At 44.8% G+C, this 288358-nt stretch overlaps 2 long non-coding RNA genes across 2 annotated transcripts in view; both read right to left on the bottom strand.

The window, feature by feature from the left end:
• The window catches only part of LOC140845468 (uncharacterized), a 49853-nt gene extending 37797 nt beyond the window's left edge, over positions 1–12056 (bottom strand). The window contains exon 1 of the long non-coding RNA XR_012124239.1: positions 11965–12056. This is a non-coding gene — a long non-coding RNA (uncharacterized lncRNA). The remainder of the gene's footprint in view (positions 1–11964) is intronic.
• A 60270-nt stretch (positions 12057–72326) lies between these two features.
• LOC108400019 (uncharacterized) lies at positions 72327–215789 on the bottom strand. Its single transcript, XR_012128522.1, has 9 exons — positions 213985–215789; positions 213748–213835; positions 204789–204923; positions 204084–204210; positions 183538–185671; positions 91372–91425; positions 86891–86995; positions 78084–78169; positions 72327–73515 (listed from the first exon to the last, which is right to left on the bottom strand). It is a non-coding gene; the product is annotated as an uncharacterized lncRNA (long non-coding RNA).
• Between the last annotated feature and the right edge of the window lie 72569 nt (positions 215790–288358).

The following is a 288358-nucleotide window of genomic DNA, read 5'->3' as shown; positions in this document are numbered from 1 at the left end:
CATGTGGGGAGAGGGCGCCGACTGAATACTTCTGCCTAGAATCATCACCTAATCTATTACCCCGCAACCATGAGAGGACCGTTTTACTCTCTCTTTACAGAGGAAGAAAGTAAGCATGGTGGCCCTGGCTGGTAGTCACAATCAGTGCCCACAGGGCATTGGAGCCCCCAGCGCTGCTTGTGCCTGGGCCTTGAGCTGCTCTTTGCAGTGCTGGACAGCTCTGGTCAAGTTTCTAAGGGGATGTTTCCAAGTGGTTTCCACTGTATCGACTCAGCCCCTGGAAAGTGGAAGGTCCAAATGGCAGACCAGGGAGCAGCAGGACCTTCTCGGCCTTGCAAGGGCATGTGCCAAGGCCCCAGAAGGAGACCAGCCATGGTCGGGTGACGGGGAGAATGGCCCTAAATATAGGAAAAGTAAGACCAAACCTAGAGCCCAGAGCCACCTCACAGAGAACCTTGTCTTTTCCATCACTGATTCCCTAGGGTCCCTGTGATGTTTCTTTCCCTTTCCTTCTTTTCTCCTTCATTCTATATCACTGAGGTTTGGGGTGAATTCAGGGCAGAGATGAGTCAGGAATGGGCAGCCCTGGTTCGAAGCAAGCAGCCTGCTGACAGCTCCCTGGAGACGCCCTTTCCCTCCCGTTCTGAGGCTGCGCGGCACAGCAGCCCCCACAGAGTCCAAATCTGCCTGGCGTCAAGGCCAGCGGCTTCCTCCTTCTCTACCTCCACGTCAGTCACACAAGCTTTCCTGAAACCCTACTCGGCATTTTCCTTTGATGGTTATCCCTGCTATAAACCCATTCTCCGTCCTGCCCCGGCAGCAGGGGGAGACCAGCTGCATGTGGGCAGACTTACTGAGGATCCCTCGGAAGAAGCCGTCTACTGATGCTTTCAGTCTGTAGGACTTCAGAGGGGAGCCCCACACCCCTTAACACCATGGGGGAGAAAGAAATGCTGGAAAGAGGTGCAGACCCTACCTAGAGGGGCCTGGAAATGTTCTCTTTCAACTTCTGGCAGAGGCATCTCCAGAGTCATTCAATGGGAAGTATTGGTCAAAACAACCAGGGGTAGTTGCAGGGAGCAGAAGTGGGATGTTGACCAGCACCAAGCAATGCTGGGCTGAGATTTCTCTCCATGGGGCCTCAACGTCCTCATCCATACAGTGAAGAGATTAATAATCTTTTAAGTACACTTCAGTTCTTGGAGATATATCTGTTTCTGGGGAGATGGAGGGATGGATAGATGCAGAAACAAAAAACCAAGTTACATAGACAGATGCTATATGATAATAAAGGTGATATAGATGGATGATAAGTGATAGACAGCAGAAGTAAGGAAAAGAGGGAAAGAAGGAAGGAAGGAAGGGGGGGGGAGGAGGGAGGAAGGATGGAGGAGGGCAAGGGAGGAAGGGACAGGGAGGCTATAGCAAAATGACATAACAAGATATAGATCTAGACAAGAATGAGACTTGGGTTTGAATTCTTATTCCACCGATAATTAGAAGATTTTACCTAGTTTCAAAATCTGTGCATTATCTCAAATATTTAATTTCTCTGTCTCTCAATTTTCTCAACTGAGTTGCTTAAGCTGTAAGTCTGAGAGTATTTCCTGACCCTCCTTGTCCCTGACCTTCATATGTAATTTTGACCAGTTCCTATCAAGTTGGTTCAAAATATTTGAAACACGTGCTGTTCAAATCTCCGTTGATCCCAGCCTGAGATCAGACATCATTTTCCTTGGCCACTCCAGGGCCTCTGCACTGTCCTCCCTGCTTCTCCCCGCCGCCTCCCGCTTCTTTAATCCTCCCCCCACTGCATTCAGCAGCAGAGTCTTGGAACATGTAAATTGGGTCATGCCAGTTGCCCACGCAACATCCATTAGTGTTCCCTTTGTGCTTCAGATACAATCCAAATAGTTCACCAAACCAGCGAAGCCCTCTAGAGCGTGGCTCCGGCCAAAGTTCCCGGCTTCATCTTACCCTAAACTCCCTCTAGCTCCCTGCATCCTAACCATTCTTCCTCCTATTCTTGACTACGCCAAGTCATTTCTCGCTTCAGAATCTTCATTCCAATGGCCCCTAGTCCTCTAATTTAACCCCTAACCATCTCATCCCTTAGACAGATTAATTTCCATGCATCCTCCATCACAACTATCTCACAGATTTTCTCTGATGCCCCAATTAAATTAAGCTCCCAGTTACATCCTCTTTGGGAACTCTATTTTTCCTTATGAATCTCTATTGCCATTTGGAACTCTGTGTTTATATATGTGGTTGCTTGTTTAAAGTTCGTCTCCCGAATCAGATTATAATGCCCACAAGGGCAGGGATTATATTTCATGTTGTTGTTCACCACTGTGTCTATGTCCAGTACTGAGTTCCAAACACATGTGTCATTCAGTATTTGTGGAATTGTTATACAAATGAATGAATGAAGTTATATCTTTAATGGCTTCTAGTAAAAATCAGTGCTATGGTTGAATGTCTTAATATTTCATATTTTTTCAGCTAAACTTCAAAAATAGTTGAAAAATAGGGACTCTCCAAATTGAATTTTCTAGGTCCTGGGAATCAAGCAATTCAGAGTTGAAGGCAAATTAAAAGTCTTCCCATCCAACCTCTAGCCTGAAACTGGAGGTTTTTCATTTTTCTAACCTTGCTGACACTCATTATAAAAAGTATCTGCTAACTAATTCTGTTAAAATGGTGGAATTGAAAGTGTTATTTTGTTCTTTTTAACTACTTTCTAATTGGTTGGCATTTTATTACTCTTGTGATGAAATTAATGTATATGAATGCATTTTCACTCCTGTTGGTTAGAAAAGAAGGTTGAATGAATGTGACAGGTGACAGGCTTGCTGATATTTTGCGTTACTGTCAGTATCATTATTATAAATACTATTTGCTGACCAAGCACCTATTCAATCTAAGTATATCCAGTTCTCTTTTTGTAGTAAGGTAACTGCAGTCCAAGAAGATCGAGGATTCCACCCTCCTCTGGTTACATGGCCGATAAACATTAACACTAACTTACATGTCTGACTTCAAAATCCCTACAGTTAAAAAATTTAGAGACTAAAGCCAATCCCTGAAGCAATTTATCAATAACTGCCAGGTTCTACATGCCCACCTCTAGATTCTTAGTTTTCCAGATACCCAATTGCCTCTTTCCCTTATTAACATCTTTTTACATTTTTAGCAAGTAGAAAATCAATCCCTATTCCATGAAAATACATGCAAAATGAAAAGATGTATTAACCCAAAATTCAACCAGCTAAGGCAGCATCATTCATATTAACCATCCAGATGAATAAATTTTCCTGCTTATAATGTCAAGGTTATTGGTAGTAACATTTCTTTAAATAGAAAATGTAGATAGCAATGTACTTGCTATTTTTTTAAATCATCAAACAGCAATCAATAACGGCCCTTGAAATGTTGATCAAACAACCATTGCTGGTTAATATTGACCAGCTAATTTAAAAGTTTCAGAGACGTTTCGAAGTTGGCTTCGAAACGATGCTTAATTCAGTTAATGTTTACATCCTCAGGTGCTCACCTCCACTAAAAACCAGCCTTGCACATCAGCCTCACAGGGAAGGACAGCTCATGCCAGAGTTAGAGGTGGGCTCCAAGGTAAAGAGTAACCCAGCCAGAAACCTGAGGTTCAAACACATCTGGTTTCCATTAACTAGGACTGCAATAGCCTTTTCAAGGGTGAGGGCTTTCCTCCCTCCACACCTGAAAATTCCTGCATCGTCCAAAATGGTAGACCCAGAAAACGTTCCTGAATCAGAGAATTGAGCTTTCAGTTAAAGAGTTTTCAGATAAAGATAAAAAAAAATTTTTTAATTACATGAATAATGTATTTTTTTACAAACAGTAAATAGAAAACACCATTCATCACAAACAAGAATGAACTGGTAGCCCATCATTATTAATGTCTTAGAAAATCTATAACAAAATAAAGTTGTACTAATATTCTTCACATATTGTTATATCATCATCCTTTCTAACATTCTAAGCTGCCTGGTTTCCAACTAAATGGATGTATGTTAAGGTCATCAATCAATCCCTTTTGACGTTTATACATTAGATTGCTTCCAGTGTTTCCCTATTATAAACACTTTAGCAATAAACATCCTTTCATCAAACTTGTATGTTGTATGTATATTACTTGTTGTAAGGTTCACATACAAAAAGCTATGTAAAATGCTTGGGAAACTGTAAAGCGCTGTCCACATTAGGGGTCACATTGTTATCAAAGACCTGAGTGCAGGGAAAGGTTGCCCTACAATACCAGGCACATTATGCCTAAATTTTTGCTTGTATTCTTAGCTACTTCTTTAACATAAAGTTCCCAGAAGCGGACCTGTTGATCAAAGCATACTTTTGAGATTTTAATTAGAATTGCTAATTGCTCCCCCAGAAAGTTTGCACCAATCTTCTATCAACATCATTTGAGATTATCTCCCTCGCCTGACCTACACAGGCAGCAGGTCTGGCATTAGAACAGAGCTACTAGAGGTTGTCTTTAGACCACCCCCACTGATACCCATTCTCTGTAACCTTTGAGGAAGCTGAGACTAGCCGCTAACTCTTCAACAAAAGTCTCAGAGCTTTATAAACTCAACTTCGCAGCTAGTTTGGCAAGAAAGTGAACTCCAGGACTGAGGTGGATACCAGATAGAGATAAGTAGAAAGGAGAGAGAAGGAAACGGTCCGTGGCAGGGTGCTGAGAAGGGTGGCCACAGGGTTTCTGTGAGAGGACCAGCATGTGCAGCCCAGACCTTTAGCTGGAAGACTTTTTGAAATTGTGTCCCATCTCACCTATAACTCTATAACCTTGGACAACCATAAAATTCTCTTGATCCTCAGTTCTCTCTTTTGTTTATCAGGAATAAAACATCCATCTTGCAGGTTTGGTGGGGTTCACATATGAAAAGCTATGTGAAATGCTTGGGAAGCTGTAAACCTCTGTCCACATTAAAGGGTCACATTATCATCAGAGGCTTGAGCGCAGGAGAAGGTTGCCCTTCCTGGATACTCTCTTTCCCACTCTGACCATGAAATTCATTTCTTCCCCTGAACTTTCAAAGGCCCTATTTATCAGCCGTCAGAGTACAAAGCAAACTGCCTCTTTGGCTTCCTTTTAAGGGGTATCACTTACACTTCCTAGCCGGAATATTATCTTCCTTATCTCCAGACTGCAGAAGTGCATGACCCACCACCTCTCTAGGTTGCATGGAAAATTACTTACATGGAACACCCTAGTTACATAGAAGGAAAGAGACTGAAAGTTCAAAACACTGTTGGGGAAGCCAGCATGAGTTTCAGAGTTCAAAGAAAAGAGCTAATTCTGACCCTTGAAATGGTTCTAATAAGAGAAAATGGTGGCTTGAACCAGAGTAGAAATGAGAGAGTTGGAAGAAGTGGACAAGTTTCGGTGTGTTTTGAATGTAAAGTCAAGAGGACTTGGCAACCAATTACACCTGGAAGGTGGAAGAAAGAAAAGAATCAAGGGTAACTCAGATTTCTGATGTGAAAAACAATGAAGCTACTTCCTGGGGTGGCAAAATCCAAGGAAACAGGCTTATAAAGGGAAATGAAGACTTCTGCTTTGGCCGTGTTGGTCCTGTGATGATACAGCATCCACGTAGAGGAATCAAGTTGGCATTTAGATGTGAGTTCCAGGGTGTATTCAGGGCTGGAGGTAAAAACTAAGGAATAATCAGAATCCCAGATTTGATTCAAGGATCCATGTCTTAAATGTATTCCACATTGATAGGCTCCAGATTCTTGGCTGCGTCTCAGGAAAGTGCAGGTGAAAGGCACAGCTTCTGCCCACAAAATACTCTCACTGCCATGGGAAAAAGAGACACATGAACAGAAAAGTATATCATACCATTTGGTGGGTACTAGGATGGACGTGCTTAGGGATTGCTAACCTGTGTGACCTTCAACAATGCTCTTAGACCCTCCTGGCTCTCAGTTCTGCCATTCACCAGTGGCGGTACTACCACCTGTCTTGTCCACAGGGCAGTAGACACATTCTGGCAGAAAGGACGCAAATGGGAGAAATGAAAACAAAGGACTCTGAATCATTATCCCAGTGCAGAAAGGGAGAAAGCTGGCATGACAAGTTTATTCACAAACTAACCAGCAAAACACAGGGCTAAATTCTGGCTGATAGGACTTAAATGAGCCTCTCTATCTAATCAGTGCAGCAGGAAATGTAATTCTTCACAAAGCCAATGTTGCTATGAGGGAATCTGCACGAGACCAGAGATAGGGTGGAAAAGTCCCTCTGAGGCTCCTGCAGCTGAGTGATAGCTCCTCAGAAACAGACACAAAGGATCTGGCGGTAGTTCACTCCACACCAGCCCACCCTGGACCCTTAGCAAAAATTGAACCTTTAACTTTCTACCATGACATCACACTGTACGATTGTGAGAGCAGTGAGCCACAGACTGGATATGCCCTGGTTTTGAACTTTGACCCTGACCCCTAATAAGTGTTGCAAGTGACCAAGTCCTTTAGCCTCAGTTTCCAGAATTGTAATATGGTTGTGATAACCATCTCCCAGGTAACTGTGAGCATTTACCGAGACAATGAAAGCACATAGCATGATGCATAGTACATAATGAGTGCCCTAATGAGGGCAAGAATGGCATATGTTGATTCAATCTTTACTCACTCAGGGAGGCCACAAAGGGTTTTTGTTCATTTGGATGCTACCAGGCACCTAGCAGAATGGAGGCTCTATGTAGGTTTGCAGAATGAACAAATGGCATGCAGAATAGCTGCATGAAGTCCTTGAAGAACACAACAGGGACCTCTAGGTAAAATGCCTTCCCCTGTACTAGAGACCCCTTCCTACTGAGCCCAGATGGTGTTCAGAAGCTGGAAAAATCAATTTTTATGGTTCACAATTTCAATAGTACCTTTGTGTGAGAAGACTGACATTGGTGCTCAATTGGAGAAAGAAAGTACAGTTCCCGTCACTGTGTAATTACCTCTGTTTTCTTCCTCCTGTCTAACTAAAGGCAAGGGTTACTTTGACAAAGGGAATATTAAAACCCGCTTCTGCTCCAGCTGGTTAAAAAAAATATGTCATTTTAAGGTTCCTATGAACACAATAATTTCATACAGCATGGGGGAATAGTCATTGAAATAAATTATCTTCACCTTGGAAAAGCTGAATCACACAAAAAGTAAAGGTTTCCTTAGGCTAACATTTCCCAAAGTATATTGATTGGCACACTGAATCTGCAGGATGTCAGTAGATGTCCCCACGACTAAAGAGCTCCATGGCACCTAGGTTTGAGAAAGGCTAGAGTGAAACTAGCAACTACAGTAAAAGTTGAAGGCTCTTTTTACTGTTCTTTCATCCTTAATGTACTCCCATGCATCATCGGTCTGTAACGAGGGTGAGCCAGCGCCCAAATTCACTGGATTTCTAGAGTATCTATCTTACAGAACTTGCCAGACTTTGAGAAATGTTACCTGAAGTCAGGGGAATGGACTCGATAAATTTTCCAAACCCCTCTGGCCCAAATCACCTGTTCCTTTTTTGCCTGACAAAATTCAGTCGGGAACTACAAATAGGCTTGAGCGTGTTTGCATACTCTGGGAAATGCTCTCTGACAGCCTCGCGACTCCATTAACTTATTCATGTAAGGACTCATTTATTCATCAAACATGCATTAGAAATCTGCTGTGGTCCAGGCACTGTGATTGAGGCAGAGATCTGCTCTCTTGAAAAGAAGATGATCTTAAATCATGGAGAGAGAAGAGAAGACAAGCCCAGCTCAGGACAGAGGGTTTTAGATTTGGAGAAATTCTGAGGAGGTTTATGGCTGTGAAAGAAGAGTCTGCAACAGGTAGAGAGGTAAGCCTTGCATTTAAATACATGTGTTTTTGAGAGCTTCCTGTTATGGGCTCTTTGTTAGGAGTGAGGAACATAATTGTGAATAAAGTCCCAAGCCTGTCCTCTAAGCATTAACTCTCTGTTGGGGAAGAGAGGATCAGATTTTGCTTTAGAAAAGACCATTTTGGCTACCACATGGAAGGGGCAAGACCATACCTGGTATGTAGGTAGAGTCATCTAGGCAAAAATCAGCCAGCCTGATCTAGAGCAATGGCAGTGGAGATGGGGAGAAGTAGAGACCCTGAGAAAATACTAAGATACAGAAGGACAGAATGAGATAAATGATTGAATGGACAGGTTAAATAAATAAAAACCAAGAAAGATTTTAATAAATCAGCTTTCACCAATTAATTAGAAAGTTGTGTGAGATGGGTGAATATAGGTGTAAGAGTGTGGGACTATTCCAGAGGAGATGTCAGATCAGCCAGTGAGGTGCTGGAGAGGCAGGTCTAAAGTTCAGAAGAAGGCAAAGGCCAGAGGTAGAGATTTGAAGTCATTGGTATAGAGACGGCAACTGAGGTCATGATAGTAAAAGGTTTCATCCAGGGAAAGTGAGGAGAATGAGAAATTAGGGACCCTCCAGAGGAACACAACCCTGCTGACACACTGAATTTAGCTCACTGAGACTTCTTCAGATGTCTCACCTCCAGAATTATGAGAGAATAAATTTGTGTTATTTAAGGCACTAAGTTTGTGATAGTTTGTTACAGCAGCAATTAATACAGGTAGTCACAGAGGACAATAATTCAAGTCGGAACTAAAAATGATGAACCCCAAATTCCTCTTCCCAGAAGAAATACGGCAAAGGCAGCATGCCTTCTCTCCTAGAGGTGCCCGTACTGTGCAGTCAAAGAAAATGAGACTGGTCTCCTAATTTTTGTGGTTTTATGCTAGGCACTTAAGCATAGCACAGCAGTTGAGTGGACAGCTCCTATACTGTATGATTGCATTTATAGTTAAAACAGATAAAACTAATCCATGATGTCAGAAGTCAGAGTGGGGGTTATCTTCAGGGAGGAGTAGATTTGGGAGAGACATGTGGTGGCTCTGAGTCCTGGTTATGTTCTATTCCCTGACCTGGATCGCAACTCTCCTTACAATGTGGTAACACAGGGATTAGCAAAGCTTATTCCATAAAGGACCACATAGGAAGTATTTCAGGTTTTGGGGTCCATAATGTGTGTCTCAACTACTCAAGTCTCGCATCAAAGTGCGAAAGCAGCTATCAACAATTCATAAATGACAGGTATTTCTATGTTCTAATATAACATTGTTTACAAAAGCAGGTGGCAGGTTGAAATCAGCCTGTGGGCCATTAAGTTTGCCGACCCCTGTGATAATTTATTGAAGTACGTATTTACGATTTGCACACTTCTTCCCATGCATTTCACTGTTTAATTTTTTTAAAGTTTAAAATGTAATGAACAAACTGTGAAAGAGAGCAGGATTCTGGACTCAATTTTAGACTCTTGTAGTCAATTACTTTAATACTTATGTGCTTGATTTCTCTGTTTCCTCATCTGTAACCAGGGAACAAAAATACTCCCTACTTCACGTGACTATTGTACATTGAAATGTGGTAAGACATGTACAGTGTTTCAAGCAATACCTGGTTAACAGGCACCCTTGAAGCAGTTTCTCCTATTACTATCCATGCTCATAGCCAGTGCACAAATGTTGGCAATATGATCCCTGTGTTACTGGTGATCAACTGGAGCAGTCATTCTCCTGCCACACCCTTTCGATCTCCTCCAGATTTCTTTCACTGGCATATGAGGCTCACTCCAGCCTCTAAGTCATCTCTCCAGCCACACTGAGGCCACCACAGCAACCTGCAACTCCCTCACCACACCGTGTTCTTCATGCCCCTGTGTTTCAGGAATGCCATCCTACCTGCTTGGAATGACCTTCTTAGCTACTTGGTCATCTCTTACTCAAATAAGGGGAGCTTTCTCCCCTGTGAAGTTTCTGAGTCTTGGATACCATGGATTAGTAACTTCAGAACTTGAGCACATGCTTCAGCTGTCATTTTTCTCATTCCTATTTGTCTGTTTGTTAAGAACCAAGCACACTCTAGGCACCTAACACATGTCTGCTGAATGGACTAGGTATCTGTGTCCCCAGCCCCTAGCTACTGCTCAGCTTATGACTGGTACTCAATAAATATTTGTCAGATGGATGAATGAACTGATTGTTGGAATCAGCCCCAAGGCTTGGGCAGTGCACAGACAAGTAGGGCAAGAAGCATGGTCCCAATCTCAGTCACCCCGTAGACAATTCCAGCCGTCATGAATACAAGTTACCAAGGGATAACATTATAAGAGCCTTATCTGTATTTTACACCACAGGGGAAATTCTATGGATGTTACTATAATTATTGCTCACATTTTCCAGTCATAATAACAAATATAATACATACCCACCATGTCCCAAAGAGCCAGTGAGAGACAAATACCCTATTGAGGCAATTACACTCCACATCTGTTGTCTGCAATTGTCTACAACTCCCACAGAACCCCAGAACATTACATTAATGCTAGAGGGACCTCAGAGACCAACTAGTCCAGCCCCATCATTTTACAGATGAAGGAAAGAAAGAACTTGTAGAAATTTTCTTTTTTCCAGATCATTTTTCTATGGTATATTCTTTTCTGGACTTGAGAAGACATAATACTATTTGCAAATAATATTTCATTTCACTAATAATCTAAAAATACGTACATACACACATAGCTGAGGGAAAAAAATTAAAATTATTTTGGAAGAAATATTGTTATGCAGCCAGGATCTAAAATGAGAAAAAGAACCTGGGGTATAACTTCACCACTTGTCAATAATGACAGTCAATGATACGGAATCATTTTACACAATAATTTCCAAGCAGAGTCACAATGAGCATAAAGCCTACATCTGGAGGAAAATAGGGTGTTATAGGAATAAGAGTGTGAATTGTTTTGTTATGCAACAAATCACTGATAAAGGGGAAAAATGTGTTATCAAGGGTGCTCATCATTCTTTGGGGAGTTTCCAGAGCCATCTACAGCCGCCTCCTCTTCTGACCAACTCCTACAAGTCTGCAACCCAGTTCCCCATATTCTGAATCATCCCAATGTGCTTCCCCTCCCTGCTGCTGGGAAGAGGGTTTGAAAAGCCAAAGTAACACTGCCAGGCCCAGTTCTGGAAAAACAAGACACAAAACCAGGTAAGAAATAAGGTTCTTCACATCTCATCTTGCTTCTTTCATGTCATCTCCCTCTAGCCCCCTATGTAAACCCAGGATCCTGACCAGGCCAAGCTTCTTGTTTATCCTGATTTGATGGCTCTCACGTGCCTCTGGTTGCCTGGAATGAATCTCCTTGTCTCCACCACCAATTTTGAAGAACTTGGCTCAGAGTTCCTCCTCCTCCACCTCCTTGCAGAGGGTGGCTGTTTCACAGCTCCCAGTGGGTGCTTCTGTCAATCTTGCATATCCACCATTTACTTATCTCCTTCCCCAAAAGACCACATGCTTCTGAAGACAGGGGCTGTGACCTACACCTTGGTGTCTAGCACAGTCTCAGTCAATGCAAATTTGTTAAACGAACAGACCAAGAAATAGAGTTATGGAAGAAACTAGTGTCAAGTAGGATGAGCCTGCTGATGACTTTGCGGAGCAAGTCAGCTAGGTGGACTTCTCAGAGTCTTTCATACGTAAACGTATTTAGTAAATACCCAAGGGGGGTGATATTTACTAAATACTCAGTAAAGATGGACTTCTCAACTTATTTCTCTGTGGAACCCTGTGTGTGTGAGTGTGTGTGTGTGTGTGTGTGTGTGTGTGTGTGTGTGTGTGTGTGCGTGCGTGTGTGCATTGTTTCTGCCATCACCTCCCAGAAATGCTGCTCAGGAGTTACAGCTTTAGGACATCCTTAACTGCACCATTTCCTTAAAGGTAACACCATTACCAGAAAGTACATTGTTTATCAATGTCTAAGTTATGAATCCCATGTGCAGGGCTATACGTGTTACCACAAATGGTTAAGTTGAGTCATACTTACAAGTACTTAAAGTCAACTACGAGGCTGGAACCTCCACAGTGAAGTTTTTCCTTGGAAGCTCTGGAAAATCCATCTGGACTTTTGACCCAGAAACATCTTACACATTTTCTATGGAAAAACAAAGGAAATGCTGCACCATGTTGCTTAGCTTCTACTCTTTTCATCTCCAGATAAGTAAATGGTACTAGAAATAGCCTCTCACCATGACATTTATGTAACATATTTCTGGGTACTCTGCATGCAGTTTGGTAAAGAAAATGAGCAAAAAAACCCACACCTTTTGAAACTCTGGCAATTTCCCTACAAATGACATTTTTGTGGGCATAATATTCTTGCCCATGATTTATGCATGTTCTGAATCTCTAGGTATTATATAAATGAGTAAGGTAGAAAGGCCATGTGATTCAGATATTCATTCGAACAATATTTAGTGACCACTTACTATGTGCCAGTGTTAAAGGTACAAAGGTCTGGTTCTAGAAGCTTAAAAAAAGCATGGCTACTGTCAAGAATATTGTTCTATCTTTACAAAGATAAATCATAATTAAAAAGTAAAATAGCTATGACAGGAATATTATCTGGTTTACCAGACACCTTTAGCAAAAAAGCCTGACACATAGTAAATGCTCAGTAAATATTGAGTGCATGAGGAAATGAATACACAAATGAATGAATATAGCCGGCATTTGAATGCATGTCATGACACATCAAGATAGGGCTACCTAAAGTACTGGGATTTGAGAGGGACCTTACAGATGGGCACCTCCATATGGACATGCTCTAGATACATGGGAAGGATAAGTGGGAACCTTCTTAAGTAAGTAGGGTAGCAGGAGGAAAGGGGTGTTTCAAGGGCAATGACTGGACCTGTCTGACTTGAATGGGAAGTTAAGGGTGGGATGCAACATTCACACTGGACAGTTACACTTGAAAAAGACTTAGAGCATTAAATGCCGCATTATGGAACAAGAATTTTATCTTATAAGTAAAAGGAAAAGAAGCTTTGACCTGAGGAGAGATAGATCAAGGTTACTTTGAGGCAGGAAAGTGTCTTATAGTGGATCACAAAGGAGGAAACATTTATTGTTAGATAATGAAAAGATCCTTCTCAAATCAGAAGTCCTTGGGAATTTAGGTAAAAATCAATGCTACAGGGTCCTAAAGATTCAAGGAATTGACTGGACAGTGCCTGAGAGCAGCAACTATGATACCTGACAGACCAATATTTCAGTCTCTGCTGCTTAACAGCTTTCAGATCTGGGGCAAGTTCTATAACCTTTCCAAACTTCAATTTCCTCCATTGCAAAATGGGGATAATAATAGTACCTACTTCATTAGTTGGTGGTAAAGATTTAAATTAGATGTTGAATCTCAACTGTTTACAAATACCTGACCTACCATAAGTGGTCAAAACATACTATTAACATTCTAGTTGAAATTTCAATTAATATTTCTTCCCTTCAAAAGGTTCATGTTAAAAAGATAATGAATGAATCAGCTCTAAAATGCTAATTCCTCAGTCTTCTCATGAGATTTTGGAACATGTTTTGAAGGAATATTGTAAATCAGAGTTAATATTTTTGTTCTTTTCATTAATATTTTGGTTGCATTTGAGTACCCATAATTGTTATACAGCAGGGACTTAATTTTCTGTGACATCAAAGGCCCGTTTGTGCCCAACCTAATACCTAATTATTGTTTTCCTAACTCCGATTCCATTTTCTGGTGATAAAGTTAGAGAAAAGCAATGCCAACTCATTCTCAATGTCCACCTGTAGGCACTTACCTCAGTCTAACAGCCACCAGCACATGAACAAGCAGGACCTGGAATGTAGGTTTTCTCATTCCGAGGCTGGTGGCTACTCCCACCCATGAAATGGCTTTTTCAGCCCCCATTAAAGTGTGCCAACTAAGCACTGATACAAAGATGAGAGAAAGTACTGAAGCATCCACTTAACAAGGTACAGGAATACATGGGTGGCAAATCTACAGAGTTCACTTTCCAAATGAGTCAGGTACATATTCTAATGGCTTCCTTCAATTTTTGTATTAAGTATAGGAAATCTGATGCAGCAACCCACATGCAAATATTTGAAATGGTGCTTTTTAGCTCACAATGTTGTCTTTGTACCTTCTAATCAACTAACTAGAATTGATACCGAAACAGGATAGAGGGCTTTTATAGTTTGGTATCAAAAATTTCCAAGCTGCGGACCACATCATAAGAGGGTCTCATCCTGACATCAGTACTTCCCCGGCTGACACTGAAGGCTCTGCTCTTAAAGGACAGCCCCATGTTGCAGAGCGCTTGCCTAAAAATAGATCATAGGATCATACCTCTTGGTCCCTCTTAGCAGAAGTGATCAAACACTGGCTCAAAATAACAATGAGCTGGTCTTAGTTTGGGGTCAGGAGTTATGTCTGGCCTCATGAATGTGAAACTTGCCATAAAAATTAGGAATTATTCCATGAATAAAAGGTCATCTTATGAATGCTCCAAAATCTTGTCATTAGTACTAAATGCTACAGCTAGCTAAAAGGGCACCTCCCACCACAAAACTCAGCTGAAAGGTCCTGTTGGTAAGAATCTGCCCGACTGGACTCTATGTCGCCAAACTGCCCTGCAAATGCCTTTCCTATTCAAGTCATTTGCACATTGCATCATGTCTTGCCATGTTAACCTACCGTGCCCACACCAAGCTGTGATCCACTTAGAAGGAGAAATTATAAAATGACCTTTCTGGAGGCCAACAGGCATCCAGCTTTGGGGAAGTCCCCTCGCCTTGGATGCTAGAGCAGACCAGTCACTCACAGCTGACCCTCTACAAAGGATATGGAGGTGAGTGCGAATCACAGCCAAGGAGGGTCACCGCAACAGACAAGGCCAGAGGACACCATCAGTGTCAGTTCCGAAGAGAGAGTGTGAATCCACAGTGAAAGATGGGAGGACGTGTCCTAGCCCAAGGTGACAAAGAGCAAGTAGCAAAGTCAAGTGTAAAGTGGAATGAAGTAGAAGGACTCAGGACAGAGGTACAGTGGTGTTGGGAGAGCAAAGGACCCTTTCCAGGGTTCTCAAGCTCTCTGACAATATAGTAGAAAGCTGGCCATTGTAAAGGAGCAGGGTGACCTTAGAGACTGTCCCTGTCTACAACTCCCATACCTGGTATACTGCCTGAAGCAAAACAGATATTTGATAACAGTTTACTGAATAAACAAAGAAAAACAACAAATGAATCAAAGAGTTTTCTGAGACTTGACCTCCATATTCCAACAATGATCTCTGCTTCAATTACCCAGCAGTTGGGCCACCCTCTCTCATAGCAGGTTCAGGCTGCTCTGGGTCGTCCCCATTAGATCATTACCCCGAAAGAGCAGCCATGAGGTCCCAGCAGAGAACACAATGCCAGATCTTACATGGAGTAAGTATTCCGTAAATGCCTGTGGAGCTGTACCAAATAATACTGAATTTCAATGAATTGTTTCTCAGTTCAGATTAGCTCTGTGGTTCAAAAAAAAGAGTTCAGTTTTAGATCAATGGTAAAAACAGAGATGTAACAAATGAATAAGTACATGAAACGGTACTCAACATCCCTAAAATCGTTAGGGAAAAGCAGTATCTCACAGTGAGAGATCACTTCACACTCATTACCACAGAAATTATTAAAAAAACAAAAACAAAGTAGAAAAACAGAAAATAACAAGTATCGGTAAGCATGTGGAGAAATGGGGACCCTCTATATTGTTGATGGGAATGTTAAATAGGGCAGCTACTATGGAAATTGGTACAGTGCTTCCTCCAAAAGTTGAAAATAGAACAGAGAATGCAGCAATTCCACTCCTGGGTATGTACCCAACAGTAGTGAAGACAAGGACTTGAACAGGTATTTGTACACCCATGTTCATAGCAGCATTATTTATGGTAACCGAAAAAATGGATGTAACCCAAGTGTCCATCAACAGTTATGTGATAAACAATATTGTGGCCTATACATTCAATGGAATATTATTCCACCTTAACAATTAAGGAAATTCTGACAAATGCTACAACATTGACCAGCCTTATAGACATTATGCTAAGTGAAATGAGCCAGTCACTAAAGGACACATACTGTCGGAATCCACTTACATGAGGTACCTGAAGTATTCAAATTCAGAGAGACAGAAAGCAGACTAATTATTGGGGGCAGAGATAGGGAGGAACAGGGGAGTTAGTATTTAATGGTACAAAGTTTCAGTTTGGGACGATAAAAATATGTTCTGGAGATGGATGGGGGTGCTGGTTGCACAACAGCTTGAATATACTTAATGCCATTAAATGTACACTTAAAAATGCATTAAAATGGTAAATTTTATATATCTTTTACCACAATAAAAAAATGTATCTTATTAGCAAAATTTTTCAAATTGATAATTCACTCTGACTTACTATCTCTAGTAAGTTAGATTTCCCATTTTGGATACCTTCTCTTCTTAATAATTTTAGAAGGAAGTGACTAATGACCACCAAAACACATGCAAGCACACACACATACATGAGCACAAACACCTCAACCACAACTATGCACACACACACACACACACACTCACATATGCATGTACACACTATTTTATAGCGAGGTTTTTTTTTTAAATAAGCCTCATTGCTGAGTCTAGTAATAGAAACTAAACTCTCTTACCTCCATAACCTTTCAGTTAATTAGCTTCCAAGTGAGTGGACACTCTCCATTGCAAAGGACTCATTCTCACACTTCCATTGAGTAGCAAGGACTCCAAGCCTACCATTGAAGTAGAAAGGACAGGGAATGTTGAGCTTCCTGGTCTGTGAGAGAGAAAAGGTGTTTCTTCTCCTCTCCTACAAGAGACCTTCAGGAAAACTCACTCACAGGCCAAGAGAAAGTAGAGAAAGTTCAGACAGGCCACCTGCCCACACAGACCTTGATGAATGTCGCACCCATGACCACATCAGTCTGGCACTGAGATGCCTGGCTCTTCCCCCAGCCAATGAAGGACACGGGACCAGGATCCCAGATTCAGATCTACCCAGGCATTCACAGACGCTCTGTGTTTCTGACTTGTGGGTTTAATAAGCAAATAAAAACAAAATAAAAAAATAAACCAGTGCACAGAATTGGAGGCTGGAAGGAAGGGCTCCTCAGTCTCTGCTCATTTCAGAGGCTTTTCTCTCCTCCTCACCAATCTTGTTGCCTATTCTCCATGGTCCAATTAAGGTCCCATCTTGTTCCTGAACCCTTCTCTTCTCTCAATTGATTCAAGTTCTCAGGGATTTCTTCCCAGTTATGTAATAGAGTCTTTAGAGCTTTTACTGAGTTCTTGCTCTCTATGGAATCTGATCCTCAGTTAGACTTTGATCCCCTAATTAGAGCTCACTGCCCTGTCTTCTTTTCCACTCCCACTTGACACCAACTGCGTCATAGCATATTCTCAAGAATTGGTTAAGTGATTGAAATACTTCAACAACAGCTTTGTTGAGTAGAAACACAAATTTCCACAATAACATACCCTTTTAGCAGATCTTGGTGCATAGTAAATACCCCATAAGTGTCTATGAACTGCCTGTCTTGAGACAGCAAGAAGTACTTCTGAATATCATTTTTGAGTCCATTACACATTTCAGTGTCAAAACAAAGATTCTCACGAACCAGCCCCATTAGTGGAGGACACTAATGGTCTCCTCCAAGGGTCGGAGTTTTCAGGGACTTCGGTACAATTCATTACTTTTCTAGTAAGGGGAGCTAAGTCCAGAGAAGGAGAGTGGTTTGTCCAAGGTCACAAAGGGAGTCAGGGGCAGCTCTAAGACTGGAAGCTAAGTTTCAACCATGGGGTTTGTATTTAAGCTGGGTCTTCATTCATTCACTGATTGAAATAATCATTTGTTTATCCACATATTGAGCAAATGATTTGATAAGCTGAGAATCCAAAGTGGAATAAAGCAAGACCCTTGCTCTTAATAACTAGGGATCAATGTAACAACTAACATTTTATTATATATCTTTTATTCTAACCTCTGTATCTTCCCCTAGAAGGTAAGTTCCATGAAGGCAGCATCATTCTGTGACTTTCTGCCATATTTGAAACACCAAAACAGGGCCTGGTACACAGTAAGCACTTCACAAATAGTGTTTTGAGTAAATGAGTGAGTGATTGGACAAACAGATGGATACAATGTTGCCAACACTGAGGGACCATGGAAGAGCAGTGGCTCGTTAACAGCATTTCAGGAGTAGATGGAGGAAGAAGAACCCAGGAAGGGAGCAGAGACGGATCTGGCAGGAGGAAAACCAGAAAGTGCGCTGTCAGAAAAACCAACAGACTGGAGAACTTACAAAAGGGAAAGGTGACTGACTTGCCTTCACCCAAGTATCATTTGTTGATCAGCCACTTTGGGCCCCTGGGCCTCCGGGATGGACTTTAAGGAGGCATTTACTCTTAGAATCTTTCCAGTGAAAGCAGCACTTCCTTAAATTCTGTGCCCTGATTGCCTCACTCTAGTCCCAGCACTGTTGGGTCCAGCTCTGTGCTAAATGCCTGGAGCTTCATAGTCAGTAAGACTCAGTCCCTGCTCTCAAGAAACGCAAGGTCCAATGGGTAGACCAGCCTAGAGTGATTATAACAATTATAATGATTATAATGCAGAAGATGAGGTCTAACAAGAGTAAGCAGAGGAGCATGGGAGAATCAGACAAGGAGCATGTCAATCAGAGCATGGGCTCAAAAAATGGGATGGTGCTTGAGCTGAGACTAAAATGGTCACAAACTCACAACGGAAGCATGAGGAACAGCATTCCAGGCCAAGGAACAGCATTTGCAAAGACAAGGGGGTTTGAAAGTACACAAAGGGTTTTGAAATGGGCATGTGTGATAGCTGGAAGTGAAGAAAGATTGGCTGCAAATGAGGTTAGGAATGTAGGCTCCCTTTATTTTTCCTTTCACACCAGAACTCCATCTTTATTTTTACAGTTATATTAGTATCTGGGGCAGTTTTCCTTGGAAACAAGGTGCTGCCTGAATTAATTGGGAGGCCTACCAATCTGCTGGTCCTGCCTGGCCCTGGCCTCTGAGAGAACAGGGAGGAGGCCCCAACTGAGCCTGTGCTGCTCAGTCACATGTATTTTTAGCCCCAGCAGAAAATAACGGCAGTGTGCATTTAATAAAAATATCAAGCCCTGGGAATGATCTAGTGCCAGTGTTGGAGCAATCAGGGACAGAATATGTTTCCAATTGAATTACTACTGTGGTCATAGTTATAAAAAGAGAGAGGGAGGAGAAAAATGTTAGGCTGGTCAGTTTCTAGGGAGCATTTCATCTTGGTTCGCTCTAATTTTAATGTTCAAAGACACACGAGCCAACTCTGCCCTTTGGAGCTATTTTGGGGGGACTGGCCAATGCCCGCAACTGGCAGTCAATGCAGGGCAGCCCTACTGCCTGAAATGTGCTTTTTCTTTTCTTTTCTTTCCCCCCTTTGCCCCCTCCCAGTTTTGGCCTCCACTAGTTCTTCTGCTCACAAGCTGCTGAGACACAGTGTGAATAATTACAATGAGGGTAAATTTAGACTCTGACGAAATAGAGAGACGTGGGCTCCGAAGCTGAGACCAGGGAGATGTGGAAGCCAGTGTGACATCAAGAGAGAGTTCGGGGAGTCATGGGGACTCTGCTGCCCCAACAATGCTTCCAGAAAAAAAGGTCTCCATTTTTTACCTTATCAAAATCCCCTCTTCCTAACTTGGTCAAAATGTACCCCCACAGCATAGTCTCCCTCCACTGGTCCCCTCATAGCCTTCAACATGTCCTTGGAGAAACTTTGTAAGAATTCACTTCTACACTAAAGGCCTCCTTTGTGCCAGCACTGGCTGAGCATGTACGGAAGTTACGTCATTTCATCCTTACACTGACGTTAAAAGCTAGCTATCTGTTAGTGGTGAGGAGGCTGAAAAGAGGACACTTTCGAAAGGTCATCTGGCCAACAAGTGACAGAACCTGGATTCTGGCTCATTTTAAAGCTGGCCCATCCTCTGCCTATTGTGTGACCCTCATCTCCCACTTCGAGCCAGTTCTTTAGAACGTCATGCATCTTCATATCCTCCATATCTTTCCCCTCCCTGAAATGCCTTCCCTCCCATTTTTCTAGAATTTTCTCCTAGAATGTCTCCAGTTTTGTCCCCATGTGTTGAAGTAGGTATTACTGTCAGTATTGGTGATAATTGCTGTTACATATTCAATGTACATTGTACATCAGGCATTTGTTCTAAGTGCTTTACATGTATCACCTGATTTAATTATCACAGTACTCTTATGAGATACTTTTATCACACCCATTTTATAGAAGGGAAAGTGATGCAAAAGGAGATACATTGACTCTTGCTCAAGCTTACAGAACTGGTAAGTGGTAGAACTAGAAAAACAACTATCGTTAATTGAGTAGTTACATATATATAACAGGCACTGAACTTCGCATTTGACACATCATCACACTTAATCCTCATAGCGATTGTGAGGTAACATTATTAATACCCTTTTAGAGATGAGAAGACTGAGGCTCAGAGAAAGTTTTAAGTAACCTGATAAAGGTCACAGAGCCAGGATGGGAACTCAGTGGGAGAAACTCCCAAGCCCGTTGCAGTTACACAGAGTTATGTGTTGCTACCATATCTGTCTTCCCTGTGAAGTGTCACTCATTAAGGGAAAGAGTCGTGCTTTCTGCATCTCCCACTCCCCAGCACTTGGTACAGCTTCCCGGTATATATGATGGGCACACTGTGAATGGCAGTGAGAGGATGCATAAATATAGGGCATTAGCAGCCTGTTTCACATGGGATATGCACTGGGAGGAAAAAGACAGAGCGGATGTGCTTATGAAGAACCTTTTTGCAACCAGAGGGCACCTCTGGGATGCGCGGCCCCTGCCAGCTTGGCTGGGCTGTCAGGTCAAGTCAGATTCACAGGAGCGAAAGCCCTCACTCAGACAATCTGCGGCTGCCCCTCCTGGCTCACTGTCCCCCGGCCTCTCTGAGCTGGTGCTCTCTCCCAAGCCTTGACCCCAGGCAACCAGTGATGATGAACGCTGGTCCTCTGAGTGCTCCCAAGAATCCAGCCTTCCTTCCCACCTGCTCCCCTGTGCCCCGCCCTGCTGCCCTGCATCATGCAGTGGTAGAAAGCCGTAAAAGCCTTCGGGAAGAAAAGTTAAAGGCTGAAGATGGAATTGTCCTGGAGGTATTCGAGAGCACATAGAAGAGTACCCCAATAAGCCACTACCTCTTCCTCGCACCTGTCATTCTTTATCTTTCAACTGGCGTTTTGGGAGGGCTGCGTATTACTGCCTCAGAGCCAGAGAGCTGGGTTCCAAACCTGCGTCTGTCACTGCTTAGTTGCCACACCCGGAGTAAGCCCTTAATCTCTCTGAGCCTCCACTTCCTCATCAGTAAAATGGGCACAGCGCCCTAAAAGTAAAAGTGGTTGCACAATCAGATGATTTGGTTGAGAGGCAGGAGAGACAAAGTTTGAGAGCATGCTCCCTGTGATAGAGGTGGAACCTCAGATCTCCCTCAGGGGATCAGCTGCCCCGGTTTGTCCAGGAGGGAGAGATTTCCAGGGTGTGGGACTTTGAGTGTGACATCTGGGAAATTCCCAGGCAAACTAACATGAGTCGGTCACCCCAGTCTTCATTCACACAATAAAACAGGATAATAAATGTTTCTTTCCTCCAGGGTAGCCATGGGATTCTATGGAAGTGAACGTAAAGTGACTGGTCCCATTTCCTCTGTTCACTGCAGGTCCCCCCTGGGTCCACCCACTGATCACCATGTTGTTTTCTAAACAAGGGTTGAGTCGTGCTATTCAACCAGGCAGATGATGGCTAAAGGCAAGCCACACTGCCCTTGCTAATCCTTGAAAGGTCTCCTTCCTAGGACTAATGCTGTGTAGGTGACTACCCTGTCCCGAGGATGCTCAGGAGTCCCCAGGAGTCTACAGAAATAGATTTCTGTGATGCTAAATTTAAGCTGACTTCACTCACCATCGTCATGTTAATCTGGTACCCTGCGGCTGTTGGCTAGGAGAGGGCCAAAGCAGAGCTCCCACTTAATGAAATGACTCAGGCTTTGAGCTGAGAGAATAAAGGCAGTAAACCATCACCTTTCCCGTTGCTCCCAAGAAGGATGAGTGATGGCACAGCGTCACACTCAGGTGAAGTTCATTTTCTCAAGTCTGCTGAATATCCCTTGTCAATAGGTCCAGCGCCTAACACACAGAAAATGCTCAAAAAACACATTTTTAAATATGTTGAGTTTGAAAGTATTTTGACAACCTCATCTGAAATATTGTTTTCATACTTCAAATTTATTGCCCGAATATCTCTTATTAACATGTATTTCTTCCAAAACATAAAAGCACAACCCAGAAAGCCTTCACTTTAAAATCATGAGACCGGTTTAAAAATTCCCCTTCCATTCCCCACCTCCACTAACCAATACACACACACACACACACACACACACACACACACTTTGTGACCTGAGGTAAGTCACTTACTCTTCTGATTCTCAATTTCTTTACTTTTAAAGTGGCAACAATAATCTTTGCCCACTAACCACACAGGGCTGCTTTCGGACTAAAATACACTCAAGTGTGATAAGATCAGACTCACATCTATCACATCTATTGTACTGGGTGTACATGTTGGAACCATTCATTATTCACCTTGCTCACTGTTATACCAGCAGTTTATTCAACTGTTCAGCTCTTTGACCTTTACTTCTCTCCTCCATATGTACCTGATGTAAGTCAGAAATGTCAAAGAATAGAGTGTGGGATTTATAAATTAGACAGGCCTGGGTTCGAATCCACATTCCATCACGTGTTGGCTACTTCCTTTAGTCTTAGGCAACTCATCTGTAAAGTGGAGATTACAATATCTATCTTATAGAGTTGTGATAAGAATCAAAAGGCATCAATCTCGTGTAAGCCATCCCACTAAAGAGGTGAGTGAACCAAAATTAGTGAACACAAAACAGGTTAGTTCTCACAGGAGAACCAAAATTCAAACCAGGACTCTTGCCACCCAGACCTGTAATGTGAACTTGAGCAGCTAACTACTCTATGACTAATGTAACAATACAGGGGCCTCACTGCCATTTCCTGAGCAAATTACTTCTGTGTGGCAGAACCTTGACTTTGACCAAGTATGTTCATTATCTCCTACATTCTTAGCATGTTACAAAGCCCCTGAATTGAATGGATAAAAAAGATGCAGCAAGCCCCATGGATGCTGTCAGTGAAAAACTTGGGATCTAGTTGGAAAAGTAAATATAGAGAGAAATATAGCTAGGGAATAACTCCAAGGATCTCTGAACCATAGAATGTTAGCATCTAGAGTCAACCTTCCAGATGAAAAATTTGAGTTTGATACTTTGCTTTGGTGATGATCCATGCTATAACCAACATAAATAAGCACAATGAAACACAAATAATAATAAAAAATAATAATCAGAGTAGCAGTAGCTAACATCTAGGGCCTGCTCACCATGTGGTAGGCACTGAACTTCATCATTTTAGCTGTCATATCTCTTTAAAGCCCCACAGCAATCTTCAGGGGCTCCAGTTTAAATACATAGGGATTGAATCGCAAAACATTATCTTGAGTGAAACAAGCTTATACAGAAGGGAACATGCAGTATGATTCAATTTCTATGAAGCACTATAATAGGATGAACTTATCAATGTGGTAAAAACATAAAAGCTGTGGTTGCCTGGGATGGGGTGCGGGCAGAGAGTGAAAGACTTGAGAGAACTTTATGGGGTCCCAGTTATGTTCTACATTTCATAAGGGGCTTGCATTACTCAAACATACGCATTTGTCAAAATCATCAGTGGTACCTAAGATTTATATATTCTACTAGATGTTCTAGAAAAAAAGAATATAAATATATATTAAACATTAGATAATAAAAATGTTAATGTATTAAGGGGAAAGTGTTCTGATGTCTGCAGCTTGCTTTGAATTTTTTTATTTAAATAAGATCAATAGGCGGATAAATTAATGAACAAATATGTGATAATGCAGGTAAGTTACAATTAGATGAGTAGAGTAGGATCTTGGTGATCAGCTTATTAGTGCTTTCAGCTTTCCTGTATGTTTGAACATTTTCATAATGAAATCGAGAGGGAAAAAGTAAATCCACAGAAGCAAACATAACAAATTCTCATCCTAAGTATCTAAGGGAAACAAATTCAGTGAGATGCTGTCCTGTCTCAAAAGTGAGGGCAAAGTTTAAACTGGGTCTGAAACGGGTGAAAGGTGTGACTTCATACATCTGATTGGCAGGAACATTTAGGAACGTTCTTCCTGAGGAAAGTCGGACCCTCTCGGAAGGAGGAGCTGAGTTGCACCTTTGCTGCGTCACTCCCAAAATGAGACCCAGGGGCAGGAGAGAGTCAAGGTCAAGTGCGTGTGATAATGGCCCCGGTACCCCAGGGGGAGGCTGGCGTCGCCAGAGGTTCATCTCCTGGATTATCAGAGTGGCCAGTTTTCCCAGCCTGGAAGGAAAGCAGCAGCCACGTGCTCCCCAAGCTGTCAGATGAGCTGCTCACCCCAGGCAGGCGATGACTCCATTCCTCTGATGTGATCACATTTAGTCCCTCAGTCTCTCCACTTTGATTTGGTTAGTTATTTCAATGATCTACTCAGGTCTGGTCTGTGGGTAGCTCAGCCCGAGCTCAGCCTTTGTTCAGAAGGACGTAACTGGCCCTGCTCCTTCCTTAAAATAAGGAAAAGGCCTGGATGTAATATCAGAAGGCCTGGTTATGGATTCTGGAAATAACTAGCTCTGGGACCTCATGTGAGTTCCTTAAATTATCTGGGCTCTGGCTTTCTGGGCACACAGTGGCTCTATAGAGAGAGGCCATAGATTCACCCTCAACTCCTCATGAGGACTGGACCTCCATCACTGTTAGGTCCCCAGAGGCCAACCTAGTGGCCTAGTGCACACAGGACTCTCAGTAAATGCAGGTTGGCTGAATCAAATGAAGGAACAGTCACTTCATGCTTGCATATGCTTCTGTTATGCTGATAGATTCTGAATCTGGTTTTTGTTCTTTACTGCTGCTTCCTACAGTCTCACTATACATCAGATGTTTTATATATAACAGTTTCTAATCCTTGCCACACCCTTACAAGGTAGGCACAATTATTCACTTATTCCAGTTTTGGGAAACTGAGGCAGATGGTGTTATTTGTTTGTTTCCAATGAGCCAGGACCTAAATGAATCCCCACTGGCTTGCCTTCTAAGCCCACCCTGCTTACTTTTCAGCACAGTGGTGGCTGGTGAACACACCCGGCACCATTGTCTCCCGCAGTTACATCTTGTCCTTTCCTCACGAGACACCTTAAGTCAAAGCTTTGTCATGCTTGACCAAATAAATGAGCAAAACCATGAAAACACAGGCAAGCAGGCTCTTCAGGCAAAGCTCCACCTTGCCTGTTTCCAGCTGCCAGGAAAGAACAAAGGAACAAATATATTCTTAATTTTATTCTTCATTGTGGACCAGTCCCCACTGTGAGCCGCATCACCCAGGCAGATGAGAACTCCCTCACTGCGGACACAAAAGGGCTGCAGGTCACCCACAAGTGACAGCAGAGGCCTTCAGCACAGGCCTGATGGATGGAGGCACTAGGAGAATGCACTCTTTGCAGACCGTGACAGCACAGCCCGGGTCCATTCATCCTCCCTGACCCAGGCTTTCTCCTCCCCGCTGGGGGAAAATGCGCCTCTAATCCCAAGCACAGCTACATGGGCCACATTCTGTTTCCATGGCTGTGGCTGCCCTGAGATTACTCTTTGAAGAGGAAATAAAAAATGCTCCAGTGGAAAAGGTGGTTCCTAATATCTTTATCCTTGAATGATACCTCTGACCTGCAGAAAAAAGGGTAAATCATGCTTTGATGCCAGCAAGTTTCTTCTGATAATTGTACCTCACCATTCTTCAAAAGCCACACAGCTTTCATCTCTCCCGCCTGAACAGACTTGGTGTGGGTTTCCAGGTGAATGACTTCCAGGCAGGAGTATCGTTTCATCACCCAGCCTGTGCGAGACACCATACACAGCTCACGGATACCTACTGCTCCTAGTCCTTTCAAGCGAGGCCTGCACACCCAATTTGCAGATGAAGAAAATGGGGTTTACATCCTAGTTCAGAAGAGGGCACTTGGCTAGAATCTTACAGGAAGAATGTGATTTAAGTGGGCTTCACCATATCCCTTAAGTAGACAATGGCACTTAGCTCAGTTGCTCTGGGTTTGAATCCACTTACCAGCTGTGTGATGTTGGGCAAGTCACAGAAAACTCATCTGCAGCAGCCATGGGGTTGATGATAACACCCTCATCGCAGGACTGATCTGAGGATGAAATAAGCTAATGTAGAAGACAGTGCCTGATATATGGAAGGAATTGAATAAAATTTTGGTGATTCTTAACAAAGAAGAAAAGATGGTGTACAAAACAAGCAGAAAGCAAGGCATGGAGCTGAAGCAGTGCATCACCTTCAGAGGGACTGTCACCAAGGAGTAGCTGAACTGGGACTGGAATGGCATGGGGAAGAGTTTAGAATTGATGAGGAAGAGGAAAGTTGGAGCCATTGCATGTTCTTGAGCAGAGGAGTGACATGGCAAGAGGAGAGGTGTTTGGAGACCCCTCTGGTCTCTGTGATGCGGTGATATCATGTTAATTGCCCAACGGCAGCCAGTTTCTCTTCATTGTCTAATGCTTAAATTCTATAGTAGTTTTTGCTCAAAGTGTGGTCAGCCAGCCCCAGAATGCCTGGAAGCCTGAGCAAATGATAGTCTTTGGGGCCCTGCCCAGACTTAGGGACTCAGAAACTGGAGGTAACACCCAGGAATTAACATGCTCCCAAGTGGCCCAGATGATTCTTACACTGAAGTTCGAAAGTTGCTCATTCAAAACAAGGGGTGTCAAACTTGGGGGGAAAAAAAAGAGTACTCATCTGAACAGGTCCTATAATCATAATCACGGCACTGGGCTCCCAAGGGCTGCTCAGGGTATAATAATAAACCGAAGACAGTCACAGCTCTCTTTTAAACTACCAGATACCTAAAAATAAATTCAGCAAGGCAATGTGAGTTCAAACCTCAGAGAAGTGGCCAGAAGAGGAATTACAATTAGTAACTGACCCCCTGTTACAGGGCAGGATTTTTTTTTTTAGACTTGCAGCTCATGCCAATTCAGTGGCCTCCGGCCTATTCTACCTCAAGTGCAGCTTACACAGAGTCCTGGAAAGTGACCATGACTCTTGCCTGTTCCAAGATCTGAGGCCAGACTGCAGAGCAGACAGAGGGAAGTGGAGAGAGATTCAAGTCACATCAGTGGCACTGACTGGGCACCTACCATGAGACATACCAGGTAGCTTGATGGATACCCAGGTGAGAGAACTGAGAACCACCCTCAGGGGACTGCAGTCCACTGTGGCACCTAACACAAGAAGATGACATTAGAGTAAAAAGAAAAAAATTGATTATGGAAGCAGAAAAAGAAGAGAATGATTCTAAGTAGGTTGGGAAGAGGTTGACAAATGAGCAGGGTCTTAACAGCATGAGTGCAATTAAAAAATTGCAACAGGTAGAGAAGAGGGGTGAGCACATACAGAGAGCAAATGTTGCATGCATAGAAATACAGTTGAGGGATTATAGGAAACGCTGAATATTCTGGTGCAATGGAAGTATTGTTTTCTCTCCCAGAAGTAAGGGGACAAGAGCCTAGAAAGAGATTGGGAGCAATTCATGAATGCCTTGAATATAGAAGGCTATATTTTTAGAACATCTGTTTCATCTTCTGAGCATAGCATAGAGCTAGGGAGATAGAAGGAGCTAAACAAGTTCATCAAATGCCAGTCTTGAATGCCAGACTAAGAAATGAGTCATTATTTTGTAGGCAACACAAAGAAGTTTATTAAAATAACCTTGGTGACAAAGTAGAGAATGATTTGCAGTGAGAAGGCACTGATGGCATTTATCAAGATTGCCTTACAGGTAGTCTATGTCTGTATCTCCTTCTGGGCTGAGGTCCAGAAGAGAAGGACTATACTCTTAGAACATCGATTTCATCTTCTGAGCACAGCACAGAGCTATGGAGATAGAAGGAGCTAAACAAGTTTGTCAAATGGATTGAAGGAAACCAGATCAGTTTGGAGCTACCATAATTGCCGGAGATCAGCAGAGATCAGGAAAGCCTCCCTTGGGGCAGTGCCAAGGGGCAAAAAGATCAGGGATCAGATAGACAGGTAAGAAAAGAGCAAATCCACATTTTTCCTTTTCTGAGTTTACAGCATCAAATGACTCTCCCACCTTAGCTCAAAGGTTATTTGATACACTGATTGCAAGCATACTCCCATTTCTGTCCTCCTTGTTTCTAATTTGCAATGTGACTTTACAGCTCCTTCCAATAAGAGGTGAAGGCTGCCCCCTGAATCTGGGCTAGCCTTACACATTGCTTTGGAAAACAGAATGCGGAAGAAGAAGACCAGTTCTGAGCTGAGACTTCAGGAGGCCTTGATTACTTCTGCAGTCTTTTGGGAACAGGGCACCACCACAAACAAAAGCCCAGGCTAGCCTGTTGAAGAATGGGAGACATCCCGTCAGATGGCATCCTATACCAGCCATTCCCCAGCTGGCACACTAGCTCGCACCTGATGCATGAGAACAGATAAGACCAACCAAGCCTAGCCCAGTTTAGCAGAACTGTCCAGCTGACCTACAGACCCTAACAAAATAGTAAAAGCTTGGTTTTATTTTGTTTTAGTGTAAGTGTTGTGGGAGTTTGTTAGGCACTGATAGTTAATTGATACAGGGAGCCTCGAGATAAGTTTCTCATGGCCAGGGAAGTGGGACCTCTCCAGAGATACATTTTAAGATGGGTTATAAAAAGAAAAATAATTTTTGAGCTTCTAGCTGAAGAGGACTTGCAAAATAACATAAGCTATTCTTTCAACAAGCAGGCTGACCATTAACCATGTGATTGTTAGGCACTTAGTACTTAATTACATACATGAGGACTTGGTCCTTGCTGACCCAGGCATGCCCTCCCCTGTACAGCTTTTGGATGTGGTTAAGAAGTGCTTCCGTATCCACTAGCTCATTTGATTCTCACAGCTTCTGGAGGAAGGCATTCTCAGGAGCCCCATTTACAAATAAGAAATTGAGGATCAGAGAAGCCAGCTAATTTCCCCAAATTATGCAACCAGTGAGTGAGCTTGCATACCCCACCAGACAGGGAGCTTATTGTGGGATGAGAAGACATCCTGCTGTTTTTCCAACTGCTGGGACCAGAGCACTAGATCCTATAATTCAAGGGAATCACGCAAGGACTGGGATTCAAACCCAGAGCTCTGACTCCAAGCCCTCTACTCGCTCTATAATACCAACTATGCCTCCAGCAGACTGTTCTGGACTTCCCTATCCAAGTCAAAAGTAGGTAAAGGAAAAGAATTCATATTCTCATATTGCCAGCTCCCAACTCTAGTGTTGAGTACAGTGAAGGTATCTGCTCAATAAAGCTCTAGAAGTCTATGGGTTCAGGTATGGCAGCATCCAGGCATAACTATTTCTTCTCTTCCCATATTCCATCTCTGCTTCCCTCTGTTTTGGCTTCCTTCCCAAGCTGACTGATAGAATGGCCCTGGGCAACTCCAGAGTTTCAAGATCATTTCAGCTCAAGATCTGAGAGATGCTTTTTCTCTAAATGCCCATGAAAATTCCTGCTATTGGATTCTTGCTCAGCTTAGGGTAATCTGCCAAACCTGAACTACCTATTCTGTCCAGGAGAGTGGCCACCTTTCCATTCAAGTAAACAAAGATACAGAGTATCTATCAAAGTAATCAATATGTACTTCTGAATGAACTCATGAATGAATCTTGACTCACAATGAATCAAATATATCCCCATTGCCAAGGGCCAAGCAACATCTTTTTTTCCTTCTGCATTCCATGAGCTGAGTGTCATATAACTAATAAACCTTCCTAGGAAGCAAGATATGGCCTGCAATTCTAGAGGTATCTGTCCCCTGAGCATATAATTAAGTCAGAGGCAAGGACAGCTGGTGACAGCAGGAAGACATGCATAAACTCTTCAATCTAGGAATGTTTGTGGACCCTGTCATTACCTACCCAACATGCTAATCTATTCTACCAGGACTCCATAAACTCTGTGCCTCTAACTGTTCTCTGACTGAAATACATTTGAGTCCTCTTCTGGACTGTGGCTTTCCTCCTCTCTCTTCATTGGAGCCTTTTCAAATCATCACCAAATTGAAGATTCACAAATCACTGGGTAAGGGGTTGATCCAGGTGATATTCAAGGTGGACTATTAGCACTGGGAGTGTGGAGGTAAGAGAAAGTTTTCAATTCCATTCTACATAAGCACTGTGTGATCTTTGGGAGATCACTTAACCTCTCTGAGCCTAGTATATACAGCTGTACAATTACTCCGTCAGTAATAAATGTCAGTAATAAAATCTGCCTCATGCAGTCATTGTGAAGATTAAATGTCATTAGGAATGTAGCAGGCCTTGCATAGCCTAGAACATGGCAAGTATTTGACAAATGTCAGTTCTTCTCTTTATAGACATAAAATGCTGATTCTACCTGTTAAATAGTTAAAACACAGTAAACAAACAAAAAAAGAAGATATAGAAGGAATGCCTTTTAGAAATGGTCTTCTTAAAGCAAAAGGAAATCTTACATATACCTAATGGTATCAGTTACTCAATTACTCAGAGTTGCCAAGATTTGAAACTAATCTGTTTGATTCTCGACCACTGTGCTATATAACGCAATGTTGAGATTCAATCTTGAGTAAAACACAAACTATAAGCTCAAGGAGCTTAGTCTAGTAGATATGATTATGAGCTAATGAGGGATACTATAATTTGAAATTATAATTGCATTTTAGCTAATGCACATTGCCCTTAAACTCTGGCATTGTTATTGAAATTCTGGGCATAGGGGCCTCTCTTTCCAAATAAACTGAAAGGTAAGCTAGGGTGAATTTTGTATACCTTCCACTTTGCAAAACAAGTGCAAAAGTTTTTTATTTTACAAACTGTTTTGGTGGAAGAGGTGGGGATTGAAAAGGAAGTGTTATTTCCATTTTTCCTCTCATTAACAATTTTCCTCTGAATACAAGCTTACTACACTAAGGATGGTCAAACTCTAGGGTTCTCCTCTGAGCACAGCTGCAGTGTCACAGTACCCATTTGGGCAAACCATTGCTTTTTCATACATCAGTTTTTCCCATCTGTGAAACAGACATGGAGTGCTTGCCCATCTTCATCTCATTGTGGGTGGTTGTGACCCACTCAAGAACAGGGGTTAAATGTCAGCAGTCATTGCGTTCTCTGCATTTAGCAATTTCTGGTACATAGTATATAATCAGTAAATGTCAATGACCTAGACAACAAACATTTCTTGTTTCTCTCAAGCCAGTAGGTCAGAGCAACTATTCTGAGACAGACTCTGCTCAGTTCATCTTAACTGGACTCACGCATGTGGCACTGATCAGCTAGTGGGTCAGCTGGGGGCTGGCTGGCCTAGGAAGCCCTTGGTTGGGATGACTGCATTTTATTCTATGAGAACTCTCAAGATAGGATCCTCTGGTAAACAAAGGTTTAGCGGGGTAGCATTAAACTTATTTAAGAAAACTAAGAGATATCCAGAGAAAGCTACTCCATCAGACAGGTCCACATGAGCACAAGGAAAGAGATAAGAAAATTGATGTCTGGTTCCACTGCTTTTACGTTCTGCTGGAGGAAATGCACAACGCTTCTGGAGGGCAGTTTGGTGGTATGTGTCAAAATGCAGCCCAGCAGCTCTTTTGAGCTTAAGGTTGAAAGGCTGGGAAAAATTGGGTTAGGCACAGAGTGGTGGAGGAGCAAAGGAAAAGGGGCAGGTACAGGGGATGAGATGGAGGGGATGGGCAGTGAGCCAAGGGCACCCCATATCCTGATGCCCCCTTACACCTGTATTCTTCACTCTGCCAAGGACACATGGCACCCTGAAACTCAGCAAGTGAGAATAAGACATTGACAATTAAACCAGTATGTGGAAAACCATGCAATCCACGCTGACTGTCGCATCCTCTCAAGAGGGTGGCGGCAGGGAGCACATCCTATGAGAGAGCACCAGCCCTGGTGAGGAAAACAGCTATTGAAAGTTGCTGAACAGCCAGCACTGAGCACCCAGGACAGATCATACCGAAACCCTAAGTGGGTGGTAATGCACTGTTCAAACGTTACTGCATTTCTTGGCTTCAATCTCTGAAATCTCTGCAGAGAAAAAAATTGCCTCTTTTTTTTCCCCTTATCTGTTCCTGTGTCTGGGTTGCTGGAGTTAGCAGCAAGCTCTCTGTACTCTGAAATATGTTCTCCATTGTGTTCTTTCTGTGAAGAAAGTTACAACATGAAAAGGAAAGGGGGCAGAGAAGAACATTACATTCTAAACAGTCTCAGGAAGATAATTGCAAAGTCTCCCTCCCGCTTGCCCTGCTCCCCCTCCCTTCTGGCTCCTCTGGCCTGGCTTCGCCTCTGGGATCTGGGGAAGGGCCTGCTGCAGAAGCAGCTGCTTCGGGCGGACCCCAGGGCTCTGCCTGTGCCGCCCCAGCTGGTTCGGTGGTTTCAGCTCACCTTCCTGGGGCAGTGCAGCACCCGCCGTTGCTGCCCACAGGAGGACATTCAGAAGATTTTTTTTAGGGAAAGATGGGCTGTTTTGGTTTTGTTCTTTTTCTTAGTGGTTTAGATTATTTCTTTAATACCTTCTCTGCCACGATTCAGTCCAGGTAGGTTCCAGGACTTAGTAACTACCCCTCATTGTCTCAGACGTTTCCAGTACATGATAACTACCACTTACTGACTCTCCGCTAGGTGTCTGAAAGCATGCTGAGCATCGACATCCCTGACCATTTAATCCCCACAGGCGTGCTGGAAGGTTAGTTGTATTCCTGTTTCCATATTAGGAAAGAGATGTTGGGTTCCAATGAGTTTGGGTCACTTGTCCAAGTTTACAAAACAAGCTAAGTGACTGAGCCAAGATTTGAGCTTATTCTGCTTGATTTTTAACCACCGTGCTATAACATACCTGTCTCCCCATCAAAACTGATAAAAAGCAGTCCCAGTCTTCAGTATCCTGAACGCCTGAAGGAAGAAGACAGAAACCTTCAGTGAAGGTGCCTCTGGGGGCAGCACCACCAAGGAAGGTGCGAGCAGAAGAGGCCTTCCAAAGGGACGAAGGACTTGCCCGAGGTCACCTGCCTATAGATTGAGGTTGGGGGGAGCAATCCATACAGTTCTTCCACGCGCAGAGATGTAGGGGATTGCGACAACCAGGTTACTCAGCAGATACTTGAGGCAGTGCTTAATGATCATTCTCCCGGCCATTCTCTGCACAGCATGGAAGAAAATGCCACCAAAAAAAGGAAGGATAAGCTTGGTTTTCTATTTTGCTTCTTTCTTTTTTAAATGTAAGCACTGGTTTTGCTGGGGCTGTATGTCCCCATTGCTTGGATAAGGGAACTGAGGCTCAGCAACCTTGAGTCACCTGTGACCTGAGGCCAGGGGTCCTTGTTCTACACCAGTGTTTTTCAAAGTGTGGTCCCCAGACCAGCACCATCAGCACCCCTTACCTGAAAACTTGTGAAAAATGCAACTTTTCAGGCTCCACCAGAGACTGAATGAATCAGAAAGTCTGGTTTTGAGGCCCAGTATTCTGGGTTTCACCAAGCCCTCCTGGTAATTCTAATGCAGCTGAAGATGGAGAACTACAGCTTTACAGTGGTTTGTAATTAATGGTTTATAATGAAACCCAGCTGTGGGCCCATACATTTTAAATTGCTGTTGCTGCCTTAAACTACAGATTGTTTTGAAAGCACTCTGATTTTGACCTTGGAGAAATCCATTGTCAGAGTAAGATGACAGCAAACTTTTAGAGATCTAATCAGCCATGCAACTTGTGATCTGCTGGCATTTGGTGCCTAGTGCAGAAGAGTAGGTGGCTGCATTAAGGACAAAGGTATGGATGGGACAGGATTTCCCAAGTTGTCATCACTTCCTTCTTGAGCTGTGCCCAGCTGGGGCTGAACTAAGCAGAGTCAGTCCTTCCCAGCTGTCAAGGCATAATAAGCCTTGTTAGAGATGTCTGCGTCCAAGGTCCTCATTGTACTGATTAGAAACCACACCAGCTTCCTCTGAGGTGAAAGGACTTGCCCAAGGTTCCCAGGCCACGGAGTGAGGTTGGGTGAGGCAATCCAGGCAGTTGGTCCCTTTCAGCACTGATATGAATTGACTACCGGTTGGCTTCAGCAGATGCTTAAAACACTATGTAAAATGATCACTTGTCCTGCCTCCCTGCAATGACTGTCACACAGCTTGAAAGAAAATGCCACAAAAAAAATCAAAGAACAATCTTGGAGTGTTTTTCTTTCCCTCTTGCTTTTTAAAGCTTTGGATCTGTTGCACTTTTTTAATGTTTTCAAGATTTTTCAGTGGTAAGGTGAGAAAGTGGTATTATGAAAGCACTTACCTAATTCTTTTAATTTCACAGCAACCAAAAGCTGAGCAATGTTCAGTTAGGCCAGTGCGGAAACATCCAGCAGCAGCTTCATGGCTTTCTGTCCTGAGTCTGAATTTACTCATGGAGTCGACCCCTCCCTGGCTTCTCCACCCTCCCCACACTCTATGCAGCGTCTGCTCCACGTCTCTGCAACTTCTCCCCAGCGATCACCAGCGACGTCTTTGTCTGACCCCCTGCGGGTTCAGACCTTCGTCTGGCCTCTAGACTAGTGCTTCCCCCTCCTTTCTTGCCATCCCTTCTCTCCCCCCTCCTAGAATCCACATCCTCTGCCTACCTCCCAAACACTGGAAATCTGCAAACCCTCTGGGCCTCCAAACCCTTTGGATTCCAGTCCATGTTCATCTGGGATGATCCATCTGAGTTTAGTAAGATCTGCAATATATATCCCTGCTCTGGCTCCTTTTCTGAGCCTCAGGCTAGAATAACCAACGCTTTGTAGTACTTCTCTAATAACTATTTCAAACTTCACATGACCCACACTGAATTCATCTTCATTCCTCCATAAGTGGTTTTCTCTACATTCTAACACTCGATATGCCACCAACTATCCAGTTACTCCATCCAGGAACTAGAGTTGTTGTTAATACTGATTCTTCCAAGCATCACTTCCCTAGCATAACACGAACACATACAAACAAACGGCATGCTTTCTCTTTTACGCACATTCACAACCACACACATGCTTTCTCTCTCACATACACATGCATACACACACACACACATGCACACATGCATTCACATACCCCATATGTGAAGGCCAAGGCCTATCACTTTTGCCTCTGTGTTGGGAGCCGGGGCTATGTCCCTTCCCCCACGTCTGAACGCAGCATGGGAAAGCACAAGCTTGAGAGCAACCGGTGCAGTCCTTGGAAGTTATCTGCTCACGAAAACATATCTTGTCCTTGAAGATGAGCCAAGACTCCTCACTCTGAAAATAGGGAGACCTTGAGGATGTGTGAAAACACCTCCCCGCCAGCGCCACCTAAGGTCCAATTATCTCCTGACCCACCCCTTACTTGCTACTTGTATAAATTGAGCCTATAAACAATAAACTTCGCCAGCTTGATCAGACATCCTGTCTTGCTGGTCATTCTTTGTGTCCCTTGCTTGTCTCATTTCTGCAGGCGTCTCTGGCACACTCCACGTTCGTCCCGCAGGCCAGGACATCTCTGTATCCTCCCCTCCTCTCCAACTGTGCGACCATTGCTCTTGAGCAAAGAGACCCTCATCAATGCTCACCTGACTATTGGGAGAGTTCTTCTGACTTTCTCTCTCCTTCCTTTAAGTTCAAGTTCCACAGAGAAGCCAGAGGAATTTCTGTAAAATGCAAATCCACCATAGTTCTCCAACTTTGTACACTTCCATGTCTCCTATTACCTGTAGAATAAAGTCCAAGCTCTTCAGCACAGCCGGAAAAATTCTCCTTGATCTGACTCTGCAGTCTTTTCAAAGAGAAATCCTCCACCAATGAGCACCTTGATTCCTCAAATACTTTACTGAAGATCCAGGCACCATGTATGTCCATGGGAAACTATTAACTGGCAAAAAAAGAAAAGAAAAGAAAATTTAAGTGGAAGTGTGGTCTATGAAACAGAGATTTGGGACACATCATTTAGTCATACCCATCTATCCAACCCCATCAGTGCCATAGCACTTAACTGAGTGACACCTCTAAAAGAGGGTATGCAACTCTAAGATTTAGGAAATTCTTTATGTGCCAATGTGGATGTAAGATAATTTATTTAACCAGCCCCCTATTGATAGAAATAAAGATCTTTGCCAATCTCTCCAATCTACATTATTAGAATATCAGTCTGTCCACCTTAGGCAGAAGGGATTAGAAGAAGGGTGAGAGGAACAGTAGGAAAACCGATTTTGAGCACCTAACCAGCTAGGAGACCAGCTGGTGGCAGTGGAGGTGGATAAGAGAGAGATGTAGGGCGCTGGAGGCCCTGGCCTTAGGAATTGAGCGCTGTGAGGAGGCACACAATAAATTCATAATCCCGATGCACTGATTCACTTGGCACATATGGATTGTCTACTCACTATGTTCCTGGGAGATCTGCTAAAACCAGCAGATGCAGCAAGGAACAAACATGCAGCCAGTCCCAGTCCTGTGGAGTCTTTAATCTAAACATGAAAGATGGATAAGTATTTCAGAGAAACTAACTAAGCCTGGGGCATATGGTGGGCACTGTCACTAAGGGATGTGCTCTGCAGTGGTCACAGAGATGGGGAAATCCCTGAATCAGTGGTTCTCCAAGTGTCGTCCTGACCAGGAGCAGCTGGGAATCAATTCCAAGCGCACAGTCTCAGACCACAGAACCCCCACTAGACCCCCTGAATGGGAAATTCTGGGGCCAAGCAGAGCCCCGACATCTGCATTTTAACAAGTCCTGGGGCATCCTTACATAGCCATGGCTTGGGAGCCACTGCCTAGAAATCTAAAGGATGCAGGAGCAACTTTCCCTGGCTGGTGCTGTTCTAGAAAGTCTGCACACAGGAAGCGGCCGGGGAGCCAGGTCTTCAAAGGAGAGGGAGATCCCCCAGGAGGAAAAGCAGAGCTGGTGGGGAACATTCCAGGAATTCCAGGCGTTTGCTCTCCTGAGCCAGCTAACAATACTGCTGCTTTCCTATTTCTTAATGGATTTAGAACTACATCAAGGGAAATAACTTATGTACAAAGTTATTAATTGCATTTTTGCAAACAATTGCAATGCTCGTCAGAAGATGACTTTTTGAATAAACTGAGTCATACATATAACACTCATTTACATGAATATTATCCTTCCATTTAGGAGCAAGTTCTGTATCTACAGATGTGGAGATAAGGTTCAGAATATATTGCTAAAAACAAAAAGCAAGGTGCAAAATCACACGTACATCATGCTACTTTTTGTATGAGAAAATGTAAAGTTTATATGCATAGAATACTTCAGGTACACAAGAAACCAGGGAAATCATCTCTCTGGCAGAGAATTTAGGGTGCAGGCCAGGAATGGGAGCTTTTCAATGGATGCTGCTGTGTACCTTTTAAATTGTGTTCTACGTGCACAGATTACCAATTCAAAGAACTAGACAACATCTCTTTTTTTAGATGATCAGGTTGTAGGGAGAGAGGAGATATTTGTTCTGAATGCCCCCCACCCTCCAAAAGGATCCTCCCCCAGCCTCAGCCCTCTAACACCTCTTGGGGAATTTCACAGGGTGGGAGATGTGACAGGGAGGGGTGTTCAATGTTATAATTACCACTTTCAGTACCTATTTTGTTCTAACAGGATGTGCTGCTTGGGGTCAAAGCCCTGGGCCGAAGTCAGAGTAAAGTTTGCGGTCCTCCGAGTTCCTGGTATTTGGGAAATGGTCACTGAACAGCAACTGCGGGGGTGAGACAAGGCAGAGGTGCAAGAGGGGAGGGGAGGGGAGGGGCCCAACAACTGCTGTGGTGGGAAGGGGGCTGCCAGGGGCTCCATAGAGAAAAAGAACAAATGGTGGTTTCGGGCAGCTGAAGTGACAGGAAGAGGGAAATGAGGCAGCCTATTAGAAGGGACAACACTGTCCCTTGTCTCTCTCCAAAAAAGGGAAAAAAAATTAGGTGAGCTACAAAAAAAGGTGGCCTTCAGTGCAAAATGCTTCCTCCTTTAGCAGCTTTTAGTATTCTCAGAGAAGATCAGCTCACGATCTCTTGGGTGCCTCGCCTTCCCCACCTCCCTGCAAGGACAGAGGGCTCACATTCACTAAAGGCCAAGTATATACCAGGTTCACTTTATTATGCCTTTGGTTGTCACATTTAATCCTGTCCAAAACCCTTCCGGGAACACAGCCCACTTTGGAAGCATGGGAACTGAGGTGTGGGGGAGCCGAGGAACTCGCCCGGACCAAGCTGCGATGGCAGAGGCACAGTGGAACCCTCTTCGGTCCTACTGCAAAGTCTCTCCTGCTGACTTCCTGCTACCCTGAGCCAGGGAAAAATCCCTTCTCAAACTCTAAAATCCCTCATCATCGAGCCAGCTACATGGACCCAGATACAGACCCCTGGATTTGAAAATTACAACTGAAAGTAGCAGAGGGCACTGTGATATTTACTAAGAAGACAAAAAAAAAATTAACCAAGGAAATCCTATTCAGGACAGAGAGAGGATTCCAGGGATTTATCTGCTTGGGTAACAGTGAGTTGTGTTTTCTTCTATTAAAATACTGGTTTATCAAGTCCATATACTTGATTGTAATCTTGTACCATCCATCACAGAACTTCTGTTTGCATGTTGCCCAATAACCAGGCCCACACAACTCCCCCCACCCCATGAACATAGCCAGGCTAAAAGTTTGTTTGGGATGGATATGATCTGATCTGGGGTTCCCCCCCAGAAAACTTTGCAAATGGCTTTAAATTAAAAGGCTTCTTGACTCCAATAAGATAAGGCTCCTCTGGAATTTGTTTGTAGAATCATTCAGCAAGATTTATTGAGGACCTACTAAGTGCTAGGGATAGTGAGGTGAGTAAGAGAGTTCCAGTCTTTAGTCTTTTATAGTTTCAACATAGCACAAGTATAACATTGAGAGGTAAACTCTAATGGAGAGGCTTCAAGAAAAACTGGGGAGCACAATAGGGCAAGTGGTTAATCTTTCTTCGGATTGGGGTGGTGGAGGGAAGAGGGAACTGTGAGAGGACTTTAGAGGAGGTGACCTTTAAGATGAGCCTGGTAGGCAGTGGAGAAGGACAGACCAGGTAAAGGAAGTGTGAGCAAAGGTTTAGAAGCTTGGATATTCATTCTGTGTGCAGAAATGTTGCTCACTTAGTTGGAATCTGTCTCCAGTTCCTGTTTCCACTGTCAACTTGCTTGATAATTCTAGAATCTCATTTTGCCTCTGTGATCTGAGTCTCTAGGATAGCTTGTACTCTCTCAGTCTCCCTGTAGAAGCACAGGGAGACTGAGAGAGAGGCAGAGACAGAGACCTGTCCCAGTTCAGGTAAGAAATGGTACAGAATTGCATGTTACAGAGGGTCCTGGCTGGGTTTATTGTAATCTCTAGGCATCTCTGCATGAAAACACAGCTAGTGGCTTTCATTCACATTATCTCATATCTCAGATATTTGGTCAAATTATCAAGGAAAGAGGATGCAAATATAAAAAGTTGGCTGGACAGCTGAGTGCAGCTGATTGCTGGTGCTTGGAGAGAGCCAGAAGATGGACTGCCCCCTTAGCCTCACACTCTGCCCTTTGACTAGATCACTGGTGACCTCCCATTTCAGCTAGCCAGACCCAGCTTCAACATGAACTGCCTCTCCATTCCTTCCTTAGCCTACCAAGACAGGCCAGGTGGACTCTCTATGGCCCGCCACTTCTATGCTTCCCAGCACCCTAAGCTTCCTTCACTGTTGCCTTTGTCATACTAAATTTTAATTGTTATTTACTTTTTAGCATCCCTTTTAGACTGTATGTCTTACTAGGAACCACTGTGTCTCTGCTTTATGCCCCTAAGCCTGTGACATGGCATGGAAAAAGTACCTTGAATACGAATAAGTGAAAAAAATTGGGTGAGTTAACAAAAGAATGGAAGATAGTGAACAAATGCAATTCCCACAGAACAGTCAAGAAGACCACTTCCTCTGAGCAGGAGTGGTATGCTCTCTGGGTTCCAGACACCACTCTAGGCGACTGTAAGGGAGGAGCAGGGAAGTCCAAGCCAAAGAAATGCTGTATTACAGCTCTTGTTGGGAACACATTTTATCCCCCATTGCTGGAGTTTTGAAAATCCAGGTAGGTTGTCTGGCCATTTTTCTATGTGACTCAAAAGGCATCATCTCCTACTATCCTGAACAGTCAGCTTCAGAGGGCTGAGCCAGCATGAGTTTTAGGAGGCACGAAAGGGACTTTTTAAGAAAAGTTGAGTCAATTATGTGGTATGGGAAATGGTAAGCAAGAAATGAGATGGAACAAGAGAGACTGACCTCAACTGAGCCAGAGGAATAAGTGGGGAAGTCAAGGCATATGATGATACAAAGAAATTGATGATGAGGGTGAGGATGATGGTGGTGGTGGTAAAGGCAATAATAATGATGGCAATGGTGGTGCTGGTGGTGAGGGTTGTCGATAGTTTCAGCATTTCACATTCTTTATCTCATTTACTGCTCACAACAACCCTAGGATGGGGATACTATTCTTATCTTATTCTACACATGAGGAAAATAAAACTCAGAAAGGCTAAATAATTTCTTCAGGATCATATAACTCAGAAGTGGCACCGACAGGACTTTAATCCAAGTCTTGCTCCAAAGCCCTTTCAGCTAAGTGTGGCTACTCTGCTATCCAGTTTCTCTTATGGGTCAGCATTCTCTTGCTCAGGATCTTGATAACTTTCTGCTAATACATCCTCTATCCTGAATTGCAAGTGGAGTCATTGTTAAAAAGAAATAAACTTTATACCAAACTTAGATCCCTGGAAGTAGGTCAAAATACTCCTGGCCAACCACATTAACTCAACTGTGATATTATCTAAAGATTGTGAAATGAAAGAATAGCAGACAGCTTCTAGAACCTGATTTCAGAAGAGAGAAGGTAAGTTCCAATGTGCTAGCATTAATGCAAATTTTAAATAGGGCATATCATTTTTCTCATGAACCACTGAATTATCATATAGATTCCACCAGTTCTGCATGCTGCCCCTATTTATCCAAAGAAAGCCCTGAAATCTTTTCTCAAACTTTCTGAAGCCTTTGCTTTAGAAAGAATAATCATATTAGGTGCCTGATTCATTCCAGGGAATTTAATCACTGTGGTCTTAACTAATCGCCGGCCCTTGAAAGACAGGAAACATGACCATTAACTCCCATTTACCCAAAAGCCAGAGGATGGAATGGTCTCATTAATTTAATAGTCTGGTGAATTAAAAAAGATTACAGCTAAGAAAAGATGGATTTCCAGATTTCCGAAATGCAGGCTATCATAGAATACAGTACATTTAACCGCCTGTGAAATAAGAATGCCTCCCAGTTCACAGAGTACTGTGAAAAACATTTCCGAATAGGGCCATAAGGAAAATAATACGATTATCTGCACTATAGATAGAAAGGCTTGGCAGGATTTATTTGTGCTCTAGTCATACAGCGAATAGGGAGCAGACGAGAATCTGAGCTGGGACTCCTGACCCTTCACCTGGTGGGCACACTTCCCCTGTACTCCCTCCCTTTTTCAGGTCTCTCTCACCTTCTAGTCAAGGTAAGCATTACCAACGTGCATAGCCCAACAAGACGTACAGACAATGAGCGAACCATTCAGAAGGGCAGCCAGTAATCTATTTTAATACAAAGGAAACGTGGGATTTATTATGGAATTTGGATGGTTACTAAACCCCTTGAGTGCCTGGGTCTCAGCACAGAGCAAATACGTGTTGAATTTAGCATCTAGCATGTTGCTATTCTACTTAGATAACAAAATGTTTTGGGGGAGTCCTGACCTATGAGCCAACTCTCTTCCAGTTAGTTACTCTCTTAAGTCAAATCCAAGATCAAGAGCTCAGATTTGGGCTGAAAATATTTCTGAACAGGGCCCCTTGCCACCTTCCACTTAGAACAATGTTATCAGGTGCCGTCGGTAAGGAGAGAAACACCAAGTGCTATCAGGCCGATGAGATCAGCCTTGCCTAGATTAGCCAGTGGATACCAGGTCAGGGACTGGCTTCCAGCCACAGCTTGCATTTACATGCAGGACACACTAGATGTCCCTAAGAGAACCAGAGGATCAAACTAAATGAGTTCTCCCCAGCCTCAAGTAGATGCCCTTGGCCATGGAGCTGGGCGAAACTCCATGAGGGCAAATGACGAGGCCATATTTACAGAGATGACCATGTCCTGTGGTGAACACTCACCAACCACTGCCCACCCGGGAGCGCGCCCTGTTACAGCCCAGACCAGTCAATAAGGATGGGGATTAATGGCCAGAGGCCCAGGTTTCAGGCTGATGTGCTTTTAAAATCTTGATTTTTTTTCTAGCTGTGTGACTTGGGTCAAGTTGATTAACCTCCTGGAGCCTTTAAATCCTCTTCTGCCAAATGAATGGGCACAAAGATTAAAAAAGATAATGTATATAAAGCATCAAAAACATAGTAATAGAGTTGAATGTCATATGACATATGAAAGTTATATATAACTAAATTACCCTTGTGAGCCCCATAAGTTTTCCAGAAAGGACATTATACATGTTTATATTTAATGTGCCACACAAATACATACATATAAACAGTAATTAGTATATATGCAGAAATATAATTTTATGGTTTTGTAATTACAAGTAAAAGAACATGTAGTTGAGTTTGCATTAGTTAAATAGACTTATGAGAAACTCCATTCTCAATAGAAGTTAAGCATTTATGTTGTTACTGTTCTGGAAGCACTAGATGCAATGAAGCATAAAATGACGAATAAGACTAAATTAAGCATATTTCCAAATCAGGGCTCTCTTCTAAGCACTGTTTCATGTTTCTTCACTTAATTTCACAACAACTGTACGGCGCAGTTCCTGTTATTATCCGCATTCCATAGATAAGGAAACTAAGGAACAGAGAAGTTAGCATATAGTCTGGCCCACAAAGGAGCTAGCACTCTAGTTATGTAGATGAACTAAAACTGAAATCAATACTACAGAAATATTTGGAAGATGAAAGCCTGTTAGAATAAAAATGAATGATAGAGGTGTGCTATATATGACACATCTAAACTTAGGACTTCAGAGTTGAAGGATGCTGAATGTACCTCATCATTTAAGGGAAGGACAGTTCACTGTGGGAGCAGAGGATCAGGAAAGACTGTTCTAAAGTTGAAACATTGGATGTGCCTTTAAGGATGGGTTTTCTCAGTCAGATGGTAAGAAAATGGGAGCAAATGCATGTGTATTGATTTTGTGGCACAAAAACATGGAGGCAGGCATGTGACATTTTGTTTTGTGGAAATATAGGAAAGTTTTTCTGTAGTTGCAAAGGGAACCGGTGGAGGTAAGGTGGCTGAGGTTGTATCACATTGGTCGCTGGGGTAATGACCCCAAGGAACCTGACTGTGGACTTCAGAGAGGCACTGAAGACTCCTTAACTGTGGAGCAAGAAGGTAGAAAGGGTATCTGGGGAGGATCAATCCTACTCCTGGCCCAACATGTTTGGGCCATCAAACCAGCTGGACTGCTCCTCCATGAGAAACAGCTAAAAACAGTTCTGTGGAGGTCATTTTTTACTCAGCAAACAAAGATCAAAGCAAATACATGTTCTTTCAGGATGAATCTGGACTTTCCGAACCTTTGAGGAACATCTTCACACACAACCCAACCCAAAGGGCCTCAGCTAAGCATCCTTTGTAGCCTAATAACAAAGCATTCCCAGCACTCAGCATCACCCCGGCTTTGTTTCCAATGCTTCTAGTAATCTAAGTCCCCTGGAAGGCCCTTTGCTTGAAACTTTTCCCTCTGCACTTAATTCTTTCCATCTTTGCTGCTTCACCAAATTGAATTTATATGTGTGCTCGTCAAATTGTTGACAGTGACATAAATATCCACTACAGACACATCTTGACTTCTAGTGCCTAGAGCTTTAGTAGTAAAGAAATTAAAGTGTTTTCTCCCTAGTATCTTCACCCCACTTTTAAAAAGGTCCACGGCAACCTTGTCGTGCAAAACTAGGAACACAAAGGTTTAATCAACGGAGCCCTGGTTCATTTAAAGAACTTGAAGATAACACAATACTGAGGTAGCTCATGCATTGTAGGGTAGCAAAGTATGATGTTATAACTCTGCCCTGTTAAACACTGTAAATACAGGCAATCCTTGTTATTCATGGATTCCATATCTGTGAATTCTCTTACCTGAGTAAATTTATTTGTAACCTCAAAATCACTACTCCCAGCCCTTTCAGGACCATTCATAGACAAGTACAGAGCAGAAAAAAAAATTTGCATACCCAGTGTCCATTTTCTCAGCTGTGCTCTAACAAAGTAAAGCTCTGTCTTCTTGTTTCAGCTCTCTTATGATAAACAAGTGTCCATTTCATGATCTAGTTAGCACTTCATTTTCCTCATTTTTGTGCTTTTTCTAAGTTTGCTGTTCAAAATGGCCTGCAATGGTAGTACTGAAGTGAAGTCTAGTGCTCCTGACCACAGGAAGGCTGTGATGTGCCTTACAGAGAAAACACATGTGTTAGGTAAACTTTGTTCAAGAATGAGTTAGAGTGTTCTTGGCTATGAGTTCAAGGTTAATGAATCAACAATATATATTAAATAAGGTGTCTTTAAGTAGAAACACACATAAAATTTATGTACTAATCAGCTGATAAAAAGGCTTGGGCAGAGGCTTATGGGAACATAACTTATATTCCACCTTGGAACAATGGTTCAGGATTCACTAATTCAATATTCACAGCAACTTTATAGAACATAACTCCTGTGAATAATGAGAATTAACTGTACCTGGGAAGGAGGTGGTAGGGTGTGTGGAGGATTAGTGACAGGAGAGACTAAGAAGGCAAGAAAGATCCACAAGAAAAGTTTAATGGAATTTGAAGATTAGAATGAATCCTGATGGACTGGGGAGTGAGAAAAGAGTGGTACCAAGAAAAAGAAGACTATGGAGAATAGAAAATAAATGCTACGTTCTGAGAGCAATGCAACAATCCTAAAACTTGCTACAGACTTTGCCACTTCTTGAAAATTTTGGACTCATTTTATTGCTGATTTTGTTATGCACAAACTTAAATTGTTTATTTAGAGTCTATCTGGAAATATATTTTCTATAGAGTTAACTTTATTTTGGTAAACCAACAGTCACTTTACCTTTTTCTTCAGGAAAAAAAAGATAATATGAAATATAACCCTGGCCTATTGTACTAGTTTCCTCATTGCTCCATAGATAGAGAGAGCTGATTTCCAACACATCATTCATGTTTTCTTGTGTTTTAAATGCTGTGTCCTCCCTAGGACAACCCACCGCACACTTGAGGACCCAACAGAATTCCTTTCTAGAGCATTCATAATTTTATATACTAGTAAAATGATTAAGAGCACACATGTCGGAATCAGACAGATATGCGTTTGGATTCCAGCTCAGGCACCTACCCGATCTCTGACCTTGAGGAATTATTGAATCCCTAAAATTTGGTTTCATGGTCCATAAAATGAGTACTAAATAAGAAAATATACGCTGGGTTCCAACACACTTCCTGGCATGAAGCAGGCACTCAGTAAGCTACAGCTGCTTTGGCTGTGACTTATTACGGATATTTCTGGTGTCCAGCACTCCACCCAACATGGGCTCATCTGGGGCCCTGTGCCCTAATTATCCCATGGGTGAGAAATTTGTCTCCAAAATAAGATTCTAAGATCTTTGACAGCAGGAGTCATACTTGTGTTCATGACTATCTGAGAGCCAGCTTCTGCTCTCTTCTGATTATGATGTGTAAGTGTGTAAGTTCCTCACTTCCCTGCTCATCATCTCAACTACCACCTCTCCTCAAGGACCTCCAGGACACTCATCCAGATTCTTGCACAAATCTCCCAGTAGAGATCCCTCTTATTCAGTCTCCTCCTTCTCTGATCTTTTACAATATTAATAACTACCTTTTCTTGAGCTTCACTTACCAGAGACTAAGATAGGCATATGGAACACTCTCTAATCTCCATTATAAATCTACTAGTATTACTTATTATTCTGTTTTGTAGCTGAGGAAACTGAGTAAGGCTAAGAGAAGTTGGTATTGTTGAAGCTAGCCAGTAAATGACCAGGTTGGGTTCAAACCCAAATCTACATCAATTCCAGAGCTCTTTCAAGGATGCCCTGTTCCATCCTGACATTGTAAAGTGTACTGCCAATGATTATTGCTGCTCAAAAGTCACAAAACTGATAAAAAACCTGCAAGGGTTCCTTTTTATTTGAGAATTAAAAATCCTTTGGTCTGGAATTTGAGGTTTTCTATTTGGCCATAGACTATAGCCCAAGTTTTATCTCACTGCTGCCCTTCATGAACCTGGCATGGCAAACAGTACCAGTCTCTACTATTCTTCAAGGAAGGCTGGAATTTTTCAACCTTCGTGTTCTTGCTTAAGTCAGTCCTTCCAGTGGATATGCTCTCCAGGATGCCACTCTCATCTTCACACACCCAGTCCTTCCTGGGTCTTGGAGTTCATCTCACATGCTACATCTTCCATAAGGCCTGCCTCCCATCCACTCCTTCACTCTATGTATTAAAGGTCTACTGCATGCCAAGTGGTTAAACCTTCCATGCATTCCAGCACCTTCTGGGGTAAGTGTGCTGACAGGATAACTATGAGGTTAGGGAAACAGCAAGGAAGGGTATACTCAGTCAGTAGTCCCTTTCTGGAAGAGGCAGTGGCTTGGTTGAAACTAAGGAGAAGCAGTTAGAAAATAATCTCTTCTCATTCTGAACATGCACAGCATTTTTCTGGATCTTTCTTAAGATCCCCTTTCTTCTTTTATATTACAGTTGTTTTTCCATCTATTTTATCACCCTTACTAGATTGAGAGTTCCTGAAGGAGAATATCTGTGGCTGTTTCATCTTGGAATCTTTTTTACAAAATAATTACTCAGTGGTGGACATGAGCATGACTCTGGAATGGACAAATATGGATTAAAAATCCAGCTCCCCCATTTATGAGCCAAGTGACCTTGATTGGACTAGGTAAGTTACCTCTTTAAGACTACATTTCTACATATGTAAATTAAGCAAGAAAAAAAATTCATCTTATAGAGCTGTTATGAGAACACAAAATAATTACAAAAATGTTTGTATAATACTTAACATTGTGCCTGGTACATGAAAAAAACTCAGTAGGTGGTAGCTTTTTGCTTCCAGTACATCATCAGTAATTGTTTATTTACTTGACATACCTCTTAGCACAGTACATGAAAATAGTCTCATGTGGACACTCACTAGCTTAAACTATCTTATCCTATTTCAAATATATGTATATAAGCATGATCATATTAATTAAGACTGCATCATAGACACTTTTTTGCAAGGCAGATTTTTGTTCTGCCTAAAAACTCTTGACTGGCATTGAGGTTGAAAAAGCTAGTGTTTACTCACATACTACCTTCTCCAGAGTTTATCAATTACTCTACAAAGAAGTCTAGTAAGTGTTGTAAAGTATGTGTATGTGTGATGGAGTGGGGGAGGGTCTTTTAATCAAAGAAAGAAAAAGAGAAAAATAAAAAGTGATAAGTTAAAATCATGCTATTCTTTCTCAGCAGCTTTTGCGGTTGGTTTTGGGTTTAAACAGTGGTGGTTTTTAATTACCCAAGATACAGGAACACCTACCTAAGAGAGGAAATGCCATTAAATAGTTTCAAGTCACCCACTTTAATTCAGGTTCATAAAGAGGGAAGGGCAGATTGTGAATATGAAGGGTTTTCAAAAAATGCCATTGTGTTATCTTTGACTCCTCACTACTAATTAAACAGATCTCACTGAAGTTCTCTGGATAGAGTTACTATAATAGATTAGAATATAGAGCACACACTATGTTCTATATTGCACTCTAATGGGGCCGACGAGAATATATCTATGAATGAGATCTAGGCCCTTTCCTGGGTGAGAGGAGCTTATAAATATCTAACTTCGTTTTAAGATAGAGTGAAATAACACCAAATGTATGAGCTTCCAGAATAGCAATCATTGCGATTGGAAATAACCAATTTCCTTTTCTGGAGGAGATGCCATTTTAGCTAGGCTTTGAAGACTAAATGTGCAGGGAACTCAAGCTCATTGAGAACTTTCTCTGTGCCAGATGTTTTACATACCACATTTCATTCCATTCTTAAAACTCTCTAAAGTAGTGATAAGTATCATATTCTCATTATAGCTAAAAGAAGGCACTTTTCCCAAGGCCACGCCACCAAAGAGTAGGAGACTGAGTTCTGATAAGGGGCCTGGGGGATCCCAGAGCCTGTGATTTCACCTGCTCTTTTGTCCTGGAGCTGCCGTATAGCATATCTCCCAGCTATCTGGGAGATGAGGTTAAAACCATAGTATGAGAGCTTCTGACATTATAGCTGAATAATGAGTGCACAAAAGCCTTTGAAAGCAGTTCGTTCCTGTAAATAGATTATGTTCACTGCCAATACTGCTTATAGTATTCATTACCCAGTATAGATTAACTAATTTATGGCTAACTTATAGCTAATCTATATAATTAATAAGAATTATTGGATTGAATTAAATGAATTTCTCTCTCATTAGATACAGCATAAAGGTTAACTTTAGCCCAGTTCAAGCCTAATTATAATAAATTGTACGAAATACTGAATTAGTCAGAGATCTAATGATGTGCCCCAGGGCTCTGATTAGGGCACCAGCCCACCAGGCACTCATATATAGCTAATGCCCGTATGAAAGGCCAGAGAAATATGAGAGAGCATTTTTGGAATATGGGTAGTAGAAATCTTAAAGAACTTTTAGAAAACAACTTACTGTTCTCCCCCAGTGGAATGACTCATTAAATTACAGTTTCCCCATATGGTGGGGAAGGATGCAGCCACGAAACACCTCACCAGGTACTGCCTTTGACCTCCTCCACAGGTGCCTCCTCGTCTCTTCAAGGAAGAGTCCTTGATCCTCTCCTCTTACTAAATACTTTCACTCCCAGGTGATCTCATCTAGTTTCATGGCTTTTAACACAATTCAACACTCAGAACCTCTAAATGTACATCTTTCCACCTCTGTCCTTCACTCTAGACTTGTATACCCAACTGCTGGCTTGACAACCCCACTTGAATATCTGAAAAACATCTCAAATTGAACATGTTGCAAATTGAATTATTATCGGATTATTGATTTTGGCCTCTCCCTTCCTCCCCTTCACATCCCTGACCTGTTTCTTCTGAAGTTTTCTCAGTTTCTGCTAATAGAAACACCAGCGTTCAGTCATTTAGACCAAAAGAACTTGGAGTTCGCCCATGACTTCAATTTCTCCTTCCTGTTACACATCTAGTCCATTGATCTATACTATCATCAAATACAATACTATTGTCTCAACCTTTAAAATGCATGTAGAAACTGAGCACCGGTTGCCTATTTCATGCTCTAAACCCTGTCTGAGTCACCATCATCTTTTGCCTGTATGTCAGCATTGCCTTTCATGATTTTCCTGCTTCTACAGTCCATTCATAACACAGTGGCCAAAGTGGTGTCAGTGGCACTCCCCCTTATCTGAGTAAAGGCCGAGGTCCTTACTAGGGACTGCAATGCCCTCACATGAGCTACTGTACACACACACACACACACACACACGCACACACATACACACACACACACACATTTTCCCTCTGTCCGTGTGTCTTTGCCATCTACTCCTTGTCAACTGCAGTCTGGCTACACTGGCCTCCATGCTATTCCTAAAAATGACTTAAACCTTCTTCCCTGGGTCCACCATCACATGGATTAATGGGCCTCAATATCCTTACTCCCAGACTGAGATCATTGAATCACATGATATCTCGGGTCCCTCCACAAAGATGTTATGGGTTATGACTTTGTAAGTATTTTCATCTGAAAATAGTGAATACCGTGAAACCCCAAATTTAACAATGGGGCAATATTATGAGCGCTGATCAATGGCAAAGGAAACCCTGTACTTCCAAACCTCTTCACCATTAACTCTGAAAATCAAAATTAGATCTATAGTCATTCTTATAGTGAGAACTGAAAAATTAACAATGGTCTGTGGGAGTAGTGTTTATTTAAATGTTACGGCCATGGGTACTGTATTACAATAAGGAGAAAAATTATTCTGTTAAAATGCTAAAGGAAAGCAGGGAAACAGTTTTCTATAAATACTATTATAACAAATGAACATGTAAAAATAAACAGAAATCTGTGGAAGGAAAATCATCAACATGCTAAGAGTAGTTGTACTAAAGTCATAAGATTAAAGGGGTGATTTTTTTTTCCTTTCCTTTCATTCTTTTCCAAATTCTCTATTTATGATTTACTACCTTTAATAATGAAGATGTGTGCACATGTATTTGATCTTTTAAATGTTCAAACCAGGAGATTGCACTTTAGCTAGAAATAATACTTTATGTTCTTTCAATTATGGGGCCCGTACACCATAAGCAAATTAGGAGTGGTGTTCTTTAAACAAGAACATGGGAATAAAAGATTAACAGGCAATTTCTCTACATTGATGTGGATCAGCCATGCAGGCAGGTCAGCTGACAGCCAAGAACTCAAACACACAGTGTCAGGTATTTGCTTATCCCACAGGCATTGTTAAGACAGAAGCCCTCGGAACGCGCTCAGCAATTCTATATTCTTTCTTTTCCTGGTGATGCCAAGATGCTATTCTCAAGTATAAGGATAGAATAAGCCTCAACATTCAAGAATATTCATTGATTTTCCAAGTTGCAATTCAGTCTTTCGAGTATTTATTAAGTCTATATTACAGATCTAGGTATGTAGACGCCAAAATTACAGATTGAGAGTCTTCCATAAAGAAGCTCCTTGACCTTAGACAAGTTACTCACCATGACACGTCTTCATCTTCTCATCTGTAAAATGAGGAAAACAAGACACAGTCACTATGAAAGGAAGGAAAAAAGAACGGCACAAAGGAGGAATGTCTTTCACCATATGAGATTATTATATCTATTAAATGTTGTAACAAGGTAGCATAAGATTTGGTTCATAATACAGACTCAAAGATTCAGTCCTTTATTCATTCATCAAGTGTCTACTGAAAACTTAGGATGTACCAGGTCTGTTACATCTGCTAGGTGTTGTGGACAAGTCACACTCCCCTGCTCTTAAGAAGCATCTGGACTGGCAGGAGAATCCTAAAAGTAAAAGACTCCTACAGTCCAGGAAGATACCCACTAGATGTGCAGAAAGCACAATGTTACGGGAGCAGAGAGGAGGGCAGGATGTACGGGGACAAATAATCCCTAAATACAGTAAAATGTGTTTTTAATATCAACAGCAACTCGTTAAATGTCAGGCACTCTTCAGAAATTCTCAAAACTTTTCACTTGCATTTTCTTATTGTTTTTATTCTTTTATTCATCTCCCTATTTAAAGATAACAGAGGCACAGAGCAGTTAACTCTCCTAGAATCACATAGCTAATAAGTGCTGGAACAAAGTTTCGAAGTCAGGAAGTCTGCCTTCCAAACTTCATTTCCAACCACTATGCACACTGCCTCCTTTATGGGCTTTTGTGCTTATTAAGTGAGATAACAAATAAAGCACATAGAATTTGCCTGTTATATAGTAAGCATGCAATAAATGTTAGCTCGCGTTAGCAATAGCAGTAGTAGCAAGAGCAGTAAGAGTAATAGCAAAAGTAGTAACGGGGTAATAATAGTAGTGGTAGTGGTAGTAATAACAGTAGTAGGAGCTTGAGAGGTAAAGCACTCCGCAAATGCCAGCGGTTATTATTAGGCTGGGCTTAGAAGAAATCTAAGAAGGAGGTGACAAGTGTTCTTGTACTTCAGTGTTGTATGAGTTCCTGCTCTCAAGAAACTCACTTCTTGGTACTGAAGAGGGACCCACATACATAACACAGCTGGTGATTTAGAATAATAGCTATTGAAGTTTCAAATTGAATAGCTGAACTTCCAAGAACCAACGGCCTTAAGAAAATGTCATGTTTTAGGGTTATTGTACGAGAGGCATAATCGTTACATCCTATGAACACACTTGGCAGGCACAGGATGCTGTATCGGGCACTCCAAGTACCAGATCATTTATTCCTTACAATTGCTCTGTGAGGTAGATATTGTATTATCCTCTTTCCACATGTGAGAACGCTGAAGTTCAGAAAAGTAAGCTGTTCACTTAATATTACATGTATAGTAAGTAGCAAAGCCAGAATATAAACCCAAAGCCATTAACTCTGCTCACCTGTCTGCTGGGCTGAGGGTAAAGTACAACCTAGGCTGAGGGTGGATCAGACATGGACAGGGAGGAATAAAAGGCAGGTCATACCAAGAAGAGGTGCTGCTGGGGCCAAAGCCTGGGTGGGGATGAGTGGGCTGAGACAGGGCAGAGAGGAGCAGGCTGGGCCACCTATCAGGCTTGAGCCTGGGCCCTGCCCTTCCAGAGCTCCCCACCCAAGAAAAACCACACAGCTAAGACACATACTTATTTAGGACATCTTGTTTTTAGGTTGCATGTTGTTTTTGTCATCTGTACCAAGGTGTACAAGACCAAGATCAGAACACTGAGAGGGCCTTTGTTTTTTATTTTTGTTACTTCCACAATGCACCCAAAGTAACAAAGCCCTTTTGAAAAATGCTACTTTGGGCTTAGGACATTATTATACAGGGGCGTATTTATTACACCCATTTGACATACCTCCTCATTAATACTCACTAGAAGCAAACAGAAACCTTAGCAGGGCAGTCATTCATCCAATCAACGAACATTTATTTATTGAACACTTACTCTTAGTCCATGTGCTCAGCAATATAGATGTGGGAGAGATGGGTGATAAATGTAAAACCAAATATATAAAATAATACCAGATTGAGACACACATTTGGACAAATGTAAATGGAGTTATACGAAAGGAAGCTATTCAGGTAGAGGGTCTCTAACAGGTTGAGTGGTTAGGGTTGGCCTTGAGAAAATGATGTTTGAACTGAGAAGGAACTGTAGGGGGGTCCAACAGTGTGAAGATCTCAGGCCAAAGGCAGCCAGGCGGAGGGAACAGCTAGCCAAAGCCCCTAACTCTCATAAAAACATGGGATGTTTGAGAAACATAAAGAAAACCAGTTTGGCCAGATGAGTGTGCCTGGGGGAGAGTGCAGGAGATGAAATCTACAACGCATGCAGGGACCAGATTAGGAAGGATCTTGTAGGCACCGTATAGGGCGCTTGGACTTTGTGCTGTAGAGACCATTTAAAAATGGTAAGCAGAACAGGGAAGGAATTTATTTTCACTGGGGAAACATTTACTTGATAACTGTGTGGAGAATGGATTGTAAGGGGACAAAGAAAGATAAGAACCCAGGTAAGAAGGTTTTACAGGGGCAAAGGTGGGTGGAGATGGGGCATGGACAAGGATGATGCTGGCTTATTTGGAGCAAAGCAGACATATCTGGAAATTGTTTTCAAAGTAGAGATAAGAAGTCTCACTGACAGAGGGATGGGGTTGGTATGGGAATTTGTGAAATCCACAAATATCCCTAGGATTTGGCCTAAGGAACTGGATTGTGTTGAAGTCAATCAGTAAAATGTGGAGATCAGGTGAAGAGCAAGCTGCCTGGGGGGTTGGGAAGGGAATTCAAGGGTTGTTTGGTCATAATAGGTTAGAGATGGTTGTTAGCCAATCATGTAGAAATATCAAGGAGGCATTAGGTACTTGAATCCAGAATTCAAAGGAGAGGATAAGGCTGTAGTAAAGGTGTGGGCATGTTCACTATGTAGGTGGTATGTCTGGCATGTGACTAGATAAGATCACCTTGATGGAGAAATCAGGGATAAAAGTAGGTTCAAACCATCTCAAAATGGACACTGTGAGCCTCACTTTTCTTATTTATAAAATAGAAATAATAAACAGGTACCCTATAGGATAGTTTCACAAATTAAATTCTATTCATTTATAAGGACCTAATTGGTCTGACCCCAATCCCTGGTACATCTCAATAACATGTCAAGGTTCCATCAAGGCTAATTTCACAAGGGTTAGGATCTCTCAAGAGCAGAACTCATTAATTCACTTGCAAAGCCAAGATCCTGCGGTCCTGTGGTCTCCATCCACACTGCTTCCTTTCTCCTTGACCAACGCCATCTCCGACATGTGTTTACACAGCACACAAACATGCACAATACATTTAGGCCACTTCCCATGGGCTGCTGAACGCCGGGTCCTCAGGGAAGAAAAGAGCTGCGTGAGTCCTGACTTGGTGGCACATGACCCCAGAGAGTTGTAACTGGCATGGGTCGAGCCCCATTATACAATGTCAAGTCAGGTGGCAGCTAATCTCCCTTGGCTAGAATGAGGAATGACTTCCCTCAGAGCCCTGGATTGATGCCCAGTAGAGTGAGTGGCAAGCAAAGGAGTCTTCAATCAATGGAGTATTTGAGGACACCAACATGCATGTGCCACAAGCTGCCCTCTGTGCCACATATTACCTAAAAGAAAGAGTGGTGGTCTGCATTAATAACAGCTAGTATTTACTGAGTGCTTGTTCTGCATCAGGCACTTTGGCAAGCCTGCAGTATTCCATGTATTATCTTATTTAATCCTTCCAGCAATCCAGGGAGGTTGATACTATTATAACTCCCAAGTTACATAGAGAAAACTGAGATTTAGGGAAGATGAGGCATTACCCAGGGTCAAACAACTGAGAAGAGTTGGAGATTTGAATGCAGCTCTGTTGTCAACCACCATGTGTTATCATCTCTTAGCAGTAGAGTGAGTTAATCCTTTTCAGTCTTTATCAACAGCATTGATCTTTCACGCATATAGTGGGAAGAGTACTGGATAAGGATTCAGGATGAGTTCTAGTCCCAAATCTGTTATTTATGAATTATGTGACCTGTAGTAAGTCATTTTCCTTCCTTGAGCCTTAGTTTTCCTGTCTTCAGGGCAGAGAGAGTAGTCTCTGGCTCATCAGGAGTACTGGGAGCACACAATACGGTAACTGATGTAAAAATTGTTTGCAAACTCTCCAGGTAGAAATGTACATAAAAGATGGTGGTGAATTTTTTTTGACAAAAAATATTTTGTAAAATAAAATCAATAATTTTACTGATTATTAAAACACTTAGAATAGTGTCCAATAAACATTATTAAGTACAAGTAATGAAGACTAAGGAGAAAGAGTTGATAATTGAAAATTCAATAGGTTCCATCCACTTGAAACAATTGGCTCTGGAAATGAATCACCTAAACACACATGAAGGTAGAGTCAGGATGAAGTTCAAGGTGTTATTAACAAGATAAAGATTTATACCCATGGCTCAGCGTTATCATTTAGGATCTTCAGGGAGGACCACCATGGCTAAAGAACCTCCCCACCTACAGTTAACATCGTGTTTCGGACACAGTAGATTCTTTATTAAGGCATCTTCTCATTGACTCTCTTTTCTTCTTTCTCAGTCCCACTCCCTTCCCATCTCTCTCTCTCCATCTCCTCTTTCTCCCTTTTGTATTTTTTTATACTGTCTTCCAGTTCTTTCCCCTCTTCTTGAATTTCTTCTCATCTATCAGTCCTTCTCTTTCCTCTCTCTCTTTCTCTCTGGCTCTTCGTTTCTCTCTCATCATCTCCGGTCATCTTTCCTAGCTCATTGTATAATGAACTCTCCCCTTTGTCTTTTGGGTTTTCACTAGTGTGTACTCAATAAGCTCTTTCCTCCCAGGTTCTGATCACGTTAGATGAGAAGTTCAGCCATGTGGCCAAAACAGAAAGACTTCTTTCAGGCAAACTAGCCATTGTCATCTGCCAATGGCCGAAGTTCAGTGTCAGTGTCCAATCTGGGGAAATAGCTCATCTCCGAGGGCACCCTAAACACCATCGAGAAGATCAGGGCCTCCATTTCCATGAATACAGCAAAGAGAAACTTGTCAGTTCCAGGAAGCATGCGTCCATTTGTGTTACTATAACAGGCTGTCTTTTTAAAGAATTAGCTGTGTGGGTTTCTGTCTTCCCCTCTGAATTTTGACCACCACCCCCGCTGCCGAGTAGGGCCCAGTTCACATTTATCCTTCCATTTAATTCCCATGACAACCATACTGACAAACCCGATTCCCTCTACCTACCCCTTGCCCCAATTTAGAGATAAAGAAATAGACAAAAAGAAAGAAATAAGCAAAGAAGGAAAGAAAGAGAGAAAGAGAGAGAGGGGAGGGAAGGGAAGGGAATCCTTATTCAACTTCCCAAAGATTCACCATCAGCATTATTCGGGTAGAGAGTGTGCAGGTTAAGATTGTAAAATAAGACAGATCTGCATTTATTTCTTAGCTCTATGACCCACTAGCTCTGTGATCTTTGGTAAGTTATTTAGGCTTTCTGTTCCTCATTTGTCCTAAAGAAAAAATAAATTTATCTTCCTTGTAGAATTAAATGTGATAATGCATGTGAAGCCCCTAATAGAGTTCCTGAAAAGTAGTAGTCAAGGCAAGTTAGCTATTGTTACTGTAAAGTTTTGATCCGTGGGAAGGACGATCCCTTAAGCCACCATCAGAGTGAATATGACGACTCAGGATAGAGACTGGATAGTATCTGGAGATCAAGTGGAAGCAGAGTATCCTCTAACCAGCTCATGGAGAAAAAGGATGAATTGAGAAGAAGCAAAGCCCCATAGTTCTGGTGTCCATTTCTCTGGAAATCATCACGATGGCCAATACTTAAAGATGTCTTGTTCCCTGTAGGTTTTCTAGCAATCTCACTAGAGCTAATGACGGCACAATGCAGCCATCCCTGGGTTCAAAGAGTGTTGTCATGGAAGTCTCAATGGTACTCAGCCCAGCGGAGGCCTGGGGTGCTCTCATCCTGTACAAGGGCCTCAGAGCCTTGAGGACTCATTACGGAGGGGTCACAGGGGTGACATCGCAGTCCTCATTCTCCTGTTGATTAGTAAATGGACTGACCATCCATGTCCATCCCACAACAAGCCCACAGATATACCTGGCGGATGGGCTGGGGATCAGCTGCCTTGGACACACTCTGAAAGGAACACAGGCCTGGATGTTAGAAATGAGTGACCTCATACTCTTCGCCCTTCACATCCCTGACAATGCTTCCCAGAAAGGGACTCAGATAAACCTCACATCACTTGACAAGTTCAGGCCAGAGGCTCCAACCCAGCACAGACTGTAAGGCATTCTTGTGGGTCCGTCAGCACTGTCCACCACTCTTAGGCTTTTCATCCCTGCAGATATTAACCCTGCCATGAGCAAGGCAGTCTGGTAGGTACTGAGAAAACAGAAGTACATCATCAGTCTCATTTGGGCAGGAGGATCATGGACAACAAAAATGGTTATTGTTATGACTTCTCTTTCATACTGGTCTATTGAATTAAATCTCCAGAGGGACATGTCTTAACTGTCCTGAGGCCCTTCCATCCATCACTCTACTTCTATGGCTCATTCAAAGGCTGGTGGAATAGGCCTTTTGGGAAATTGACAGTTGCTTTTTTGGCTATTGCTATTCTGTTCAAGGTCAAGGTTTAAAGTTACTTCCTCCCCTTAGCCCAGACATCACCATATTTAGTAGTTGCAAGGTTTATCTCTGTCAATTTCTTAGTTTCAGTGAAGTCTTTACTCATATTCTTTTGTTTTTATTGAGAGTCAAAGGAAGGCAAAGAATCTGCAAACAGCTCTATTCTGCCATCTTTGATCCAATCCTCTCATTTTCAAATGAAGTGAAAGGTCCAGAGACAGAGTCAATAAGCCCTAAGCGGCAGTTTTGTGCCAAATCCTGGCCTCTTGCCTCCAACCTAATGCTGGGCAGCAAAGTGTGGGGAGGGCTCCCCAGCTCGATCCCTTGATGATAACTTGAAGGGAAAATGCTGTTTTGAGAGAGGACGGCCTCCTGTGATTTCTCACTCAGTCTCACTGCTGTCCTCAAAGAGAGCTCAGCAGGTCTCAAAAACTTGTAAATGTAGTTCGGCCATCATGTGCATTACATGTAATTTACTGTGTCATTCGGTGTGGACAGTCACATTTGGAGAGAAAATTAGAAGGAGCTGTGGTTTCCGAGTCAATTATCATTGATTAAGATCCATCTGTGAGATGAGTTGATTCATTTATTCATTCCGTATAGCTTGTGTCCTCTCTACACGGCAGAGGCAGGAATGTGTGGCAGCCTCAGAACTCAGGCTTTAGATCCAGGCAGCTTTAGTTTGTGGATTTGGTATTTACTAGCCATTTGATCTTGGGTAAATCTCCTAATCCATTTTAAGTTTGACTTTCCTCAACATTAAAGTGGGAACAAAAGTTTCTGCTGGACAGCACTTCTTAAATAAAATAACATAGGTTAAAGAATTCATATGGCAGGTGAGCATTTGGTGATGTATATAATTGTCAAGTCACTATATTGTACCTCTGAAACCAATGTAATATTATGTACAAACTATATTTCAATAAAAAATAAGAAAATAAATTTAAAAAATAATTCACATGGTACCTGGCACATTCATGTCTGAAAATTGTATATCATGTATTAATACTGGGTACTAAACTCTGATTGAATGAGGGTATTCTTACTCTGTATGAGCAGGCTATCTTGTGTCTTATTTAGGAAAACACTGGAGAAATCCTTCAGGTGTTGATTTTTGCATCTGAAACAGTTGGTTAGTAAAAGGGCAATGTGTTTGCATATGTGTCCTACTTGGGCCAACACACATCGACAGAGATGAGTTTCACTCTTGAATCTGCTCGGTCTTGGAATTTTCTTGTCACTCATGAAAAGGATTCTGACTTGACCATGGTGTTTCCAGTATGTCATTCAAAATAAAGACCCTTTTGGACACCGTTTGCCCCTGCATCTCCTTTTGATTTACTGTTCAATTTTGAGCTTACAGTAGTGTTTGTCTGGCACACCCATCCTGCAATGAATTTACATCACACACAGGAAGGATCACCTCTTCCAGTCCAACCATCTAACTATGAAGAGAAAATGAAATGAAATCAATGGATTATTAATGTAAAAAGATCACATTGTACAACAAGATGTACAACATAATCTCGTATTTTCTCCCTCTTTTTAAAGTATATACTAACATAGGAAAATCCCTGAGAAAAATGTACAACCAGGTATTAGTAGTGATAAATACTAGAAAGTAGGACTATAATTATTTCTACTTTTTTTTTTTTTTTGGTATTTTCAGAAAAGACCACAATGAACCTGTGTTGTTTGTATAATAAGGAAAATAGCCCAGTAAAAATTAAGTTAAAAAAGGACTCTACTTAGCATAATACCTGGCAAAATTTAGATGCTCAATGAATATTTCATAATTGAATGACTAACCCACAATGTGGGCAATTCCTGATGAGCTAACACTTCAACTGCTCGGGCCTGTCCATTCTGGCTCCTCCAGAACTGAATAATCCCTCCAAGAAAACAAGAGATAAAGGAAGGAGGGAAAAAAATGGAGAAGAGAATGGAGAAAGAAGTTTTAGAAGTAAGGTGGAGTAAGGGACCATTTGTGCCCCCTGACCATGGAATATTGCATTTGGAAGACATGCTGCGAAAAGGGGGCTCACATTTCCCAGGTGCTATGCAGGCATGTGAGAGAACACAGTCCTCAACTCTTTTGCAACTCCCATCATGCACATGGGGAATCAGCCTCACCAGTCACAAGTGCAGTCACTGGCAATGATTTGATTCAAGGCCTCCTGACTGCATTTCAGAGCTTCTTCTGATAAAGAAACACATCTGTGAAACGTACAAGTGTATATATGCAAATTTAGTTTAATTTAGGGGCTCAGAAGGGTTATGGGTAATCTTTATTATTTCCCATAACCCTTCTGAGCCCTTGGAAAACTGAAGAAACAAAGCACTTAAGGGCATATTTATGAGCCCCAGTTAAATATATACTATCTCCAGTCAAATAATATTTATGAATGGCATGACTGCTTTTAGGAGCTACAAGAGAATCAATGCATAAAGAATAAAGAATGCAGTGCAGAATGCACCTCATCAACCCAGACAAACAGAGGTATTTAACAACAATCTGTGGGAGAAGTCCCATTGTATATTTAGGATGTCATGCATTGCTCTGTTGAGTTCTTGTGTACAGAGAAATGTGGCAAGATCAGTTTCTCTTTCTTAAATCCCTGGATCTACCCTCTCCAAACAGATTCCTACACTAGAAGACACAAGTTGGTAACTGACCCTATTATAAACTCCAACCCCCAATACTGTACCTCAAATGTCAAAGGGATGATTTAAATGTAGATCACCAAAGCACCTAGAGAATTTAATGTGCAAAGTGAAAAATTGTGTCTCCTGTATTGCAGTTCTCTACTTAAAAGCTGTTCCTTCTTTCAGATTATCCTTTTATTTTCAACTCTGGAACAGATTAGTGTCTTTTTATCCTGGATCTCAACATGACTCACAGATGTTCTAAAGAGGCTAAAATCAGTTTTGTCTATTCTTCAGAACTCTCTCATACACAACTTAAATGATAAGTATGAGCTTCAGGTGATATTAAGGGCTTTCTTTTTATCAGAAGTAAGGGCCAAAAACTGAGTTTACACTCCATTCCTCTCATTTATGACAGGCATTAGTTCTCTGGCTGGGAATGGGAAAGGCCATCAGAACTTTGGAATCCCTTGATCCCACCACCCAGAACCTTCATCTTTCTCCCTGCATTGTCACTGACAAACTCTAAATCTGGGAGAGAACTCTGTCTCTATTGATTGAAAGAAAATTTTGGTTCCTTGTGGAAGTCTACTTACCATAAATAACATTAACTAAAATTAGGGTTTTGATCTTACTATTATTATTAGCAAGTGATAAGAACATTAATTGAGGTACCAGTGTAAACAATCTGCCACTATAAGCAAATTTCAAAAATTTGCACCCAAAATGGTTGCAACCAGGAGCTCTCTTTCAGATTCCAGGGAACAGATTCCCCCATTTCATGGCGCCATCATCTTCAACACAAGACTCTCAAGGTGAATGGCTTTTCTGTTTCTGCACCAAGCTCATAGACCAGAAAGAGCATGGGAGAGACCATGAGAGATCTTTACGTGCTAGACTAGAAAGTGGACATAGCACTTCTGATCATATTCTATTGGTTAAGAGCTCAGTCACATGACCACCTAAGTGCAAAGGAGGTTGGGAAATGTAGGCTGTGTGCCCAGGAAAAAGAGGAAGCAGGTAAGTTGTGCTGCTAGCCAATCTCTATCACAATAGGAAAATAAGTTAACCTCAACAGTGTAACAACAATAATATTGTAGTTTCCAGAGTATGCCCTAGGGTCTAGAGAAGTGAGGCCCATCTCTTGTAACTGCATCTTCAATCTACATAAGAATCCCTCTACACACAAAGATTTTGAAACATTTTCTAAGAAAATGTAATCACCAATCACAGGACTCCTCCTTCCAAAAAATTAAAACAAGATACTTCAGGAGGAGAAAAAAAGAGTTTCAACAACAAACGTTAAAGGAGAAAGAAGTCATCAAAATATCCATAATTCGTTTGGAATTTTAATTTACCAAAAGTTGCAATTCTCATTTAGTCCAGTTAATTTGGGTTTTACCCTAACCAGTTAATAAACCAAGACTACTAATGGTGATATGGCAGTATTTATTATCCTAATGAATCCCTACTTGCCATATATTCTATCTCAGACTAAATAGTTGGAGAAAGAAAGAAGGGAGGGAGGGAGAGAGGAAGGAAGGAAGGAAGGAAGGAAGGAAGGAAGGAAGGAAGGAAGGAAGGAAGGAAGGAAGGAAGGAAGGAAGGAAGGAAGGAAGGAAGGAAGGAAGGAAGGAGGGAGGGAGGGAGGGGGGGAGGGAGGGAGGGAGGGAGAGGGAGGGAAAATAATTCCCCTCATTGTGTATGTTTCTCCATCATTTGTTCATAGGACAATTACGCTTGGCTTTTAAAACCATTCTTCTCTACTCTAATTGCAATGACAAAAAGTAGCTCTTTTTGGGAAACCCAAGAGTACTTGAAAACAGGTTATAACTCCCTTCAGCAATTTGGTTCTATGAGGAAATATGCAAGCCTACAAATTATCTTTAACTCTGGCAAAAGATAGATCCAGCTCTTGTGGGAGTTAAAATTTGGATGGGCAGTTTGTGGGGACAGGGTGCATTCTTTTCACCAGTTTTTTTTTTTAATCTCACAATTGCAAGCATGCATGAAATAAAAGTTCCTGGCAGAAACACACTTTAACTCTAATCAAAGCTAAACTGGTGTTCTTGATGTTGTAGGGTACAGAAATGAATGGACTTCAGTGTCATATGTGTGTACCCCAAATCAAAGGTACATGCTGCCTCCTTCCCTTCAACCTGAGCCATTGTCCAACAAATGCAAACACTGAGGAGCACCCTTCTCTTTCATATATATTTTTTTAGGTATTACCAGATATTGCCAATGTTATTGCAAATTAAATAGATATACTCAAATATCACTACTGGAAGTATACTTTGGAAAGCAGTTTTCATGGGAAATTCTGTCAAGGTTAGATGCATTCATATTTTTGGAACCAATGATTGAACTTCTGAGCTCATTTCAAAGGAAATGCTCTTAGTTCCAGAGGAAAAGTCTTACACATAAGATTTTTGTTGCAAAGCTATTTATGACAGCAAATGATAACAATGGGATTGGTTAAGTCAATCTGGCACATGGACTATAATGAAGTATTTAAAATTATGCTCAAGTTCTGGCCATATGCAAATAATTACAAATTGTAGATTAGTAAATTCATTATTACTGCTTTTTTTTAGAGCTCCTGTGTCAAAGAAATGGTGAACTCAGTCTTTTTTTGGTAGACTTTTAAAATTGGAAAATTGTTGACATACAATATTATATTGGTTTCAGATGTACAAAACAGTTATTTGATAGTTACGTACATTACTAAATGCTTGCCATGGTAACTATAGTTACTCCGTTACTATGCAAGCTATTACAATATTATTAGTTATATTCTCTATCTGTACTTCCATTTCTGTGACTAATTCTTTAGCTTTAAGTAAACACATTAGTATATACTCTCTGAGTGGCTAGAATATATTGTTTTCTGTTTCCAAGTTTAGGGCATTTTAATAATTTTGCATATGGGAATGAATTGAAACTGAATTTAGCTATCACCTTGAAAATGTCATTTTGCAAAAACATGGAGATAGGCTTAAAAGATAATGTAAAGCCAAAAAGCGGGAAAGAAATTTTGGGTATAATCTGGTAAAGAAAATCAAATAAAAATGAAAATTTTTAAATAGAAAATTTTCCATTTTTCCCCATTTTTCTTCCCCTTTTCAAAATTTCTTCAAGAAAAAAACTTGAGAAAAAAATATATATATAAACTTGAAAAAAATTGCCTGAGGTCTATACTTTCTCATGCCTCAATGGCAACTCTGAAATCGTAACGAGCATTTGGGTTACATGAATCCTGACATGGGCTGTGTGCCTGCAGTATTTCTGACGAACGTCAGCCAGGCTCATTCCCAGGGGTAGTGTGAACCTTTTGAAGGGCAGCCATCCATAGAACCAAGTGTTCTGCATCCACAACAACTTCCTAGAGAACTAGGATGATGATGCAGGTCATCAATTTAGAAAAGGGATGCAAGCAAAATTCCATTCTTTCTCGCCTCTGCAGCTCTCCTTCAGGCAGGTTCTAGAAATCATTTCTCAGGCTGAGGAAGTGTGGAGGGGGCAGAAGGACCAGAACCTGCCTTTTCTGCTCCTCTGGAATTTGAATGTACCACTGACACGAAGACCAGAGCCACCACAGGCAGGCTGACTCAAGTCTTATTGCCCCAGGAAGAACACGACATCACTTATGTTGACAAGGGTGAAAAGCCTGAAACTAATCATGAGGACTCTAAGACAAACCCAAATTGTGGAAAATTCTATGAACACAGGCCAGGTTGTTTTTTATTTTTGAAATTAAAAATAATTGCCGTGAAAGACAAAGACAGAAATTGTTCCACAATAAAGGCAACTAAAGAGGTGGGATGGCTAATTGTACTGTACAATCTTGGATGGCTCTGGACTGGGGAATAAAATGCTATAGAGGACCAAAAAAAAAAATCTCCTTATTGCACTTGCGGGCAGAATGCGGTTTTGTTTCTCTTTCGGTGGCAGTGGCACTATGCCTATCTTTGGTCAGGCCTTCTGCATCACTCAAAGGGAACTTTGTGTTGTTGTTCTGCATTTAATCACATTCTCTGTTGCTATATTAAAACAAACAAACAAAAAACCAGTACTTAGACCCTCTCCAGCTGGGTGTGACAGACCCCTTTGTTCCCAGGGTTCAGATGAAAAGGACTTGCAGTCATATTGTGAAGTATCTCAAAGATCCTGCTTGTCTGTGATCCTGCTCCAGCCCCTAGGTCCTGTCTCCTCCTGAAGATGCAGACATAGGGTTGTGTTTGAGAGGTGCGGAGCCATGTATTTATTTCCCGAGGACCTACTAAATGGCTGGCAGCAATAGCTGTGGGAAATATAGGAGTGGAGACATGCCTTAGACAAAGGACTCCAGTAAGTTATTAACAAATTAACCTCAGTTCTTCAGGGTGCTGTATGAGTATCTCACAGGGAAACATACTTTAAGACAGTGACTCTCAACCAGGGGCATTTTACCTCCAAGGAGACGTTAGGCAATGTCTGAAGTCATTTTCAGTTGTTACAACTTGGAGGGAGGGGAAGCCATGAATGGAGTGATACTGATATTGAATAGGTAAAAAATTGGATATTGCTAAAGACCCTGCAATGTCAGTAGCCTCAAGCTTTGGGAAATTCTGGTGATTTTAAACTGAAGTAGGTGAAGAATCACCTGGAGAGCTGGCCCCATGCCCAGAGTTTCTGATTCAGTAGGTCTGGGTGAGGTCCGAGAATTTGCATTTCTCACAAGTTCTCAGATGAGGATGCTATTTACTGGTCCAGGGGCTACACTTGCAGAATGACTGGTCTGCATTTCCAGAGGACGTAGCCTTACGAAAATGCTGTTGAAGGTTTAGCAAGGGTTAGCTGGGAAAAAAGGAAAAGATAAACTTTTGCAGGCAGTTTGTGCAGAAAACTAGCAGTGGGAAGTTTGGGCTTGTTCAAGGGGCTGAAGTAAAGGAGCACAAGATTGAATGAAGCTGCAGAAGGAGCGGAGGCAGATCGTGCAGGGCCATAGGTAGGAGTGTGGTCTTTACTCCATTGAAAGCAATGGAGAGGCACTGGGTAGATTTCAGCAGGGGACTGGAGGCCCTTAACTAGACAGCTGGGGTGCAGAGTAGATTTGGGCATGGTGCCTACAGTTAATACAATAAAAGAGCATGGCCTTTGGAACCAGACAGTCCTGGATTTCAATCCTAATTGGGCCTTTTACTCATCATATGACCAAGGATGAATTATTTAATGGCCATGAGCCTCAGTTTCCTCATCTGTAAAATGGGGCCATTCATACCCACTTCACTGGACTGTTGTGAAAGTAAATGAGATCATGTTCATAAAAGTGTCTGGCACACAGAAGGGCTCAATTACTGTTAATTCCCTTCCATTAAGTGTCAGTGATGAAAGGAGCAGGGGATCCTCCAGGACCTAATTTCCATCTCAAAGAGCACACAGCGGAGCATGATGTCAGCAATCCAGGTCTGTCTAAGAGCACTTGTATCACCTGTGTGCCAGGCATGCACCAGGGCCTGCTGCTGGCATGTCTAAGGGCAAATTAGGCAACCACCGGCCCATACAGCAGTGCTGCAAAGCTAATGCTAGACTTGCAGATACCCTCACAGGGCTCAGGACAAAGTGACCTAATTTATTGATGTTTGGATACTTCAGAGGCCTTTTCACCACATCTCTTATTGTTTTGCAGCCTGACAATGGGGAAGAGAAACAGTAGGTTGGAACCATAACAAATAGTAATACTTGGCACTTAGCACTTAAATAACCTCTGCCATCTTCAAAGCCATTTCCAAACACTCACAAATGAAGACTCACCCAGCCCAGCCCAGCCTTGGGAAAGAGTCAGTATCTTTGTTTCTTCAACAGAGCAAGGACAATGAGGTAATGGAGTTGCCCAAACTCTGGCCAGTTGGTATCAGGATGGGCTGCTTTAATTCAATCCAGGCATCCCTGGTGGGTCCATTCCAGAAGGATCTGGGTGTTTCTCTGGACCAGGGGTAGTGTAAAATGTTTGACTGGAAGATCAGGTTCCACTTTTCAAAAGCCTCTTTAAAATGAAAAATAAAAAAAATTAAGGTGGAAGGAAACTTTTGGAATGGACAGATATGTTTATGACACAGATTGTGGTCATGGTTTCAAGCGGGCATACTTATCACCAAACTTATATCAAGTTGTGTACATTAAATATGGGTGGCTTTTTGTGTGTCAGTCTTACCTCAGTAAATTGGTTTTCAAACAAAGAGAATCCCCTGTGAATCTAATTTTGGCCTTTGGAACCAGACAGTCCTCGATCTCAATCCTAGTTAGAGTTCTTACTAGCTATATGATCAAGGCCAAATTATTTAACTTCCATGAGCCTTAGTTCCCTCTTCTGTTAAATGGGCCACTCATACCCACTTCACTGGACTGTTGTGAGAATAAATGAGATCATGCTTGTGAGAGTGTAGATGTTCGCGAGATGTTCCCAGCACAATCTGAATTACACTTAATTGGAAGGGCTGCTTTTTGGCCAACCAGACACTACCCCTGTTTCCCTAATCCTCTTACTCTGCCATCTCCCAGGAAGCCAAGCAAATATCATGATCTCTTTTTTTTTTTTTTTTTTTTTGCCTGTGTTTGGTAATTAGGTAACTAATCATGATAATATCTCAGAGTTTTCTCACCTGTAAACTGGAGATAATGACACTCAGGGCTGTTGTGAGGACAGCATATAAAAAAATGCCAGGTAGGTAATCCGCACAAGGAAGCTTTCCCTATGGTAGTGGTGCTGGACACCGTTGCTACTGCATTTATGATTTTATTATTTTCAGTACTTTCCACGTATGCTCTGTTTTATGGAGTTTAGAACAGTTCTTTAATAAAGGTAGGCAGGTAATGTTAACCTTAGTGGAAATGTGGTCTCCGAGAGGGAAAATGGACTCCCTCCCAAACGACACAGCTCCTCGCTGGCAGAGCAGAGAGGCGTCCATGAAGTCTAGGATGTGTACATTCTCTTCCTCTCCACACTCTGGGCAGATACTGGCTTCTCTGATTTCCCCTCTCCTAACTCCACAGCAACTCAAGGCACTTTTTAAGGCCCTACTGTGTGTCATACATCATACCCAGGGATGATGGAATGTCTTTAAGAAGCTTGTCCCCCAGCAGCTTCATGTCAAGTGAGGAAGATGAGCGCCGGCTAGACAATTCCTTCTCAGCACCCGGATTCAGAAAAGCCCACTGAGAATGGCCAGCGCTGGGATTCTGGATCTGGTAAATGCCAACAACCCTCGCCTTCACCCCTATTCCTGTATCACCAAGGGCATGTGGTACATTCATAGCAACATTAGATAACTGCATAAGATAGGCCTCATTTGTCTCAAAGGTATAAAAGTCTCTTGTCAAGATGCCTGGAAGTCCCATGGGCTAATTTGAAAGTGGATGATGTTTTCTAGGGTATGGCATTGACTAAGTGCCCAGGCTTTGAGGCCAGATAGGCTTGGACCCAAATCCTAAGGCCACATTAGCGCTACCTTGTACCTCTTACTTAACTTCTCAGAAACTGGGCTTCCTGTAAGAAAGATGTATTTTACGTAACATATTGTAGGTGAACGATTTAGAGGAAAAAATGTACATATGGTGCTTAAGCACAAAGCTGGGCACACGGCCGCCCTCCATAAATAGCAGCCATTGTTATTATTATACCATTACCACTATTATTGCACTATTATTTACACAAGAAATGTATGAAATCTGAATACAAAGGTGGTTGGTGATGCTGTTGCTGGTATCTCTCCTATACATAATTCTAGTGAAAAATAAGTAGTCATCTGTGGTGACAAAAATGAGGTCCTTGAAAATAATACTGTTATCTATGGTATTGATACACAGATGATTAAAATGTTAAAAAATTATCTGTGCTTGTTGGCTGCAAATGCAATCGCTCAGGTTGGAAGCGTCAGTCACTCCACGACCAGCAGGAGTAAGAAGGAGTTGGCACAAAGAAAGGTGGGTGGAAGCAGTCAAAGCATAAATCCCAGTTCTGCTCCTGACGTGCTGTGATCTTAGAGAACTCAGCCACCCAGGACTGTTTCCTCATATACAAAATGGGGACAATAATGTCCACTTCCCTGAATTGTTGAGGAGTTAGTGCAATAATGCATGGCACTTTACAAGTGCTAATAAAATACTAACAGTACTTTAATATTCTTAAAATACTGATAGCTTTCGTCAGTAAGAAACTGGAAAACACATCAATAGCTATTTCACAAATATAGTTATTTGGTAGATAAACTCTTTAAAAAATAGACAGTTCATGATGGAAAAAATAACGGAAGAGAGGCTTAGGGCGAAAGGTGGAAAGTAACAACACACCATACTTATTAACGGCCTTTTGTGTGCCATACAAATAACATCAGTCTGTGGTTCTAGATCCAGACAGACCTGGGCTCAACGCCTGGTTCTCCTTCTTCCTGGCTGCGCAGGACTGGACAGCTGCCTCATCTCTGGGGGCCTCGGCTTCCCAGTCCGGAAACAGGAAAACAAATACCGTCTACCTCACAGTGCTTTGGTGAAGACGGTGCCCGAAAAGCACTACTTCACACAGGACCTGAGAAGCAGCAGGCACTTGATAAATGCTCCCTTTATTTTAACTATTATACAAAAGAGAAAAAAGACAGCTGAATCAAAGTTCTCTCTAACAGCTCTTTAGGGAGAATACACTCATCTCGGGCAAAGCAGCGGCTACAAGAGTAACACTGTCTGAAGGTGCTGGGCCAGCTGACAGAGGCCAGGGCGCTGAACGGCAATCCCCCAGGCCCTTAGGTCAGGGACTGGCAGCAAGGAAAGGAGAACCAGGGCTGGCGCAACAGGAGGGCAGCAGAGTTGCATATGGATTTGCATCTACACCTCCGGAGAGGCTCCTCAGGTCGGGCACTCACATAGCCCAGGTGTGACAGTCATCTTTTGATATGTAACAAACCTCCCCAAATTTAACACCTTGAAGCAACATCATTTTGTTTATGTATCAACAATTTCAGCAGGACCCTGCAAAAGAAAAGAGGAAGGACAGAAGGGGGGGGGTCAGGAAAAACAGAAGGAGGGAGGGAAGGAGGGAAGGAGGGACTGAAAGAAGGAAGGGAGGGAGGGAGGGAGGGAGGGAGAGTGCCAGGGGCCAGTTGATAGCTAGACAGATACATAGATGGGTAGATACTACTGAACGTTACAGGAGGTCCGAGGTTGCTTGAATGTAAGAGACAGTAGGGAATACCCCACCTCTGTTGGCTCTGAAGGAAAGAAAATTCCTCTAGGGACTGGAGGTTGTGCCAGTGACCTCTAACCTCCCTTCTGGCTCTCAGCTTCATGACCCTGTCCAAGCACCAGACACAGTGATAATTAACATTCCCTTTTGCCCAAGATGGGCAGTGCATGCTTTCATCTTTCAGTGTTTATAAATGCCTTTGAAAATGGAATGTGCCTCATACATACTAAGAGCTATTATTAATATGGTGTCCAAACACCTCTCTCCACATGATAGTTAAGGAAAAAAGCATTAAGGGTGCAAATGTTAGAGAACTTTCAGAGGAAGCATGTGTGTGTGCACACCCCACTTTAGGAATGTTCTTTATTCTCGCCCTGCCTTGGGAGAAGCAGCCTGTTCACAGTGGCCAGAGATGTTGCAGAATCCAGTTCACGCAAGGGCTCAAATAGAGAACTGAGTGACAAGATTGGAGCATAATTCATCAATGCAGTTTTCAATAGGACCTCCTATTTGCTGTAAGACAAGAGCAGAGAACAATGGGAAATGTAAAAACTTGGTGGATACAAGGTTCTGGGCTGGAGTATAGCTATAACAAAGACATTGACCCAGTTTTTAAGGAGTTTATTCTCAGAAGATAGGCTTAAAGGCCAGTTGCCTGGGCCCCAAATAAAAAAAAAACCCACCAGGACTAAGCAAGGAGAGACGATCCTACATGTAGATAATCAGGGGTAGGTCATCGGAAATTTTTGCTGCAATTGCAGAGGCCATGGGTCAAAAACATCTTTGCTCACTAACGCTTTAAAAATCCAATGGAAGTTATGAGGCCTCCTCCCAGAGAAATTTGCATGCAAATAAAATTGTGCATTGTCTCACAAGAGTTCACACCTTTCCTACAACTCTGTCCTCCCTGGGCCTTTTTCTGTACCTCCTGTGTGACTGTGACCTCTAAGTTGGGAAATTAAAAAACTGAACAGATTCAACGCAGAGAGCAGATCTTCTCCTACTCTGGATCCTGCATATCTAGACTGGTGCCCAGCACATCTTGCACCTAAAATGAATGCTCCTTGAATAAAGAAACACAGAATTAAAGTATTTTAAAGAGGAATAAATCCTCCTGTAGCTGTGGTCCCTAATGGTCTTTTGTATTTGTTTGGTTGCTGTTTAATACTTCCCAGGAGTCTGAGTCCATAGCCTAGAGAGCCAAGAACACTCGAATGAATAACAAAATCACCAGGAATCATTCAAGAACAAGGGAAGTGTGAATTTGCTCTTTTATCCCCCAACACCAGGTGCAAACTCTGTCTTGAAAAGCATTAAGGGACCCTCTGTAAATTGCAACATCCACACCTAAAATGGCAAAACTGAGGAGGTCTCTCTCCAGAAATCCCAGACGAATAGCAAAGCCGTGGGTAATTCAAGCCTTGGATCTATGTGATCAGAACCAGCCTGGGTGCACTTCTTCAACTTCCAAATCATCCCCCATCACGAAAGAAATGGGAGTCAGTCATGATAAAATGCCCTCTGGCTGAAAAAGCCGCTGGGATAAAGCCCTCAGTAAGACAGATGCCCAGTGGCAACTGTCCCCTGGAAAAAATGATCCTCTCATTCATGCAAGGTTCTCCATTCATAAAAGTCAAGATGGCAGGAGAGAGAGGCAAAAGGGAGAGAGTGAAGGAGGGGGTGGGCGGGTATGAGGGACTGAAGGAGGGCTTCTGGAAGCCAAGGCTTCTGGTTTCACCTCTTTCTAAAGTTAGCCATTTCCCTGGACGAGGTAAATAAAACACTACCATATGGGTATGACATGATGCAAATGAGGAGCCAGAGAGAAGAGATCTTAATAGCTACTAAGAGCCAGAAACCCAGACTGAAAGCCACATGGTGACCCATCTCCCAGCGGCCCCCCACCCCTGCCGCGCCTTTGCAAGCTGCGCCAGGGCTTCGCGTCTCGAGGGCTTCCAACTTCCGGCCACCTTGAGGGGCTTTTTAGTAAGTGCCGCAGAAGATAAATTTAGAAACCAGGCTTCCTTTTTCTCCCCTCTTCTGTTAGTCACACATAAATCAGCATTAACGAGGAACACCCCCCCCCAACTTTCAATAACAGCCCCACGAGTAAGCTGAGTTTTAGCAGTTTCTCCACTCTGCTTCTCAGACCCTTCTCTACCTGCCACCCCCAAACAAAGGAAAACCTCACCCCTGGCCCCTGCATGACCATGTTTTCTGTCCCCTCTTCTTTCTAAATGGGTGCCCCTGGCAAACGGCTTAGCTTCTTTGACCTCATCTGTGAAATGGGGGTAAGAAAATCTGTCCACCTGCAGGGCTGTCATAAGGCCCAAATGCAACAGCACCGGGGGTGTTTGGCAGCAAGCTGGGCATCCACTTCTCAGCGAAAAATGTTGTAGAAAAACCACCGTGAGTCCCTTTCCTCAGGTTTAAAATCTCCAATTCAGCCCCAAATATGATTCCTAAGGGCAAGCAGTTGTCACTCACTCCAGTGGTCTGCACCCCTGAGGGTCGTCAAAAAAATGCTACCAAATGAAAGACTCATTGGCGCTCTCCTTTTCCTGAGCCCACTTCTTACGACATTTATGTTTATCAAGAAGACAAAATAAGGGCAGAGGTTTGGCACTGCTTTTACATAAGGGTCAAGGCATGGCTCATTTGTATATCATTTACATCTGTAGATGCGGATGGAGGCTGTAACTGCTCCTCACCCAGAGATGGTGCACAGCGAATCACGGGCCCACAGAACCTCCTCAAACCCCTGACAGGTGAGGTTTGCAGGGAGCGCTGGGCAGCCTGCTCAAGGGTGACCACACACGGGGCGATGCTTGGGGATGGGGCTCTTGTACGGCCACGCCGACCAGTCCGAGCAGGCTGCCTTCTGAAAAGGGGTTTGAGATGAAAGCACTGTTTGCCCTGGTCACCATGGATGAACAGAAGCCCGCCACTTGTCCTCTAAAGGGCCACGGCAACTCCTGGCTCCCTGCGGGATTGCTGGGGCTCCCCATCGGCACTGCGCCGGGGTCCTGCTCTCCCTCGACCGACCCCGTCCTGCTTCCTTCCCCGCCACAGCTGCTCCCCAGCCCAGTCCCGGTTAGCCTGCTCCACAGCCTCGGAGTCTCAGCCTCTTTCCCAGGAAATCTGACCTGTGACCGAGGCTCGGGAACTTGAACACTATCTTTGAGCAGAAAGTGGAGGAGCCGGGATTTGCTGCTGCCTCTGTGGCTTCGAGCCTCTGCTGTCGTTATCAGCAACAGTGCGTTCCAGACTGTTCCAGTCAGTGAGGCAACAGGAAACTTCTTGGAATTTCTGAGCAACCCAGAGCATGAGACTGGATGTGGCGATGGATAAGAAAAGGCGAAGCGGTGGTATTTTCAATTATAGAAAACACTGACTGCCCCCCCATACCCAATGATGGGGAAGGTGCTCCATCCAACATGTATTTTGAAAAGAAACTTGTAATATTTTAGAGCGTGTCTTATTTATTTTTTTGCTACAGATTCTTAGTGCTTTTGCAAAAAATGTGTAATGGCTAATTTTATATAAAACTAAAAAAAAAACTATTTCCAGATAAGTTCTGGCTTTGGGTGGGTTTTTTCCATCAAGTCTGTTTTTATATATTTTAGGATATCATTTATATGGTGGGATAAAGCGACTTTTTGGGAGTCTAAATATGTGATCTTCCTAATCCCAATGATACACTTGTGTTTATATCCAGATGCTTTGAAGTATACTTGTCTCTGGCTTCAGCCTGGATCCCAGACCCAGTAGTTCCAGAAGCTGGCAATATGGTAAATAGACCCCCCGGACTGGGAGAGGGAACACAGAAATTCTTCATGTGTTGGGAGCATCTTTCTGAGGCAGTGTCTCTAGAGGCTAGAGAGAAATCTAGGAGACAAAAGAAAGTGGAGTCACCGTAACAGAATCTTATGGAAAACTAAAACCGAATAAAGCATCCAAGACTCGAAGAAAAGAACTAATTCCAGATTCACATAATGTCTATGGGTCCTTACTGTACATCAGAACCCACTCTAGATGTATGTTTGCAAACTGCAACCTCACGACACGTCTATATGGAAAGGCGTACAAGATTTATCTCAGGGTGTGAGTACTGAGATTCAGGACAGGTAAGAGACCCCCCCCCCAAAAGTTTACACTTGTGAGTTGTAGAGTGAGTACCCCCACCCTGATGGGCCAACTCCCAGTGTTATGCCCAAAAGCAAGAATTCATTTTCATCGTCATTGAAAATACCACTGAAGAAAGAAATTTCCAGTTCTTTTATAGTCTTACTCTTTCCCCTCTGGAGATGCAACATTGTAACTCTTGTTACATTTGACCAGGCAAATGGACTCTGGGTTATCTGCAAGTCTGTGTAAAAGCATCACCCACTCTGGAGGTATTTGTAAAAGCCAACATTTCTTCTGCTCCCCCAGAAATCATTCAGTCCTCCCCTGTGGCACTAATATCTGTGACTGGACTCTACATTATCAGCACTGATACATTCCAGCCTCCCCTAGAACCAATGAAAATAGTACTATATTGGTTCTGAGTAAGAAATGATTACAAGAAAGGCCAAATGATATCTCTACTAAGTATTAGTGACTTTGAGTTTTACTGATGCAAGGTTAGCCTCTTTCTATTTCAGAATCTTGGATGCCCTTGTTATGCATCAGAGCAAACGTTATCTAATCTCAAACTGAAGTCTACAAGAATTCAGCTGAATCCCATCAGGCCGAAATATGAGGCAGGACATTGGAATATTATTTTTAACTTTCATATTCTTTGGGCAATGTCTCCTTGAGCATTTAATCTCGCCAAGTCTCAGCTCCTTCTCTGCTGCATGGGGATATCTGTAGTAGTTCAGTTATCCTGCAGGCCTCATGTGAGTAATAAATGATCTCTTTGGTTTCTGGTAATATATTTGCTGAGCAACCTTGAATAACTTACACTGAGTATTGGCTGCTTCATGAAAAAAATTTTGAATCATGTTTCCTCCCGATCTCCCCATACTCTACAGGCTTTGAGAGTTGCCTGTTGTCCTGTACCACCACCTGGGCTTGGTCCTCGAGGCCTTTCATGACCTGGCTTCAACATTCTCCCTCTCTAGGCTCCGTCACTACAACATTCCTTCTTACCACGGTCCAAGGCACACTACTCCTGAGACTGATTACTGACTTTCCCTTTGCATTGTTCTGTGCAATCAGCATCCCCTGTGACTAATAACCCTTGCCCTTGCTTCTGTGTCTGCCTGGTAAAATTAAGTTCATAATCAAAGCCCAATTTTCAAATGCCCCTTAGAGAAACTTGCCCTGACCCTCTCTTGCCAACCCCTGAGCTCCATGGCACTCTGCTCATATTGCCAACCAAGACCAAAAGGGTCTGGCCATACTCAAAGCTGGAATTAACAGAATCATGATCCATCAACTCAGGTCTCCTGGCTGCCTGTCCTGCTCTCTTGGGTCAGATGCTTCTGAGAAAAAACACAGTTATTCTAGGAACTGTGGGAGACTGATGAGCACCCAAGACAGTTATTCCATGTTTGACAAAGCTAATCTACTCGCCATTCTAATAAAATTGTGGAAATGCAATTGACTGGCCCCTATGACTCACTCGTGCTGGCTCTGTGTCCTCAGATAAGGCGAAGAGAGGTGGGTACAATGCTTATCCAGATAATAAACAAGGACAAAAATGAACTAAGGGGCTGTAATTCCATCAAGAGTCTCTGACAGCAACAGAAACACCCAAAGCAGGCTTCTGTGGTCACAGAAACGACCACCTCAGTAAAAAACCATTAGTCCTTACAATATTTGGCTTTGATTCTAGCAGACAAGACTCACCAGATAAGGCCACTGGCTGCAGTAACAGGTGGATTTGGGCAGCCTAGCAGTCCACAAATAGAAGATTCACTTTATGGGAAGAAATGCAATATATCCAAAGCAAATAGAGTAGAGAGGACTGTAAGATAGTAGGAAGATATATTGATTTTCATATTTTAAAAACTGAAAACATTGCATTTCATAAGTAAGTGTATATATATACATATATATATACATATATATATATGTATATATGCCATTACCATTACAGCAACAATTAAACTAAAAAAAAAAAGATTCACTTTATGTCAATGAAAGCGAAAGCAAATGAATCCCAGTTTAATGGCACCTTGAGTCCACAACCTCAAAATAGAATCACCTCTTCTCCAATTAGAGCATATGCCGGGTGCAGAAATGGAGCACTGCAGGATGAAAATAAGGCATAGGAAGAAAGATTTTGCCATCACATCCAACTAACCATAAATTCTCACCTGGTATGGGATGCCAAGAGGATCTATAGGCACTGAGAAAGGGACCAGAGCAGTGACTCTGCCTTAGAATAATAATGTGGAATCTTTTGCATAACATTGTACAACAATTATCTTGATGGATCCTCACAAAATCCATAAATGTAGGCAAGCGAGCAGCATAATTGTCCTCATTTCACACGGAAGAAAAACGAGGCTCAGAGATCTTGAATGAATTCCCCAAAGTCAGGCAAGGGAGACACGCAGGGCTGGAAACAGTGCCCCTCCAGTGCAATTTCCACTCCACCAAACAACCCTTCTAGCCCGGGGGTTTCATGCAACATCAAACAGAGACAGAGAAAATCAGAAACAGTGAATGTCTATAGAAGAAAATAGAAAGTTCTGCATTCCAAAGGAAACTGTTTCTGAAGTTCTCAGGCAATAATAATAATAAATACTCACCTTTATTATTATTAATAATAAAGCTGGACTAGTTTTTCCTATCTATAATTTTGGTCTTCACTCTCCATGGATGTGTTTTACTAGGGAGGGAATACAATATATTTGTATTGTATGGGATCCGATGGCAGAGAGTTTTGGGTTAAAATACCAGCTCTGTATTTATTAGCTCTGTGGCTGTGGGCAAGTTACTCAATTCCTTTGAATCTGAATTTCCTTATGAAACTAGGGATGATTATTCACCCCAGGTTAGAGTAAGAAGGAAAGAGAAGAGCATTTGAAAAGTGCTGAACAGAGTGGCCCTGGCCTAGTGGTGCTCACATGTATCTGGATCTAGAGAAACAAACTCCCTGACAAGTCTCATCAGCTAACAGTGAACACGTCACCCACAAGCACTTTCAAAGAGTGACTCATTTCAGTGTGGCCCCCCGAGGGCACCGCTCTCTGTGCGCCATTTCACACTTTGTGAAAAAGATACACGTTCAGGATCAGGAAATCAAACCATTGTGTTCAGGTCTCTGCCACTGGACCAGGAAATAAGTCAGTCTTTTTATCCACCAGCCAAAGATAAAGGACTGCCTTTCTTTGTGAATGGAGTTATTGCCTTACTAGTCCAAATGAAACACATCCTAAGTATCATCCCCAATACTATGGAAGCACTACATGTCAGTTAAGAATTTTTGAACACCTGCTAAGTGCCTGTCTCTCTGTAAAGCACTTCTACTCATGTGAGAACATTTGAGCCTTGAAAATGCCTCCACATGTAGCCTCTGGAAAGAATATTCTCTCCATTTTACAAGTTTGGAAACTCAGGCTCGTCGTTGTCAAGGGTCACGTGGTTCCTACAGTACCTCAGCCAGGGCTCCAAAGATCATGCTCCCCCCTTTCCTTTAGGACAGGGACTCCCAAGTCACCATCATGTCAGCACCCACCAGCCAGTACCCCAGAGCAAGTAAGGACATCAGAGAGGTTGCCCCCACCTCTGACTCACTACCGAGGGCCTCTGCAGCAGGCCTCTGGGCTCTGACACTTCACTTGTGAAACAGGATGGCACCTCACTTGGTTTGGGTTTAAGTCAGTATCAAATTTCTAAGTAGCCCGATTCATTTCAGAATTTCACATGCACCCTAAGTTTCCCAGAAAATCATTTGGAAGACCCTCCTTTCTTTAAGGTTGCTTTTTATTATTTTACTAAGAGAAAAATCTTCTTTTCACACACTTTTCTGGAGGGAACATTATGGCCAGGCATTCTGCTAGGTCCTAGAGATTGAGAAGCCGAATGCACGGATTCCATCTCTGTGCTCACGGAGCCAACAATCTAGGGGGAAAGAATGGACATAAACACTAAACTATAAAAGTGGTGATACAACCAAAATTCTGATCACTGCCGCCTGGAAGTCTAGAATGCAACAAGAGGGTTATCAGGGGATACTCCCTAATTCTGGGGTCAGCGAGGGCTTCCCTGGTATTTAAAGTTATGGTTAAGGAGAAAACGGAAGGATGAATACAAGTTAGTCACTTGAATAGGGTAACGACACTCCAGGCAAAGGAAACGGCTTTTGCAAAGCCAAGCCCTGGGAGCAAGAAGGAGCTTGACTTCTTTGAGGAAGTGAAAGAAGGCCAGGGTAGCTACAGCACCGAGACCCAAAGTGGAAGGAAAGGATATGAAGACTGGGCCAACAGGAAGACAGCACTGCTTTCAGAAGGACTAACCTGTGGTGGCTTTAGTCATTGTGAAGGCCTGTGTTCAGCCCAGTACACATGCCAGTTAATGTACTTGATATTTACAGAAGTCAGACCTAAACAAATGAAGAGCACAATTGGTTAACATTTCCTTCTCCCTCTCTTTCCCTTTCACCTTCCTTTTCTTGTCGATCATTATCTAACTTTCTCATTAGGGCAGGACTAGTAGAGACAAAGAGTTTCCTTAGAAACCGTAGGCGTTCCAAGGGTACAAACTTCCTTGAATATGTTCTGGGGATCTAATACTAAGGGTGACATGAATACTGTGTTGTGTACTTGAAGCTAAGAAAGTAGAGCTTAGAAGTTCTCACCACACACACACACACACACACACACACACACACAAAGGTCACTGTGTGAGGAGATGCATGTATACTAACCTTACTGTGGTAATCATCTTGCAATATATAAGTATATCAGATCATCACACTGTACACCTTAAACTTACACCAGGTTATATGTCACCTACATCTCTCTAAGACAGGAAAAAAATAAAACTTAAGAACAGTAAAGAAGAAAGAAAGGAAAGAAGAAGGAGGGAAGGGAAGAAGGAGCTGTATGTACTGCACAGGCTCATGTTCTGGTGTCCAGGGGAATATGGAATAACATGAAGCAACCAGTAAACTTCAGGGGTTTTTTTCTTCCACAAACAGAAGCATTTTAAAACCTCAGAGCACTTGCAAGATTAAATGAGGTAAGGTACACAGATCTACCAAGTACAGTGACTGGCACTAAGGGTTATGTACTGATTGCCGCCTTCTTTCCTATCCAGGGGAGAATAGAAATGGCAAAGGTTTATTGGTTGGGTCATGCTGACTTGGGTAATCAACAAACCCTATACATAAAGCCTCAGACATAACAGAAGTCTGCTCCTTGCTCGTGTCGTGTCTAAAATGAGTGTTCCTTATCGGCGGCCAGCTCCCTTCCCCCCAGCAATAGAGGGACGCCCCACCTCTCAAGGATCCACCATAGTCTTCTGCATCAGGCCTGCAGAAAGGACCAGATGTGGAGGAGGCTGTCTGGGCCAGGCCTGAGTCTGGACCAATTGCATGATTGTACCTAAGTACAGGAAATAGAGTCCAGAGAAGTACCCAGGAAGGAGAGAGAACAGGTGTACGTGACTAGCCGGCAGTCTGGGCCACTATATCAAGGTGACAGAGAGTTGTTTGTGACTAAATCCACTAAGCAGATCCATCTACCTGTAAACAGGTATTGCACACCTCCTTTCTGCAACGCCTCCCTGCAATTCAGGTACAGATGTAGCGATGACAGTAAATAAGACCATTATCTTTCTCCCAATGTGGAAGTTCCTGAGAACACATTAGAAGCCTGACTCCTCTGTCCTGTTTCTCTCTCCAAGCTCCCAGTCATCAGATTATCTGGTTTTCTCTCCTAAAATATGTGGAAATCCTTCCTTTTCCTCTGACGACTGCTACTACCCTTTATCGTCTGTCCTCCGAATCATGGCAACAGTCTCCTTACCTCCCTGTAAGCCAGACTAGCTCCATGACCCCCAACTCCAGCCCACTCTCCTCTCCGACCAAAGGGCTGGCCCTCACATGCAAATCTCAAATGCAGTTGCTATTGGGCTGCTTCAAATCCCACTTGGATCATCAGATTCTGTAGAAAAAAGTCCAAAGCCCTGAATTTAATAGCTTATAGGACCTAGCCCTGCCCCTCACAAAGCCTCACCCTGTTCCAAGCCCTAGAGTGTTTCTAGCTGCCTAGCAGAGCCCAACTACTTATGTTTCCTGCCCCCAGAGCCAACCGACTGTTTCTCTCTTCCAAGTCTTCTTGGCCCCTGTTGACCTGCAGATGACATGCACATCTTTAAATCCCACCTCAGGCATCTCTGACTCTGGAAGCCTCTGGCGACCCTCACCTAGCTTCTCTACATTCTCAAAATCCCCTGTGCATTTATTTCTCATTGAACTATAGCTGTAGTGTGTATGTCATCCATCTGCCCCACTATCCCTGAAAATCCCAGCAGGTAAGACAACTTGACAGCATTGAATGTCATCCTAAGGGCTTAGAGGTTAATCCTATAAAGTGGAGGAATACTGAGAATTTTTGATAAAGGAAGTGATACAATATAGTCAATATTTTAGCAAAATAAATCTAAGGAGAGAGACCATAAAGTAGATCCTGAGAAGGGCTGACTGAATACAGGACAAGAGCACAGAAGGGAGGAGACATCAGAGTAGAATTTTTATACATCCAGTATTTGAGGATTTGGGTCCCACCTCTACCAGATGTCATCAATGTAACCTTGAGCCCACCACCTCTTGGAGTCTTGTTTTATTTATGAACAAAATGGAAATAATAAATCATTCTGGACCATCTCACCAGATTGATTTGAGGACATTGCAAGATAATGAATGCTAATGTGCTTTAGAAATTCCAGTGGAATCAGTAGTGAAAATCCAAATAAACCCAAAGTGAGGAGGTCTCACCATGCCCTCATTGTCAAATAGAGCACCTTCTCGAAGTCAGGTAAGTCTCAGAACTCCCCAGGATTCCCTTGTGCAATGTGAGGCTAAGATCACCCCTGCCTGGCGGTCCCCTGAAAGCTAACCTGTGCATCTGAAGGGCTGTCATGTAGAAGAATGACATTCACTCCGTGAAGCGGTGGGACAGTTTCCAGGAGACAAATAGCAGCTTAACATAAGGAAATTTTTTCAGACTGTCAGAGCTGTCCAGAGGCTGCCTGGGGCTGGGTGTGGAGGCGGTGGTAAGCTCCATGAGATTGTAGAAGATGATACTACAGTTGGAGACCTGGCTGCAGACTCCACGCACCAGCAAGGCTTGGGCCTATCCGTGTCTAAATTTCCTTCCAATTCTAAGATCCTGTTGTCCCCTGCCCCAGGGTGCACCTCTATCAAGGTACATGGAGCTCAGATGTAACCATCAGTTTATGACACAAAATGGTCAATTAAGAGGTCATTCTCCTCCAGTAGAATAGGATCATCCTAAAGCAGGGACTGGGGATCCTCAGTGCCTGTAACAGTTCCTAAAGCATAGACAACCCTCAGCAACTGTTGGTGGGAAGAATGGATGGATGAATGGATTGTTCCGAGTTGATTGGAAGGACACTGAGACACCTCAGGGGAAATCTGACAGTGTCTTCAAGGCTTGTGAGTGGTCATGGTGATTATATTGGTAGTACTTTCCAGGTGGGCCTGGGAGTCCTAGCCTCTAGGAGTTCAGCTCCTAGGAGTCCTGTTTTCAATGTTTTTAAATAACGGCTGTTGAAAGTGAGGCATTTGTCCATGTTGCGGTGAATGTTCAAAAACATTCAGTGTCTCTACATTTACCAGGAAGTTACAGCTTGGCCTGGTCACTCTTCATCTCATATAGCAAAACCATCACCCTAGAACTTTGCAGAACACCAGTATGTGAGGTCATTCTATCTCCAGCTTGCAGACAAGAAGACAGGCTCAGAGAGGCTTTGTGACCTGCTCAATGGTGGAAGTTTATAGTGTCAGAGGCAGAATTTTGAGCCAGTTTCTGCCTGGCTTCCTGGCCAGGTTCTCCCCACGGAGCACTTGGCTTCATTTCAGAAAAGGCCCCTCATTTAATGTGTGTGTCTCATCCTCACAGAGATCCTTGAGATGGGGTCTGTCCTGGATACCCACAATTCCCTTCCCTTGATAAGGACAATGCAGAGAGGGTCTTCTGACCACTCTGAAAACCCCGGGTTTGCGGAGAGGGTAGACGTGTTATACATCACAGTGTTCCTGACCTCGTGGACCTCCCAGCCCCTCTTCCAGCAGACTTGCCTTCTTACCCTTGGATGATACTAAATAGAAGAACAACAGGAAGTTCCCAAGACCCCCAGTTCTAGACTTCATGTTTCTAGCGTTGACAACTTAATACATGTCCTCACTTCCTTTTATGGGGAAAGATAAGACTCTGATCGTAATCAGAGCACCAGGGTAGGAAATGCCACATTCCTCCATGTAAATATTTTACTAAGCTTTCTCCAGGCCATGCATCATTGTGCCAAGCTCCCCGAAAAGCTTCAGGCCCACAGATCCGCAGGTGAGATACCTTGGCAATGAATTATGAGAGGGCTTGTTTAAAAACCAAGGCCAGAGCAGTGGATTCCAGGGGGCCCCAGCTCTATGTGACTGAAAGCTATTCCGAGGAAACAGCAGAGGGGGGGTCGCATCCGGGGCTATTCTCTCCTAATCCCTGACAAAGGCCTTAGGAAGAAAAGTGACTGCAGTTATGTAGCTAATGGTCATGTCTTTTTATTAAGTGAGAAATCAGGAACAACCTGAAGGTTAATAAGGAATTACTTAAATAGATCCATCAATACACTACGCAAGCAATAATAAAAATATCGATAACAATGGCTGGCAGTTGATTGCTGACACTGTGCCAGTAATTATTGAAGGTTCTTGTCAACTAATCACCTCATTTAATCCTCACAACAACATTCTCTTAAGGTCTCTTAGGGTATTTATTACTCTGTTTTACAACTGCAGGTACTGAGGCAGGGAGAGGTTGGGCAAGGTGGCCGGAGTCGCATAGTAAGCAAGTGATGGAGCAGAAAACTAGGCAGTCACTGGAAATGACATTATAAATGAATATTTGTTGACTTGAAAATATGTTTATGAGAGTAAAGGGAAAAATGCAGTTTCCCAACTTGTGTGATTCCATTTCCTTCAATTAAAACAAATGGAGACCTACCTCACATCCATTAAGATGGCTACTATTCTAAAAAAGCAAAAGCAAACAAAACTCAGAAAATAAGAAGTGTTAGTGAGGATGTAAAGAAATTAGAACTGTTGGTGACAATGTCAAATGGTCCAGTTGCCTTGGGAAACACTATAGAGGCTCCTCAAAAATAAAAAAAGAATTACCACACGACCTAGCAATTCCACTTCTGGGCATATACCCAAAGCTATTGAAAGCAGGATCTCAGAGAGGTATTGGCACACTCATGTTTATAGCATCATTATATAATAGCCAAAAGGTAGACACCTGTTAGTATTTGTTTGGGTAGAAACCCAAGTATCCATCAACTGACGAATGTGTTGTATACATACAACGGAATATTATTCAGCCTTAAAAAGGAAGGAAATTCTGACACATGTCATAACATGGATGAATCTGAGGATATTATGCTAAATTAAATAAGCCAGTCACAAAAAGACAAATACTGTATGATTCCACTTCTTTGGGGTACCTAGAGGGTCAAATTCACAGAAACAGAAAGTAGAATGGTGGTTTCTAGGGCCTGGAAGAGCAGGCATGGACAGTTACTGTAATGGTAACATTTTCATTTTGTAAAATAAAGAGTTCTGCAGAACATTTGCACAACAATGTGGATATACTTTACCCTACTGAACTACATGCTTAAAAATTGTTAAGATGAAACAAAAGAAGAGAAAGAATATATGGTTATAGTATTCATAAGCAAAACTCCAAAGGGATATGTTTCAGAGTTGAGAGTGAGCTGCACTGAGTTGTAGTTTTATAAATAAATGTATCTACCTTTTGCTTACCTAAATTTTTAAAATTTTCTTTAAGGAATGTATATGGCACTTGTAATAAGATTTTTAAAAACTGTTTTCAAAACAAGAGAAAAGGAATGAGGGAGAGTGAAAGCCTGAGTACAGGGACAGGAATCTGTCCCTATCATGCAGGGGTAGCAGGAACCACAGCTTCTGCAGGGGAGCAGGTGCCAACCAGGCAGGCTGTGCACTCCTCAGACCAGGGCCTTAGGCTCAAAGACCCAGCTTTTGTGAGGCAGAGGGTACAAGGAGCTAGAATAATCAGCAGCAAGGGGCCTTCCTCCATTAAAGAGCATGAACAGCCAGAGTAAAGAGTTAGAACTTTACATCTGCCTGGAAATAAGCACTGCCTTGGCGAACATCTGCAAGAAGGATCTTGTAATACCTATCTGAGCTAATACTGGAATTGGGGCCCACAGGCTAAGGAGAGCTGTGGGTGGGAATTAAGTCCCATCCCTGGCCTGCTACCCATTAAGATATGGAATTTGAATCTTGGAAACCATTCAAGGAACCTTAGAAAACATTCATTCCAAATGCCACATTCTACAGAAATCAAGGCCTGTGCAGGTGACCTGACTCACTTGGCATGACTTAGCCACGTTTGTGGCAAACACTGGATTACGTTCAGCTATCCTGAGCTATCAGTACATCCATCTATCCATGTACACATGCACTATTCATTCTTCTGTTCTTCACTCACACATTTCAACTTCAGATTTACACCAGGCTGAGGGAGGCACTTGCCATCTTTTTATCCCCTTCAGTGCTCCATGCAGAGGTTATCTGCAAAGGTTGTGCAATAAAAATTTCAGATGCAAGTTTATGCGTTGCCACATTTTCACTTCTCTTCACCATCACTGTGTTTGCACTATTGTTCATTCTTTAATCTATTTTGCTACAGTCACCTCATAAATAACCCACCCACCTACATGAGAAAATCTCAGACATGGACTGCTACAGGATCAAAATCTTCTATTTGAGCCATGTCTCTTAAATAGAATTTTTTATTCAAGGATTTGTTGTGCGTGTGTTAACCAAGCCCTACTTTTTCAGGACTTGGGGACAGTCTGGATGCCTTAAGCTAGACATTATAAGAACTGTTAGAAGTACAGCTCTACAGCTAGACAGAGCTTGGCCAAATCCTGGGTCCACCACTTTCAGCCATGTGACTTCAAACAGTAATTTAAACTCTCTCCGCCTGAGTTTCCTCTTGTATGAGGATCTCAATACCTGTTTCACATGCGCATTATATTGCATGGACAGCTTTTAGCAGTAGAGGTTAAGTAAATGTTAACTTTTCCATCCATCTATATGTAGTTTGTCTGAGGATTTAAAAAATTTAAAAACCAACTGTTTCTTTTCTCAAGGGTAGCTCTGAAGGTCAAGGAACAAAGATAAATGAGGGCAGAGTTTTATTCTTTGGATTAAAAGAAGGAAGTAGTTTAGCTACATTGAGCTAGTTTAGAACAGAAGCTGGCAAACTGCAGACCCTAGGCCAAATCTGGCCTGCCCTCCCCTTAGATTTTTGTAAATAAAGTTTTATTGGAACACAGCCACTATCATTTATATGCATATTGTCTATGCCTTCTTTCTTTATGACAAAGTGGAGTAGTCAGGACATTGTATAACCTGTAAAACCAAAAATGTTTACTATCTTCTTCTTTACATAAAAAGCTTGCCAGCTGGTTTAGGGTATTTGTGCTATTTTATCAGGAGATGATTGACACATGTCATTTTCCTCTCCAGGTCTCCAAGATGAAGTGGTGCCCAATGGCAAGGACAGCTGAAAGAAAGAGGCTCTTAGTTCTAAAGCAGTGTGAGAATCACCGTTTGCCCAACTTCTTCTACCCTTCTATATACTAGTTACTGATGTCAAGTTGCACAAAACCAGAATGCGGTTTTCAAGTGGCAGGTGGTGGGGAGACTTAATTGGTTTCTACTAATAGATAAATTTGTTAGATGCTAAACAAAGAATAAAGAGCCAATGACTCTAAGAGGCCAATAACTAAGATTCACAGTCTATCTGAGTGGTTAACCCTATGATACTGAAATGACTCATCAGAATCTATGGCTTTACTACTACTGATTTCATTGGTTTCTGTCCCCATTTGTTCTCTGCATTCATTCTACAAGTAGGTTCTGATACATGCCAGGGTTCTTCAGAGGCTCTTGATTCATCCTCAGGGTTTTTTTTTCCAAGAGCTTTTAGCTTCTCTTAGCAGTTGAATAAACTATGAAAGTTTCTGCATTATTCCAATCTGTGAGCTTAACCTCCGAGCTATTGATTTGGGCAATAGTAGGAACAAGGTCAAGTACAGAGTGTTAACTTGATCTGGATGTTTCCAAGTTTGGAAAGGGAGAAAGGAGGTTCTCTGGGTATATCAAGCAGAAAGGGGCTTAATACAGGGAATTGAAAGTTTACACAATTGTAGGATGGCTTATAGCCATGTTGGTGGGGAAATCTGCCAGAAGTGGAATTCAGGAAGCTGCTACCCCTGCAATCCAGGAAATACTCCTGAAGTGGACAATTCTCAAGAGGACGAGTGAAAGGAGGCCACCAGCAACAACCCACATGTACTGACAACTACTCGCTGACCTCTGCCACTGAGAATAAGGACTTCTGCTCCTCCCTGGCCATCAAAACACCATATTAGCACGTCTCCTTAGCAGAATCTAATCATGAACTCTGTTGGCAAAAGTCTAAGGAATATGGTCCCAGGCTAGCTTCTCCCATGAAGGGGGGGAGTACGTAGAATGAAAAAGGGGATAATGTTGAATTGACAGTAAATAACCCTGGTTTTAGAGAGATTCAGGAAGACTTTCTAGAGAATATGATGCCAGAGATTGAGTTTTGAAAGATCAAGGTTGGCCAAGCCCTGGCTTTGGTCAATGATTCATCAAAGGAGTTTCCCTTTCTAGGCTGCAAGAAGCCTGAGTTAGGGAAGTACCACCTTCCTAAGAAGTGTTCATATTATGCAACCAAATGAAGAGGTAGCTATAAATAGTCTACTTTCTCACCATTCTGTTCAAAATGGATAACTGCAAGCAACTTTTCCTTCCTGGAGAAATCAAGTTATGAGTTAATAGTTCCTAAATCAAACAGGAATAGCCCTCTTCATTGGAAATATAAATGGGGGTGGGTTTCTCTCAAAAAGGATTTCATAAGCAGTTTGGAACTGTTGTGCCAAGGGAAGGAGATCTTCCAACTACAATGGTTGTCAGACAATGCCCAGAGTGAGACCCTAGCATTCTCACCTTGATCTGACCCCCTCTCCTCCCTGACACCAGCCTCCGCTCTCCTTTTCATAGCATCAGGAACTCTCCAGATAACCAGGTAGTTCACGCTTCCTCTCATCTTTCCTTTAAAGTTCAGATTGACAGAACAGCATTGGGAATGTAAAGGAACAGCATCAGTTAAGCACATACTGTTTCTCTTGCTATGTTCAATGCTTTGTGCACTATGAATTGAATCCTCCAAAGGACCTTTGAGGTAAGTCCATTACCCCCACTTTCCAGATGAGGAAGCAGAGGCCAAGAACAAAGCAACGTTTCTGAGGCCACACACTCATGCTTTCCTCCAGAGAAAATGGTGAGACTCCCCCCACGCTTCACTACTATAAGCGAATCCTGAATTCCATGGGGTGTTTCTGGGCCACATGGAAGTCATAACATCCTCATGGTTTTGCAAATCCACAGATAAGCTTGGGCTCATCTCTCATAACTTCCTCCCTTCCCGCTTTACCCCAGGGAAACTGGGACAGCCAGATCTCACCGTGGCCAACAACAATAGCCACAGCAGGGTTCCGCCCCAACCTGACCCTCCCTCTGAGTCATTTCGCCACCAATATGAAAAAAAGAGACGGCTCCTTAGAGACTAGAACCCACGTAGATTTTCAAAATTTCAGGTGAAATTCATCTTAGAGTATTTTATTTCTCATTTGTTATCTTCTTTACCTTTCATTGTTTATAAATCAAGTGAATATTTGTGTTAGAAAAAATAGGAAATACCGGTATATCTAAAGAAAAGTAAAATCTATGAACACATTACAAAGATAAAATTCATTGGTTCTCTTAAGACAATGAGTTCACTCTATTTTTCTTCTCCAAACCCATCTCACGTATTTCCCAGTCTTTGTAAATAATTCTTGGAAGATTTGGGATCCACATCATTGTTATGACACTACTATTTTACATATTATAAATGCTGTTTCCTGAATGAATTTCAGGTTTTAATTCACTTTTATAACCACAGTGGTGAGACTTAAACTTATCTCTTCTTTAATTGCTATTATTGCTCACTGCTGCCCCCTCTACATGATGACCATCTAGTTCTGAGCTCTTAATTGTGTTTCATTACTCAATCTGCAAATGTCTTAAAGTTTTAAAAGAGGTTTTGGAGATGACATTTTTCTTCTCCTTTGCATATCTAGTGATGTTATTTTGTTCCCTGCGTATGTGAATGCTAACAGGAACATATAGATAACATTCCTGGGGCATATCCTTTTCTTCTTCAAACTCTGTAGATGTTACTAAATGATCTTATGGTGTTTAGTGTGCCGGGAACATGAAGATGAAGGCTAGGTTCATTCTTATCCTCAGAAACAACTGCCGTATGTCTGGATATTTATGGAATGTTGTATTTATGTTAGGAGGCTCATATTTTCTCCAGGCTACATGACTGTAAAGCTTTTATCCTTGAGTTTACCTGAATTGGGGTCAATTCTGTCTGTCTCCCATGAGCTCGCTTTAGCTCAGGAATGCTTCCCTGTATCACATGGCTCCACAATTTCTGGCCAGTATTTCTGAAACCTTCATGACTGTTGCTCTCACCCTCTCAGCTCTTCGTCTCCTTTTTCTAAATTCTGGAAGATTTTCTCAAGTATGTCGCCCCGCCACCCGTGATAAGCTTCATGCAGCAGAATACTGCCTTAATTCCAGCCTTGAGCACATATCCTTCTTGCTCTGTTTCATCTGGTTCCCCAGTCACTCCTTTGCCTGTTTCCCTCCAGATCTTCCCTCCAGATATTTTGCTTCCATTTCAGAAACACCTTCATTGATATTTGTAGGAGTACCAAACAGTCTCCTGAAATGATCATCTAGAATCTGAAATAAATCATTCTTAGCATTTCTTTGCCTTGCTGATATTCTTCCTTTCTGTTTTTTTTTTTTTTTTCCTTTTTTTGGCAACATCTTTTTTTTGGCCCCTTGCTGCTGCTAATGATGATGATCTAGTTTGTTTACTCATTTTTAGACAGGGCAAGGCCAGCTTGTCAGGATTGGTTAAAGCCAGAAAAAGCACTTTGCTCTGTGCCCTGTCTGGTGGTCAGATCCATCCAATCCACAATTCATGTTCACAGATCCCAGCCCGGTTCTTGATTAATAGCCTGCTCTTCCCTGGGATGCTGTGCACGGCGTCTGGCTCCCTCTTCGTCGGCGCTCAGCCCAGCTTCCGGTTCCCAGAGATGACGCAGCACCGGAACATCCGGGACCCGCACAGGCAGAGCGGGCCTTCCTGCCTCGCCAGCTGTCTTCAGAGCCTCGACAGGCTCACTTACCTCCCTGAGGTCAGTCTCTCCCTATTTTCAGTCCACTCATTTCCCAGGATTTCCAGGATCTGCCTGGCTTGGGGGAAATGGGAGAAGACAGAGTCTGAGAAAGGAGAAATAATACTAAGAGAACGACTGCAGAGAAGAGAAGCAACTGTTCCATTTAGAGTTGATGCCAGGCTGGGGCTGAGCCTGCATGCAGGAGAAAAGAAAATGCCTTTCGTTTTGGTGGGATTTCTTCATGAAGGAAAGCAAGAGTGTGCCATGCCGTGTGCTGGAACCATGATAGGTCACCTTCACTCCAGACCCATCTACCCCATAGTTATTGTGAATCGTTCCAGATTCTGTCGTTAGCTTGTACGATCCGTCTTAGCTTTCTGTCTCACCTACAGGTTTAACAAGAAGAGCTCTATGGCTCAGCTTTGCCAGCCCCCAGCCAGCTCGCATTTTGAACCAGAAGTCAGGAGGGCAGCTTATTGTGAACTTTGCCAATTTCCAATCACCTATTATCTCCGAGGATCAAAAAGAAAGTGCCGAATAACTAAAGCCCAGGGTGGCCTGTCCCTCTCTTCTACACAGTCTGGTTGAAACAAGAGGGAAAAGGTGACAAAAAATTGTATCTATTTATTTATTTTAGTAAATCATCTTCACAGAATCTTTCAAACTTCAAGTTTAGTTTTCACTCAACACCTCAGCCTCTGCAGGCTCTTGTCTACTCTGCTGAGGGCCCCGGCCAGATCTGTGAAATCCCGTTTTCAGTCAGAAAGCCCAAAGAAGACAGGCTCGGTCTACCTCACGTGGAGGCCTGGGCACGGTGGCTGAACTGGAGCCTCCAGTCGGGGACTGGGAGACAGGGGACCACACACCCTTTCACCTTCAGCTGTACATTTTAGAGGCCTGCAGTACTCCCATCCCCTCCGTTCTTTACCCTTTCCGACTCAGAGCCCTCCCTCTAGCTGAGGGGCTGAACCTCATGCTCAATAAAAAATGCATCCCAAGAAAAGACCAAATTTAAAAGAAACTCAGATGTTTAGGGTATATTTATATAAAGAACAGCATGATGATCACATTCAAAGGCTCTGGACTGCCTAGAGTCAAATCCCAGCTCTGCTCCTTAATATCAGTATGAACATGGGAAAGTTATTTAACCTCTTTGTGCTTCATTTCCCCATCTAACAAGTGAGATGGTAAGAATCACTATTTCACAGAGTTGTTGTGAGGACTAAATGAGTTATATATTCAAAGTGCTTTACGAGAGAAATGCTCCATACCTGTTAGCTATTTATTAATATGGCCCATTACTGCCAGGCCCTCCACCCTAATATTTAGTCCTTCTCCTCTACAGGGACCCTAGGCCTAGTTGGGACACACAAGAGGCATAGTAGGAAGCAGTCAGTCTTATTAGTAGGAAGGCAAGCACACTATTATGGATCTTCCTCCCAGAAGAGCAGGATTCCTCGGCCAAACTCGATTGTGGGTGTGGCTCAGGCTCAGGCTCAAGCTTGAAGCAAAGCCATTCATGTTGCAGAACAGCCGCTCCCTGTGGCAGCCTCTGAGGCCCCTCTACCTAGACGAGGGTGCCCGACCTGCATCTCCCATCCACGGGCTGGCTGAGAAATGGAATTTCCATGAGCAGCCTGGAAGGTAGAGGCCTGTTCTGCTAACATATGGTGGCATGATATGGGAAAGAGAGGCCCCCCTGAACGGCCATCTTCTGATCAGTAGTGCCTTCCTTGAGGGCAGACTGGGGGTGTTTTCTCGAATCCCATCTGCGCCTGTGCAGCGGGACAAACACGTTTTTGCCATCCCAAGTTTTCCCGTGAAGGCTCCCGCAGGTCTCTGCCAGCTTGTCATGCTTACCCATTCACTCTGGTCGGCGAAGCCGAGGCTCTGAATTTAGTGGTAGAACCAAGAGAACCAGGTCATTCCTAGTTAACGCGCATGCTGCTTACACCATAACCCACAGGGCAACGTGTGCGTGCCAAAGTGAGAACGCATATGGTCTCTTCAGTCAGTTACAAAGCCAGGTACAGAAAACTAATTCATCAAGAACCCAGCCATCTCCCTGGGCTTCAAGCAGGAGCCTGAGGGGGTACCTCCCAGGGCAGGGCCTTCCCAGGCTCTTTGCAGAAGGACACTTCTCTCCTGCTTTCTACCTGTGTATTACATAAAGTTTGTTCGCACACCCACCAGCAAGACTCCGACAAGGTTTTCTCAGATTTCACCGGGCCTCAGGCTTCCCATCTGTGAAATGGAAATAATAGTATGAGTTTTGCAGGATGTTGAGAGGATTACAACAACGACACAGAGTCTCTGGTAGATACTGGATGGTCCCCTAAGTGATGATATTTTTATATGTTAAGCAATGTGGTGTTCCCGGTACTTCCTGATATCCCAGCACTTCTTCCATTCTGGTGGTTAGGCACAGTGGCGTCAGGTGACTCAGGGAAGAGAAATATCAACAAAAGAAGAAAAAAAGGATTCTTAATCTCCCAAAGTCTAAGTATTGGTTCCAGACATAGAGAATATATAATAGATCAGAAGTAGGCCTTTTCCTATCTCCTGAAATTAAGTAGAGACTTTATGGAATGGGAGATTAGAGAAAAGAGGAGTCTTTGAGAAGGGGCCTCATGCCTCGTCAGCCGAGCGTCAGTGGGGCTGGGAAGCTGGGGCTGGTAGAACCTCACAGAGTTAGTGCTCCTGTGGTACAGAGGGACTGTGCCTCCCTTGCAGACAGGACCTGGGAAAGTGGCACGCTCCCACACCTGAGCATGGTACCAGCAAAGGAGCTACTTACCATGCAAACGGGAGCCCACGGATCTGAAGAGGCCTTATGAGAAGGACAAGGGGCATGTACCATGTGCCCTGTAGTAGACTAACAAGGGGAGCTCAGCAGATGCCCCAAGGAGAGGTAATAACCCAGAACAAATGGCTTCTCTCTCATCCTCTATAAAGTTCAGCATTATGTGATGCCCCCATTTAAAAAGCAAACCAATGAACAGAAACCACTGAGACGCATCACCTGAGTAAAGGGAAAAAGATCCTAAATGAACTGAGGTTATGTTTCTACCACTGGAAGAATGGAGGCTTGCAATAGATGCTAAGTTCTGGTAAAGAAGAGAAAGGAAATTGTATACCTTGGGTACCTATTATGCACACTGTTGCACTACTGTTTTGAATATTGTGGAATAAAGTGTAAGAGGACACATACTCTAATGCAAATTCATGTGTTTGTAGATTTCTGGATAAAACTGCAAGAAATAAATAGGATCATAGGCTCTCCTTCCCCTCATACCTATGAAAATAACTACAAATTAATAAATAACAAAAAGCCAAAAATTCACCAGGAGCTACTTAATAAGAAAAAAGAAAAGCGACAACTTTATACAGCAAACTTGGAAAAGTAGCCACTAAGGATAGGAACAGAAGATTCCACTGACATCTGGTGATATGCTTAACTCTTGATTTCTCAAAGATGTCCTCCAATTTGGGGAAGAGCAGGTGGGAAGAGTGGATGTGCACAAATCCATGGCCATGGGGGAGGTCAAGAGCAAACATTTGATGTAAGAAGTCCCTACACAGCATTCATCCCTTATCCATCCATCCACTCAACAAATATTCCAGTGCCTAGTCTGTGCCAATCGCCCTTCATGGCACTTGAATATAGTGGGGAACAAAGTCCCTGCTTCACATTTTTAATGGTGGCTGAGGCAGAAAGCAAATGATAAAAAATAAAAAACAGGAAAGCATACAATGTTTCTGCTGATGTGAAGAGCTATGAAAAAAAGAATATTAGAGAAGGGGAGAGAGTGTGTATACAACAGCATAATTAGGGAAGCCTTCGCTGAAATCATGACATCTAAGCCAACGCCCGAAGGAGCTGAAGGAGAAGCCATGTGGCACCTGGGAGAAAGTGCTCCAGGCAGGGGACCCACTATGGGCTTGTCTGGAGGAAGGTGAGGGCCTGGCACATTTGAGGCTCAGCAAGGAAGCCAGTGTGGCGTGAGCCGAGTGAGCTGAGGTACTGGAAGGTGGTATCAGGGGCCACCACGCACAGGGACCAGGGGGCCACTGAGGGACTTTGGTTTTGAGTAAGTGACGCGGGAGCCTTTGGAGGATTTTGAGCAGGAGAGTGACATCATCTGGCAAATAATAGTAAAGGACTGTTATGGCAGCGGCAATGAATATGGAGCAAGGGCCACTGGGACCAGCTTTTCCTATTGCCTCATGCGAGATGGTGAAGCGAACAGGAGGCACATCTAAACGGCGGGTGGTGGGACCCAGTACGGGATATTTCGTGGGACCTGAGAAGAAAACCCATTCAGGGGTTTTCAACCAGCAGCTGAGCTTTGCTCTCACCCCATTTCCTGAATCCTGAGTCCAGAAGAATGTTCAACAAGAAGCATCAAGTCAGATGAATTTAAAGAAAAGTAACAAGACCACCTGATGAAAAACAAAGCCAAATAAGATCAATAATGTGATTTCCCTCATAGACATTGAGAAGTGACTGGTGATTACCATGGGGGAGGTGCTGGGGTGGGTGGGTTGGGAGAGTGAAGGGGATAAAGGGGCACAGAATTTCTCAATCCTAATATAAGTTAGTCACAGGGATGGTACTACAGCAGGGATAGTAGAGCCAGTGATTTTGTAACATCTTTCTATGTTGACAGATAGTAACTGCACTATTGGGGTGAGAATTTAATAATATGGGTAACTCTTGAACCACTGTGTTGTATTCTTGAAAATATAAGGTGTTATATCAACAATACTTCAAAAAATAACAATAATAATGTCTTTTCCACATCGAATCAAAGCAAAGGTCTGGGCAGAGCTCACCATGCTAAGGATGAAAAAGAAAGTCAGGGAAATGGCATTTCAACTATGCAAGCATTCTAGAACACAAACGGGAAAGGAAACACAATCTGAAAAGAACAATAAAAGTCTCAGTATGAAGTCATTTATACAAGACTGGAAAACAAAATGATGAAGCAATATGCCAGGGAAGCCAAAGAAGATGGCCAGGTTAAGGAAACAACTGAGGGCCCAAGCAACATCCTGCAGATCAAATAAACGGTCAGCCAGCAAAGAACAGACAGGGCACAATGAAAAATTCAACAATAACACAATGAAAGGACTTCAGAACATCACAGTGAATGCAAAGGGCAAAGAGGAACTGAACAAACCAATTAGAGATGATGATGGTAATAAGGACTAAGCTGGCCCATGGAAAGATCACTTAGAATCTGTAAGAGCATGCAACAAATGGAAGAGTGTTTCAGAGATGTCATTTTGTAAGTCCTTTTCATACTATAAAGATACTATATCGGTAAATCATAAGAAATGAATACACTACAGTAAAGCAATACAATTACATGGAGACACTTAGCACATCCTGATCAACATTAACTACAGAGACTGAGGGGAAAAAAAGAGAGTGAGGTGGCATCAAGCTGGTCTCAGTTTCTCCCCAAACTGATACTTTTCCACAAGAAATCAATGCACACAAAGCCCCAAAGAAAGGAAAACGTAACTCAAGAATATTAAAACTTGAGTTTTATATTGAAGATATTTTCAAACATTAAAGAATTCAGGAACTTTATAAGTCCCTTTAGAAAATACACTGGAAGGCTAATTCAATCACAGGATGAATTTATTAAGCACCCGTACACACCTCCAGAGTGAAGACATTACGATTAAAAGAACTAGCAACAGGGATTAAATCCGTTTAAGTAAGTGTAAACAACAGCACAACAACACAAATTTTGATTGGTGAACAGAATGTGTCCTCAATCATTTTAAGTTTAAAATTATAAAAGTAACAAAAGTCAAAGGGAAAAGGTAGGAGATAGGAGAAAGTGCCAGAATATGAATCACCTCACCTTTCATAGTAGATTAATTAGTACTGCCTGGAAAATGCAAAGACGTAAGTTAAAAGGAAAAAACAAATGACTCCAACTTACTTGATTGGAGTTTTGATTTAACCTTACTTAAATATTTGAGGAAATATACCATCACTGGCAGTGGAGGAAAAAACATGATCTAAATTTCAGCAATTTTTTCAGTTTCACTTCAGTTTCTTGCTTCCATTCAAGTGAAATTAAGTAAGTGTTCTATTTTAGTAAGCCTGTCCAGGGTAGTCTCTAGTTAGCTAGCTATTTAGGTCTCCCATTCTTTTCAACCTATCTAGCTTTGCCCAGGAGTATCTGAGATGATTGTCCACCGAGGATAATGTTGGTTATTTCTTGCTGGTGGAATTTTGGAGTGATTTGCTGCTTTCTTCTTTATAAGGCAAAAAAGCACTTTAAAAATTGTTTTGTTGTGAACATTTATCATTTAGTTAGAAATAAATCTGTATTTTTAAAAAATATTTATTTGTTTTACATAGTGGTAGTCACTGTTTAATGGTATCCAGAAACAGAATTTCTGCAATTTTTTCAGTTTCACTTCAGTTTACTTTTCTTGCTTACTTTCAAGTGAAATTCAGTGTTTTATTTTAGTAAGCATGTCCAGTAATTGGTAGTTTTTGATAGAAATGGACATATTGAGGTCTTGTTATGTGCCAAGTGCTCTGCTCTGCAAAGGGCCTTATATGCCGTTTTCTATACACCTCACATCTTCATGAATGTGTTCCCATTTTAAAGATGAGGAAATTAATGCTCCTGTATGTTAGGTATGATATCACATACTCCCAAGCAGCTGAGAGGGACCTCAAATTCACATTTGAATTCCAAGTCTGTTCATCCAGTTATCAGATTTGTAATGAGTCCCCACTCTGTCCCACCCATGATGGCACAATTCCTAGACTTCCTCCTAATGACTAATTTTAACTAAGAATTTCCTCTTTAGATGATTACAGTAAAGTATATGGCAATATTTTATACTAATTTAAAGACTCAAATTCATAAACCATCCCAAAAGGGTGCATCTATTTAGTTTTCCTTTCATCTTTTCTTTGAGGATGAAATAATTACTAATTTCACATATACCCTGCAGATTAATTTAATTAAAAAAATAAAATACACTGAAATTGGAACGAAAGTGTTTGTTTATGATTCTTTCGGCTGCACATTTATGCCTTGTGTACTTTCTGTATGTAGCTTTATTTCACAATTTTCTTTTAAGTTTTTTAAAAAATACTGTTAAACATGACTTATCAGTGTGTTTTACTTGAATTCAATTTTATCTGTGATAGTAAAACATAGATGATTAACCATATTTATTAAAATGTATATATAATTCTGACGATCTACCTATTGCTACATATCAAATCACCCCCAAAATGAGCAACTGAGAACAACAAACATTTATTATCCCACACTTGCTCGGTCAGGAATCCATGCACAGCTTAGCTAGATGCATCAGGTTCAGTCTCACAGAGTCAGAATGATTGAGCAGGGCAGCCATCACCATGCTCAGATGGGAAGGAGCTGCTTCCAATCTTACCATGTGGCTGTTAGCTGGCCTAAAGTCTCCACTGGCTGCTGATCAGAGTCATCAGTTATTTAACCACATGAATTTCTCAATAGGTCTGCTCAAAAAACAGCCATTCACTTCTCCTAGAGTGAGAGATCTCAGAGAGAGAGAGAAAGGGAGACCCAAGATGGAAGCTGCAGTCTTTTCATGACCTAATCTCAGAAGTTACATACAATCACCTCTGCCTTAATCTCGAGGGACTAAATCCAGCTGTCACAAGTGGGAGGGGATAACACAAGAGTATGAATAGCTGGAGGTGGGGTGGTTCAGAGCCAGGCTAGAGGTTGCTCACCATGGACTGGAAAGCCATGTACCAAAATGTTAGCAGCAGTTGCCTCTAGTAGCAGATTGGAAATATGGAAATATGGCTGACTTTTATATTATTTTTATTGCTTCCCTGCCTTTCTAAATTGTCCATGGTGCAGAGGTAGAAATGGTTGAACAGGCTCTGTATATAAATTTTGCTTTTGTCACTCACCATTTGGATAAGGGTTAGTCTTATTAAGCCTTGCTTTCCCCAGCACTTACTTCTTAAGATTGTTGTGAAGATCAATGTAATTTGTATGTGAAGCACTTACATAGTAGCACACTTTAAGAGCTTATTAAATGTGGGTACTTCTCATTAATCAGTATATAATTTTTGAAATATGAAAAAGGAGATGGGTGGAAGTTATAATAATACAAAAATGAGTTATCCCATTTATACTTACCCTTATATTTTCATCAGCAGTGGAGGGATATGAACACATAAAACACAGGAAAAGTAAGAGCAAATAATATAAGCAAATGCTACAATGCTAGATCAAACCATAAATTAAGAAATCAGAAATAAAGAGAAAATGGACAGTGGAGTTGTTGTGGAGAGGGATGGATTTCAGAGGAGGCAGGACAGGCTGTGGACAGGCTGAAGTGCAGGATTAGAGGATCTGATATTCTGGCCAGTCCCTCATTTACTGAGTACCTCCTCTGTGCCAGCCACTGAGGATAGTGTTGAATAAGACAGAATGTATACCTTCAGAAAACTGACCATCTGGAAGGCAGGGACATTAAAAAGAAGACCCTTCCAAAATATCTGGTGACTTCAGAGGTAGAAGTAAGCATTTAACCAATGACTATTTGCTGAGCACCTACTATGTGCAGGTCTTGTAGGGGATGCCAGAAACCACTGCCCTCTAAGAGCTCAATGCACATGCAGGAGATGGCCAGCTAAACAGGCAATCTCAAGACAATGTATCAAATGTTAAAATGATCAGAGAGTCTTTTTTAAAGAGGTTACTCATGAAAATGGGAGGGCAGAGGAGAGCAAATGAGTGGTTTAGGGAGTAAAGGAAGCTTTCGTGGGGAAGGTCATACCTAAACTGAGACCTGTTAAGCTAAACCAGGAAGGGAATTCTAGTTGAAGGAACATCCTAAGCACAGGGTGCTATGGCAACCCAGAGAAAAAATTACATGACTGAGAGACAACAGGCTACACAGTTTAGACAGGTCAATCAAGGTCAGGTTATGGAACATTCAAAACTGGAGATCCCAGAAATTAGGGAACAGGTTTAAAATCTGCAGAGAGCAATGACATAGTGGATGCTCTGTTTAAGGATGACCTTGTGTTTTCTTCAGAGGAAGTGTAAGTGAACGGTAAGCTCAGCACCTGTGGAGGAGGTGACCTTGACATCAGAAGTTGACTTCACCTGGAGTCATCCTCCCAGGGTGACTTCCGTAAGTGCCAATAACATCTGGGCTAGAAGTCCACTGTAGTTTATTCTAAGTTCTACAGAACCATGTGATGCTTGTAGAAACAATTAGTCTCATGCATCCTAGAGCAACAAAGAGAATGAGAGAGGAGAGACTCAACAGGGGTCCTTGCAGAAGGCATATGTAATAGCGGAGACACCAACAGAGGTGACACCAACAGAGGCAGAGAGTAGGGCCACCAACAGGATGGGAGAAGTTATTAGTCCTCACCACTGTCGGGCAGCCATCTGATTTTACTATTCTGGGGCCGGTTAACTGTGGGCTAGTCCCTTCATCTTTGTAACCCAAGTTTCACATATGTAAAATAAAGATAATAACCTCTATTTCACACGATGGCTGCAGCAATAAATTGAGATTATGAAAGAACAAAGGACTATCCAACTGTAAAGTAACTTTACTTTTTATTAAGCAGAGAATAGAGTGTAATTGTTAATGCTTGGACTCTGGACTCGAAGTTTGGGTTCAAATTCCAGTCTTTCAGTTATTAGCTGTATGATCTTGGGAAAGTTACTTACCTTCTCTGGGTCACCAATCGCTTGTCTTTATGATGGAGAAAGTAATAACAGGGACTTCAGAGTTGTTATGAGGCATAAATGATTAATCCATATAAAATGCTAAAACAATGCAGGCATGTTATAAACTCTTAATAAATCTCAGTAAGTAGCACTAGTAGCTGTTGCTATTGTATAGCAACACCGGTAATAGCAACAGTATTTCTAGACTCTGTGACTCTGATTTTTGTGCTATTTTTTTAAAGCCTACAGACCTTTCTGGCTCTTTTCCATCTTTATTTTTTTCTTCTTCCTTTTTTTATTGAAGTATAGTTGATACACAATCTTATGTTAGTTACATAAGTATACAACACAGTGGTTCACCAGTTACCCACATTATTAAATCCTCACCCCCACTAGTGCGATTACTATCTGTCAGCATAGGAAGATGTTATAGAATCATTGGTTGTTTTTTCCCTGCTGTACTACTGCCCCTGTGACCAACTTATATTACGACTGAGAAATACTGTGCCCCTTTGTCCCTCTCACCTTCTCACTGGACTCACCCCAGCCCCACCTCCATAGTAACCACCCAGCACTTCTCAGTGTCTCTGCATCCACTGCTGTTCTGTCCATTTTGTTTTGTTTTTTTGTTTTAGCTTCCACAAATAAATGAAGTCATATGGTATTTGTCTTTCTCCATCAGGTTCATTTCACTTAGCATAATCCCCCCTAGGTCCATTCATATTGTCACAAATGGCAGGATTTCTTTCTTTTTATGGCTGAATAATATTCCATTGTGTCTATGTACCACATCTTCTTTATCCATTCATCTACTGATGGACACTTTGGTTGCTTACATATCTTGGCTATTGTAAATAATGTGGCAATAAACATAGGGGTGCGTATATCTTTTTGAATCAGGGATTTTGTTGTTTTTGGGTAAATTCCTAGAAGTGAAATTACTCAGTATGACCCTGATTTTTATATGATCCAGATGGGGTTGAAAAATAAGATGTGAATGCAAATGAGATTTAATTAGCACCTCAAAGTAAATTCATGTATCTTGTGCTTCTCAAATCTAATAGCAAGATTGTGGCATTATTTCCACATTAAATATGAAAAAACAGAGACTTGGAGAAGTTACATGAATTTCTTATGATCACACAACCAGAAAATGCAAGGGGTTAGCCTCAAGTTTCTTGATGCCAAATTTAGCGCTCTTTCTGATAAGCTGAGCTGTCTCTCTGTGCTGGGTATGGCATGCTTTAAAAAGAATGACTTTGAGGCATCTCACCAGGAATTTCCTTTAGATTGAGCTAAAATCAAACTATGTGATATTATCAGGTCCTGCTGTTCCTTTAAAAAGCTTTTGTCTTCTCTGGTATTGTCTTTCTGCTTTCTCCTCTAAGAAGAAATTTTCAATTAACCATTAGCTTATGTTGCAAACATTTGTTCTTAAATGCACTCATTCATTCTTGTAGGTGATTAAGGATGATGGGTATATAAATATACAAGTACATAAATGACAAGCCAAACCATGTACATATGGTAATTTAATTTTGAGATGAGCACCATGTTTATGCACTTCTATCAGGCTGCCTACTTTTGATGAATGTGCAATTTCTTACCCACCATTTTATCACTGCCAGTATTTAAATAAATATCGTAAGTGCAGTACTAGCGAAACCATCTATGCCATACAAATAATTTGCGGCTGGGAAAAATAAGCAATGGGTCTGCTCTAGATTCTAAATTTGGTAAATTGACTCCCTGCTCTGTTAATGCCGTGTGTTTAGCAGATGTCCGGGGATCTGGGCCATGCCACTGGGCAAAGTAACATTGATCCTAGATAGGAGTAAAAGATTTAAGATGAAGTTCAATCATTTGACTGAAAATTGCCAAGAATATTCCAGAAACTTTCATAGATTATAGAATTTTAGAGTTATTTAAAAAGAAGGGCCACCAAATCCAGGTAAGTGAGATTAATCATGGATAAAAGACGAGGAAGGGCTTCCAAGTACATAGAAACTGGGTGAAAATAGGATGGCTTTGTGCAGGGACTTGGGGAAGTTCAGTGCTGCCAAAGACAAAATAGCAGAGATGAGGCAGAGGCTGACAAAGGCCAGGTTGTGGAGGGCCTTACATGCCACACAAATGGATGTAGACTTTACCCTGGGGCCACAGGAAGGTTTCAGGCAAGGAGTGGCCTGGTCAAGTGCACATTTTTGGTAAATCATGCCACTGAAAATGTGGAGAGGAGTTGGAAGGATGGTGTTTGATTTCCACAGCAGGCTGAAACTCCGGGCATTCTTTGTGCTTCATCCACTGTTGTGTGTGGTCTGAGGTTTCCCCAGCGCCACTCTCTTCCCTCCATAGCAAGCAGGCTTGGAGAGGGATTTCAGGAAGCCAGGAACATTCTGGGTTGTCAAAATCAAAACTTATAATCATCTTTGACCATGAGTAAAGTTGAAAATGTTAATAGGTTTCATAGGGCTCCATGCTGAGGTAGCTCTTCTGATACGATGTAAAACCATAATCGTGATCGGGTAGCCATGCAGTCTCTGAGGGCTCTTCCGCACCCCTCAGGGTGTTGGCTGGGGCTAAGCTATCAGGTTTTGCAAACCCTAGCTCATTAGTTCCTCGGGGCTGTCCCATCCCTACATCTCACACTGCAACTTCACCACTCCCTGAAACTCTGGGTTTGAAGTAAAACTGAACATTCCAAACGAACCACTTTTGGAGACCCTGCTGTCATCACCTCCCTGAACTTCTCCTGCCAGATGAGGCTCTTTTCTTTAACTGCATGCCCACTTAGTGAATGTTGGGTTGACTCAGATTCTGCGTATTAAAACACTGGGCTTGGACTCCAGTGATTCAATTGGTTTCGATTCTGGTACTGCAGCTTTCTGACTGTCTGACCTGTCAATGCATTTAACATTTTGTGCCTCAACTTTCCCATCTGTGAATTAGGAAACTAACTAGATGGTGCGCGAGGAAGCTTTGAGCTCCCTAATATTCTGTGACTACAAAACATCCTGTTACTCATAGTTGTCCTGGGTAAAATGAAATAAGCCGTGATCCCCACCATCATGATGGAGCCAAAATATTCATAGTAGGCAAGTATCCAAATGACGCTGTAGGCAAATGCTCAGTAACGTGAAAAACTCTTTAGGTCTATGAGGAAAGAAGCTACAAAGTACAGTATGATTCCATTTTTGTAAAATAAATGTATACATAGAAAAAAAAGACCTGAAGGACAGTTTCATGGTCATGTTTAGTGATGAAATTTTCCTTGTTTTTTTTAGTATATATATATACATACATATACATATATATATATATATATATACTTTTTTTATAAGGAAGTTACATTATTTTTACAGTAATTAAACAAGGCCTTGTAAAATAGACTTATTCTCTGGTTTGTCATGGATCCATGGATCACTATTATGAGGAAGATGTGGCAGATGATATGGTATTTAATCTGGAATGTGATGATCTAATAGGAGTCATTTATTTTTCAGCAACCCCTCCATCTATCCATTGTCCCTTTCTTTCCTCCAAATACATCATAGGTTTTTTCTCATGAGTAAGCACCAACTTCACCCACTATAGTGTATATTACTTGAAGTCAAAAAGTAGTTCTCCTGGTTATCCTGGGTCCTCTCCAAAAAGAGCAAACATTTGTCCTCCAGAATGTATGGAGTAAATAAACTTGGACTTATTACAGGAGTTTTGTTGAAGATAGGGGTGTTGATTAACACCTAGCTCTATGGACGCTTCTGCAAAAATCCTGTCTGGTTTCTCAATGGTTGGTGCACCAGTCTCCCAAATCTAAGGTCATGAGTTCACTTCCTGCATCACTCACCTTCATTACTTCTTTTGCAACTTGAACAAAAAATCCCCAAAATATAGAAGTCACTGCACTGGGAAAGCTAAGTAGAGGCCGAGGAACAAACTAGCAAAGTACAAGGGGCCTGCGACACAGATGGATGGTCCTATCCTATGCTGAAGCCATGAGTCATTAGGTTAGGGCAGACAGATGGAAGGCATGGAAAAGGAAGGGAGAAACTCCACCTCCTGGACCCAGGCTAAACCAAGACAAACTCAGCCCTGGGAAAAGAACAGTTGTCAGTGGCACTGCCTCTCTTTAAATACAACTTATCTAGCCAACAATACCCAAACATACATCTATGGCCTAGACCCATCTCCCAAACTCCAGCCTGATATATTCAACTCTCAACTTGATAGCCCCACCTGGACATCTAACTAATCTCTCAAACTCAGAATGTCTTAAACTGAACTCCTGATCCTCCCAAACCCAGGCTGCCGGCAGCTTTCTCGTCTCGGTGGGTGGCAATCTCATCCTTCCAGTTGCTTAGGCTGAAATCTAGGAATAGGAGCCATCTGTGCAGTCTCTCCTCTCACACCTCACATTCAGTCTGTCAGGAAATACTCGTGGTTCTCTCTTCAGGAGCTATCAGAATTCAATCACTCCTCGGCAACCGCACCGCCACCTCTCTGGTCCAAGCCATCATCCTCTTTCACATGCAATACTGCAATAACCTCCTGACTTCCCCCACCTTCCTTAACTCCCTGTAGTCTATTCTAAGCACGGCGGACAAAGTGATCTTAAGCCATTTATTTTTTTATGCCACTCCCTTGATTACAATATTGTACTAGTCCCCCTTTCACTTGAATATATAAAACCCAAAGTTTTTTTGTAGGCAATGGTCTAGAAGACCCAGTATGATCTGGTCCCCATTGCTTCTGTGGCCTCATCTCACTCACTCAGCTCTTGGCACTCCACTCTCCTTACCACTCCTTCTACACAATCATCCACTGCTTATTATTCGTGGTGGTGTGCAGACATTTTATCTAACTGTTGAGTAATATGAATAGCTAGTATTTGAAATCTCGTATCTGCATAGTAGTTAAATTACTTCTGCATATGATGTATCATCTAATCTTCATAATAGTGTTGTGAACTAAGTATTACTTTTCCCATTTTACATATAATAAATCTGAGTTCAGAGAGGTTAAGCAACTTGTTGAGGGTCATATGGCTGGTAACTGGTGTGCTTGTATTCAGTATGGCTCTGTTTAACCCTAATGGGAGAAAAAAGACTTAATGTTGATTGATTCCTACTAGATGAAGGTCCTTTATACTTAGTAATTTCATGTAATTCCCTCTAATCTATCATCTTCTCTCCTTCCATTATGTCCTATTCCATTATGCAAAGTATCTTGTACATAGTAGGTGATCACAAAATGTTGATAATGATCATTGTCATCATGTCATTTTTACAAATTCTATTCTGAGTCCTTGCTTCTGTTGTCATGTTCTTTTTAGTTGAAAGAGCCTTGTAGGCTGAAAGTCTAGATGGCTAAATCAGTGGGTAAAAATTGTCTGTGTTTCTTTTCTTCTCCCTAAAAATGATCACCTACTTATTCTCATTGTCTGCTCTATGGCAATTCCCAAGAGAATATTTGGTTCATTGAGTTCCTACCTAATTCCCTTCCCACCAACAGTGCAGTTATTCAACTCGCCAATTGTAGATTTCCAAGTGGCCTCTCAGTTCTCTTTCATAAAAGTCAATATGCTCCAACTCTTCGCTATTCCCTAAATAGTCCATTTATATCTTTAAATATAATTCTTTTTCTTCCTTTGCAGAAAGTATTCACAGCTTGGTCAGTTATCTAATCAATACTTTTTGACTAGTCACCAATGTATTTGCTTAGTCCCTAATGTAGGCTAATTCCTGATTTAGGAATTGGGAATAGAGATAGGATACCAGTCCTGTGGTGGTACAACAATGGATAAGGAACCAACGTAGTTTTAGTGTATTCTTAGGATATAAATTTGAGCTAGAAGGTAAGAGATCAGTCAGTCTCCTTTTCACAGATATTAAAACTGAGTCCCAGATTTTTAAAGGTAGTTTCCAGCTTTCATGCCAATTATTTTTATCCCAACAGTCTTTAAATTTTAAAAATATTGGTATCCATTTCAAAAAATACCACAATTAAGCAGTTTTAATGTTTCATAATTTTGTTAATTGAAGATGTCAATTAGGGCTTCTAATTAGCATGAGGTTGTGTTGCTACATTCAATTGATTTCACTTCAACAAAATTAGAAAACCTTGACATTTTGCTGAGCCCATGCATTAACAAGAAAGCTGAACATATTTCTTCCATTGTGATGTCCACGACTGTGTGTGTGTGTGTGGACTCCAAGGGATTCAGGAAGTACAGTTTGGAAAAACTTGCCGAGATAGGAGAATAATAATGCCAATGTCAAGACCAGAGCCCTGAGTCTATTCCCACTCATACCTATTCATATATCATTCATTCAGTAACCACTCCTTGAGCCCCAGTTGTGCTCTAGCCACTCTTAAATGCACTGTGATAAAAAGAGCTGCAGAAGCTCTCAGAGAAGAAGGGAGCAGAGAAGTGGGCTTGTGAGCAGCAAACCAAAGTGGTTAGACAGAGTGAAGAAATAGTAGCAGAAGGATGGAGAAAGTGGGAAGGGATCTGGTTTAAAAGAGTTTATGTATCATTCTAAGGAGTCTAAATTTTATTTCATAAGCAGTAACAGCTGAGTGAGGCTTTTGACTTAAGAAAATGGCAATGGTCACTTTATGTTTTCCAAAGGCAGCAATGTGAGATGTATGTTAGCCTGGGGGGGGAAAGATCAGAACCAGAAGATCACATCAGAGACTTGCCCAGTAATCTAAGCAAGCATATTTGAGGGCCAAAACAATGGGAAGGGAGGAGTAAAAGGGCATCGATACAAGGAATATCTAGCATGTTAGGTAGGACTGGAGTAGCAGGAAGGAGGAATTATAAATTGCTATATGTGTCCTATAAGGCAATTTAGCAGTCACTCAGTCTCCTTACTGAGATCAACATATGCCATGGGCCATGTGACCCTCTCCAAGTTGCCCTCAGCTTACCAGGCCAGAAGTAGACCCCTGACCCCAAATAGGTCAGATTTTCTTTCCTGGAAATCTTACAGTGAGCTACTGAGACTTAATTTTCCATTCACTGGGAAGTCCTAGAGTGTAAGGTTGGCACCACGGAGACTCAAAGGCTGGCATCTGTTTCGAGCCATGAACAAGCAGTTGAATGTAGTATCTCCAGCAGAGAATGGAGGCAACTCCCAAATAGAACAAAATAAAAATGAAGGACCACGTCATCCAGAGAAACAGCAAGGGTGGGAAGGGGAGGGGGAGAAAACCAGAGGCCTAGGTAATGGATCACAGTCTCTGAATCATAAGGAAAGAAACTGGAAATCATTCTTCCACCAAAGCAACAAGACCTACCCATCCCACCTGAAGGTGGTCCGAACAGAATGTCGTCTTCCCCTTCAGAGTGGTTTCAGGAGGCAGAAGATGAGAACCTGGTAAGGAATGCCTCAGGAGGCATGACGGCCCTGATTCTGTGACACAAATATGACACAAAGAGCTTGTGTCGTAGAATGCCTTAGAAATGTGACAAATCAAAGTTTGCCTGCTTTTTAAGAAAGGAAGCCTTCCACAGGAACAACTGGGTAACCACAGTCATTATATTTACATATTCATTCAGCAGCAGTAAATTTCAATGCCACATTATGATTGGGGGTTTTCTCAAGAATGTCTGTGGTGAAGGGGTAACAAAAAGCCTCATTGAAGGAAAGTAGAAATGCATATGTGGAGGCCACTGTTCCAGGTGGACACAGACACACAGAAGTTTGTCAGACATTTCCCACCACGGAGAAGCTTGTACTCCAGATGACATGACAGTATAATGCTAAGTGTGGTGGAAATTTGAACAAGAAACCCTAAGAATCAAAATGGGGATACTTACATAGGCCAAGGAGAGATGGAGAAGTTTTCCAAGGAGGAGGTGTCTGAGTATTACAGAATAAGCAGAAAGTCACTGGTTGACTAAAGGTGAAAGAAAATGCCGTGTAGGAATGAGCACACATTTCCTCCCAATCGTGTTCCATGTGTGTAGGCACTGGTTCTAAAAGAAAACCTTAAGACTCAAAAGCAGCATCTAAATTTTTTGAATTAATGAGCTGATGTGTTCTTCTTTGAGTCCTAACTAGTCTTAATATATCTGGTGTATACCTCCATGGTGGTAAACCCTATGTGAGCTTTGGAGTCCAACAAACTAGCCCCATAAGTTGCATTCTGACATTTCCCAGCTGTGTGACCTTGAGCAAGCTGCCTAATATCTCTGTGCCTCAATGTTCTAAACCAGGGGCTAATGCCTACTTTACTGGATGGTTTTGAGAATTACACAGTAGGAAGCACATGAAGGGCTTAATGTACTTTCAGTAATCAGAAAATATTTATAATTAAGCTACTTAAGAAAAAGCTTATGGTTCATGTTCCATTATCCAGTAAAATCATCTCAAAGCTGTAAATATCTTGACAAATGTGATTAATTCATCTACAATGTCTTTTTAAAAATATTACAGGAAGTTAGGAAAGGAAAAATTTTACCTACTGTGTCTGTCCAAACAGAACACGTACCCCTCACACATCTCCAAAACTCCTTCCCACGATACTTGCAATTTAAAATAGCTCAGGTCCTGGTATTCATGTTCTGATTCTTTTTGCAAACATTGTTTCCAGGTATTTTCTCTTATGTTTTTCCTTTGAATTATTGTTCAAAATTCTTTAGTACTGGATGTGTCATAAATTTATTCAACTTGCCCCCTATTGATAGATATTTGAATTATTTACAACCCTACGTTGTTAAAAATAATACTGTATTACCTTCATATATTCCATAAACATTTATTAAGCATCTACTAAATGCAAGACACAATTCTGCCATGTGGGTTTCAGAAGTTTATTCTAGCAGAAACTCCACTTACATGAAGTTTCTGATCTAGTGGAATACAGCTAGATCATTAGGCAGATTAATAGATACAATGAGAGAGATTGGGTGGGTGCTATAACAGATATCCAGTAACACTTCTAGAACAAGGGACTGTATTTGGCTTTAACTCAAGATTAATGAAGCAAAACATAGGAAGATTAAGCTGGAATAGATAGGGCAGATCATATAAGATCTTGAGGTCTGGGTTTGAGATTCTGGACTACTTTCTATGACTGATGGGTTACCATTCATTGAGGCATCATAGAATAATGGTTAATGAAAATGCACAGATCCAGCAATGAAAGGTGTGTCAAACCATGATATGCTTATGATGAATACCAGGAAGTCATTAAAATAAGTGGTAGAAAAATAACTCATGGTTTGAAAATGATTTACAATATTAATCTACATAGAAAAGTAAGACCAAAAAGCAATATATCTAGTGTAATCTCAATGTTGTATCAGAAACAAAATGTTAAAAAAAAAAGCTGGAAAGATTTGTCAACAATTTCTTCCTGGTTATTTTAGCGTATAGGGACTATGAGTGATTTCATCTTCTTTTTTGTGCTTTGCTGCCTCTATTCCATTTTTAACTGAGCACTTAGTATAATCCTAATTGTTCAGTATTTGGATTGTCTCTGATTTCCATTATCAGAAGTAATGGCTTGATGAACATCCTTGTTTGTACATAAATATTTGTATGCATCTGTTAATTCATGTAAGTAGAATTTGCAGATCAAGAGGTTTTCCCACAGGATGTATGTGACTGTAGCATTTACATTTTCAACATAGAAAAATAAAAAGTAAGGGCTCTGAAACCAGACTACATGTTTGAATGCAAGCCCTACCACTTCTTAGAATATAACTTCAAGCAAAGTTACATAGTTTCTGTTTCTAGTTTTGCTCTTTTTAAAATGAGGGTATTAATTCTATTTCCTCACGAGATTGTTGTGAAGATTGGATGTGCTCATTCCTGAAGGGCTTACAGCAGTGCCCGGGACCTGGTAAGTGCTTAATAAATGTTAGAAATCGTGAATTCTTGTTATTGGTAATGTGATAAAAAGTTGTTATATTTTGTTTTCCCCTGGTACTTTTTTTTGTCATTTAATGTTTTCTATTGGGACACTATGTCATATCCTCTAATTCATCCTTTAGTGTCATAATTTCTTCCTCTCTCCACTTTAGAAAATTCTCTATAAAGATAATTCCCAAGTTACAGGACATGAACCATTTCTTTTTGCTCTTGATACTTTAAAAAATGTTCTTTAAACTATCCAACCACTAGTCACAATATATTTTGGCATGGAGTTAGTTAGGATGTAGTTCTACAGTGTCAAAATCAATTTTGTAAGAACACTGGGATCCCTAAAGGATTTCAAGCTTCACTTTTCAAGGGAATATTACAGCTTGAACAGGCATTTGTTCTGAACATTTCCCTCTGGGGGGCCTCACTGAGATATCAGATGAAAGCAGGGAAAAGGTTTATTGTTGTTGATGGGATTTTTTATAAAGTGGAAGGCGCTCCAGTCAGAAACAATTACTTATCATGGAAGAAAGCATGCCTCATATTTTCTGTTTTTTTGTAGAACATAATTCTATCACATAAAATATTCTGCTAAACAAAACCTTTCTTGCAAGATGCAACTCCTTCAGAATTCAGACATATTCTGTATGTTAGCAAAATAAGAAAAGATTCCTTTTCTTAATCCTTTGCACTTTTCCTTACATACCTAAAACTGGCAGATGAATACCCATGACTCACAGGAAGGATCTGAGGTCCAGAAATCAGGATACCTGGTTTTTAGACCTGCTCTGCTACTGATTACCTGGGTTACCTTGTTATAACAGTTACTGTGTAACTTCTCTGAACTTCAATTTTCTATCAGAGGAAGTGAGGCATAGAATCAGCTGATGTCTGATGTTTTACCCAGCCTAACATGCTTTTCCTTATGTTGTCATTTCCTTCTAGACTTGACCCAGAGTTAGGAATGCAATATGAAGTCATTAACTATTACAACAGAATTCCCCTTAGCACTTGGAGAGAGAGGTGAAATTCATGTGCTAACATTTTCTTCTTTAACACACAACCCATATTTAGAAGGTAACTATTAGGTGTCAGGTACTGTTATATGGTGGGGACACATAATGAGCAAAACAGAAACAGTATCTGTTCTTTGAAGCTCACAGCAGATCAGATAATTGAGCAAATGATGACAATTAAATTTGATAGATGCTGTGTGCCAGCATTAGAGGCTGTAATTTTAGAGCTGGACCAACAGTAGAGAAGGCATGAGGTGTCAGTTTCTTTAGGCACCTCCCCAGTCCTCCCGACACCCTTCTTCTGGACTAAGGAGATGTTCCTCCTTCGTGCTTCCATGGCACCCTGTGCTTACTGCCGCCTGATCCCTTAATACATCGCACTGTGTTTAATGTGTCTATCCCATTAGACTGCCTGGCTCTCGAGAAGAACCACTTTGATCTCATTTTGTGCCTCCACCTACAACCCTTACTTCAGCACATAGCATGGATCTTAATGCCTAGTAGGGGCCCAGAAAATGTTTGTTGAATAGAAACGAGAAGTAATTCACTTACAATTTGAGAAGAGCAGTGATAGATGGTGGAACTCAAGATCTAATCAGGATTCAATCAGCCCAGGAGTCAAGGTCAATCTCTGGGCAACCAAGTACTGCCTTAGATGGAAAACATTCAAATAAAGGTACTTCTCTGATGACCTTCATTCTCATATAGAGTTTTATTTTACTGCCCCTGTATCTTTAATCTCCTTCTTTAAAAAGTCACCTTGGAGCACTGAAGCTTAGAGAAGATGTTGGCAAAGCCCTTTGACTTCCCTCTAAGAATGTAAGTACATACATATGCATGATAACCTGATTCCTCTGGCTTTTTCTTCTCAGTATTAAGTTCTTATCAGCAAGTGGTCACCAACCTCATTTCAGGGCACATTTCTAATAAACTCAGGAAAAGAAGGCCAGAATGAACAAAAGTACTCTAACACAACTCTAAGGCATTGGCATCCCCTTGCTGGTTGTCTGAAAGCAGACAGGCAGCCTTCTGATTAAGTTCTGGGGCACTGCCATCACGCAACCTCTTCTCCCAACTTGAAGCAGATGAGTAGCTTTCTGAGTCTGTGGCTGGCTTCGTGGCTGAGGCTCTGCAGGTTAGTTATCAGCTGATACCGTTGCCTCCGCCATCACCTGGCCATGATACGTCTTTCCACCTTTTACTTCTTCAGTCCCTCCGTGCTCTTGCTGAGTGTCTTCGATCTCTCTTAAACCACAGGTTCTTCCAACTCCTTGCCCTTGCACAGAATGAACTCTGGCACCAATACTCTCCCACTTCCCAAACCATCTGCACTTATTCAAATGCTTCTCATTTTCAAGGTCCAAGTCACGTAGCAAATGCTCCAAAATGTCTGTTCTGATTGCTCCAACTCAATATAGTTTCTTCCTCCTGTGATCTTTATATGGGATTCTCTGTTTATACATATTCTTCTTGTAACTTCCTGCCTGGTGTTCTGGGAGTTCAGGGACTGGCCTTGTCTTCTCAGCTAGCTGCAAGTTCACTGAAGAATGATTCACTGTTGTATTCCCAGCACCCAGTACATGGAGGATGCTCAGCACATTGGAGACTGCAGCATGGATTAGTACTCACCCCCACTCTTGGGTTTCTCATTCTTCAAAATAATAGATGAAGCTGATGTTTGGAAGGAGTGAGGGAAAACTAAGAGGCCTGGTTGCTGTAGAATTTCCTCAAATTCCTTTGTTCTCACTGGTGTGCACCAAGGTAGGCTGATTCTTGGGTAGAAGCCATTCATTTCTAAGGGAACAGGATGAGTGAGGGCATAACGAGGCAAGCAAGCATTGACTCTCCCCTGAACTGTGGAGTGACATGAACGCAGAGCCCACAGGGGAGAAGAGACGTAACTGAAGGGTAGAGAAAGCTTCAGATGGGAGAGACACCTGCCTGCCATGTGAGGGGACTAGAGCTTTATCCCATGGCCATCGAGGAGAGTCACCCTCAGATGCTGAGCATGTAGGTTGCTGAAAGATGACCCTGGATATGGAATGAATAAGAGGCTAGAAGGGGGCAGGCCACCAGCTCAGGGAAAGTTCACTGTGATTCATTGACTGTACAGTTTATTTGGATTTACCCTGGGGTGGAAGAAGGAATGGTAAATTTGCACAGCATGGAAACACCTTTTTTACAATTAAAAAACCTGTAAAAAACAAATGAGCTCACTGTACACAGAAGCCTTCAAAAAAACGAAGGCAGCACACAAATGTAGGATGTGCATTCCCTCAGGCTGACGGGAGGAGGCAGGTTCAAATTAAGTACTGTTTCTAGGCACATCATATTTATGCATTTTATTCACACAGTGCTTTACCTACTTTCATGTTAAATCTCCATTGTTCCCCAGGAAGTGGGGAAGGAAGGGTCCTAGAATGCTTGCTGACCTGAGGAGGGGAAGGAACAAGTCACAGACCATTAAATTCAAAAGTGTGCTTTAAATGAAAAAATCCAAAGCAATTTTTTTTTCTTCTTTGATTTAACTCTCCATGCCCATGTGTCTCTGTGTACATTTTCATTTCTGTCCTGGAATTAGTGACCAACCCCAAAGTAGATAACTAGTGTTCACTGAAGATGTTTCCCTTTAGCTTAGTAGTTCCCTTTTTCTTCTGTTTTGGATATTCTGCTTTCCTCCAGCTCTGCATTTTGAGACCTCTAAAAATACAATGTAAAGACAGCTGATCGGTGGAGAGAAACCCGAGGTGAAGAATGAACTCAGAGTCAGTGACTTAAATTGTTGTTCCCTCTCCCTTCTTGGGCAGAGCACCTGACGAAGATTCATAAGGCAGGGGCTTCTTGCCCAGAGTCTGGTATGAATTCTCTAGTCTCCAATTTTCCCATCTGATAAGTGAATAACAATAATAGCAGCTAACCTTTGGACTATGTCACTCTATGCTCTATATCAGGGGTCAGTGACTATGGCTCCTGGACCAAATCTACCATGCCACTTGCCTTTGTATGTCTTGAAGGCTAAGAATGATTTTTACATTTTTAAATGATTGAGAGAAAAAAATCAAAACTATAACAATGTTTTCTGACATGTATAAATGATAAGAAATCAAATTTTGGTATCCCTAAAATAAATTTTGTTGGCATACAGCCATAACTATTCACTTACCTATCGTCTGTTGTCTGCAATGCTTTCCACTATAGCACAGTTCAGGCTTCTGTAACAGAACACCACAGACCCAATGGCTTAAACAACAGAAACTCATTTCTCACAGTTCTGGAGCCCAGGAAGTCCAAGATCAAGAGGTCAATAATAATATCTACCTTATTAGACAAAAAGGAAAACTTGGGCTCAGACAGGTGATGCAGTTTGGCCAAGGTCACACAGCTAATTGGTGTCTAATCATAAAACAAGACCTATGGTCTATCCATTATACATCATCACCCTAAGACAAAGACCCTGACACCAAGGAGCTCACAGACTTGAAGGGATTTGAGATTTACAGGCTGTTTATTGATATGGTCGTCCCTTACTCCAGAAACACTATATACCAGGCATCAGGACACAGCTGTGAAAAGCAGGCAGGGTTCCTGTCATCTTGGACATCATGGAGACAGACAAATGGTAGATGCACAATAAGCAAATAAACAAAATAATCACAGACTTTGGTAAGGCTATGATGAGAATAGATGATCTGCCATGATGAGAGTACCTGGGAGGAGCCACCATTAGATATAAGGTCAGGGCAGGGCTCTCTGAGAAGAAGACATTCCACTGAGACATGAAGGCTGAGGGCGAGACAGCTGTCATGAACCAGGAGAGCAGATCTGGAAGTGGCGTTCACTATTTCTGCCCACCTGCTATTGGCTATAACTCAGTAACAAGACCACAACTGACTATAAAGGAGGCAGGAAATTTCATCCAGTTGTATGCTCAGCAGGAAGAGGGGGAGGTTTGGGGATCACCTGGCTAGTCTCTGCCACAATCCCCATCAACACAACTTAATTTTCAGTGGGCAAAGTAACCTATTTGCTGTTGAAAGAACCCAACCACTATTTAAACATCTTATATAAAACCATTTTCTGTGACTCTAGAATGCCAAAAACCAATGCAGACCCTCAGTGACTACCCAAGCAGTACTCCATAAAAATGTCAAGTTCCAAGAATGTAATAACCTCAGCAAACCCTACAGACACCTCTTGTGTTTCCCTCTCATCATCTGTGAACTAACTTCTTAGAATTGTTTTTCCCTCTGTCATATATCTTTTTGGATATTCTGCTTCCTGTCCAAACCCTTTGGATAACTGCGTCCATCCTGGTCAGACTTGAAGGCAGGGTCTCAAACTGAGCTCAGTCACCTTTCCCATCCAAAGGGATGATGGGTAAAACAGGGAAATACATGAAACTCAGGAGTGTACATCATAACTCACTGAGAAGGTAAGACAAAGGGAGTTCATAAGGCTTATTCATATACAGATTTTTTTGGATTGTCAAATGAGGAACTCTACAAACCTGGGTGGGGTTTTTCAACATGGTCGGTCTAGCTAAAACAGAGAGGAAGTGAAAGTCAAGGAGGGAATGGAACGTTGGTTTGAGGTACAGAACCTATACTATCACAACTATTTGTTTTTCAAAGTCTGTGCGATCTATGTTTCAAAGAGGAAACCTCTGGGAAATGGCTAGGTGGTCTTGAAAACGTACTGCTCAGGTCTCCTGTGATGGGCAGCATAGCTGACTGAACTCCCAGCTGCTGCACCCACTTCTGTGCTCGTGCCAAGGCTCACTTCCCACAAGGCTGCTCCCTGCCAGTGACTCAGCACGGCACGGGTACTAGTCCAGGCTCCTTTCTGTAGACACAGAACTGCTCTTGTGGGCAGTTTTGGCTCAAGGACTCCTAAATACTAGATTTGAGAATTGCACTCCGGTCTCAGAATCTTTCTACTTACTCCTCTTTCTCCCCGACACCCCCTTTCACAGGTGTGAGATCCGCACGGGGGCCTGAGGGCTCTTCCTGACTCCCCCTACTTCCTCCCTCTTGTTCTTCAGGTGTTTCCTCCAATCGCTCTCTTGTGCATCTGATCCTGTCTTAAGGTGCTTCTCACAGGACCCAAATTTCCACATCAGTCCGTTGAGGTTTCCAGGTGATCAAGTGATAAATATTTTTTAAATATCTCTTTCTACATTCAGTTTGGATTTTATCAGGAAAGTTGGAAAGAACTGATCATAGAAGAGCACTCTTTCTCATACCCCTTGACCCAAGGAATTTCCAGTGCCTGAGAGAACTCTTCTCAGTCTACAGAGGGTAACTGTATAATCATCACCAGAGCAGAATCATTTCATCTTTTACTCTACAATAACCAGCTCACTGATCCGGACGGAATTTAAATGCTCCCTTTCAAGATCAGGGGGCCAAAATGGCGAGGAGACCTGCTTGCTTGACATGACCATATGCTAGCTAGTGTGAAGACTGACGTGGCCCAGCCCCTGGCTGTCCTTGTCCTCCGTGCTACCATGTCACATACTCCATGTTTCACACCCAACTGCAGGGCAGAATTAATTCAGTCTATGTGAAATGACCATTTTACATGACATGATCATTCAATTCATTTCAAAGAGCCTCATTTTTGCAAAATAAATGTTAATTCTATGGGTATTTTTAACTACCCTTCATTGACTGATCAGAGTCATTTTCAGCAATGTGAGGCCCCATCAGGTTCTGAATATAATCCCAGTGCCCAGCACTATGCCAAGAATCCAAACAGTGCCTCACATCTATTGACTGACTTTGAGGTTTCCCAAATGATGCCATCCATTGTTCAAAGATGACAATAACTACTGCTGTCTTTGTAAAAAGTTATAATTTCAATGGCCAACTGAAGACTGTATCATGTTTGTAAAAGCAACTACAGGGATCATTTATTATACCTTTACTTTATAACAGACACTCAGTTATTGCCCCATTTGCAGATGAGAAAACTGAGGCTTGGATATATTAAGCACCTTACCAAGAATGTCACAGCTAATAAGTGATAGAGACCAGATTCAACCCGGATTAGATAACCACTCTGTTATTCTATCTCCTTCCCAGGAATACTTCAGAATTGAGCATCAAAGTCCCCATTTTGACCCAACAATGGAGGTAAACCAGACTGAAATCATAAGTAATCCAAGATAATCACTTATTTAAAAAAATACTTTCCAGTGCTTTGTTCAAACTAGATTAACAAAGTGATACCCAGAAAAAATTTTTAGACCTTTTGAGCTATGAGCTAAGTAGAAGAGATTTATAATTATCCCATTAAATGCTTGATAACAAATGCTTCCAAAGTGCTAGGTGCATTTTAAACCATTTTTCTTTAATATTTTCTGCAGATCCCTATTACTTTGTTGACATCCTAATAGAGAAGCTTGAAAAGCCAAAGAAAACTGCCCAGAGAGAGGATTAGAGGCAACAAGCTTGAATGCCAACCTTGCCGAGTACAGCCTTGGGCACGGCTGTGCTTACAGTCCACAGCCCTGTACCCTGCCCTCTCCCTGACCACACGGATCAAACCACACTAAAGACTGAGCACGAGCAGTCTGATGGGCCCTATTCATTTCTTACCATGTTTCCAACTTCAAAAGACTCCTATTCAGATAGGAAGAATAGCTCCAGGATTTACCTGTACCACACTCAGAGAAATAAGGAAACCAAAAAAGTAAATGAGAAAAAGGGCAGGGGGAGGGACATTTTAATCACTCATTCATTAGACTTTATTCATTCTCTAAGAAACAGGCAGTTGACTCTTGAACATGTCAGGGTTAGGGGTGCAGACCCCCTGTGCAATTGAAAATCCATGCATAACTTTTCTCTCCAAAACCTTCATTAGTTGCCTACTGCTGACCAGAAACCTTACGGATATCATAAAGGTGATTAGCACATATTTTGTGTGTTAATGTATTACATACTATATTACAACAGAGTAAGCTAGAGAAAATGTTTTTCAAATTATCCCAAATCCCTGAAAAATTTTCTGATATATTTATTGAAAAAGATCCATGTATAAGTCACCCCTTTGCAGTTCAAACTAGTGTTGTTCACAGGCCAACTGTATATTAAGTGCCTATTTTCGGTCAAACACTAGTTTAGGAACTGGTAAACCAAACAGACATGTTCTCTATTCACGAGAAGAAAATAGAGATGACAAAGGAGGTACACACAACCCTACAATGGCCATGCACCCTCTTTCCTGTTTCCAGCCACCGTGGATAAATCATGATTCTTCTCAGCCAATCAGTTACCACACCCCCTTTGCCAGCAATTGGTTCAGGGCTGGACATGTGACACACTCTGGTCCTCTGGTCAGTGGCACATGAGAAGAGGTTTGCAGGGGTCGTTCTTAGAAAGATTTCCCTTCCCCATACACAGTAAGTAGATGAAGAAGAGGACTTTTTTGCTGCCTGCTCCATTCCTTCATGTCTGAAATGATGTCCTGAGAGGACATGAGGCTTAGAGCAGAGGCAGTCATATTGTGACCATGAGAGTCATGGCCAACACTTCAAAGAGGAGAGAACAGAAACATGTGCAGAGCACGGGTCTTCGATGTCACGTCAAAAGGTGCCATGCGTCAGGATCTAGAAAGCATGTGATTAACTCAGACAGGCTTAACCCTTGTTAGAATTTATGGAGTGTCATGTTTATTTAATAATTACAATAAAGAAAGATGAAACCTATAGCATCCATGTACTCCAGCTCTATTTTGCACCAGACAATAGGCAAGGTGCTCTCCACAGTACCTTTTTCCATGAACACAAGAGAGGCAAGCTGATGTTCACAGGATAAGATGAGGCAACCACTTCAAATTTACCCCAATCCGCTGCAATTTTGAAATCCTAGTATCCCTTCCCTCTGATTCTGTTAATACCATCTCAATTTTTCTGTGAGGAACCACATTCCATGTGTTTCTGGATGAACCATCAACAATGGTGTCCTGCCCCCCTGTCCACATACCTGACACATAATAAAGACTAAAAAAAAATCTAATGTTTTCTCTAAAGTACAGTAGTCTTGCTCTCTTGGCCCCAATATCTTTAAAAATATGCTCTCCTCTCAAAAAAAAAAAACAAACGCTAGACCATCTCTAATATGTTTTCCTGGAAATCACTTATTCTAGATAGATTTGCCGTATCAGTAAGGTCCTTCTAGAGAGACAACAATGTTCCAGTCTCCCAAATTCCAAGTATTCTCACCACAGACTATCTTGGGAGGTGTGTAGAGAAGGTATACTGTTACTGGGAAACAAGGAGTGAGAATAAGTGGGAAGGCTCTCACTATTCAACTTATCAGAGAAACATTATAAACAAACACAAACTTAGAGAATACAGATTTCCATGGAAGTATGCTGTCATTGCCAGAAAAAAGAAATCTGTTCATCTTTAACACTGGGAAGAAATGAAGGGAAAAGTTTTCACTACAGAGTTCAAGAATATTTACAATCCATTGATGTGGCTTACTACAGCATCTTAGAGTCACACTGCTCAGACCATATAGTTCAGAGGTCAGCAAACTATGACCTGTTGGCCAAATCTGGCCAATCACCTGTTTTTGTAAATAAAGTTTTATTGGGACACAGCTACACTCATTTGTTTACATGCTGTCTATGGCTGTTCTCACATTACAGTGGCAGTCTTTGTGACAGAGATCATTTGTTCTGAAAAAGCCTAAAATATTAACTATCTGACTCTTTACATGAAAAGATTGGTGGCTGCTGGTCTAGTATAATAATAATATTATCAATAATTATTTTCAGTTATTGAACTACATTTATCACCACATTTAGGTCACAGGAGCTCCAAAGTAGGTACCCAGTCCCATTTTTCAAAAAAAGGAAGGAAAATGAAGCTTAGACCTTGAGTAATTTTCCAAAAGCAATGACAAACGAAGCTAGGAATCAAGCCCAGGCACAAGCATTCATTTGTCACTATTTGTTGATCAACTACTATGTGCTGGGCATGGGCCAAGTGTAGGCAACACAGTGATAAACTACACAGTATAATCTTTACCTCATGGAGCTTATGGTGGATGGAGAGAGATTGTCATTAAACAGATAACCATACCAATGTGTATATTATTTATGATTACCAGTTGTTCAAGAAAAAGCTGTGAAAAAGTAGATGGTACAGGAAAAGGAGAAAAGGGTCAAAATCAAGTGAGAAAGATATGGTTCCCTGAGGTTGGGTCCCCAAGACAGCAGAGCTTACAACACAGCTGACTTGCTAAGGCTTTCTTAGGAGGGACAGTCTAGGATGGAGAGAAAAGGCAAAGGGGAAGTGAGGAAAGGACTGGGGAAAACAGACACAAGGTGGTATTTTACCAAGATGGCTCCAGCCTTGCAAGAAAATATGGCTCAGGTAGGTGGGCCATCTGGAACAATCTTGACTTGGAGAGCCCATCTAGGAGAAGGGAAGGAGCGAGATGTACCTGTTGGCTTCTTGCCCTCTCCTGTCTTCCCTGAGGAGGGAGGAGACAGCCAGGGGTGTCAGGACACCAGGAGATGCCCAGGAAGCTGGCCTCTCCACGAGGAAGTCACCACAGCACACACACGAGGTCAGACGAGGCTGAGAAAACCTAGGAGAGCCGCAAAGTGGGTCGGTAAGAGGCCAAGGTCAGGGATGCTCTCTGAGGAAATGACATTTCCACTGAAACTTGAGAAATGAAGTGAATTAATGGGAAGACAAGTTATTCATGTTGAGGGAAATGGAAGAAAAAGGCTCCCAAGGCAGGAGAGAAACTGGCAGATTTGAAACTGAAAAAGATTTGGGGGTCAGGAGTTACACTCTCTGGGTCCATAGACCTGCTCCACCATTTACTTGCTGTGTGACCTGGGGAAATTTCTGAACCTCTCTGAGCTTCTGTTTCCTCACCTATAAAATGGAGATCATAGGAATTCTTGTCTCACAGAGTGGTTGTAAGATTAAACAACATTACACATTTAAGCACTTAACCCACTCTTTAGCTCATAAAAAGCAAACAATAATGCTGGCCATTTTTAAATAGTTATGACTACTACTGTTTTTACTTACTGTGACCTATTGAATTAAAACACCTGGAGAAGGGCCCTGAAATTAGCATGGTTAGAAAAATCCCTGTGTTAATTTGCATTTCAACTCAGTCTTCTGTGAAAGGATTATGTATCCACACCCTTGCCACCCCTTCCTGTAGGGCTAGTAAATTTCTCTACTCTATTGTCAGGTTGGACCCACTGAATTGCTTTGGCAAATGGAGTGTGAGTCATCCCTGCAGAGCCTAAGGTGACTGCATACCTGAGATTGGTCTTGTACTCCTGACTCTGCCAGAACAGCACATTGCACAAAGGGGCTGCTCCTTCCACAGTAGTCACAAACAAAGAAGACCTGTGGAACTAACCAATAGTCAACTTACAGTCTGAAGGACAACCACTGCAGACCTGCAGGCCTTGCGAAGCATGAATGGAAAATAAATTTTAATTGTTATAAGCCACTATGGTTCAGGGGGATGTAGCAAAACTGATAGATACACTTCCTAAAGCTTCTTTTGCACATTAAAATTATAAAAATATAGAATACTGAGGCTCTCCTCTGGGCTCATAGGGGAGCTTCTCTTTTTCAGGGCAGAAATATCTGGGCAGAGACTCAAGGAGATACCAGTACATGGCGAGGTGAGGGTGTGGGAGATGACAGTATCAGCGCATTAGCTCTGCTAGCTGATGTTAAGAAACACTCAGAACTAACATGAATGCATTCACTCAAATCTCTCCATGCCCTTCTGTTCGGGGGGTAGTCCCTTCCTGACTTTGAGCCCCTTCTGTGTGTACCACCGGGGTGATTTCTGTTCCCTTCTAGACATCTCTAGATGGGCATTTGCATTTCCTGCTGATAGCAGAAATGTGGAGATGGAGGAGTGTTGACAGGATCACACCTCCCAGGTGTCTTCCTCCAGACCTCACCATGGTCCTTCCTCCACAGGTGATCCCACAACAACTCCAGCCCCTTTGAAAATCCTTATAGACTTCCTTTGCCCCCACACTCTTCCCTAAGAACCACGCTAATAACAATACTCATTCATACAATTTCAACTTCCAAAAAGATATTAGTGACATGACCTCTTTCTACCCCCACTTTTTACTCCTTTGGATAGGCTGCATCACAAAGGGGTTAAGAAGCAAAACTCAAGTCACCAGAACACTTGCATTTAAATCCTGCTTGCCAGCTGTGTGACCCTGGACAAGTTTCTTAACCTCCCTGTGCCTCTGTTTTTCCCATGTGTAAAATTAGGATTATAACAGTAGGTATTTTGTAGGGTTGTTATAAGAATTATTTGAGAAAATACACACAAAGCACTGAGAATAATGCCCGGCACATAGTAAATGCTCAAAAAATGTTAGCTTTTTATATTATTTTATGGATGAGCCCAAGGATCTTGGTCAAGTCACACAGGCAGAGACAGAGTGAGAAATTCCAAATTCCACCCTCCTTTTCTAAATGCTAGAGGTGGCCTGGGTCCCTCCTTCCACCCCCACATCCTCACCCCCCAAATCAGAACCTACTGCCCCTCTTTCCCTCCTGGTTCTGGTCTAGGCTACAGGTTTTGTTACTGACAGAAAATGAGCTTCAGCTGCATATCAGAATGCACTGCTGCTCAGCAATGTCCAGGGGATCAGAGGAGGAAAGGAAGAAGGGGTGTGAGGGTCAGAGACCATCCAGAGTCAGGTGAGGCCTACACTGAAGGGCAGAGCACACTGGACAGGAGAGTCACTCTGGGTTCCTTCAAAGAGACTTTCTTCAACCATCTCATCATCCACTACCTACAGGAAAAGCAGAGAAGGTGGCCTGTGGTGGCAGCCTCAGCCTCCCCTCTGTCCTCTCAAACGATTCCGCTCTGGCCAAAACTTGCCTACCTTCCTGGCATTGATCAGCATTCCTAGAAAGTAACTAAATGGGGAACTACTTCCATACTCCTACCTCTGGTGGCTTTTCAAGCATTCCTTAACAAACAGCATTCTCTCTGAGAAGTGTACTAATGAATAGAACGTTTTCCATCACTACATTTCCAGCGACCTTGGTGCCTCTTACAGAGTCAATCCTCTAGAAACTTACTGGCCGGGCCCCTCCCACAATCTGACAGTCACTGGAGTTAATGCGCATTTTTCAAGACCAAAGTAAAGAGGCTTGAATTGCAAAGTAATGACTAAGACGTGGAGTTGAGCCAGGCTTGCATACCAGGTTCAGCAGAAAGATAGCTTTAATTTAAAGGAAACTGAGCCCAGCTCCCAACTCCTCCAAAGCCCCTTTGCATTTGCTTTGCGTAGGGGCTCCTGTGTCAAGATATTAATTTTTCAAGAAGCAGCAGCTATTTAAGACATCAACTGATAGACAACCGAGATAAAGCTGAGAAAGTAGAGCCAGAAATTGAACTTAATCCTGATTCCAAAATCCATTTTCATAAATACTATATTCTCCTCATTTATAAAGTGGGAAAAATTGTACCCACTCTACAGATTTCACTGCAACATTTGAGTGAAATAACATTTATAAAGTGCAACCCAGCACTTGACATATTGCAATTGACCTGTAAAAATGAGTGCCCCTTAAATTGATAAAGGATGTCAGAGGATCAGCAAACTTTGTTTTGTCCCAAATTTGCTAAGCAACCGTCAGAAAGGATTACCCAGCCGAGGGCCTTTGAAAACACTGCTGAAATCTCTGCCATCTACCTGCCACCTTCCAGCAGCTGGCTTCCAGGTACCATGTATCCCTGACGTTCGTGCTGGGTGACACAGTGGAGTGGGTGAGCTGTACCAGCGACTTCCCTGGGGACAAGGGGCTGAATGGTCCCTTTCTTCAGACTGGAGCTTTGGTAGAGTGTCTTGTGGGGAGGACGGTAAAGGGACAGTAAAGATAAGAGGTGGCAATGGACAATGGTAGATCTAAGTGGCAGCGTACAGCCAAGTGACCATCCTCTCTCACTGAGGCTTCTATTTACAGTCATGACTGTCTTGCTGCCCCATAAGCTGGCCCTTGGACAGATGATAACCAACTATGACCATTTTTTGAGCACCTATTGTAAGCCAGGCAGTCTGCTAAGGGTTTTACATACATCATCTCTCTTAAAACTTCCCTCAAATCTGGTGAGGTCAGAACTCAGGATCCTCATTTTGTAGATGAGGTGCGAGCCTCAAAGATTAAATAAAGTGCTTATGATCACTGGCAGAGCCAGAAATCAAACTCAAGTTCATCCATGTTAAGCTGTATAGCTGGTAACACCCTAGAGCATTTACAGTCCAGTAAATGGAAACAGTGATGACCCAGATGAGGAGACAGAAGTGGGTTTCTGGAACAGTACCTTGAAGCCATCCCTGTGTCCTTTCTGAATTCTTCCCCTCATCTTTCTACCCTTCTGAGACCAACAAACTGCTCTCCTTCTTATTGTTCCCCTCATCCCAGGTCTTGGGAGAAGGTGGTGATGGTTACCGAAGAGTATTTCTCATGACTCAGAGGGCTTCTCTGAAACGTCTATGACTCACTGTACTCTATGGGGATAACGCAGCTGTCACTTACTCTATAAGGAGTCAGGGGCTGGGTTTGAGTCCATCACTTGTCATGAACTACATGGCCTTGGCCAAGTCCCTTGATGTCAGCGAGCCTTAGTGGATAAACGGTACCTGTCCTATACACAACATATTCTCCTAAAGTGGCTATAATGTCACCTCTTCCCACATTTGCTACCATCAAGTCATCTTTCTGAAGATACTATGTTCCTGCTCTATTCCCTCAGGTGTGGTCCACAAGCCCAAAACAACAGCAGCACATGGAGACACATCTTCCCAAGACTAAAACAACTCCCCAAGACCTAGTGCCTACAGTGCTTTGTGGGGGTCTTCTCTTCCCTTAGAACACAACAGGGTAGTATAGTCTAGGGGTTCTCTAACCTCAGTGCACAGCATCAGGACACACGGGGAGGATGCTGCACCCTGAACTGCTGGGTCACCCCCAGAGTGTCTGATTCAGTAGGCCTGGGGTGGGACCAAGAATCTGTATCTCTGACAAGTTGCTGGTCGATGCCAATGCTGCTGGCCGTAGGACCACTTTGAAGAGAACCACTGACATCATCTTAGTATTTCACAAGTATTTGCAGAGTCAAAATTAAGCACTAAGGCTGCCTCAAATCAGTTCCCAGTACTTCTACTTTCCAGCTGGGTGATGAGAGACAAGTCAATTTCTCCAAGCCTCAGTCTCTTCATCTGTAAAATGGACATGCTAATGACATGTACTTCACAAGGTTATTGCAAGGAGGAGTGAGCATCTGTGCATGGAGACTTCAGCACTCTCCCTGGCGCTTAGTAAGTACTCAGTGCACGTGAGTTCTTATAACCCAAGGGGTTCTGAAGCCCCTGGGGTCATTTAACCTGTATCTTCTCACTAGGCTATACTTCTCAACTCCCAGAAATAACTTCTATGATCATTATTGAATGTGCCTTTCTTCCAGGAGCTTCCCACAGTGCAGGCAAACTTCAGAGCAAACAGATAATTAGATAATGACAACAAGCCAAATCCGCTCAGTCTCTGGGCTGGTGACTAGGAAACACTGAAGCTTCTTAGAGTCTTGCTGTAGGAAAAGAGCTCAGGACAAGACATGAAAAGCTCATGATTTGGTTTCAGGATCTGCCAGTTCCTGGCTGGGTAACCTTAGGCAAGTTCAATGTGATCTCTGAGACTGTTTCTTCCTCTGTTCAAAAGAGACAATAATATTCCCCTGAAACTACATGAGCTTCCAGGTTTTTTTTGTAAGCTGTGGGACTTCTAGTTGTGAGAAACCCAGCAGCTACCTAAATATTTGTGTCCCTTACTGCTCTAGGCAATTAAGGTGCCACCACTGATAAGCGGAACCCAGCCAGTGCTCCCTGCCCCCTACCTGTGCCGCTGTCTAGATTCTGTTACTTAATGAACGCTCATTTCTGAGAAGGGCCAGGTCACTCCACTCAATCAGCATTCCCTGGCTTTAGCCTGCCCATGTTTTAAGGGAATGCCGTTAGCCTGTGTACTCAACAGAGGTCACTCCAAAAAAGGAATTTTTAGCAAAAGCTGGACAGAGTCATGGCCAGACGGAGCCACAGAAGCCACAAGAGTCAAAGTAATGATAATGTGCCCATTTTCCTTCCTCTTTTCTTTCCTCCAACAAGTCAGTTTCACCAGTCACTGGACATACCTTGAAAGGCCTCAGGAAATACCATAGGAAAGCACCACAGATTGTTTTTATCATTTTGTTCCATTTCTCCTGTTTGCTTAGTAATCCTGGGAAATAGTTTTGTGCAAACAGGAACCTTTCTCATTCTATTGAGTTCTTGCCTGAACAACATCTCCTCAATCTTGAGGTTTTGGAGGGAGGTAGGTGGCGAAAACACTTAGGATTTAAACTTGGTGATAAGTGGACACATGGCAAAAATGGAAAAACACCATTGGCCATTAATTTATTCATACAACCCCCTTGAGGGAGTTGAATATGAGTAGCTTTCTAAGCTGCTAAATGGATACTGTATTTTTAATTATTATTATTAACACTATTATCATCATCATTGTTGTCATTATCAGAGGCTTGACCCACAAAATTCAAAATGTATTTGTTGAGTGTGAACTCATCTGGGTGATTAGAGTCCTAAGACCAAAGGTCACCTGGTCAGGTCACAGCCAAAGCCTTACGGAAAAGGAGAACCTGGCAGTGTTTGGGTCTAGAAGGGGGCATCAACAGGGCTTGCTGAACTGGTATGAACCAGGTATGAATAGGCACTTTACAAATACCCACAGAATCTGCCAGCTTAGAGTTTCCACGCTGCCCCATTGACCTTCACTGGATCACCACACCTAGTGCCATTCAATGATCCTGTGTGGGGCACCCTGTCACCACCAATAGCTTAGGTGATAAATACTTCATCCCCATCATTGCAATTTCATAGCCTTCTCTCTACAGTGTTGTATTTTCAAGTTCTATTATTGCCCCAGCCTTTCCACACAGTCTCTGCTCTTTTCATTCATTCTCCTATGTATGCTGTCCAGGCAATTGGCTTTCCTTCCTTGCTTCCATGCATGTCACACATTGGCACTATCCACAGCTTTAGCTCCAATTAATTATTGGTTTTCCTTGAGTTCTAGCCAACAGCCAGCAACTCCCTGGGTTTTACTCCTGGTTGCTCAAATAAATAAACCCCATGTTAATTTGTTGCTCATTGATTGCAATTAGGTACAGAGATGGTGTAACCAGAAATGATAGTGTTTTCCTAGGCGTCCGCGGCAGCATGCTAGTGGTATCAGGTTTTGTTTTGCTTTGGCTTAGTGGGGAAAAGGGGATCCCCTTCTCTCATGTCCATTATCTCTCTTGATTCTCCAACAGCCTGGCAAAGTGAACAGGACAGGAATTCTTAGCTGTATTTCACAGATGAGGAAACCAAGCTCATAAAAATTAAATAACTTGCCCAAGACCACATGGCTCAGAAGGAGCTAACAGCAACCGAAACTCAGCCAACCTGACTCCCAGTTCAGCAAAACTTGTGAGGGGCTCCATCTCCCAATATGTCATCCCATGGGATAATAATACTTTACATAATGTATTTTCACAGACATTTTCTGAGTTACCCAGAATGCATTCTATGGACTAGCAGTTGTATGAGACACTCTGTAAGAAAACAATTCTGTGGCCAAGTATGTCTGTGATATGCTCTATACTCTGTCCCTTTCTTGGCGATTCACCATGTTAACTAGCAGGTGAGAACTAGCGAGTCCTGCTCTAGAGGACTTGAACAAATGTGTGACCCAGAACTGTCCAAACATTGCTACAACGAGGCAAGAGCGGAAGAAGAGAGACTATGTCCCAACAATAAAGGCAAGAGACTGGGGGTGTTTGGGTGGAAGGGGAATGCCGGCCACAGTGGTGAGATATAGGGAAGCTGTGGACAAATTTCAGATGTAGAGCCAACCAGAACCTGCTGGTAGATAGAAGGTAGGGTGGAAGAAAATGAGAGGAGGCAAGGGTGACTCAGAGGTGTTGGGCCTGAGCAACTAGGTGAATGGACGGCTCACTACCTTAGAGAAGCTCTCCACGGCCTAATGGCCCCACCCTATCATTGAAGCTTCTTACAGCACCGGATCCCTAGCCTTCAAAGATTGCACAGCTTTAGTTTTATCTTTGTTGATGAGATTTTTTGGCAATGGTTGAGCTTATCATTTATTGCTTACTCCTATATCCCCAGTGTCTAGAACACTGTAGTCAATAAATATTTGCCAAATAAATGAGTGAACCGAGACGAGCATGCAGTAGCTGCTTAACGAATTGTAGCTATCATACTATCAGTCCTTCCAGTATGCAGGTATTATTAACATGACTAGTCTATTTAGTACACAGTTGGGGTTGGAGGAGGTGAAAGTGGAATGACTGCTGGCAGGAAGGAAACGATGGTTGACCTGTCCCTGTATTTCTGGACTTGGGTGAGTCCCTTTCCCTCTCTGAGTCTCATTCATCTTACCCCCATTCAATAAAGGTAAGACAATATGATTCCCATCAACCCTGCACCTTCCTGTCCATGAATCTAAGTAGAAACTATGCCTGTATCCTCAGGAATGTGTCATGCAGCACTGCTCAGTACAGACCACGTCTGACCCAATGCTCCACCATCTAGCCCTGCTTATATCTTGTAGGCACACAGAAAAGAGAAATGCAGGGGTGGCTGGAGTCACCAAGAAGTCTTCCTGGAGGTTTTCCTTCTTCCTCCTTCCAAGAACCTGAAGTAACAGATGAATATGGCGGCATTTGGTAGAGTAAAAGAGTATCTTTTCTGGTTTTCATGACCTCCAATCCCATTGGCAAGACTGCAACAGGAATGTGCCCGCCCCTTTCCTGCCCCCAAGAAGGACCACTGAGCAGAAGCTGCTTGCTCTCCGAGACTTCGTTATTCTCTCAGTCTTGCTTGGGGCATCTGAAACAGTCTTTCTTTTTTCTTTGAGTTAGGAATACACAAAAGTACATTTCCCATCTGGACTTTTTTGAACCATTCACCCTAAAAACTGGTCTTGGGTTCTTGGATCTGGGCAGCTTGCAAAACAGTATTCTCACCACAATGCATTAAAACAGGTCCACAAGTCAGCATTCAGTGGTCTTTATGTGAGCTCTCCCAGGGAAGGCTACTGGACAAATGATACTTTGTTTCGGTTCATTCATTCTCATTTTCCAGTTGGTTGCCCAGAGCAAACATCTGCCCTGAGAGTGTCTTCCCCTGGGGACCATGCATTCTACTCTTGCTTGTTTTGGTGCAGATGTGTAAGGGTCACCCAGTGTGAAGACCCTGCCTACCTCTTTCTTTCCCCAGAAGAGGTCACTACTTGATCAAGAAAACCAGTAGCTTTACTCCAGCCCCCAGCCCCCCACTGCCATTCAACAGTTCTTCTCAGGGGCTAATAACCAAACCCCAAAAGCTACCCAATCCTTCTTTATATTCTCACTACTGATTTTATTATCACTGTTATTGTGAAAGCATTCACAGCACTATGTGGCAATCATGACATCAACTTGATTTGCAAAGATCCCACCTTGACAATCACTTTATTTTCTCCTCAGAATGACTCCTCACCATTACTTAGCCTGGCTTATAGGTGAGAAGGACAGAGAGGTGAAAGAGGGAGATGATGTGAAAGCCAGTGGCTTAGCCAGAGGGTAGCTCCGCTCAACATTCTGTTTTCAGGATTCCCGGAAAGAAGACATGGAAGCCAGGCTACCATGGCAAAGGCAGCAGAGAAGCATGCCTAGCCATCACGGGGATGGAATCAACGACCAGGCTAACGTGCCATGGATTCTGTCACTGAACGAAGTGCCTGAGACGCATAGCATGTCACTCTCAGTTTTTTTTTCAAGTAACATATGGAGAAAAATGGGGGGACGGGGTGCAGGCAGTGATCTGCTGCAAGTTCATCAGCAGCTCACATCAACAGAAGGCTTAGAGAATGAGAAACACAGTCATCTTGATGAGTAAAGAGGAAGCTCAGTAATGACCTTATAGGAAGAATACAGAAGAAAACCACCATCAAAGCTACTTTAGTTGTGAATGAATTCAAGGGGACACCTAGCTTTTGGACAGACACTCAGCTACAAAATCCCAAAGCAAGAGTCATACAGCCAAGCACCCAAACCCAAGAAGCAAGGCTGGAGAACAATCTAATGGGCCACGCCCTGAACCTCTGCTCTGCTCTGCAGCCCAGGGGCGAGGAGTGAGCCTGAACTCTGGCATGTCTTTGGTAGGCTGAGGACACTGCTCTCCAACAAGACTATAAAAAAGAGATTCTGTACCAACAAGGGAGGAGAGATGCTGGAGAGTTCCCCAAATGAGACTCTATGAGAGCCCACCACACATGAGGTTCATACACATACTTGTAAATCCAGGGATTCTTTCAAAGTGTCCAAGAAGGTACGGAGCACTCTAGTATCCATGGGCAATGTCAGTGGTACCTACAACTTGATAACTACCTGCTATGAATTGAGCAAATGCTATATACATATATTACCACATTTAATTTTCACAAAAGCCTTGCAAGTATTTTTTTTTAATTCTATTTCACATAAGAGGGACTGAGTCTCAGAGAGGCAAAATAACTTTTCCAAGGTTACACAGCTTGCATTTAAAATTATAACCCAGATCTATATATCTGTGCAAAGTTGCAGGTCTTTCTAGTACGTACTACCAGGCTCTCCTAGCTAGATCAGGTAACCCTGTATTTCCATTTCAAAAGGACTTTGATAGAAGAGGGATGAAGAATCACTGGCAGTGAAATTGGAAAGGGCATTTTTTATAAGAGTCTGAACCAAGTTGGTATCTGAATCCATCCCCAAAAATGAGAAGGAAGCAATAAATTACTGGGATAATTCCAACAGTGCATTACTTCCAATGGTTATGTTTTCTTATATGCTCAAACAATAAATAGGCAAGTGTGTTATCCAGGCACTGTTATTCGGTCCTACGGAGGGTGAAAGATCAAGTCAGCCAAGATGTTTCTCTGTTTCCATTCAATCACCTTGAAATCTCATTGTCTTCCTATATGCTTGAAAAAGTAACTTAGCAATTACAATTATATATTGGTTCAGATATTAAGTGGCAAGGGTCCCCAGTAGAGATAGTCAGGAAAGTTTCCCAGGAGAATGAACATCTGGGGTCTCCACTGAACACTGGGTTTGAACAAATGAAGATAGGATGGTGCCCCTGGGAGGGGGAATGGTAGATGTGAAGGCAGACAGACAATAAGGAGGTTGGCCCAGCTGGAGTTTAGAGTTGATTGTATTATGTAGTGAGAGAGAGAATGAAAGAGTTAAGTTGAAACAGGTATATGCAGGGATTTTGAAACTTCAGTAAAGGGGCTTGACATAATAAAAGTGATGGGAATCTGAAGGAGGTTTTGAATGAGTTAGGGACTTGTCCACTATGGTTCTCGAACATATCAAGTATTTGATACATGCTTGTTAAGTGAGAAAGTGAGTGAATATTACATATAGCATGTGCTGGTGAGGAAAGAGGAAAAATCGAGTTCATCAATTAGGAGCCTATTGGAAATGCAGTCTGCTTGGAATAGGCAGACATAGAAAAGCTACAGAAAGCTTGGAAGCACTGAAAAAGATACCGCAGAAGAAAAGAACAGTATTCTAATTCCAGCATTATTTCCTAAGTGGTAGTTGACACCAAGAACAGAGGGAAAAAATTTTCTAATACGCTCCCGATTCTAGAACCCAAAATTCTACCAGCAGTCTAAAGATGCTTACATGTCTCTGGAAGTCTGGCAGTCTAGTCAGGAGAAGAAAAGGAGAAGGAGAATTTTTAAAACAGAAAGCAAAAATATAGAAACTAAAATGGGTTAAGCTTTGGAACTAATGTTTCATCTTCTTGCTGAGTGGGTAATTGATATTTAATTTACCTGTGGTGAATGATAAAACAGAAAAGCAGATCCTTATTATGCCTATTTTGCAGATGGAAAAACTGAGGCTCAAAGAAGGCTGCTATTTCCCAGTGGCTTGACTCCAACTGATTCTAATTCTTGTGCTTTTTTTCTGTTATCCCAAATGGTAGAAGAAGAGAGGAGGAAAAGAGAAAGATGAGATTTTAGGAAGTCTCATTGGTAGTTGCCTCAGGAAACACATGCAAGGACCAGTGGTTGAACCTCGCTAAGCTTTTCTCTTCACCCTAGTATAGACACACATCACTTTTCTAAGAGGATTTGCATTGAATAATAATTTATATTTTCTCCCCTGAGAGTTAATAACTTTTTTTTTAATGAAGAGCGACTGCATATATGTAGTTGGAATTTTTTAACAAGTGTGTGCTAGGACAATAAACACCCACCTCCTCCATTTCTCCTCCCCTGCATCATTCACTCATCAAATTCCAGCAGATGCTAGCATCCTGGAGTCAAGCCAGCAATCCCAGGATTATATAAAGCTACAGTCATTCTCATCAAACAAGATCTTACTACTGGGAGCATGTCCCATGGGTTTAGCAATTTGGTTTCTTGGCATGAGTCAAAAAAATGCTAAGTTACCATCCTTTCAAGGGTCCGAAACCTGGGAGAAGGCAGAGATGGTGTGCTCCATATGCTCAGTATCCTTCATGACACACAGGACTTACCAAGGGAATGACAAAGATTTCATAAAAGTTTTATGAGACACAGTGGAATTCAAAGGCTCTGAGCCACAGTCTAGCTGTTGCCATCACCTGTCTAATAAAAGTTCAACAGAAAGGTTGGCCAGATTCCCTTCTGTTTCTCTCGGGTCTTGGGAAGCCTCAACAAGTTTTCCTTCTTCACTGTGATTCATTCAGATTCCCTGAGCTCCTCTGACAAGTGGAGAATGATCCAGAGTTGGCCTCTGCCATAATCAGCAACTTCTTAAAAATTATTGCCTGAAAAATGTACTTGAGTTTTATGCTACAACCGTTGGTTATGCCCACTAAAAGCTCACAAGGTTGCCACCTCTTCACCTTTGCCACCATCAACCTTTTCTACAATGCCCTGCCAATATCACCACCTAGTCTTGCTCCTTTAGGGAAAAATGGCATTTCTGAAACCAGAATCCAATGTTAACAGGGATGTATGAAAACTCTTCTAGACAGGAGCTGCCCAGTGGTATGGAGCAGTGCGCCGGTACACATGGCATGGGTTAAGGTCATGCTGGGATACCTTTAAGGTCATGCCAGGACATCCCCTCAGTCCTCTGGGAAGCTGTAGCCCCCAAGGGAAGTGGGTCCCCAGCAGATTCTTCTCTTTGCCCTCCATCCTTTCTCATGTGTGCCTAAGTTATCCTTTCTTATATGTGCCAAGAAGTTAAAAAACTGGACAGCATAGCCATATATTATTTTGGAAGGAACATGGTGAAGCCTTTTTAAAGGACGAGGCAATATTTATCAAAAACATAAAATAGCACATGTCCTTTAAACCAGAAACGCCACTCCTGATGGTTTATTCTATGCTAACAATTAGGTGTAAATCTGTAAAAGGGTAAGAATGTTCATCACAGTGTTGTTTATAATGAGGAAACACTAGAAAAGGGACTTGCTGATGAATATTATGGTATGTCATAGTATGTAATATTCATCAGTCATTCAAAATGGCATAAAAATCTTTTCATTGATCTGGCAGGAAATTGATAATATATAATTAAGTGGAGGAAAAAAGATTAAAAATAATAGCAGAAATAGTATTACATTCTTGTTCACAAACAGGACACATTAAATAAGTCACATATTCATATGTATACATATTATGAATAAAGACCTGTGGTGTGATGAATGATGCTGGGAAGGCTTTGTATATAGTTCCTATTATAGTGGTAATATTGTCCTAAGATTTGGCTTTTCTGAAATCGCGTAAAGCTAAAGCCCTGAGCATAAGGGTGACAGTCTTTTCCAAAGCAAGAGATCCTTCCTTTGGCCAATCCTCCAGGACAAGGTGTACCTCTTAGAAATTAAGCATTAAAAAGAGAGATTTCTTTCCTGGGTCTTTGTTTCCTGGAAATCTCCTCAAAAGTATATGAGATCATAACCCTTAAGAGTGAAGTAGTCAAGAAAAGAGATGTCAAGGTGTTCTCAAAGCAGAATTCTAGGTCATTTTATTGGTACAGTCCCTTAGGAAGTTGTAAAATTATCTCTACATTTTGATCTGTTCCAGGGAGTCATCAATAATAATAATAATAATAATAATAATAATAATAATAATAACAACAACAACAACAACAACTAACATTTTGGGGGCTGGGCACTTTGTAACCATTATGTCCAATCATCCCAGAGCTGTGTGAGATGGGCAGGGAGCATCCTCCTGTTGCAGGGAGGAATCAGTGACATTCCTGGGCATTTATGCTAAACCAGGCACTCTCTTACCGCCTCTACTTAGATTCTTATTTAATCTGTACAACAACCTTAAGAAGTAATAAAATCACTTCCACTTCACCTACCGTAGAGGAGGCTGATGAGGGGCTGTGGAGAGATAAGCAGCTTTCCCAAGATCACACAGCTTGTTCGTTGGGGTATGGGATTCAGATTTAGGTAGTTGAACCCTAGAAGTTCTAACCACTAAGCTCTACTTCCAAAAGACAGAAACAGGAGAAGGGGTTTTGTCCATATTCAGGTCAAAGTGTTAAATCAGGAAGCAAATAACACTGGAGGCCAGCATGGTGGTGGCAGAAGGATTAAGAAGGAGGTCATTCCTCCTCAAAGGAAAATCCAATCTCCCAGGGGCACGTGGATGCTGACGCTCCTGGCTGTTCTTCACCACGTGCCACCTCCAGGACTCTGTCCAGGGCTAACCTAGGGTGACCTGTTCTTCACTTTATTAAGAGAGGCTGTGTTCTTCAGTCACATCAAGAGGAAACCTAGATCCCCCTGTGAGATGTGTGTATTTGGTCATTTGCTCCATGTTACTGACCAAGGCATAGAATGAGGCACTGAGGTCACAAGGCCAAGGTACTCCCAGCCTCATGGCTAAAGATCATAAACTGTGCATTAGGGACCATGGCAGACAAGTGAGCAAGGGTTGGCAGGAGCAAAAAGTGCTCTTGACTCTGCTGGAGAGAGGCGGGCCATGCCCAGGAAAGCCTGTGCACAGCTCCAGCTTTATTACAGGCAGGCAGGCATTGTTCCCAGCATGCTTTTAGGCTCTCTCAGGGGCTCCATGCCATTGACCTAGAAGTAGACAGTGCTTGGTTTTACCACTGGAATAAGCAAAGATCTTTGGTGCAGGGACCTCTCAGGGGATCTTCTGAGACCTAAGACAGACATTCCATGTGGTCACCATCAGCCATTTCTCTCTCTCTGTCCATCAGAAGGGTGACAATCGTTGAGATGGCTGAAGAGAATCACATGAGCCTGAACCATGGGCTGAGGCGGCCCTAAGACCCAGTAAATAGCTTTCTCCCCTCCCCGTGAATGCCTCAGCTCTTCTAAAAGCTCTTTCAGTTGGATACCTACACTCAAACATACCCATAAGTGCCACATTCACATGCACTCAAACACATCAGCTCATACGTGTGCACAGATTGTCCTGAAGCAAATATTATTTTAAAATATTTGAAGGCAGTGACCTGTGGGTCTATTGAAGTTAAATTACCACAGCAGCAATTTTCCTTTCAAGCCAAGATCAGATTGGAGTCAATACCCATGGCCCGGATGCTGTGTCACTGAGTAAGAATTTCACGTGGGCTGTGTCAAATTGAGCCCAGCGTGCAACTGATCCATAATCCTGATGGCTAAGAGCATTTAGCTTCCTGGCTCCAGCCACTCTGATGCCTGCCTTAGAACTGTGTCAGGAGCTAATGGCAGAAACACAGGCAGTATCATACACCTTAATTGGGCAATCATTAGGGCTTCCTCCAATGCCAAGAAAGCGAGCAGGGAAGCTGCAGCTGAACTCGCTGGGGCTGTTTAGGGGTCTTGTGTTCAGGGACTACCCTACACAGAATAAATAAATCTGAAGTTGCTCAACTTGCCAGCCTGAACTAATTAGTAAATACCTTCAAAGGGATCAAGCTGACTTTTGAGACAAAGTCAGCCACACATGGCAAAGGTGGGCAAATAAATATTTAAAGGAATGTCTGTGTAGGTGGAACAAGGAGGGGAAAACAGATTAGAAACAGATACGAGTTAACTTTGGGAGCTCTGTTGTGTAACTAACAGTCCTTACCCTTGTCAAATCTGCCCCTTCTCCAGGGCTTCTGTGGGACCTGACTCACTGGACACTCAGGCACCCAGTTTCCACAAAGAACTATCCCAAAACATGGGCTTAAACCTGATCACAGCCCTGTTTGTATGTTAGAATTGAACTACACCTATTCAAAGGTCTAGATCAGAACAGTGCTATTCAGCAAACTCTAATTAACATGCAAATCACTGCTAAAGTTGTTCGGTCTTTTTTTTTTCTTTATCCAGCAACAGTTTAACCTAAAGGACTGATTTCATTGATGGCATTTCAGGCAGCAGCAGTTATCAGCTGTACCTCTGCAGAAGATGACTCTGTCTACAGCATTTCCTGACTTTTCATGCTTTTTCAGTGACTCGCAGCCAATTATCACATAGCTCCTCACCACACTGTGCTAAAACAGCAACTGACAAGACCTCTGGGTCACTCAAAGGCTTTGAAAGCATCAAAGCACATGGTATACAAATGAACTATAATCAGTTCCTCCCCTACTGTTCCTGGGAGGACCTGGGACAGAAACATTTTTATAACACATTCTATTGGCCAAAGCAAATTGTAGGGCCAACCCAAGAGTCAAGAAGGAGGGAAATCAGTTTAAACCTAAGAGCCATAGGAATTGAAGTTCAGTTCTCTGGCATGAACCAGATGGGTAAACCAATATGAGCTTCTTCATATATTTGATTGCACGTGTTAGATGGGAGATGGGTGGGGCGTGGACAAGACCATTCATGGAGCACCTGCTGTGTCTCACTCATGATATTGGGTCATATCAATTCATTATCTCAATCCTAACAGCAAACCTGCAAACTATGTATTCATACCCTCATTTCACAGAAGTTGAGGATTAAGTACATTAGATGGGCTACACACATGCTGGTCTGTTTTGTTTGGTGTTTGTCATTTATTGGTTTGTTTTTGGCTTTTCTGCTGTGCTATGTATACATTGATCATTCAGCAGAAATTTCAAGATACTTGAAGGCAAGAACCTTGCCTATCTTCTTCTCACTGTATTCACAACAACATAGCTGAGTACTGGACCCATATTCATTCATTCATCCATTCATTCACTCAGTATATGTTTATCAGACATTAGGAATACAGTAGTGAATAAGTGAATAAGAGCAAAAAGGTACCTGTTATCAAGAAGCTTGCATTTTAGCTGAGAGAGACGGTCAATAAATAATCATGCTAAGAAAGGAAAAAAAAGAAAGTGGGAGGGAGGAAAGAAGTAAGTTATCGAAAAGTCACAAATGGTATGACTTTCAGAGAACTGGGATTGGAAGGTGTGATGCAGAGAGGCAGGGTGGCAGCATGGATTGGACACTCAGGACAAGCTTCTCAAAAGAGGTGGCTGTTAAGCAGAGATCTAAGTGACAAGGAGAAAACCATGGAAAATCAAGGGAAAGAGATTGCAGCCATAGAGACTGCAAAAACTCTGAGGTGGGAATGGACATGAAGAGTTCAGAGACCAGGGAAAGGCCAGCAAGGCTTGAGAAGGTCAGTGAGGGAGGGAGGGAGAGAAATACAAGATGATGTCATAGAGATGGGCAGGAACCAGATGACATCGGGTTTGGTAAGCCAAGGTTAGACTCATTCATCAAATATTTGTTGAATGAATAAACATACAGGTCTTAGAGCACTACAGGAACATAGTACCAGCGGCCTTTCAGGAGTTCAAAGTGGCATCAGAAAGATGAAAGAAAACCACATCCATTCATTTGACAAACATTTACTGAGGCCCCAGAGTGTACCAGGCACTGTGCCTTCATCTGCACATAGTATTAAGGAAAGAGGAAAAAACACAAGAGAGCAGAGAGTTCTTAATTTGAGGAAACACTTTGTGAACTTATGGAAAACATCGATCTCAGCCTGGAAAAGGCAAAACCAAGCTAAGAGAGCCATGGTGAAGAGTTCAGGGGTGGCTTTTCCCTGAGGGCTGCAAAGGTTGGGGGTCTTTTCCAGAGAGAAAATTAGACTTGAGCTGGATTTTCAGGAAGGTAGAACTGAGAGATAAGAGGGAGGGATTCCAGGTTGAATAACAAATGCACACAGTCCAACAGGTGTTCGAGTCCAAGGCCAACACCTTAGCGGGCATTCAAGGCTCCCCACAGCCTCTGCTCCTCCTGACCCACACCTTCTCCTTCTCTTCACACACACACACACACTTTCCCGTCCATGCTCACACTACCTCTATACTCAAACACAACTGAAATGATTGGCTAACCATTCCCCCAAACTGCTTAGGATCTTAGTCACTCTGATCAAAGTCTGATTCCCAAGACCATGTACTGTTTCCTAATGTTTGAATATTCCATGGACAGAGAACTCCTAATTGCACCATGTGTTTAACTTTGGGGCAGTTATTTTCCTTGGCAAAGAGATTCCTGCTTAAATGCAGTGGAAGTCTGCTTCCTTGATGCAGCTATTCCTTGATCCTAATTTTAATCTTAGAAGTATTTTGTTCAACTATTACTGAGTAAGGATCAGTATCAAAACTCCAAGAACATAAAACAATAAGCATTAATTTCTCACTCAAGATCATATAGGCTAGCTGGAAAGGTTCTGATGCACACTGAAACAGAGTAGGGGTAGGGGGTGTTCATCTCCACATGTCTCTAATCCTCCTCTGGGACCAGTGGGCCAACCGAGACATGCTGTTATTATGGTCATGGCAGAAGTATAGGTAAGTCCCCCCCAGGTCCTCTGTAACTTCTGCCTATATTTCATTGGCCAAATCAAGTCACATGTCCAAGCCCAAGGTCAAAGAGAGTACTCAAGAGGAGAGTATACTCTGCCCACCATAAGGCCACTGCAAAAATAGACACAGTGGGATAAAATTGCAGCCAATTATTCAATCAACCATGGAAGTTACAAAGAATGTACCCCATTTCTCCCACTAATGTCATATCTCAGAAGGTAGAGCTCATGTTCCTATAAACATTCTTATTTTCCAGATTAAGCTTCCTTATCCAGTAGGTCCTCAGAATCCTTTTCGCCCTGAGCTGAACCCATTCTAGTTTGCTAATGTTTCTAGCTAATGTTTTTGGCAATCAGATGTGGTCATGGTACTGTCTTTCAGCATGGATTTGCCAGTACAGGACAGTGGATGAATCTGTTAGGATTTGATACCTGATAAAACACTCCAAAAATTAGCTCATGCCTGTGTGTGTCAGCTAGGCAATTCTTCTGGTCTGGGTTGGGTGTGGTTGAGCTGATGTGGGCAGATCAGCTAGAGGTTTGTTGGTCTAGGATGGCTTCAACTAGAACAACCAGGGTCAACTAGCTTCAACTAGGGGCTCTCCATGTTGTCTGACTTCCTCCAGGAGACTAACCAGGACTTATTCACATGTTTGTATCAGAGCTCCAAGAGTTCAAGAATGGAGGCTGTAAGCTTCAAGAATAGCTTCAAAATGGCACATCGATTCTGCCATATTCTATTGGCCAAAGCAATCACAGGGACAACCCAAAATCAAGAAGTAGGGAAATAGACTCTACCGGCAACAGGAAAAGCTGCAAAGCACTATGGCCACTTTTTGCACTCTCCCTTACTGAGGTACTCTATACCATATGTCCATGAATGCATTGAATGTAGCCAGGCTTACCTTGGGTTTTGGCTTATGCTGCACTGTCAACTTAAAGAATTACAAGTCATTTAACAACCTTAGACATTGAGTTACGGACTTCCATCAAGTAAATTCATATTATATTTGTATTAATGTCATTGATCTGAACAAAAGTATAATCTTTGGACCCCATTTCATCTGCATTGCTTCAGCCAACTTTGATCCTTCTATATTCCTTCTTGTAAAAATCTTTTGTGTATCTTTTCAAGTCAGTAGCCAAATATATGAACATCTTCACATTCCTTACCATATCTTGTGTAAGCATCAAATTGTGATCAGGTTGGTTCTAATAATTTCAGGACAGGGATAACCACATTTTTTAGCATTGCCATATATTCTTGTGACAGCCATCACAGTACTGGGCACACAGCTGGTGCTAGGTTACTACACAAAGTCACACAAGAATGAATCAATACTTAATACAACACATTTCCAATGAGGTCAATCAAAGGCTCTTAACTTCTTTTTTTCAGTAGAATCCTTTATTTATTTAAGATGAAATGTTAATAGGAAAATCCAACATGAAGACCAGATAAACACGGGAACTACTTTAGCTGGAATAGGGGACATTCCTGGGGCCTATCCTACTAGATGTCTCCCATCCCAATATCCCTTAAGGTATCTGAGGCCTCCTTGGAGGCCATGGGACAAAATTTGAGAACCAGTGAATGAAACCAGTATTTTTAAAACCTTGACAAACATGACCCTCAACAAGAAATGCATTTTATATAGACACACACATACACACACACACAAACAACTGAAACAACTGATTCTCAACACTGCTTCACCCTAAGTGCAATATACTCTATGCTTTCTATTCTACTCACTTCCCTTTTGGAATATTCATCATAAACTACTAAGCTGCCTTTACAACCCACTAAACAGGTCATGACCCACAGCCAGAAGCCACTGGACTAAATAAACTCTTGAAAAAGTCTTTCGATGTTGAACCTGTATTGGGCTGTTGTTCTATAGCTTCTGCACCCTCAGTTTCTACTGTCCATTTCCAGGGATGACAAGAGGCTGATGATGGTGACTACCAAAAAGAGTAGAAGTTACGTTCTAGATAAGACAACAGTAATGCTCCTAAGAGTAATGAAGACCATATGCATTTGTGAATGAAAATAAGATGAGTAGATGATCTTGTAAGAAGAGTTTACTGTGAAAAGAGACAGAGCATTTCAGTTAAATTCCCAGTTGTACCAACTCTAGCCTGGATCACTTGGAATTATTGCTTAATCTACCTGTACCTCAATAATTGTCTCCTCTGGTATTTGGTTCTAATAAGTAGTACCAACCCAGTAGGGTTGCTCATAGCATTAAATAAAATAGTATATAATGGCTTTAGCATGGTCAGGAGCCATAGTAAGTGCTCAGCATTCCCTAGTATTAATGTGGGAGTAGATGGCTTTTTTCCCCAAACAAATGACCTCAGTAATTGAGACACAGATGAATTGATCCCTCTCCCACCCTGCTCATTTTCATAGTTGGAAGAACCTGAGTTCGTATTCTTTTTCTGTCACTTAACAGTTGTAGTCTTAACAGTGGTTTTGGATGGCTAACACTCTCTGAACTGTGCGATCCTCAACTATGAAATGGGAATAACAAAGCTAGTTTGAAAGAGTTGCTATGAGGACAGCTGAAATAACTAATGTAAAACATCTGGCACAGTGCCTGCTACATAGTAAGTCCTCAAGAGATGCAGAGAGAGCCAGAGAGAGATGGAGAAAGAAACACCCTGATGATATCTGTCCAAAAAAATGGGCTTTGAAAACCAATTGTTCATATTTTGAAAATGACTGAAGAACATTCAGGTTGTGTAAGAAACAGCCAACCACAGCCAGATCACATTGGTTATCTTAGCTATGATTTAGTGCTCTGAAATGCAGAGCCTTACCAAGAAGTTCCAGCAACATGAAGTCATAAAATTTATCACTTTGTCATGGGTGTGTGAGTATGTTGCGTCTGTTTGACTCAGCAAACGTTCATAATTGTCTTCTGGGTGCCATGAAATTTGTGGGGTACATGATAATTGAGGCAAGTACCTACCATCCAGGAACCTGTAACCAATCAGTATCTCATCCTTGCTCCCCTTTTTACTCAGCACACATTATGTAGCAGGTGTTTCAGACTCTATGAGATGTTTCACAGGTATCATTTCACTTAATCCTCAGAGCAACCTGATCTCATAGGCTTTGTTATTCCCACTTCGCAGTTGAGAATCCTGAGACTACATAACTGTTAAGAGGCAGAGCAAGAATGTGAACCCAGATCTCTCTATTAAAGCCTAAGTCCTCTGCAACTTCCTGATTAATTACTCCCATGAATTAATAGATGAAGATACAAAGATCACCAGATGCAGCATAGAATACCAACTAGGTGGCCTCTCTATGTGTGTGTCTTACTAGTATGGGACAGTGGCTAAGAATATGGGCCTCACACTTGGTCAGATCTGGCTTCAAATTCTTACTCTACCATTTAGTAACTCCAAGGTTCAAGAGAGAAAATCAGATGGATACATGCGATCATGTCAAGTCCCTGTAAATGCGCACATACACCTCACAGACTCAGTGCTGAAAAGTAGCTTAGAGAGCGTCCAACTCAGTCTCCTTACTTGGCAGCTGAGAAAGCACAAAGTCATGCTGGCGGGACGTGAGAGCACCGGGGCTTTGCTGCCTGGGCTCCCACAAGGGAAGGGGAGACAGTCACCACTCGGACCAGGGCATCAGACCCCTGGCCTCGGCGCACCTCTCATAAATGTGCCCAAGTTTCAGGGGGTTACTTTCCAAAGCACAGGAAATAGCTGTTCCAGATAAGAGAGATTCTTGCAAAGGAAGAATTCCATCTCATTCTGAGATTTTCCTCTATCTGCTCTTTTCCAAAGGTCACAAGAAGGGCAGGGGAATGCTCCCATGACGTGACTTGCAGGTCTTCATACTCAAGAATGTTTGAATAAATCAGACTGCAGGCAAGAGTTCAGACAGGCTCCCCCACACGTTCTGTGCTTTCTTTCCCTAGTGGATACCATCAGCTGTCCTGTTGCTAAGAGACTGGAGTGAGCGGGAAGGGCCGCTAGCCATATTTTTCAAACTTATCTGCAAAACGGGTTGTGCCTCTGCTCCCTCCAGGGGTTCGGCTTCTTAAGAACAGGAGATTACAAGCTGGCAGATGGAGAGAGTGAGAGTACATTTTTTCGAGAAATGGTCTGAGCTTTTCCTGGACATTCCATGTCATCCAGCAGAGGCCCGGGAGCTGCCAATTATGGGTCTGATGCAATGTTCATGAAAGAGCGGAAGGGTACACATGACTCAACAAAATATTCTGATTTGCAATCTTATCTCTTGGGAAGTTACATTTATCAGCACCAAGAACTGTCACAGGGCTGGTAAGAGCACTGGGCTGAGTTTGTCGTCAGAGAATTAAAAGGGAATTTAGAAAAAACAAGAAGAGGTTGTGGGGAGGTGAGTATTTGAATCACTACGGGACTTTCCTTTTCGGTTGCATTCCAATTGGACAGACTTAATCCTGGCAGAGTCATTCCATTGCTCAATGTCAAAAACATTTGTCTGGAATGTGGGACATGTGAACTTGGACACCCCCCGCAGCTTCCCTGTGTGGCCCGGCATGCTGCATCCGCTGTAAACACGCCCAGCAGGAGAGCAGAGGCAGGGCCCAGGGCAGGGGCTAGCGGGGAGGTGACACTGCACATAAAGGAAGATGCGGACACAAAGGTGAGCTCTGCACGGCATTCCGCCCCCAAGGTCTTTGTACAGGCTCACAATACACTCTGAGGAGCCCAGCAGAGATGGAAAATGAGCCCTTGGGAACAGGCCTGTGGATTTTTTTGCCCTTAGAAGAAAGCAAGAATGTGAATTAACTACCTCCCTCTCTGGATTTGTATTTGGTAGTTTGAAGCAGAGGGGGGAAAAAAAACTGCTACAATCCCTTATTTCCAAAGAAACTCTAAGAGGGATGTATATGGACCTTGAATTCCCTATTTTGCCCCCTGCTCAGGCATAACCTTGGCATAAATAGTCACCGTAGCAATCCTTGTCACACTAGTATAAATGAGAACATACCCGAGCATACCCCAAAAGCCCATTGGACCTTACAGCGTGTTCCAGAGTTCAGTGCACCAGCCAACAAAGAACTAATGGTTGGCAGAGTGTTCTTGGTAACCATATACAAATCCCGTCACCCCCTCTCCACCTCCTAAACCAGTACAGATGAAAGGAAAGCATCATAGGCAACATGCACCAGCAACTGTGGAAAATAATGGAGTTGAGTACAGGGTGCTGTGTGCAAGGGTCAGGGATATAGAAGTTCTAGAAAATAAAAACACTTAAAGTAAATCAAATATTTGCTGTGAACAGGCACTCGCTAAGACGTGGGTTTTGTCCTGTTTATTTTCCAAGACAACCAATGAGGCATCTGCAGTACCTTTCAGATGTCCCACTCTGCAGCCTACACCAGTCAGAACAGCCTTGGAAGTCCCTACCGCACAGCCAGTGAAGACTGACTGCTCACAGTGATGATTACTGAAGCCAGCTGTCACGGATGATGCAAGCCTCCCCACAGGACAGCAATTAGCTGAAATAATCCCAAACCACTGTTGCCTTAATCTCTAATTGCACATCTGGGCTTGTAGTTTCATCCACCAAAAAGACACTTAGAGTAGCAAGTGAAAGGGCTGTTCAGAGAGGAATCTGGAATGAGGTTAAGTGTGCTTTCTGGAAGATTGACAGGTGGGCAAGAGCCCACGCAGTCACTAGGTGAGACCAGAGGCAGAGTGTTCAGAAGTGAGCCTTCTGCCCTTTAACCTCTAGAGCTGGGGAGGAGAGACAGACCTGGGAGGAGTTAAGAAATAGGAGCTCAATCACATGTTGATGATGGACTGACTGTGTGACAGAGACATTTTATTTATGGAGGCATCAGAAGGCAGTAGCCTTATTTCAGCTTGCAATCTAATAAAACTTACTATGCAACCTCATCTAAGTCACTTCTCCCTCCAGGGGAAAAAGGGCTGAACCAGGTGATGGCATTCAAAGCCACAGCATTTATGAGTTATCTGTCACAAGACAGGGTTTGATCATATTGACATACTGTCAGTAGGCAAAACAATGAGTCACAAAGTTAGATTTGTGTTTTCAGTAGAGAGTAAAAGAGTGTGTCAAATTCTCCATTTCATTGTCTACAACATAAAGAATAATGCTGTCCTCACCATAGATGCCCCTCAAATAGAAACATATTTTGTCGTATGTTGAAGATATCAGTGATCAATGCCAAGTTAAACTTTAATACTGTTTACTGGGCTTTTAGGAAAATCAGCAAAAGACAACTGTAAGCATTCTATTCTTACCACCAAAGCATGGTGCAGACCAAAGAGTATTTGTTGAATAAATCTTTGTTGAATAAATTAATGGCTAATGGAACTCAGCTTTGATAGAGTGAATATTCTCTAATGAATATTTGGGATTTTTTTCATATAGGACAACTTGAACCCTAACTTTCCCCTGCCCCTCACAATCTTGCCCCCTCAGCTTATACTTCCTGTTCTGGTCAATGCTGCTTCCCTTCCATGAAATGCACTTCCTGGCAAACTCCTACCAGTACTTTGAAACCCTTCCCAAATATCTACTCTGCTGAAAGCCCATCCCTCTTGCAGCTCTAAGGACAACTGGTCCCTTCCATTTTTGTTCCTGTGCTGGTACGTAGCACACAGCACAGTGTCTGGCCAATAGTATCTCTTGAATACATTTTGATTAATGAGCAAGTGAATAAATAATTTATTCAGTAAGAATGCAGACATGTAGAGTAAATTAATTTTTATAATTAGGTACATAGTAAGTATAAGGCACTGTGCCCTGGCCTTTAGCTGGCATCATATTCCATAGTAAATGACTTGGGGGAAGATTCTATAAAATAAAAAATGATGTAGCTTTTGTTGCATCCCCAATAATCCCAAGAGTGCTCAGATTGGCCCCAATTAATAAGATCCTACAAAACTGAGGAGCCAAAAGGAGCATTAATGCCAATATCACTCCTTAAATATTAACCATTTTAAAGCTCAAGATCCAAAACCACTTCTGAAGGACTTCTACCCACTCAAAGGAGGAAGAAAGCCGAAGCAGCAGCCTTCCTCCTCTGGACACGTGTATGCTTTAAAATAACATTGGTCATTTGCACAACTAAATTTGAGTCACCCAATTTGTCATCCAGACCCATATTTCTGCCTGGGACTGTCCCATTTCTCCTTGGAAGAGGAAGGATCATTCTAGTCAAAGGGACCAAGTCCTTTAGGAGATAGATCTGCTCTTGGGTCATGTCCTTCAAAGCAGAATCCTAAGGACTAGAGCCAGAAGCTTTGTCCATGCGGAAAACTAGAATCAAGAGGCTTCCCAACCATTTCTAAATTTAGGAGGCAGCTAGTCTCATTTGCATCCACTCTGGGCAGAAAAGCTGTGGAGAAACAATGAAGAGGGGTTGGGGGCACCCATTCTTCTGTTCTCTTTAGCCAACTTTTAGTTTTCCTCATGAAAGTTTCAGGAACATTCAAGTCCCACAGAACATTTTCAGGGTTGGTGCGGATGTCTATTACGTCTGAATATGCACGTTTCAAATCCCTAGTAAAATGTTTGCAAAGGTACACAGGAAACTTGTAACGATGATTCTCTCTCACATGGAGATCTGAATGCACCTGGAAGGTACTATTTTCTCTATACACTCTAAAGAGTTTGATTTTTTTTTTCACCACAAACACATATTGATAATGAAATTTAAAATACATAAATAAGTGTCAAAATAAGGATAGAGGATGGGTTAGGGCCAGTCTAACCTCATAAGCTCTCTGTTGCCTGGCAGCACTAAGAAACTGTACTGTGTGATTTTTGCCCTCTCAGCCATGTAGACTCTGGGCACTCAGATTCTTCTGTCCTTCATCATGTACTGGAGATCATGCAGGAGGGAATGCAGGGCCCGGAGGAAGAGGAGCTGCTCATTAAAACTGGTCTTAGCACTGGTTGAACCTTTCACCTGCATCATCTCGATTTGATCCTCCCAAAACCTCCACCGGAAAATTACTACTAACTGCATTTGGAGGATGAGAAAATGAAGTTCCGAGAATTTAGTAACATGCTCAGGGCCACACAGCTGGTGAGGGACAAACAAGAATGAGACCTCAAATCTGCCAGGCATCCAAGTTGCTGCCTGTACAGCCGCGCTTCACACTCGGTTCCAATGGCCACTGTCCTTCAGCTTCTAGGATCCCCGGCCAAAGACATCTAGACATCCTAGACCAGTCCTGGCCTCTCCGCTTACCCCAGGTCACATCAGGAGAAGATGCTCTTTCCAGATGAGTTGAAAAGAAAAATGCAAAGCTCACACATTTTACTACCCCTGGGGCTCCGCAGTGTGAAGAAGGTGTGATCAGCGACTTCTCAGTACCAAATGACGGGGCTTATTCTTGGACTTCCTCATTGTTAATGGTATGATTTGAATGCTCAGGTTTCTCATCCACCTGTCTGCTCCATAATAAGTTCACTCAAGTCCAAAAAAAAGATAAAGCACAAATACAGGATAAAGGGGACATGACCAGTATGAAAATGACTGGGGATTTTAGTCAAAGTGGGTCCAGAATGAGTCAGCAGGGAGATGTAGATGACAGAAGACATGAACTTTAGCCACACTGAAAAGACTAAAGCGCCAAGGACGGGGAGAGGAAGCACCCCCTTTATGGAGGACCAGCGCCAGTTTCTCAGTTTCCTCATCTGACAAAGAACATGCAGGTAAATTGCTTCGCAGAGTTCCTGGCACATAGTAAACACTCCAAAAACAAAGCCAAGCGTATTATTTTCTCTACTATATTGAGAGGACGCACCATTAGACCCTTATTTTACAAATTATGAAACTAAGGTGACAAAGCTCTCAAGTGGCTGAAAATAGACTTAAATCAGGTCTGGCCTGATTGTGAAGTCCATTTTCATAACCACTAAGCTATACTTCCTCCCCCAATAGAAAATTTAGAACAAGAAGAAAACCCCCATCGTCTCATAACCCAGAGATAAACACTTTTACCCTCTTAAATGCTTTCAGATTTCCTTCTATACATAGATGAATACTATTGCTGAAAACTGGGGGTCATACATTACATTGCAATCTACCTTACAACCTACTTTTTACATTTGCCAATACATTGTGATCATCTTTCCAGGTCAATCAATGTTTGTTCCTCTAGTCATTCTCGATGACTACTTAGTATTTGTTCATATGGACTGTGGACATAGTATAATCTACTCAACCAGTCCCCTCCCACTGATATTTAAGTGGGTCCATTAAGTTTTTCACAAGTGTCATCAATGCTGCCAGAAGCACCACTGTTCTCACGGAGGAGGTGTGGGAGCACTGGGGCTGGTTCCAGGCTAGCAACTGGGTGGATAAGGAGACTGTAAGTCTTGTTCTAGAAGATCATCCTATCTGGTGAAGTGAGTCTCCAGGGACAGGAATAGCGGCAGGAAGGCTGCTCTCAGGGGCTGGGAAGGTGCCTGTGGCATGGTGACTAGGCTTTCCCTGAAAGCAGGACCACAGGGCAGCAGACTTGCAGGAAGGCACAAAAGCACCTTCCTACAGACTCACTCGTCAAAGGACATACGAACTAACTGGCCTCAAAAAATGGCAAGTTTCCTGTGATGTGAGAAGCACAATTATACGCTGATCTCCCCCATTCTTTCAGGGTTGTTACTGAAGAATGAAAGAGATCAGCATATATCAGTCCTAACTTTAGGATTGCCTGAATTTATATTTACACTCTCTCTCTCTGACTTGCTGACTTGCAATTAAAGTTGGGAATCTACTAAAAACCAGATACTTCACAAGCATCATTTTATTCAATTCACAGAACGTTCTAATAAAGAAAGCAGTGCAAGGTGATAAACTAATTTACCTAAATTAACACAGCTGGTAAATTCCGAGAATTCGAACCTAGAGCTTTCTGATACCAAAACCCTTGCAGCCAGGTATAGTGATTTAAACCTGTAAGTTTTAGAGAAAAACAGGCTCAGCCTTAAGAATATTTCTTCAGTTGCTGGCTGGGTGACCTTGGGCAAGTGATTAAACCTCTCTGAACCACAGATCTCTCATATTGCATCAGCATTATAGCACTCACTTCTGAACATAGTTGCAAAGATTGAAGGAGCTGATCCATGTATCAGCACAGTTCCCAGCAGAGATTAAACTGCATAAATGTTGGGCAACATTAGCTAGCTGACATCTGCTGGGAGAAAGGTATAGGAGAAGAATATTAAGGTTTGCAAACTTTGTTCAGTAATGTACCCATTCTTCTCTAAAATGTTTAGCTACAAAGACTTTTGAACACCCCAGCTCCCAGAGATGAAGTTCTGCAACATTGACTCACACTCTCCATTTATTCATTCATTCACTCATTCATTGCTGGTTCCTGGACTAGGTGCCACAGTGATAGTGAATGAGCAAGACAGTGGTGTTGTCTGACCTAAACGGAGCATCCCGCTTCCTGCAGGAGACAGATCCTAACACATAATAATCAGGGTGTCAAGGCTTCTTTAGGAGAAAAGCAAGATACTATGGAAGCACATTGCAGGGCACTTGCTTTGCCAAGGGAGTCAGAGAAAGCTTCATAAATGGGTGGTATCTAAGCTGAGCCCTACAGGAGAAGGAGGCAGTCACAGAGAACAAGGTCCTTGGTGAGGAGAACGCTTGCCTAAGGGTTAAACACAAGAGGCTGAGAGGCCACGGTAAAGCTGGAAAGCTCGCCAGGAGCCCCTGTAAGGACAATCAGACTTTACCTGGAGGGTAAGGGCGATGGGAACCCACGGTGCAGGAAGTAATGTGAAGAGACTGGCATTCAGCAGCTCATCTGGGTTCATGAACGAATTAAGCAGGCCAGTCTGGAGGCAGAGGCTTCTGGGAGCCCCAGCGAGCCAGTGGCAATGGGTGGGACACAGAAAGGCTAGACTGGGAAAACTTAGGAGCTACACCTGGCAAGCACATGCACCCTGAAACGGCTCCAGGGTGCCTGGATGAACACGGTTTTCTTTCTGGATTCAGTGTCAAGTTTTCACATGGTAGCTCCCACTTGGGGAATAAAAAGCCACACCAAGAAAGATTTTCACGTTAGTTCCCTTTATCCTTCTTCTTCGGTTCCACGTGCTTTTAAATCCTCACAATCCAGAAGACTCTTTTGGTAAGCGGAGCAGAATTTTTCTAACTTCTGGCCCTGAAAGTACGCCTCCACAGAGCTCCAGCCTTGAGTCAGCACAGGGGGTAGAGGGAGGGAGAGCCGAAAGAATCAGGAAAACCAGTTCTTCGTAATAATAGGTCGCCTCCGTATAATAGCAGCTTCTGGTTTACAGGGCACTTTCACAGACATTATCTCATTTGATTCTCACAGTAAATGGGGAGTGGGAGGAGGAGGGGCCGGGGCAATTAGCATTCGCCCCACCCTTTTCAATGTGAATGCCTGTGGCTCTGAGAGGTTAAGTGATTTGCCCACGGATTAGCAAACCAGTGAGAAGTGGGGCTGGGAATGCAGGTTTTATGACTCTCACTCCATGCCTCAGCCCCCTCCCTTAGAGCTAGTTTTTTCAGAGTGAGAGTGATTCTCTCTGCCTGCGGAGAAGCATAGCGTATGTGCACCCATTAACTCGGAAGAGCAGGGGTGTTGGGCTAGAAGAAGATCCCTGAGCAGATAGGCCACAGGGCAGGGCAGTTCTGAGTGCGGCGAGCAGGGGATGCTGATCAAAGGAGAACACAGTCTCAGCACATGTCCAGGCTGGGGGTGAGCTGCTTGTACAAGAGGCAGGAAAAATGCTAGCCTGTGTCTGTGTCCAAGGGGATTAGGAATGTTGGGGTGAGGAATGGGGAGAGGAAGAATGAGTAGGGACTCCACACAAACGTCGGGGGCCGCTGGATGGGTGAGCCCTTCAGCAGAGTCTGAAAGTCCACCTAGATGTCAGGAAACAAGAGCAGATTCCACAAACAGCCCCACCAGCTCTGAGGCAGGGCGTTAGTGCAAAGGGTCCTTGCTCTGGGGCCTGTTCATGTCAACCAAAGACCTGATACAAAGAAAGACCTGAGACTCTGTTGGGACAACTCAGTGAAATCCACAAAGCAGAACCCAGCTCATGTGGCCCTGCCAGCCCGGGGGTCTGGCAGCCTACCAGGAAGCTGTGAATGCTTCCTGTTTTGGGAGCAGTTGAGCTGTGTACTAGCCCCCCATCCCGTGCCCCAACCCCAAAGAACCACAGATAGGAATTTCTCAAGGATGATCCACAAATGCCAACCAGGGAGGAAGCAGGGGATATTTTCCCAGAATCCTGCTGAAGACCCACATCAAAATGACCCTGCATCCTGAAGTGGAGAGATACAGGGCCCAGGGAACCCAAACCACAGGCACCCTTGGCACTTCCTGTGAACTCACTGTGCCCCAAGTCCTGTGCAAGCCTTATGCTTAACCCATCGAACCCCCACAACAGCCCTGTATTATGTTGAGGAAACTGAAAAGCAGATAAGCTCTCTTTCCAAGGTCACATAGCCAGTGAACTGCAGAACTGAGATTTGAAAAGAAGTCAGGAAGCTCAGATCCTCTGTGCTTTCTACTCCCCACAAAGGCTTGGGGAGCTTGAAATAGCATGGCAGGGAGAGAAGAGAAAAGGGGCACAGAGCAAGATGGGAACTGTGTCTTAGCCACCACCGTGACTCACTCCCCTTAATAAGCATCTTAATAAGCATCTAACAGCAGCTGAAGTGTCTGCTTGGGGGCATGGGGGTTTCTAGAATAGTACTTCAGAGGGGAATCCAGACTGGCAGTGACTGGGGCATGAATCAGCTTGGCGACTTCCAGGACAAAGAGGAAGCCTTAATTAACAGCAGCCCCAGATGCAAGAGGAACAGCCCACTGCTATTTGACAACTCTGGGACCCAAAGGGACAATGTCTTGGCTCCCTGCTTCCATCTCCAGTTTTATTTCAAACTGTTCCCTAAGATGCAAAGTATTGCAGCCAAGCCCTCTTCTAGAAGGACCTCTATCTGGCCTCAGCTCTTTGCTCCTGAAGTGGTATCATCGGGAATTCTCTTGCTCTTTCTCTGCTTTGCAGCTTTGAGTGACACTTGAAAGCTGAACCAAAGTGGCTCTCCTTTCGTGAGATCTGCCTGACTTAGCCCGTTCACTCATTAATTCATTCAGTCATTCATTTAGGCAACATTTGTTAAGCACCTGCAATTCCTGGGCACCATGGAAGACATTGGCATGCAGTGACAGAAGACTGTCCCTGCCTTCATTGCCTGGTAGGATAGGAAATCCATGGCAATAGAGGAGAATAAGAATAGCAATAATTGCTTGGAGGATGCTTCAGTGTTATAGAAGTGCTTTTCTGGGTTATGGAGGTGTCAGGAAGGCTTCCAAAAGGAGGCAGCATCCAAGACATGTTTTGAATGATGGGTGAGATAAATGAAAAGCCATGTACTAGGCATCAAGAGACCTGGGTTCCAGGCCACACTCTGCCTCTAGTCTGTGCTGACCTTGAGCAAGTCATCTCATCTCTTTGGACCTCAAAACTACATGAGGGGGTTGGACTGGCACAGTGGTCAACATCTCTCTTGCCTGAGCTCTGATCTCGATATTGACTGACCACATAACCATTGCTCATCTTGCACTTTGCATCTCTAAGCCTCTCTTTCCTTGTATGTAAAAATGAAGGTGCTAATAACCAGATCTTGGGAGTCTAGAAGATTCAATAGGAGACTGTCTGGGAAGGTGCTTTGGAAATGCTAATATGCTTCTCCCTGCCTTCTGCAGAGGGTCTTATACAAGAATGGATGCACCATATGCATCGTAAGCATCATAATACATGCTGAACTGAGCTTTATTTCACTCATACATATACAAATACACATACTCGTTATCCCTGCACCTCAGAATATTCTCCTTCATTCCCATCAAAGCACTGAACCCTTCTGTCCAAACCCCACTCTACTAAAATCCCCAGCAGCATCACATCCACCACAGGACACTTTAATTCATCTCTTCCCTTTGGTATTGAATAATAGATGCAGCTTCTCTGTTCCTCACTATGACTCAGCCCCCTACCTACCGTGCGTGAGCACCATTTCTAGGTCCTACCTCTGGAGTGTCTCCTGTAGCATCTTACACCCCTCATGCTTGTGGGTATACACGGTTGGTCAAGCTGCCATGATAGTCACAGCCATTTATTGAACAACTGCTCTGTGCCCAGGCTCTGTGACATTTTCTCATTGATTCTCAGAAAAACTCTGAAATGGGAATTATTATTCCCATTTTACTAATAGCAATTACTATCATGAAATGCACACTGTTATGTGCCAGGCAATGTACCACATGTCTGCAAACTCATTTAGTCCTTGGTTCAATATGAGGAGCAAGTATTTTGTTTAGGTCCATTTTACAGGACACCAAGGCACAGACAGGTTAGGAAACCTACTTAAAGTCACGAGTTTAGTAATTAGAGAGTTGGGATGCAAATCTGGGTCTTTCTGGCTTCAAACTTTCTGTAACATAGTCAATTAGGCAAGATATAACAGTGACCTAAAGTCACAGTTTGGGGTAAAAAAAAAAACAGGTATTATTCCTGTGTCACATTGAAGGTGGGGCTTATTTGGGGACTGTGTATTTCTGGGATCACTTTGTCCAGATGTGGCTTGAAGGCCATCTCAGTAAGTGGGCTTTTGTTATTCTGTGGCAAGCTGCTAATTCCAGATGGCTACAAGAGATAGCAGGTAAGTGTGCCCTGACATGCCTACCTCTGTAGCCTAGTGGCATACCACTCCATTATCTACTTGCTCCTTTCCACCTGCTTATGATTGCAGAAATGCCACAGTCAACTTCAAATGTATGTGACAATCTCAGCCCCTTATCACATGCTGGTAGAGTCACTGTAACAAATAATTTAGAAAAAAAACAGATTATAAACAAATACTACAAAATCCTTAGTATGACAGACTCCATTAGCAGTTTACCAAAGTCAGTTTCATCTTCTTCCTGGGTACACAGACTGACTACATTTCCCAGTCTTACTTGCTGTCAGTTGTGGTCATGTGATTGGGGTCTAGCCAATAGGAACTGAATAGATGTGATATGTAACACTTCCTGGTCTGGGCCCTAAGAACCTCCCTCCCTTGGATACTCTCCTTGATGCCCTTCCCTTGTTGCTTCCAGATGACTGAAATAGTGATCAGAGTCATCTTGGGAGCCATTGGATGTAGATGGCATAGATACCGTCAATTAGAGTCTCTGAATGGCTACACAGGACAGATTTCCTAGCTGTCACTCCTGGGAACCACTCTGACACCTGGCCAAATCCTACACTTCCTAAATGTATTATAATTACTTGCACATGAATGTCTTTACCCACTACACTATGAACTCACTGAGGACAGGCATATTTAGATCCTCACCACCTAATACAGCACCTGGCAAAAAGTAGAACTCAATGTTGAGTTATTAGTGTTAGCTGACTTTATTAAATTCACAATCTGCTTCTTGTTTTTTTATTTTTTGTTGGTTTAGGGGTTTTTTTGTTTGTTTTTTTCACAATCCAGATCGAAGCAGAATTTCTGGGAGAGCATAAGAATCTCATACACACAGGCCAATGCCTAAATTTCATCCTTAAAGCATCATCACTTTGATGTAAAACTTTGAACTCTTGTTACATATGAAGTGCTCTAAAACAGTAATGCTTTAAGCTATTGTGAGTCATTGATACCTCTGTGTGAAAGAGAAACTACAGTCACTTCTGTAGAGGGTCAGAGAGAACTGAAAACCCTGGAAGTGGGGGAGACTTCAACTTCCAGTCAAACTGGAGTAACATTGTAAAGAATATTGGCCAGAAAGGCAAAAGACCTGGGTTATATCTCAGGTAAGTCCCACAATTGCCTGAGATTACCACCTTGAGAAAGTTTCTAGATCTTGGCACAGGGAGGAGGAACTCAGTCAGAGTCCAGCAGGAAGGTGATTTGAAAAGATGAAGCTGGGAGTCCTGTAGAACAATGTGGCTAGAGCTAACATAACCCAGAACTGAATGGGAGAGAGATGCACAAGAGGCGACTTCTGAAATCTGCACTACACACCTATTAGAATGGCTAAAATGAAAAAGACCGACCATCGCAAGTGTTGCCAAGGATGTGGAGGAACAGGAACTCTCCTACAATCCTGGTAGAAATAATAAAACAGTACAGCTACCTTAGAAAACAGTTTGGCAGCGTCTTAAAAAGTTACACATATACCTATCATGACCCAGCCATTTCACTCCTAGGTATTTTCATCAGAAAAATGAAAACATATGTCCAACAAAGACTTGTATGAGAACATTCTGAGCACCTTTGTCTGAGATAACCAAATATTGGAAACAACCCACATGTCTATCAACAGGTAAATGGATAATGAACAGTGATACAGCCATACAATGGAAAAGCACTTGGCAAGGAAAAGGAATGAATGATTGGTTTAGATTGGTTTATGTTGCAACATGGATGAATCTCAAAATAATTATGATGGTAGAAGAAGCCATACAAGCAAAAGAATATACAATGATTAACTCTATTCTTAAAAAATCCTAAGTGAAAACTAAGGTACAGAAAGCAGATCATTGATTGTCTTAAGGATAGGCAGGGGAGGGAGATACAAAGGGCAGCTGGAGGAATGGATTATAAAGGGACAAGAGAAAACTTTTGGGATGGTTGATATTACGTTCATTATTCTTGATCATGGTGATATATACATGGATATACATATATATCAAAACTTATCAAACTGCAGTTTAAATATATAAGTTTATGACAACTATACATGGATAAAGCTGCTTTTTTTTTCTTTAAAAAGAAAATGCTGAAATTTGGAGCATAGGAATATAGATGCCAACAATCATGAAAGCTTCTCAGTCTTATATAAAATGAACTCTGAGAGGACCCATTTGTCCTGTGACAGTAATCCCAGGAAAAGTCACATTTAGGCACCTGCTGGGAGCTCTCCAGAGACAACTGATACAGAAAAAAAGAATATTGGTCAAGAAAGCCAAAGACGTGATTTTTAACCAAGGCCCTCCTTTTATATACCATGTGCCTTCACATGGAAATGCCTCACTAGTTGGTTGGGTAGAAGCCAAGCTCTCATTGCAGAAGGCAGCAGGGTGTAACAGAAGACTATGAGTTTGCAACCAGACACACCTGAATTGGTTTACCTACCTCATCATTGAAGAGTAATGACATGGGAGAATGCCTGAAGCCTAAGCATACGGTGAGGGATTTCCCTACCCTGGACCCCCTCTCTTGAGTGACCCACATCCAGATCAAGAATAAGGGCACTATCAGGACCTCAACAAACCTCCTCAAACTCCCTTTCAGTCACCAAACAAACCTCGATTTGATTTCTCCTTCTTCCTCTCATTAGCTGTGTGACTTTCGGCACATTTTCTCATCTATAAAGTGGAGCTAATAATGCTAATTTAACAGGTTTTATTTCTTCAAGAAGAAAATGAAATAGCATGTTTAAATCACCCAGCACAAGGCCTAACATGTCAGAGGTGTTTCATACATGGGAGTTCCCTTCCCAAGAAGCAGCGCAGAAGGGCCAGACCTGGAGGGGCAGTGGGGATAGAGTGGGGGATGCATCAGAGGCGCACCCCTGGTGAGTCACTTAGCCTTCCTGGGCCACTGTCTCCTGTCCTGTAAAATGAAGGCTCTGTAAACGCTGGACTCAACCCCACATCCCTCCAGGGCACCTTGCCCAGGATACAAGGATAAGTAAGACATGGCCTTTGTTCCATAAAAGCTCAGAATCCAGAACTCTCCAGTTCTGATCAGCTGTGAGTGGGAACCCTGGCTTGTGTGCAGTTGTGCAAATACATGTGAATGCACAAATTGAGAGACGAAGCCCCCTTAACAGGACTGCTCATCACATGAACCAGAAAGCCTTTAAAACCAGAATGTTCCCCCTCATCCTCCCAAAACAGAACCACTGAGAGGCCCCAGGAATGTGTTATGTGTTGTTAATGCTCCAGGTGATTCTACTGGAAATGGCCTGCTGAGAACACATGGGAAGCCACCAGCAAGGGAGTTCAGATGAGAGTAGTGCTGACACCAGTACATACGGCAAGTTAACCATTACTTTTAAAAATAAATCTCTGAGACCAATTTGCTTCCTTTTTGTTAGCCTCTTTCCCCTAAGATGTGCCCAAAACATACTCTCATTGATTAAGAACGTCTTGGTATTTGAGCTCCAGTCAAGCAACTTATATTTCTTTCAAACTGACGTCTGAGTTCTCCATCCCTGCTGAACGTGGGCTATCAGGAATGATTTGTCTGTCTTTGAGCAGCACTTCATTATCAGCTGACAAGCCAGGCTCAGGCATCCTCGGAACAGATCCCCGGCACCAAGAACAAACTATTCTGTCAGCCAGCAGGCTGCAACCCTGCCACTCCCTACACTTGCTGTCACAGTGCTAATGGCAAGCAAGATCTGTCCCTGAGGATGTCTCTTGACAGTCTTCCCAAAGGATGGATCTCTGTATCCAATTTCCAGCCCTGATTTGTACAAAATAAAGAATAATGATTAACAATTAATACTAGTGATAACAAAAGCCAGCATTTACAAAGCATTAACCATATGCCCAGATACCCCTGGGCACTTTGCATATCTTATTTCATTTAATCCCTGTTACAGATGGAATTATTAGTCCCAATTCTTCATCTCTCCTTCTGCCCTTAACCTTGCCCTCTGCTGTGAGACTTTATAGTTCTCCTCCCTAGAGGTGAAATGTACTTCCCTACCCTTTCCCCCTCAAGCAAGCATGGAACACATCAGTCAACCACAGATTTGTGAGTAAGAGGTGGTTGTGATTTAAAGTCACTAAGTATCGGGGCGATTTGTTACACAGCAACAATGGACTGAATCAGTCCCCTAGAACAGAGGTCGGCCAACTAAGGCCCAACAGTTGCCTCCTGTTTCTATAAATAAGCTTTCTTGGAACTCGGCAGCCCCCACTCTTTTCCGTATGGTTGTGGCAGCGCTCATGCTGCAACAGCAGACTTAAGTAGCAGCAAAAGGACCAAATGATATACAAAGCCTAAAATATTTACCATCTGGCTTTACAGAAAAAGTTTGCTGACCTTTGCCCTATTGACCAGCTGCTATGAACAAGGAGCTGCGCTGTCAACAGCAATGAAGACACAGTATTGAACTTGATGGAACTCATGCACAAGTCAGTAACAGAAGGTAAGCTGAGGGCATGCTGGAGGTCAGCAGCAGGTGAGAGGGGCCTGGCTGTAAGTCAGGAAGAAGAAAAGCAAGAGCAGATGACCTGGACGGCACCTGAAGCAAATTTTGAAGAGGGAAATGTAATGCCTACTTCATGAATGAGGAATCTGGACTCAAGGTTTAAGCAAGTTGGTTAGGACCAAATTCTGGTAGGTGGCAGATCCCCAGCAGCAAGAACAAACTATTCTGTCAGGATAGGACCAGGAATCAGACCCAGATGTGACTGGAGACATTCCCTCCCACCCAGCTGCCATTCCATAGAATTTCTGCCTCTCTGCATGACAGATCAGTGGGGGATTGTGGTCCCACCTACAGTCGCATCTCACAGGCAAATTTAATGATATCTGCAAAATAAGAACCATGTTAAATACTTCCTGCTGAAATGATGTTGGATATAGTAGAATCTTGGTAGAATTCAGAAACACTTCAGCATCTTTAGGTGTCTTAAGGCCATCCATACAACAGAGATTATCAAAATATTTGACGTCTGTCAGAGTTCCTCCCCAACTTGCTTAAATTCTTTGGTACATCACAGAAAAGAGAGACAACCAGACATGATTTGTTTCCTGTCGGAAGCACACACCACCACCTACTATAGTATTCTTGCCGGGAAATAATACCTGAATCCAATCCAGTGCTCAAGTACCATTTACAGGAAATACAGTCAGCCACAGGGACACAATTTGAAAAACCCGGGCAGAACAAATAACCAACTGCAAGGGATGGGTTTTCCTTTAAGTAATGATTCAAATGAAAGCTTGAATCACACATATATTTGCTGAGCACATAGGAGGTCCACAATAATATCTAAATGAATTAATTTGTATTTGTCCTTAGCTCGGGACCACCTTTAAGAGAACTGACAGCAGCCTCCAGTGATTTCCACCAACTGGTCTCTCGTCCCAATTTCTGGCATCACCCAAAAAAATCTTACTTCTTTCATAGTCAAACCCTGCATAAGAAGGAAGCTGCAGTGTCCTTTGCACACCTGCACTTTTCTGCCCTAAACTCTTTGCTCCTTCCCTAGGCCCCACACTGCAGCCTCCAGACCCTCCCCAGTGATGGTGGTCCCCACCCACCGCAGACAGCCATCCGGCTCCTTTATCAGGGCATTTGAACTTGTTGCCCCTTTGCCAGAAACCGTCCCCACCCCAGCTGCCTCCCTGGCCTGTTATTTTGCTCTGTCCCAGTCTCTGCTCAAATGTGGCTTCTCAGAGTTTCCTCGAAAAGCAGCCCTCCTCGGCCTCCTCCTCCGCCATCCTTTTCCTCGGCATCACTTCATTTTCACAGTGCCTATAGTGCATTTATATGCATCTTCCACCTGTCTCCAGCCACTCAACAGTTAGCTGCCCAAGAGTAAGGATTCGGTTTTGATTCCTACTGCATCCCCAGTGCTTAGGACAGACCCTACTTCAAAGCAGGGGCTCGATCAACAGCTTTGGATGCATGAGTGAACGATAGCTGTTATTAACGTGGGATGTTCTGGCTCCCATGACAAACACCATTTCTTACTCATCCTTCTTCCCTTTAAAAGGACTCAGTGCCGGCCTGGAGTAAAAAAAATAAAGTCTATCCACAGGCCTTCTGCCCCTTCCTCGGCACCCCCACTCTACCACCCAGGCTGCAGCTGGACAGCCCACAGCAACTTTGCGGCCACCTGCAGCCCACCAGGCCCACGGCAGCTGGGCTGGGGAGACGGCAGGAGCCCTTGGGGATGCATGCTTCAGGCCGACCCTCACCACCAGGACACGTGCAACTTTCTCCTGGCTGGACTGATTCTTTGCATCTGCCCCTGTGTACTTTGGCTTCCAAAGCCTCTGTTGACAAATCCGGGTCAAGGAAGGACAGGAATTCCAACAACATGTGATTCACCGAAGCCAGCCAGTGTCCCCTGTTCCTGCTTTCCCTTGTAAGAAGGTGGTGCAGAGAAATGTCAAATCGTGGATTGGACATCGAATGACTGGCCGTGCAGGCCCAGCTCATGTCCAGCTCTTATCTTTATTTACCATCTTTGTAACTTGGGGCAAATCACATACCCTCTGTGAGACTCAATGTACTCATTTTTTAAAGGAAGATAATGATTATCATTATCAGAATTAAAACCAACATACAAAGACTTGCCCATGGAAGTCCCTCAAAAGCTTGCTGCATTATTTACATTTCAAGTTATGCTCCAGCCCGTTCCATTTTGGGCAGAATCCTGGACTTGTCCTTGACTCTGCCCTCTCTTTGAGACAAGCAACCACCATTTGAACCATTCTGCCTCTTAATGTACCACGAATCCACCTCCCTCTCCCTGTGCGTCTCTACAGCAGGACTGGGTCTGACAAGCGTAGACTCAGGAGTTGTCAGTCTAGGATTTTAACCTTGCCTACATCACTTCTATCTGGGTAATGCTAAGTTGCTTCTCTTCCATGTGACTCGTTTTCTCAATCTGCAAAATGGGGATGACAATGATAGCTGTGAAGCAAACAGCTGTGGACTAACTGCTTGCCATCCTCTTCCCACTGCCACCCCCAGCACGGAAGCTGAGAAGCCAGTCTCAGAGTGCCCAGCCACCCTGCAGCTTAGGGGTGGTTGGAACTCATCCTGACCCAAAAGATATAAGCAGAAGTCTGCTACTAAGTGCTGACAAAGCTTGAGGATTAAATTATAATATCTCTGTGAAAAACTGAGGGAAAGGCCTCCATGCTTTATGGATGAGTGTAGAGACTGTGCATGAGTCAGAATTCAGCAGGAGGAATGAGGCGGTACTGGGGTGTAGGAGACTTTAGGGCAGTGTATGGTAGCAGAGAGAGGACAGGATCTGGGTGGAGGAGATCTCCTCCACCCAGAGAGAGAGGAGCATGTGTTCAGGGTCCTGAGCACTGGGCCTGGACACCCCCACCCAGGCTGCTTCAAGAAGATCTCAGGAGAAGCATGTCCCCAGAGGGAAGGGGTCAACCCCAGGGGCTCACCGTCCATCACCAGACTGAGAAGCACTGATGCGCTGGTCCCTGTCTCGCCCGGTTTATGCACAGAGCACTCTGGCCACCAGCCTTGTGAACCATGTCTTTCTTCTCACGCTGCCGCACAGCCTGCTGGCCAGACAGGGCAAAGCTTTGTGGGAAGCCTCAGGACATAGGGTTACAAACAGCAAGGCCCCATGGGCTGCCCTGGCAGAGCAATAATAACCACAGCCCTGCTGGGAAAAATGTGAAGAGCCATGTCTGAATCCCCTCCATGCACCCAGTCCCCAGCTGGAGAGAGGCAACCCCGAGTCCCGGCCCTCCGATAGCAAGGAGGGCATGGAGAGCAAATCATGGGAGGAAAATTCTGGGGAAGGGACCTGCTCTAGCCAAAGAAACTGCTCCTCATTTTCCTGAATCTGGGTGGGTGCTTACCACCCACCCAGCTCCCCACATGTTACGACTACAGACATTTGGAGAGAAGCCAGTGAACAAGCAGGAGGAACCACTCCCGCCGACACATGGCTCTGCGGTACCCTGGGAGGTGATGGACCGCCGTGTAGAGGGTGTACCCACAGGCTGACGCTGAGTACGGAAGGTGCCAGCCGGGCTTGGAGATTTCTCAAATATGTAAAAGGTTATATTATGCTGGGCACTCAGTAGCCCTTTTGAAAACATGTTTTAAATATCTTCAGTGTCCAGTTTCTTGCAGGTTATCCTGGAACACAACCACAGAAGGGTTCTTTCCAAAATGCAAATCATAGAGTGTCACTTTGCTGCTCAGAACTTTTGGTGACTCTGCTGGGACAATGCAATTGCAGCTTAGCCTGGCATGTGTGCCCACTGTTTACCTCTTGCTTATTTCTCTCAATAGGCTGGACATCCCAAACTAAGTTATATTCCCCAGACACACAGGGACTCTCATCCCTGCTGGCATCTGTACACAGTTCATCCATTTAATGATTCATGCATTCATTGAACAAACACTTATTAAACACCTACTGCATGCCTTTATGCCAGCTACTAAGATGCAAGGGTGAACAAGTGTGACTTTGTATTCTCAAACAAAGGTCATAGTGTCAGGTGCAAGATTTCCCATGCCTGGCAGTGCATCAGAATCATCTATGGGGCTTGTAAAAAGCACAGAGGTTTGGATTTTCTTCCAATATCTGATTCTTTCTTTTTTTAACCACCAAAATGGTTTTATTTTTGTCATTGACAACATGCACAATACTATAATTATATCATTACTGTGTTTGGTTTCCTTAAATATTAGTTACGTTTGCATTAAAAATATATGTTTACATTTAAGAAGTATAACACATTCAGGAAGTCCTCTGTAAACATAAGACTCCTCAACATATTTTCCTCCTTCATTATATACATTAATAACTTAACCTAGACAGTCATAAATTATAAACTCTTATGACCTAAAAGTATATACAAATTTTGGAGCTTGGCAAAAGTGTTCTTTATGATTTTATAAATTACAGCATGCATTTGCAATGTTTATTATCAAATAATTGATCCTCACAAGTCATTGTTGCCTACCCATCAGTTCTGCCAATAATACATCTTCTACTGCACTTGGTAAAGATGCCGTGCATTTACAAAGTCAAAATGGTCAAAAGACTTGATTTTTAAAACAGACAGAAGGTTGCATTTAAACATTACTAAGCTTTATTACAATACTTCAGTTTGTCTGGGATGGGAAGAGAAGAGAGAGAATGAATTACCAAGCAAAAAAATGTTACAAAAGTGGGGAGAAATTCACATTTTTCCTGTTACCTTCCTGAGAACAGGAAGGTAGGTTAAGTGAGAAAAAACTGGGCTTTGGGACCAAAAAGACTGGTGCAAACTCAGGCATCTATATATTCTGCCTTACTGGGATATTCCACCTTTATATCTGTTGCCTAATGAAATTCCTAGTAGTTCTCCCTTTCATTCTCAAAAGTGCCCATATTTGGATTATAAATTATATGGTCTCCTTATTCTAAACTAGGCTTTACTCTCTCCCACCCATGAGAACGTGGGGAGATCGTTAAAACTTACTGAGTTTCAGTTTCATGGTCTCCAGAACATGGATCACAGAGTGAGCGATACCCGTGTTTGAAGGCATCTGAAGTGAACGAGATCTCCACTGTCTGACACAGCAGCAGCCTAATGCCCAGAAGCTCTTCTATTCTTTGCCTTGTAGGAAGTAGCCCTCACTTGCTCAGCACTGTTCCCAAATGAAATGAGACCTTACTGCTGAAACACATTCAGAGAAAAAATAGCCCATTTATATTCACGGAGAGGATGGAGGCAAGTCCACAAGACATTACATAGGCGGGTGCCTTAGCAAACCTGCCTTTGGTGTTCCTGTTACAGTGTTTATATTACAGTTCAACCTTCCAGGAAATAGGGCTTTACTACCCTCCTCGTTGGTTGAAAGTCCTCACAGAGTTGGCCAAATGCCTCCAGTTGGAGGGAGTTCTAGGTTATTTTGATGTCCAGGGCCAAGCAGAAGAGACAGAGACTGACACATTGTCAGCCACCGCAGTGACTCACCAAATGGTGAGAAGGACCTGTCTCAGCCTGTCTGGGTAGTGATTCTACTGTGATTCACAGATGCCCACCAGAAAGCCCCCTTTCTGGGTCCTCTTTCCAAGGGCTTCAATTACCATTTGAGGCCAAACGGAACCTCAAGGAAAGGGAAGCAGAAAGATCTGCCAACTGGATGGAGGGAGGTTTGACTAAGTGGCAGGGAGAGGTGAGGAAAGAGAGGAGGAAATCCCACACAAAGGCCTCCGTGGGCGGAAACTGATAAGCAGCCAGAGAGAATATTTTTAATAAAAGCCTACATAATGGATATTCATAATATTTCAGAGATCTTCAAGGGTTACGTCTTCACCAAGGACAAAAAAGAAGGTCTAGAGCTTTGCAGAAATCAGAAATCTCTTCAGATGAGGCTGTACAAAGGAATAGCCACACACACATACTGTTTAAAAGTCTAAGGTACCCACATGCAAAGATAAAGTGGATCAACAGAGAAGGTGTCTGGAGAGTCTAGAATACAAGGAAGCCCATGGTGGGTGTCACCCAGCCCTGTGCTAGAAAGGCAGGTGCTGAGTCTCAAGAATTATTCTGAACTCTCTGGTGTGGTTCTAAAAGAAGTGATTAGTTTTCCCAAAGCGTGGCAAGCAACATGATTAAGGCATAACACAGAAAGGAAACTTATTTTAGCATTCGGGTATTCATTCATTCCTCCGGTACATCAAACCCCAAATATCACATGTGTTTTTCCTTTAACACAAGTAGGTAAAAACAAGCAAACTTCTTCCTCTCTTTAGACATGCCAGGCTTCAGGACCTGTGCGATTCATTCTGCCTAAAGTGTTCTCCGTCCAACCTTCATGTACCTCGTTCCTTCTTGTCGTGCAGGCCTCAGTCCAATACCTCCTGCACAGAGAGAGGTTTTCCCTGATCAGCATGTCAAACATGAGTGTCCCCCAGCTATCCCCTCGCCAGCCTGCTGCCTATGTCTTGTAAAGCGCTTCTAGGATGTTGTCCATATACTGGTTTGCTCATTTGTTACGTATCTCTGTCCTCCAGAACATAAGCTCCGTGAGAGCAGGAACTCATCTGTTATTCTTGTTTCAGTCCCTGCACCTTGCCCACTGGATGGAACGTAACAGATGCCTAATAATACCTGCTGAATGAAGACCCACTGAAAAGAATTATTGCCTTTATAGTGACAATCTTGCATGGGAGAAAAAAGTATGTGGCTAGGACATGGTGAATTATGTGTCATACAGGATATGAGCATGGGAGGATGTAAAATATTTAGTGATCATTACCCCTTCTTCCCCTCCAATGGAGCCACGGAGCTGGGGGTTAGGCTGGGACGATTTGCCTTATGGTGGTAATACAGATTAAAGAACATAGCTTAGAACTGAATCCTGAATAGGCTCCCTGTTCCTTCCTCTTCTGACAGATTCACTCCCCTGGTTGCAGCTCTAAAATTTCGGACCTTCCTCCTTCCTTCCTGCTCCAGTGGGCTGACCCCATGAAAAAGGCAGGAACTGAGAAAACATGTGTGACTCTGAAGAGAGAGAAGCAATAAATAGTATGTCAGTGCCAGTGTAGATGATTGTGGCTCCGACCAACACCTGGACCGCAGCCTCATGACAGGTTGAGAGAGGTTCTAAGCCACACCCACAGAAACGGTGAGATCACAGGTGTCTGTTGCTTTAATATGCAAAGTTTGTTGTTCAGGAATAGATAATAGTTTGTATATATAGATATATAGATATCATACATCTGTATTAGATAGGTGATAGAGAGACAGATACTGGTCACTGTTCTCAGTGTAACTAGCAGCCTCTGAGGAGGGGGTCACAGGCTGCACCAGTCCGCTGAGGTGGCCCAAGAGCCCCTGCCCCAGACCCTGTTTTGGAGAAGACGTGTGTTCCGGAAGGGGCCTTAGGGAGTAACGTCCATGTGAGACCACATCCTGCTGACCTTGGAGGCAGCGAGGGGAGGAACTAGGCAACCCAGGGATGGGGATCTGGTTCAGCTGACATGGGGGTCACCAGCTGCAGGTGGATTTTCATCAAGACAGCGAGACACACCAAAGGGAGACAAGAGAGTCAAGAATCACACAGCAAGTTTGAGCTCGAAGTCTGAAAGGTGACAGGGCAAAGGGCAAGGGGAGAAGCCTCGTATATGCAGTGAGCTGGAGGAGTGGGGCTTTGACCTGGCTCCTGAAAAATATGGGGGACTCAGATGAGTGGAAGGAAGCTGGGGGTGGTAGAAGCAAGAAGATCTGGAAGGCTGTGCACCAGCTGGAGCAGAGGTCACCACTGGGCAGGAAGGAAGGGTGCATGATGGGGAGGACCACAAAGGGGGCTTCCACGGCTCCTGCCAAGTTTCCTTTTAAAAAATTATCAGAAACAATTGTGGCAAAATGCCAACATGTGTTAAATTGGAGTGGTGGGCACAAAGGTGGCTGTTATATTCCCCATGCTTCTTGCTGTTAGAAATAGTTCATGATAAGAGAGAAAGGAGAAGCATTTCCGATGAGTGGAGCAGCGTGAGCAAGCAGAGAGAGGTGGGGAGACCGCGGCAAGCACAGAGCAAGAGGCCCCGAGACAGAAGGCTTCTTCGGCAGACCCCGCAGGCATAGCAGGTCCCCAGAGACAGGGCAGGGAGCACGTCAGAGCCGCCATTGGTCCTGAGCCAGGAGACCTCTGGCCACTGCCATTCCTGGTTTTCCTAGAACGCTGGGGGCTTCTGCCCAGTTCCCCAGGGCTCATGTGTTTTCTTGGTATTCTCCACCTGAAAAGTTTTAAATCCATTGACAATATGGGTCAACGTGGAAAACACTGTGTTGTTCACGTGAAACCATCATAAGATTGTTTATCAACAATACTTTAATTAGAAAAAGTTTTAAATCCAATTTTATCCAGCTGTTGCAAAAAAGAAGGCTAAGAACAGGATATGGGTATTTCTCAGCTTAATAATAGTATCCACTATTTTTCAGGTTCTCACTGTGTGTCAGGCACTGTGATAGCAGTTTTTATACATTGTCTCGTATTGTTATAATTGCCCCTATTTTATAGATGAAGAAACAGACACAACAATAATAGAAGTCCCATAGCCCATAAATGGCAGAGTTGAGATTAAAGCAGGTTACATAAGTACATATGGCAAATATTAGCTAGTCACTCCCTGGCACGTGCAAATAACTTAACTCAGAGAGAAGTATCCCCAGGAAATCATTGTCTCAATGCTTTCTAGATTTTTTTCCATCTACAAAAAGCAGGACTGTGGATTCCGGAACAGACAATGTGGGTGAAAGTATCTCGTAGACTGTTGAGTCCTCTATAAATGTTGGCGGCTCTCTCTCTCTGTTCGTTAGGGATCGTGACGGTGATAGCGAGGATAACAAGCCTTCTGCGGACGTCAACAACATGAACTCTGATCTACTACCATTGCTCAGAGTGATAAGCCAAGGCAAGACAGGGAGAGAGAGAGAAAGGCCCAGGGCGGAGTGGAACTGATCCGGACGAGTGGTCCCATCCTAACAGGTTTTAGCAATGTGACCGTGCAAGAGTCATTTGATAGCCCCCCAGCCCAGTTTCCTTAGCTGAGAAGTGGTCATGTCAATAATATTACCTATCAACAAAGATAAAAGAGACAAAGTATGGGAAGGTAGCCTAGGATAACAGGAGGCCTGCTGATGGCGGTGGCAGCTGTTACTTACCAACTGTCTACTGCCTCATGCCAGGCACTTGATGCACATTAATGTTCATCCTCATGACGGCCTGAGGAAATTTCTATTATTATCCCCATTTTAAAGATGAGGAAACTAAGGCGAGTAAGATCTTAAGAACCGCCAACCAAGTCAGATCTGATTTGACCCATCTGCAAGCAGATGGCACTTGAGAGGCTGGATGACAGGGGCTGGAGCCCTACTCCTTAATTTTTCCAGAGTCTAGGCAAGTGCTCCCATGAGTAGGCCACACGCAGAGCTGGAGCTCGGGGACAGGAAGCCTCCCAAGCTGACACACAGTTTACCGAAATGCCAAATTCCAAGTATAGTGGATCCAACAGGCTCCCGGGATGCTCAGAGGGCAGGTGCTGATCACTCCTTTCCCCTGGTCTCTGGCTCTAAGGAGAACCTGTCCTCCAGGCAGGGGAGCTGGGCTCCTTCCTCCCTGCTCAGCGGGCACGGGAGAGATGGGAGGAAATTGTGCCAAAGGTCAGTGTGCTCTGGGTCAGCATGTTCCAGCTTTGAAGTCAGAAAGCTGCCAGCGTCCAGGCAGGGAAAATGCTGCAGGCTGCTGCACCTGCCAGACCTCCAGCAAGCTCCAGCTGGGCTAAAGTTCATCAGCAGCTGCACACTGCGGGGAGGCTCTGCTCGCCAGAGTCCCTTCCAGCCCCAGCAGCTCTTAGGATCCTGTCTCTGCCAAGCCCTGGAGCAGACAGCAGCATCACAGGTGTGCCCGGGTGCCTTCCTCTCAAAGCTCTGACAGTCAGTTACTCATGCCTCCATCACCAAATTCCACATGGAGAATAAGCACTTCTACATTCCCTGGCTCTCCCTTCCTTCTCTTTCTTTGTTTATTACTTCTCCAGAATTTGCTCCATCTTGGACCCCCAGAAAGGTTTCTTGTACAACCACTCTATACCTGACATGGGGTCACATAATGGCTTAGGTATAGTTATGAAAACATCATTGTCCCTCCCTTTGGATAGTTTATACAGGGCAGGGGACATTAAACAACGAACGAAGGAATTATATAGAATTAGGAGTTGTAGTAGGCAATATGAAGGAAAGAGAGCAAGGTGCTACAGGTGAGAAGAGCCATAGGGCAACCTGAAAATGGGAGGTCAAGGAAGATCTCTTCAAGAAGGAGCCACTGAAGTTGAGGACTGAAGGATCAAGCAGGAGACAACCTTGTGGGGCTACTTTGAGTGTGAGATGAAGAATTTGTCTAGGTAACAGCATGTGCAAAGGTCCTGAGGCAGGAGAAAGAATGGCATGTTTGAGAAACTGAAATAATATAGTGTAATGGATAGAAGTGAACCCAAGATTAAGTTGTGGGATTCTGAAAAATACACCTAAATTCTCTATACTCAGTTTTCTCAAGTAGGATCAGGTAAGGATTCAGGCAGGAGGCACATCTGAGCTGATTCGTCTGGGCAGATTGGAAGATGAAGAACCAGAAGGAAAATTTTCCAGTTGAGAGGTATTTTAGCAGGTATCCAAGGTCTCACCCTTAGAGAGAGAGCAACAACTTGAACCCATATCTGTCTAACTTAAAGGTGTATATTTTCCTAAGCTTCTTCAGCCAGTCTTCACCATTCATCAAGTTGGTCCAGAGATAAGTTTGCTTACAAATAGGAGGAGAAGCTGGAAAAACAAGCGGGAGAGTTCAAGTCTCTGTCTGTTTCCCTTCTCCGCACCACTGGCTGAACTGTGCTGTGGAAAGGGGTCTTGGAACAGAAATGCCACGACTCACATGTTCAGTGCCTCCCTGTATCCCCATGCCCAGCCTCCCAGAGCAGGCCAGCAAGCTCAGATGGGGAAGCATTTGTGATTACCACCTCCTGGACTTAGGGTGAGTCACTGCCCTCTCTGAGCTTCAGCTTGCTGTGCTCATGAGAGGTGAGGTCTGATTATATAATGAAAACATGGGCCCCCCTTGTTGGAAAAGCAGTGGGGGAATGTATCACTGAAAGTATGAAAACATCCAGCTTTTTCCTTTCTGCCATAGTCTTGCTCTTGACTAGTCATGGTGTTCATTTCCTATTTAGTAGCATTCTAAGTAAAGCATAATCAGAATTTTAAATTGTTAGCACGAATTTTACCATTATCTTTATATTGCACAAGGCTGGTTTTAAGTGCAAATAAGAGAGCATTTGACTCATGTGTAGAATCACCAAAATTACATGATTTGCATTTGATAGCTTGCACACATATATGTATCTTATTCTCATCAGAACAGTGAAGATTGCACAAAATGAATTACTTATATTTCACCTTCTCCATCTACACCTATTATACCAATAGTTAATGCAGTGGCAGCCTCCATAACACACATACCTGGTACTGGCTTTAAGTGTCCCCAAGTCCCCCTGCATCACGAGGCCACCAGAATTCTGTCCTTGTGGTGCATGGCAAACACTCTATGTAAATGGCACAACAATAAACAGTTACAATATTGCATCTATCTCCTCTGATCACTTATATGTTTCATTGCCCCTTTAGACTGCACTTAAAAAACTCAAGTTCAAAGGTAAAATGATCGAGAATTTCAAGATGGCAACAGCCGAGCATTACACCAGGCATGGGGCTCGTCTGAGCACATGGTCCTATGGGCCTTCCTTGGCTGTATACACATGAAACCAGCCCTTCAGGAATGATGCTTCAGGTAGTTCTTTGACTATAAACATTTAATGTAGCCACCTGTTTTCACTATCATAAAAGATTTAGCCTCCTATATGTAATTTCATCTACTTAGAAGCTTTTTCCCTGTGGTTTTGCAGATCAAGTAGGGGTAATGTGTATAGACGTGAAAACCAGCGCAGAGGTCTTACACATGCTGGTTTAGGTACTGGGTAAAACCAGATTCAAAGCCTTCACCACTGAGTAGCTTAGTAACATTTGGCAACTGATTTAGCCTTCCAGAGTGTCAATTTCCCATGCAATGAAGCAGGGGGAAAGGCGCCATCTCTTAGAGGAGCTGCTGAAATTTAGCATAATCTAGATGAAATCTCTGTACCCAAGAGAAATGAAATTAATGAGCACTGTTACTTTTATTAAGAAACTTCAGTGCTCTGAACTTCAGGTGTCCTGGTCACTCTCAGCACCCCCAGATGCACCCCCACACCCCTTGTTGCCTGCAGATGCACATTACCTACAAGAGGCAGATCTGTACTATGACGTTTGCTGGCTAAACTCAAGCAGACGTGGGTTCCAATTCCAACTCTACTCACTGCTTGGTGTCTTAGTGAGTTCACCTCTTGGGCTGTCAGCTGTCTCACGGATACGGTACCACAGGAATGATGCTGAGACCTACTTCATGTACATGTTGAGAGAATTACATGGGCTTTATGTGCCACTTCGCACACTGCTTGGCACAGAATGATGCTCAGTAATTTATTCCAGTCCTTAGTTACCTATCTGCAAAATGAGGAAACTCCTAGTCCCTCCTGCATGAGGGTGTCCGTGTAAAGTGGTCAATACAGTGCCTGACACACAGTTAAGGTATAATGAACATGAAATGTTAACAATGATAGTAACTGGTAGTTACCACACTGTGGATGATAGCAGATAACCACAAGTCTCCCTCCTCCCCTCTGCCCCTGCGTGGAGCACCCCTGACAGTGCCCAAGAGCATCTGCTAGTTCAGTGGCCATTTTCAACTTTTTCTGATGCTGCTCCAGCCCCCTCCCCAACCAGAATGCAGTTAACCAAGGATTGAGTCTATTTTTCTTTTTAGAGAAGGAAAACAAATGCAAAAGCCAAAGCACAAAATTCTTCAAAACAAGACAGGGCCCCAGACAAGGCCATGGCCCTGGCTTTTAGGAATCAGGAGGGTGGTGTAGTTACCAGTAACCTCTTGGTGGAAGATAATAACTGCATCTCTTACCCTGAATGTGTGAGTCAAGGTCCCTCATCCTGTGGTCTTACACAAAGGGTCATGTGCTTCCCTAGTTGAAGCTGTGAGACTATCTTGCTTCAAATACTTTCTGTGCACCAGCATTTGTCCCTGTGCCCTACCTCTTCGCCTCCCCTCCTGTAACCAGGAGCCATCTCCATGAACCCATGGGGTGCATTATCCAGGCCCCAGGGCAGCCACCATCTGTGCACCCTTCAAATCAACCTCCCGTTTCCCCTAACCCAACCCAGGCCCACCTTGGTTAGCTCATTTTTGCATCCAACAGAAACTTCTTAAGCACTTCCTATGTGCAGAACATAGTGCTAGACACTCAGAGACAGACCTGTTGAGTTACATACAATCTGTTTTCTGTGTATAAGCCAGACCATAAATGGAAGATTTCAATATACTATGTTAAATGCAGTGAGAAAGGAGAAAAGAGAACAGCAGGGAAACCCAGAAGAACGGGAGTAGGAATTAGCCCTGTGGGGGTTCAGCATATGCCGCAGAAGGGGACACTTGATCCAATCAAAGAAGGAAATGGCGATTTTTACCAGTTACTTTGCTAAGGCATGCCTCTTACACACGTGCATACAATGATCCTTCCCTGAGCCACACATACTCTCCAGCAGCCCCATCCCTCTCATGTCTTAGCGCTCAGCATGTGGTTCTATAAGTGCATGTTTCAGTGAGTCCCAGCCCAGAAGATAAGCTCTCTGAAGGCAGCAACCAGGCCTGCCCCATTTGCGGCTGTAGCCTTAGCACTTAACACAGTACCTGGCACAAGCAGGCCCGGAGTCAGCACACATCACATTGGATAAACATCTTCTGAGAACTCAATACTGTGGAACCCCAGGCTAGATGATGGCGACAGAACTTAGGCAAATACGCCTAAAGAAGAAATTTACAATAGAAGCTAATACATAGGATACCAAATGAATGATCAGATTAAAGGAGTTAGGTAGAGAGACGTGTTCAATCCAGTTCAGTTGAATTCAATCCAACAAATATTAATTTTGTCTTCTATGTGAAAGGAACATTCTATGAACAAGAGAAGATACAAATATGTATCAGAAAAAGGAAGCTCTTATATGTTCACCTAGAGGAGAGAATACATGTACACAAAATAAAGATCCACGTAAATTAGAGGTGATGGAGGTGCGAGAGGAGGGGCATCAGGGAAGATGTGAGGAACTGTGCAGGATGCATCTTGAGAAGAGCTCTTCGTTCATATAGGTTCGTATGCAGTAGGGGGAAGAGCTCATTCCAGGAAAGAAAACATCAGATGCAGTTAGGAAGGAAGTTAGCACGTGGGTGGTGCTTCCTGGAAAGACCAGCTGACAGTCATCTAAAGACAATGCTCAAGAGAAGAAAGAGTCTGGCCTCAAGTCCTCCGCGACCAGACAGACCCTTCCAGGAACCTCCCACATCCACAGCACTGGAACCTCATAACCTCACGGCCTCAACTGCAAGACTAAGGTGTTACTCCTTTTTGCTTCTTTCAGCAGAGAAGTGCGTGATCAAAGCTGTGTCTTAACAACATTCGCAGACATCTGTGCAGTGGACGTAGGCATAGGCTGCTCTCTTCTGCCCAAGACTTCTGTTTCCTTGGTGGAACTTCTCCTCCTCTGTTCCCAATAGTCCCCTTAGGACTCCAGTCAGGGTGGCCTTCACCCTGACCCTGACCCACTGCTAAGGGACTCCTTATATCCACTCCAGTCTCAAAAGTGGATATAAGGAGCCTCATTCTAAAAACCAATCCCCCTGCAGTAATGACTAGCCCAGTGGTTTGCATGTGACTCTAGGAGGACCATTAGTATCTTGTCCTGGATTGATACACAGGCAAAGAAAAGTGACTTTTCAGTTGATGTTGCTATACTCAGAGGAAATGAATTGGAAATATTTGTGGCCATCTTCCCTGCCCCATAGAGAAAGCCTGCTTGTGGCATGAAGCCAGCATACAGGGAGAGCCATCTCTCTGGAGAACGGAGAGAGAGCCTGGTAACAGGCTGACCGATGGCTGAAAGGGCGGGGCATCCATCAGCAGAAGCTCAGAAGTCAGGAGGATGAGCTGATTTTCAGTGAGAGATGGTATCAACCAAAATTACCGAATCTTAGACTTAATATGGGATTATAAAGGGATTTGGTCCCACCACTCATCTGGTGCTTGAATTGTTCTTTCTGCTTTCCCCATAGTAAGTTTCACTTTTCTGATGGTTTCTTTCAGTCAACAAATTTTGATTAAGCACTTGATCACTTTGGCAAATAAATCAGTAAGGGCCCCCTTTTTGAGGAGCTTTCCATTCAGTTGGAGAAAAGTAATCATAATATATTATTACATTTTGCATAATATATTGTCACATTTTGATTGCGGACTATTATGAAAAAATGAAACAAGGTCTCGTGATGGCTTTGGGTATGTTTTGTTAGACTAGGTGGCCAGGGAAGGGCTCTTGAAGGAGAGACCACATATAAGCAGAGACTTGAATGATGGAAGGAAGGAAGTTACACAAATACTTGGACAAAAAGAGGAAGGGCATTCCAAACAGAAGTCACTGAGGTGCGGGAGTGAGCCCTTGACTTGGCCAGCGGATGCCCAAGAAACCAGGTGTGGGTAGAGATGAGAGACTTGCAGGAGGGAAAATCATGGTAGTCAGTGGACAGAGCATACAGGGCTTTGCAAGCTATGGTGTGTACGGCGGAAAGGCATTAGCGAGTTTTAGGTAAGGAGTCCCATACAAACAATACCTAGGAGAGTACTTTGTCCAAATTCCAGTTATTAGAATTTGACTTGACTTGAAAGTAGAGAAAGATAGATAAGTGTGTAGGAAACTATAAAGGAATTCTGAGCTGAGGAGCCATACAGACCTGGGAGCAGCAATGGAAATGCACCTGAGATGTCTGGAGGAGAGTGAGTGAGCAAATACAGATGGATGCACTGGAAGGTTTACATAAAGCCCAGTGGACCAGAAACCTCAAAAGAGAGGATGGACTCCTACTTCGGTGGCTTAGATACCAGGCCAAAGGGATAACTCTCCCTCATCAGGGGGGCAATGGGGAACTGTGAAATGTCTTTGGAAGGAGACAATAACTTTGCTCTCTGCCTCCTTGTCTCCTTGGAGCAGAAGTATGATGAAGCAGGGATGAACAGGAGCTGCCGTTCACACAGTCCCACTGCAAACCCAGGTTCCACTCTTACTGTGTTATCTCGGGCAACCACTCGAAAGCGTGCAAAGAAGAAAACCAGAAATACATCAAGAGGTGCCTCATCTCCCGCGAGGACTGTTCTAGATCAGAGAGAGGTAAACTGAACTATCTTTGAAGAAGTTTTATTAGACCACAGACACACTGCCCGTTTGCATAGTGTCTTACTCACAACAACGGCGGGGCTGAGTACTCGTGACAGAAACAATATGACTGATGAAGTCCAAAATAATTACTGCCTGGTCCTTCCCAGGAAAAGTTCACTGCCACCTGTTCTAGAGTCTTACAGCATAAAACTTGATGTAACAGGATGCTACAGTGCGGAAAGGAATCAAAAATAAAAACAACTTCTTGACGCACACATGGCAACTAGGGAGGGAACGAATGGGAATGAGGCTGGTCATTTTCCCCAGGCTTAGGGGAAAAAATTTTATTTTCTCCTGACAAACAGTCAAAGGCAGATGAGAGAAATAAGTAAACAGCAAGAGAGAGAAGGAGCCATGGAGCTGGGTGAAGGGAAATAGAGACACAGAAGAGAGACAGAAAGAATTAAGAAAAATGCCATATAATGAGAGGGATGGGGATTTAAATAGATATATATACATATACATAAATTATATTTAAATACTATAAATATATTAGTACATATTTATGTAATATATTTGTATATGTGCAGGTATATCTATCTATACTTACAAATGTACCTTGTATCTTATATCTCTGGGGCTTTGACAGAGTATTAAAAAAAATGCCCTCCACACAAAGAAAACGCTTCTTGGGTGGAAATGTCAGAAAGTCATTTCTTCATTCCAAACTGTGCCGAGATAGATAATCAGGATGTATTGACCCAAGGGGTAACTGTTGACAGAGACCGAGGCAAGATCAATACAAGGTTTCGATAGCAAAGTTTGCAGAACGTCAAGGTAAATAAGAACATGTTTCCTGCCTGCTTTTATCAGGAATATCTGCCACAGGTTTATGGGACTTCCTTCCCAGTCTGTCTCTTTTGGGGCTTATAAAAGTGCTTTTAGGGGATGTCTTGCTGACTGCAAATATCATAAATGGAAGTAATGAGTTTTTTAAGTCCCTCCCCCCAGCCCCAAAAAACAAAGCATTTCATGATTTTAGAGACAGGAGGAGGGGCCTGTTATCTTAGGAAAGAAAACTCCGGCCCGCCTCAGGTAAAGTCATGACCCCATTTTCCACTGTACCCCATTCCCCAGATTACATCTGATGGCTGTCACAGTATCATAGGGTTTGACAGAGATGGTAGGGAGCGCTCAGGACAAAGATGAAAAGAGGGAAGGAGGGAGGGTCCTTCTATGCCATTCACTACTTTCGCTCCAGAACGATTCATAATGCCAGATCGGGATGCGTGCAAACCAGGATTCCAATGCCAAACCCAACACATGGCTGCTAGCTGATTCAGGCAAGAAGTTCCGGAAATTGTGTCCGCCTGAATTTCATCTGAGCAGCCATAATAGTTTTCCGTAGGTGGGAGAGGCTGCGCTTGCCGCGACGCTAATGAAAACACACACTAGTAATGAGAGTAACAACAGCCATCATTTACTGAGGGTGTCACTCGTGCCAAAAACTGCTTTAAAGGCTTTAAAATATAAACTCATTTTATTTTCACAAAAACCCCATCAGAAGTGAGTTATGACTCCTGTTACCTCCATTAGATAACCGACGCTCAGAAAGCTTAAATAGAAAAAGCCAAAATTGGAATCCAGATCCATTTCAGGGTCTGCACTCTTATCCATATGCTCAGTTAGTTCCTCTACAGTAAGGCTGGAAGGATAAGGCAGGCATCAGATCGTTAATTTCCTAGGGCTGCCACGACAGATGACCACAAATTGGGTAGCTTAAAACAACAGAAATTTATTCTATCACAACGCAGAGACCAGAAGTCTGAAATCAAGGTGTTGGCAGGGCTGCTCCCTCTGAAGGCACTAGCAGAAGTTCTTTCCTGGCCTCTTCCAAGTTCTGCTGACGCCTGACAATCTTTTACTTCCTTGGCTTATAGGTGAATTCCTCCAGTCTCTGCCTCCATCTCCACATCACCTTCTAGTCTGTGTCTCTGTGTGCCTTCACCTCTTCTTAAAAGGGCAGCAGCCATTGGACTTAGGGTCTGCTGTAATCCAATATGATCTCATTTCAATCCTCAACTAAGTATATCTGCAAAATATACTTAGTTTCATTATAACCTCACATTAGGAGGTTTCAGGTAGACGTGAATTTTGAGAGGCCACTCTTCAACCCATTATAATCATGAAGCCCATAAATTCTAATCTTATTTTGTAAGGGCTGAAGAGACAATTAATTATTATTTTAAGTTACGTCTCCTTAGTTATCAGTGACAGAAACTCAGCTCAAATGGGCTTAAGCAAAAAAGGAATTTATAAATGGCTCAGCTAACTAAAAAGTTTAGATACAAAAAATTTCAGAAAGATCTGCCCAGATTAATGCCTTAATTAAAATCTCTCAAGTCTAATTTCTCTTATATTGGTTTCCATGAAATAGATTCTTCCCAAGAGATGTCAAGGTGGCTTCCAAAGCTCCAGAAATAGGATTAAAGGAACGAATGGCCAGATCCACACTGCTTTATTTTTATCTGCAGTTATTGGTGGTGGAAAGTTCATAAAGCTATGCCCTATCTTCCCGTCAATCCCAAATGAAGAACTTCTTTTCCCCGAAATTTCTAACAAAAAATCTCAGGAATGAATCTCGGTGGACCAACTTGAATCACATGATATCCTTTAACGAATCACTGTAGTCAGAGGATGGGGATGCTTTAATTGTCTTGGATACATGCCCATCCCACTCAATCATCACTCATGTAGATGAATCAGAGATGGTTCCCCAAGGAAAAATTGGTATGTTGGATCAGGAAGGAGGATGGGTACCAGGCAAGCAAAAACAATACATGTCAATCATAGATTCTAAAGAGGAGAGTAACATGGTTGAATAAACTTGGGTTTTCAAAAAAAAAAGCATGCAGGTGCTTTCCATCGCATGCAATCTTACATCTCTACATCAATGTACTGCAAAGCAAATGGGACCTGAACTCCTAAGGCACAGTGGTCTGCAGCTCCTTACTCAGCACTGAACTACTCAAAGTTCCTCAGGTTCATCTACACAGCACCCAGTAGGACTGACTTCACATTGCAGGCAGAGATTATGATCACTATTGCGTCTTTATCTACTCCAGCTCTACTGCATCTAAAGCTCTAACCTCAAGAGCTTACATTTTACTGGAGGACACAGCTTCCTTGACTTACACAGGGGACTAAGAGGAGTAGAATGAGACTAAAGTCCAAAAAAGGGACTCAGCTGAGGAAGATATCTGAGGTAGACAAACACTTCACCCCAACCTACATGTCTTAAATTTTTCCCAGAGTTAAAATTAATTAGAAGCAATGGCACAGGAATGAGGTGGTCACATGAAGCCTCCTGCAGATAATGACTATTATAAAAACTAGATCAGGAAAAAAAAAATGATTTAAGGACCCTGGAAATCATCCAAAAGCAGAAGCCAGAGGAGAGTTTAATCTGGAAAAAAATAAAACTACAGGGCAAAAGAATCAGCAATTTGTGACTTTCTGACCTGAGGTACTCCACAACCCACATGGCTACAATGGTGAGAACCCGGAACCCAACTCTGGAGAAACTCTAGAAAAAGAAAAGAAACTATCAAAAGTGTGTGAGTCCCATTGTTGCCTGAATTCTTGGCAAATAATCACGTGTGCCGACCTTCAGAGAGTCAGGCTAAAGAAGTAGCAATGGGAAGCCATAGAATAGAGCAAAAATATCAAGTATGACACACCTTTTCATCTAGGCCGGTTAAGTGCTTACGATAATAAAAACCCAATAATCCTCAGACACAATGTAACAGACTTACTATAACATATTATCTACAATGTCCAATTGCCAAGCAAAAATTACTACACATGCAAAGAAAAGAGTACTTCATAGTCAGTAAAAAATCAGGTGATAGAAAATGATGTTGCATGGGACAGGATGTTGTAATTATCACACAAAAGCTTCAAAATATTTCATCATGCACTGGTACCATAAGGAATGAAGAAAGTAATCCATGTATTTGTAACAGAAAGATCAATCATCAGAAACTATGCAACTCAAACAACAGAAATGAAAAACATTGAAGAAAAATAAATAGAAGCTCTGAGACCTGTGAGACAATTTACGTGTGAACCAACTTGTGTGACGGGAATCCAAGAAGTAGAGATAGAAGGGGCAGGAAAGTTATTTTAATAAATAATGGCCGCAAACTTCCCCAACTAGGTGTAGAGAGGAGAAAGGGGAGTAGCCTTCTCCACATAGACTCAGAGCTCCAGTGGGATGGAATCAGCTTCAGGAACACTTGGCCCAATGACTCACAGCTGAAGGATAGGCTTCCAGGTAGTGGCCGGTGCTGTCTGTGGGGGAAGTAACACAAGAGACAGGAAAAGCTACCTTTCAAGCTTAGGGCAGTGTTTTATCTGCCATGTGACTCTGCTTGGGTTATTTATGTCCTTAATCCTTATTTTTCTTATCTGTCAAATGGGTGTTATACTCTGCAAGACATCTTGCCATCTATCCTGAAGAAGAATATGTCAAGCATATATATTTTGCTTGCTTTTTAAAATATATTTTATCTTTCCCACTAGAAAATAATAAGAGACTATGGGGACTTTTCATCTGATTGCTCACTTCTATATCCCCAGCACCAAGAATGGTGGCCAGTGTATGATAGGTACCATAAATATTGGTTGGAAATAGACATGCAGGACTTAATCAATGAATGAGTTGCCAGCAGAGAGCCCGGCACAATGTAGAGGCTCCATGAATGCTATTTCCCTGCCCTGTTTCCTTCTCTCCCACATTGAAAGAAATGCATCTGCCAGTTTTTGTGAGACTAAGCTCACAGCTCTGGACCCATTCCTGTCCCAGTCAAAATAACAGGATTATTTGGCTGAGTGAGACAGGAAATGACCAATAGCCATAGCTAATGACACAGTCCCCAGCCACAGAGACGAAAGAACAGCTTCTGTGCAGAGTAAGCCGCAAGGAGCCACAGGAATGTGAGACAGAAATACTTTTTAATGATGATTTTTAATGAAACTATACAGTTTGCTTTCCAATTGTTCTTTGATGAATCTGACTCTCACCTTACACAACTCAGCTGCAATTTAGTCCGACGGAATTCTCCTTGCCTCTGTAACCACTTCCTCTGCAGAAAGGGATAGTCACACTCAACAAACACGAGAATGAGAGTTCCTCATCTTCTGGGGTCCCTAACCTCTTCCAGGACCTGGCCAATATTATGGATCCTCTGCCCAAAAATAATATACAGACACACATTTTGCATACCCTTCTAGAGGGCTGAAGAACCCCATCAATCAGATCCATGAGTCAGCTGGTCTGAGGCAAATGCTCCATTTTACAGACAAAAATACCATAGTGTAAAGCAGAAAAAACATCCAACCCAAGTCGTGCAATATGTTTGCTGATAAGAAATAGCTACAAACTGACCCCATAATTCCTAATATTAAGATCAATGTTTTACTTAATAACTACTTTGATTTTCATAAGCAACCAAAATATTTGTAGCCATCTCTGATGAGTAAGGTGTTTGACTCAACAAGTTAAAATGCATTTTGGTAGGGAAAGTATAGTAGAAAATTATGCCATTAGGGTTTGTACCTGAGCAAAATGCAGATTGAAATCTTGATGCTCTTAGCTTGTGTCATCTTGAATCATTACTGAACATTTCTGAGCTTCTGCTTCCCTTGTTTGGAAAATGGAATTTATGAGTACCTACCTCCCAGGGCTGTTGTTACACTTCAATAAGATAATCCTTATGAAGCATTAACTGTTATCAGTAGCAGCAGTACTCTTATCATTTTAAAGCAGTTTCCAAAATGGAGGTGAGTAATGACAATATCGTTAGGAGTAAGCGTCCAGCTTTCTACAGTGACAACAACTACAATCAGTTCACGGGGGCTTTAATAATATGCCTCCAGAATTTAAGAAAAAGACCATCCTGTGAGAGTTAATCTCTTAAGACTGAATGGAGAGAGAATGTTTCATTCAGGATAGGCTGTTATTCTCTTGTAAAAAATAATCCTCCAAGTTTCAAACGCTTACAACAATAAAGATTTATTTCTTATTTGCATGACTTGCTCACCACCTTACTTCCACTTCAGGACTCAGTTGTGGGGCAAACTTTATCTGCAATGTGGCCCGGCATCAGGTCAGAAGGGAAAGAAATTCCTCTGCCTGACAGCAGCACATGTCACTGCCACTCATGAGTCACTGGTCAGAGCAAAGCCACATGGCCAGGTTACGTATCCATGGGGTGGAGAAGTATAATCCCACCCCATGAAATGCAGTGAATATTTGTCAACCATGGCTCCTTGCAGAATGGACCACTTGAAGTAATGGACTGTGACTAGGGAGCTGAAATACACAAGTTCAATCCAAATGGCCAGTGGAGGAGAAAAACAAGGGTTCTCAGATGACATAGAACAAAAGCCAAGATCAAGCCAAAAGATCCCAACTAGACAAATCTGAAAGAAGTCGTTCAGTAGAAAGAGCGTAGTCTGCGGAGAGGCTGGAAAAGTGGCAGGTGGGGACATAAACCATGAATGTCACCATCACTGCTCAGAAGAAAGAGGGTCCTAATGATTTAGCAAGGGTAACCTGGCACACCCAGCAAGCATGTCTGCTGTGACGGTATCTGTAAGATGGGGTCACAGTAACCATTAACTTTCAGGGTGATCATGGAACCATTAAATGAAATGATTGTGATGTACTTAGCACAGTGCGTGGTCCATACTATGTGCTCATTAAATGCTAGCTTATATAAAGACACAGACATAGAGATATAGACATAGATGCCGATGCAGAGATACAGACACTGTCATAGACATAGAGATACAGACATTGGCACAGAGGCAGATATATTTCCATCACATCCAGGGTCTGGACAGGGCTGTGAGCCTTACACCCAGACTGGGCCTGGTGCTGCCCTCTGTCATAATGTGGCATTGCCTTGAGCCCTCACATCCGTTTCGTGCTTTAACATTTGCAAAGTGCATTCTCATTCATTTTTCCCATTTAATCTCTGCAAGTCCATGAAGTGCCAGGTCTCACAGCCTCTAAGAGCCAAGCCAAACTCCAGTGCTGATTTCACCTGAGGCCTTTGTTCTCTCCAACAAGATCCTGTCTGAAGCAGAGTTCTGGCCACATCCTTTGATCTCTCTCACCCTCTCTCCTGCAATAGTTACTTCAAAGGGACAATATTTGAAAAATAATGATACTCAGTCTATTCTCCTTTACATCAGGATGGCATCTCCCTCTACTTTCCAGCATGTCTGAACTAGGACATGCCTGGCTTTGGGTGGTTTCCATCCCTGTTCTGGGCTCCATATGCCCTGGCACAGAAGGCTGGGCCTTCTTCTCATTGTAACAAGGTTGCACTAATTAGCTGTGTTTGATTTTGCATACAGAGAGTGAATGCAAATGAATGCAAAGCAGCATACAAATTAGCCACATCTCAGTTCTCCAAAAGAAGGAACCTGCAATATTGACACCATGGCAATGTGTATTAACAGTCCATCTCACTAAGGCATGCTAGTCTCTCAAACGTGTCTGGCATCTGGGTTTTCCTCTTTTTCTGGAATAATAGTCACTCTGTATTGAATTACAAATTCATGATCCTTGACAAGAACTCTATTGGCCATAATGCTAGGTTCTGTATAGAAGATTCTTGAAGGCAGTGGGGTCTGTTGCAGAATGACACGGGCTTAGAAATCGAGCCAAGAAAGATTGTGATTCAAAGTCCTGCTCTTTGCCTAGAGTAGCAACTTAACCTGAGTCTCAGTCTCCCCAGCTATCAAATGGGAATAACCACCCAGCACCTGGAGCTGTGAGGCTCAGTGAGGTAGCATTTAAAGTCACCTGATAGACAATTGTGATTGATATGTAATGGCCCATTCCCTTCTCCACCTCATTCCTTCTACTTTTGGATGCCTGAAGTGACAAATGAAGGAGGTAGAGGGGCTCATCTCCCAGTCCTTGCTTGCCCTGTCCCCTTTAATGCGTCTTCCGAGTGCACAGCTGTGTCACAGCCAAATCATTTTTAACAATAGAGTCCTCCGAAACTGAGTAGATGGCTATCCTGCTCCCCAGAGTACCAACTGCTGGCAAATATCAGCTGTGCTTCCAAAGCCTATCGCCCACCCTTTCCCATGCAAGCGGATCCCTCACCTTTCAAGATTCGGTTCAAGGATCACCACCATATTCTGGAAGCCTTTCATGGGACCCGATTGACTGGGGCTCCCCTCTGTGTTCCCAGAATGCTCCATGGCCCCTGCAGCTGTGTTCTGTTGCTTCAGCTCCATTTGTCTTCCTGCCTAAATACACTGGCCATTCTCATGAGCAGGGACTATTTCTGTATCATCCTCGTGTCCTTAGCCCACGGAACAGAGCCTGGCACAGAGAAGTTGCTCAGTATGTGTAAGAGGTGCAGAGAAAAGCTGGGAGGAAGGAGAGAAGGGAGGGCGAAAGGAAAGAAGCATCTTTGTATATTTAGTTGGAGCCCAGAGCATACATACACAGTCACCCTCAATGAAACCCTGATTAAAATCACTCACATCTGGAAATGTGACTACCTGAGCTTGAGTCCCTGACACCAAGCCCCACCTCAGAGCAGAATGGGGACGTGAGGACATGAATCTGCTCTCAGGCAGAGACCTCACCCCAGGGTGGGAAGTGGGGGACAGAGGGGCTTCTATTTAGGGCACGAAGTCTCCCAGGCCAGCCGCATCCACTGAGAGCTGAACATCTGAATATTCTGACCACGTGTTGAGGATTCATATTCTGTAACTGGAGTTTCTGTCCTGCTGCAAAACAACTAGGTGGCTATTGTTCCAACTGCCCGTCCTCCACCCACGGGGAGGGTGCACACCCACAGTCACGTGCACATGTGGGCACGATCATGTGTGCACACAGACCCACCTTCAGACGATGCCAGCCCAGGCCCACGCTCAGAGCTCCTCACGGGCAGCACACATGCACTCTGAGGCCCACCTTATCTTCTCCATTTGCTCCAAACACCCACACCCAGCATAGCTCTTGATAGCAATCGCCTGTGGAAACGCCATGGAGTGGAAGTGTGAGCACAGCCTCAGAGCGCCCACCTGCTGGGCCCAAGCCCGGGACAGGGCTCCAGCTCTCAGCACGTCTCCCGGAGCTCCCTTCCCAGGAGACTGCCAACTTTTGAGGATTGTTAAAAAATAAATTTGGGGGTCAAAAGGCAGAGGTGTCCACTGTCACCTGGAGGGCCTATGGGATGGAGTCTCTGAGCCACCCTCCCCAGTATTATCTCACAATAGCTCTTGGGGGAGATAGTCTCAGTTTGCAAGCAAAGAAATGGAGAACTGAAGCGAGCCTCCCAGGCCTTACCGATCCAGGGACCCGGAACAGGGGCCAGGCAACAGCCGCCCCGGGGCCTAGGCCACGCTCCCACCTCTGCTCTCGGCTCCTTGCCAAACAAGCTCTTGGGGAGAAAGACAATCGTCCAAAGATCTAGACTGAAACTTCTCAGCCCCCAGAGCGTCCTGAGAACCTCTCCTCGGAAGTATGACGCAGGAAGAAGCTCCGGCCTTCCCTGGGGTGACACCAAAGGTGACCCCTGCACCCCGCTGCTGGCAGAAAGCTTGGTGGAAGGGGGAAGGGCAGAAGAAAATGAGGAGTCAGTGAAGAAGAGAAAAGAAAGGGACAAACAGAAAGCGAGGAAGAGAAAGAGAGAGAAGTGAAGAGAGCATGCCGGTGGGCAATTTACCTTCGGGAGAAGAGTAGGTTCTCCATGGAAACAAAAGTGCCTGTTTGTCTTAAGATGCCACTAAGGAGGAAAACTGTAAATCACTTTCTGGCCAGGAGGCAGAGCCGATTGCCCTGGCTGGCAGCTGAACTCGACAAACATTCCCGGCTACTGCTGGGGGCCTGCGGCGCCCACCTATACCAGGTGCTGCGGGGCTATTTTTAAAAAGGCAGGACTCACACACCTGTTTTATCTTAAATGTATTTTATCTTATCAGTGTATCTATTTTTTTTATCTTAAACATTCCTCTGAGACAAATAATATTCAGGGATCATTTTATTTCTTCATCTTCAGCTGCAAAGAAAAAGGGAGGAAGGGTGGCTGGGAGGGAGCGGGAACTAACAGAGAGATTGGGGCAAAACTTGCTTACCTGTCATGGCACCAGAAAGGGTCCTTCATCCAGACAAAGGGCTAGAGGTAGACAGCCGAAGGTGTGAAATCACAGCCTTGGGGCATGGGGGTCGTCCCTCACCTGGGAATGAGAGGTGATTTACGCCTCCTGCCACGCTCTCATGGGGTGGTTGTTAAGGCGTAACTCATGGCTTGTGTGAAAGAACCTGGTGAGGGTTAGGTAGGTGCCTAGTAAGCCTGCATAAATTCCTTCCCACGTGGAGCATATATGAAAAGACACATATGCAAAGACCCACTACCCTATTTAAGGGAGAAACCTTTCTCTCCCCAGAGGTAACATCTATCCCGATTTGTGGTTTCTCATTTCCTTAAGTGTTCTTACAGCCTAAGTCCTGGTTAATTTTCCATCCGCAGCCAGCCCCACCTGTATCCATTCTCTGCGTCTGAGGAGGCTGACCCCAATAAAAGGCATCTCCCAGAGTCCCTTGCTCTCTGGTTTCTCACTGTGCCCAGCCAATAGGAGGGCCGGGCAGGAGTCTGGAGGGAGGAGGAGAGAGAGATTGGGGTATTTCTTCCCCAGTCTATCCCTGCTGCAGTTCTGTGGTTCAGGGGTTCTGCCTGATTGCCCGCTCTAAGGCTGCAGCCACCTCTGGGGTCCCGTAGCACTGCCACACAGCTTCAGGAGCTACCACCTTGCTGGGTCCTGGACGCTTAAACTCTTCTTGTTTCCTTAGCTCTTCTAAGGTGATTACATACTCACACACACAAAAAAAACCCCAAGACTTAATAGCTGAAAACATTGACCAGTTCTGTGTTCATAACTCTCTGGGCTGGTCCCTTGGGCTGGGCTCTGCTGGGAGGGTCCTCTGCTTGCAGGGCAATGGCTGCACTCACTCCCGCACTGGGAGGCAGTGGGTCAGCGAGGTGCCAGCTGGTTCTGGAGGGCATCCCTCGTGTATCTGGCGGTTGGCACTGGCTGGCAGTCGGGTCTTTTTCTCCAGGAGGCCTCCCATGGGCCAGAGAGCCTTCACATGGTGTCAGAAGTGCTCCAGAAGGGCAAAGGAGCAATTGCAAGGCCTCTGGAAATCACCCCAAGTCACATTTACCACCATGTCCCCCTCAGAACAAGTCACAAAACCAGCGCAGATTAAAAGGGATGGAGAAATAGCTTCCACCTCTGGATGGAAGGAGCAATGTGGGAACACATGGTGGAATGGGAGATTTGTAGCTGTGAAATCATTTGCCTCGCCTGCTACCCATGTAAACCGCCCGTCCTTCCTTCGGAGTCCTCCCAAGGGCCTCTGTTTCCCACTGGGACCCTGACTGGCACAATATGTAACAGTACTTATGACATCAGGCTATACCTACCCTTCCTGAGAATGCTTTATTTACGCGAACATGATGTTCCTGAGATTAATCTATATTTACCACAGGTAGCTGCAGTTCATTTATTTTAACTCCTCTGTAATACTCCATATATTTATTTATTCTCCTGCAGATGGACAGTTAGCTTAGCAGTTTTTTGCTATTACAATACTACATTTCTCCTTGGCATATGAGAGTTCTCTGGGGAGGGTAATTAGGAGTAAAGTTGCTGCAGCGTATGCTGCCAAATTACTCTCCAAAGTCAATACAGTATTTAATAGAACAAATAGAATTTGAAGCCTGAATGAAGTTGGAAAACTGGGTTCACCTTGCATTATACAATGAGCTGCGTTTTGGAGAACTGAGCAATGTCTGGTTGGAAGGAACTTCTCTCCAATGTAAGAAGCTTTTCAACAGTGTCCCCGGGAGATGGTCAAACAATCCTTGCTTGAACTCTTGAAGATAAACAGGGGAAGCTTGTTCCTTTTGACTGTGATTCCCTCTGCAAAGCATGAGTAATTTTGGAAGAAGAGTCTATTCCTCTTGCAGTGCAGCTGGACCCCAGGCGTGGCCGAGGAGGGAGGCACAGGGGACAATGACGGTGGCAGAGGAGGCTGAGGCAGGCCCGGAGGCACTCACCTGCCCGGCAACGAGTGTGTGCTTTATCCTGAGGCCAATGGGGAGTCCCTGAAGGAAGCTGGGTCCTGATTTGGTTCTTAAAATGCCACTCTATCTGCGGTGCCCAACATGGAGAGAGAGGGACCATGGAGGGAACAGTCACAGTGCCCCTGAAGAGAGATGGTGACACCATATGAAGACGTATTAAGGGTGGAGAAAGCAAGTTGCTCTAAGCAGCTGAAACTGAAATGTGGCCTAAAACTTCCATATGGTGCTTACCTGCCTTACCAACCTCCTTGAGCATGTTTCCTTATCTATAAAACGAGATAATCATAGTATCTATTTCATAGAGTTGGTATGAATATAAAATGAGATCTTATATTTAGTGTCTGGCTTGCAGTGTTAGCTGTCTTTGACATTGAAGAACTATTGACAAGATGCAGTGATCAGCGTCATTAGGGTAGATTAACGATGGTAACTGAGAGATCCAGAAATACATGATGGTTAAAACACCATGGAATTTTATTTCTTATTTCCACGACAGTTCAAGGTGAGTGACTTAGACTGTCAGGCAGCTCCCCCCACCCGGTGGCTTAGGGCCGCAGGTGGCTCACTTGTCACCTGGACCTTGTTGTTCTCTTTGTCCAGCCTGAGGAAGGAGAAGAGGCACATCCCCTTATTGCGGGCCTTGCACCTGGGTGTGGGCACAGCACTCCTGCTCACGCTCCACTGGTCACACCCGGCTGCACAGGATGCTGGGAAATGCAGTCTTCTCTCTCCAGGGCTCCTCAAGCTCAGCATGGCTGATCCAGCAAGCTGGATAAATCTTTGTTGTGGAGGGCTGTCCTGTGCACAGCTTGGGGTCAGATGGCATCTACCTTCTAGATGCTAGTGACACACACACACACACACACACACACACACACACACACACACACACAAAACACTCATATTATGACATCCAAAGCTTCTCCAGACATTTCCAAACATATTGTGGCAGTCAAAATTGTCCCCTGGTTGAGAATTGCTGCTCTACCAAAGAAGGGGAGGTGATTCTGGCCACCACTGTGGGAGAGAGAAAATCAGTCTCTGCTAGAGTGGAAGCTCCCTGAAGGTAGGTGTCTTGTATCTTCTGTTGACTGCAGAACTCTCTCTCTGGCCCCTGGTCCACCCCTAGAGCAGCACCCCACACCTAGAAAGCGCTTGATACAGTTGTCAACCAGCTGCGTGTGCTCTGCACACCGGACCCACGTTCACCTTCCAAGCGCACCTTGAATGCTTTCCAAGCCCCAAGTGCCCTGCTTGGGAAGGATGCCCTCTCCCTGTGTCAGGAAATATCAAGGACAGTATTAATAATAACCATCATCTTAATAAAAGGCCAAGTTTGCTGGAAGAAAGAAATCTCATGGGGTCTCCCCACCCCCAGCCCACCTCTGGAGGTGCTGGGAACCTGGAGCCTGAAGGAGACAGGCTCTGGCTGAGGTCGCTGCTCCTCCACTGCTGATTTCATTCTCCTGAAGGACCTCCTGGTGCCTACGCTTCACAGATCCCCCTGCCATGCCTGATGCCAAGCCATCGCCTTCTCTGGAGGAAGACCTAATGATGCCAGAGGCAGCCACCTGCAATTTCTCATCTGCTAAGTAGACTCCATGGGGTTTTAATTCCCCCCTTCACTCCAGAGGCTCCTGGTCCCTTCTTTTAAGTATCTCCCCTCCTCCTGGCTCGGACATCTCTGTCAACATCATGGGGCAGGAGGTGCAGTGACATTATGGCTGCCGTGGATTAATCTAACAGCTATATTGATTTCTCAGTTACCTCTGCTCCAAAAGAGACACAGAGAATCACCCCTGGGGTCTGGAAAGATAAAAGAAAAGCAACAGAAGTGGACCATTTTTTTCCTTTTAGGAAAGAATAACTACAAACAAATAAGCATTCAAGCTCATGCTCTGAAGCATTTATTAGGGGAAACTGTGAAATACAAGTATAGCAGTCTAAGCATGTCATGCACAATGCAGAAAAAGCCAAATGCCAAAATGGGCTGTAAAAGAAACTGCAAATAGATACAAAGCAGGACCATTAAAGGGGCAGAGAGCATACATGTAATGAAAAATGTGAAATTAAAATCTCTGGGCCACAATTCCCTCACCTATAACATGGAGCTACTAATATCTCCCTTGCAGGATTATTGTGAAGAATATATGAGACAACAGGTGTGAAAATACTGAGCAGAGTCTCTGCCACATATTAAAATCTCAATTAATATTGCTTCACAGGAGGGAAGAAAGGTGTTTGTTTACCCAGAGTATATGTGTGGCGTTAGGCATGACAATTGATAAGAAGTAAAAGTTGAGACTTGGGGGAACAGCCTTCCAAAAATAGCATCAGAACAAAAGAAAAATGCCCATAAAATTATATGCAGTTCCTCCATTACCTAAACAGGCTCAGGCCCGAGTCCCTCTAAGGAGGCCATGTGGGATGGAAGCCAGACTTGGCCCTTCCAAAGGCCAACATCTACACCATCTTCTGCACCAAGACCACCACCAGCACAAGGGTTCTATCCCGGCCCGCCCTGGGGAGGGCACCCTTCCCAGCCTGTCACCCCCAGGAGGCCCATGAGCCAAGCAATTACAGAAGGTGAGATAGAAAGGGGGCAGATTAAGTTCTAGAGCCACCTTGCAAAGCAAGACCAGTCCTCAGCTGCCTAAAGAGTCCAGTTCATGGAAGAGGGGCCTGAGCAGACTATTTTGGCCAAATATGGCCATCCTCACATTAGACTAGTGGAACGGTCCTTTGACTCCAAATCTCATCCTAAAATGTCGGCCAGCAGGGAAGGCCTATTCCTTCCTTACTTCTTTCCCCTCCACCTCTCCATCGCTCTCTCCCTCCCCCTCTCTCTCCCTCTCTCCCTCTCTGTCTCTCTGTCTCTCTGTCTCTCTCTCTCTCTTTCCCTCCCTCTCTCTCTCTCTCTCTGTGTGTGTGTCTCTCTCTGTCTCTTTCTCTCTCCTGACTTGACTTCCAGGCATTGATCTAGGCCTTTGGATTCCAGGGGACCATGAGACAAACTCTGAACTGGGTCAGTAAAGATGAGAGTTGATAAGTCTGATGAATCCAGGGATGACCCAAGCAACACAGATGCACATACGTCCTCCTGTACTTTGCAGAGGAGAACCCCACCAGACATTTTAAGCTTGGCCGCAGGACCAGGGAAAGCCCTCTGGTTCAGAAAGAGGCTAAGTACAGATATACTGATTAAAAATAGTCCTCCACCACCTAGGACTCTTAGGTGATATGAATCCAGAGTTTTATGGAAGAGAGAGTCTTGGGTAAGCACTCATGATATGCTAGGCACTGGAGACAGATTCAGAGATAAGCAGCATTCATGTATTCATTCAACAAATATTTCATAAACTCCTACTATGTGCCAGCCATGATATTAGGAACTGCGTTCAGAGCAGTAAACCCAGTAGGAAAGGGAAAGAGGGAACTTTTTCTGCTCTCAAATTATTCACAGAGATACGGAAAAATAAACAAACCTTCATAACAGGAGCAGTGAATTTAATGTGAAAGGCCAGAAAAAGCTGTATGAGATTAGAGTATAGGATGAGTTCAGCAAAAACTTCATTAAATGAATGAATAGGTGAGGAGCAGGGAACTACAAGCAGAAGGAATATTCAGTAAAAAGCAAAGGGGCATGCAAGACCATCACAGCTTTTAGCCAGGAATTAATTTGCTGCGGCTGGAATGTGCAATGGTTGCAAGGAAGAAATTGTAATTATGACAACAGAAAGCTGGTTAGCATTTCTTGAGCATTTTCCATGTGCTTGGCGTGCTTCAAACAGCTTTAGGTGCATTGTTTCATTGAATATGCACAAGATAATTGGCCCCACTGTACAGATGGGAAAACTGAAGTACAGTGAAGCTGAGAATTTCCCAAAGCGCAGATCCCACAAGTGGCAGAACCAGGATTTAAATCGATGCCAGGGTCACCTTGAAGAGGGCTTTGCATGTCACAGGAAGACTGCTAGACTCAGTCTTACAAGTAAAGAAGGGGCTAGTAAAGGATATCACATGGTCTTGGCTCTTGACTCTCATATTCTGCAGGGAGAGACAGATGTGGACAGAGGCCTTGAGAGTCTACACAGGCCATGACAAGTGCTGGGCCACAGGGATAGACACAGAGGTGTGTGTATGCCTCTGGTCCAAAACAAGGTCAAGTTGAATATTCATTTGACTAATTGATGAAGGCTTCTTCAAGCTGGTACCGTCTGAGCTGAGCCTGGAGGGAAGAGAGGGAATTCAGGCTGACATCACAGCACAGGCGAAGGCACGCAAGCTGGAAACTACAGGTGTGTTTGAGGCGGCAGCATTTGGAGCAGTCTGAAGCCACAGAGTGAGGCGCTGCAGGAACAGCACATTTTCCACTGGGAGCCTGTCTGTGACCAGAGGACAGGGTTTGGCACTGAAGTAGCAGCAGCTGGAGGGGCTCCTCAAACTCTGGAGAGGGTGGCCCTGCATTGCTTAAGATGGTGGAAATGAAACTTGTGCAAGAAACCACTGCATACATGCTGGGAGGTTTCAAAGTGCTTGACAGCTGTTAAGCTGAGCACCTGGGCCCCTAAAAAGGTGAATCTGGCAAGAGAATGGGCTGATGGAGCCTAGAAATGTCTCTTTTCCATCTTTACAGAGAAAAAAAAAGTTCCTTGACACTGGCTAATATGAGAAAGCCCACTGAAAGCACTTGAACCAGGGAAAAGGCAAGAGACGAAGTGGGAAGGCACCTGATGAAGTCCTAGCCCGGCTCTGGCCAGGTGTGTACAACTCATACCATCCTCCTCCTGGGGAAGACTACATATCCCAGCCTCCCTTGCAGTTGTTTGGCCAAGTGGCTGAGTTTGGCCAATGAAGTGTGAGCAAAAGACAAGTAAGTTACTTGCAGCCCAGGTGCTTTAAAATACCCCACATGACCCTTTGCCCTCTTGCCCCTTTGATAGTGACTATGGGGCACCACATGCTCCTCCAAATGGTGCATGGATGGAGGAGAGTTATCTAACCTAACACAACTGGGACCTGAGCAAGAAGACATTTGTTAATCTACTAAAATTTTAGTGTCGGTGTTTCCAAAAGTGTGGTCCAGAACAACCGTATCAGCTTCACCTGAGAACTTGTTTGAAATGCAAATTCTCCAGCCCTGCCCTAGACCTATGAATCAGAAACACAGTGCACAGGGCCCAGAAATTGTTTTCTGTGATCTTGATGCAGCGAAAGTTTGACAACACTGGCTTAACTCTAATGTGCTACTGTGTGGCCTTCATTTTTTGAGCCTTCATTTTGTGGAGTGGGAGTCAGAACATCTCCCCTTGTTGGGCACAGGGGAGGGTTAAATGAAACTCTGTGGTGGGATGGTAGAAAGGCCCTATCTCAGTAGTCAACACAATGCTCAGAGTTCTCTCCCTTCCTCTCAGCCAGGAGCCAGATGCCTTGGGAGAGTCAGAGAAATTAAAGGTGGGATTCTTGCCCTCTGGCACCGGGGACGCAGCCTCTAAGATGGCCCCCAGTGATCCTGGCCCCCGGCCCCACCCCCTGTATTCAAGCCCTTGTGTTAATCCCCACCAGCGTGTGTGGGCTGGACCTAGTGAGTCAGTCACATCTAGTGAACAGAATACACTAGAGCCATGCTCCTTTCAAGACTCAAGAGGAGGATTCTCTGCTTCTTGGGGCTTCTGGCGACTCCAGACATTCCTTGGCTTGTGGCTGCATGACTCCGGTCTCTGCTTTCATCTTTCCATGACTTTCTCTTTGCTCCGTCTTTTCTCTCCTGCCTCTTATAAGGACATTTATCGTCAGATTTAGGGCCACCCAGGAAATCCAGAAGGAACTCATCTCAAGACCCTTCACTTAATTACATACACAAAACACCTCTTTCCAAATGGGCTCACATCCATAAGTCCTGGGATGTGGATGTATCTTTTGGTCGGGGGGGCATCATTCAGCCCACTACCCTGCCCAAAGACAGGACAGAACTTGTTCAATATTATGAACCCCTGACCAAGGCCCTAAAGGTAGTCAGGACAGCACACCACACAGAAATCTGCCACAAGTTCGTTGCATCAAAAGGCGTTGGAGCATAGCAGTGACTGGGCCTTAGAATTAGCTACACCGCAACCACTTACAAACGATGTGACGTTAGGCAAATTACTTAACCTCTCTGAACCTCAGCTTTCTCCCATGGGCATTTTAATAGCATCTCTCTCACGGGGTTATAGTGACCATTAAGCTAGTAAATGCAAAGCCCCTTACACCACATCTGGCACCTAACAGGGATGAGAAGTGGGGACACGGCGTCTGGCACCCAGGGAGCACTCAGTTAAGGCTCGCTGTTCTGACTAGCGTGTTGCTGACTGGAGTTGGGGTGGTTCTCACTCTCACAAAGCCTCCCAGCCTTTTGCTCTGACTGCTCTTCCCCTTCTTAGAGTCCCTGGGGGCACCCAGAAGCCCTGCTCTGAGACAGCTGTGGGCAAATATCCCATCCCCGCAGTCTCACCGGTGGGTGCCCTTCCCTTCCCCACCGCCTGACTCCTCTCCTCCAGGACTGGCAGGGAGTTCGCCTGGGCCCCTCATTGTTATTCCTGGCATGGAACAATCCTGCCAGCATCCTCTGAAGCCTGTAAAAATACCCCCAGTTTGTCTTTCATCAGGGAAGCTCAAGCCCGGTGGCATCCTCCTTAGAAGACGATGCTCCCAGCTGGTTCTGGGAGCCGCTACTTCCCAGGATGGTCTGGTATGTGTGAGGCTGAGAAAGCGAGTATGAACTGAAATAACCCAGCTGGGCACTAGCCAGAGGACCACACATGTCCAGGCTGCCAAGGAGATACAAGGCTTCATGTGTAGAGAGACACTCTCTGGGATTTTCTTAATGTCAGTGCTTCGAGTCACATGCCAGTGAGTCAGCTTTCCCACTGTACTACTGAGTAGCCCTGTGATTTAGGGCATTTCACTTTACCTCTCTGTGCTTCAGTTTCTGCCTCTCTGAACTGAAGCAGAGATAATAACACCTACTTCCTAGGGTTTCTGGGAGGATTAAAAGGGATAGTGGAGGCACACACTGAAAGAAAATATTTGTAGCACATGTGTCTGACAAAGGGTATTCATCTATGATATATTAAGAACTCTTGCAACTCAGTAAGAAGACAAACTCCCACCTCAAATGTGGAAAAGGCTTAAACAGACACTTCCCAAAAGAAGATACATAGGCAATAAGTACATGAAAAGGTGCTCAGACATTAGTCATCAGGGAAATGCAAATTACAACAGTGAGATGCATTTCACACCCACTAAAGTGGCCAAAATGTAAAAGACTGTCAATATCAAGTGTTGGTGAGGATGTGGAGCATTGATGCTCTCATATACGTAGGGTGCTAGTGAAAAAACAGTACAACTGCTTGGAAAAGCAGTTTGGCAGTTGCTTATAAAAGTTAAAAATACACTTAGCATATGACCCAACAATTCCACCCCTAGGTGTTTCCCCCAAGACATTGTCTGTAACAAGGCTTGTACATGAAAGCTGTAGCCACCTTACTCATAATCACCAAAAACTGAAAACCCAAATGCCCGTCAATAAGGAAGAGATCAACAGAGTGTGTATATCCAGAGAATGGAATATTAAACAACAGTGAAGAGGAACGTCCTACCTGGATAAATGTCAGGAACACAACACAGAGTGAAAAAAGCCAGATGTAGAAAAGCAAAACTTCATTCCTGAGTTCTCGAACAGGGGAACAAATCTGTGGTGACAGAAATCAGCATAGAGGTCACCTTCATGTAAGGAAGGGGGAGGAGGGTGAGTAGAAAGAGGTACAAGGAAATTTCTGGGGTGATTGGAATATCCTATATTCCTATTTAGGGTGATGGATGGGAACATGGGTGTGTATATTTGTCAAAACCCACTGACCTCTCTACTTCCCAGCTTTGCCCTGTGTTGTATGTACATTATATCTCAATGGAAAAGATTGGAAAGGGATCCTATGTGCAGTGGAGGGCTCAGCAAGGGGGCGAAGCTTATAGGCAGAAGTCAGTACATGTCAGTTACTATTAGAAAATAGTACAAACAAGTAAAAAGCATATAAACTTTTCAACTACATGTTGGGAGGTCAGAGTGCTAATCTGAACTCTGACCCAAACCCTGAGATGTGGCAAACTCTCTGAGATGTGGACCCCTCTCTGAGATGTGGCAAAACTAAGCAAAAGGAACAGTCTTTTGTGCCCTGGCCCCCACTCGTCCTGTTCTTTCTTCTGTAAACAGAGAAATAGAAAAGTTGGGTTTAGCTGAGTAAAGATCTGTTCTTAGGAGCCGTAGTGCAGATGGAAGGGTGATTCAGGGGGAGTGGAGAGAACAGGCTTACTAACAGTAAAGGTGCCGCAGCTGGTCTGCAGTCCACGCTGTACATCCAGGGGTTCAGAGGTGCGTGTGGCAGCTGCAGAAATGAGGCTGGCCTGGCTGCTTGGGTGGCAGGATCTTGAAAACAGGACAGTTTCCAAGGAAAGGAAATTGGCTAAGGCTCAACTGTCCCCCAAACACCTATCCAACCCCAGGTCACCTTTCCCCCTTACTTGCCTCTCTTAAAGGACTCCTCTTGCATCCCTCCTTCTGGAATATTCCATCTGCATGAGGTGCTGTGACTTGCACAGAAGCAAGGTGCTCCTAGCAGAGCACCCTGAGGCTTTTCACGGGACGCAGATCTGCGGTGGCCCCGGGACCAACCTGGAGCTGCAGCAGCTCTCTCTGCCCGCAAGGAGCCTCATCTGCTGCAGGTGACACAGACCAGAGGAGTCCACCCTCCCCATGGCTCTGAGGTCCCACCCTGTGTCTCTGTCATCCTCCGCAGCTCCTGCTGTGGCCTGAGTCCTCCCCAAGGTCCCAAGGGCCGCAGCAGAGAGATGCTGGGGCCGACTGAGAGAGCCTCCCTGGCAGCCCCCTTGCCAAGCCCGTGCAGCCCACCTCCAGATCACCATGGCATGGCTCCGGCCTGGCCAGCCACAGAGATGCTCACATTTGTATAAAGTAATTGACCACGGGTCTTTTAAAGAGAACACTCTGAGTTTGAGGATTGTAGCAACAGAAAGGAAACGAAAAAATAAGATTCCTCCATTGTCTACAACCCAACAGGGCTGTTGATTTGGAAATGGCCCAAATTGTGGTTGCGAATCATACAAAGACCTTAGGGGGCTTTGGGGAATCCGTCTTTGTGGGGAGTGACAAAGGTGTCACCTTTCAGGCCTTCATCAAAAGGCTTTGTCTTTACCCATGAACCAAAAGTCAAAACAAACTGCCCTGAATTATTCAAACTGGAATAAGCATTTTGGTTTGTTTTTTTTTAAGACAAAGGGGACGATCCTTTCATTTCCACCCATGGCTTGCTATGTATCCAGGGCTCACTGCATAATAAGCTAGGCCCACCCAGTGCAAAATGAAAATGCAAGACCTCTTGTTCAAAGAGGAAGAAGAAAAACTTCTAACTTTATTCCATGATCTCTGTCTTGATCTGCTGTGGGGTTTTCATTTGCTATTTAATGTCACACTTGGAAATACTGGCAGGTGAGCACAGCCCTTTACAGTGGCCCATGGCCCTGTCCCTCCCCCTGCCTGTGCCCAGGTCCCCACTGGAGCAGAGGGCACATACCCGGTGTGGCCAGGGCAGCAGAAGGGGGAACCAGGACCCCATCCAAGAAGGCAAGAAGGTGATAGGAGGCAGGACTTCACTTACAAAGCACAAATTCAAAGACACAATATTAAGGATTTCAAGATGGCTAAGGCAGACCATTAAACCCAAGCGTGGACTCCCCCCCACCTCTGCCAGTCAGTATATCTATGGCCAGACCCTGCTGGCAGCGTGGGTTCAGGGCCTGGGCCAAGTTACTGATCTTCGCCATTTATAAAATGATAGTGACGGAGCCCCTGGAGCAGGCTGATTTGAGACTGAGATGGCCTAATAATAATTGCTAACTCTTACATAGCAGTTGCTATGTGCCCCACACTGTTTTATGTGCTTTCAAATATGAACTCATTCAACCCTTCTAAAAAGTTGATAGGTGGGTTGGTACTGTTCCCATTTTACTAAAGAAGAAACTGAGGCACAGAGAAGTAAAGCAATTGCACAAACCCACACAGCTGTGAGTGAGGACGTGGTATCACCCAGGTCTGAACACATCCTCGGTGTCCTAGAGTCTGCACTTCGGGGCCGGGAGCACACAGTTCAAAGCCCCTAGAAGGTGACCAGTGGTACGGTTTCATTTCATGTAATCCTCACAATGAGCTGATGAGGTGGATTTTTAGACTTATTTGAGATCATTTCAGAAAGGAGAACATGAAAGCTCAGAGAGTATAAGAAAGTTGCCCCAGGGCACCCAGCAGGACTGACTCTGGGAGAGAAGAGGGTGTAGGCCAAGGGGATGAGGAGAGATGGCGAAAGTGGGCCTTTATCAGAAGGGGCTTGTGCGGCTGCCTTGGAAGTTTCTGCATAGGCCACTGGCTCTAGAGGCAATTGAAGACTTGCGTTTGAAAGGTGCGGAAGAGTTGGTTGTAGAAGCCCCAAGATGCTAGCAGCCTAGGTTACCAGGGCAGGACAGCAACGTGGAGATCACTGAATCCAAGTCCTAACTTTATAGCTGGGGAAACTGAGGCTGGAGGAGAGAAGTGGCTAGCCTAACGTCCCAGAGACAGAAAGCACAGGCCCAGGAGTTGATGAGCCCCTGGCCAGAGTGCCTGCCGGGTCTATGGAGCATCCTGAGCACATAGCAAGGGTCCCAGGCCCATAAATCCCACAGTCAAAACCCCTCCTCGATAACCACTGGCACAGCAGCCTTGAGCACAGCCAAATCCTTATACAAAATAAAGACCCTTGCTTCTAAGAAGTCCATTTCTAGTTAGGATTGTTTTTTCCTCTTGTAACTTTAAAGAAAAAAAAAAACACTAGCTTTAAAGTCAAACACAGAGGTTTGAAAAGGGTCCTGTCACTTCTCGGCTGTGTGATCTTTGGTAAATTACTTAACCTCTCTGAGTTTCAATTGCCTCATCAGTAAAATGGCTTTGAATCACCTCATAGCCAGCGTAGATTTCTGGAACAGATTAAATAAAAAGGAAGCTGCAGAATATAAAACGGGTTATTGTAAAAGCTGGCACATAGCAGGGGCTCAAAAAAAGGCCATGCTGAACCCAGCAGAGGCCAAACCTACACACAGAGGAACCTCAGGGGACATGTCAGTTTTAGAATCACCTTAAAAGTACCTACCAGACATCTCCATCTGAAACCCAGGGAGGGAAAACAGCAGAATCTGGAGAGGTCTGAAACAGGGCCCCCATTCATCATGACCCAGCAGACAAGACAGGGCCGTTCGTGATGGGAGGCAGCGAGGGGAAGTTGAAAAGGAGGGTAAGTGTGAAAGAACTTACATTTTTGGAGTTTTTTGTCTATTTAAGGTCTTGTTAACCACTCAGTAAAACTCATTTCTGGTTCATGTTCTTAGCAGGAAAACACATTTGGGCTAAACAGTAAGAATGGACCCAAACGTGGAAAGTCCTCACAGGCCCTCACGCCTCTCTTGGGTTAAGTGCAAATGACAGGAGTTGAGCAACTCAATTTGAATAATTGAACTTTGAGGGTTTCAAGGGGAAGCACCCAGGGCAACCTTCTGACTGGGGACCTTATGACACAAGCAGATTTGAATTCAGAATATCTGTAAGTTCGGAAGCTTCTCCCTGGACGGCAAGGCATTCATCCAGCAAACAGTGCCCCCGCCATAGGTGTGGCCACTGTGCTGGACGCAGAGCACACAGGTGGACGACATGGACTTGGCAGGGGGCTTACCTCCTTGCAAGGGAAGCTTGCAAAAGAGACTCACCCACAATCACAAGCAACAGGTAAAAAAATAGTGAAAAGTCTAAACTCAGAGGACCCAGCTGACTGGGAGGCCAGGAAGGCCCTTGGAGGAGCTGGCCTTGCTGGCGACTATGAAGGGTGAATGGGGTGCAGTAGATTCCCAGGGGCTACCCTAACTAAGGACCCCAAACCAGGAGGCATAAAACAGCAGAAATTCATTCTCTCGCAGTTCTGGAGGCCAGAAGTCTGAAATCAAGTGTCAACAGGGCCCTGCTTCTTCTGAAACCCATAGGTAAGGTCCTTCCTTGCCCCCTCTAGCCTCCAGGGCTTTGGCATTCCATGGCACTCCACGGCTTGTGGATGGGTCACTCCAGTCTCTGCCTGCATCTTCACATGGCCTTTTCCCTGTGCTGTCTTTTTTATAAGGACACCCACCACTGGATTAGAGGCCACCCTAATCCAGGATGACCTCATCTGAGCTAGAATATATCTGCAAAGATCCTGTTTCCAAATAAGGTCACATTCACAGGCAGCTCAGTGTAGGACTTCAACATGTCTTTCGGTGGGACCCAATGCTCTGCACTGTAAGGAGCAACCCAGGTGGGGTAAGCAGCAGGCAAAGCCCTGAGCTGGAGCTGCACAGGCAGGAGACGGTTCCTTTGGAACATGAAGAAGTCAGCCTGTCCAGTGCTTGGTAAGGGGCAGGGAAAGTGGTCATGGTGACATGGACCGTGAGCCAGAGCCAGAGCAGAAAGTGGGCCCGGGAGACAGGGTGGAGCTACTGGGAATTCACCAGCTTTCACTCTCTGAGAAAGACACGCCTTTTCCAGCTCAGGCTGGAGAGGGCCTCAAGGAAGCTGACCCACAGGTAGGAGGTCATGGCCACAGGCGTTTTCACAGTCTGATGCACCACACCTGCACTGGCCTGCCACTCTGCAGGACCAGAGGGGAGACAGAAACTTCTGGGCAATGATGGGCTCTCTGTTCTGGAAAACCAGAGGCTAAATGTGTCCCGTTTCCTGCCTATTTGCTGCCTGAAAGCATCCTGACAGGCAACCCGGGAAACCAGGCAGTGATTTCCTGTGCAAAAAAGATGGCATCTTGGCTATACATAGAAAATGCAATTTTGTTTTTGAAAGATATACATGCTACACACACACAACTTTTTCTATATCTTGAGATATACAATATACATATATATATATAATATTTACATGCTTGAAGCTTTCAAGCATATATAAATATATAAAGCACATATATTTTATGACTTTATTTATGTGCCAAAGGCTTATGCTTGAACTAAGGATTTGTTTTCTGTCGAGGTTCTCTTTGGTATAGGTCATTCATTTACTCATTTCACATTTACAGCATGCCTACCATGTCACGGGTGCTCTTTTGGCCGGGCCTATGACATAAATCTCTCCCTCCTGGAATTTACTGTCTAGTGGGATGGGGGAACCAATGATCCACTCAAACAGTCGTGAGGCACATTAAAGGTGCAGAGGACACCAGAGGAAAATAAAGGTAGGAAAGGGAAGAAGGAGCATAGCAGAATAGGGGAAAGTTTGGATGTTAAATGCAGTGGCCAGGGAAGGCCTCACTGAGACGGTAACACCCAAGCAGAGCCCTGGGAGACATGCAGAAGTGAGCAGACAGGGCAGAGAGAGGATCATGGGGGCAGAGTGCTGAGGCAACTCTGCCTCAAGTGTCTGAGAAATAATGGGCAGGATGGTGGGACGGGACAAATGGGATGGAGGGAATTAGGATGTGATCAGGGAGTAGCAAAGTAGCATCACAGACCATCGCAGACGCATGGTCTTTACTCTGAAAAGGATGAGAATCCTTTGGACATTTTGAAGCAGAGAGTTACGCACTTCTGTTTGGAGACTGGACTGTAGAGGGGCGAGGGCAGATCAGAAAGACCAGTCAACGGCTGTTGCAATAAAGCAGCAAGAAATGCTGGCAGCCTGGCCCAAGGTGGGGGTCTCAGGGCAGGGAGAGGAGGGGACATTCTGGATGATATTTTGCTGATGGACTGGACATCATGGGTGAGCGAGGGGAGTCCAAGGTCGGCTGAGTCCAATAGCCTGAGTGACTGAAAAGGTGGAGCTTCCGTTAATGAAGATGAAGAAAAGCACAGATGGGGAGGCCTGAGGGAAAATACGAAGTTTGAGATGATGGTTAGACACCCAAGTGCAGGGGTGGTGGAGGTGGCCAAACGCAGCAGTCCGGAGGCCAGGGGGAGGGAACATTTAGTAGGGGATGTCCGTATAAAGAGGACATGGATGTCTCAGAGACCAAAGCAGCACTCCAAGGACTTATGTGTAGGGAGAAAAGAGAGCTAAGACCCAAGGCCCAAAGGCGAATATTGCAACTATCTAAAGTGCAGGGTTACAGAACAGAGGGTGCAAATGTGCCTGAGAGGAGCAGCCAGGGGGAAAGGGGCAATCCAGGAGAATGGGGTACAGGAAGCCAAATGAGGGGCACCTTTCAAAGAGGAATTATTAACTGTCTCAAAAGCAGTTCAAGTCATAAAAGACTCCCAAGAAGCACCGGAGGATGCACTTACATTTGAAAATGAAGACAAGGGCTCTTTTGACATGTGGAATTTTTTTGTTCTTACCTCTTGCACCAGACACAATAATTAGTTGGTTATCTTCAGTATAAGTCTAAGCTTATTTCCTGTTGGCCTTTTCCACTGAAGTCTATTCACTGGGGGTGTAGGCTGAAAAGTGATCCTTCAGATTCATATGTTGAAGCCCTGACCCCCAGTACCTTGCAATGTGACTGTATTTGGAGATAAAGTCTTTAAAGAGGCTATTAAGTTAAATGAGGACATGAGGGTAAGGCCCTAACCCATAAGAAGAGAGACACTGGGGATTCACATGCACAGAGAAAAGTCATGTGAACACGGTGAGCATGTGGCCTCCTGTAAGCTATGGAGAGAGGCCTCAGAAGAAATCAAACTTGCTGACACCTATCTCAGGCTCCAGAACTGGGAGAAATTAAATTTCTTTTTAAGTCACCCAGTCTGAGGTATTTTGTTATGTCAGCCCTATCAAACTAATCTAATGAAAAATAGGAAGCTATTTTTGTCTTTGCATCTCTGGCACCTAGCACAAATCATGGCCCTCCAAAGCAGACGATTATTGAATAAAAGGGCAACAGGGCTTTTGGCTTCAGACACACATTGATATAGGGAGCTGTGTTCCTTAAGGTTGGATTTGACAGCCAAACATGAACAGAAATGTATTTTTCTTTTATATTCTAAAAGTCTAGAGAGAGGCAGCTCAGGACTAGAAGAGAAATCTCTAGTTTCCAGCATCCTTCAATATCTTGTTGTTCTACATTCTGCCTCATGGTTCAAAATAGCTGCTTAAGTGCCAGCCATCACTCCTACATTTCTAGTTAGCAGGCACAAGGAAGAGGTGTCCTCTCCTTCCCTCTTCTTAAGAACTCTTCAAAGAACTCATTCAGGACACCCGTGCTTGTATTCCACTGATGAGCAACAAGCTCTATGGCTATACCTAACGGCAAGGGAGGCTGGGAAATTTAGTCTTTATTCTGGGCAGCCATGCACCCAACTAAAAATCAGGGGTTCTATTACTAAAGATGAAAGGCAAATGTAACCATTTCTAGCACTCTTCCATGGGTCCTCCCAGAAGAGTTGTAACCAGCCATCCCTGGCACAGCACTCCAACCCACCTTTCGCAGGAGCCCCTCAGCTTAGGGTCCTCTCTTGGTGTCCCAGAGAGCTGGCTGGCAACCACTGGTCTAGACCCACAAAGGGGTGGTTTGCTCTGCAAATGGGACGTGACACCTCCAGAGCTCCTCATTAGAAGCCAATGACAGAAAGGAGGAAATGGTACCATTGAAACAGTTTCTGCCGTCTTCTCAAGGGATGCTGGGCCACAACAAAGTGTGGGAAGAAGAAAGAACACTGAGAACGAGCCTCTCTTGCACCAGAGGTGACTTGTGAAGGCACCTGTCCTGGTACCAATGGGCCACTTCACCAGCCTGGTGGCAGAGGTGGATGAGATCATTAGGAAGATGTATCTCTTGGTTACTTGGGCAGCTATTTACTTTTCATCTGTTGGTCGAATGTGGGTCTGCGTCCCCCGCTGGATACACATTCTAGGGGAGGAGGGACCTGGCCTATTACTATGCACATCACTACATCCTCAGGACCAGGCTAAGGGTCTAACCCAGAGAAACACTTCCATGGTATTGAAATAAATGTATATTTACATAAATATCTAAAATATTTAACAAAACATCTGTCAGAAAAGGGAAGGAAAGAAAGAAAATTTAAGAAGCTTGCAGACCCAACACTCAACCCATGTGTCCACCTCTATCCCACTCATTTCCATGAACCTGCATGGCTGTCAATCAATGAACATGCCCGTCCTCTAGTTGAGACCATACTGGCGAATATGGATGCTTAAGGAGCTTACAGTATAACTGAGGGAGCAAACCAGCGCATGCATAACATGAGAGTGGGCAGAGAAACAAAAGAAAGCATTAGCGAAGTGTGTTGAAAAAAATATTTAATTATAGAGAAAGATGCTTATGACATAGTTTTAACTAAATGAGCAAATCAGAAAACAGCATGTAAAGTATAATCTTCTCCCTGAAATGCATATATTTACATTATAGGTAAATACATAGAAAATGCAATGGAAGGTTATACATCAGGCCACTGGCTATATTTGAATGGGGTGATTATTAGTATTAATTTGGTTATTTTTATTGATTTAAATTCTCTATAGTGATTGTAAATTACTTTTGGAGCTAGAAAAAAGTAATCACAATTATCTTTAAGCATACCAATAAGTCCACAGAAAGGTGCAAGATCTGCTGACTCCCATAGAAGAGGTAGGCCAACAGTCAGGGAAGGCTTCCAGGAGGAGAGGACAATGTGGACTGAGGTGGTTCATACAAGAAAGGAAAAGTGGTTCATTTCCTTGAAATCTGCCTATACTGACCCTGGGGAGCAGCCCAAGACCCTCATTTGTGTCTCTTCAGGCCTCAGAAGGAGCAATGCAGGCTGTTGGCTGGGCTCTTGAGAGGCCTTCCTGCCTGGTCTCACCTAGAGGCCTCCGACAATGCCCTCATGCCCTCAGTCCCCACACGCCCTCAGTTCCCACGTGCCCTCGAAAGCACCTTTCCCCAGAAGACCTGGGGAGCACGTGCAGTACTGTGTCCCCCGAGGAAGCATGAGCTAGTGACCCAAAGGGCACCATATGAAAGGGTGTGCACAGTGGGCAACGACGTCCTGAGTGAGGTGGCCCTCATGGTTGGCCCACTCCCCCCGGATTGGCAGGTCACCCTGACCAGCCCCTTCATCCCAGATCGTCAGCTGCCTCATCTGGGAAATGGGGTACGGCTCTCTCATGGGGCTGTTGTAAGGGCAAAATGGGATGGGTTTAGTGAAGTTAACAGGAAAAGGGGAGAAATGGTGCTTCTTAGACAGTAACTCCTCACACATATTAGCAAACAATGATCACCCCCTGATTCTCCAGGACGTGCTGTGCATACTCCTGCCAGACACCTGACAAGGAGGGTCCAGCCTGGTCCCTGCCCTCTGTGGCCTCTGATCTCTGGGGATGGGGAGGATCAGGCAGTGGCGACAGAGGTAATACCTGTAGGATGTGCCCAGTATTCAGTGCCATCACTTCACGTATCACAGAGGAAACCTCCCCAGAGAAGGGGCTGGCTGGTGAAGGGGAGCCAGGCAAGAGACATTTCCACACTGAGCACCTACTATGTGCCAGGAACCCTATCATCTCTAACAAGACAACCCTACGTGGTAGTTCTCCTCATCACCATTTAAACATAGAGGACTACGAGGTGCAGAGAGCCAGGGCTGGTTTTGTCGAGGCCCTGATTGTGCGGTGGGTTGGGGCTGGGGTGGTTGAGAAGCTCTCTGCTCCTTCTGGCAGCTGTCTCTCCATTCTCACCCCTCCTATGCCTTGCGCAGGCCTGGTGTCTGTAGAGGCACTGCCTCACCGGCTCAGCCTTGAAGTATGGTGTTTCCCCCGTGTTTCTGAAGCCTCCAGAGCTATTCTTTGGGATGCTCTAAACCCAGGGGATTCTCTCCCTCCTCCCACAGTGCCGGGGCTACAGAGGGGTGAAGGCTTGGGGCTAGGAGTTGATAAGACAGGGTGGGGGAGACAGAGGGGAGGGGACACAGGGACCACCAGGAAGGGAGGCCCACTGCTCCAAAGAGGTCAACAACTTAAGGCTTGGTTCTGGGAGAAGTGTCAGGCCCCAGGGAACCAGGATGGAGCAGGGTTCCAGGGCACCAGCCGGGAAAGAAAGAGAGGAAGGCTGCCAGCACCCAACAGAAGGTGAGCTGTACTGGGGTGCTGCCAGGGAGCGACGGGGTACACACACCTGCTCCCTGGCTGTGAGTCCGAGAAGGGCAGGAACTAATGGGGGCAGGGGAGCAGGGGATGTGATGGGTGGTCTTTTCTGAAGCTCATTCCTATCATGAGGGCTCAGAACAGGGCAGAGCACAGCCAATCATAAAACTTGAGCAGGGCCACATCCAGGGGGAAAACGTCACTGTGGTTAAAAAGCATGGAGTCAGGTTGCCTGGGTTTGAATCCTGGCTTTGCCACTTATTAGATTCTCAGGCAAGTGAATTAGCCTGTCTGTGCCTCAGCTTCCCCATCTCTAGCACAATGGTCTAGGACAAAGGTCATACCTGCTTCGGTGCTGACAAGAGAGATGAGATGAGTCTGTGCGCTTTCAGCCTTAGAAGGGTGCCTGGCACACAGTCAGCACCGCTGCTCATCCTGCAAGACCATCTGGACCAGGAGTCAGCAAACTTTCTGTAAAGGGCCAGAGAGACAATATTTTAGGCTAGGCTAGCCATAGGGTCTCTGTCACCCTGTTTTGTTTTGTTTTTAATTTCTCAACCCTTTGGAAATGTAAAAGCTCAAGGTCCTTACAAAACAGACCACTGTCCAGATCTGGCCCACTGACTATAGTTTAGAAATCCCTGATCAGACTAAGGCTGACCGTGGAGGTCACGTGGGTGGGGGCAGGGGCCCATTGCCTGGCTTACTGCACCTGGAAGGGCTGCGCTAGGGACTGAATTGGGAAGAGCCATGGGTCCAGGGGTGACGAGGAGCCAGAACAGGTCCAGGCAGAGGAAATGCAACAAGACTGGAGGCCTGGGGAGGGTCTGGCAGGGCTGCTGTGGCACTCTCGCTCTGAGCCTGGGGCTCACCCACTGGTATCTGGAGTGTCTGGGGACAGCAGGTAGGTGTCATTCACAGGGGTGACCATTCATTCTTCCAGCAAACATTCGTGCAGCATTTACTATGTTCCAGGTGCTGTTCTGAGCCCTGGAGAACACAGAAGGGACCAGGCTCTACACCTGGAAACCCTGGCTGGCAGCTGGCACCTTTGCCAGCTCAGAGCTGGGCTCCAGTCCCGGTCACAAGGATGCACATGCCTTGGTGAACTCAGCCTTCCATGGCTCCTGGGTGGTCCCCTCACAGGGGCTTAGGAACCTGGGAACCTGGACGGTTCTGTCCTCCTGGAGGGAAAGGAAGAGAAAGACCTGACTATAAAATGGTAGCATGGCAGTGGCCCCACCCACACTGCTCCCCTGGCACAGTGGACAGGGAGCCCTTGATAAACTCTGCTAAGTCCAGGAAGATCTCAGTGAGCACCTCACAGAAACCAAGGTCCCGTGAGGCTCCTACCTGTGATCCCTGACCATCACAGGAGTGTCAGCCTGTAGCAGAGATCTCTGAGTCTCTCTCCCCAAGTGAGAAATAAGGACCAGTTTTATTGTAAGAATGGCTGAGTATTTACTATGTTTTGGGTACCTGATACATTATCTTATTTAACCTTCACAACAACCTATCATGGTGAGCATAATTGTTGCTATCTTACAGATTGGAAAATGGAAGCTGAGGCTCCCTAAGGTGTCCAAGGTCATTCCGTTCATCACATGGGAAGAGTGAGTCAGAAACCTGCTCACTCTGTGCCCCAGATTCCTGCTCCTTGTCGGCATCCTAGCCACTGATACCATACAGTAAGCAGTATCTTTTATCTTGACTCATCTCCTGAGTGGTTCCCTAGGCTAGACTTGTTGCAGCTATGTGGCCAATCGATCCCTAATGAATATGCGAGCAATGGACAGGTGGCTGAGGTTCTTTTTACACAGAAATGAAAGTAACACCACCTTATACATGAGAACAGGAGGGCACGGAAAAGTCGGTTCTGACCATGTTGGAACAGAGTGGGGCAATTACGTCAAAGAAAAACTAAATATCTGAGACATCACTGAGAATCTGTCCCTCAAGCTAGCTGCTGTTTTCAACTTGTAACTGCCCGCACACCTGCCATCAGGGGAAAATGAAATCTGTGGTCACCGAACGACAAGGATACCTTGATTGCAGAGCAAGAGCCACAAAGATTAGCTGTAAAAAACCAGAGAGTATATATTTTCAGCTTTGCGGGCTACATGTTTCTCTCACACCTGCTCAAGTCCACCACTGCAGCAGGAAAGCAGTCCTGGACAGTATATAAATGAATGCGTGTAGCTGTGTTGCGATAAAACTTTATTTCCAAAAGCAAGTGGTGGGCCAGCCTTGGTGTGTGAGCCATAGTGTGCTGATTCCTGGTTTAGAACAGGCACAGTGATAGGAGAATAATGAGAATTGATCTATATATCAGTGTATGTGTGTGTGTGCATCTAATTTATCTATGTATCACTACGTGATGAGAATTGATCACGTGGCAGGCTCTCCCCATATTTTATCTCCTTTCAATAATAGGCGCTTGCTGTGTGCTTACCACAGGCAGGATACTGTTCCAGGCATGGGCCTTCAGTCAGGAAAAAATAAAACCCTTTTCTCCCTGAGCTTACATGATGGGGAACCCTGTCTATACACCTCCTTAGGAGAACTATCACCCTCACTTTTCAGATGAAGAAAAGAGGCACAAAGAGCGAACATCCCAGAGATTGTGGGGGTCAGAGCTGGGATTCCAGACGAGAGCCCAAATCTCAGTTCTATCCACGACTCCACACCATCCCTCCAGTTAAAATCAAGACCCTCAATGCTACACCAGAGGCTGCATTCACCAAGCAGTCATCCTGAGCCCAGCTGAACAGTGGCTGCAGGCACCTTCTGTGCATCACGGACCCCAATTCCAACACCCGAAGCAAGACATGATGCAGTGCTAGGGCAGCACCCCCAGAACTACCCCCACCAAACCTGGGACCCAGACATGGCAGAGGACGCAGCGGTCCCACCCCAGGCCCTCCCGCAGCAGCCCCGCAGCTCAGCCTGGGGCAGGCCAAAGAGCAGGAGGACGGAGCCGGCTCTCGGAAGGCCCCATCTGTGCGGGGAAGAGCGCTAGTCAGCCTGCCGGCCTCTTCTTATGGTTTTAGGTGGCGTGGATCCCGAAATAAAAGAACTCTCTATAAAATAAAAAGAGATTAAGCGAGGAAGGTAAACAGAGCGGAAGAATGTCATTTTCTTGAATTTCCATTTGGTGCTGGACACCCAGTGAACATTTTATCCACACACAGGGCCATAGGCTGCTCCTGTTTCATAGACCAGGGATTGGCAAACCTCTCTGCAAAGGGCTGGTGGTAGATATTTTTTTTTCTGTGGGCCACTCAGTCTCTGTAACGAGCCCTCAAATATGCCATTACAGAGTAAAAGCTCTGTACACGCTGCCTGCAGCTGTACAGACAACACATAAATGAAGGATGATGGTGGTATGTTGATAAAACTTTATTCATACACACTGAAGTCTGAACTTCCTATAATGTTTACCCATTATGAAATATTCTTCTTTTGATTTTGTTTTCAAAATTATTAACACTTCCATTTAGCTTATGTTTCCATTTAAAATGTGCATTCAAAATGTAAATTGTAGAAAATACTTGAAAATGTAATGTTCCATCTTCCTTTGTGGCTACACAAAAGCGGCAGTAGGTTGGATGTGGCCCGCAAGTCATGGTTTGCTGACTCCTGCCCTAGATGATGTCACAGCAGTGCAGGAAGGTTCGGCACATGCCTTCATCACAGCTGCTCAAGTGGCAGGCCTGGGAGTTTAACCCAGAATCTAGGTGTGCAAGCTACTGGTGTAGAATTCCTAGAGGCATGTGGATCGTAGCAAAAGCCTGTCTGTGTGTGACAATTGCCAGGAGAACTGCGAAAGCTTTCATTCAGTCATTCATTCATTGACTGATCCTTTAAAATGTGCAAAATCCTGTGGTAGGAGGTGTTCATATCAAGAGCCTCTTTACAGCTTTGAGGGTTGTTTGTTTGCAATGGTTATTCCCATTTTTACAGACAAGAGAACAAGTTGTGGAAGGAAACCATGCTCTTTCCATTGTCTCAGCTGCTTAGGCATTGTAGGGTGAGATCTTTCTTACGAAATCCGGCAGCAAATAACTAAAATGAACCAAATTGACAAAGCTGAAAAAGAGAGATTTTAAGGTTGAAAAATAGGTATATTGTTCCAAATAGGGCCAATGGGAAAAGCTCAGTGGAAGATTTTGGACTGAGCAGCATTTGAGTCATCAGAGATGGGGCATCCTGGGAGCAAGGTCCCAGAAAGGGGGCTGGGAGGCTGTGAAAGGGTGAGGGGGGACTGTGAGGGTGAGGGAGGAGGGTGAGGGTGAGGGGGGCTGTGAGGGTCCCGGAAGGCTGCGAGTGGCCAGCTGCCGCACACAGTGGGAAGGTGGGCTGGCTGGCTGGCCCAAGGAAGGCCAGAGACACCTGCTGGGGCAAGGGGCTGAGGTCCAGGAAGCTGGGGCCTCCTGGGAGTCATTCTGCTGTGACAGTTACACAGAAGCCAGTGCCTTAGGTTAGGAACACAAGGCTGTGCTTTCTGAAGATGTTGGAAAGGGCTTTCAAAAGGAAGGAGAAAAATAAAATTCAACGTCACTGAGGAACTATTGTCAGCTGCTCGTCTCAGCCTGCAAGTCTGCAGTCCCTAGTGCTGGGAGGGTCCCCCAAGCCCTCCCTCCAGCCTCAACAGGTAAGATGGAGGGGGCAGGTGCACTCCAGACTTAAAGCTCAGGCTTGGGCTGAGCAGGCAGGGCCTCTGGGACCCCTGTCTTCTCAAGCCCCTCTTGCATTCTGATCCTCACAGTCCTGCTTCACAATGCAGAGCCTGAGACCCAGAGGCCCAAAGCCTCGATTGAGGACGCACCCTGACTTTTCCTTTGATGGCTATTCCCAATAGCATTGATTAGTAATAATTAATGATTAACACTGGGCACTTGTGATGTGTTTCCATGACTTATCCTGTTTAACCACCAAATCCTCACCACCGGATGGAAAGCTCTCATGCACTATACGTACATGTAAGTGTACAGATGTGTGATATTGTATGTCATGCCAACAGGGAACCTGAAGCACAGAGCAACTGTTCTGTTCTGCACTGAGTAGCCAGCCTGGATCAAACCCAAGCTGTTTTAGGCCAGAACCCTTGTTCCCAGACACCTCCATGTCCCTACTGCGCACCTGCTACTGTCTGAGAAACCCCACTGGGGACAGAGAGCTGGACAGAGAGATGAAGGATAAGCAGCTGTCTGGGAGACCCTCTCTCCCCAGGTAAGAAAATGAAGGACACGCTTGGGGAGGGAGTGGGGGCGCCGGTGTGTATTGACACGGGAGACCGGAGGATTATTCTGAATAAAGGTCAGGCTTTCCAAGCCAGAAAGCAGGCTGAAGGGTCGTGGTTCTCTCACAGTGGCACAGGCCCAGCAGGCTGCCAAGGCAAATGCTGAACTTGGCAGGGTGTGCAGGCTTGTCTAAAAGTCTCAGCCCTGCCAGATCACTCGGGAACACCAGGGCAACCTTCTTACCAGAAAAACAAACTCATGAATGCCTGCCAGGGGAGCAGGTCAGAGGAGTCCAGGAGGCTTGCATACGAGAGGCCCCATGACGTTCCTCCTCCTGCTGGGCTGATCATACCAGCAACCGACGTTCACGGAGCACTTACATGGCAGACACGTGTGCTGAGGCTCTAAATGCACTGTCTCTTAAATCATCAAGAAAAGTCCTTGAGGTAGGTAACAAAATCATCCCATTTTATAGATGAGGCAGCTCAAGGTCAGGAACTTCACCTCAGATCATTGTACTGTTCGACGGTGGGGTGAGATTTGAACCCAGGCAGCCCATTCCAGGGGCTACATCACGGCCTCCATGCTGTGAGGAGGCAGCTGGGCATGTGGCCATGGGAGAGACTGAGCTCAGAGCCCAGCGTCATGAGCATCAGATCTTGGCTCCATCCCTTCCAAGTGGAGCTGGGAGATCTTGGATTAACCATGCTCAGGTCCTATTGTCTCACAGGTAAAATATGGATCCCTGGTGGTAAGTTACGAGGATGGAAGACAGGAGCAGAGTGGCTGCCAGCAGTTCCCTCATAATTGGTGTTTGGTCTCCCAGATGCCACAGGCTCTGCCACCTCCTAGAGTATGGCGTGCACCCTCTCTGAACCCCAGCTTCTCTTCAGCTCCCATGGAGTCCCTCATCCTTCTGGGTGAAATGCTCCAGACTAGAGCTGCCAAACCTACCAAGTGATCCCAAAGGCTCCCGAAGATCGCCCAGCCGCATGGCTTCTCCCTCCCCATCAAAGTCAGCCTTCGCCTTTCTCCACCACCCTCCTTCCTTGCTAGGTCAGTATACTCCTTTCACCCAGGGAACACAAGGGACACTGAACAGGTGGAAAATTCAGCTGCATCAATGCAGTTATTCTGCAGAAGCCTGGGCACACAATCCTGTGAATAAACAAAGGCAGGTGAAGCCAGTCTTACATGGAGTTGCCTGAACCTACTGGAAAGGAGGATACTCAGTCAGGCCCTCCGTGGAGGTGACCAATTCCATAAACACAGAATCACCAACTTCAGAAAAAGATTTTTGTTCCTTGTCTGCAAACCATTCTATAAATCCATATAAACCTCCAGACCTCCTCTCCCGGGGAGGAGGAAGGAGGTCCATACAGAGAATGCATCTCCACATAATTGGTGTCCTTTGCGATCCTCAGTGTTTTATTATGTGCATTTTTAAAGCACTATTCTACAAAGGCATCCAGAGCCACCCCAGTTTCTCAAAAGGGTCCGTGGCACCAAAAAAAAAAAAAAAAACACGTTCCAAAGCTCTCTGGTCCTGGCTCTGGGCCCCAGGAACTCACATTTCCTTGCCCTTCATGAAATTCTTTCCTACAGGCTTCTGAGAGGCTCACAGATGGGACTGTGTTGTCTCCACCTTTCAGCTTCCCTGTGGAAACCTTCTGTTTTACCTGTAAATCTGTGCCACTGACCAAGCGGGAGAAACAAATCAAGGACTGTTCTGATATGCACATACCTTCCCGATTATGGCCCTTACTCTGCAGCATAATCACCTGTGTCATTCTCTGCAGCGTCTGGGAGGGCGGGGGCAATGCTGAATTCTTATATCCGCGCATCTCAACAGCAACTAGGAAGAACAAGTCTCGGATAATTATTTGCTAAATGCCTGAGGAGAAGAGAGGGAGCAGTTGCGGAGAAAGACTTTTCCAGCCCACAGCTTCTCTCCCCATTTTCATGGGTCCATTTCCCTCCTCCCGCAAATCCCCAGACATTTTTCTCTTGGCCTCAGAGGTCTGTTCAGAGTTCCTGGCCTTTTCTTCTTATTTGGGCCACATGGAGAACAAGCTGGCACAGCGTCTGCCTGCTGGGGTCAGAGCCTGGCCGTGCCCTCTCCCCCACACCTACAGCTTCCTTCCCCTCCTGGGTGGGCTGCAGCAATACTGCTCTGCTCTATAGAGGAGTAGGCGCCTGTCACAAATGCTGGCTGGGACCACTGCACCCCAAACCTGAGAGCACATGTTCATTCCAAGTGCATGTATAGCATTCCCCAAGCCAGATGTATGCAGGACAAAAAATTAGTCTCAATACATTTCAAAGAATTGCAGTCTCACATCTCTGAGGATGATGGAAATAAACTAGAAGTTAGCAAGAGTAGATAGGCAGAAAATCCCCAAATACTTGAACAAACTCTCTCAGTGCTTGACACAGAGTAGGTCCTCAATAATTCTTCCCCAATGTCTTTCTCTACCACAGTCAGCATTCCTCTGCTGCTACTAAACGGAAAGGCTGCCTACCTGCCAAGGTTCCGGCTGCAGCCCTGAGCGTGCCCTGCCTGCCTTGCCTGGACAGTAAGCTGGGCTAATGAATGAGCCAGCCCCAGAGCCCCCACTGGGTCCCCCAGCTTTCACCAGATCTACACTCAGGAAGATCTCGGCCAAGATGGGGTCCCAGCCCACTCTCCACTTGAGGGACTGCACGGGGCTCCATCTGGTGATGGGTCTTGCTCTATTCACTCACAACGGTTCTTTGGCACATCAAATCATCTTCATTTTGTTTAGGGAGTTTAACTGACACCGCTTGAGGGAAACAATGGAGGAAGTGCATCAAAAAATGCCTGCCTTCCTCCGCCTGCCACTGTAGAGGGTTTCCAGACAGCCAGAGGGTTTCCAGACGGCCACACATTCAACCAGAAACCAACTCAACAGACCAGGTCATTCGAGGTAAATGGCAACTGTGGCCCTGACAGTCTTTGGATTGGGGGACGAAGCAGGATCTGAATTTGGTTTAAGGGTTTGCTTTAGTTTTTCAAGGTCAATAATCTGATCCGTGTTTTTGGCTCATTATATAAATGGGCAATGTAGTGCTGATAACGCGCTACCTATAAAAGCCAGGAGGTAGAGCCTGGTACTGCAGGAATGTGCGACGTGTAAACAGCAACACTTTACTGAGACAAGCTGGTTGTGGCCTCATTTCCTACCGATTAGGAGAAAGCTCTCCCAGATGAGAATGAGGGGAAAATTAAGACCCTAATTAAAGCATACCTGAAGAGGTTTGTACGTGACAAAATTTCCTCAGAACTCAGTCCATAGAAGGTTTCCACTGGGATCTCATCAAGAAAGGGCAGTTTCAAAAAGTAAGATTAGAGGTCAGTTTTGTCACATTCCTGCCATGGGGCCATGGGCACAGGGCTTCTCTCAATTTCCCTGTCTGTAAAATGGGGATGATGAGAACCCACTTCAGAGGGTCGGGGGAGGGCTCAGTGAGATGAGGTGTGAAGATGCTGAGCAGGGGCATCTCCCATGATCTCAAATGATACAGAACCCATTTCCTGTGATCCAAGCTAACACATTAAATTGTCATGACACTCCTGGGAAACAGATACTTTAAAGTTATTTCCATTTTGCAGATATGAAAATTAATGGCCAAGGACACAAGAGGTGGGATTCCAACTCAGTCTAACTCCAGAGCTTCAGGAAAGATCGGTTTTATTGGAGTGACAGCAGAAACCAGTACCACCACCACCAGGAGGACCAGCCGAGCCCCTGGGAACAGCGCACTGGGGCCAAGGGCAGCCAGGAATCTCCCTGCAGGAACATTCGAGCTGTGCCCTAAAGGATGTGTTGGTTCTCACCAAGAAGAGGAGGAGGTAGGAGGAGCCTCACGCGTGGGACACTCCCACCGCAAGGAGGTATTGCAAGCAACTCCCTGTTCAGGTCGGGCTGCAAGGGCGGCTGTGCTCAGCGCGCTGGGCTGGAGACTCACATGAACTCACTCCCACGTCTTTGCAAACATTCTCCTCAGCACAGCACAGTGGGGAAGAGCACAAGCCCTGAGTCTAATGGCCTAAGCTGACCTAATACAAAGGTGGGCGACTTTGAGCAACGGACTTAACCTCTGTGGTCCTGAAGGGGACTTACCTTTCAAATGAGGGCCAACATACCAACAGTCTGGGTGGCTGTACTGGCTAAACAGGGTACTCCACACAGAGGCTTGGCTCACCCCTGCTGGTATTCTGATGCTTCTTTGTCTTCCTGCTGCCCTAGATGTAGCCAGGGTCCCCCCTGCCATCCCTCTGTTCATTGCCCAGACCCCTTTTGTCTCTCACAGAACTACTAGTTAATGTCCAGAAAAAGAGAAGACTCAGAAACTGAAGAGAAGTGGGGCTTGGTCTATTACTGTTATGAGAGATGGGGTGGAATTCCACTAAACTCATCCAATTTAGGGATCTGACTTCATCTCTCTTGCAAAATACATTTCTTCTAAATAACTGTGATAAGGTATCATTTGAATTCTAACCATTTGACAGAGGCTTGAGGAAGGAACTTTCTGCCTGAACCACAAGGCTGTCTCTGTTGATCTTTGTGTTTTATTGTGGAAAATAGGATGACAGATTAGAGACTTTCACACAAAGACACATTTCCTTTAAGCTCCCTGTTCATTCCTCACAAACTCAAATTTGGGGGCCATGTTCCATGCCTGGGCTTAACTAGGTGTTGGTGTTAATCACTCTTTAAATCAAACATCCTAAGATACATACCTTTACAAGTTTCAACATCTCCAAAATAGGTATGCATCTTACAACCAGCGTGATTCAGTAGTTTAACTGGAGGCATTTGTTTCTTTCTCTGCGGCACATAAATTAATCTGTGAGTTATATAATTGATGGCACCTTAGATTTGAGGAAATACAGTATATACTGAGAACCATGCTACGTTTCAAACAAAACTTGCTTTGGCTCTTAACAACAACAGCATAAATACTGTGCCTAACTTACCCATGAGAAACCTGATGGCCGAGAGGTAAAGGACACTTGCTGGAATCGGCCTGGTAGGTAGGAGGAGGGGTCAGGGTGGAGTTCTGCTTACTCGGGCTAAGAACAAATTACCACAAAGCTTAGCGTCATAAAACAACAATCATTCTCTGTTACTCAGGAGCTTTTGGTCAGGAATTTGGGAGGGGCTTGACTGGCGGCTCTCACTGGGGTTTCCCATGCCCTTGTAGTCAGATGTGGGCTGGGCTGTGGTCATTGGAAAGTGTAAATGGTCTAAACGTCCAAAATGGTAGCTTGCGTGGCTACAAGCCAACGCTGGGCTCCAGCTGGGGGCTCAGCTGAGACCACAGACGGATGCACCTACACATGGCTTCCTTAGCAAGGCAGTCTCGGTCGTCCCCCGAATGAGCACGTGAGGAAAGCTGGAGAGAGAGCTACATGACCTTTAGTGTGCTACTGCTTGAAGCAATCACCAAGACTCAAGGAAAAGATATAAATCCCATTTTTCAATGGGAAGAATGTCAAAGGATGGGGCCATTATGTTTTTAAACCATTGCAGATAAGAGCCCTGGTCTGACCGATGCCAAGACACCATGTGGGCTGGATTGCTCCTCTGGTACCCGGAGCAAAGGAAGGGAGAAAAAGATCTAAACATGACGAAGATTTTTAACACATGCAGGAGGAATCACCCAATCCCTGCACATTTACTTTCAAAATATTCACTCTGGGACATTAAACACTGATGTGGTATTGCTCCCATGGTTCATCTAGAGCTTTCCAGGACACGGATCAGGGCCAGCTTGGTAGTCTCACAAGGCACACTGGCCTTAGAACTTTGCCAGACATTCCTTATTTCTATCCAGAAAAATGCTTTATCTGGTTTAATATTTACTGGGCACCAATTTCAAAATGTTCTGGGTTCTGTGACTACCTGAATGAACAAAAAATGCCTCTTTCTTCATAGGGTTTATATTCTGACTGGGGATCTAAAAAAGTCATCAAATCTGTTTTTAAACAAGTCACCAAGTCATAAGAACGGTGGACAATGACAGAAAATGAGGGGTGGGGTAAGCCGTGTTAGAAGGGGTGGTCAGGGTGGTCAGAGAGGGCCTCTCTGGGAGTGGACTTCTGAGCAGGGATTTGCATGAAGTAAGGAGATGAGCCAGGGAGGCATGTAGGGGAAAGGGCATTCCAGAAAAGGGAAGCATTCCGTGCTAAGGCCCTCCGGCCAGCGGGGGCTCTGTTTGGCCTACTGCAACGTGACCAGTGGGGACAGCAGGGTGAGCAAGCAGGAAAGTGGCAGGAGACAAGGCCTACAGCCCACTTGGGGAGGGCCATACAGGGCACAAGAGGACTTCAGATTTTATTTTAACAGATGGGACTCTACTGGGGGTTTTGAGCAGGTAAGTCCCATGATTTGGTTTACATTTTTAAAGGATCTTCCTGGTGGCTGAGGGAGAAGGAAGGATAGGGTAGAAACAGAAAGACCAGTTAGGAGGCAGTCTCCTGTAGTGAACCAGGCAAAAGCTTGGGGTGGCTTTGTCTGTACTGTCATGGATGGAGAGGGTGAGAAGTGGGACGCACATATATTTTGAAGGAAGATTCCACAGGATTTAGTCATGGACACATGTACCAGTTGATCCTTTAACCTCACAAACAAGGTATATATCCAAAAAATGCTTAATTGTAGCCCACATTCAGATCTGATTTCTACAGAGGGTGGCAGTATGGGTAGTAGGAAGTGAGAGAGACCCATGTCAAACCAGCACCGACACACACGAGCCGGGGGTCTCGTACCTCGTGGCATAAAATGGCCTGGGACCAGGCATTACCCCATCCTTGCCACCCCCACCCTCCCCACCCCTGGTGAGAAAGATGTGAGAAGATTCAAAAGAATGAGGCCCTGGCTGGAAAGACCCTTTTAAAACGGAGTTCAGAAAAGTCTAGACACTTCTAAAAGGGCTGTCAGGGGAGACCCACACCCATTTGCATGGGTAAGTTTGGGTATTTTGGTCATTCCCTCCATGACACGACTTGGTAGTCACAGCCCCTCCCCCTTTACGAGTCCACGTTCTCTAAGGGGCCTTTCTGTCAAAAAGAAACCACCACCGTGGCTGCTTCGAGACAGACTTTGAGGGGAGTTTCATGCTCTATGAATCTTGGTGGTGACAGGGCCATGGTTCTGCTTAAACACCGTAAGTAGCCCAATGATCACATGAGGTGCAAACTCAAGCCTAGAATAGTGACTACTTTTCTTTGTTTTTTTTTGACAAACATGTATATAACCACTCACTATATGTCAGGCAATGTTCTAATCCTTTTATAAAACATTTAGTCATGTAATGCTCATAATGATCCTTTGAAGTAAGTCCTATTATCCTTCATTCAATACTCAATTTATTGAGCATTTTTTGAGCATTTTACAGATGAGGACACTGAGTCACAGAGAAGCTAAGTGACTTGTCCTAGTCAAACAGCCAGTACGTGGCAGATCTCTGAGTAGTACCCAGGAATGCTGGCTTGAGAAATTGGGTTCTTCACTACCATGGTAAGGTGCCCAAGACTGTTTTTTGGTAGAAATCTGTATCTCTATTAGAAATGATTTCAGCTTCAAATAAAAGACAATTCAACTTAGAGTGGCATAAACAAGTAGGAATTGTTTCAGTAATAAGAAATCTAGCAGTAGCCTTCTGTCTTAGTTGGTAGAACAGCTGAACAGTGCTAAGATCCAGGCTCTTCCTATCCTTTTTGTGCCACCATTTTAGTCTGCTGTCTTGTCACCTCATGCTTGCAATATGGCTGCTGCACCTCCAGGTATCATTTCCAACATCTAGACATCAAGAAAGGATAAGAACAGGCTTCTTCCATGATTGGCTTTATCTTTTTATTTGGAAAGAGAACCAACCCCTCCCTAGCATTATACCCCTAACAGAACTACATAACATGCCTACCACTGCCATATCTGGTTTAAATCAATCTCAATTCATCTTGTAAGGCTGGGATTGGGGCCTGTCTTCCCTGAGATCTGGGGCCTCCTTCCTACCACCTGAACCTACCAAGGTACTAGGTAATGGCTAGGCAATGGCTATTGAAAAGATGACAGCATTTTTCATGGGTAGTTATTACTATCTCCATTTTACGGATAAGCATATTGCAGTTAGAAGTCACAAAGTCAAGACATGTGGCTGGCAAAATGGTAGCCCTAGAATACTCACCTAGGTCCTGCTGACGCTTAAGTCTCATGCTCTGAACTGTGGCATAGTACACTGTGGAGTCAAGAATGGAGGAATGCATTTTTGGCTTTACCTCTAATCCTTGCAGAGCCTTGGGCAAGTTACTAGATCTCCCTAAGCCTCAATCTGGTCTCTGCATTGTGGCTACTAATGGTACCTAACCAGAAGTGGCTGGGAGGGTGAAATGAAGTAATATGTGTAAAGACAATACTAAGCAATCAGCAATTTTTGGCCACTATTGTTACTATTAGTATTGTTGCTGTTTTTCTATGAGACCCTATAACCACAGTGCATCTGAACCCAGACGAAGGCACCACGCTGGGCATCTCTGGGTGACACGGTAGTGGTACTGACTAGAAGGTGGGCCTCAAAGTGAGGAGAGGGTGTTTATCATAACACTAAATATGGATTCAAGAGTCCTAACGCTCGCCTTGCTTGTATCTAGTGATTCAGGGCTGATCCCTCAAATTACAGGTCCACCGATCGACAAAGCGCCATCGTCAGCCTTTGGTCTTGGCTCTGCTCTCAGTGAAGTTCTGCTCGGCCAGAGGCAACTCGCTTCTCCTTTTTGGACCTTCATGTTCTTATCTATATGGTGAGGTGGTTTTTCCTTTACCTGTAGTCCATGTGTAATGAACATTCATTGGGCACGTATTATATACACTCTGTCCTGGAGGCTGTGGGGTGAAGTGATGGCAAAGGCAGATGTTGCTCTCAGGAATCTTAAAGGTTTGGAGATTTCCAGCATTCCTTTCAGCAATAAAATTTGATGATATTAACCAGAAGGTGAAGCTAATAACTTCCAACTCAGGGGTTATTTTGAAGATCAACAATATTAGTAGTAGTATAACTAAAACCATTGAACAAATAGAAAACATATAAAGCTTTGGCAGTTTCTTACACAGTGAAAATAGTCTTACTCTGTGGTCCAGCAATCATGCTCCTTAGTATCTACCCAAGAGATGAAAACTTACATCCATTCGAAAGCTTGCACATGAATGTTTATAGTCGCTTATTCACAACCGGCAAAACTTAGAAGCAACAGAAATGTCCTTCAGTATGTGAATGGATAAACTTCAGTCCATCCCAGAAATGGAAATTATTCAGCACTGAGAAGAAATGAACTATCAAGCCATGAAAAGACCATGGAAAACCTTAAATGTGTATTGCCAGGTGAAAGAAGTCCATCAGACTGTGTGATTGTAATTATGTGATATTCTAGAAAAGGCAAAACTTACAGAGACTGTGAAAAGATCAGTGGCTGTCAGGGCCTGGTGGGAGGGAAGGAGGAATACGTGGAGCACAAGAGATTTTTAGGGCTGTGAAAACGCTCTGCGTGATACTGTAGTGGTGGATCCATGATAAAACCCCACATAACTAAACACCACACAAAGTGACTCCTACATGTAAACTGAGGACCTCAGTTAATCACAATGTGTTAATATTGGTATAAATTGTAAAAAGTGTACTATACTAATGCAAGATGTTAATCATATGGGGAATGGGGGCTGGGGGACGGGTGAATGAGGGTTCTCTGTACTTTCTACTCAAGTTTTGGTAAATCTAAAATTTCTCTAAAAGTAAACTTTATTAATTTAAATATAGCTATAGATGTAATTTAACAACATTCCTATCTTCTGATCCAATGATTTCACTTCTGGGATTCTTCTGAGCTACAGGACATAATAGGAGAAAACTTCATTTACCAAAGGGAAAAAAGTAAGTAACCTGGAAAAAATTAAGTAACAACCACATGGATAAAAACAAATGAAAAAATGGTTGTTAAAGAGATCTGAAATAACATGGACAATGATTGCCAAAAAATGCAAGCAGGAAAAATGGAAAGCATCTTAAGATAACAACTGTGTAAAAAACTTTGCACAAAACAGTGCCCACGGTTTACAGTGCACAGGTAATGACGACTGCTCTTATGCTTGCGAGGATCATGAGACTATGGGTGGCTTTTTTACTTTTTTTGCCAATTTCTTAGAATATTTTTGATAAGTCTTTTTTCTTCTTTTCTTTTTTTCAGGTCTAGGAATCCTCTGCCCGGGGAGAAACGACCAGAACTGGTAGCAAAGCCAGACAGCTAATAACAATAGCACACCTCCCACCTCCACCACCCTTTCTTAGGAGCTTACACAAGGAAACCAGTGTTCTTGGCACTTTGATAAGTAGTCACTCATGTGGGAAACTCAATGAAACTCACAAAGCTACAGGGCACAGTTGCATACCTGCAGCCAAAGCAGTTGCCATCTGAAGCTCTGGATTAGTCAAAAGATACTATGAGAACACAGCACCAGCATACAGATATACAGGAAATAGAAATTCACAGAGCAAGTAAAGAGGTTAAGAATCTATCACTCACCACCCAGCCAGCAAGCCTTATTTACTGTTTGCTGGAGGCCAGGCACTGGGGATGCACAACAAATAAAAGGAAACCTCTGACCTTTATGTAAGAACTCCCAGGCTTGTCTTCCCAGAACCCTGTATTTCCACACTGTGACACTCCTGACAGTGCAATGGCTGGTGAACAGGCACAAGCTGTAACTCTTTGAGCAACGCTGGTTGCTTGGCCACCCTAAGTATCCCCAACACAGTGCAGCTCCTGAAGAGCAGGAACCATGCCCCCCGCCAAGATGGTAACTGGTAACTAGACACATGCTCCCCCAACCCCCCCACCCCCCCCAGCCCCTGCTACTTCACTTAAGCTGGCTTTTAGGGTCAGGGAATTTATTTCTGACTCGCTGTCCCACCCCACCGCCACATCAAGCATTTCAGATCAAGTATTGTGAATCATAGGTCAGGCTGACTCATTTCTTAAAAGTTTCCAAGTTGTGAATTAAAACGGTATTGATCACTCAGAGGAGGATCAGATACAGGGAGGGACAAGGCCTCTTGATCTGCATTTATCGGCAACCATGCAAACCAGATTGGCAAGTGTTTGAAACAGGATGGGGAGATAGCTGTTAAAAAATCTGCAGCAAGTGAGGCTTGGCAAATGCAAAGGCCCGTCATCACTGTGATACTCATTTAAGGCGTGGACCATGCTGATGATACTCTCTTCATTCATCGTGCTGCCGTTTGGTTAATGTGAAAAATATTTACGGTAGGCTTTTGGAAGCTCAGTTACAGATTCAGAGGCTACAACATTCTGTTTCCCCGTCTAAGAAAGGGGAAGGGGAAGGGGAACTTGGGCTGAGCACCTACTGAAGAGTCTCATTTCATCTCCTGAAGTCCCAGCAGGCAGGAAGTGGAGGCTGAGAGGTGAAGGCACCTGCCCCAGCAGCGGGTGCTGGAAGAACACCACAAACGGGCCTCATTCCTGTACGGGCCTTTTCAACCCTGAAATGCTCACCCTCGGGGTGCTCGAAACAGAAGCTCACGGTAGGGGCACAAATCAGTGTTGTGAACAGGAAAGCCAACACCCAGGGACCCTGTGAGGCTATGGCTCCCACGCTTTCACACCCATTCACCCTGACCTTTCACCTGCAGAACCAGACTGTCCTCAGACCAACGTGCAATGCCAAGACAGAGGGCCAGAACTCTCACCCCACGTGGGAAAGCCTTGACTGGGACCCCCAGGGACACCCACAGGCATGTGAATCAGGCGGTGACACTTGTGGTCCTGCGTCTCAGTGCAGGGGAGTACACGATCAACGCAGCTCAGGGCTTGGGGGGAATCTACCGATGAATCATGGCAGCGCAGAACCTCCTCTGGGCCTCCCTCGGAACCCTCCGAAGGACTTGGTGTGTGTCACCAGGGGCCAGGGCAGCTGCACCATTCTCCTGTGAAACACGACAATTTCAGGGGTTTTGGTGGTCTCTTAGGATGCCTCATCCATTCACGAGATGATCTATCTGCAGGTGACAGGGCTCAGAAATGCCAGATGAAACACTCACGAGTGAGTGTGGTTTTTAACTTTATTTTTTTTTAGTGGATACTGGGTTAATATGGAATCCTAATATTAGTAGATGGAAACCCAGAGAAGGTTAGGGACTTGTCTAAGAACACACAGCTGGAATCGGACAAACCTGGAAACGGAACTCAGGGTCCATAATCTCTTTCCCCAACATCAAACTGCCTTGCTTGGAATGAAAAAACCACATCAAGCAAAAGAAAAAAATTACGTTTTAATTGAATAAGAATAAGAAAGAAGAGCAAGATGCAAAGGCAGTACATTTCTGGCCAACATAATGTCTTTGTGACATCAACTCGGCTAAGAGCTCTGGACTGAATGCCTATTTAAAAATCTATGTTAATTAAAACATAATAAAATATAATTGATTAACTCAATGTGATAAGATATGTTTAATTAATTAAAATTAAAATCTATTTAAAAATTGCCCATTTTCCATCCTAACATGTAGTGGAGAGTAAGCTACTACATTCTGGTTATCAATCCTGGTGGCACTGTGTAAGTAAGGCCTATTATTCAGAGTCTGACGGGTGAAAGAGGCTCTCTATGCCCATTGTGCAGATGAGGAAAATAAGGTCCACAGAGAGGAAATGACCTGCCCAAGGACAGCCAGCTGGCTATGGGCAGACCCAACACCAGACCTAACGTCACTCACTAGCAAGCCCTGTACAATTTCTAGCAGAGGGTGTACTTCCACAGCTTCTGCAGACAAGAGAATTCAGGTCTCTCTGGCAACCCTTAGCATTTCACATGCTTCTGTCTACTGGGTTTGGCCTAATCTCCAAGGCAGTTGGTTGATTTTCACGAAATGTGTCGTGGCCACCAAAAGACAGCAGTGGACATTTTAGTTTGCCAACATGTACATAAGCAGAAATCCTGAACTGAAAGAAAATGAAAAGTATTATATCCACACCATGTAATAAAACTGTAGCAGTCACAAAGAATAAGGCAGCTGACCTGGGCAGCACTCTTTGATACACTGCTGAGTGGGAATACGAAAGTGGCAGAATAATCTGCTTATCAAGGGTCTACAAAAACAGTATTCAGGGTGTGTGTGTAGATAAATGCATTAGAAAGGTCTGCAAGAATGTGCCCCAATGTGATAACTTAAGCAGAAATGATGAAGAAATAAGGATTGGAAGTAATGATCCAAAAAAAACCTTAGTCTTATTTGGAAAGTTTTCTTTTTCCCAACATGGAAACATTCATTTATTATTTATATAATAAATGATTTTTTTTTTTTGACAGAGAAAAACAGAAATAGGATTTTATTCATTCAACTATTTGAGCACATTACCATGTGCCAGGCACAAAACATGATGAAAAACTTAGCCCCAGCCCACAGGGAGCTTAAGTTCTAACGGGTCACAGGGAGGTTTGCCTGCTTATTAGGGTAAAGACATATGTCACCTATGCTTGGTAAAAGAAAGGAGCAGCAGAGAGTGGGAAAGTAACAGAGGCCAAAACATGAGTCCCTAGAAAATTCCGCTAAGGCCTGCCATCTTGAAACAAAATGATCTTCGGCACCAGTTTGCAAATGGACAGATCTTTGGTAATTTCAAAGGAATTCCAGTTGTCTTTGACTTCAGGTAGAGTTCACAAGGGAAGATGATAGTAAAAAGGATAGTTTGCAGTTCCACAAAATTTAAGCCCCACAGAGGAAGCTGGTTTTGTGGCTTTTTTAAAAGCACTGACTTGGGCTCTTTGTATCAGTACATATGGCTTTGCTAGGCTAGAAATGGCCTCCGCCAAAATTGCTGCTTTGATTTGTATTTCCCAAAATAACTCAGGAGCAGCCTGCAGTGTGAGGGGAAGATGGTCACACGTGGCTCCAGGGAGGAAAAGAAAGCATTTGATTTGAATTACCTAGGAGCTGAAAGTGAGTGCAAATACCTCCTTGTAGCAACTGCTGTATAATTAACGATCCTAATGGATCCTTCCAAAACCAGGGCAGTTCAACACGGAAGTCTAATTGAGAGTAAAATTTCCAGACTGACTATCCTGTCAAAGCCACATTAAATGAAGATAGCTCAGGGGGACATCTCGGGGAAAATGTATTATGTGTCGTGGGGGAGGTGGTGGGGGGCGTTCACCCTGTATGGATTGATATGGCTGTGTTCTAGGCCCCCTTCTCCTGGTCACATGTCCGCTGGTCCCCAGGCACAAGGATGATTCTCTCGAGGTCAGTGTGACTGCTGGGCCTATGCCCTCTGTCAAGTTCTTCCCAGTCTCCTGAAAACAAGAAGCCAGGATTAAAATCTCAGAGATAAAGAGGGGAAGAGAAGAGAACACGACACTTGCAATCCAATCTGTTCATGAGGGCGAAGAGCAATCCTGCTCCAGACACAGGCTCTTGGAGGACAACAGGGACTGTCAATGACGTCCACCGCTGGGACTTGCCTCTTTGTCACTGATGAGCTGTGTGACCTCTGCTGAGTTATTTAAAATCTCTGAGTAGCGCTTTTCTCACCTAAAAAAAAAAGGTTATATTCCCACACCCTACTGGATCCCTGGAGGGTCGGAAGACGCCTTGTGACAATGTGTGTTAGACTGCTAATCGGTGATGCAGGCAGACGATGTATGATCCAGGACTCTAGATGAGGTCTGGTGCTGAATGCGGTGTTGAGCACAGGTGGGAAGGATGACTAAGTACTTCTCACGCAGGGTCAGTGCATGGATGTGTGGTGCCTACATCACCTGGGCACTCATTCTTAGGGCAGAATCTCAGCCCTGCACAGATGAATTGAATGAGAACTTGCATTTAACAAGGGCTCCTGGAGATTTGTGTGTGGCTGGAATCTGCGGATCAATGGCCTTGGCTATGTCTCTGATGATCCTGTACCAGGAACCCAAGTCAAGGGAAGGTGTTCTAAAAGCTGCTCTTAGGAGAGAAGTGGGTTTCCTAGAGGGCCACCTGCAGTGTGAATGTTTTTGGAGACTACTCTGACCCACGCAGCCTTCCTGCTTTCTCCCTGCAAAAGGGGAAATCAAAGCAGAGCCCAGAGCCTCCTGAAACTAAGGAATTATCCACTAGCAGGGCTAGACAGCTCTGGGATCCACAGCCAAGTCATCCCAGACGGGCCCGGGAATAGGCCCTGGGTGCAGTGAGGACAACGGCAATAGCTGGTAAAAAAGCAAATGACAATGGAGGCTAGTAACTCAGGAGAAATGGGAAGGTCCAACAGACCATCCTCTCCCCCTGACTATGGCCTGAATCACGGAGCTTATATGCTATAAAACACAACAACCCCATACAATATAAAAGGGACACACACACAGATTTTCTCGTGTATGCACAGACTACCCCCAGACCAATGGATGACACACGTGTGAAACTGACTGCCTCCCGGGAGGAAGCCCGTTGGCTGGGGAACCAGAAAGGGAGGGAGATCCTTCACTTTCACTGTGTGTCTGTGGGGGCCTCTTGAATTTAACAGTGTGAATATATTCCTTTGGAAGCAAGGAAGGGCAGAGGGGAGGAGGAAGGAAAGATAGTGGGAAGGAGAGAAGGAAGGAAAGAAAAGGAACGGAGGGACATTTACATTTAAAAAATAAAAATAAAAGATAGTTCAGTTGCTTGTTATACTCCAGTCATTTAGCAGAGTTATAATTTCTTCCAGAAGATTCTGAAGCCCTGGTTTCCAGAACCTTCCATGACTAAGATGGAGCTGGGTGTGTGTGTGTGTGTGTGTGTGTGTGTACATGGGCATTGAGATAAGAAACAAAATATAAGGTACCACGTAAAACCCTAATTCCAGAACAAGCAGCCCTGACTCTACTCAGTATCCCTAAATCCTCACTGGGAGGAAACCTAGCAGAAATCCGCTTTGAGAGATGAGGGGGCTGAGGCCCAGCGAGTTTTGGTGGTGGAATCAGGAATCACATACTGCCGCCTTTGGTCAGGGCACACCCTTTCTTCTGCGTCCCAGCATCCCAGTCTCCCCCAGACACCTCCCAGAAATGGCCACACCTCCCAGGGGTGGGGAGCACTGTGTCCTTATGGTGGGTGGCTGGACACTATTTCTTTACGGAAAGTATCACTGGGTTCTCAGCTGATAAGGAGAATAATGGCGGTGTTCCCTCGGGCCTCGTATCATATATGGTGTATTAGCTGGTTGCAAACAGGCCAGTTTTTAAGTGACAAACTTACACTGTGTGTGTGTGTGTGTGTGTGTGTGTGTACTTGGGTCAAGTTGTGTGCCTGCTACTCAGCTGTGTGATGTTTGATAAATTAATCCCTCGGAGCCTGGTTTCTTCATTTTTAGAAATGGCAACAAGAAGAACAGCTCGTTTTTACCAAATGTGAACTAAGCACTTTATATTTATTACTCATCCAGGACTCCTAACACGCTATTATTACTCTCCATGTACAAATGAGAACACAGAGGCCCAGAGAGGTGAAATAACTTGCCCAAGGGCACACAGCTAATAAATGTCACACTAGGGATTCTGTAGGTGGTTTTACTCCATCCTGTGCTTTAATCATAACACAGAAATGCTCTACAGGACTGTCAGGATGAAGATCATGGAAATAAAATGCTTACCAGGCTACGTGGCACAGAGTAAGTGCTCAATAAATTGTAACTCTTAGGTATCGCTTAGAAATTAATTTCCTTGGTTAGGCAGAGTAACAAGGGTTAGTCTGGTGTGCACGAGACTGATGGGGGGCAGCTGCTGCGTGCGGCGGTACTGCTGCCTGATGGGGGCTTTCCCCACCTGCCCTCAGCTGGCGGTCAGCTGCCCTTGTGATCACAGCACGGGCAGGAGCTTTGGCATCTGCCCTTGAATCTCCATACAGACCTCTCCTGCAGGGAGTCTGTTTGCAAACCTAAGTTGGGGTAGCTGGGACGGGAACAGGTCTGACGTCTGCCTGGCAAGAAGAATACAGATTCCGAAGTGAGGTGGACAGATCTAATCCTCAAGGCAATGGCCATGTGCTCGCTGACTCATCACTTCATAAATGCTCTGCAAATGGTTAATCACACAGATCTGGGGGGATGATCCCTTGTAGAGAAGAGGAAGGGTGTGCTCAAAGGATTGGCAAAATGACAGATACAGAGACTCTAGTGATGGCTGAGGAATCCATCAGCTACTGCTCTCTGCATCCTTATTCAGACATTCCCAGTTCTGTTTGGGTATAGGGCAGGCAGCACGGTGCTCAGAAGAGGTACATGGTGGCCATGGCAATCCTGTTATATCTGTGGGGGCTGGCTTAGAGAGGACACCTGGCCCCATCTGGCCAATGAGACATAAGAGGAAGTTCACTGAGAATTTCTGGGGAAATTCTCTTCCCTAATTGAAGATAGTCCAGTAAGAAGGACCCCCCTTTTCCCTGCCAGACATTTCTCCTGCTTGAACTGCTGTTATGATAAGGTGCTGTCTGAAGCAGAAGAGAGCATGAGAGCTGCTAATCCAGTGCCTTGATGTGCTTGGGCTATCAAATACATCCTCTCTGATACAGCTGATATCCCAGGTGCTGGGAGGACGTGGGGCCACAGAAGCCTCTGAGCACAGCCAGTGGAAGTCCAGCCCGGTACATTGTGGAAAACCTTCTGGCAGTACTTGTGAAATTAAATCTGAGTGTGTGCAATGACTCAACCGGCCCAGCCCTGGGTTGGGACCAGGGGTTCCTCCCACAGTTCACACGGTCACAGGTGCAAGGTGCTTGTCACAGAACTTGGTGGCTGCGCTAGTGTCCATCAGTGGGGGACCAGAGAAGTAAACATGCCAACTTACAGCAAGGCAAGGACAGACGCTGCCCCTCATGTGAGCCAGGTGTACACAGCAACAAGACTGGATCAAAGGAGAGTATCGAGTAGAAAGAAAAACCAGGAGGAGATTTGTTCCAGAACCCCATTTGAATGAATTAAAACAGATACCCAATCAGAACAACCCGGAGGTACACACGTGGGGCGTGCAGCAAGCGCACTGGAGTGGGCGGCTATGAGGAATGGGGAAGAACAGAAATGGAAAAAAGAGGGGAGTCTTGCAGAGCCTAGTGAAATGTCCTTTGGACGGCATAGTTTTCATAATAAAATTCGAAAGAGAAAATACAATCAGTCAGAAAACCCAGATGTAACTGTTCCCATGATTGCTCCTGGCTGTGGGTCTTTTGGCAGGTAACAGAGCCTCAGTTTCCCCACTGCGGAAAGCAGATCTGAAGAGCTGCTCTACAGGGCTGGTAAGTGAGCGTCCACAGAGATGCGTGCAAAGAGCCTGGGTTTCGAATGCAGCAGAGGCTTCCTGGATGGCAACTACGGACTTCCGTAAAATGGGGATGCTTACATTACCGACCTGGCATCATTATGAGGAGGTTTAAATGAGACATGGCACAGAGAGGACAAAAGCACAACGATGAGCCTGGTTTGATGCCCACAGGAGGAAGGGAGCATGTCCTCCATGGAGCTCACGCTCGTCCCTGGGGCTCAGCCGCTCTGCTCACTGGGTGTGACACACGGGACCCCAGAGCTGGTGGGGAGGTGCGCTGCACCCACGCATCCCTCACCTTGGAGCATCTGTGATCTCCTGTGTGTGCTGGAGAGAGCAGCACGTATTTCAGCCGCCCTTTTGTGATGCATTCCTGGGGGCCGATGGGGCCCGACAAATCCACATACATATTTCTTTTTCTTTTATTCTGTAATAGTGAACCATCTTTTTTTTTTTTTTTATATCTGTAAAGCAGGTTACCAAAAGAATAAGGGATGAGAAGATAGAAGAGAGGAGCCTGTCATGCTTCTATGACTCCAAGTAGGCAAAAACTTCATGTTTCCAAGCAAGAGCCGATCTCTGTAACTCTCTGTACTCCCAGGAAGGACACCGGGCTCTGTGTGACTGTCCCTCCTGAAGGTGGCTACCTCTTCCCCCTCATGATCCGGCAGGTGTCTGGGAAAGATGTGGTGGTGCACGAGTACCACACAGCCCTGGACGCCGTTTGTTTCAAATTTTGCCCCTAAATGTGCCCGGCTTCAAAAATCCCCTTCCTTCACACCACCGCCTTCTCTTTTTCTGCAACGTGTCTTGGAAACGCATTCTCCAGATAGGGATACAAGGTCAATGCGACGTTGTGGATAGCTCCTGACAAATCGTTTTTCCAAAAGCCCAATTTATGCTGCTCCTAACCATGGAAGCATGTGCCAGCCTCCCCTACAAGTTCTTAGAAGAAGCTCCAAAACCTGTTACTCCAGTGTTTGCTAAGCTGCTGGGGGTGTGACAGCACAGTCCCATGATCTGGAGAGCATTACTGTGACTCCCAGGGAAGGTGGACACTTCCTGAGTTCCCTGACCCTCTGTTTTCCTCTTCGGAGAGCTGTCTGAGCATGCACACCTTTTGAAAGGGGTTTTCTGCATATAAAGAGTTCTCTTTCACCCAGGCAGGCCTGAGGAGTGGAGCAGGCAGATGGGACAGTGAGGCCTGCCAGGAAAGGAGGACTAGCAGGGGGACAACAAATGGGAATGTTCACATGAAAAACTGTATTTAAAAAGTCCTGTGTCCTCTGAGAAGGTATCTCTATAAAATGCGTGTGTCCACTGAGGAATGGGAAGACAGGAATCCTGCAGGAGTGCAAACTGCAGCAGTACTTGGGTGGATTACGGCTCTGGGATTCGGGGCAGTGTTTGCAAATGTTTACCTCCCTGGTCGCTCTGCTCACTCTGATCAAGTCTGCAGCCCCTTGGGCTTTATGCAGCCTGGGGCCTCCACTAAGCAAGCCTCTGCCCCTCCTCAGTCTAATTCCTACACTTCTTTCCTGCTCAGCTTCAACATTAGTTCCCCAGGAACAAGGGCCTCCTATGGCAGATTTGCTGTCTGGCTCATTCCAACCGGACATCCTGGGCTCCTCTGACCCAGGGTTCACGCAGCAGTGGCTTGAGCTGGGCTGCTTCAAGAGCTTCAGTACCACCACCGGGGGCGGTGGATGGGGGTGCATAAACACTTGGACTGTGCCAGCCATGGCAGGGAAGTGTAGCTGGGACGTGGGGCACTGACGGGCGGGACAATGAAAGTGCAGCAGAGACCCTCAGGTGACTAGGCTCGGCTTTCCCTTCCTGTCCCGAGCCCTACCTCCAACCCAGTCAATTCTTTAAAAAAGTACTTCTCGAGTGCCTGTTATCAACAACCAACTGCAACATGGAGGCCATTCCCTGACTATAGAAACTAGTTAGGGAGTCAAGACTTCAACATGAGGAATATTAGATAGCCATGGAGAAATGAAGTGAAAGACAACAGAACAGGACAACCGAAGACTAACTCAACATGCGCCCTGCACGGTCTGGGTTCAGGAGCGCGGGTCTCTGTGCTGCAAAGGGAAGTGCCTCTGAGAGGCCCATGTGAAGGATGGGCACAGGGTCGGGGTGCAGGCAGGGTGGGGAGCAGCATCCAGAGGCTGAGGCCCACGACCCGGGCCTGAAGTGGGGAAGGGGGTGCCCTCTCAGGGGCCAGGAGGGAGCTCCATGAGGCTGGGACAGAAGGAAAACATCTGAGAGTCCTGGGAGGGTGTACAAGGGCCAGAAATTTTTTTTTTGTATCATTAATCTACAATCAGATGAGCAACATTACGGTTACTAGACTCCCCCCATCAAGTCCCCCCCACCACACACCCCATTACAGTCACTTTCCATCAGTGTGCTAAGATGCTATAAAATCACTACTTGTCTTCTCTGTGTTGTACCTCCTTCCCCGTGCACCCCCCACATTATGTCTGCTAATTGCAATGCCCCTTTTTCCCCTTCTTCCTCCCTTCCCACTCACCCTCCTCAGTCCCTTTCCCTTTGGTAATGGTTAGTCCATTCTTCGGTTGTGAGTCTGCTGCTGTTTTGTTTCTTCATTTTTGCTTTGTTCTTATACTCCACAGGTGAGTGAAATCATTTAGTACTTGTTTTTCTCTGCCTGGCTTATTTCACTGAGCATAATACCCTCTAGCTCCATCCATGTTGTTGCAAATGGTAGGACTTGTTTTCTTCTTATGGCTGAATAGTATTCCATTGTGTATATGTACCACATCTTCTTTATCCATTCATCTACTGATGGACACTTAGGTTGCTTCCATTTCTTGGCTTTTGTAAACAGTGCTGAGATAAACATAGGGGTGCATATGTCTTTTTGAATCTGGAATCCTGCACTCTTAGGGTAAATTCCTAGGAGTGGAATTTCTGGGTCAAATGGTATTTCTATTTTTAGTTTTTTGAGGAACCTCCATACTGCTTTCCACAATGGTTGAGTTAATTTACATTCCCACCAGCAGTGTAGGAAGGTTCCCCTTTCTCCACATCTGGGCCAACATTTGTTGTTGTTTGTTTTTTGGATGGTGGCCATCCTAATTGGTGTGAGGTGATATCTCATTGTGGTTTTAATTTGCATTTCTCTGATGACTAGCGATGTGGAGCATCTTTTCATGTGCCTGTTGGCCATCTGAATTTCTTCATTGGAGAAGTGTCTGTTCAAATCCTCTCAGGGCCAGAAATTTAAGGACCTTAAAGCCACGCAGAGGAGTGAGTGCTGGGAGGGAAAGGGTGGAGACCACCAAAGGCCAGGCAGCTAACAAGTGAAGTCTGCAGGGTGATGAGTCTGGGGGCAGCCCTCAGGAGGGACTGGAGATAAAACCCAGTTGGTAAACTCCTCCAAGAGTTACTGCAGGGAGGGGGCACGTGTGTCCCACCTGTGAGCATGGCAGACATCACCAATCTAGTGGAGCCCTTACCTCGTGCATGCACCCAGATGGAACCTCTAATTGTTTGGCCACTCAGGGCTCCGAACAGACCCTGCCAATCAATCCAGGGTGACGGTTCAACTCTGGTTGTGTAAGTCAGGAGTGGTGATGTTATGCTGCACTAATATGTACCCCCAAATTTCAGTGGCTTAAAACAGCAAAATTAATTGCTCATTCAGCCTATGTGCCCATTGTGGGCCACCTAGAGGTTGCATTCAGTGCTGGCTCCATCCAGACTGGGCTGCTGGCAGCCCCTACCGGGGGCCCCAGGGCAGAAGAGAGAGAGACCCCGGAGGGCCTCGCGCTAGCACTTCAGTGTGAAAGCCAGCAATGGCTTGTCACTCACTTATGCTCACTATTCGTTGGCCAGAACTGGTCACAGCAGGCAACTTAATATGATCCTAATCTCCGGGAGTTTGTAGGAAATGAATGGCCTATGCTCCTCACTTTTCTGGGCACCTGGAATTTACTATTCATTCATTCAACTAACAAGAATTTATTTTTAAATGTTTAAAAATATTTACCAAGTGCCAAATACCTTAAAACAATACCATTTCCTTTGGACCTTTTAATCACATTATGAGGTAGATATTCTTATTTCCATTTTACAGTCAGGAATTGGGGGCTCAAATAGGTAAAGGCACCAGATAGCAAGGAATGGGCCTGACCCCACAGCCCATGCTCCCCCCAATCACAATGACCCCCTTACAACTGGAGGGGAAGGCAGCAATTCCAGGGGCCTTAAGGCACAGTGGATAAGCATGGGGTTCCAGAGGGAAGCCTCCTGGGTATGTGTCCTGGCTCCAGACACCTCAGCCATGTGACTGTGAGCAAGTCCCTTATCTTCCTGTGCCTCAGTTTCCTCATCTGTAAACTGGCATGGTACTAAGAGTAACACCAACCTCACTGCAATGCTGGGACAAGAGAGAGGACGTATCTAAGGCACTTGAAGTAATTTCTAGCATAGAATCAGTAGCCAATAAATGTCAGCTATGGTATTAACATGGTCATCTCACTGCAAGGACACTGGCACTCAGGTCGCAGGTGTCTAACCCACAGGCTATCTTCTTTAGGCCTCTGGGCATTTTAGGTTGGTGGGCAGAGGCTGAGGCCATCTGTGTGCAGGGAGAGAGGCCATTCAACCCTGGAGTAAGGGCCACCCTGCCCTGGGGCACACCCTGCACCCTGCCACATCCCTTCTCATTATCTTCTTTTCTTCTCTTCCTGGCCCTTGGAACTATCTGAAAGGTCTTAATTGTCATCTGGATTATTGCCTGTCTCTGACTAGAATCTAAGCTCTGTATTTGTCTTGTTCAGAATGCTGGACATGTAGTAGGACGCTCAGCAGTTACACGTTGAATGAAAGGCTGAATGAATAAATGGCAATTCCCTGAGGGAAGGGGCTTCCTCAGCCTTATTCAGTGTTGCCCCCCTGTGCGCAACGCCAAGCACACAGTAGGTGCTCACTAGGCAAGGAGAAGACTGCCAGGTCTTCATGTGTGAGCTTCAAGTGGTGACTGGGCCCTTCTTCGTCTGCAGGGGATCAGGCTGGAGACTGGCCTTGTCATGTGTAATGCCTGCTGGTTAGTGGTTTCAAGCCTGAGACCTCTGCTGCAACCTTTTCGCTTTCCCCTCCGGGCTGGAGAAGGGTTTCTGACTGGCCTGAGGACACAGGCATGAAAGGGGAGGAAAGGCAAAGTGAAAGAGAGATGGGGAAGAGATCTCTGGGGGGATGTAACAAGTCCTCACACCCTTGTGCACATGAACCAGAGCGGGAGATGCCACACCGAGTCCGGCCTCTTCAGGAACTTGCTATGTGAACTTGGAAGAGTCATTCTCCCCATAGGCCTTGGCTCACCTGATGGTAAAACCTGGACATGGAAGAACATTTCTAAGGGTCCTTCCAGACTGAAAATTCTAGGAAGAAGAAATCGTCTAGGGCTTTATTTCTCAGAGCAGAGTCCAAGGGTTTAGGGCTTTTGCAGGCCTAGCATACAGCACTTCAAATGTATTAAACTTGTCCAGATCTTACATAAAAAATAATTCCCATGAAACTGCAGAAATTGAGCTTCATTTGACAAGTTGGTAGAAAGTTACATAAATATGTATCACTGTTTCAATTTTGCAGATTTGCTCTCGTTTTGAAACTAAAAATCACATGTTAGTTCTCAGATTTGTCTATGAGCCCTTGAGATGCTGACACGTGTTCTGCTTACAGCATCTTCCTGTTCAAAACATCTCTATCTGAGATGTTTGGTGAAAATACCATTCCCCAGGCCCCACCCCAGAGCCACTGAGTTAGAAAATTGGGGGGCCCATTTATCTGCATTTTAGCAAGGTTCCCAGGTGGTCATTTGCAAACTTAAGTTTGAATACCACTGCTGTAAAAAGCAGCTGAGAAAAGAGGATAGAGGAGGTAATCTGGAGGAGAAGGACAGCAACGGTGCCCAAGAATGGGAGGTGAAAGAGAGGCGATGGCACAGGGCTCCTGTTTTGCATGTGTGCAAATTGCTTCTGCCCACATGTGCCCTGCATGTTCTGCCAGCGTAAACATAATCTGCAAAACCCTGACTCACCCCCTGCTAAGCCCCTTCCCTAGCCCCGGATCCAGATACTCTCACTCTGCCTGAGTCCGCATGTGCTATCCTGCTTTACAGGAAGAGAATGTTTCCAGCATCCTGGGCACAGTGTTTGAAGACTGAAGCCGCCGCTGCCAGGGATCGTACTGCAGCAAGAACTATAAATAGCACGGTTACCCAGATGTTTGCTGCAATTAAACACAAACCTTTGGTTTGTGATAGATACTAATTCTAGCAGCCAGCAATCTGAACTCATCCACAGGCAGGGAGGTTTTGTTTGCTGTCAAGTCCATACACCAAAGTGCGCGCGCGCGCACACACACACACACACACACACACACACACACACACACACACACACAAACCTTATATGCAAGTATATTTAAGCTTTTGCAATGACTAGGGATACAGCCCACCAATCAGAAGGAATCTAGGCCATAATGCCCAGTGCTAGTTTCCAAGGTACCAGGAAGGTACTAGACGAGGAGGGGTTTGGAAAAGAACGAGTGAACTGATGAGAAAGGCCAAGTACTGTGCTGGGGTTTTTCTGTATATGTTTCGTGTCAGTCCATCAGGGAGAGTATTAACTGTTCCATTCTTTGGATGAGGAAACCAAGCTTCAGAAAAGCTCCGTTAACTGGCCCAAGATCCTACAAGATCAGACCCTGACCCGGCTAACCCCAAAGTTCATGTTCAATGCTTTGTGCCCTGCAGCCTTGAAGTTAATACATAAATGGTACGCATGGCAGGGAGGGAGGGGAAAGTCTATTCTAGAAAGAAGGGAGCTTAAGGAAACTCATCTCTCCAGTCAGTGAAGGAACCAAAATAATACTTTAAACAATTTAATTCACGAGCAATATATGATCAATGGAAAAACAAATCACAGATAAGCAATTAAAAAAAATGTAAGCACATCCTCCCCAAAATTATGTTGTTGTCTATATACTTCTAGGCCTTTTCTAGCCGAATACATTTTTTCTAGCCTACAAGTAAGCTGAAATTTTTCAATTTTTATAAAAAATTTTGCAATATTGTTTTAATGTGGGCAATGAATGATGCTCGCCCAGTCGTAATCTTCTGTGAATTTATGTCAATCCTCATTCCTTTGCAGAGTGTAAGGGGGAGAGAAAACCTTTCACTTCAAGTTTAAGGAAACTTGTGTTGTCTGTTCATCAGTTACTAATGTATTTAGGTGAAAGAATGTTCTGTCTAGATATCTTCTGGGGGATGATGCATCCTTGAAAAGCAGAACAAACAAAACAAAACAAAACAAAACTGGGTTTTTTTCCTCCTCCCCATAGAAGAAAATGGAGACAAGGTTTTGTAGCAACTGAGAAAATGATTTTGTTTTAAATGCATTTTAATGCCAAAGGGAAATGCAGCTCCCACAAAAGGGCCTGGGACAGGATGCCGCCTCCCCACTGCAGGGAACGGAGCCTCCCGTGGCCCCCTACAAGCCGTCTCCTAGAAAAACAGCTGCCTTCCCCAGCCCCCCCCCCCACCCCTGGTGTTAACGAGGCTCCCTATTGAGATGCAGTTAATCACATCAATTAAGAGCCTCTTCCTTTTGGCCCTGCCTGCCAGGCACAGGCCCTCTGTCCAGGGGACGGTGGGGAAGGTAAGTCCTGTTAGGAGATCATTTATATTCTTTTCTTTTCCTCCTCCACCCATGTTTCTTCATTAGTATGTATGTTTTTTACAGTGAAATTTTCAGGTTTTCAATGAACAGTTTCATCAGTTTGGCAACCACCGTACTGATTCCTATCACCACTGATTAATTCTGCATGCTCTAAAAATTCATATAAGTGGAATCATGTTAGGTTTAAAGAGAAGCATGAATGATGAGCAGGAACAGGTATTTTCTAGTGGGAATGAAAAACAGTATAGATGCTTTGCAAAACAGCCTGAAAGTTCCTCAAAAGGTTACACACAGAGTTGCCATATGACCCCTGCTTCTATATACTCCGAAAAATAAAAACATAACATTCACTTTGTACATGAACCTTCAGAGAAGCATCTTCATAATAACAAAAAAAATGCAAACAATTCAACGTCTGTCACCTGAGGAGGGAATGAATAATAAAATGCAGAACAGTATTCATACAATGGAGCATTATTCAGCCAGAGAAAGGAATGAAATACAAATATATGAGACAATGTGGATGAACCTTGAAAACATCATGCTAAGTGACAAGCCAGTCACCAAAGACCACATATTGTAGGAGTCCATTTATCTGAAATGTCCAGAATAAGCAAATCCACCGTGATAGAAAACAGATTATAGGCTGCTTGGGTCCCGGGGTGGAAGGGGCGTCAGGAGGTGATAGCCAAAAGGGACAGATTTTCTTTTTGAGGGGCTGAATATGTTTTCATGTTGGTAAATTGGATGGTGTGTGAATTATATCTCCACAAAGCTGTTAAAAGAAACCATACAGAATTAACTAAAGTAAAGTCAGTTGTGATGCATGGGAAAGACACCAGTTTTCCTTCAGCAGAATATTAATGGAAGAAGGGTTTGGCATTGCAGCTCAGGAACCTCCATGCCACCTGGACACAAAAACTGCTGTCTAGGAGGGATCTCCTTTCCAAGGAAAGCTCTGGAGATTTGCTGCTTGTTGCACCTTGTCTCTAGAGTCTAAACTCTGAAGAGTCCAAGGTGTTATTCACCACATTCACTCATTCATTCCACAAACACTTCCTAAGTGTGCATTTAGTAGGAAGCATGGACCCATATCCTAGTTTTGTTCCTACTCTCAAGTGTCCGCATTTTAAGGCCATATTGAATGCATCCGTATGTCAGCTGCTGTGTTTAGCAGGTGATGCAGGGGAGGGACTGGAGGGGTGGAGAGAGCCCATAATGACAGAAAGGCCACAAACTCTGAGGTTCGACGGACCTGGTTCTAAATCCTGATTCTGCCCAAATGCATGCCCTCATCCCTTGCTGCCTCATGCCCATCACCAGCAAAGACCAATAACCTGCTCTATGGTGGAACCATTAAGTGCCCCAGCTCTGGGCACCAAACACTGGCTCTACCACCACCTACAAGCTGTGTGTCTTTTCAGGCAATTTATTAACCTGTTTGTACCTCATTTCTCCATGTGTGTAATGGGGATGGTGACAGTAATAGCCTGGCTCATACATGTAACCCAAGGATTGGCAAACTCTTTCCATAAAGGGCCAGACAGTAAATATTTTGGGCATTGTTGTGGGCCATACCCTTTCTGTCCCAGCTACTCATCTGCACTACTGTAGCATGAAAGCCACCACAGACAACGTCTAAAAGACAGCACACTGCATTCCAATAAAACTTCATTTGTGTGTGGACAATGGAATTCCATTTCATGGAATTTTCACATATTACAAAATATACTGCCTCTTTTGATTTTTGTCCTCAACTACTTAGAGCACTTGGAACAGTACTTGGCACATAGTAAGCATGCACCACCCTGTCACTACACCCCAGACAATAGTGGCTGAGTATTTACCGTGTGTTGAGCTCTGTGCTGTGCCCTTCATGTGCCATATCTCACTTAAACCTCATCATCATTGTGCAAGGCGGGCAACATAACTCAAATGAGAAAGCAAGCAAAGACAGGTGAGCAAGGGGCAGAGCCACAGCCAATCCAGGCCTTTCTGACGTGAGCCCTTGCTTCTGAACCCTATAAAATACTGTGCTGGCCACCAGGACACCACAGGGAACCAGACTCATTCAGGCTCTGCTCCAAACATCACAAATCAGGATTTAATTAATTTGAGACGTGTGTTACAGAAACCAACGGCTGGAAGGAGGAAGAACAGGGCCATTACACAGTCTATATTAAGAGAGGTCCTCTGAAGAAGGGACACGTGGGGGAGAGCAGCCCCCCCACTTGATACTGTGCCAAGTGCTTAAAAGAAGAGGCTAGAAAAGTCACATTCATTCCCCTTCCCTGCTGCGGGGGGCTCAGGGCCATGGTGGCTTCAGCTACGGGGTGGTGGAAGGAAGAAGGGTCCTAACTTCCTGGAGGGGAACGTGGCACACTAGATAGGCTAAACAGCCCTTGCTTCCACTGCTCTATCTTATGGGAACACATCCTAACAAAATAGGAAAATACAGCCACAAAACATGAACTCTGAGAGGACTCACTGAAGCACTGTAGGTAATGATGCAAAAGTTGAATTCCTAAGTGTCTACCCCACACACTTACAAAAAATTGGAGGGGTCTGCCACTTAGGTCGGGACTTATGATCTGAACAGTGGTGAAGGCAGGTGTCCATGCAATTAAACGGTGATGGAGCAGAAGAGGGCATGTTGATGTGGTAAGAAACTTGTCATGCATTTAGTAAAACAGCTATGTTCAAACTCGTGTGGATATTACCAGACTATTACAAATGTGTATATACGCATCTGCATCCATTCTTTTCATTAGTTACCTCTGAATGATAACAGAAGTGTTTTTAACTTCTTCCTTTCGTTTGTATGGATTTGGAGATTTTTCTGGAAAAGATACTTCATGTTTTAATACAAAATGAAGTACAACTGGTGCCCAGAAAGGAGTCCAATACTTCTAAAGTGGTTTGACGGTACAATGGAATCACTATTTATTAATTTATCCAGTGCCTCCTTGGGAAGATTCTGTCACCAGCTGGGGACTGGGATATGCACACAGCACGGAGGCAGATAAGGTGAGAGAGCTCGCTGTTTCATGGGCAAGCAGGTCAGACACACACATCAATGCACTCAGGGATCAGGTGCTCTACAACATTCATAGAGGGGATCATAAATGAGGGAGAGGCCTTTTCCCATAATTTGAATATAGCCTTCATTATACTTCACACACTCTCAGGTAAACATCTGTGAAACAGAAGGCCTCCTGCTGGCTGAGAGGAGTCAGGTGTTTGGACTTAAAGCTGAACCGATGGCTGCACCACATGAGACTTTGTTTTCCTCATCTGTAAAGTGGGTACCTCCAGGTAGCTGTGAGGATCAGCTTAAGTGCTCCTGAATGGCAAAGCCCTGCACGTACAACAGGGGGTGATTTAATGCCAAGGTCTGAACCTCTTTCCACGGGGATTGACAACCTGAAATTTAAATCATGACAGATGCCAAGGTTCAGGCTGAAAACATGTTTACAACTGAAAGACTGAACAGAGAAAGGCAGTGAGCTGAGTGGCTCCCAGGTGCCGCCCCCGCCAAGCTGGGCTCACATTTATGTGCTTTCCAACTTGGCCAGGGGCAAGGTGGATCCTGACTTTCTGGAATGTGTTTGTGACCCCAAGGACAGTCTATGTATTTTAAATTGGAAAACATTTCTCTGCAAGGTTTTATTCACACACATTAAAGGGAAGTATTTAGGAACCACTGCCTTGAAAAGAAATCTTACATCTCTCATCTGTGGAATGGTAAAGAAAAAGGGCTTTTCCAGACAAGGGTCTGAATGCTGACTGCATGCCCGTTTGTAAATGTATTACCACCTAGCTCCACGATAAGAATTAGAGCAATACACACACACACACACACACACATATATATATATAGCATTCACATTCAATAAATGGCAGACATTTTTCCCCTACTGGGAAGACTCAGGGAACTAACAAAACAATGGAGTCCAATTGCCCAAAAGCTATACCTCGGGGGATATCAGCTCATTATGAAGGGTAAGCAGGCCCACGGTGGTCTAGCTACCCAGAGCTAAACCTGACCTCAGCTTAGCCTGGAAAAAGTGAGGCATGGATACCATGTCTTTTTCTGTGGCTAAAGTAGACTGAAAATCCAAATATGAAACCAGCCCTGTGCTTTGCACCCCCATGAGATCCTGGTTGTGCATGAGGAGAGCATACTAGGCTTTTCTGGGAGGAAGTAAAGTGACTTCACAGCTAGTGAAGATGGCACCGCCAGACGGGGCACCCCCGGGAGCCCAGCCACTTCCAGAGGCAACGTGGTGTGCGTTTCCATCAGAAGCACCCACAAGCAACTGGTCAGACTCAGATTCCAGGTGAACCTCTTGGTGTCAGCAGGCCTGGGCAGGGCTGAGAAATTATCTGTATTTTACCAGGACCCACTGATACTTCTGACTTCCCAAGGGCAGGCTCGAGAACTGCTCCTGTGTTCCCGGAGAAGGCACCAGGTGTCGGCCTCGGAAGGCCTCGGTTCAGAAGCCAGCTGGGAGCCAGCTCTCAGGTCCAGCTTTCGAATTCTCCGAAAAACACTGGGGTTTGGCTCAAGGCAAGACAAGCTGCAAGCATGGACAATCAAGGAAATAGCCTTACAAGTGATGTACTAGATTATATGTATAAACACACACATGCCTTCATATATACATGTACATGTGTACACACAGATACATTTATATGCATATACATGCATATTGACATACACATGTGCATGTGTGTATGTGTACATGTGCATATGCACAGACAGATATGCATGTGCACACCCATATATTTTAGTTAATCCTCACACCAGCTCTACTCTAGCACTATTTTCCCATTTTCCTGATGAGGACACTGAGGTGTGGAAAGAATAAGAAACTCACCTAAGGTCACACAGCTAGTCCATGGCAGAGGCAGGACTTGAAACAAGACAGGCTGGCTCCAGTCCCTGTTTGTCCTCAGTACATCACAATGATAACCCAAGAGGTTAAACAGAATAGAGACACTCCACCTCTACCTGCGCCGAGGGGTGAGCCATGTCCCGTGATATTTGCTGTGAGTTCTCCCATTTCTCTGCATGCATTTGCTCCTCCCACGGGAAGCTGGGCCTGATTTCTCCTGCCCTTGCATCTGGGTGCCCTGGGGCTGCCTGCCCCGTGGTGGAAGTGGTGCTGGGACTGTTCTGCGCCTCGCCCTCTGGGGGCTGGGCAGTTTTCACCTTACCCACATGGGGTCAAGCTGCCTTACTGTAAAGAAGACCTGGCAAGACTCCTGATGCTGAGATGCCCCCCCGCCAAAAAAAAGAGAGGTCCCAGCAGAGTTCTCCCATGGGTGCCAGCTCTCAGTGATTCCACATGACTCCAAATGACTCTGAATGGAGCAGAAGAATCAATTACCCAGGAGGGCTCAGCCACCCTACCCAACCATGAGAAAAAAACAACTGTCCATTTTAAGCCAAAAAGTTTTGGGGTGGTTTGTTGTGTAACCAATAGATAAGTGATTCATGCACCTACATGGCTTGCAGACAAGTGTAAGTTTTACAATAATCATCATTATTTGTTGACCAGTGTGCCAGGCGGGGTACTAAATGCTTTACATGTACTGTCCTGTTTTAGCCTTTATCGTCACCCATGTAGCAGGTATTATTATTTCCATGTTACTGACAGAGAAATTGAAGCCCAATAAAGTTAATAAAAAATTTCCCTAGGCAGTGGCAGTTCTAGGATTTGGACCTAAATTTGTCTTATTCCCAAGTCTGTGTATGCTGATCAGATTTCTCCAGAGAAAAGAACCCAGAACATGTGTGTATACATGTTCACATCTCTACACCATGACCTACCCAAGTTGCCACACAGAAGTACCCATCACATTGCACTTCCCCTGATCTGTGCCACTTAGCTCTGCAAACCTGACATCTGTAATCCACAGTCATGATTTACCATATGGATTACACAATCAGTGTAATAAATGAGACCTGTGGTCCGAGCCTGACAAATTAAACAGCAGGGTACCTAAAGTATGTGGCATGAGGTTACTGGCCACACTGAAGCCACTGAGGAATAGGCTTAGAGCACATAGTCAGCTGACGTGGCTGGAATGGATCACCAGGGCTGTCGTCAACAGGTGACAAGGACAAAGATGGCAGCAGGGACTCTCTCCTGGAAAAGGAGGGAGGAACCTGTGGCTGGGTCCAGGACCGGGCTTTACCCCCAAAAAGCTGTATGACGTCGGCTCCCGCTTCACCTCTTCAGGCCTCCTTTCCTCATGTAAGTTGATGATCTCCAAAAACTGTCAAGTTCTTCCCATGATTATGTTCAGCTTTATCTTAAACACAGGTAATTGCCAGCGCACCTACTCTGGCCTGATTGAAGTCCAGCAAACTCCATTTTGCCACTAAAAAGTACATGTGGGATGGAGCCTATGATCCACTTTCTGGTGGCAATAGTAAGTCACTGATGGGGCCTTCCAAACCCAGCAACCCCCAAAACTAGGCTCATCTCCATCTACTGGGCAGTACCACACTGTGCTCACATACTGGATTCTAACGTACCTTCTGTCGGAATTCACACTCTCCCTCCACGTCTGAACATACCCTGCAACCACCCAGCAGTTCCTCAATTAATGCAGAACCGTGGAGAGGTTATCACTGGGGGGACTGTCGTTGGACTTTGTTTCCTTGCTCCCACCAAAGCCAGCTACTTCCTTCAAACTGGTATCAGTCAAGCCAGAAGTTTCTTTTTCCCTGCAATCCATTGTAGGCGGGAAGATCAGAGGGACCTGTCCTATGCAAGGACGGAACCAGCTGGGTGCATGAAGATAATGTGCTCGGTGCCCTAGCCTGGCCTGGCCCCAGCCCGCCTGCTCAGCCAGTCCCCTGTGCTGTGGGGACTATACCGACTGACAGCGATGACGACAGCAGACTTGTTAGGATAATGAATCAGGAGCACTATTATCATTCTGAAGAAACCCCGGTGTGCTCCAGAGCCAGCTGGGAGACTGACCTCCCCCCTTTCCTGCCTCATGAACCCACTGCCTCTAGGCCATCTAGGACCAAGGGATGGAATATGTCCCTGAGGTCAACATGCCCAGCCTGACAAATGCCTTCTATGTGGATGTCAGATGGGATTACCTCTCCTCTCCTCTCACGGATGAGCATGCTGAGGCTGACAATAACACCAATAGGTATACGGTCCTTAGTAGGTACAAGGCCGGGTTCTAAAGGCCTGACGTGCAGAACAATGACCACCCGACGATGTCCATGCCTGAATCCCCGAGTGAGGAGGAGGGAGGAGGGATGGCAGGGACAGTTCACACAGAGCTCTGGGGGGATTCTGCTCTACCCAAGAGCAGGAACAGGAATCCTGGGGATATTTGGGGGGCAGACACAATTTGATTTGATTCACATCTCAGAAACATCATGCGGGCTGCTGGGTGGACAAAGGATTGGAGAGACATGAGACTGGGTCCAGGGGGTCCAATATGGAAGCCATTGCCGTGATCTAGGTGGGAGGCAAGGGTGACTTTGTAAGGATGTTGGTAGTGGAGGGATGCCCAAGGCTCATGAGAAGAGAAACCACAAGCAGACCAGGCTGGTCAGCAAGTGGCTCTCACTGTCTCATCTCTGTTCTGGCCAGGGACAAGCTGCCATGAGTGCTCAAGGCACCGTCATGACCAGCCAGTTTGGAACTCTCCAGAACATCTCCCTTGGGGGATTTTATTTAAATAAGAGGCCTTGTGCAGGTCCACACTGAATGGTGTTTGTGACCTGAGCTGACCCCTGTTGGCACGAAGGGCAGCTGGGGCAGGAGGCTGTTGCATACTGGACATTCTACAACTTGACAAGCCAACCCTCCCATCTGCACAGAAGGGGGCATCCATCTGAAGGGAGCCATCCTCTCCTTGGGCATAGAACTCTGCCCACACCCACCAACCCACGCCCGGTTCCAAGCTACCCATGGGGCCCGTGCCTTTTCAGGTCTGCTGTCCAGGTTTGGCACAGAGTCTCAGACGGGCAATGTTCTTGCTGGAGGATGGGCTCCAGAAGGACGGTTTCCATCTCATATTCCCTGGACCTCCGGCGCCAAGTACAGACCTAATATATCACGTGCACCCCATCAAATGCGGTTCAGTGGAAGAACAAATGACTCCTCCATTCCCTCGGAGTCAATTTCTTAATCGCCAAATCATTGGCCAAGCTGAGACCCATACACCACAGCGGATGCCCTAAGGGAATCTACCTCCTGCCGGGGAGTCAGACATCAACAGAAAGAGACACGATCCATTTCTGCTGTCCAGACACGAGGCACTCAGAGTCTTTCAGAGGAAATGACTCCCAGGCGGGAGACTCCAGAGGGAAAGCAAATGATGGGGTAGAATTTGAGTACAGGTGGGATCTGGATAGACAGAGGGACGGACAGTTAGAGGGAAGGGAGGTGCACTCATTGAATACCTGCCAAGAGCCAAGCCCCAGCATGAGCCTTTTAAATGGGGTCTTCTCACCAGAACCCAGGCTCAGGAGCAAGCGGCCCATGTCACAGGTGAGGGCATGGAGGCTCCAAGTGGGAAAGCGATAAAGGTCACAGAGGCAGCAGCTGGTGGCACTGGCGTTGAACCCAGGCCTGTCTGTGGTCAGAGCCCAGGAGGAGAAATGACAGGGCCTAAGCATGAAAGTCAAAGTAAGACAGTGCTAGGTTCAAAAGACAGGGATGAGCTTGCCCCACACAAGAGGTATTGTTACCAAGGTGACCAGGACAGAATCACAGGGTGGGGTGACGCCACTGCGGGCCTTAAAGGTCATGCTAAGAGGTCTGTTTTTGAGCTGAGAGGGACATGGCCAGAGCTATGCTTTTAGGATTTGGATCTGGCCATCAGGAGGAGAGGGAAGAGACAGGAAAACTCAGCACACCCACCCTGAGGCTGGGCCTGGAGAGTCAGGGAGAGATGGAGGGAAACAAGAAGTGGGGCCAAAGGAAAGAAGCGAAGGCAGGACTGCTGGCTGGAGGGGGTCCAGGGAGAAGGAGAAGCCACTTCTCCTTCCCCTTCTGATGATAGCAAGATTATTACTTGAGAACAGAGCTGGACAGGGCAGACTACCCAAAAATCAATAAGGGAAGAGCCCTGGGCCTGTGTCCTCAACAGAGGTTGCAGTTTCCAAATCATGTGGTCAACCCTGACCTCCCTGCCTGCAGTGAGCTCTGGGTTCAGGGCCTCAGACCCACACACCACAGTGTCCCTTCTGCCAATTGTCGAGGCAAAAGAGAGGCACAGAAATCAATGAGATCCAAAGGCAAGTGGTGAGAGACAGCAAGGAAAGTGGTGTCACCCCCACACTACAGATGAGGAAACTGAGGCGAGGAGACATTAAACAACTTGCCTAGTGAACAACGAGTGTGAGCCAGAGTCAGAATTCAAATGCAGGGCCCTCTGTGTAGACCTTTGCCTGTATCAAAATCTGGGACCCAGCAGGGAGGAAGCAGAAGGACAAATACCCTGACTCCCACCCTCCCTGCCTGCACATCCTGCCAGTGCGTCCCAAAGAGGAGCCCCGCATGGCATCCATCCTGTTGAATCCACACAGGTCGGCGTCCTGGACACTGAAGAGGGTGGGGACGGACAGGGGGCATCTGGAGGAGTATGGAGGTTGCACAGCACCTCACCACCCCCACAGCCAAGACCTTGGTGGACATCTGGGTCTCAGCTGCCTCTGTTCTGCATAGCCACAGGGCAGCTGCCCCAGGCCTTCGCCCTGCAGCAGGAGGCCACACACCTCCCTGTGCAAGGGCCCAGCTCCTCACACGCAAGCTCTCTGCCTCCACCCGGAGCCGGTCCAGCGCCATCATGTTCCCTCCTTCCTTCCTGATTCCTGCCCTGCCCTGCCCCATCTCTATCATATGCAAAAATCTCCATGTGGCCTATTTCCAATGGCAAGGCAGGCTATAGGGAGCAGCTGCCTTCAGGGATGAGGGCCAGCTGATGCCCACTGCAGCCCAAGCTGCCCACGCCCAGGTCCTGGCCCACCCCCTAACCCCCCCGGCCAGCCCTGCTGCTGGTAAAAAGAAAGGACTCCTATCTCTGATTCCGCAGGGCCCTGATAAGAAATGTCATCCCTTGCTGGGTAGTATTACCCGCCTGATAAGAATCTCTATCAAGCTCAAACATATGGCTGGCTACAGAACACAGAGCCCGGTGGAGCAGCATAATTTATTTGCTTAAGCTGAAAGCCCTGGGCGGCTGAGAGAAGTGCACTGAATAAAGGAGGAAGAGGCAAATTATATGCTATCTGCCTTGGAGTCAGGATTTCTCCCCAGGAAGGATGAGGCACCTGACAACAAGAGTGGGTGGTGGGTGGTGGGGGTGGGGGCTCCTCACTTTTCTCCCTACACAGTAAGCACTTTCACCTTCGTCTTTCCTCAAAGGGCACTTTCACTTATGTGATCACAGTTAATCTTCACGAAGACCTCAGGAGAAGTATTTCTAGCCTCCCTTTACAGATCAGGAAATCAAGATTCAGCAAGGTTAAGTGACATGGCCAGGGTCACACAGGCAGCCACGCTGGAGTGCAGGCTCAAACCTATCAGGTCTGATGCATCAGCTGATCCCAGCAGCTGGGTAGCTTTGCTCCTACAACTAAATTAAGCAGTTCAGTCAGATCTGCCCAGTGTAATTGGCAATGTCACCTCAAAGGCCCATTTCAAGCCTCTCCCCATCTCCTGTGTCTCTGTAACCTGGGGAATAATGGGGAAGCCTTGCAGAGCACAGAAAATCAAGAGAGGGGCAGGGACGCTGAGGACGGTACCCAGAAGAAGGAGAAACAACTTCTGGGGCTTCTATCCCAGGCTCACATGTTTGAGGCATAGCAGGCACAAGGAAACTGTGGAAAGAAAACCCCACTCTGTTCATTCATTCATGCATTGCAGAAACTGATGGAACATGTGCTTGGCCCAGGCAATATTGCTACAGCTACAGAGGGACAGACAGGTCGTGCTCCATGGGCAGTCTGTCTCCTGGGACTTACAGGTCTGTAAAGAGACAGGAACGACAGTATGTGCTGAGTGTGGACACAGTGAGAATAGGTAACTGATCTGGAAGAGGGGGCTGTGTGTTAGTGTAGCTGTTGGCACACTCTTTACACTGTTCTACATCCTTCTATTTTAAATCACCATTAAGATCAACATTGCTTTCTCCAAGTTAACATAGCTTCAGGATTGTTCATATTACTTCATAAAGCCACAAATTCTTGTTAACAGCTGTATACTATTCCATTTTGTGGATGTATGATGATTTAGTCAACCAGTCTCCAACAAGAAGCATTTGAATTGTGTCTCATCAGGAGAAATAAATAGGTGGGGCAGAGAGGATTTTTAGGGCAGTGTAACTATTCCATATGATGCAACAGTGGTGGATTATGTCATTATACATTTGTCATAAAATATGTAACACCAACAATGAATCCTAATGTAAACTATGTGCTAATGACCTGCTAGTGTAGATTTGTCCATTGTGAAACACATACTACCCTGGCTCAGGATATGGATAGTGAGGTAGGCCATGCACACATGGGGTAAGCAGGCAAATGGGAACTCTGTACTTTCCACTCAGTTGTTCCTGTGAACCTAAAACTGCTCCCAAAAATAAAGTCTGTTTAATAATAATAATTTTCTTAAAAATTGCCTTATCACACAAATATGAGTTTAGCCCTGGGTCACACTCTCCTGTCTCTTGATATAACCAGAAATCTGATTTAAAAAAAAAAAGGCATTGTATGTTAATATATAAGTAGGTAAATAAGTAAACTGTCTCATTGTTTGCTATTTCAAACAATATTGAGATGATAATCCTATTCACATCATCTGCACCTATGCATGTATTCCTGTAGGATAAATTCTTAGAATTTCGTATCTTTAAACTCAACTTTTCCAGTCCTCTTCACTATAGCGGCAGTAAAGTCTCAACACTGTGTCTTGACAAGCTGGGGGCTCCCCAGGGGCCCACCCTCCTCGGACGGTGGTAGACTCTCCTAAAAGAGCCTTACTACTCCTTGGTGAGCAACTGTTGTTGCCCTTCTGGTCACCGAGACACCACTCCTCCTGTGCTTGCCTCCTTTGGCTCATGGTGGCTGAGTTCAGGAAACATGCTGACCACTAATCAAGACACCAACCTCTGATTCAGGCCATTCTGAAGAGCTGATCAGCTTTCTTCTTTTTCTTCTGGGCCCTGAGATGTTCAAGAATGCAGATAGCTCAGTGCTGGAGAGAGGCACATCTCCAAAGGAGCTCAGGACTCCTGTAAAATCCAGGCCAACCTAGGAAAACACAGTAAATGTCAGTTATGCCATTGGAACCTCAAGCACCTTGAAGGAAAGCAACCATTACAAACAGAAAATCTGCTCATGGTCGGAAGATAAAGAAAACATATCTTCCTGGCTGAAACAAAGTAGAACCTAAGGTGAAGGAGGTCATCCTACATATAAGAGGTTGGCATCCACTTAAGACACCATGGCGGATGCTGAGGACGGAGAAACTAAAATGAGTAATGCAGAGCCCCATCTTCAAGGAAATCTTCACCCACTGGAGGACACTGAGAGAGAGGCTGTGATCCATGTGGTTATAGATAGAGGGACCAAATATTGGGAGCAAAGAGGAAGCATCCCTGACTTTTCTTGTGGAAGTTAGAAAAGAAGATATTTGAGCTGGGTATTGAAGAACAGGAGTTCATCAGGCAAAGAAAGGGGAGACTTTCAGATGTATTAACATTATGAGTAACAGAGAGTTATGAAAGAATGGCCTGCCAGTGGTCAGGCTGTAAAGGATAGACCTCATATGCTATGCTACGGAGTTTGGCTTCCACTTATAGATGCAATGTGGAGTCAGAGAGGCTTTTATGCAGTTGAGACATATTACATCTATGCTTCAGCATCATCATGGAGGATCAAGTGGTGACAGCAAATTCGCAGCTACGTAGGACCCAGTATGCCATGGTTCCCAGATCATCCTGCAAGGCAACAGCCACAGTGATCAAAACACTAGCCTGCAGAGCCAGCAATCTGTCTTCCAATTGCAGCTCTGTTCCTATCAGCTTGGGCAAATTACCTATTTATTATACGGACAGCTTTCTTATCTGTGAAATGGGGATAATATGAGCAGAAGCCTCTTAGTGCTAGTGTGTGGACTATGAATTAGATGAGTTAATATATATAAGGTCCTTAAAACAGTGCCCGGCACACAAAGGGGAACAACACACAATAGCTTTGTGGAGGGCTCTCAGCTCTCTTGCCCCTCAGCTGCCTCTTTCAGCACTGCCAATTCTTCTGAAACAGGAGCTACCATGAATCTGAGTAAATATAAGCAGGAACTACTGTCTGAAATAGAATTTAGGGAATTGCTAGCTTCTCATTAACCTGCCAGTACCTATCCCTGTGGAAGGGGTGATGAGATCTAAGACAGTGTTTCTCGGTGCTATTCACTGTAGAGTCACCAGGCGAGGTCTTATAACCCCAATGCCCAGGTCCCACTATCAGAATCTTTCAGAGGTAAGATCCTGGCAGCAAAATTTTTAAATTCCTCAGGTGGGTCCAGCTGTTTTGGAAGCAACTGATTTGTGAGCTAAATCCAACAGGAAAGGGAAAGATGGCAGAAGACAACATGCTGCCCCGTCAAGCTGGGCAATCTCCAGAAGCCACTCGGCTCTGCGGACTTCCATTTCCTCACCCACACGGCGAGTCTGATGATGCTCAGACACCTTCCACCTTACAGGGACACTACACTGAGTTACAGGCTTGAAAGTGTCCTGGATCATTAAAATTATGACACACCCCTCAGAGCTCTTCTGGAAACAGAGAAGGGTATAGAATACCAAGGACCTGTATTGCAAAAAGCACTGGTTGTGTGCAGAGCTGGTAACGGTCTAGGTTTTCTCAGTAACCAGCTCTGTTACTAGCAGGCTCTTCCCTCGTGTGCTACAGTAGCCTGGGGGAAGAACCTACTTACCAATCAGACAACGTGCTTGTGAGGCGCGAGCAGGAAGATGTAGGTCACGCACACTGTGAAGGGTCAGGCTAATATGAAGCATTTTTATTTAACACTTGCTAGGTCCTGACTGGAACAACACAAGTTCCAGAGGGAGAAAAGCTCCTCTGCACAACTGCTGTACCTGAGGGTGGGGAGGAGACAGGGCACGACTACCAGAGGAAAGCTTTCCTTGCGGCAAGCTGGACTGGAGCCTGCCAGGGTCCAGGTGGGGGCCGGTGATAGGACAGGAGGGCAGGGCGGGGCTGAGGGCGGCCCCTGGGGACGTTAAGATAGGAAATGTTATCTGGGAACAATGGAACAACCATACCGTTGTCCTGGCCTGAATCTGACAAGAGGGGATAAGACTCTAGGAAAAGCGTCCCCAACAATGGGCCACAATGGCCCCGGCAAGCCACTAGCCCGTGTGTTTGTTTATGCACCCAGGTGCCCTACAATACGCATACATTGGCCACATACCAAAAATTGTGTTAGAAGGTGGGGATGCTGAGATGAATAAGGCTCTGTCTTTCCCCTCAGGAGGGACAAAGATGAGTAAGGCAAACAAAGAAGGAATACTCAGGTACAACACCATGTGTTAAAATTTTACAACAATAATAATAAAATAGCCACCACTCGTGGATGTTCAACTGTGTACCGAGAAGCATGCTTCATATTTTATATTTAACGTCACAGATCCTCAGGGTCCTCTCAAAACAAGGGTCCTCACTCCATTTACAGATAGGGAAACAGGCTCCGAGAGGCTGATTACTAGACACAAATCACACAACTACGAGGCTGGGCTTTTATTTGAACCCAGAGCGGTGCTCTTACAGCCCCAGTGCTCCTTCCCAGCAGCTTGCTGCTATGATCCAGAGCACCACAAGGTAATGAGACAAAGTGTCCTGGCCCAGGGACCTCATTATTTGGAGAAAATGGCTTAAAAACCATTACAAACAAGAAACAAAATTAGGCACAGTGCCCAGCCTCTGCTTACTGCTCAATAAATGCTTACGAATCCAATTCCAAATCCAAGAGAGTCCGGAAGAGCTGCATGTGGTTCGTGTGGGACCCAGCAGGCGTGGTCCTGAAGCTCAGTCCTAGTATTCACATCTCCCCGAACCTCAGTTTCCCCATCTGAAAAGTGGTACAGTAAAGCCTACCAGAGGACAACTGGGATGAGGTCCAGATATGGAGACATTTTCCACCCCTCAAGATCCCTGCAGCCCCACTAAGGCTTGGTGGAGACAAACAGTAAATGAAAGAATAATCTGGAGAGAAACACATGCCTTCAGAAGCTCTCACTGTATTTAGAAATGGGCGCTACCAGGGAACTGGTTGTCTGCTGCAGGCCCCGTTCCCTCCCTCAGACTGGGACTCCCTAGGAAGGGGCGTGAATTCCTTCTAATTCAGTTTCAGCAACTGCCCACAGGTCTGGGGGCCGCACCTAGGCCTCTGCAGACCGTGTGCGTGCCCCCTTGGAGAACCAGCAGTCATTGGTACCCCATGAGTATTATTCAGAAAGGCAAGAGTGCACCCCAGCTGGGGTCCCCAGGAAGGGGGCAGTTGTTGTAGGATTCATATCATTATTACTTTTATTTAACATTGACTGAGTTCTCATTGTATTCCAGACACTGTGCTTAGTTTTGTTTGTTTGTTTGTTTGTTTGTTTGTTTTTTACCAGCGGAGCGGCATCAATGGTTTAAATGAGAAGATAGCCCCTGGGTCCCGATTCACCAGCTGGTAGTAGCTGGGTGATCCTGAGAAAGTTATGTTCCCTCTCTGTCTGCGTCTGGTCATCTCTAAAATAGAGACTCATCCATTCAACAAATATTTCTCAGGTACTTACTCCAAGGAATAAAGCATTAAACTAAATTAGCAGAGATCTCTGAATTTGTGGGCTCAAGACGGGTGGGGGTGGCAGAGGGTCAACAAAAAAACAAGGGGGTTGGATGGTGGTGAGTACCAGACACTTGGGTAAAGAAAGAATGGGGAGGGAGGGGCACATGAGGTGGGTACTGTTGTAGAGTAGGCAGGACAGGCCGTTCCAATAAGGAGACGTTTGAGCCATGTGTGTGTGTGTGTGTGTGTGTGCGGAGAGAGAGTATGCACACGTGTACGCATGTGTGATACTTACTGTACACTATGTAGCAGGCAGGGTCAGGGTTACAGTAGGGGTTTCACAGGGAGTGGCCCACTGTACCCTCTCCAACGTCCCTAGCATGAGGACAGCGATACTCTCCCCATTTACACAGGACAAAACCGAGACATGCACAGTTTAAATGACTTGCTCAAGGGTGACTGCAGCTTTGGCTCTGAGGCCCAACCTGCGAACCACAGGCCACTAATTCCTCCATTTCCAGGGTTCCATTTGCTGACAGGTAATGTCACTGAGATCACCATCAAGACACCCCAAGAAAGGGAGCAAAAAGTGTGGAGGCTGAAAAGCCAGCATAGACGGAGCTCTTGGCCCAAAATGCACATTTTAAACCCATTTGGGAAACAAAGGCACATTGACTGCAAGCTCTCCTTTCTCTCTGCATTTGTCTCTGATACACACACCACCTTCTCTCCGTTTTTATTCATGCTTACTTAATTTCCTCAAAGACAGAGGACCTGAGGCTCTGTATCCATCACAGACCGACATGCGACTGGCCACTTGGTTCATCGTTCTGCTCCGCATCCCAGGAGAGAAAGCCACCCACCCAGGCCCTGACAGCACCTCGCCCCTCCATGTGGCCACTCCAGAGCCCGCCATGTATTCTTCTGCTCAGGTCACAGCCTCTAGCAACTAGAGAAAGGGGTGAGAGAGCAGCTGATGATGGTCCTAGAAGGTCCCAAGAAGCAGACAACGGTAATATTGGTCCAAAGGCTGACGACTTCTTTGAAAGATCAGCTTCTGCCTCAGAGATTCTTACATTCCAGAAGACCAGAAGCAGCTTCTTTAAAAACTGTGGGAGCACCTGTTTCCAGGGAAGGACTGCGACGTGCTCCTTCCCTGGCTTCCCGCTGGATGGGGGCAAGGCCTCAGGACTCTGCCCATTCATCAGGCATCTGCAGGGCTAGCATGTCTACTGAATGGATCCACAGATGGATGGCTGCAAGGGAAGGAGAAAAAGAGAAAGGCAGAGAGGGAGGGAAGGAGAGAGGCGTGGAGAATAAGGCAAGCAAAATTCCATGACATGACATCGTGGGAAGTAGAGATAAAAGGGGAAGAGGATAAAAGTGAAATGTCGATGGAATAGTTGGAAAAGAAAACTATGGAATACCATGCAGCAGTTAAAAAGGAATAAGGCACATGTGCATGCGTGTGCACACACACACACACACACACACACAGATCTACAGGAAGCATTGTTGACTGAAACATAAATATGGTGAAACGGTTGACTCCCTCCAGCTCTGAACGCTAGAGTGTGCAGAGCCAGAGACAGGGCTGGTGGCCGGACCTGGAGACAACTCCCAAGGAGAGCAGCTGTCGAGTCCACTGCCTCAGGCTGATACTTCCACCCAGGAGGAAAGGAGGACCCTGCCTGTTCTTTGCGTCTCTAGGCAACAGTGATCTTGTGACCTGGCTTCCAGTCTGGCTTTCTCCTCTAGTTCCTTATAAATACTGGTACTGATTGCAAGACAAAATAAATTTAAAAAGCTTTCCTCGCCTCGTGGCTCCCAGCCTGGGATAACCATGAACAATGCATTCACACTGAGCTGCAAGCTGAAGACCTCCGGGCTCTTTCTGGCGACAGGTTCCACCCCCGGGATGTTGTAAGTATTTCTGAATTCCTTGTCCACATCTAAAAGTCAGGAAATATCATTACATTACAAAGTCCAAAAATTAATTCATCAGCGGGATGCTGAGGGTAGGTGGCCCTTTCCTCAGGGCACGTCCCACTGGCCGATCTCACCCCTCGGAGACCACCCAGCCCTAACTCATTGCAGATGAAGACACTGCTGCTCAGAGAGGCGAGGAGATTTGCCCACAGTCACACAGAAAGCTGGGAGGATGGAAGTCACGACTCAGTATTCCTTATGCAAACACCTATGTCCTTTCTACCTGCCAAGCTGTGTCTCTTCTCATTTGAAGCTAATCACAGCCTTAGAAAGCAGGTGATGTCCTTGACTTTTGGCTAGATCAAGATGCCAAATGTCACCCTGAGTTCAGAGCAAAATCCAACCTCAGCAGAACTGACGCCTCATAGGACACGGCGGCCCAAACACATGGCGCCATGATCAGCCCAGCCAGGGCCCCGGGATGACTCTTGCTCATTGTTATTCTTTGCTTCATGATTTCCACATTCAGAGGAACAAGACTTCCCTAAAAATCGATTGTCTCCAGAAACCTACCCACACAGTTCTTGGAAAATTTGGGTTAAACATTCTGCCTCACAAAGAAAACAAGGAAAAAAGAGGGTGAAGGAAATCCATCACCATGGACCTGCACTTTTCATCATTCACACCAAAGATTTTCAGGTCACTAAGTTCAAATGACCCTGTCCCTGGGGGCTGCAGAACTATTTTTACCAACACTTGCCAGCAAGGAGGCTCCACATGTTTTAATAAATGGGATTACTTGGTATCAAGAGACACTAAATGGCTTCAAGAGGCTGGAGGTTAGAGGAACTGAAAATGGCCTGGAAGGAAGATAGCGGAATAATCAAGTTCTGTCCTAGAAGGAACGGCTGGATGCCGTTCTCTGCCCAGAACACTGGAGAGGCTGAGACCCAGAAACTGTAGTGTTAGGCATATATACAGGTGGTCCTACTGGGGCCATTTCCCAAACTTCCAGAACAAATAAGGCAATAGATGGCTCTCGTTTCAAGAGGCAGGATCTAGTAATGGGGGATGTCTGGCATATAGTAACACTCATGCGTGCACGCGCACACACACACGCACACACACACACACACACACACACAGTTTCTAAATCTCTTGACTCGTGTCAATGGACTGACTGCTCCTCTCTGTCCACACTTGCCTTCTTGAGGATCACACCCAATCTCATGGCTTAAATAATATGACTCCCAAATATGTATCCAAATATTTACCCCTTTATTCTATGCGTTATTCAGAGTTCTCCAAAGAACAGAACCAGAGCCAATAGGACGTGTATGTGTGCATCTATGTGGGGGGGGTGGGGGGAAGAAGGGAGGCAGAAAAAGAGAGGCTTTAGGGAGTTGGCTCATATGGTTACGGAGGGTGACCAGTCCAGAATCTGCGGGGTAGACCAGCAAGCAGGCTGGAGACGCAGGGAAGGGTCTGAAGGCAGAATTCCCATTTCCTCAAAAGACTTCAGTCTTTTCTTAATTAAAGCCTTCAAATGACTGGACAAGGCCCACCCACATGATGGAGGATAACATGCTATACTTTAAGTCTACAGATGTAAATGTTAATCTCATCCAAAAAAACCCATTTCACAGCCATATCCAAACTGGTGTTTGACCAAATATCTGGACCCTGTGGCCTGGCCAAGTTAAACGTACAATTAACCTTCCACTCCAGACCCACATATCCAGCTACTTCTTGAATATTTACACTTGGATGTCTTGACAAACATCTCGAACATAATGATCCCACTCTTAGCCACAAAACAAATGCTCTGCTGCCCTCACTGATCCCACACACGAAAAAATGGAAACTTCCTTCTCTACCTGCTCAAGATAAAACCTCGGGGTCACTCTTTAACCGGTACGCCATATCCAACCCACCAGCAAATTCCTCTTTCATGACGTATTCACATCTGATCTCGTCTCGAAATCTCCCCTGCTTGGCCCCAGCCAAGACACTGTCATCCTTCCCCTGGATTTTGGCAACAGCCTACTAACTGGTCTCTGCTCCCACCACTTTCTGGCCAGTTTCAGCAGAGCAACCAGAATCAGCCAGTTAAAATGCAAGTCAGATCTGCTTTGAAACCTTCAATGGCCCCATCCCAGGAGAATGAGTCAACGCCCCCACCAGGAGCCCCTCTGAACCATCCCTCTTTCTTGCTCCTTGGGGAGAGACCGCCTTTTCCCCCCAGGGTGCCTGCCCAACTCTCAGTGCCCAGATGGGGCAGTTTCCTCAAACCCAGCCGGTGCCTCCCAGGGCCTTATAAGCTATGCAGTGATCATGAGGATGTTAGGGCATTAACCTGAGGACAAAGGTGGGCAGGAAGTGGGCACGCTGGAGGGTATTAACTAAAGGAGAGGAGGATACCACTCGGATTTGTGTCTTTGAAAGACTCCCCAAGCAGCTGGTGTGGACTATTCTCTGAATTGTGCTTTTAAAGAATTAGCTGGCCACCAGGTAAGGAGACACGGGAGGGGGAGGGCGGGGTAAAGGAGGCGGCGGCAGAACCCCTTGCAGGTGGGAGCAGCCTCCAGGAGCACGCTGCCCGGCGGCTGCATTTCACACACCCACAGCTGGAGAGATCCCAGGAACAAAGACAGAAAGAAGACACGGTGTTTGCCTGTGGCCGGGAGGAAGAAAGGCCGTCAGCGGCCACGAGGATGGGGCAGGCACTTGGTGCCGAGCGGGATGCCTTGGCAAGGGGCTTGGGTTCTCACTCCTCACCCTCCAGGGTCCCTCTCCTCCATCTGGCAGGACCCGAGTACAAAGATTCAAGTGCCACCAGGTCCCCTCTGTGTTCTCAGGTGCTGGCTGAAGACTTGTGGGGGAGGAGAGAGGAACCAACATTTTTCATCCTGCAGAACACTGTCTCCTTAGGACGACCTGCCCAGCTATGCAGCAGGACCCTTTGTCAGCTAGGTGAGGTTCAAGGTCCCTGCAGGGCTGCCTCCCACAGTACCCAGCAAGACTGGCCCTCACTGCTTCTCAGAAATTCTCAATCAGCAGGACCCGGCAGGCTACCAAGCATGTTCGTCCAAGCCATAAGGGAGTGTGTCCTCAAAAAGGCAACTAACGGGAACCGGGCCCTGTTAATGAATACATGGAATGATCCTGAAGGGGGCCAAGCCAGGACTGAGCAGGACAAGGCGTGTAAGAGGCAACCTGATTATTTACAGGGTCCTGTAATTCCAGAGATTATCACCCTCAGTCCACTAATGGAACGTACCTCTTGCTTAGCATTTATCACCATGGAAAGTGGATTATTTGTTTCTTAGCCTCCTGGGCTCAGAGTAGGTGCCCATGGAGCAGTTTTTGCATGCCTGAATGCATGCACAGCAGGGCTGTTGTAGAATCAAAAGGGATAATGCATGGCGGGGCCGTGTCCAGGTCCCACGTGAAAAAGAAGCCGTCCATCTGTACATGCTCAGCAGCGCTCCTCGGGCCAATCTCATTGTTGGCTGGGAGGAACTGGAGAAATGGTTTTTGCTCTGGGCTCTGTTATGGTTTGGACTGTATCTCTCCAAAATATGTGTTGAAGCCCTAACGCCAGTACCTGTGAATGTGACCTTATTTGGAAATACGGTCTTTATAGATGTCATCAAGTTAAGAAGAGGCCATGCTAGACGAGGGTGGGAGATGCAGAGGCTCACAGACACACGGAGAAAGCCACATGAGGATGGAGGCAGAGAGGGGAGGGATGCAGTCACAAGCCAAGGACCCAAAGGACGCCTGGTGACACCAGAGACTTGGAAGAGGCAAAGGAGGAGTGGCCCCCTAGAGCCAGAAGGAGCGGAGCCCTGCCGACCTTGAGTTTGGACTTCCGGACTCCACAAATGGGATTTTTTCTACTCTATGAGCCACCCAGTGTGCGGTGCTCTGTTATGGCCGCCCCAGGACACTCACACGACTCTAACACCTCGATGGGATCCTGTGGGAGGAAGGAGAGGGCAGAATCAGCCAGGATCCCGCCACTAAATGCTATTCTTACAAAGGACGAGGTTGCCCCTCATCCCTTGGCTGAACCACCCTTATCCTCCCACATGGCTGTAAGGACCAGGAGTCCACAGACTCTAGTGCCACTCAAAATGCAGAGTCTGGGTGGGGTGGACAGCCAATAAGGGCTTGCGAATACACAACCATCTGAGGCAAGGACTCCATGAAGACTGCTGGGGGGCTGATGGAGCAATCAGTTAGAAGGTGGGTGCACACAGAGGAAGCACTTTGAGGTAATCAGCTCCCACCTCCCTGTTTACCAGCAGAGATTTTCAGATGGACACCTAAGATACACAGTGCACTTCGCCAGGGGCTGCTCCAAGGGAGTCAGGGCAGCAGCAGTGCTCCTCTGAGCACCTGGGGTTCCAGTGTCATGGTGAAGAAGGATGGGCAGCAGCCAGCCCTGGGACATGTGACAGCATGCCCTCACATCCACGACCCATTCACTTCCATGAAATCACAGGGATGCAGAGAGCCAGACACCTGTGTCCCACTGTCAAGTTGTAGGAACTAAGCTCTGAAAGGTTCAGAGACTGCTCAGGGTCCCCCAGTAAGTAAAGGAGAGTGACAGCTTTGAAACCAAGTCTTCCTACCCTAGGGCCAGGGCTCCTTTACCCCTGGACTGCACAAAGCAAGCAGGACGTGTGACAGTGGCTGCCTCTGTGAGGGTGGGCTCAGGCACTGTTACAACCACGGGACCATGACCGGAAGGACGTAAGCAGAAAAAACAAATCTCACCCATACTTCCCATCACACCAAGCATGAAAACTTAAAATTCCTAGAGCTGCCTTCTCTGGAAGTCATCTGTATGCACACACACTTGCACTTTGCTTGTGACACTCCGCATGCCATTTCTAGAATCTAAAAATGTTCATTGGGCATCTATCCAACCCATTTTATTTTGTACTGACTATAATGCCAGGCACCTTGTTGGGCAGTCAAGATAAAATGGCAAGCGAAGTAGACACTGTCCCCACCAAATAAGAAAGGGAAACAGATATTGATTAAGTAGTCATGCAATTAAATTATTAGAAACTACGGTTAAGTGGCATAAAGGAAAAGTACAGAGCTCTAAGAGAGCTTGTAATAGGGACTTCAAAAACCATAATCTGAAGGGTCATAGTATACTGCATGGATAACCAGTTTATTTAACCATTCCCCATTTAGTCAGGTTTGGCTTCAAATTTTAATTTTCATAACTAAAGTTACCTTGAAATACCTGGAAGTGAAATATCATGTCTGTAATTTACTTGCAAATATTTTGCGCAAAACAAGATGAAGTAAATAAAGCAAATGCTTGTAACTATTAAAACTTGGCAATGGGTATATGGGTGTTCATTATATTATTCTCTTCACTGTCCTGGATATTGGAAATTTTATGTAATCAAAATCTTAAAAAAAATAAACCATGACTTAAAAGACATTTTCATAAAACAGGTTTTCATTGTCTCCTTTTGAATTATCCCCTTAGGATAAGACTGAGAAATGAGGTAATAGAGTGAAAATATGCAGACACTATTGAGGCTATTTTTGCAGACTCTGCTAAGAAAACCCCTTCCAAACATTCTGCCAACAGCCAGAGGCAGCACGTACGTGCACCTGCTGTCTTCTGGACTCATTACAGCAATGGACAGTGGTGGTTAAACTGTTTCCTCACTTAATTAGTGTAAATAGGCAAGGTCCATTGTGTTTTATATTTCTTCTATTTCCCTGTAAGCATCTGAACTCTTATAACATCAGCAAGCTGTTTGCAGAAGGTGGCAGAGTACAAGGATGTGGGGTTTGGGTGTGGGATTAAAGGAGAGAATGCTGTCTCCAGATGGGCTTACAATCCATAAAATGGGCACGAGGGCTCCCACCTCTCCAAGGTGTGGCCACCACCGGGGCACAAGGCCACCACCACAGTGTGAGACCCTGCTCATTCTCTGCACCCCAGGAAAGGCAGTGGATGACTGGCTGGGGGAAAGGGGCCCCAGCAGCCTATTATCAAGTGAGAATCCCAATGGCGGGTCTGCAACTGACAAACCAGAGCAGCAGCAAAGCCAAATGTCCCAGGGAAGGAGCCGGAGCCCCGGAGGCCCTACGGTGACTCCCACCCATTCTGCTCTCACATGACCCGGCACAGAGCAGGGGCCAGACACACATTTATTCAGTAAGACAATATATGCATATTCAACAGTAGCCTTAGTGGAAACACTTTGGATTCCTGTGAATTGCAGTGCCCTGGAAGGGGCAGGGGCAGGTGACGCTTCTGAGAAACCCACAGCTACCAAATGCCCTGCGATCCTCCATCAAAAGGCTGAGCCTGGGAATCTCTCCAGCTACTGCTCTGCACCCAGCATTTTCCTGCTAAGGAAGGAGACAGGGGTGGCAGGGGAAGATGCAGGGGCACATCCTGAATTCCAGGCCTGGAAATGTACGTGCATTCTCCTCTTCTACACGAACCACCGCCAGGAGGTGGAAAGGATTGTTGTCCATATTTTATAGATGAGCTTTGAAGAGCAGCATGCCAAAAGGCCCCCTGACAAATAAAAGATGAAAATGGACTTGAACCAAGGCATTGGGATTCCAGGGTGCTTGCCCTGAACCCCTCAGTCATGCTGTTATTACGTAATGAGGTGATGACGGGATGTGTTTGCTGTTGCAGCCCTAACAAATGACCATACGTTTCATGGCTGAAAAGGACACAAATGCCTCCTACAGTACTGAAGGTCGGAAGTCCAAAAAAAGTCTTAAGCTGCTAAAATCAAGGTGTCAGCAGGGCTGATTCCCTCTGGAGACTCCAAGGGAAAATACGTTCTTTACCTCTCAGTACAGAAGCTGGGGGCATTCCGGGCTCCTGGCTGCAGCGCTCCAGACCCTGCTCTGCACGGGGCTCCTCCTCATGTCTCCCTCTGCATCCTTTTATAAGGACCCGTGTGATAACATCAGGTGCGCCTCGCTGATCCAGGATAGCCTCGCCTCCTCAAGGTCCTTCATTTCATCTGCAAACTCCCTTCTGCCACGGAAGGTGAGAGGCACAGGCTCCAGGGATTAGGATGCGGGTATCTTTGGGCGCTGTTATCCAGCCGACCACATGTGTTGAGTTGCCTTTCTCTCGTACCCTGTGTCACTCCTCCTAACCCCAGCCCATGGCTTGGTGCCCGCCATGCAGCAAGTGCCCGGTAAATGCAGATGCGGGGAAAGCAGCAAAGAGAAAGGGAGGGCTCAGGGTGGTAACACAATCCTGAGGGTCCTACGTCACCCCTAGGCCTGCACAAGTGCCAGACAGAGCGGGAGAAGGCCCAACGAGCAGACACGCATCCATGGAGAGCACTTACAAGCCTCACGGTGTCACCTTACTGGCACGAGGATGGAGGTCCCCAGTGTGTGGTGTGTTTTCCCAGCCCTGCGTGTTCCCACAGTACGACTGCCCAAAGAGCAGGCTAGCAGCACACGGCCACCTTCCTGCCGATTTCCTGGGAATCCCGGCTGGGCTGAAGTAGCCAGCTGGCGTACTGCTGTGTCCTGATGAAGGCACTTTTTCTGCTAGAACGTAAATAAAACCAGAGAAGTCTCCGTATAACTCTATCTTTTCCACAAATGCTAATTTGCCCTCCTAAGAGATAGGAAGAGTGTTTCCTTTTCAAAAAAAGATCACCACAATAATAGCTACTGCTCATGTCAGGGCTTTGCAAACATCATCTCTATTCTCTTCAACAAGTTGGGCGAGGTAAAGGTTTCTGTGTATAGGTGGGCAACTGGGTCAGAGGGCAGAAGTGACATACTCAAAGTCACCAGCTGGGAAAAGGCTGAGAAAGGATTCACACCTGAGTCTGTCAAGGCTTAAGGGTTGGGCTCCTTCCACGTGGACACAGATTTGCCAAGCATGATGGTGAAACTGTGTGCAAGGAGCCACGGGCTTTGTCTATAGATGGTGCTGGGGATGAGAGGTGGGCATTCTAGCTTCCAAGCACAGCTGAGTGATCTGAAGTCCAAGCCCTCTGCTGAACTGAGGGTATCCCCACTTACACACTCACCTATCCATGAATCCACTCTGCATGCACACACAGACACATACACACAGAGTTTACTTCAGTGAATGATCGGTATTACCACAGGAGACATAGGAGATAAATCAAGGACCCACAGTCTCTGCCTTCACAGGGCTTAGTGGACATACACACATACACATGCACACAGAGACAAACCAGAACAGCTCTAAAAGTGCTATCTGGACCAGGATAAAGCCCTGGAAATGTGGTGGTCCTAATCAGAGTGTCAGCAACTCCAGCTGGGGGGGGGGGGGGGGAAGGGCAAGGAAAACTTCATGGAAAAGGGGGCTCTGTGGCCGGGTACAGAAGGATGAATAGAAGTTTTCATGGAGCAAGAGAATACTAGTTCTTACAGAGGGAAAGGGAGACGTCCTCTATAAACCTTTAGTTCACTGGGAAAAATAAATAAACACTTGGGTCGATGTTTGGCATGGAGTAAGTTCAGAGAAGAGGAGAAGGAAGATCGTCTCGTTCTGTCACCCCCATTCAAGGCTCCACACTTTCCTTTGATCAGGCCGAAGGTTCAGGCAAAAAGGAGTGCAGATGATATGGTTTTTAAACTCACAGCTCAGCAGGGGTGGAAGAAGGAGCTGGCAAAGCAGATGGCTGCCCAGCCTCCCAAGCCCAGAAAGCAAGGAAAAGAGGGGAGAGGGGCCCGAGGCAAGTGAGTGCAGATCGACACTCCTCTGGGAGCAGATTCAGAGTGAGGGGTCAAGACTGAATTTGGCATTTTTAAGCCTTGGGGCTCTGCCATGGGTGAAGAGGGCAGAGGAGGAGGCTCTAACCATACAATGAGGAACTGCTTTGAGGCCATTTTCAAAATCAGAGCCCCCCACTTAGGACTTCAAGGCTGACAATGTAAGTGGAGAGGCCCCAGGCTGGCACTGTGGCTAATTTATGGCCAAAGGGTCTCATTTCTCCGTGACACTGACATTTTGGAAGCCCCCTTTCCAAAGACTCACAGGATTAAAAGAGGAATACTCCACTATGTTCTAGTCTTGGGGGAGGCCACCCGGAGGGAAGCCTGTGGGAAAGCAACAGCTCCAGCAGCCCCTGGGAAGACGAGGTCACTGTTTTTCTGTCCTGCACTTCTTTCCCTCCCAGCCTCCAGCCCCGAGAATCACTGTGTGGGGGAAGAGGCTGCAAGTTTCTTCAAAGTCAGACCTGGGCAGAAGTTTGGGGTGTCTCTCTCTTTCTCTTACACACACACACACACACACACACACACACTTGGGGTGTCTCTCTCTTTCTCTTACACACACACACACACACACACACACAGAGGAAACAGGCCAAAAGACATTGCAGTGGTGGCTGGGCCACTTCTCAGCTGGGCAACCTTGAGAAAATGCCCCTTAAGTGGAGTGCCAGCATTCAGTCGTGCTTACTGCCTGTTACCTGCTCCTTCTCTCTAATGGTGCCATTATTATCAAGTAAGGATGACAGCAAAGCTCAGACAGTTTTGAGGGACACCTGAGATGACATCATCTGTGATCAACTGCACAATGAGTCCCAATTCTTCACTTTGTCATCATCACGTCTGCAAGTACCTTTGCAGTACCCTTCCAGGCTGACACTATAATCCACAGGTCACCTGTGCCAGCCAATGGGGTGTCAGCAAATGAAAGGCAAGCAAAAGCTTGAAAGGCCTTGCTCTGTGGGCACAGTTTTGTTCCTGCCCTCTGCCTTCCCCGGCTAGGCTGCTGGTCCCAAGAGATGAGAGACACACAGAACAGAGACAAGAACCCCAGATGCCCAGACTAGACTAGTCAATGGCGGCCAAGCCCAGTCTTGGGGAAAGCCCAGCCAAGGTCAGCAGAGCCAGTTGGCCAAGTAGCCCAGATGCATGAACAGTAAATGTTCATCACCTAAAGCCACTGAGATCCTGGTTAGTTACTTGGCATTGCTGGGGCAATGAATCTTTGACACACTCTATATGATGACAATAACAATGATATGGCCTTGTCAGTGGACTGACGGCAGGCCTCAGACTACTGTCCTGAAGGAGTAGACCAATGTCCAAGAAGGCAGCAGGACTGAAGAGCCCCCAGAGCCCCAGATCTCTGATGCTGCTGGCCCCTGGCATGGCGAAGCAGAGGCTCCTGCAGCCCTGGGGTCACCCACGCCTCAGGGTGCAGAACCACAGGCCTGCCTGTGTGGGCCAGGATGCCCCTACCTCCACCAGGTCCTCCCCAGCTCCAAGCCTTTCAAAGGTGACGGCGTGGCTATATGTCTTTGCCAGTTTCCTTAAATCTCAAGATTTCTCCCTTTCCAGGCTTACTGTGATGATCAGACATGAAAGAGTTTGAATTTCTGCCAAGAAGCAGGTTGCTATACAAAATAAATGCATGTCCATTCTATCACATCACCACCACCACCATCATCACCACATGGGTTATCATCACCAAAATTAATAGGGAAATGAAATACTTAAGAATAGGGGGAGAAATGTGTAAGAAGGTGGTGATACACACATGCTCTGCAACCAAAGGGTCACGTCTGATTTCAAATTGGCTTTTTATTAGCTGTGTGACCATGGAGAGGTTAGTTAACATCTCTGAGCTTCAGTTTTCTCATCTACAAAATGGAGACAATAGTGTTACCTACATCATAGTGCCATTATGAAGATTAAATGAGTTAATACACACAAAATGATTTAAATGGTGTTTGGCCCATCAGAGATGTGCAATATGTGTTAGCTGCTGCTGTTCTGACTATTGTTGTATTATTATATTATGATATTAAGTACTAGTATACAAAATGCCACACAGAAGGCACTTTAAGTAGCTCAGTTCATCCAGTCCTCGCCAGGGGTCCCACAGTTTGGCCTCATTGAACTCATTTTGCACACAAGGAAGCTGTTAACTCAGAGAGATGAAGGGGCTTGTCCAGCTTTCGGGTTAATGCTGTGGCCACTACACCAGGGGCCTGTGCAATGTGCAGACCATCACGAGGCCCAGAATGTGCCCTGACACTTTCCCCACCTGTACTGACAACCGGGAAACAGGCTGATCAGCTCCCTGGCAGTTCCTGAGTTGTTTTCATTTTATTTGTGCTGCTTTCTGCGGCTTTTGTCTTCTCAAGGCACTGGGCTGGGCAGGCGGCCCCTGTGGGCCCCAGAGGCCCTGCTGGCAGCAGACCCAGGGAGCAGCAGTGCCAAGGGTCCTTCCTCCCCTGCCAACCACCTGCCACCCTCCACCCAGCCCGGGAGATGCACAGAAAGGAGGTGCCTGGCCTTATCACTGTCCGGGTGCTACTTCACCCTCAGCATGGGGTCAGTTTTGGAACAGCACAGGTGTGCCAGCCAGGGGCTGATGTCTAAGCTGCTCCTGGGCCAATGGCAGGCAGATTCCTAGTAACTTGATCAGTCCCGGGAATGGAACCTCTGCGTTGTGATGACAGTTCAGAAAAACCTGGTGGCCAGGGCACTGCCTGCAATCCAGGAGGGAGCCACCTGCTTCCTCAGTGCACCTGCCTTAGGCCAGGCCTTGGGAGGCTAGTGGAGGGCCACGAGGAGAGGCACACTGAAGGGTGGGTGAGGCGTGAGGAAGAAGAAATGAGACCAGAGAAGAAGTGAACTTAACCTCGTTCATTCACTTGTGATCAGCAGAGTGCCTGCCATGTGGCAGGGGCCGGGGAGACAGTGTGAATGAGGCAGACATAGTCCCTGCTCTCGTGGCACCTGGGTTCCACCAAGGCCTTCGCAGAGAGGCATCTGGGTATCAGCTATGTGCTAAGCAGCTGGGTAACCTTGGGGGAAAATTTTGTCGTTTCTCAATGGGTCAAGTTCCTCATCCATGAAGTGGGTATGACATGGTTGTGTTATGATATACACCATGTGGACTTTGGGCATTATTCTGTAGAAAAATTTCCTAAGAGGTAAAAAGTCCAACTTATACTAAACATCAAAAAATGGTAACAAACACTTCACTTTTTCAAATATATGAATAGGCAATGTGTGTGTGTGTGTATGTGTGTGTGTGTGTGTGTGTGAACTACATATCTTATCAAATTGGCTATTCAGTGTCTGTGTGGTCTGAGACTGTGCAGAGATGCTATATAACAAGATACCACAGACTGGGGGGCCTAAACAACAGAATTTATTTCTCATAGTTCTAGAGGTTGGAAGTCCAAGATCATCTGCCAATCTTCTTAAATATTATTTTTATTTTTAATAGAAGTATGGTTGATATACACTATTATATTGGTTTCGGGCAGCCCAAAACCACGGGTGGGAGCCCGTGGCGGGACAGAGGGCGGGAAGGGGGAGGCTGCAGAGGGAAGGCTGCGGTGAGCGATGCAAGGGGCAGTCAGCACTGGGCAGGCAGCAGGAGGTCCCAGGTGTGCCCTTTGTGCAATTGTTGCCCTCTGCATATAATTGTTGAAGGTGTCAGCCAGTTTGATTCCTGAGGAAGACCCACCTCCTGGCTTCTAGTTGGCTGTGTCCCTGTTGTGTCCCCATGTGGCCTTTCCTCTGTGCTCTTGCAGAGAGATCTTCTGTCTTCCTCATTTTGCAAGGCCACTAATCGTACCAGGAGGGCTCCACCCTCATGACCTCCTCTGACCCTAGCTACCTCCCACAGGCCCCATCTACAAATATCATCACCTTGAGGATTAGGGCCTATGAATTTGAGGGGAGAGACAAGCTTTCAGTCCATCTCAACATGTATATGTTCATGCATGTGTACAGGTGTGTGCCTGTGTGCACATGGCTTTGTATATCCAGGTGGTAGGATTACAAATGGTTTTTAGTTTTTCCTTTTGCTTATCTGAATTTCCTAAATACAGTGTCCATATATTACTTTAAAATTACAAAATAAGACTAGGAGACCCCTCATTCTCTCATGGGTTTTTTTAGGAGTTACAGTAGCAGGTTCCTGGTGGTACAGGGGTTGGGGCCAGGCCTGCCTCCAGAGGCCAAGCTGGGCACCTGTACAGCCTCGTTCTTCCTGGCGCTCAAAGCCTCTGAACAACTACAGTGAGGATCACCCCTAATGATAACATGCTCCAGCAACTGCCTGCCAGACAATCACAATGTGCTGAACTACAGCTCTTCATTCTTCTTCACTGGACATCTGTGAACTCAGTGTCCTGTGTTCCCTGTTTACAGAGGGGGAACCTGAGGCACGGGCCAGTAAGTCCCACAGTGAGAGGTGGCAGAGGTGTACAACACGTGTCTGGAGCCGAGCCCTGTGCCCCTAGCTCCTATCCCATCCTGCCTCTCTGCAGAAAGCTCAGAACCCAGCCTGGCTACTCCTGCTGCACATTCTCCCCTGTGGGATCCGAAGGCCCTGCGCTGTCCTGAGGGCTCTGCTGCAGGGGAGGCCAGAGACTCTGGGCCGTGGGAATAGCCCAGCAGACAGCCTGAAATGAAATGTCCCTGTCAGATGAGGGGAACATCCGGGCATTTCTGTCCCCATGTGCAGGGTCCCCAGAACAGCCAGTAAGGTAGGAAGTGGCTGCCAGGGCTCTGGCACCAGCCCCAGACCGTGTGTGCTCAGGCCAGCTCCGTTGGCTGCCTGTCAAGGCTTCAGAGTAGTGTGTGAAGCAAGCTGGGGGACCAGGCCAGACTGGTCTGCCTGAAACTGAGACGGGGGAACAAAACGAGGCCGTTGTGAGCTGGTATGGAGGGAGCCCGTGGCGGGACAGAGGGCGGGAAGGGGGAGGCTGCAGAGGGAAGGCTGTGGTGAGCAGTGCAAGGGGCAGTCAGCACTGGGCAGGCAGCAGGAGGTCCCAGGTGTGCCCTCTGTGCACTGAGGGACCCGAGGCCTAGGGGAGGCCATGCCTCAGCAGGTGGCAGCAAGCTCAGAGCAAACCCCTGTGCTTATGAGGAATCCACAGGACTAAGACATCGAAGCATTTCAGAGAATTCATTCACTCATTTCCACTCATCCGACATGGACTAACAGGAGCCCTGAGCCAGACCCTCAGTAGCACTGAGCACCAGCCATGATCCAAGCTATCAGGAGCTCTACCTCGGTGAGCCTGCACGCCGGCAGCCCCCGCAGGCCTGGGTAGGTGGCATCTCCAGGTCTCCCCAGGTGACTGCAGAGTACTGCCCTGCTGCACGGCACAGGAGTTAGGTGTCCCCTGTGGGGCCTACAGCCAGAATGCCTGCGCTCACCTTTGGCTCCATCACTGACTGTGACCTGGGCATGTCACTTACTCCAGGGCCTCAGCAGGGGGACAGAGTCTGGGTGCAGTGTCACTGGCAGTGCAGTACATCAGCCCACTGGCAGGTAGGGCCAAGTGCACACCATGGGATCCTGTCCCCAGGAAAACACTCTTCTAACTGCATCTTGCCAGCTCCTGGGGAATGCCCACATTAGCACGTTCTAAGTGCCCAACCAAGGGCAGCCATTGTAAAAGTTACAGAACACAATGGGAGAAAGAGCAGTTACTTAAGAGACAGCACACAGCTTCCCTCGGCCACACGAGGAAGCAGAGTCAGAACCTGGACCCCAACTCAGCTGGATTCCAATTGCAACAAGCTCCAAAGACAGTCACACCCGGCTTGCCTCTGGGGTCCGTGTTCTTCCTGTCACAGCCGCATGGAATGGAAACAGGGGTACCGTGCTTAGCAGCTTGTGATCAAGGATCACAACAGGTAACCCACGGGAGAGCTCCAGGTGGTCAAGGGAGACAGGAGAGGGGCCAGGAGGCAGCACGAAGGGAACCTCAGAGCAGTTTTGGGAAGTGGGGGTACTGTCAGCCCTTCTGTGGGACAGGCCAGTCATATTACCATTGAGCGCCTTCTTGTTTGATGAATGAGGGTCCTGGGCAGGGGATTCATTAGGTCTCCTTCCACACCACAGACCCGTGATTGATTCTGGGCTGGAGGGCGGCTGGGAGGTTGTGAGGAGAAGGCTGACGGGTGAGCTCTTCTCTCAAAAGGAACAGAAGAGCATCAGCAGCTCTGGGGCTGCACCAGCTTCCTCACCCCTCCGCCTGCCCTGCCTGCCTGGTCTCAGCAGGAGACCAGTGGCCCATGGGAAGGAAGAGCAGGGTGCTGGAGGCAGAGGGACCTGGGAGCTTGGGGAAGGACAGCTCACCTCTGGGGTCCCTGGCTTCCTTGGGTGTATGTGGGAGCAAATAATACCTACCTTGGAAGATGAAATGAGACCCCACCCACGGGGGAGCCAGAACAGAAGCAATTCAGGAAAAGGTTCATTTCCTTTCCCTGTACTCCAACCATGACTGAGTGCAAACCCCCTGGAGAGAAACCCGTGTCTTCTTTAATGTCCACAAATGCCAATGAGTGAAAAGAAGCCTGGATTTTTAGAGGGGAGAGCTGGCTTCCGGTCTGTGCTTTGATGCTTATTCCAACTCTCTTGGCCTCGGTTACCCCACGTGTAAAATGGGTTTCTGTATAATGCTTCACTCAGAGTAGGAGACTAGAAGTGAGTCAATGTCTGTCAAAGTGCTTTGCAAACCCTAAAGTTCTCAACACAGAGGTTACTATAGTGCTCAGTCCCATAAGGCAGAAATCCTCTGGTAGCAAGGAATGGCCTGGGAACCAGGCTCTCCCATGGTTCTAACCGGCAGGGAGCTGACTCGGGATGAATTTAAATGGTTCCCAGTGTCCAGTCAACGGCAGAAGATGGCGTCACCAGAGGCTCTTGCCAGAACTCAAGCAAATACTTTCTGATGTGGCAGAAGACGCTGGGAATGGTGGGAGGCTGGACATTTGGAGGTTCCAGGGTGCTGCCGGGAGGCCTTGCTCCTTCCAGGGGCTGAAGGTGCCTGATGCAGAGCTCCTGGGCACCTTGCCAGTGTCTGTTCCAGGCCTCCTGCTTTCTGCCCCTGGGCTTACCGTACATGGTGGTGCCTGTCAGGTAGCTGAGAGAGGGAGGTAGAGAGGGCAGGACATGTCCTCAGAGAAGCTGCCAGCCCAGCAGCTGGCCCCCGAGGCCTGGAACGCCCAGGGCCCAACAGAAAGCATCCTGCTTCCTCTCCTGACCCCCTGAGCAAACACGCGAGGATGGCAGGTGCCTGCGGCAGCTGGCCAAGCCGGGCTTCTGCCCGCTGCTCCTCTGCCTCCTGCCCAGCCAGCTCTGGCTTGAGCTGAGGCCCGGGAACTCCTGGCACTGGCCCCATGCTCTCTCTGAGCTGGCAGGTGGGAGGACAAGCAAGTTGGTGTGGAATGGGGGCTTCCCTCTGCAGCTCCGTGGCTGGGCGGGAAGAGCACACAGTGGCTCTGGTGTTCTACATGGTGCATTTTAAGGCACTAATGTAGAGACGGACTCACTGACCCATGAGATCTCAACCCCACACACCAGGGCTCTAGAAGAGGTATAAGGGAACCTGGCCACAGTGGGCAAGCGTGGGCAAGGCACAGCACTTTTCCAGGTGGGATTTCCTAGTAGATATAAGGGGTGGCCTGGATGTCTGTGAAGGTCCCTGCAGAGTGTGATGGGATTTAAAAGAGGCTGTCCTTGCTGTCAAACAGCCCTGGACACAAAAGCTTGTGTTGCTGCCTTCTTAGCTGTGTGGCCCTGGTAATTCACTGGATGTCTCTGAGCTGAGTTCCTTCATGTATAAGATGAGAGAGGCATTCTTCCCTGCAGTTTTGCTGTGAGAATCAAACGAGAATGGCCAAAACGTGCCTGGTATAGAGAAAACACCTCAAATCTGGGTGCTGCTATTTTTCTAGCTCACACATAGTAAGTTGCACTGTTGTTTGATATCTGTATCAAATTGTTTCCCCCCTGAGGAATATAACACGTTTGCCTTGGTGACCCAAAATACAGGCATGCCTTGGGGATAATGTGGTTCGGTACCAGACCACTGCAATAAAGCCAATATCAAAATTAAGTGAGTTACATGATTTTCTTAGTTTCCAAGTGCATACCAAAGCTATGTTCACACTATACTGTAGTCTAGTAGATGTGCGACAGCATTATGTCTAAAAAGCAAAAAAGCAATGCACATACCTTAAGAAATGCTCCATTGTTAAAAGAGGCTGAGTATCACCCAAGCTTTCCGTGAGTCATGATCACAGATCACTAAGATAAATGTAATATGAAAAGTTTGATATATCGTGAGAGTTACTAAAATGTGACACAAGGACACAAAGTGAGTAAATGTTAGAAAAACGGTGCCAATAGACTTGCCCGACCAGAGTCGTCACACACCTTCAGTTAGTAAAAAACAGGCTGTCTATGAAGTGCAATAAATTGAAGTATGCCTGTACTCAGTGGATCAACAGACACTTACCTTTCAGCTTCTTACATAAAACTAAGACCTCAACTCCTCCACTTCCCAATGCTTCTCTCTGTCCCTCTCCCTCCCTCATTTGCTGCCCCACTCACTCCATGCATGTCCAGCAATGGGCACCTCTGCTCCATAGAAAACCAAATGAATGGGGAAACAGCAGTGATCCCAGCCAATTACGTTCTGAGTAGAGGGCACATGCAGTATGCCAGACGCTCACAGAGGGGCTACTTTATTTATGCTTATGATTGTTCAATCATTCAACAAAGATGTAATGTGCCAGGCAACGCATGTGTCACTTGGCAACCCCTGCTCTTGCAGAATTCCGATCATCTAATAGTTATTGATACCTATCACCCCCAAATGGCATGTAACAACAAAACCTCAGTGGCATAAACCCTAAGGGTCTGTGTATCTGGGTGGTCAGGCAGGTGATTCTGATGATCTCAGCTGAGCTCACTCTGGGGTCTGGAAGTTGGCTGGTTGTCAACTGGACTAAGCTGGTCTCAACTAGGACAATCAGAGCACCTCAGTCACACTCTACATGTCTCTCCTCCTTCTGGAACAAGAAGGTAGCCCGGAAATACCCTGTCTTGCTGACAGCAGAGGTCTCCAAAGCATCCCTTGCATGACTCAAGTTACATAACCAAGACCAGCATCAGAGAAACAAGGAGCAGGTGAAGGACTGGGGCCTTTCACGTCATCAATTCCCACATCATTTTATAGAGGGGCAAGGATGGGGTCATATAATTATGACACGTATATGAAGTTAATGAGCTCAGTGTCCCAGTGGCGAATCCCTGTGCCATTGCCACTAGAGCACAGGCACAGAGGAGTGGCATCGATCACTACAGAACACCAACAAAGTGAACCTCATGCCAACCTGGGCCCTGCCAGAGAAAATGGCAGCGCATCTTAGGTATGACGGCCTCGTGATGCAGGGAGACCCTGCTTTACCCAATAGTGGGCTTGCAGGCTGAGAACCAACACGAGTTGTGGCCACCAAACTCTCTCCTGCACCCAATATAGAATGAAAGCAAGTAACAGTAAGTTAACTAGCTGGAATCAACCAGCAGCCCTATCTGGGAGAGTGCCTAAGAATTAAGCAGTTTCACAGAAAGGAATGCAATCATCTCTGTATTTCCAGGCTCCATAAATCGAGGCTAAAGGTCAAGCAAAGGCTCCATGTTACTTCGCCCACCCTCGCCCCTCCCCACCCCAGAATGGCATTTTACTGGGGATAAGGCAACCACGCCTTAAACCGCCCCTCCGCAGGGCTGCAGCTCTGCTGTCTCTGCTGGGCTAAGACTGGAAAGAAAAAGCCAAACAGACCCTGAGCTGATAACCAGCATCTGAGTCAGTGATTCTGGGCTGGGGCCCAGGAGCCAGTATTTTTCATAAACAACCCCTGATGATTCTGACATAGGTATTCCTCGGATCACATATTAAACACCTTCTCCCCAAGTCAGATGAAGGAATGCAGCATCAAATCACTCCATGCCCTGCACAGATCCTGCATACCCAAAGCTATAAAGCACATCGTTCCAGTGGCGACACAGGCGTAACTCAGTGTACACATGTGTACAGAGAGATGAGAGGGCCTGCAATAATGGTAGCTAACACTACTTCACACAGCAAGCACTACTTTAGGCTCTGGGCACACAGAACCACATCTAACTAAGTCTCAGGGGTGAAAAATAAGGCACAAAGAAGTGCAAGTGTCCAAAGTCCCACAGCTGGGAAGCTGTGGAGTCCTGACACGTCAGCAGATACTCTGACCCCAGAGCCCAGGGTCTCACCCACTGGTCTTAAAGACACAGAAGTGTTAATTCTGCGTGGAGGTGTTGTCTGCCACCAGAAATGTGATCCAACTTCTAGTGTACTTAAAAAAAGGAGAGTAACGTTTTTAGAACTTGCTTTGTGGCCCTAACATCTTAGAGCAAACTGCTGAGATCATTAGCAATTTTCTCTGATGCCTTTTCAATGAGAAAAAGCTTAGTCACATTTCTTCTCATGCTGTCTACTTCCCCTGGCCAGCTTCCACCACCCTTTCTGCCCAGTTACCCCCCCAAGGGGGTTGCCATGAAGAAGGCGACTACCCCTGGGCCTACCCTGTGCACCCACAAAGGTACACATGGGGAGTGTGTCTCAGTCCAAACAGCCTTGCCAGGGCTACAGCCTCCCCTTTCGCAGACAAGGAACTGAAAGAGCCTCAGAGAGGTTAAGCAACTTACTCACTGCCACACAGCCAGTCCAAGGCCCAGTGCTGTACTTGAACTTCAGTCTTGTCTTTCTAGAGCTCAAGCTCTTGCTTTCTCTCAAACATGACTCATGTGCCTGTGTCAACGCTCTTGGGGATTTGAAGAAAACATTGACACCCAGTCTCAAAAATGTAATGACCATCCTTACTGGAGGAAAAGGGACTTCCTGTGCAGTTATTAAAAGTCATGAAGGGGGGCAGGGGTAGGACTGGGAACAGGAAATAGGCTGCTTCCCAGCAGAGGGGGTGTTTTGGAGCCAAGGAGATGCTCTGTTCTCAAAGGCACATTCCAGGCAGGATGAGGCTGCCTGCGGCCGTCAGCGCCAGGGCCACCACGGAGGCTGCCCGCTGGCCCTGGTTCTGCAGTACACTCGCTGTGGACGTGGTAGCTTCTGAGGATGGGGACAGGCAGCTAGCCAGCAGCTGACAGGACAGACTTTGGCAAGCTTCCCAAGAACAAAATATGGGAAGATTTTTTTCCCCTTTCTACCCCATGTTTCCCAAGCTTAGGGAAAAATAGAAGAAAAAAAAAAAAGGGCCTCCCCAGCCCAGCAGAGGATAGGGGCTCACAAATAGAAAATCCACAGGCCAAAAATGAAATGCTAAAGGAAAGAGCCTTATTTACGATTTGAGCCTGTGTAAGCATGTCAAGTGGACTCCATCCACTACTGCCCATCCGTGGGGAAGAGCAGCATTTAGGATGGCGTGTGGTGGGGCCAGCCAGGGGTACTCCTTGAGGAAGAAGGGGTACCAGCCTGGGCACAAGCAGTCCTGGTAAGCATAAGTCCTCTGCACCCAGTGGGGCTGGGGGAGATTCAGGGACATTGTGACTCTGGACTCGGTCATCTCACTTGGGACACGTCTATGAAACTGGCCTCATCCTTGCTACACCCTCCAGCCTGACATCCCTGTGACTACTCAGTGTCAGAACGGGGAGGAAGCCCTGTGTGCATGTCAAGTGTTAAAAACCATGACAAGCAATGACTCCAGCAATAATGTCAAGGAAAATGATATTCACCCAGGGATGGAGGGTTGTTCTCCCTCCGATGAGTGGAACAAAATGGTAGCTGTAGAGGGAGGTGAAGCTTGGGGGCTCAATGCCGCAGGCTCTAGAGCCGAAGTGCCTGGGTGAGAAAGTGGGCTCTCCTGCTACCCAGCAGTGTGATCTAGGGCCAAACTCTTAAGCTTTTGGTGCCTGTTTCCTCATCCATAAAATGTAAATGCTAACCATCCCAACCTCAGAGTACTGTCAGGATTAAATGAATGATCTGATCCACACTGACCAATACCTTGTCAATATGGGTTAACTTTTATTATAAAGTTGGTGACAATAAAACCATGTTACTTATAGTAAAGTATTCACTAATGTTTGGGCTGTCTTCGAACTTAGTATAAGCAGTTCCTACAAACCAAGATGCTATTGCAGGCAGAGTGTGCTAAAAATACTTTTGAGATGTTTCAAGACCTTAGAGGCATCCACTTAAAAACTGTACAAAATGAATCCACTGACTACTCACTCAAGAGGTATTTTAATGAACAACTGTGGGCAACATGCCTAATATGGTAGGCAGGCCCTGGATGCCCTACTGCCTTCTCCTTCATTTCAGGCGTCCCCCGACTAGGTTGTGTACCTGAGTGTGACTGTGCTGACGGCACTGCACAGGCGCTGGGGGAAGAAAGGCCCCACTGTGCATTCACAGTCTGATGGGGAGGAGGGCCTGGAGCCTCCCACGTGCTGCCTCTGCGGATTCCTGGAAGGCTGCAGGGACAAGATGGCATCTGAGTGGGGCTCCAGAGGACTGGCAGACATTAGAGACACAGGGCTGGGAAAGCTTGGGCTTGCAAGGGGACAAGAGTAGAAGGCGACTGCATGGAGGGAATCCCAGGGAATCAGGCCGGAAAGGTGTGCTCCTGTCCCAAACGACTGAGGCACTTGCACTAGATTCAGTGGGAACCAGAAAGCCATGGGGAGTGAGGGACACAGGCAAAGCTGTGGTCAGGAAGGTGTGCCTGGCAGCAAGCTGGGAAAAGGGCAGGCCTGGAGCTGGGGAGACCCTTAGGAAGCTACTGCAGCACCACCCAGGATTCTGACATCAGAAGCCGAACCCCATGTTGTAGTGAAAAATCCACAGAGTGGTGACTCTTAACCACAGGAGATGACCTGGACGGAAAATGTGGGATCACCGAATTCAGGAGAGCCAGGAAAAGCCGGCCTGGGATGGGGTGAGGAAGAGACACTAGGAGTTTGGGAATCTCCTGGAGGTCAAAGAGAGGGGCCCTGAACCTGTATTCCCAACCACTACCCCTCCTAGTTTTTTACAGCTGCCGTAACAAACCACCACAAACTTAATGGTATAAAAACACACCCCCATTGATGGTTTCACAGTTCCGTATGTCCGAGTGCAGGCTGGCTCACCTGGGTTCTCTGCTATAGGTTTCACGGGCTGGATTCCAGGTGCCTGCTAGCCGGGACCCTCTTCCAAGCTCATTCATGCATGCTGTTGGCCCACTTGGTGAGACTGGAGGCCCCATTTCTTGGCCGGCAGTCAGTTGGGAGCCGCCCTTAGCAATTAGAGGCCTTCCTCCAGTCCTTGCCCATGGCCCCAAGATTTCAGGAAAGGGGAAGCACACCCAATCCTCCTCATACTTTGAATCTCTCTGAGTCTTCTCAGGGTCATTTCTCCAATTCCAACCAAGGGAAGTTCTCTGCATATCCAAGACAATCTCCCTATAACGGCCCATTGATTAGTAACCTTAACTACATCTGCAAAGTAGTTTGCCATATAAAGTAATGCACTTGTAGGCATAAACCCAGGGATTAGGGTGTGGATGGACATCTTTTGGGGGTCATTCTACCTATCAAAGCTTCTCTGCTTCTCAACAGGAAACAGGTAGACATCACATATAAATGCAGTTGAACAACCTTTTTGTGAACTGTGCTTCTGGTCCACTTATCCATGGATATTTTTCGATAATATATTGGAAAATTGGGGGGAGATGTGCAACCATTTGAAAAAGAATTTTGTTTCCTCTAGCTTATTTTATTGTAAGAATACAGTATATAACATACATAACATATAAAATATGTGTTTATCGACTATTTATTTATTGGTAAAACTTCCAGTCAACAGTAGGCTATGAGTAGCAGATTGTTGACTGCACATGAGTTGGCACCCCTAATCCTTGAGTGGTACAAGGGTCAACTGTAATAAGGTGTGTTGAACATGATCATAAATAGGAGCCCTAAGCACTAACGACTCCTGGAGAAGAGGCACTTCGCCCAGCCTTGGAGACAGGGCACAGGGAATAGCGGAATGAGAGGGCAGGTTTCCCAGAAGAAAAATGAGATTATCTAATGGAAGCTGAAGATGAGCAGGAGTGAAGGGAAGTGTCACCACCACAGTTGGTGAGCATAGAGATTATTAGAATAACGTGTTTAGAAGAGGCCAGAAGCTAGAATAAACTCCAGAGAAACACCCCAGGTCTGAGATGCAGACAGCATTGCACAGGAGCCTCCCTGCAAGCTAAGAGCTGCAGTCACCCTCCTCTTTCCTGGTGGTGTGATGCTGCCTTCCCAAGAACTTTCCAGAAGCAACATGGTGCACCTTCAGGAAAACTGCCCCCCGACTCCCCACCCAAGCAAGGGAAAGAAGGGAAGTGAATCTGCATGTGCTGGTCTGGGAAGAGGTCTAGGATGCAGGAAATGAAAATGACATGCCGACTACAATGCACAATAGGCTTCCAATTTCCCAAAAGAAAGTGAACGCTTGTGAACAAGCATGGATTTACGAAAGCCAACGATATATTCAGGAATTTGAGAACTGGTTTTTAAACTGTTGGTAGCCTGAAATAGGCCATAGTGGGATTTCACCACAGAAATCAGCAAACCTGTAATTCGGACTATTTCCTTCCCGAGAGACTGAATAGCACAGCCCTGGGTTTGCATGGATTGCCAAACTGGTAGCAGAGATTATCTCAGGAAGAGGTATGATGGGCTTCACAGTGGCATTGGCTCCTTTCCCTTGCTTATATTACTAATTTTCTAACTTGTGCAATTATAGCAATTTTTAATTTTTTTTCATTATTTTCCAGATATAAAAAGTAATTAACATTAAACACACCCAGCCTGCTGTTATCCTCAGGAGGTGGCTGTAGCATCCCGAGCACCGTGCCTGCCTCTGGCTGGTCCAGGCACCGTGGGCTCTGATGCTTGCAGGCCGACCGGAACCACTTCCCCACGATAATGGTTTGCTCATCGCTGACCATGCTGCTGGGAACTGGGCAGCCCAGGCCAGCTAGACAGCTGAGTTTCCCCCAGGGAGGATGGGTGGGCACGCCTCCTTGGGAAAAGGCTTTCATCAGCTGCAGTCTGGGCCATGGACCTCATGCCTCATCTGCTACGATCATTATGAATCATTCAAATTGCCAAGGGAGTAGGAGAGCTTCTCTGGGGCCCGTCCACTTGTCCACCCTGGCCAGCACATCCCCCCATGCTGTCAGACCCAGAGAATGCTTGGGGTTGGGGGGAAAGGGGGAGGCCCCTGAACTGCAGGCAGAGGTGCCCAGCCCCCACCCAGCTGATGTGAAGCTCTCTCGGTTGGAGTGCTGGGCCACACACGCATCACAGCCACAGACCCAGTGTGGGAAGGAGGGCTCCTGCACAGCAGGCTGGCTGGCAACCTGGTCCTAGAGGCTCCCCCAAGCAGACCCTTGCTGGTTTACCCTGATTTCACTGCTATTGCTAGCTGGAGCTGATTTTTCCACCTGGAATTTTCGCCATCTTCCCCCTTGCGTTTCTCCAGGACTCTTTTCCTCTGTGACTTAGCACAATGAACACACAGGATATCATTACATGGAGTGGTGAAGCCGCCGTCACATGTAGGGGTGAATGCCCCAGAAGGGGGTCAGTGCAGACTCAGATGGCCAGGGCCTCCCAGGAGCCTGACGGTGGAGGCAGGCACAGACAGACCAGCTGCCCACTTCCTTGGGAGAGTCTCTGTCCACCCCCAGGCCAGGCACCTGGCATAGAGCACCTGATCATGACCTGGACTGCTAATCTGTGTACAATTTTATTCAAACTTCTTTAGCATGGATGTCTTTCCTTATCAAATCATCAACATGTAAACAATTTGCATCCTGTCCTTCCTGCCATTGATAGGCCTTTTTAACCACTACTGCAATGTTTAGATAGCTGAGTAATGAATTCTCTGCATGTGCTACAATTTCCTTCAGCCACTCCTACATTCAATGACATCTTTTGCTATTATAAAAATCACTACAGCCAACATCTTTGTATATAAGTACGATGAGATTCTGAAAAGTAAGAGAAGCAAAATCTACCTATTTTTGATTGTTACAAACTCCCAGAAGGCCAAGCTCCTGTCTGACAGGTGACGGGCTGAGGATGGCTGCCAAATACACAAGGGGCTTGGAGTCCAGGTTCAAATAGCATGTGCTAAAAAATTAAGGAGGCAGAGAACAGAATTCTTGCTGTATCTTGAACTAGACAGCAGGAATTTTGGGATCTCAACCTTCCATTACCATTACCCTGAAATGCACTGAGAAGGTTCTTGTGACATGGCCCAGGAGATCCCCATACGTACGTTTGGAGAACAGCAATCATAGAGCTATTAAGGATCAGGGGCCTTGACTCAGAACAGGGACACCTGAATTTGAGGTCAGTTGAGTTTGCACTGACTCTCCGTAAGTCCTTGACCTGAGTCTCCCATTTGCCATCGGCAGTGGGGTAGGGTGATGATCTGACGATCTCTGAGGTCCCCTTTCTGATATTCTACACGGCTCTGGCACCAAACAGAAGGAGCTCTCAACCCAGGAAAGGCAGGGGCCTGGTCCCCTCACCTGGGCTGGGGCATGAGACCCTTTGTACTGTAAACCCTCCCAGCACTGGAACTCTGATTCTTGAAGCCACCACTGTCTGGCCAGGACAATTGCTCTGTGTCACTCGTGTGGCTTATTGACTTGTAGTGTCCTGAGGGCAGGTTATAGTGTGACTCCTCTTTGTGTCCCTTACAAAACTAGCTGTGTGGTGAGGGCATACAAAAATTCCTGCTGTATCCTTTACAATAGAAAACAAAACAAAACACCATCTAAAAGGCATCACTAAAGGACAAGTTAACATAAATCATGATCCAGCTACAGAAGACAACAGTTAGCTCTCATGCTAGTACAGAGATCTATCCTTACTAACACAGACAGATGCCCACCATGTATTCTCCAGGGATAGATTAATTATAGGACCTCAGAAATGGACCTGTGTGGCCATGTGTGCCAGTGAGGGTCATTTATGTGCTATTTGTGGAAATCCCTTGGTCTTAGGATTTTAGGTACATTTTTAAACTTTATCTGTTGTCCTTTTCTGAATTATTTATTTTTCTCCTAATCAGTAAACATCCCTACCTAGCAGTGTCTAAGGCAGGAGTCAGGAGTTGGTGAACTATGGCTTTCAGGCCAAATCTGGCCACCACCTGCTTTCATTCAGCTCACAAGCTAATAACAGTTTTTTATATTTTTAAATGATAGGGAAAAAAAGCAGGAGAAGAATAGCATTTTGTGACACATGAAAATTATCTGAAATTCAAATTTCAGTGTGCATAAAGAAAGGGTTATCAGAGCATAGCCACATCTATTTGTTACATACCATCCAGGGCTACTTTTGTGCTATGGTGGCAGAGGACAGCTGACACAGCACTGTGTGGCCTGAAAAGACTAAAATATTTTATCTTTGACCTTTTGCACAGAAAATCTGCTGACCTTGGTCTCAGGCATTAGCTTCTCTGGGAAGTCCTGCAAGAACCCTTCCCCTGGATAACAGCTCACCAGGGTTCTAGTCTCACACTTTACCATACTATAGGGCTGATCCTTATCTTTGAATTCTGTATTTGCAAATGTGCCTGCTTGGCTAAAATCTATCTGTAACCCCCGTCATCGGTGGACATTCCCAGAATGGCAAAACAAAAACATTGAGTCGCCCAACACGTGTACTCAGCTGAGGTCAAACAAGGTGGCTCTTGGCTTCTTCCAGCTCCCATAGTGCAAACAAATTTCCATTTTGAGGCCAATGTAGTGCCACATTTTCCTCACTTTGTGCTGTTTTAGTTGATCTCGCTATTTAAAATGGTCTCCAGGCACGGGGCTGAAGTGCTGTCTAGTGATCCTGGGCACAGCCTGCTAGAGTAAACGTTAGGTAAGCTTCATTCAGGCATGAGTGACAGTGCTGTTGGTCACGAGCTCAACACTACTGAATCAACAATACATGTTAAATAAGATGCCCTTAAACAGAAACACACATAAAACAAGGCTATATATTGACCAGTCCACGGAAACGTTGTGGCCATAGGCTCCTGGGAACCAAATACTGTATTTCCCCCAGGGCAATGATTCAGTATTCGTGACTTCAGCATTTGCCTTGACTTTATAGAACATAACTATGACAAATAAAGGAGCGTCAATGATATTTGCTTTCATAAATCTATCCCACCACATGACAGCCCCCAGTAAATCAAGGGGCCGGACCCTGTGACTGGTTCGTACATCTATCTGGAACACGTCAGAATCTGGTACAAAGCATTTCTTCCCTGACCTCATGGGGAGGCCAGGGCATTGCAGATAGGAAGGGCCCTGCTGCCATCTCCATGTGCGCCTCCACCAGGTGGTAGCTTGGCGCAGCCTCTGAACCTCCCATCCTCTGTGCCTCGGGGTCCTCTTTCAGAGAATGAGGGTCATGACTTAACCTGCTTTGGGCTGTGATGATCTGAGAGGATGCGAAGAGCCAACTCAAGCAAGCCCTTGGCTCTTGACCCCCAGTGAGCTCTTAATTCTCATTTTAGGAAACTTCCAAAGAAGACAACCCTTTTTTCAAGAAACTGTCACTGTGCTTGACCACACTCATTACCAAAAATCCCCTCTCCATGCACTCAACCAAACCTTCTTGCAGATGCTGCTTAGTTCTCAGTAGAAACATCTCCCAAGGGGAGGCAAGTGGCCAAACAGCCCACTAGGAACCATCAGCAACTTGTCAATCATTCCCTGTGACAGACACAGACAGGAGACTGACCTCTCCCTAATCTCACCCCAAAGTGTCAAATACGGCACCCATTTAGGAGTTTACAAATTTACTTATGAAAAAAAGTACACAGGCAGAAAAAAACCAGCACTCCTATAAAGCAAAGCTATACTAGAACACAGCAAGGGGAAAACCCCATAGATAGTATAGAGCAGAATTTGCAGTACATGCCATACTAGGGTGTGTTTATATACCTTACTTCTTTATCAAGGCTAAAGAAAGGTTTTTATGGCACAAATGCTTACCAAAAGCTCACAGTCCCCCTCTTAGAGCTCAGAGCCACCCCTGGGGAGAGGTCACCCTGGCGGGGATTACATTTCTCAGCCTCTTGCTTCTAAGCAGGGACGTCAATGTCCAGTTGTCATTGATACAATGCAAATGACGTGACTGCATGCCACTTCCAGGACAAGGTGTTTAAGAAGTGGTTGTGCCCCTACCTTCCCTTCCCTCCTCGGCCTGCTGGATGGATTTCAAGGTCCTTGAAGGGATGATGGGCCCACGATGTGGGAGAGAACTGAGTCTTCCAATCACTGTCATGTATTGGCCAGGAACATCTTTCTAGGGCTATTATGTGAGAAGAAATAGGCTTCCCTTTTGCTGAGCTACTAAAATGTTGAAGTTTATTTGTTAATGGCGTCTAAAGTTACTCAAACAAAATAGTCCCGTCTTTTTTTTTTTCTCTGTTGGATGAGGAAACAGAGGGTCAGAGCGATAGATAAACACGACAGACTATGTGGCTAGTAAGGTGTTGATTCCCTATAGTTTCTTGGAAAGTTTCTAGTCTGTGATCTTTCCATAATACCTAGCTGCTGACATGCTACGAGCTCTTGAAGTGCGCTGAGAATCCAGATGAAGAAGGACTTAGGGGAAATACTCTGAAAAGTACAAAGCACTCTAGAAATAACCAGGCCTCATGTGTCATCAGCTTTCCTGTCCCCAGTACCTTTTCTTAGCCAGGTTCAGTCCATCCAGAACTTCATGTCCAATGGAAACAGAGAAAGGAAATGCAGTAGCAGACATCACTAACCATTCTCAGAGCCTTCCTATTACTTTAAAATGGGCTAAAAAAAAAACCCCATCTTTTCCACCCACTGGGTCCCCACCTCCCCACCCCCGAGTCTGCTCTGTTGGGTTCATTATGAGTACCGCCCACGGCCAGACATGGCCGGGCTGCTTCACAGAAGCCCAAGAAGTTATCAGAAATGAATAGTGGATTTGACAGTGAGGGCAGCTGTGCACAAGGGGCATTTCAAGGCCCTCACTTCCCTGCTCACAATTAGTCAGCTTCTGGTAATGATGAGAATCTGAGGACATCACGAAATAGCAACCTTCTCAGGCAGCTCCAGTGAGGAAGGATTGGCTCAGCACCTACCACCAGGGTCTAGGATATGAGCATTGATTGAGAGCTTCAAAATATTAGCTAACCTTCTGTTTAGAGATAAGGACAAACTCCCAGAGAAGAGACATTTAGTCTGCCCACTACGTTGTGTGCTTTCAACATGCACCTGCTATGTGTCAGGCAGTAACTTAAACCCAAGGGAAACAATCCTTCCAGGACTTAATGAGACTCAGACATGTTTATTTCAGGTCCACATACCTTCAAGGGCCCATTACCCCTGGGCTCCCATTCTTCCCATGACCAACAGCTTCACAGAAGCTATAATGGCCTAAACCTATGGGCACTCGTCCATCTATTTCCCAGAAGATTGTGAGGGTTATTGGAAGGGGCCTTTCATCTGTGTGACTGCAGCATTTAACACAGATTCTGAGGGTGTGTTGCTTGAACTCGACTGATCTGAACAAATGCTTGAATGAATGAATGAATGAGTCACACTGGGAATATAAAAATGAACAGAACACATTTCCAAAGCCCAAGGCAGTAACTATAGATTACTATTGGGATAGATAAGTAATTAGAGTAGTCCAAGGACATCAGATGTGCAAAATAAAGAAATAATGCAGGAGAAGTGATAAGCTCTGGAAGGAGCAGCCTGCCCCGGTGACTAGGCAGGAATTGGGACCATTTGTTACACATGCCAGGCATCTTGACCTGCCTCACCATAGCATCCACTGCAGATTATTATATCCTCTTCTTTATCATCTGTGCCCTTCAAGGATGAAATGCTCCAAGGAGCAGAGACTGCTTCTCTCCTGTCCATTCCCCAGCACCCACCAGTGCTCAAGAGATATTTGTGGAGTGGATATACCAGGTGAGAGACACAAAAGCCCATCATAATGCCATGACGTAGATTTGCATGTATATGGTGGTGCTATGCTTGCACAGGAAGGAGTGGCTAGCTTGGCCACAAAGAAAATAGGAACAATGTTACATATACATACAGATGACCTGCAGCTAGGGCAGTGGTACCCACTGATCAGTATGCAGCCCTCCTTCTTTTCAGGCAATGTCCCCAGAGTCAATGCTTACAACAGGGACACAAACAGGTGAAGGTGGCCTGCCCGAGCCCACAGAGCTAGTGAAGACAAGACTTGTGGTGTGACTTCACGTGGTGTCGAGGGGAGGACCAATGAAATCACCTCTGCAAAGCAAAAGGCAACTGGCAGGGTGAGGCAGACCCTGGGCTTCATGCCTCATCACAATAACTTGTGAACCTGTGTGCACAAATCTTTACACTCCAACACTAGTTTGGTGACTCCCAACCATCTGAAGAGATTCTTTTGAAATACCAGTGCCCAGGTCCCTGCTTAGAACTACTAAATCCTAGTCAAGGGAGTGGTGGGCAGGGGCAGGAATGGGATACTGGTGTTTTTTGTAAGCTCCCAGGTGACTATGGTATGCAGCCAGGACTGAGAACTGCAGGGATGACGTGTTTCCAAACTCCACTGCCTTCCCAGCAGCACAGAGCAGGGCTCCGGCAGGAGGAACTGCCAAGAGATTGCTGGAAATCAGGCACAAATAAAGAAAGAATGGCTTGACTGTTGACTACTGTTTCCCTAGACTAGTTATTCATTTACCTGCAATCGTAGCCTGAAACAGGGTCTCTGTCAACTCTGCCCATGGCCAAGAACTACTTGCATGCTCACCAGGGCCAAGGGGACAAGCTCTTGGAGTCATGCCCGCTGCCTGCAAACCTAATGCTCAGCCCTGAGCTGGAGACCTTGCAAAAGGCACTCTACTCCCTGAGCATCAGTTTTCTCACCTGCAAAATAATAGTTATATCTGGTTCAAGGGATGCTGAGAGGATTCAAGGGGATATGGAGGCTGAAGGATTTACCATGATGAAAAACAAACAAAAGCAGAGGAAAAAGCACTTAAAGAGAAAGTACCATCACTGCCCACAGGGGGTTGTCAGGAGGAGTGGAGGGTTTGGCAGAGATCTGGGTTCAAGCCTTGCTTGGCGTATACCATTGAATTAAGAAGTCACTCTGCCTACACGTGCCTCTTCTGCTGTCGATAGCACACAATGGCTGCCTTACACCTCCCCTCACCCAGCAATGTGTACCGGGCATCAACTGTGTCCTCGTTATATGAGTCACATGCGATAATGCATGGGAAAACGCTTTGGAAAGTGTAGTGCGGTGTACAAATGGGAGGCTATTGGTTTGTAATGACTAATCACGGACTCACAGAATCTCAGATCTGTAGGGACCTTACAGGGTCACATCACAGTGTGAAGCATGGATCCCTTCCACCCATCCCCCTCGGGCCCAGTGTGGTCTCTGTGTGGACGTCCCTGACTACTGTCTCAGACAACTCAGCCCATCCATAAGTCTCCATTTCCTTTTATTCGTTTGATCATCTGTCTGTCTGTTATTTCCACTTCTCCATCTCAGTTCAGACCATTGGGGCCATTTAGACACGTCTGACTTATCATCTTCCTCCCCGCCTTTCAGTACCTGGAGACAGCCATCATGAAAGTTCACCTCTGCCTCCCAACTCCCCTCCAACCTTCTCTGCGTGGAGCTGAGACAGCCCCACTCCCTGGCTCAGTGAGTCGGGGCTGCCTCAGCAAAACATCACAGACTGAGTGGCTAAACAAGAGAAACGTACTTTCTCACAGTTCTGGAAACTGAAGTCCAAAATTAAGGTGTGGGCAGGTCTGGTTTCCTCTGAGGCCTCTCTCTCTGGGCTGCACGTGGCCACCTTCGCACTGTGTCCCCATACTGGGGTGGGGGCCGGGAGGTGGGGGGAGAGGTCATGCCCTCTGGCGTCTTTCCTTATTAGGACGTTAATCCCCTCATGGGGACCACACTCTCATGAGCTCATCTGACCCTTATCCCCTCCCAAAGGCCCCGCCTCCAAATACCATCACCTTGGGGGGTAGGGTTTCAACATATATATGGGGGGACCTATTCAGTCCATATTCCTTATATATGCCAAGGAAATGGGTATGAATCACCTGTTTTCAAGATCCTTTGAGTCTAAAGCAGGTCACTGTCTACACATAAGAGGCCCTGGCACCCTCAGAAAGAACGGGCTATAAGCTGGGGATGGGACGCTCACAGATAAGAGTCAAAGAGGTCACAGCAGGAAGGAAACATAGCCCTCCCCTCTAATTAGCTTTTCATATAGAAGCAGTGACCTCTGAGCTGAAATCAGAAAATTCTCACCACTTACTATTGACCCAGAACCTTCTCTACAGCAGGCCCTGGGCTATGAGCCCCAGATGCAGTCATGAGCAGAGCAGATAAGCCAGCAACCCATACAGAACTGGGATTTGTCTCCTGCTAGGGGAGGGGGGTCCTTCAAGGTGGGATGGCTTATGCTCGACTTCTCTGGCCCCTCACCTGCGGCTCAGTGCCTGGCCACGAGTAGATGTTCAATGCTGATATTTGATAAAACAACAAGTGAAAACCAAGACCCCTCCAAAGGCGGCCTTTACCATCAGAGGCACTTAATTAGTGCTTGCGGACTGGCCATGTGCCTTCGTGAAGGCCAGCGGCCCACCAGCTGATTATCAGGAGAGCTGAGGGTCCCGGAGAGCTGAGCCATCAGGGTCACTACGACACAGTTCTTGTGCAGGCAGAAAACCACCAGGACTGGCCTGGCCTTTTGATGATGACTCACCACCAAAATCCCAGGTTAAGCCATGTAAAAATTGAATTTGGTGAAGAAGCTGGCTGCTGAGCTGCTGTCCACAGCACTACAGTTCCTGGGAGAGTCTGGTTGCTGTTGCCCAGCATGGACTGACAGTGGGATAGAGTATGAAGACGTTTTGCTGTTTATAAGATAAAAGCAACAATTTGGAGGTCACTGAAACAGATACTGCACTCAGTAAAATGGGGCTGCCTCCAGGTACTACCAGAGAAGCAGAAATCTGAGGCAGGACACAGTTCAAGGTACCAAGTCAGCAGCATGGATCCTTGGCATGCAGGAAGTCAAAAGAGGTTCCCACTGGAATACTGAAAAGCAGTTGTGCAGCACACCAGCTTGGCAAATTGCACCGTGGACTTTTGAGTCCCTGTCCATCAATCCCACCACTTAGCAAGAGGCTCTTGCTATTCAGCCTTGGAAACACTTTTTTATCAGTTGACTTTTCCTGAAATCATGCCATTCGGAGCTTGAGTCTTACTCAAATCTATTTCCTATGCCAGAATCTTAAAGACAAGAAATTTAGAAAAATCTGATGCAAAAATATCTGCAATACTTGTATATGTTTAGTATACGTTTACACTAAAATATTTTTCACTAATATTTATGCTGACACTAATTTAAAATAATATTAAAATGTTTTATCCTAAAATATATGCTAGGAAATTGTGTATTTTTATTTAATACAAAATTGGGATGTCACAATGTGGTTTTCCCCATTGGCCATTTCAAACACTGAAAACAGGGCCCATAGAGCCATTTGCCTGGATTCTTGTTTACATTATTCACTTCACATAAGATATATCAGGAGTGGCACAACCATGGCTTTTGTTGGATTTGCCAAGTGTTAGGAGCTTTTTTAACATATTCTCAGAATCTCACTTACGTGGATATGGATATAGATGCACACAGATGGTCCCCACCTTAGGATGGTTTGACTTAAGTTTTTTCAACTTTCCTATGGCGTGAAGGTGGTGTGTGTTCAGTGAAACCTTACCTGAATTTTGAATCTAGATCTTTTTCCAGGCCAGAGAGATACAGGGTATAACCCTCTTGTGATGCTGGACACAGCAGCCAGTGGCAACTCCTGGCCAGCCACTCAGTCCCAAGAGTAAACAACCGATACACTGACAGCCACTCTACCCATACAAGCATTCTGTTTTTACTTTCAGTATGGTTTTCCATAAACTGCATGAGATACTCAACACTTTTTTATGAAATAGGCTTTGTGTTAGAGGATTTTGCCCAATGCTAATGCAGTGTTCTGAGTAAGTTTAAGGTAGGCTAGGCTATGTGGTAATGTCAGATAGAAATGCATTTCTGGCTTACAATGTTTTCAACTTACAGTGGGATTTTTCAGGATGTAACTCCATCATAAGTCAAGGAAGATTCAAATGTGTGTGTGTGTGTGTGTGTGTGTGTGTGTGTGTGTGCACGCATAGACTTAGAGATATATAAATCTATTTTGAAAAAAATCAAAGCTCTGGTTAAAGGTGCACTTAATAACACATCTATGTCCTTAACGTCTTCAGGCAAAACACCTTATAGTTCCAATAATGTTTCCCCTTAGAGTGTAATTTGATAGGCAGGACCTGACAGAAACAATGAAAGAGGTTTATTAAAAATTTCTAGTATAACAGTAACTGTGTCTTACCCAGGATATGTAGAACAGGCCCCTTAACAAAGGAAATATTTTAGAAGACCAAGATACTTTGTTATATGATGCTTTTCTGACTGTAGCTAAAACAATTTTTAATCAGAGAATTTCTGAAAATTTTGTCATTGCTTTTATCATACTTACTGGAAGGTGATTCTTACTCTGTCAAAAGATTGACTTTTTCCCTTCTTTTCCATACCCTTTGGTTGAAAAAATTTGTTTCCGCCAATGAAATAAGCAGACATCTAATTTTTTATGTGTTTGAGCTGTGTAACAGATCGGGATACTTCGTATTAGCTTGATTATGTCATTGATGAAATGGCTATGTGTATGAATATTAATTCAACAATATATTTATAATACCTGGAAATATGTGGCTGTAATTCTGTGGAGGAAAATAATCTTGCAATGTTTAGGCCTGCAAAAACCTAGTGCAAGAGCTTACCTCTCTAAGAGTCTACTGAAATGAAAAGAACATTTAGGCTGACCTTAGCTTCTGGTCCTGTGATAGAGCTGTGGGTATGTGGATTTCAGGCCCCCATCCAAGGTGAGTCCCTAAATCTCATCAGGTGGTTGGATGGAACAATGACATCATGCCTAGGGCTGTTCAGCATTTTGTCCAGTGCTGCAAGGACTCGATAAGGTCACTTACATATTCTATTTTTATTATGATCACTATTATCATCATCATTGCTGAGGGAGCCATCCGTGGACACACCAGGCCAGAACAAGGAAAAGAACTTAGAAGGCACAAGTGGAGCTACAGGACGTGATGGGGCAGCCCAGCAAACAAAAGGAGAACAGAATCTGTTCTGGAAAATGAACCCCAAAAGCAGTAAGGAACAGCACGGGGAGGGGGACAAGTAAGGAACAACAAGAGGAGTTAGTTCTTTCAAGAGCTAAGCTCAGTGACCACACCAGAGCCTGTGGGGCACATCTTTATGCACCAGCTTCCTCACTGATAAATTGGAAGACTGTTGGCCAGCAGTGGGGAAGATACATTAGACAACATCTGCAATGGCTCATGGCACACAGTAGGTCCTCAAAAGACGTTACTTTTGTTCTTGCTTCTCCCTTCTTGAATCAAGAAGTACCTATTCTGAAATGGGAAAACAAACCTATATGACAAACAAATCCACCTAAATGAAATTTTACACTAACTACAAAACCCTAGTGATTGTAAA

The sequence above is a fragment of the Manis javanica genome, chromosome 2 (assembly GCF_040802235.1).
Source record: "Manis javanica isolate MJ-LG chromosome 2, MJ_LKY, whole genome shotgun sequence".
In the NCBI taxonomy this organism is placed as follows: Eukaryota; Metazoa; Chordata; class Mammalia; order Pholidota; family Manidae; genus Manis; species Manis javanica.
The sequence above is the reverse complement of the archived record's forward strand: the minus strand, read 5'-3'. Positions and strand labels throughout refer to the sequence as shown.